This window comes from Onychostruthus taczanowskii, unplaced genomic scaffold (genome assembly GCF_017590055.1).
Source record: "Onychostruthus taczanowskii isolate IOZ18803 unplaced genomic scaffold, ASM1759005v1 scaffold143, whole genome shotgun sequence".
Lineage (NCBI taxonomy): Eukaryota > Metazoa > Chordata > Aves > Passeriformes > Passeridae > Onychostruthus > Onychostruthus taczanowskii.
Window position 1 is genome coordinate 1,495 of NW_024498608.1, and position 288,358 is coordinate 289,852.

The 288,358-nt window shown below is 36.8% G+C and overlaps 4 protein-coding genes across 4 annotated transcripts; 3 read left to right on the forward strand and 1 right to left on the reverse strand.

Annotated features, from left to right (window-relative positions):
* Positions 1-9,822: 9,822 nt before the first annotated feature.
* Positions 9,823-131,518, reverse strand: ADGRV1 (adhesion G protein-coupled receptor V1; the record flags this gene model as incomplete). The annotated part of the gene is made up of 84 exons (XM_041398295.1): positions 131,336-131,518; positions 130,267-130,416; positions 129,066-129,161; positions 127,799-127,903; positions 126,379-126,492; positions 123,256-123,821; positions 121,768-122,038; positions 120,639-120,968; positions 117,225-117,401; positions 116,024-116,247; positions 108,445-108,477; positions 107,258-107,384; positions 106,984-107,169; positions 106,113-106,293; positions 105,406-105,569; positions 104,637-104,760; positions 103,993-104,259; positions 102,442-102,568; positions 100,079-100,296; positions 98,243-98,980; positions 96,108-96,481; positions 93,904-94,080; positions 92,202-92,382; positions 90,793-90,995; positions 90,028-90,157; positions 88,554-88,634; positions 87,098-87,237; positions 86,083-86,692; positions 84,959-85,174; positions 83,526-83,741; positions 82,411-82,655; positions 82,034-82,215; positions 80,465-81,276; positions 79,037-79,246; positions 74,585-74,715; positions 74,243-74,342; positions 73,125-73,304; positions 71,493-71,656; positions 70,865-70,958; positions 70,225-70,254; positions 68,145-68,223; positions 67,412-67,550; positions 66,747-66,888; positions 66,054-66,316; positions 64,430-64,605; positions 62,834-62,958; positions 61,812-61,978; positions 61,586-61,729; positions 60,579-60,686; positions 59,833-60,085; positions 59,001-59,120; positions 58,601-58,823; positions 57,929-58,133; positions 56,834-56,980; positions 54,343-54,598; positions 51,165-51,373; positions 50,443-50,613; positions 49,854-50,036; positions 48,954-49,133; positions 48,155-48,319; positions 46,792-46,909; positions 46,385-46,508; positions 45,099-45,237; positions 44,775-44,960; positions 44,280-44,512; positions 43,626-43,774; positions 43,334-43,532; positions 42,515-42,731; positions 41,151-41,390; positions 39,673-39,822; positions 38,348-38,821; positions 37,450-37,593; positions 36,054-36,225; positions 35,539-35,674; positions 33,082-33,929; positions 28,723-28,840; positions 27,667-27,838; positions 22,746-22,988; positions 18,796-19,203; positions 17,608-17,792; positions 16,303-16,552; positions 15,998-16,137; positions 14,828-14,988; positions 9,823-9,923 (listed from the first exon to the last, which is right to left on the reverse strand). Coding segments are annotated over exons 1-84 (17,619 nt in total), but the record flags the coding sequence as incomplete, so codon positions are not given.
* Positions 131,519-156,134: 24,616 nt separating this feature from the next.
* LYSMD3 (LysM domain containing 3) lies at positions 156,135-161,535 on the forward strand. The gene is made up of 2 exons (XM_041398298.1): positions 156,135-156,641; positions 158,658-161,535. Exons 1-2 carry the CDS (start codon positions 156,381-156,383, stop codon positions 159,264-159,266), a joined length of 870 nt encoding a protein of 289 aa, XP_041254232.1. The 5' UTR covers positions 156,135-156,380; the 3' UTR covers positions 159,267-161,535.
* Positions 161,536-182,530: 20,995 nt separating this feature from the next.
* MBLAC2 (metallo-beta-lactamase domain containing 2) lies at positions 182,531-186,387 on the forward strand. The gene is made up of 2 exons (XM_041398297.1): positions 182,531-183,003; positions 184,553-186,387. Exons 1-2 carry the CDS (start codon positions 182,559-182,561, stop codon positions 184,939-184,941), a joined length of 834 nt encoding a protein of 277 aa, XP_041254231.1. The 5' UTR covers positions 182,531-182,558; the 3' UTR covers positions 184,942-186,387.
* Positions 186,388-192,294: 5,907 nt separating this feature from the next.
* CETN3 (centrin 3) lies at positions 192,295-203,221 on the forward strand. Its single transcript, XM_041398296.1, has 5 exons — positions 192,295-192,428; positions 194,484-194,619; positions 196,338-196,452; positions 198,974-199,165; positions 202,776-203,221. Exons 1-5 carry the CDS (start codon positions 192,412-192,414, stop codon positions 202,817-202,819), a joined length of 504 nt encoding a protein of 167 aa, XP_041254230.1. The 5' UTR covers positions 192,295-192,411; the 3' UTR covers positions 202,820-203,221.
* The last annotated feature ends 85,137 nt before the right edge of the window (positions 203,222-288,358 follow it).

Consider the following 288,358-nt stretch of genomic DNA (forward strand, 5'->3'; position numbering starts at 1 on the left):
TTCATTATTACAATTTTTGTTTCCATGTTTGTTATTTTCATTATTAAAGTTTTTATTTTCAGGCTAGACCATCATTCCCATCCCTTATTTTGCCAGCCCACTCCAGCCAAGCTGAGCAAGGGGATCACAGTGAACCCTAAGCTGTAATAAAAAATGTTTCCAGTTTTGTACAGCTATATTAACTAATTAGGCAGCAACTTTGAAAAGGAAAGAACTGCTATATTACACAGTGCTAAATGTTAGCAGAATCCTGTAGAATATTATAGTATTTTGAAGACAACATGTCACTAATTCCAGAGGTTAGAAAAAATAACATGCTCCTTTTTTCCTTTGATCAACAGACTTGTCTACTGGAATCTGACATTTATCAAACTGACTAATAACACCTGTGCATCTCAGTATTTCAGACTGAGAATCTTTTGAAGATGTTTTTCTGGGGTGAAGCTTAATAAGGACACTTGCCAATAAGGACACTTGTGAAAGCTAGAGCATAGGGAGATACATGTCTTTGGGCACAAAGGTTATATTGGAAAACTGATATGCTGCGTTTCCTCCTCCAAAAGTGAATGGTCTAAATATAAAAATTAAAAAAAAAACCTGAAAGATCTAAAGCTTCAGCAAATGTTGTGAAATATACTGTTGTGTGAAACCTGCCAGATGTGTGTGTGGATGAGTGTCACACACTCAGCAGGATTTCAGAACAAAAAGCTGTGAACAGCTATCTTCAGAGACATTTTATTATCTCATCACATTTTATTATTCTGCAATACATACTTTCTGGATGTCTAAACTAGACTGAGCTTAGTAAAAGTCCATTATAAATATGAAGGAAAATCTTCCAGGCAACAAGAGAATGAGAGTTTGGTGGGACATTCCCAATGACTTCTGCTTCCAGCCAGAGCTAGCCAAGCTCAGACACAGATTCAGTCTGCACCTATTACTGGATTTCTAAGGAGTGACTTCTTATTTGCACTTGTGATAAAAAGACCAGTTTTCCACTCATGCTTCTAAGGAGAATATCAGCACTTGCTTCATATGTCAGGAATGATCTATTATTGCAATTAAGAGCCAGTTCACCATTGGTTATATCCTTCTGCAGTACTGAGCATACAGGCACAGAACAAAGGCATAATACAGTCTAAATGTTAAAGGTGTCAAAGCTAGCTTCATTTTAAACCAATACAAAAACGCAACCAAGAACACATTAGAGAGAAACATTTCATAAAGTTGGAGTAAATAAGTGTGACCTTTTGAACAATAATGTAAACAATTTTATAACAAAGAAGGTGGCTAAAGAGGTAATGCTTTAGACTTCCTAATCACATGGTGAAAGTTTTCTCATTCAACTTCCTTTTTTGCTTCTATTTCATTCATTTTCCAGTGAAACCACATTTACACAAGACTTTAAGAAATTGGTCTGATGTTAATAAGATATATTTTAACAGTAGTTAAAATAAAATAAAATATATCCTGAAAGCTTTTGTTCTTCAAAGGTAAGAAGCTGAGATGCCCAGAATAAAAATTATCCTGACAAGAGTAGTTGCCATCACATCTGATCTCAGCTAAAAGTTAGTAATGACCTGCCACATATTTATGCCAATATCAGTCTGCATAAAGTTAAAGACAGTACAAGTTTATAAAAAAATCTAAAGATTAATATATGGATATTGCTTTAACCCATCCCATGTCAAGGCTAGGATGCTGTATATAAGTTAATACTTGGCAAACCTTCAGGTGAGGGTTTAGGAACACATTAACTACCCATCTACCCAAAACTCTGCTCAAAGGTGAGAGGCTGCAAGGATCTGTGACAACTGAAGAGCACAATTAAACATGAAGATAGATAGATTTTGTTATACAGCTGTCTTTTATCTCCCATGGAGACCTTTTGAAATGGTCTGCAAGTACGCTACTGTATCTTGATCACAGATTATACTCAAGCACAATTTGCAGTATTTTAAAAATACATCAGAAGTAACAAATAGCAGTAACTATGAGCCAATTTTAATTATGAATTTATATAGAACACAGGTCTGTAGCTCTATTTTCAGTTATATATTTATCTCTCTGTCATTTATGTTGTGCTGAGTCATGCAAAGAGGTGGTGGGAAGACAAAAAAAAACTTTCTGTATATTAGGTTTAGAGTACGATGCATCTTCATGGGATGTATTCATATTGTATGCCGACTTGATTCCTCTCTTCCCAACTTTTTTCTCACTATGGGAACACATCAAAAAGAAATAAAAGGCCACCTATCCCAAAGCAAAACTTCAGTTATTGCAGTTATTGTTTGAGAATTTTTTTCTTTTCATTTTGGTCTCAAAACCACAGATTATTTACTAACTTATTTTCAAGGCTGAATTTTCCTGATTTGAATCTGGATACCATAGAGCACAAGAAGCCTAAAAGCTTGTGTAAAGAGGTGCCACTTAGCCTTGTATAACACAGTGGGAACATTTATATGTACCTTGTTTCCCACCTGCTCCTATGCAATGGTGGAAGACCTGTGCTTGGACTGCCTGGAACATGCAGCTTTATACCACACCACAGACAAGAGCAGTATCTGTCCAAAACTACTGGAGGACACACTAAAATGCAAGTCTCTGGACACTGCAAGGCCCAGGGATAAATACTGGGGGGCAGGGGGAAAGGCTAACAATTTTCTTCAGAATATTTGTCCTTTGAGTGGAACAGACATTTTTTATCCCTGGGTAAATGAGATGCTAGGTGTTCATTTGACTCAATTGTGTTTGCTTACTCACAGACAGACAATCTTTAGACTTTGAATTCCTTTGCTTTCCAAGCTACTTCTCGCCAGCTTGTCCACAATTATTGACTAAGGGAAGATTCCCTATCCCATTTCAGCTGTGAATTAAAACAATGTCATTAATTCTCTTCTGTTCACTTTCTCCCATCTCTGGTCTCTGAGATCCCCATAAAATTCTACTATTCCCAGCACATGTTTCAACTGTAGACATTAATTTCTAATGATGCACATGCTTTGTGCTTAGTTGATTTCTATTCATTCATCTATCTTTGCGCAAAAAAGGTTTCCTGGTTTCTTCTTTTTTTTTGAAATGGAACCATGGAAATATAGCATTATGGTTTTCTAAACCTTTTTTCATGGCTGAACACAGTTTGGGGTTTTTTTGGCATATGAACATATATGCTTCTGGTTTCTGCCTCCGGCTAATATACAATCCAAACTCTTTTTTAATAATTTCATTGATTATTCCTTGTCATTCCAAGCTTTTAAGGTTTCCATGATAATTTTTCAGAATCCAGTCAGATCTACATTAGTATTCGTGTCTTTCTTTCAAACTATATTTAAAAAGATTGACATGTCATAAAAATAAAAAAGTAAAAAAGTCTGTCATGTTATAACCTGTTTGTTTAATTCTTACAAACCTCTATAATGTCATTTTCAAAAGGCACTTTCTATACAAACAGGGAAAAATAACCATGGGAACAAAATCAGATCTACCAGCATGTCAAATTCAACCACAGCCTACTGATTAAACTATCAAAAATTATTTAAGCATCAAGCATTATTAAATTAAGCATTATTAAAAAGCATTTAATCATAGTTAACCACAACCATAAGTTAACCGTAATAATAAAACGTAAGAGGGTATTTATGAAAATAATATTCAGTTATTTTCAAAAGCAATCAGAACCCCAGTACACTTAAAAGTAAACTTGCCATATGAATCTGGCAAGGTCAGGCTCTGATTTCATGTCTATAAATAATCCAATTCAGTCCTGAAAAGGACTTGCGAATCTACTGCATATGGAACATTAGCTGCCTTAAAGTCATGAAGCAGGTAATGAAAAAACTGTCAAAAATGTGAAAAAGGACCCCTTTAAAACCTTCTTGCATGTGGATGCAAGCAAAGTGACAGTAGTATAGAAAGAACAGAACTTAAAATTTTCAATGGTTACTATAACTATAATTAGCTGTAAAGGAAAACTATTGAAGTGCTATTGCTCATAAAACCCTATAGATTTTTTCCTCTGAAAGGTAAACTAAATTGAGAAGGTTTTGGAAACTTCGTATTAACACAGCACAGCTGTTGCTACAGCCTGAATTTATGGGTAACAGCAACTGCTGCTGTCCCTCTCTCCATCAAGGCAGGTTTGAGGAAAGCCTTCAGCAGGGAAAAGAGCAACAGAAGATTTGCTAATTAGGAGAAGTAATAGATAACTACTTTTTTATTAAAGCAGAATGGCACACATGAGAGGACAGAACAAAGGCAGATGAAGAAAGGAGGCATAAAATGGGAGAAAGAGTTGAAAAATTACAATGAAGCATGAAATAGAGAGAGACAGCAGTATAACCTGCTTCACAGTAAGACACCAAGAAAAGCAACGAATAGGCAACCTGGGAATGTTTCTATCTGTTCTGCTGTGTGTGTGGTCCCCAACTGCTTGTGCTGTTGAGAAAAAGTAGAGAAAAATAAAAAAGAGCTGGAAGGCATTAGCTGATACAAATCTCATATTCTTATACTTCAAAGTGATAAATGGAACATTTGACTGTTTGTAGTGAGGACAGGAGGTGTGAGGTAATGTAGCAGCATTCTAACATATGTTATAGCATTGCTCATATATCTGAGTTCTGACAAACCCTAGGAGATAATCTATAAAAAACCTAACAGCTTGTGAATAACACTACATGGGGCTCAATATGAGAAAAATGAACAAGGGTGGTAGAAGTAAAATCCCTACAAGTAGCAAAAGTAAAAATATATGGGTACTTCCATAGCACTAGATTATCAGCAAAACACCAAAATCCTGTGCTGGCAGATGAAAACAAATAGCATAAAATTTAAATTGAATATTTCCTATTTATGTCTTATTTACTTGGCCATGACTACTACTTTCTCTTCTTGGGATATGGGTTTTTCAGCTGCTTCTACATCTCCTCACTTCCTAGACAGAGACTGTAAAGATAAACTCTTAAAGCATTTGCAGAGCCTTTTACTTTTGTCTGAGCTTCAGCTCTAAGTATCTGCAGATGGCATCATCATATCAAATCTCTTGAAGCCACGGCTACTTGGCACTTGATGGAACTCACAGGCAAATTGACTCCCTCTGCTGGAGAAAAGGGAAATATTCTGCAGTTAGGAGTTCAATGAGTAGTCTTGTTCCTAACCAGAAATCCGGGTGATCAATGATCTGCTGTTGTTTTATGGTAGCAGTCCTTCCTCACTGTTTAATTGTGCATAATATATATTCTAATGATTGGGTAGCCCACTTCTCCAGATAAAGATTTCTTGACTCTCAGATTCTGAAGGACCTCATACACCTCATCTAATACCCAAGGACACCTGATATCTATCTATCTATCTATCTATCTATCTATCTATCTATCTATCTATCTATCTATCTATCCTTCCATCCATTCACCTATCATCTTTAAAATGTCTGCACATATACATGATCAATTTATACAATTTATAAAGTCATTGAAATCTTGATATAGATTACAATCTCTTCTACTAAAAATCTCTGATTAGTGGCAACTTTAACTGATTCTTCTTGGATATTGCAGACTCAAAAATAGAAAGTTAGAGTAACAGAGATGAGCCCACAAATCCTCACTGATCATAAAATGTATTGCTTTGCTATAAAAGCATTCAATTTATGGTAGTCCACTCTGAAATTGTCTTTTATTTAAATCCAATTCCCAAATAGTTCTATTTATGATTAGATTGAAACTGCTTCCGAAAGAAGCTGCATGAACTGTGCTCTGACTTGGTAGGAGTTACTGAAATCAGTGATAATTAGTAAATAAATAAATAAGTCAGTTTAATAATAACTAGTACATAACTAATAACTAGTAAATAATTAAATAAGTCAGTTTGAAACCTAAGAAAATAGTTCCTGGAGAAAAGGGTTAGGTCCTAATTTTTGCAATGGTAACAAAAAAAAATAGGTGAGACTCCAGGAGTCAATGCCTGATGTATTATAGGGGACCGTGTTTTCAGTAGGACTGGGGAACATATATTGTATCCCCTGGTACAGCATGACTGTTATAATGTAAATAAAATTTATTTACTGTGATACAAATGTTATGCAGGGAACTGGTGAAAGCAGCTTAGCCACATGAACACTTTTACTGACACACCTTCCCCTTCTCACATACCCAACAAGTGTCTCAGCTAGCTGTGCTTTCCAATACTCCAACAGAAGTGAAAACCTTTTCAACTTTCCATTCTTAGTGACATCTGTAGAATCTTTCCTTCTATAAGTGAGAAATGTTAGACTTTATTATCCCAAAGACATGAACACTGACAACAAGGGTGGAATAAGACTACATATCACTTATAATTCTTACTGAAATATTTCACATTGCAAAGTAACAGGACAAAACACATTAGCATGGAGCCAGATTTCTAAAATGAACACCAATTCTGGATCACTGTATACAGTTCTCTTCTGTTTCCTCTGTGTCCTCTCAAATCTTACAAGCAAGAATTGTTCATATCTTATTGGCATTATTTGCTGCTGTCAGGTTACAGCAAGGAAATCAAGAGCAAGAAAAATTCAGGCTTATGTTTCCTCAAAGACAAATTTCCTTACCCTGGGAAATTGGGCTCTAACTTTAAAGTAATGCATAAAAACATTTGTTGCTTCCTATTCCATAGAAGTTTCATATTTCATATGGACCTGGAGTTTAGTGAAATTCTACCTACCGGCTTCTTCAGAAACAGTCCTTTAACTAGGATTTCCCAGGAGCTAACTAAAAGGCTGAGGCTTACCATAAGGGAACACTGAATTAAAATCAAAACTTTTCTCTACTGCCAGGAGAGGGACAGGTATTCAGTCACTCACTGTCACAAGCTGTCTCTGTGGTGGATGGTATAGAGAATCACTCCAGACATCTCATTCTGGAACATGCTTTGCAAGCTCCCCCTATCCAGGTATATACGTCAATTTCATTTGGGCTTTGATTATGTGTAGGGGAAAATAAGAATTTCCTTATTTTGGAAGAGAGTAGTTAACATTAAAACAGTACAGCAAAAGTATCATTTCACTGTTTCTGTAAAGGTCTCACTTTCACAGCATGGCAGAAACTACAGGCCCTATGATCATTCATTCATTCATTCATTCATTCATTCAATCAATCATTCATTCATTCATATCCTGCTCCTTTATCATCTCTTGGAGATTTTATCACATCTTTAAAATTTATCTTCTAGCAGAATTGTCCAAATCTGAAATAGTCCAAATAATAGCAACAATTGTACCAAGAATGCAGTTTTTATAATTTTAAAATAAATGTTTAACAATTTTTAAAAAATAAGATGGTATGCACTATTGCTTCTTGAGAACATAACTGACATGTATGTTTGTATTTCTGCTTAGGTTGAATAACATAATTTTCAAATATTGAGCAGAGTAATATAATTCTTTGTCATGCATTTCCATCAAAATCAGTGCTAGGATCAACTTGACCTGGCAGTTTGATAGTTATTGCAGTGATGGGTGGTGATGCTAAGTGCATCATAGTAATGTATAAGAAGCTTGAGGACAGGATAAATTAGAAAATACTGATTTTTTTTGTTTGACAAAAATAGGATGACATAGGTTTTTTTCTGTTTGACTGGACTTTAATTTTGCTTTGCTGGCCATAAGAGTGGAAGGCCATTTGTACACAGTAATTGCTGTAAGCAGACTACGAATGTTCAAACATTCCAGAGAAGTGGCTACTGCATATAGGCAAAGCAGCTCAACAGTACACTCACAAGAAGTCTAAACAGAGAATTTAGAGTACATTGATGTTATTTGTAATACTCAGCATGTACTGTGGAAATGGACCCTGAAATTTAATGTGGACAAGATGCATCAAGCTGACAACAAGCCATGTACAAAGTGCTTATTCATGCATTCTGCCTGGCAATTCTCCGGTAAAGCACGGCATAACAATGGTTCCTATTGAGATTGTAATCTAGGTTTATAGCTCTGAAAATAAAAATTTTATTGACTAGTATGACAGTATTGTGAAGTGCATTCTCATAATACTTCAGGGTTTTGGTTTTTTTTTTGAATACTCAAAAATTCACCTAAATTTACTCCAAAACTGAAAATCTCAGCCCAGAATTTTTTTCCTTGGTGCATTTAGGGTATTGTTACATGAACTTATGCTTGAAAGGAATAAAAAATGTTTTATAAATGTATAGACTTTTATGTTTTTCAAACAAACTCCACCAAACACATGGTGAAACATCTACTATTGAATGCTTTACAAGTGCTCCATTAATGCTGGCAGCCCTGGACACACCAAGAATTAAATGAAGCTTGAATGTTGTGATTCACCTTTCCCCATCACTGACAGAAAAATTAACTTTTGTGAGCAACTATAAAGCAGGCACAGCCTTGGAACAGCAAGTTTCTGAGCAATGTGCTGAAAAGATTTGACTGCCATCTACAGACATAAGTTGTGCACTGGTAGCAGTTTAAAAAGAATCTTAAAACTACAAACCTAATAAACACCTAGTGGAGATATTAGATGAAAACTAATTATTTATGTATGTATAAAACAGTGGAGCTACCACAGAAATCTTCCCAGTTGGGTTTTTTTGGGGGGTGAGGGCATTGTTGTTTTAATTTTGGGGTTTTTTTCCCTCATAAAAATATAAACACAGTGAAACACCAGCTTCTTTCATTCTCTAGAGTGGCCTGAGAGATAATAGTTACAAATCCAGTGTCTTGTAGTGCCTAAAACTTAGTAGATAGGAATGGACAATATTATTTTCCTTGTATTTAAACTATGAAGTGCTGATTTTCATGTAGTAAGTTCTCAGTTAAAACTGTCTTAAATAGTTTCTCTAATACAGAGTCATGGGTTAGCAAACTCATGAAATTTTCAATTACATTGTGAATTTCTTATCATATGTATAGTGACCAAATGCTTGTATGAGGGTACAGCTGTACATATGTCCGACTGCAGGGAACCCGAGATGCATGCATAGTCTACATAGAGTTTTCTGATAAATTTTGGCTACCTAATCAGGATAGTTCACAACAGGCCAACATATCACAACATAGCTAACTGTACAAAGATTTTCTTTCAGCTGTTCAGAACAGCTAGTACAGTTCAGTTTTTATTTGTCAAACAGTGTCTTTTCACTCTTGACTTAAAACCACTTTCCTTTATCTGACAGCTGCTGCCAAACTGTCTTTACTTCGTCTTCAAACTAGCTCACTAGCTAAGCAGTTACTCTGCTAAAATCCTCTTTCAAAAATCTTGTTTTAAACTTTCAAAATCATTGCATGGCATAGAAAAAGAGATCAGGAGAATGATGTATTTCAAAGATTGATGATGGATGACAAAATTACTTAGAACCATACAAATTGTACTTCTGTAATTAAAATTATTATGTTTACACACCACATGGAAATGTTTTCAAGAATTATTCTTCAGAGATCAGAAACACATATAAAAGTTAATATGTAGCGTATTTCAACAAAAAACAGGTCACAGATGGAAAAGCCTATGGGCCGAAACAGACAATAACTTTCAAAATCCTTCCGAAGTTAGAACTGAGCACAGCATTCCATACGTGGAATGTCTTCTCACATTGCTATATCATCCATCAGTTTTCTTTAAATATTCTCAAACAGTGTGTAATTTCACTTGAATTCCCAACACAGGATATAAATATTGCACTAATTTTAAGTGTCATATGTTGAAACTTTACATTTTTCAAAAACATTTACACTGAAGAAAGTCTGTTCAGACACAGCCGTGAAAGCAAAGAAAAGGAAAGCAAACATGTAAGTACTCTACATTTTGAGCTTTCAGCCTTTTTTCTTACCTGAGTACCCAAACAAGCAGCCATCATATGAGTGAGAAGTTTAGCTGCAAACATGGCACATCTGGTGCAGAAGAGGTGGGAGATGATAGCCAAAGTGAAACCTACACAGAAATGATAATAAAAAAAAGTAAAAAAAAAAAAGACATATTTAAGTTTAAACTAGTAAACTGTTCTATATTATCCAGCAGATGTTTCTTGAAGGTGCAGATTACCTAAAAAACCCAACCAAACAAACCTTATAGGGAGAGTATGATCATTTTGACTCACACTGGGATCACTCATTAGTTTATTTCAAGTACTAAAATGTATTTAATGTTCCCATATATTGCCACATTCTCTTCATAGAGAAAAGCAAGGCACAATTCTTCCCAAGAATATTTCTGAGATTCACATTCTCTGAACCTCAGAGAAATGGAAAACACAATTCTTATCTTACTTTCTGTGCCAAAGTACAATGCAATATGCAGTCTGTTTATCCAAAGTGAGGATGTTTTGTTCCCTTGGCCTTTCAGGGTCAGGAGATGAGTGCAGTTCTGTGCAGTTGTGTGCAGAGTGCATGGGAGATTCAGTCTAGATGAAATGTATATAGTATAGTATAATAAAGTAATTAATTAGCCTTCTAATAAGATGGAGTCAGATGCATCATTCTCTCCCCTTCATTGGGAGTGGCCTTCGCTTCGATACCCATAGGTTTGGGAGCCAAAATAATTTCATAATTTCATAATGTAAAGCAATTTTTGAAAAGCCTTTCTTTGGTGTCCCTTTCTGCGTGATATGGGTGATTATAATAATAGTTATATACAAAGCAAAGGTAACAGTTCAGCGCTCATATTAGTACTTTCAAAAAATGTTTTTAGAAACAGTTACATAAAACAGGCCTCTGTTGGGTAGCACTATTATAATAGATAGCTATAACCTTCTAAATGCCAGTCTCCCATTTCATCTGTGTTGAGCATAGAAATTTGTTATAGCAGTAGTCAGGAGGAATGACACCACTTTTCACTTCACTAATTAATTGTAAATATGAATACAACAAAGGCCCTCTTCCTACCAGTAAGTAGCTCCTGGGAAAAGGTCTCTAGGAAAGTTAAGCCACCAAGATAAACACTGCTAAATCTCAGAATTAAATGGAGTTAATTGTGCACTTTCACACTTCAGTCAGGGCAGGAATTTGGCTAATTAATGCAGTTCTTTTATGTCCGTCTTGAGATTGACTATTTGTTCAGCTAGCAGTATTTGTAAGAGGTAAGTAAAACAAATAATTGCTAAAAGTATTATTTCTAAGTATTTCAAAATTACTTAGGGATATTTATACAACCATCTACATGGTCTCTCTCTTTTTTTTTAATATTCTTCTTTTTTTCAATATTCTATTTCATTCTTATTCTTTTTTTTAATATTCTACTCACACCCAGATGGAGATGTCAAGACATACAAAAAATATCATTATCACTCCTAAGCAATTTGTTACTTAAAATATTCATTTAAATCTAGTAATCTCTATCATCACACAAGTAAATATCTTCAACCAGCAAAAAAACTGAAAGGTATTGGAAAGCATTCACCTCAAGTTTGAAATAAACCCTTAACCAAGCTAAACTACGTTTATTTTTAAAACACATTTTTATGACATATAGTAAGTGACTAGTTCTGAACAATGATCTGCATCTTATTGATCCCAATTCAGCAAAAAGTTTTCTAAGCTTTTGCATAATTTTTTTCTTTAGTTTCTATAGAATTTTGCATTTTACAGCATTTTGTTTCATCAACTTGTTTTTTCTCTGTAATTCAGCAACTGCATTTTAAAATCTGCTTATTTTTATGTGCTAAAATCTCCTTTTTTATTGTCAAATATAACCATCAATTTTTGTGGAGCCGGTAAAAAACTGAGAGGTTTTTCCTCTTTCTTTGTCTTCATTTTCTTAGGCTGACATTTTAAAAACATTAAGGAGCCTAGATTTAATCTGTTAGGGCAGTTTGCTCAGGAGGGATAAGTAAGTGATTTAGCTGCTTGCATGATTTTTGTTACTCATACAATGATGATCTAACATAGAAGTCACAAACCTCACAAGAAGCACACCCAGACCCCCATTTAAGAGTTAGTCGAGAATTCCATTTAGCATGTTTTCTTAGTAAGCCCATTACTCTTAGTGCCTACAAATGCAAGAATTCATTTCCAACCTAAATAATTCTGTGGTTCTAAGAAAATTTACTTTAATTTGTGATTGCTGCAACATAATAGTAAACCAGCTGCAATCTGAAAGGCTCCTTCAGAAGTTGAGTTCTGAACTTAGATCCCCTGCTTCCTGCCTTGCATTCTGTGATTTATGCTGTTGAAGCTGCTAAAGAAGAGTCATGTTACTTATAGGTTAAACTCTTAGGGTTTTTTCCCAAAATCTTGGGTAGCAGTAAAGCAGCAGAGTGTAATGGATCTCCCCTGAGTTATCATTTCTGAGTGTAAATTCCAGCTAAAATTGTCAAAGAAATTTGACAAAGAGGATTACAGTACTCCTGCTAGCAACACAGACAAATTTAGGAATTTTAAATTTCTTTCCCCAGAAGAATGATATATTATCTCTTTTCAATAAACTGTCCCAAGGAAACAGCCAATCAGGCAAGCAAGGGGTACACCAGGACCATGTGTAGGAGATTTAAATTGCTCTAGGGAGCGTGTTGAGCCAGATGGGGCAAACAGGGGCATGGCACAGCAGTGAGGACATTGTACAGCAGTTTGCACAGGAGGGATGCAGCTGCTCTCCTGGCTCCTGGTGGTGGGTTGTGTTAGATGGCTGTGTTTTGGTCAGGGGTTTTTCGGGCTTCTTCCACCAACTTGACTAGATCCAGAAAGGGTTTATAAATGGTCAAAAGCTTGTTGCTGCTGCTGCCAGCAAAAGTGTGCTAAGCCCAAACCTGCCAAGAAGGACACAGCTGTCCAGGTCCTTGGCTGCAGGGAGTGTCTGAGCCTGGGGGCAGTACCAGAGGACAGTGCAAAAGGCACCTGCACATGGTGTGAGCCAGTGAATGATCTACTCAGAGAGGTAGCAAAATTCCCCCATCACTTTCCCAGAATAGGTACAAGGCCCTGGGTCCAGAGACTCAGGCAGATGATGGTAAACAAAAAGTCTGGAGAGTCTTCCAGGTGCCCTTTGTCTGTCAGATGGATCACCTCAAGAAATTAAGAACAAAAGAAGGGTAGTTGTAGTAAGTTCACCTTCTGAGGGGAACTGAGGGCCCTGTGTGTCACCCAGACCCATTCCACAGGGAAGTCTGCTGCATTCCTGGGGCCCAGGTATAGGATATCGGCAGGAGATTCCCTGAACTAAGTCACCACTCTGATTATTACCCACTGCTGCTTGTCCAGGTTGGCAGTGACAAGATTGACAAGAAGGATACCAGGTCATTTGAAAGGACATCAGGGCCCTGGACTGATTAGTTGGTGGAGCAGGAGCACAGGTGTGGTTCTGCTCAGTTCCTTCAGGAGCAGCGATGAATGATAAAAGGAATAGGAAAACCCACATTATTACCGAATGGCTTAAGGGCTGGTGCCATCAGAGGAATTTTGATTTTTCTTCCATGGGCAATTTTTACAGCACCAGGCCTATTTGAGTCAGATGGGCTCCATCTGTCCAACAAGGGCAAAAGGATTCTAGCCCATGCATTGGCAGGGCTGATTGAGAATGCTTTAAACTGGGTATGTAGGGGGAAGGGGATAAAACCAGGCACTCCAGAGATAAGCCCAAGGGTGGTAAGCCAGAGTCAGGGGTGAAATCAGCAGCACAGCTGAAGTGCATGTACACTGATGCATGCAGTGTGGGTAACAAACAAGGGGCTGGAAGCCATGGTACAGCAGGAAACCGATGACATAGTCACCATGACAGAAATGTGGCAGGATGACTTGCAGGACTGGAGCACTGCAATGGATAGCTACAAGCTCTTCACAAGAGACAGGAGAGGGAGAAGAGGTGGAGGGGTGGCTCTGTGTTAGGGAGGCTCTGGACACCATGGAACTTGAGATTAATAACAATAAGATCAAGTGCCATGGGTAAGAATCAGAGAAAAGCCAACAAGGCTGACATACTGGTGGGAGTCTCCTACAGACCACCCAACCAGGATGAAGAGATGGATGAATTGTTGTATAAGCAGCTGGAGGATGTTTCAAGATTGCCAGCGCTTGTTCTTGTAGGAGATTTAACCTGCCAGGCATCTGCTGGGAACTCAACACAGCGGAAAAGAGGCAGTCTAGGGGTTCTTGGAGTGTACAGAGGAGAGCTTCTTGTCCCAGATGGTGAGCAAGCCTGCCAGGGGTGGGTTCTGCTAGACCTGCTGTTTGCAAACAGAGAGGAGCTGGTGGGAGATGTGGTGGTCAGAGCCCATCTGGGGAACAGTAACCATGAAATAATAGAGTTCTCAATATTCAGTGAAACAAGGATATTGAAACTTCAGTAAAACTTCTACACAAGACTTCCAGAGGGTGGAATTCAGAATGCTGTTTTGGAGAGTACCTTGGGAAACAGTCCTCAAAAGCAAAGGGATCCAGGAAAGTGGACATACTTCAAGAAAAATATCTTGAAGGCACAGGAGCAGGCTGCCTCTATGTGCCAAATTATGACACAACAGGGATGGGAATGGGCTGCCCAGGGAGGTGGTGAAATCACCACCCTTGGATGTGTTTACAAAAAGACTGGATGCGGCAGCCAGTGCCATCGTCTAGCTGGCAAGGTGGTGTTAGGTCATAGGTTGAACTCGATGACCTCAAAAATCTTTTCGAACCTAGTTGATTCTGTGATATTTCTATGCTTGACATTTTTTTCCAATGGCAAAATTTGTCAGTGTGCAAATACCAGAGAAGATGGCACCTTTAATAATATGAAGTTAGTTAACATTCATTCAATATTCCACTAAATAAAAAGATTGTCATCAGCTACCAAAAATGTTAATAATCAGTCAACCAGTTTTACTGGTCATCAGTTGTTATTAGTAAGAAAACTGTCTTAAATGAACTGACCTGAAATACAGATGAATCCAGAAGAAAAAAAAGCCTCGTTGTATGAAGACAAGTTATCTGTTTGGGCATAAACTGTATAAATGGACATATGAGAACAGGAGCATTCCACATAACCTGATGTGCCATCAACCACTTTGCAGAACCCGCTATCGGACAGCCAGCTGCAAAACAAGTTCCACAAAGTTGAAAATGACCTTGCGTAACTCACATTATAAGCAGGCTAAAAAATTTTTGTTGTATTCCTGGAATACCAACATCGCTAAACTATTGCAGAGGTGTTTTCTGTAATTTTCTGTGTGCACTGCTCAGAATACCACATTTACATGAGATTAAAATGTTGTTTATAGTTTTTCATGTTCTTTTTTTAATTTTTGTAAATGTATTGAAACTAAGTTTTCTTCACTAGAGAATTTTTGTGGCCATGTTTTTAAAATTTCTGCTAGATTTCTAGGTCTGTCTGACTTTTCAGATAGTTACTTTCTTTGCTCAACACCTTATCCTGTTATGGAGAACATTTTATACTGCTCTTTTTTGGTTTGAAACTAAAATTCAGCAGTTTTTTGTTCTTGGGTTTTTGTTTTGGTTTTTTTTTTTTTTTCAGTATTGCTGAAGTGGTTTGGAAAAAGGATAAGGATAATACACAGGTGATAATAATAAGGAAAAAGGATAATACACAGGTGATATCCTAAGCCATTTCTACTGGAATTTGTGCATAGATAAAAGGAGAGCATACAGGTAGATTGTGGTGCATCTCCTCCTGAAAACAAATAGTTTGTATCAATAGCGGGCTGGTCCTATCATCCAGTTGGTCTAATGAAATTGAATCATCAAGGAGACTTTGACGGGATGTAGAACATCCTTACCTCCAAGTCATTAACACATTCAATGATGCAATTCTGTCACTGCAACCTAATGCATCATTATACAATCTAAACAGTATTTTGAAGAAAAAAGGGCAGAAGTCTGAGAACTATCTGAGCTAGACTAACTACTCATTTTATTATAAGAAAAGATTTATGTACTGGTAAAATGGCCAGAAAAATTAAGGAAAAAAGACATGAAATGGATCAATTTTATATTTGAAAATTATTTAATTTGCATTATCACATTTTACATAAATACATGGATTCATGGTAGAAAATGCAAAACTAAACACAATAATAAAATAACCTTTCATCAGCTTGATTCCAGAGGAGACACAGAGATTTCTGGGGATCAATCCGACTTCCTTCAGCATAAATACGATAAATTACTTCACTGTTATCTTTCAAAGGTTGTGAACTCTGGCCCTTCAAGCTCATTGAGAAAACCTGAAACAACATGTACAATGTAAAGATATGTTTAATACTAAGATCCACATAGTGCTCATTTTAATCAGTGCTCATTTTAATCAGAGACAACCATAAAACACTTGTGTTTTGAGCAATATCTAGATTAAAACAAATTCTTGGGAAAAAAATTGCATTTCTTCAAACCTTGTTCTTCAGAGCAACTTCTTTATCTCTAGTAAGGAACCACTGCTGACTGCTGTATTCTGTGAACTGTACGGATTCACATTTCTCTTCTTGGGGAGATGATAATACTACAGAGACCTCTAGCAGATGTTCAGGTACTTGAATAGAATCTCCATCTTTTCCATTAAATCTATGTCCATTGATTTGCTGAGGAAACCAGTTGTGAGCCATTATTGCAATATACGGGCAGCTGTCAAGGACATTTTTGCCTCTGTGGAAATGGAAAAGCAATAGGGCTGGTAAGTGGGACCCAGCTTCACTATTCATCATGTAACGACTCTAAAAGGTGTTTGTGATTTGTTAGCACATTATTAATTCATCATTTTTAGGCCTGTGATATTTAATTGGCTGTTTCAGTTTCTGTGGGAAAAAAAAAAAAAAAAGCCTGAATTTTTTGCATATTTCAGCATCTCCATTTCCTCTCTGGTATTTGCTCCTTATGACCTGCAACTAAAACCTGTCCATAGTGAATTAGGCTATCAAAACACTCATCTTTACAACCTGATGTAGAACTGAGTCTAAAAACCAGGAGAGACATTAAAATGGATAATGTTGCTTTATTTTTTTTACCACAACAGATGATGCAAAACATTTGGAATAAAGAATTTTAATTTTCAAGTTCTAAACACTGAACACACATTCCATCACCAGCTGTTTAGTAGATCCTCAATGACAGTGTTTAAAATCATCTGTGTCATAAAAAAGAATAATCTCTTTCTCAGTCACCTATTTCTTCTGCCCATTAGCTTGATGAGGCTATTATGCTCTTGGAGACAAAACTAGCAATTTGAACCTACGAGTAGCTTTAAATATTTTAAAACAATGTTCAAGTGATCAAAACCAAGAACATACAAATTACAAAATGCCAGTAGAAATTTTGGGTTGCTGACTTTCATCTAAGGCTTAGAACACATCTCTGCATCATACAAACACATATTATTTTCTTAGCAAGAATAATGAATTCTTTTTCAGGCAATATCTGAGCTAGAGGTGGGTCAATATATACCAGATCTCCTGACTCATATTCCCACATCTACCCCACACCAAAGTAACAGTTATGTTTTGCACCCAATCTTACAAAGCACTATATATACTGGCAATATGACACAGTGCTTTGTAAGATCATGACACTGTAAGGACACATTCACATATGGGTAACATACTGGATAGGAGATAAGTCCCTTTTCTGAAAATGTAATTTAGATTTTCTGTATTGGTAAACTGTCATGTATTTACAAAACATATTATGAATTCAAGCTTACTAACCTTTCTCCTGGTGATCCACACTTTATCCCAGTCAATAGAGAAAAAGCAAACTTCTCAGTCACCTCAGCAAGCAGGCTATATCCTTTTGTGTCCTTGCGTTTTGGGCTAGCCAGAGCACAGAGTATCTCATAGAAAAGACTTCTACTTTTATCACTGAGTAACAGTTTTTCACCTACACCTGTAACCTAATGAGAGGAGAAAAAATAGAACATTTTACACAAAGGAATCTGCTTGTAACATTTCATCATGTTCAATGGTTTAGTGACATCTTCTCTATGATTCCAACATTCATTCTAAAAGTTCTTAGTATTTTTCCCAACTCCTGATCACATAGGGGTTTCCATAAGACACAATCTGTCAAAATTCATAAAGATAGGCTTATTAGGGGATTTGATTATTAAAGAAAGGATGTGGCATCTTTCATTCTTTCACAAATCAAATATTTTTGAGTTCTGAGAAGTTTTTAAATTATTTTCTCTGTTTTCTGTGTGGCAACAATCAAAAATGAATGGATATTGTTATTATGCTTTGTATCTAGATATATAGAAATTTTCCAGCTTCTATCCATTACTCCAAGAGTCCAGAAGAGACAGAATGCCATAAAACTAACCCATAATTTTCACAGAAATTAGAGTAATGCTTAAGCATTCAGCTACCCTGAGAACCAATTTCCTAAGCTACTGGAGGAAAAAAGACTGATGCTTGGTTATGAATACAGTGGACTCCAGCTGGCCCCAGTAGGATTTGCTTGTGTGTTGATGGCAGTCTGCTGTAAAGGTATGAGCAGGGGTTGTGCCAGGCCTCAAAGAAACAAAGGTGTGACCCAAGAGTAAAGAAAACGTAATAAGCTCTATGAAGCTGCAGCACCAAAAGGAGAATTGCACAGAAGAAAATCTAGAGCTACAAGTATGTATGCAAAACTAATACTAGTTGCTCATTTCAACCTATTTGTGATTACTTGCCACCTCCTAAATAGTGGCAGACAAACTCCTTCCTCGTGAGACTTCACAATTTCCACTTTTGCAGTCTGTGCTTCTGAATCACTGCTGTGGATGTGATCTGCCTTGCTTTATATATATATGTGTGTGTTTGCGTATGCACCTTGTTGTGTTATTATACTCTAATTTATGTCATTAGTCATTTAAGAACAAAGTGTTCTTAAATGTTTACCTCATCTCAAGTGTTTACCTCATCTATTATATGCACCACAGCAGTAAGTTGCTCTTCTGTAGTTTCTGTAGCCACTTTGACATTCAGATTCTGAAGGATTCTGTGTAAAATGGTGTCATCCAGAGGCTGATGCAGTTGATCAATCAGTCCCCAAATTGGCAAGGAGTCCAAATCTGAGACAATGGTAATGTTAGAAATACCATACACATTATCTATCCTGGCACCGCCTGTGGGATTAGAAAGTACAACCTGGAAACGTTTAGGAAATGGGTTTAAAGATCCTGTCTTTGGAGTCAGGGTCACATCCAGGAATGCATTTCTCTGTCCATGTGCAAAAGTCAATAAACCTTCAGATCTGACAAAATCTTGTCCTGCCACAGCTGGAGATATGAAGGTCCGTCCAATAGGTTCAGGTTTTTGTAGTTCCTTAAAACAAACCAAAAGAGTTTTAGGTAACATTATGATAGATGTAATTGTTCAAAACCACCTGCTGTAGAACATACTTAAAGTGGGTAACAAAAGAAAAATGCGTAAAAAAGAAGTCCTCTTTCAAAAATCAGTTATGAGTGATGAAAATATTACATTAAAATAATTATCTCCCTGAATTAGTAATCAATCAAACCTAGGAGAAGAATTATATATTATCAAGAGTAAAAAGGGTGTCTTTCTTTTCCAGAACAAAATCCACAAAACTTTTCTGTGTGAATAGATACTACAGAAATGTTAGCACATGTGTGAATTCCAGAAGGGTTGATATAAGACTATGACTGCAACACAAAGTCCTTCACTTTAGGGTAGGGAAAAGCATTACAAATACATAGAAAACTGAATAAAAGCAGAGCAAAAGTTTTGGAAATCTGTGTCCAAATTAATATCAATTCATTATATTTTCGGTCCCAGAATACATACTTAAAAGGTGAATAATCCATTTAATACAAAGGCAAAGCAAATGCTATAGAATACACATGCAAGGAGGATAGATAAATTTATCCAGTAATGCTACATGGCCTTATTTCCTTGTGAAGCAACACTGTTTTTACCTTCCATGAGGTTTGCAGTTACTGTTTCATTCTTCAAAGTCTTGTTCTTTTTGTCACTTGCCACAGCCTTGACATTATATCTGGTAATATAATAAACTTTCCTTAAGAGGAAACTAACTTCCTGAGCTATCATTGAACTGTATTGTTTTTTCAAAAGTATATAATAATTTAATAAGGGCAGCTTGTATAATGACTTCTAAGTAAAGGTCTCCTATTGAGTAAAATGGGGATTTTTATTTGTGAAATACTAGACCCCCTTTGAAAATATTTAGCTTTCATTAGTAGAGCTTATTTATGGAATGAATCAGACATGTTCTGAGTTCATTGGAGAACCTGGTAACCCAGTGCAGCCTGTAACTGTTCAAAATTGCACTGGACATGATCCCATCACCTGTGGAAATTCCAGGGGGAAGTTTCCTTTTGTTTATCCCTTCCCACTGAGAATTAGGAAATGGAAATAAGCAGAAATGAAAGCACTAGTGACAAGAACAAAGTCTAAGAAACCTTTGTAGGTTGAGATAAATATCAGTTTCCAGTTATTGCCCTTCTGTCTGTTGTGGCCTCTTATTTTAAAGATACTAATAATACCAATTCTTTAGTATTTGGCCATGCACGCTCAAAATGTAAACATGTCCAAAGAGGGTTGGTTATAAAAATTACAAATAGATAAGAGATTGCCCACTATATTTTAGCTTAAATATACACTGGACAGTAGAAATTTCTTTTCCATTTAACAGCTAAATTATATTGAATTCTTAGGTTGAATAAATGTGAAAATTTGTTACCACACAATATAATTGAAACATTGGCCAATTACTATATAATACATGGATGAAAATACAATGTAAACCTATATGCTTAAAACAGATATGCATTCAGTATAACAATAGAATGCAAAACCTTTTATTATAAGGGGGAAGTATATAATAACTCATCCTCAAAACAATTATTTAAGGCATAAAATCACAAATATCAAAGTTGATCAGGCTAAATACTTCTGATGATGGTAAGCTTGAAAGAATATCTCTTGTAGCCTGTGCTTGGATGCTGGATTCACACATACTAAGGAAGTGGCTAGAATCATATTTTTGCAGATCTGCTAAAGGAGAAACTTCATCAGCTGCAATAATAATGAGTGAGGCATGCATTTAAGAGAAAAAAGTGTCAACAGCTAGAAGAGTCTTGTGCTACAGAGGTAAACATCTCCAAAATTGTTGGATTATGTTTTTTTTTTTACACAAAGGGCATAATCCGACAAAAAATTAATGGGGATGATAAAATTTACTTTAGTGCATGCTATTTTTGATAAGAAGAAAAATTTTTTTGTTTAGTATTCCAAGAACATTTAATAAAATTTGAATAATTTCTCTTTTCCTATGTATGTTCTGGTACTAATAATAAATTTGTTGCCTAACAGAGCAAGTGTCCTGCTGTCTGGATGTTGTACACATAACCATCAGGATAAAAACTTAATTTCAGATGAAAAAGCCTCAAAACCTGAAGGCTCGCAAGAGCCTTAGAATGAAGAAAGAAATATATTAGATGTTTGGCTGACCATAATCTTTGAGGCCACTGAAAGATACTGCTAAAAAAAAATATTCTGGACAATGCAATAAGAAAAAGTTATTTTAATAACGGAAAACCAAAGAAGCTAGGCTCAGCAAATGTTTGACTCTTTCCTGAAAAAAAATGCTAATCACAGTTATAGTTACTTTAAAGAATGATCAACTATTTAATAATATTTAATTAATTTCAATTATAAAATGAATCATAAAATCCATTATTTTACTAATGGTTTGGGTTGAAAAGGATCTTAAAGACCATCTAGTTCCAAAGCCACTGCAGCAGACAGGGACAACTTTCACCAGAGCACGTTGCTCAGAGCTCCATTGAACCTGACCTTGAACACCTACATGCCTGTGGATGTGACACTAAGTTGATCAAGCAGGACTTGCCCCTGGTGAAGCTGTGCTGGCTCCCTCCAAGCTCCTCCCTGTCCTCCACATGCCTTAGCAGAGCTCCTGGGAGGATCTGCTCCATGATCTTCCCACAGGCACGAGGGGGAGGTCAACAGGTTGGTAGTTCCCAGGGTCTTCCTTTTTACTCTTCCCTTTTTAAAGTTGGATATAGTAATACCCCTTTTACAGTCACCAGGAATTTAACCTGATTGTCAAGACTTCAAGTAACAAGGGAGACTGTATGGTCAACAACATCAACCAATTCTCTCAAGACTCTGGGATGCATCTCTTTGGGTCCCATAGAGCTGAGAACATTCAGTTTCCTCACATAGTCACGAACCTGATTTTCCCATACAGTGGGAGCGACTTGCTCCCCCATGACCCATCCTGCTCTCCACCCACTTCAGAGGTGGAGGAAAAAGGCTGCCAGTGAAGACTGGCAAAAAAAGTCTTGAGTCCTTTAGTCTTTTGTTAATCTGTTGCTACCAGTTTCCCAGCATTGTTTATGAGGGGGAAACACCTTTTTTGACCTTCCCTTTCTGGTTAACATATCTTTCTGGTTAACAAGCCCTTCCTGTTATTTTTTGTATCCCTTGCCAGGCTCACTTTCAGCTTCACTTTGGCCTTCTTTACACATTCACATTCTGTCTCTGCTCTCTTTCCAGCTCACCTGTCCTTGCTTCAACTGCTTGTGCATTTGTTTCTTTCTCTTTAGTTTGACCAACAGGTTCTGACTCAGCAATGCCAGCCTCCTGCCATTATTGCCTGATTTCTTGCTCCTGGGGATTGCTAGCTTCTGTGTTCTATGGAAGACTTTATTAAAGATCTGTCAGCTCTGTTCCACTCCCTTGTCCCTGAGGGCAGTATCCCACAGGAACCCCCTTACTGTCTCCCTGAAGAGGTGGAAGTCTGTGCTTTCCTAAAGGTCAGAAAAAGATATAAAAATAAATAAAATAATAATAAGTCTTACCTGCGTACTGTAGGTAACCATTGTGGTTACTGATGTACTAGAATCTCTAAGAACTTGCAGACTGATTAAAGCTGTATTCTTATAAGCAACAGCAAATCGAGATCCCACAGCAAAATGCACTAAACCATGAGGAGCATCACTTTCCAGGACAGTTATAAAAGCAAATCTGGCACTGTTGTTCAAAGCAGCTCCTGTGCTTACAGCATACAGCTCAACAAAAATATAAGTTTCAAATTCTGGTACCTGTAAGTGAGTGATGATTTTCATATCATTATAAAATCTACTAATAACTTTCAGCTTTAAATAAATGTTTATATATTACTTTGTATGCATAGTGGATCACTTTAATAACACTTTACACAAGCATGCTTCCTAAAATGTGCAATAAGTACAATAAAATATATCATAAAACAATACTGCAATGGATATCACTCTGTCAGGCACAATCATTAAATCCCAGATTTTCACGCAGAACTTGCTGCATTAAAGTAGCTATTTAAATAGTGCAGGCATTGTGGCTGTAAATTTGACACAAATGACAATCAACCCTCCAAGAGTGCCATATTCCAGATTATAGATTTACATAGATATACAGCTTTTGAAGAATTTGCTCTTTCATTTTCTTTTTACCCTACAAAATGGCATATACCTACCTACTCACTTTTGGAAATACTGCACAGAAGTAAGTGCGCAATTTTGAAAATGCAAATAATTTGCATAATAACTCTCCTGTATTCAAGTACTGGACTCAAAGGTCTGAAAAACATTTTACATGCAACTTAAGCATTTAGACACTAGTATGTCCATGCATGTTTTTACAAGAAATTAAAAACTCAGTAGATTTGCACACTTAACTGAATTTATTTAAAATCTCAGAGCTTAGACAACACTATTTGATAGACTTTTGTGATGTGTCACATATAGAGAAATACTTCACTCTGAAAATACAGGCTGTGGAACCTTGTTTCTTTATTGAAAATAAGGTAGCAGTGTTAAATTTACAATATGACATTCTGCCTCATCTTTTATTTTACCTACAACACAAATGTAACATTTAAAAATAGACATCCAAATTTTAAAATTCCAAAAATTCCATTCTAAAATTCCAAAAATAATTGGAAAGGTGTTACTTGTACCTACTACATGCACTTGTCAAGTAGCAAACTTGAAAAAAAAAAGATTTTTAAAAAGTATTTTTTTACAGGAAAATAGTATTATGAACAAATGGCAATCACTGAAGTTGGTTTGGGGTTTTTTTACTGTTTTTTAAATTGAATTTGTATAGCCAGGTTTTGGTAGTGGTGGAACTACAGGGGTGGCTTCTGTGAGAATTTACCAGAAGTTCTCCCCAGCTGCAAGAGATTCTGTCTGGCAGAGCCAATGCCAGACAGCTCCAAGATGGGCCTGTCACTGGCCCATCGAAATAACCCTATGACAACATATTTAAGAAATAAGAAACCTGTCCTTATGCAGATGTAATTGCGGCCAGAGTAAAGCAGGGTGACACACATGAAACACATAAGAGGAACAACTCTGCAGACACTAAGGTCTGTGGAGAAGGAGGGGGAGAAAGTGCTTCAGGTAGGATTTCTCTGTAGTCCATGGTAAAGCAGCTGTGCTCCTGCAGCCCATGGACATACATGAGCAATGCATAGGTCCATCTGCAGCCCATGGTGGAGCCCCATACTGGAGCACAGGAATGCCTGAGGGGAAGTTATGACCTCATGGGTGGCCCACACTTGAGCAGGTTCCTGGCAGGGACCTGCAGACCCATGGAGAAAGGAGCCCACACTTGAGCAGGCTTCCTGGTAGGACTAATAGGTGTGTGGGGGATCCACACTGGAGCAGCCTGCCCTTGCAAGACTGAACCCAATGGAAAGATGACCATGCTGCAGCAGCTTATGGAGAACTGCTGCCTGTGGTATGGACTCACGTTGAAGAAGCCTCCCATTGGAGCAACCCCGTGGTGGAGCAGGGGAAAGACTCCTCTTTCTGAGCAACAGCAGGAACAACATGTGATGAAATGAGTATAATCCCCATTTCCCAATTCCATTTGCTGCTGGAGGGGAAAAGGTAGAGCTGGAAGGAGGGACGGTAGGGCGGAAGGTGTTTTCAGGTCTCAGTTTACTTCTGATTATCCTGCTCTGTTTTGTTAGCAAAAAATTCATTTAATATCTCTAATTTGAGCCTGTTTTGCCTATGATGGTGTTTGGTGAGTGATCTCTCCTGGTCCTTGTCTCAACTCATTGTCATGGTTTGAGGCTGGCACAATGCCAGCGCCCCCATGAAAATATACTTTCTCCCGGAAACAATTGAAACCTCTTGTGTTTCCATGTCGCTCGTGGCACTGCCCAGAGAACATTTGCCCTCGTGACTTCTTCCCTCCATGTCCAGTGCTCTCACCACTCCACCTGGACCAGAACTGCTTTTAGGGTTCTCCATTTAAGGATGCCCCACCCAGTTACAAAAAAGCAGCAGTCTCTCAGCTTTGGGACACCAGTCCCCCCTAAATTTACCCCCTGGGGCCAAGGGGCCTCGTTCTTCTTAACTTACAACACTCATGAACACATTGTTATATTTTCTCTCCCCTGCCCAGCTGCAGAGGGGAGTGACAGAGAGGATTTGGTGGGTGCCTGGCATCCCGCCAGGGCCAACCCACTACACAAAAAAGCTTTGTGTTTCAACCCTGAATTTTTTGAAATCTTACTTTAAATCTGGGATTTTTAGCTAATAAATTTAGTACTGCTGAGGAAGTAAAACTTATGAAAGCTAGAATGTATCCTACAATAATGTAAAGTACACAGTTAATGTATTTGTAAATTTATAATTTTTAATACATTTACTACTAACTTACAAGCTAACTTATGAAATAAAAACTTTAAGAAGAATTAGGAAATATATGGAGCAATAAATAGTATGTGTTTTCAGTTAAATAGTTAAGTGGTTCTCTAAATTAAATGTTCTTTACTAATGACAGGTACAATTAAAACTGGAATGAATGGGGAGCTTTAGACTTTCACTAGCACTTGCTGGAATGGCACAGGCTTTATGTGGCACAACTGCATGTCTCTGGAGCTTGTGCACTGCTGTCATTAAATACTGATACCACTTCTTTGGTATAAAGGGATTCATAATCTCAGTTTACTCAGCAGGGCAGCCTGTGCCCTATACACCTATTCACTGGCTCTGTGATGTAAAGATAACAATCTGAAGATGGAGAAAGAAAATGGCTGTCTTAGTGAACTAAGAGAATGCATACCATTTCCTAAATAGGAAATCCCTGTTTCCCATATATAGCATGTTGCAATATTTTCTAGAACTGAGTCAGATAAAAACATGGAAATCTTCCCATCTAGTGATTTTCCACTGCCCAGACCTCAGCTTTGCCACCCGCCTGGGTGCTGGGAAGGATGAAAGTTTGGGAAGAGACAAGAAAGTCTCAGACACTTGGGAAGAGACAGGAAAGTCTCAGAGATATGTATGCTTGGCAGAAAGATATTTGAATGTAGAATCTGAAGAAGGAATGGAAATGAAAGCAAGTTTTGATACAGAAGAAAAGAAATGCTGAACCAGTCTTACTGGATAATTAAGAAGGCAAAGGGTATGTTAGTTAGAAGGGGGTTTTATAGCTTAGAGCAAAGGATAAACCCACCTCAAACAAGAGGGTGTTTTTACCAAGCAGAAAGATAGCACAGGCAAACAAGTCAGCAAATGTTGCAAGTAGAAAAAAGGTCTCAGAATTTTCCACTGCAAGAAAACTAAAAAACAATTTCTCGCTTAAACTGTAATGTACTAACTTTTAGTGATTGGAGAATAGTAACATGAATATGGTAATTATAGTAGTTATGTTAGGCTATAGGCAAAAATTAAGGTATAGATTGGTTCTTCTGCATTAAGATGCTTAGCAAAGTATTTAATGTATATAAAGTATATATTTTTATATATAAATATATAATGTATATTAAAGTATACAATTGTAACAAAACTAAAGGGTGTTCAGGTTTGTCTGCAGCTGGAGCTGACAGCTGTAGGCACAGGCTCTGTCACCCACGACCCTGGACTGCTGTAACGTATTGGATGTAATAAACTGCATTTGGAAGAGCTGCCTGGAGTCCCTTGTTACGGCACTTACATCGGGGTGCTGGGATAATTTCTTAGAAAAATTTGAAACTCTCCAACTTTAAAATAATGGCAAACATTAATCTTTCCTTTCTTAAGGGCTTACTCTAACCCCTAGGTATTCACACTAAAATATTTTTTTCCTTTTCTTTTCAATAAAAATGACTGAATACTGTGTTTTGTGTTAATACAATCATGTCTGTATATTAGAGTGCCAGCTGAGTCTCACAAGGTTGTTAGACTTAGACAAATGCAATTTAGTGGATGATGGCTCCTAAATTGAACTTCACTACTCACAAGGCAGATATGAACAGAGACAGATTTTTAGACACTCAGAGATTTTTAGGCAGTTTTTATGAGTTTTCAGAGATGACTGTGCTAGATTTAGGAATATAAAATTACACAAAAGTTAGACTCGAAGGTTTTTTTAATGCAATGAGCTATTATTTACAGAATGTTTTCCATCAACCACCTTAAAAATGCTTTGGTAGATGGATATTTTACTGTGTAAAGGATGAGAGCATAGGATCAAACATTTCATTGAAAAAACTCCATTCTTTTTCCTTACTGTTATATAAAGACCTAAGATCTGTAATTTACTCTTTGAACTAAATACTTACCTCCTTCCCAAATTTCTACCAGTCACAATGGAGTCAGTAGAAGACTATAAATAAACATGTCCCAGAGAAGTCAGATATCAAGTCACTATCTTCATAAATATTAGTACATCTGGCTAAGAGGAGTATTTTCATTTTAACAAATTGCAATTCAATGCTGTACATAAAGAGCAATAATTACTCACATGATCAGGTTTTATTTCAATAGAGATGTTGCACATTGTTTGACCTGCCACACAGGTCGTGGCTCCCAGCACAGATACAAGTTCATTCTCCAAGTTCACACCATCCTTCAGAAGGACAACAGCTGTTTTATTAAAGGTCACACGCCAGAAGATTGTCACATCTTCAAAAGCCCTATAAGCAAAAGAGAAGAGTACGCATGTACTGAAGGAGAGCACAACAGATTTAGGAAACAAACCACAGACATAACGTACATTTTGTTATTATTCAAAACATATCATTATGAAATCAGCTGCTTTACAATGAAAAAAATAGCTCTTTTTATTTAAATTTCTGCCTCTAATATCTATTAACATTGTAAAAAAAGTAACAGAAGAAGAAAATAAAGCAATTATGGGAACCCAGATTTTTCTTAATTTTTGTTTCAGATAACATGCAATTATCTGAATAAGAGACACTTGGAAAGCAGGGATGTGCCCAAGTATTTTCATTAATACTATAGTAACCATTGGCCTGGAAAGCCAGGTAGACTTGGTCTTTCCTGTAAGTATAAAGAACTTATCATACTTGTGCATATTTATTTAAAGTACACATAAATGTAATATATATATATATATATATATATATATATAAATGTGCTAATTAGGAAAAAAGTAAAGACGTAAGCATACTGACACTTACATAACTTCTTAATTTCTCCTTGTAGTATTCATAGGTATTTACATTGTACAGAGAGGCGAGAATTGGAGTTACACCTTTAGCAGTGCAAATACTTTACCTTAAGCAAAACCTTCACACTTGCCAACTTACATTATAAAATGGTAAACATTTGAGTTTTTTCCTGTTTCTGCTTTATATCAATAAAGTGACAGACCTAACTATATTCACAACTTAAATGCCCCATTGCCAAAACCTGTGAAGCTATTAAAGGAGCTGAAAGGAAACATTTATTACAAAACTCTGTGATGAAAACCTCTTCCACTAACAGTAGCTCCTGTGATTCAAGACAACATATTACAGAGTGTGGGAAGAGCACTGGAATCCACTATAGCCTGCACCTGTTTGGTTGCCGTGCAACAGTCAGCAACACCTCTCTGTTTTCTGAGTCTTCATCAAGTATCAGGCCACTTTGTACTTCTGGAATGAATCCCAAAATGCCATTCTGGAGATCGCTTCCTGTGTAAGAAATAGTCCATGAAAGTAAAAAGCCAGAAAGTTAAGCTGAGAGTAAATTATACTTTTAATATGCACAACTGCTAAAACATCAAACAGCCAGTATCAAAGGCATGTTGTAAAGTACTATTTCAGGACACCTCAATTCTCTTAATATTTCTATTCTTAATTTACATTAGATTTTCAAATTTAAAATGTTTAATTTTATTTTAATCACTAGAATAATAACAACTAATTTTGGAAGCAAATTCCTTATGAGTCCTGGCACCAATTCTGCATGTAAGCTTGTATTTTCAGCAGCATTCAACAAACTGACTGAATTCTGTGTCCCTTGACTTCAAGAGACTGTTACAGAAATCTCCAGAACAATCTCAAAAGCCTTGCTTATAATGCCCTTATGAGATACGCACTCCAGCTATGTTTATCATACATCTTAAAACATTCTGTTTGAACAGAAATGGGCCTCAACATACAAAGTACGTAATGTGATAGACTTCCAGTGTTGTAACTTAAGATTTCTTATTCGTCCTATCCATGATGTGGTTGAACCCATCAATTTTCTTAGATTATCACAGCAGCTTTTCTCTTGCATCTTCATTCTATATGTCGAACTAGTGAGCTGCAAAACACCACATTTTTCTTAGGGGAATGCAAGTAACTTCAAAAAAACAGCAGTAGAAGATAAAAATTCCCAGTGTTAATGAGGGGAAACTAACGTCTTTACAGTGCTCAATCAAATCTTGCTTCTAAAGGATTTCTCCTGGCAGGTAGTGATGGCTTTACTCTAGAATTGAAAAGGCAATCTACTTCCACCCCAGTACTTACTAGAAGTCAATATATACAATGAGATGAACAGAAACTGTGTGTTTGCTTATGTGCATGCACAAATATTTAACCCTTCTCCTTACTGTGTTGTCTCATGTTCCAACTTTATGGAACTTTGTACTGTAGGTATAACCCTAGAGCATATTAATACACTTCTGTAGTATTCAATACAAGCTCCAATTACAACATGTGTCTATACACATACTTTTGCAGTTAATTGTGGGGGTCCACTGGCCTGGGCTGGCCGGCGAGCCAGCCACAGCCAGGATCAGCCCGAGGCCATGGAAAGCAACACCCTAAGTTCAGGGACATTGTTCAAGTTAGGGAGAGTTAAAGTTTGTTCCAACAGGATCATGAGATTTACCATGCTAATATGGGTTACACTGCCGGTTATTATTAGTTATTATGTTGCTAGAATGTTCCATGCTCATGTATATAAATAGGGATCGCCCCTCATTTGAGATCTTAAGTGTCTGGCCATATTTGGGATCACTCCTGTTACTGAGGCAGAAGAATAAAGGACCCTCGGATTTTCCACCTAAGACCTGTCACCCACTTTTCTTCCCTGCTGACCTGTTGCAATCATTGCCTGTCCTCGCAGGCATGGGTGGAGCAACGTGACAGTCAACATGCATACCCAGGGAACCGGTTACTTCCATGGTAAATTCTACATATAGTGCACATGAAGAGAACGTGTTTCGTATGATCTGGTGTTCTACATGATCTTGGTTGCTTCCTACACTGATTCAGCAGCACAGTTTAATCCTCGTTCTCAATACCCACAATGATTTCTTAAGATTATCTAAATACACAAAACTCCCAGTAACGCTGGACCTTACTTTCTTGATTAGAAAGTTAGTTAGACTAACTTAGTTAGTCTAGACTTAGTTAGACTAAACTCAGTTAACCTAAAATTTGTTCCAGTGCCCAACTTCTTTCTAAAACTTTATCTATTTTGCAGAATAGATTGGTGTATATACTGTTGGTAAGCCTGACAGGATATTTAAAAGAGGGGAAATTGCGAGTTCTGACATGACTTTCTCATAGTAGGACAGTGACTGAATGAAAAACTCTTCCTTGTTGACTGAGTATGCTAATTCCTGTCCTCCATTCCCAGAATCAGAGGATGACTACACTGCAGGTATGAACTGTAGTAGCAAAGAATGAAAACAGAAACTTTGTACAAACTCCATCCATTGTAAAAGAGAAGGACTTAAATTAAAAATACGAAGTATGTGAAATATATCTAACAGAATGCCAATATAATTCAGGTTAAAAGGGCCCTTTAAGTCTCTAGTCCAACACCCTTCTCAAAGTTTAATTATTTGTGAAACCAGACCAGATGTCTCAGAGGTTTGAGACTTGAAAAAATTCCAGAGATGGAGAGAGACCATGCAACCTCTCCAGGCAACCTGTGCCACTGGCTTTCTGTACACAATAGAAAAAAATGTCCAGGCTCAAATGAAATCTCATTTCAACTTATAATCACTGTTTCCCAACAAGCACTGCTGCCATAATGCATTATTTAAATAATGGGTTCAGTAAATTTTTATGTCTCTCCTCTTTTAGGTAATCTTATGGTGTTAGTAGGAACTATGTCTTCCTGTATTCAAATGTCCCATGACATTTTCTTTTTCAAAATCATGTTTCATAGATAAGTTAGGAAAAAGAAAAAAAAAAAAAAAAAACAGGTAAAAGTAAAAGAAGCTTAAAATATTCTGGATCCTGAGAAAGCAAAGTACCTTGTTGCGGTGTGTTGTCGTGGTGTGCCTCAGTTTCGCTAGCCCCTCCCCTGAAGACTCCTTCCCCAGGTGGGGTTTCAATCACCTCTCCTTTCCCCACCCTTGACCCCTGCTGGGCATTGTCTATCAACCCAGAAATTCCAAGGGGAGCGCCGAGTGATTGGCAGGTTCAAAGGATGCTCTCCAACTCCTGGGGAGCCACTGGCCCACCCAGGTCTCCCTCTCATCTGAGACCCCATCCCCTCATACCTGGTTGGTGCTCCCTGTGTTCCCTCCCCTGCCCCTCTCCCCAGGTAAAAGGGCAAGGACAACACGTGGTTGGGAGTTCTGTTGGGAGTTGTTGCAGGATTCAGAGGCCATGCAGCCCAGAATAAAAAAATCTGGATTAACAACTCTCCATCAGGACCCACTCCTTTCTTCACCTCACCTTAAAGGTTTCTCTAGCTCAGGAAGGCCTGAGAAGTGACCCCCTCAACAGCAAGCTCCAGCCCGTAAGCACTGGAGCTCGGGACATGCCCGGACTTGTCCCCACGTGCTCAGCTGTGACCACAGGGACTGAGAAGCGTCTCTGTGGAGAAAACACCACAGGTGCCGCTGTTTGGTTCAGCAGCTGAGGCCAGACAGACCAAAGCAGTCCAGTTCAGTAATATTGGTAAATTCCAATAGTACCTGAAGTGGCAAAATACAAATCATGTGGTCTTTAGAAACAAACCAAGCAAAAAAAGGCAGTGATCTTTTTGTGCCATAAACTGTCAAGTAGTGGTCAGTATTTACAGTTATAGAAAATATTTTAGTCTGAATGCAGCACTAGAGTACTGTGAGAAATCATTTGCACAATACTGTGAACAAACAATGGATGCCCAGAAGTTCTATAACAGGTTCCTCTTGGACACTTTCATTTTCACACCATAAGCTGACTTCTCATAGTCACCGGTCTGTAACATAAGGTATCCCACTTATTCTTTGAATTTGGAAGCCATGGATCTACTGAGATGGGAATCTCACATCCCATGAGGAAGTGTTGGAACAAGGAAAATGGCAAAAAACCAAATGAGCCTGCAATGATACTCCATCTTTAATGAAACCAGTTATGCTCAGTCGTCACAGTACATCACAGTACAAGCTGGCTTGTACTGGGCAATTAATTCAGATATAAATAAGAAACCCAGCTGGTTCCATAAACTGGCCTCTGGGTTGACAGACAGGAACCTCGGCCAATTACGTTCCATCCTAAGTTGCAGACATCTCACTTGTTCGGGAGCTGGACCATGTTAAAAGATCAGACTAATGAGCTATCCAGTCAAACCCACTTTATAAAGAGGAGTTGAGCCATCATTAAATGCTCTCTGTTGCCACATGAACATCGGGTGTGTGGTCATCTCTGTCTCTGACTCACCACACATATGTTTCACTCAGCGTTCTCTCTTCATAAAGGACAAGAACAGAGATAAGCAGCACCTATAGAAGCATTTTGAGTTACACTGCTAAGAGGTGCTCAGTGCTTTGTGCATTAGATGCTTACTCTCATCTGGAAAGCACTAGATTTGGAAATAAAATACCCTGCTTATTGTCATACAGAATTCCAATTTTACATTAAAATTGCTATGAGAACATATAGTTATTTGCTGTTATTTAATTCAAATATATTTACTCATTTCCTGGAGGAAAAACTATTACCTGCAATAATTACTATTGCAAAAGCAGCAAATCCATATTCATCCTTTCCTTCTACAATCTGAGCTCCATATTCAGGATTTGAGAGGAAAACATAAAATGATTCCTGTCCTTCAGGCTCATCATCATCAAAAATTTTTATGGACACCTGGCTTTCAAATTCTCCATCCAGCAAAGTCAAAGAGATTGTCTGTTCTTCAAAATCTTCTCCTTCCATTGCCCATGTGAAGTTTGATTTTCCATAAACTTCTCCAAAAGGATACAAATCTACTCCTCTTTGTGCACTCGCTCCCCCAAAGGTTTTAACAGTAATTTTAATATCACCAGTAAATCCCTTGGTCCTTCTGATCTGAAGCACTGCTGTGTTGGAGGTATTGTTATTTGTATCTTCTTCAACATAAATAAACTCTGGCCCCAAACTTAGTATTCCATGATGAATATCATTAGCCAGGATATTAACTGTTGCAAGACTGAAAGTTGGATTCAAACGGGGACTCCAGTCAAGGTTTGCTGGTTGAACATCCAGAATTTCCACAGAAGTCAAATTTACAAAAAAAAATTCTTGTATTTCAGACACAGTGTCATCAATTATTGATATTTCTATCACTGCATTTGTCTGAAAATGTAAAAACATAAGCTCTCCATTGTAGATGGGTATAAAGTCTTCTAGTGGTTTGGCACTTCCTGGAATGGTCTGAAATGTCAGCTTAGTGCGATTACTTTGAAAACCAAACAATCTTTGGACATGTAGTCTGACTACCTGGATATCTTCTTCAACTGAAACTGATCTTGAGTTAAGATCAAACTGGAAGATCCCCATTGGCTCAATTTTAGCTATTGTAAATCCTGATCTGAAACAGAAACAATATCACATTGAGAGAGAAATACAAATAAGAAAAAGATGAACAATCAAGCATAATAATTTTCAGTGAGCAAGCAATGATGGCTGTAGGAATGTGGATTAAAAAAATGGTAACAGTAGAGGGAAAAAATAGAAATCATACAAAGCAAGACATAAAGAGGCTCCCTAAAAAATGCTTTTGTAACGTTTGAGCAGCCCTCCACAGGCTTAATGCATCCTGTCAGGACAGGATACTGAGCAAATGATACATAAAATATGGTCTTCCTGACAAAATGGAGAGGTAAAGGAAAATAGATCTTCCTACTCTGGACATAATACAGGAATATAATATAGCCACTACAAGTAATACCAGTTTTAAACAGTGAACAAACCTCCTGCACCAAGGGAAAGCTGTGAAGTAGATGCTAGCAGATCTACAGTTTTAGCCAGGAAGATAGAGAAGGTCAGGAAGTTATTTTAAAGTACACAACAAGGCTTTGAATTTACAATATTACCCAAAATACTTTTTTTTTTCAGATCTGAGTTGTGTTATCAATATCAATTTAAGCTTTACTTTGTTCATACTAAATATATTCCCTTCTTATTACAAAAGAATATATTACAAAATTATTAGACTGACTCTGCTAAGTTTTGTGTCATCCCCTTCTCTCCAGAACTTAACCATTATTCAATGCCAGAGGCTACCAATGGCACAATTATAGTGAGCAGATTTGGCTAACAGATGAGACTCTTCTACCTAGGAAGCCAAAAAACCTTCAAGTAATTGTGAGCTTTACGTCTTTTGGGATGCAATCTTAAATTTTCTGGGAAAGGTTATTCTCATACATTCACGGTATTTGACTTACACAGTAAATATGTGCTTAAGGACCCAAGTCCATAGGATGGACAAACCTAGGAGAAAGGGTCAGTTTGAGGAATCTAGGCATCTGATTCACTTCTAACTTCCTTCAGATTTGCCACTTCAATTTAAACAGGGTGAAGCCAATATCCTTCTCCCTACAGTGTCACTCTATGCCCATTTTTAATACATTTTCATCTTCAATAAGGAAGAGTGAAAATAGTTTGAAGAACAGAGAACAATTTAAGTAAGACAAAAAACTACATTGAATGTAATGCTTTTATTTTTCAGAATAAAAAGGAGGTTTAATATAAATTAGTAATTTTTAGAGCATTTTTTATTTCATTTGATTTTTTGAAATAATGGTTGTCATCTAAGATCTTCTAAATATAGATATTTAGGGACACTGAAAATTGACAGTTTATTTTATTCTTCAGATTCCTGGTTAAAATTGTTGATCTTGGTTCTTCAGCCTGTCTTTCCTAACTGTCTCCATCATTCTAGACACATTCTAGGTACCTCAGATCCCAATGCCAGGAAACAGAGTGGAATTGAAGAAAACCCTCACTTTCAGACAGATCAGATCTGCAGTACTGACATTTGTTTCCATGTGAGACAAGACACAGAAATTATCATAAAAGGAACTCCAATTTGCTAGCTACCTACAATGTAATAGGGATTTGTATGAGGTATATGCCCCTATACATGTCATAATTCTTACAGCACCACTGCAACTCGAAAGTATAAATAATATCTTTACCTCAGGCGAGCCCCACCAGACACATTGCTGTGCACTGCTGTTAGAGTGATGGCAAATGTCTCAGATTTATTTAGGTTTGGAGTAGCCTGAAATGAAATCACTTTACTTTCCTCCCCAAAGGAAAATACAACCGTACCTGAAAGGAGAATGATTGAAACAGTCAAAATCACTAAACAGGAATTCTATTTTTACCTGGAAATACATTGACATAGGAACTTTAGTCACAATTCCACTCCACTGAGGTGAAGAAATCTTCATAATAAGGGTCTTTCCTCTAGAAAATTGTCCTTCAGGGGCGTAGCGTTGTGTCTATGAAGAAAAGGGTTTTTTTTCTCATAAAGTAAATATGTCCCTTACAGATAAAAATTGGATCATACGATTTCATTCTAATGACTCTTCATTAATAATGGAAACATGCCGAGGTACAAATAACTAAAAGGTGGTATCATCACTTAGGCAACAGCCATAGCTGTTGTCCTTGTAGCTGTACATAACTTGTTGCAGCAATTACTCACCAAATGGAGGAGTAATATTGCCTAGTTTAACAGAGTCAGTGACTAGGTCTGGTGGGCATCCTGAAATCCAGCTAACTATTACAGAGCCATAAACTCCTTTCCTGGTTATGACAGAATGGCCTGTCCCTGCTACAATGTTTGTAAGCCGCAATATCACAGATTCAAAGCCAACCTGTGGAAACATTTTTTTATCAGAAAATGGAATAAAAATGGACAATAACACACATGAAAGTGTAGTACCTCTTGTAAAATGGGCATCTTACAATAAGGATGCATGCATTTAGATAAATATATGTGCATGTATCTATGGACATATAAATATGCTCTCTTGAAAGAGTTCATATGAGCTCTTTAATAATTTTAGATTTCTGGCAATTAGATTGCAGGGAAAAGGAACAAGTATGAGTGACATTTCAGTACTGAAAACAGTGAATACCATCTGTGTCTCTTGTTTAGAAGAAAAATAAATCAAGCCTGCCCTCAGTGCTCTCAGGCAATAACTGTACTACTCTCTCTACATATATAGATATATAGATACATACATATAATTAGGTCTAAAATAAGTTATTAATTATGTATCCAGTGAAAAGTAAGTTGTTAACGCATGACACTGTACACAAAATTATTTTTGCTACTGTGATCTACTTTACTTTTTCTCTGAGCAGCAAATAGGAGTGAAGATAATTTGCATATTCTAAAACCAATGATAAATGGATATATGGTAGTATATGGTATACAACAGTCTTTCTGTAAACAGTGTATTCAGAAAGACTATTTGACTTAAGTTTCATTGTAAATTAAAAATTACAACAATGCTTAAAGATAATTAAAATCATTAAATATAAACTTCAATAAACTTTAAGACCTCATGACCTTTAAAACCTCATGTCTTTGCCTGACATAAAAAAAAAGGAATGGTAGCACAGTAGGAAAATTATCTTTTCTCACTCTCATACAAAATAGACAAAGGGAAAATGTATCACTCAATGATTACCAAATTTATTGACATCTGTACTAACACCCAACATATACTCCATCTCTTTTTGCACATAATATTGAATTCATGCTATTTTCTGCTTTGGGGTTGCCGTACTTATAGAAACATTGTCCAGATTTACTTATTTTCCTTTAAATCTTAGAACTCCCCTTTCATGTAAATATTTACACTACTTACATTTTATATATAAAGAGGCCTTTTCCAATTGTATTAAAATGCTTCTATAAGAATTTTTATCAGAGGAATGAGTAACATACAGTGCAAGTAGTAACAGGAATGATCTCTTCCATCATATTAATTACAAAGAAACTTCACTGAGTTCTTATAACAGGTGTCTTCTGCAGCGAAGTGTACCGCTCTTCTGTGGTAGGAACACAACATCGCAACCAGGCTACTGACCTGTGAATTGGCAGCTTCCTCAGGAATAAGCAGCACAGCAGACTTTGCTATTCCTAATATTTTAGGCACATCCTTGGCACTTCCCCTAACCAGGCTTACATTAGTAAGTTCCACAGTAAAATTCAAGCCTAGTAAAATAAATGCCTTTGAGAGAGAGAATTTAATTAAAAAGATAGAAATTTAATTCCACTAAAAAGGTATTATCCAACAGTGCAAATAATTGTCAAAACAACCTGCAGATTCCTGTTTGCTTACATACAAAGCAGCATTTTCAAGACAAGTGTTTAGTTGATTATGTTTCTCAAAGAACTACAGTTAAGCCATCAATATTGTGAAAGCTATCTGCCAGCAGTTTGCTGGAATATGAATTTGTAAAGCAACTATTGCCATTTTAAAAAGCTGCATCTGACACACTGGGCCTTGGTTTGACTTTAATCCTTATGATTAAAAATATTTAAGATGGTTGTAAGAGTATGTAACAGTGGATGTAAGACTGTGATAATAATCACAAAAAAAAGGAAACACAGAAGACTGCAGGTACATTTATCTTCTTCTTCATTGGTCACAAATGAGAGATCACTATTTACAATCCAAAGAATCTTAAGAAACTATTTGCATTCATATAATAATAAGATATTGAATTCACAGTAACACAAAACAACAATGTAAAAAAACATAAAATATTTGAACAGATGCATAATAGTGATTTTGCAATTACTATCAGAAAATTTTATTTTCAAATCCAGTTCTATTCCATAAAGAGGAAATTTGTAACACCGAAACTCTCTTTTTCTGCTTCTTCACAGTTGATATTAGTGAAAGTTTTTTATCTTATTTGTATTGTGATGAAACAAATGGAAACAACAGATAACATAGGAACTAAAAGAGTAATACACACCTGGTTGCTTATTGGCACTCTTTTTACTCCAAAGCTGGCACCATCCTTTATTATGAGGAATCCCACCTCATTCTTGGGTTCAATTAGTGCTTCGTCGTGAAGGGATATGACACGGTACTCAACCATCACTTCTCCAAATGCCCCAGCATGCCGAGTCACATTAATCTGAACATATCGATCCAGGGTTTTTTCTACCAATACTGACTGCTGATCAGAGTACAGGGCAAACACTCCATAAGGATCATCATTTGCAAACACTGTGATCTTTGAAATTCCTCTCTCATGGTCTAAATCTGCTCCACCTTCCACTGAAATCAGCTGTACCTCATAGCTTTCATCCAGTTCTGGAACATCATCAGGTAACAGGTAGATAATTATTTCAGCTGTACTCTGCTGGTCAGCAATGATAACAAATCCCTCTGTCTCAAGAAAGTCACCTGTGATGTCAGATTCACTACGTATTTCCCAGTAAACCTGAAATTAGTATAGAAAATGCAAAACATAAAAGAAAGAAAAATTACCTCCAAAATCAGAAACTTGCAAATTCAGGATTCATTATAGACAGAATATGGAACTGCTTTTAAATGGGTAAAATAACAATTGTTTTGGGTATGCACAGGAAGAATATCCTATCATACAGACTATCTTTCCAAAGAGTGTGTTATTTAATTAACAGTGTTAAAAATATAAATATTTCCTTTGTTTAGTTTCAGAAGATTTATGTAAAACTATGCTGAATATATGAACATTTTCCAAAAAGTATCTCTTTTCTCACCAAAACACCCTTGCTGTTTTTTCTGTTTTCAGTATTTCTCACATAATAAAGGAATGAACTCTCATTAAACACAGCAGATGTTTCTATTAATTGATCAATTTATTTTAAATTAAATGAGTTCCTGTTAAAATGCTGACTTCTAAACAACTTCAGGTAAAAACCAATGTTTTTACATTGATGGTTCAGAAAAGTCTGAGGAAGTCTGATTTTGTCTAAAAAAGTAAAATGTGATGATGTCAAAGACAACTCACTATGAAAGTATTGTCTCTTCGTTCTCCCATCAAAAGCAAACTGGGAGAGAAAGTGAGAGCAGCACAGCAGTATTGCTTTTCTTTTATTTCCCTTGACCAGGGAAGACTGAATTTTACTGTCCAAACTACAAGTACTAGGGCTAAGCTCTTCCTAAGTTCAGTCTAAAAGGCAACATTAAAAAAACATAAATAATTTGAGAAGGAAGCAATTGAAAGGCATAGAATAAGATATTTTTCCATACGTCAACACCAAGGATAATTTCAGATTACATTGTCTATTAGGAAAAGAGTGAGAATACCGTTATGTTCCCCAGAACGCCTTGAATTCGTTTGACAAACAGTGTAATATTTTGTGGCCCTTCATCTCCTGAGGGTTCTGCATAGTTACTCTCAGTTAATGATTCAAGAGCAAACTGTACAATTCCATGTGGATCACCAAACTTCTCTATCTGTAAAATGGCAAAGAAACATTTAAAAAACTAGAAATGTAGTGTAAGTTGTATTCTTGTTCAAACTACTGAGATTTTCACTGCTAGATGCTACCGGGGCACATATCTGTTAGTCCCAAAAACAGCAGAGAAACTTTTGAATGCCCCTTTTTCAGCTTTCAGTTACCCTGTCTAAGAAGGAAAAGAGCAGAGTTTTATTTCAAATGCTACATCTGAATATTTTGATTGTAAAGCAGGAAATGCTCAGGCATATTGAGCTAGTATACAGAAATTCTTCTAACACTATCAGTTTGCAAACTCAGAACTATGGGAAAGAGAGCTCATCCGCATCCATGAACCCTTAGCTGCAAAAAGAATTTAGGGTAACACAACTTCCTGAACGGGACTGTGGAACTAAGAGCTAATTCCATCAACACCTTACAGACCAAATAATAAAATAAAAATACATTTCTAGGAGAGATACTTTTGAGGGCTTCTTACAGCAGCTTTATAAGTATTTCCTGAGTTGCAGTATCCCTAGAGCACTGATTTGTCTGTAATAACTCTCAAAAACATCTGCATTTCTCTTGTACTATAAGAAGTTAGATTTTCTCCCTTCCTCTGAAGAAATGCCAAGAGTGACAATGTCCTGCTTGCAGCTGCTGAGGCGTCAGAGCGTGGTGCTGTGTGGGCATGTGGAGATCGCTACTACCTACCACACACACATAATAGCTGGTGCAGGCCAAATGGTCCAGCCTGGAGAGTTTGTCCATCGTTTTTCCCTGTCTCAAGGTTTAAGGACAAGTGTGTGTGTGGATGATTGGTTCATCATTGTTTTTCATTTGCTCAGGGGAAAAAGACATTTTGTCTTTGTCTCAGTGGAGCTTTGATGGTGAGCATCTTTTTGTGTGTAAATCACCCTCTCTATTGTATAGCTTTGTTATTATTGTTGCTGTTACTGTTTTCAAGTAAATTTTTCTTATCTTGACTCAGAAACACTGTTTTTTGTCTCCCTCTCACAAGAGAGGGTAGGGGAACGGAAGCAGTTGAGTGCAGTTTAATTTACAGCTGGGTTTAAACCACAACAGATGACAAACATATTGACACATAGAAATGTGGGCTCAATCCATGCTCTCTCCAAAGAGAGCAGCAAATAGGAGAGCCAGCCCACTGCTTTTATTCCAGTTTTTACAGATAGATTCTCTGCCCTTTTTCTTTCAGAATTGAACATAATATACCAAAATAGTTCAAAGGTGAAAAAATTACTAAGTAATCATTGTGATTAATTTTTTAAAGCTTTGCATGAATCAATACCAATATCTGCAGAATGAGAAGCGATAATAACTTACTATTAATGTAATGCTGTTTGCCTTAGAATCGATTTCTGTTTCACCTTTCATAAGGCTCAGTCGAATAATGAAGGTTTCCTGAACTTCAACTTCTTCATGTGGATAGATTTGTAGATTAATTGTTCTCAGACCTCCTTCTCCTTCTTCAAAATAGAATGTTCCATTCACAGGGTCACCAATGTCACTATTCAGAGGAGACAAAATTTCTTCTGAATTGGGTCCCAAAATGTCCCAGTTAATCTGTGGAAGAGATCAGTTTCAGATTTAGAGGGGTGATACATTATAACAGCATCCCAAGGGGAGAAGTGACAGAGTACCAAAAGTACTTAGCTATGTTTAAATATATGCTATTAATACAGGATACAAAATAGTAATAATTAATTATTACTATTAATTAACTATTAATTATTACTACGGGACAAAATATAGAAGCCTTTGAAAAAGTAAACATGTCAATTTACAAATGGGAATTTTAAAGTGTTAGTCACAATGCCAGTTTATTAAATTCTAGATGTTAGTAATAGAAAAGAAACTAAGATTTCTTTAGCATATAGCAAGAATCACAAAGGTCAGTGTCTATTTCTCGTCTCTTTCATGACTTGTTTTGCAAAACTTCCCACATCAGTGCTCATGATCAAAACCATTTCCCCTTGAAGTGTGATGTCAAGTCTAAAAATGACAAATATTTTCTGTCATAAAAGTTTTTAACCCTTCATATTACAAAGAAAATTATGAATCCTTCATATTTCTTCAGCCTGATTAAAAGCCACAGCATTTTCAGTGATTCCCACATATTAGATTGCTTTTAAGGAGGCTATATTCAGGACTTTATTATTTTGTTAATTTCAGTGTTTTCTGCTTTTCTCCAATGACTTCTAGAAAAAGTCAAAGATTGAGGCAATTTTTATATGTGGAGAAGAAGAGTTCATGGCGTATATTGCAAATTTTCCAATTATTTGACAAGACTGTGAAAGGCCCACCATGTTTTTTATTTATATCTTCACTTTATAAGTGGCCTCTATAGAGTAGAAAAATACTCTACGAAACTCAGAGTAAGAAATTTCCTGAATTAAATTAAAGTAGTAGTAGTACATGAAGTTAACTACAATTTTCATGGGATTAGGAGCTACTTCAAAACAATGCACACAATACCATAATAAAAGAAGGGAAGCAGGAGAAGAAAGAGGATTTTAAAAGGGTAACAACACTTTCTGTTATACTGCAGCTATATGCAATTCATGTTTAATAAAAAGTTGTAATTATACAATTAGAAATCAGTCACTAATAAATCTCTCAAAGTAAAATGAAGAAGGTTTTTGACGTAGTCACTGGAAAACTTTCAGTCTTTTACAGGCAAGACCCACTTGTGCCTCCACCAACTGCCCAGTCCTTTCCACCACCAGGGACACCGTTGTGGTTGCATCAGGGTTGGGAAGAATAATTTGGCTTTGGTTGAGAAATCGGACCATGCCCTGGGGAGAATCACTTTTCGCAATAGTGACCTGGCTCACCAGGTGGAGCCCCAGGATGGCTCCACCAGTGGCTCCTGTCAACTGGATTTCAAATAGCTCTGCAAATTCACTGCACAGAAAAACAAACAAACAAACAAACAAACAAACAAACAAACAAACATAACAAAAAAACAAAAACAAGACATTTTGAGATATGAGAAAAGAAAAAAATTAAAACTGTATTTAGTAATTCAATCATGCATCCAACTGAACATATTTAAAAGAATAAAGAAATCATCTCCATAGGTGCAGTGCAGAAGATTCCTTCTAGTTGCATAGAATGGTGATATCTGAAATAAAAATATTTCATATATCATCATTCTGAAACTCTATCATTATTCTATTTTCTACTAGCGTTAAGTTAAACAAAAATATGGAAAAATATTTTATACTTCATAGCAGTACTGTTGACACCAACATTTCTTATAATGTAATTAAAAATCATATTTCATTGCAAGCATGATTGCATACTATTTAACAGAACTATGACACTGTAATGTAACATCTTATTTTTTCCCCTGTAGGTGGTTTTCTCCCTTAGGTAATTTTTTAGCTCTGCAGAAATTTTTCAATTCCAGCTCTATACACACATATGTGTAGATTTTTTAGCACATGCTAAAAAAGACGTAATCACAAGTAAATTGGTGAACAAATATCTGAAAATGTAATTACCTTTCTTCATCATTTATAATAGATATGTAAATAAAAGACTGGTTCTGTTCATGATAAAAAATTACAGTATTATTATGAATGACATAGTCAACACCATGAATTGCAGAAATACTTCGAGAAAGAAAATCAGCCGTGACATTGCCATAAGTTCCACACTTTCGCAAAAGAGGAATCATGATTAATCCAGCATCCTCTTCCACTATAAAAATAATTGAGAAAAAATTATGTAATTTCAAAATTCATGCCAAAGCCTTATCTTCTAAAATGTTGTGAAAACTTATGGTAAACTTACCCTGTAGAAGGACATGCTGCGGATCAAATTCTATGATACCTTCAGCATTGTCATTTTTTGCAATAGTGACCCATACTGTGGAGATATTTCCTATTATTGGAGGTTGATCCACCTGCAGACCATTCTCTCTTACAGTAAAATCAAATCCACTTGCAAGAACATAAAAAAACCCAAAACATAAAAATACATTTTAAACTTCTTGTGAAAGTATAAACATGTGTGTGTGACGATTTTTGAATTACTGCAAACAAATTTATTTTCTGACAGTTACTACTGAAGACTTTTTTGTCATACTTCTTCATATTATTATGTTTGCAAGAATTATTACTAGAAATGTGTATATTTCATTTGTTCCTTCTCATTTCATATTTTTAATGAAATTTCTTGCAACTTGGCAATTTGTATCTAATGTATGGATTTTAAGTTTTATTAAATCTTAATCACCAACATCTCATACTAATGTTAAAATAATTGGGTTTACCATACACACATTTTATATTATGATTACAATTACAGCTGTCTTACAAAATTTTATAGTAAAACAGATGAAATGTCTAGCAGTGATTGTATTCAGGTAGATCAGAATCCAAATACAGTTTGTTTTTCTAGTTTGTTTTCTGCTTTTAACAAACCAAATGGAAATTTTAACTTTACCTTCCTTGGAGTTCCACTTCACTAATCATCAATGAAAAGTTTTCAGGACCTTCAGGAAAGTCATCATCATGAATTTCAATCAAAATAATTTTACTTTCCTCCTCTGGTTCAAATACCATTTCCTTTACTGTGGGAGTAAAATCCATTCCTTCCTCTGCAGTCCCATTTATTATCTGAAAGCGAAGAAGCACTCTGCCATAGGATCCCTTGGAACGCACAACAGTGATGTTTACCTGAGGGAAAGAGAATATTTTCTTTTAAAATGGCTTTGCTTTCTGTTACAGTTATCTTTAAGATGTTCTAAAGTCATATTTTCAATGGTTCTGTCAGGTAACAACAATATGATTTACCAAGTACAGAGTACATGTAATTTAGCAGATAGCCACAGTCACTTTAGAGACTGATTTCTTTTCTTTCTAAAGTTGAACATAATTCTAGCAACAACGTTGATATCTAGCAGTAATATTGTATAAAAAAAGAATTTTAATCTAATACCCATTTTTCATCTTCTGTTGTTTGCAATAGTTCACGGGAGAATGTAAACTCTCCATACGGATAATCACTGGCAGCCATGGTAATATTTGCTGTGCTGCTAGATTCATTTATGTGTCCTCCATCACTGATTCTGGTTAGTTGAAATTGGTAGTAATGCTTTTCCTCAGGACAGCTGTCATCTACAGCCTACAGGAAAGAATCAACAACAGCTATAAGGATTTAAACCATTTCCAGAGAGAGAGAGAGAAATAATTTTTAGCCAAGATCCTAAGAAAATAAAATAAAGTACTTGAAATAGCTACTGGTATCAGATGTCTCATATACCTGTATTAGAACAACTGCTGCAGACTGCCTATCTCGCATGGTCAAGGTTCCCGATACCTCGATAAATTCTGTCTGATGAGGAGGTGTTATATTCCAATATATTATGATCTCCCCAAAAATCCCTGGGCCACGTACCAGGCTGTAGGTAAGGACACAAACACAGATTTCATTTTTACCTTTATTATTTAATATCCAGTACAGAGATAGTATATCATACTGTTGTGCATGGAAGAAATGTTATCAGCACTATGAAAACTTGAGTTTTAATGTACTTAATCACTGTTAAGAACATGAGAATTCTCTTCTCAGGCATTTTCAGAACAGCTCTGAAGTTCTCTTTTAATTCTCTGTGTTTGGAGGCATCTCCAGCTGTATTTTTACCAAGAGGTCTTTCAAGTTTCTTTCCATGTATAGCCCAAAGATGGGACTGGAAAACTGCTTTATTTTTCTATTTCTAAATGTTCTATTCTTTTCCAGAGATAGATATGCAAAATAGAGGGAAATTGGATGCCAGGGTAATGCCAGGGGCAATTTGATCTATAAGGCAGATGTAGGATACATCTGCCTTGAGATTTTCTGTGATATGTTCTGTCTGCTATTTGTCTAAAATCCTACTAATAACATAATGCTTGGATAAGTCACAATAAAGATTTGTCTGCTCATTCTACACATAACACAATCTTAAACTACTTCTTGCACAAAGCATTGTTTTGTCTCTTGGGCTTCTTGTGCCTGTACAAGAAGGTGCTCAGCTGCTTTATATTTGCTGGAAGTGTCATAATGTTTTATTCCAATGGTCTTAGAAGATTCTTCTAAGAATCTACAACTCTTCATTCTGTTTTCAGTTGACTGAATAAAACAATTGCAACTGTTTTTTATTTCCACCAAAACACCCATTCCCATACTGTTCATGATAGAATATAACAATTTGCTGAAATACTATTCAGGCACAAATCCTGAATCAAATTCTAGAAAGCACACAGCACCTTCATATGTCACATTTTCTTACCCCTTTCCTTTGATTAAGGTCCTCTTTCCTTTGGTGCATCAATGTTGTAAATAACTTGAAGACCAAGAGGAATATTTGGACCTCCCCATTAATACTGAAAGGATACACACATGATATATTCTACCCTTCCTTAAAACCAATCACTAGTTTTTAAAATAGCACTGATTATAGAAATTATGATAAAATATAGTACTCAATAAATTGCCAAATGTGGGGTCTCATAGCTTTTGAATCTGGGCTATTGTTCCTTCTCTGAAAAAATGAGAGACACACTCACCTAATAAGAGCAGTTCCATTATAACTTCCAGAAGGTTCTCCAACCAAAACATGCTTGGATGAATGGGCTATCCCAACCACCCCAGAAGCTCCTTCATCTCCCATAATAGTGATGGTTGCAACACCTATGAAGAGAAAAATTATTCTCATGGTAAGTGAAAACTAAGCAAATTACCTTTGGTAAATTTTGTGACATGAGTGGTTAAACATTAACTTCACAGAGGGCCTGTGGAACGCTCTTTGACTTCTTCAGGTAAGGAACTTAGGGAAAAAGACTGACATTGAAAATTGTGACCAACTAGATGCCCACAAAATACTTCAGCACTGCAGACTAAAATAATATTAATAGACTTCTAATAGTCTCATATCGAATATCTAAAACCAGAAGATACTGAATTAACTCTTTACCATTTACAGGGGATATCTCTGCATCACCAGTAGAGACTAGCTGAATGGTAAATGTTTCATTCCCCTCCAGCAGACCATCTTGTATTGCATGTAAAACAATCAGTTTCTGGGACTCAGTCTGCATCATGTAAAGACCAGAAAGACATGGATATATATTAAATTAAATAAACAAAATACGGTATTAATATTTTTTTTTTTACATATCAAGTGTTAAGAATGCTTGACATATTCTTCAGTATTTTAAAACATCAGATATCTGATCTGGCTGAAATTTCTTCTCACAGATTAATAACCAGAAAAAATTGTTTCTCAAACATTGCCGGCCATCCTAAAAATACCCTCACTATTTTCAATTAAAGAAAGATTGAAATTCCTTTGAAATTGCACTCACATAGATGTTTTTTAACTTAGAGGAAACTTTCTATAGAGAAACTGCATATTCAATAGTACACACATGTTCTAAGGATTAACACATTATTAAGATTAGATATATTAGTCAAATTTCTGCCTAATCCACATTTTTGTCAGGGGGAAGTGGCAAACACATGGTATAAATTTAGTATACCATGCATACACAGTTTATGCTTATACTCAAGCATAGATAAATGTTCAAGACAAAATGTCAAAGCCTACCAGTAGAGAAATGACAGCAAAACTTTGCCAAATACTGATGGATTTACCAGAAAAAAAAAAAAAATCTATTTTTCAGCTGACTCAAAGTAAAACAACCAGCATGCCTATTGATTTAATGAAGAAAAAGCTTATACAGAGAGAAAATAGATTATGCTCTGTTAAAATACTTTTCATCAAATATTTTGCGTAGACTGTAAAATAGAAATATTAACATTGTATTGGTATCCAATATTTAACTCTGACTTCAGAGTTGTAACCTGCCATGAATTACAAATTAAATAACACTGTCTAGTTTTAAAGATATGAAGGTGTTTTTTGGGTTTTTTTAATCTGCAGATTTTGAGCATTCATTTTTTTTTCTCACCCTTTCAATACAAATTTTCTTTTTAAGACACTTGATACTTTAGTGGAATAAGTGTTTCTTGAATCATTCTTTTCATTTGGTAGTTTTCAATTCCTCTTTCTTAATAGTAAAAATAGTGGAGATTTGAAGAGCTACCTTCCTGATGATTACATTATGCTGCATTAAAAGAGCATGTCAGCTTTCCATTACATCTTGAAAGAAGCCTGAATACTTCTAAAAGGTCAGTTAAAACTGACCTTTTTCTAGTGTATAATATTCAGTAACCCCATACTCCTATCAACAAGTAATAACAATCAGACAAATACACAGCAGAAGGAAGTATTTATAAATCTAATAGTAAATAAGTTATTGCAATGTCTGGAATACCTCACTGAAATGAAGGGTACCATTTAGAGGAGTCAGATCATATCTGGCTGCTTCCTCGAGAATCCATAACACTGTAACTGCTCCTCTTCCTCCCTGACTTCGACTTACATTGAGCAAAACAACTGCAGCGGAGTCATCAGATGTCTGTGGTTCCTTCACAGTTACCTGATGGAGAAAGAGAAGGAGAATATGGGAAAGGTTGTATTGAAAAAAGTCAAAAGCTGCATTAATAATGTCAAATTACATGGATACATGTTTAAGATAAACAATGGAAAACATTATCAATGACAATTAATAGGAGTGAAAATGGACACGAACGTAACAGGTGTAAGGAGAGTGTTGAATTCTACTACCAAGGACTAGTCATTCAAGTAATTTATTTATGCACTATGATCCAAAACAATTACAGACAATGTCACAAGCAGGTTCAGTACAAGCAAAAGGGAGAGCAGAAGTACTGCAAGAACTAAGATGAGATATGCTTTGTAATTTCTTTCCAAATTTTACTTTCAGTAATGTAGATTATTATACAGACCATCAAAAATCCTACCTGGGATGTCCTGAATTGTTAGTATAGTGAATTAAATTGATTCAGTCACACATAACTTTATATTTATACAGCAACACTTTCACTGTTATTACCATCCTACGCAGCTAGATGAAGACAAGCACTAATATTTCAATGAAATCACATCTTCCACTGCAGTGAAGACTTACAAAAATCAGCTATATGCTATTGACACAAACCCACTCCAACTTCCAACCCACTCCAACTGAGTGCAGCCTAAATCAAACTCACATTCTTTTCTTCAAACCTGAATACCCCAACAGGTGAATCATTTGGTGGAATAGCGACAGTTACCACAGTGTCATTCCCAAGTCTTGCACCACCTGTTACCCTCACCAGGGCAATTTTGAATATCTCAAGGAATTCAACTTCACTGTCATCTATGATTGTAATTTCTATTTCTCCTGTAGCCTACAGAAATGTTAAAAAGAAAAAAAAAAAAAACAACAGTTTCATTTATAATATTCTGTGAATTTTTTGAAAAAAAAATTAAAATATGCAAATTGTATCTAGTAATATCTAGACAATGCTCACTTGTTCATTTTTCCTCTTATGCTTGTATATTTAGAATAAGATATAATTTCAGTAGTGTTTTTTAGTTCCATCAATGTAAATCTTGTTTGTTAAAACCAGCAGCATGCTCTGTTTTGGTAGTCAGTAGAAAGTGAATGTTGACAATATTGTCAATATTTAGTCAAAATTCTGCACACTATGTATAACCTTCCCTTTGCCAAAGACCACTTGTATTCACTTAAAATCAAAATCCCTTGTGTACAATAGGTATTCTCAGGTGCAGCACGAAATTTAAAACTATGTGTAGAACACAGCTAAGAAAACATATAGGTTTATTCTGAGAATTTATAGTGAAGATGGATTTCACTACAAATTTTCAGTGTAACAGGGTTGATTATTAGAAGTTATGTCCTCACTTGCCAAAGTATCAAAGACACACAAGCCTATTTGGTTTTGAATATTCTGGTTTTCCATGTTAAAAAACTGAAGCTGGGAGCATCATTCATATACATAAGGCCACAAATAATGTGTTTTCAGTGAAAATTCTGCTAGAGGAAAACACACAAAAAATCTTAAGCTGATAACCAAAAGCCAGGTAAACTTTCAGCAAGTGAGTACCTGCCCATCTGCAAAGGTAAGGTTTCCAGATGATGGTGTGAAGTCTTCAAAGCTGGCAGTTGAAAGAATGGCTTCCCAGTACAGAGTTGCTGACCCAAACCTCCCAGCCTGTCGAACAACTGGGAGTTTCAATACATTCTGTGGTGGTGGTACCTCATAACCAGAAACAGCTCCAGTGATACCCTGCAAATTCAAAAAGAAACTGCAGAATGTCTCAACAAACTTTTAGTTTGCTGTTTGTTTTTTTTTCAAGCTGACTTGCAGTTAAAAATAAGGGAAGAAATATGTAACTACTTGCAAAATGTACTGGCCTTAGCATTGACATTGCTATGAGCAAAAATCTGGATTAGATGACCTCCTGACATCCCTTTTTATGACACTGGTTTCAGCACTGACAGCACAAAAATAAATTTTGTGTATTATTTGTGGCGAACAACTTGAGAAAGAATTGTTTGTCTGGTATCTGGCCATTTTTTCCAGAACAATTTAGTATCATAAAGCCAATCAGAATACTTTCAGAAGTTATCTGAGAAATCAGACTGTCTTGCTCGAAAGACACTTTACATGTTTTTCATTCAGACTTACTTACCTTTGTAACATTAAAATTAAATATTCCTCTGGCATCATCATTTTCTTCAATTGTTATTTCAGCTATTTCTAATCCAAGCCTCTTCACACTTGGCTGTCCTTCAGATAAAGTGATCAGCTGCACATCAGTAATATTGATTATAAAGCCTTCCTGTAATTCTGGAATATTGTCCTGAAAAAAAGTTTTCAATGTCTTTTTTTTTAAATGATACATTGCAATATAATACAGTTGACTACTTTTAGGTACTTTACTGTTTAAAAATTCTTAGTATTTGGGACCAATAATCAACCTCTGGCTTCATACCATATGAAAGATGAAAAGATACTTTTGCTGAGATTGCGAAATAGAAGCTGACAAGTCAGATTTCAGATCTTCAAGAACAGTGAAAAGCACTGCTGGCTGTCACCTGTTACTGCTACCTATGAGAAAGTCAGCTAGATCTCAGAAACCAAGCCATGACTTGAAAATCAATATCTCTATTCTAAATATATTTAAAGAATATACATAATCTTTTTCATTATTATAAGTAAATTTTGGGATTATAATCAAAGAATTTGGCTCATCTCCAGTGATGAGTATGCAAATTTTTTTTTAAAGAGATGGCTAGAAGAGTCCCAGCACAGCCATATCTAGAATGTTAAGTCATACTACTAGTATAAAATCAGTACCATTTCCATTTTTTTAAAAGATATTAATAGCTCAAGAAATTGTTGGCTACTCACAGGTAAAATAGTGACTATGACAGAAGTTGTTGTTGCATTCTCTGCCATAATTACTGTTTTCTTTTCCAGTATATAATCCTCATTTTCTGTTGCTTGATTGGACAGGGGGAGTTCAAAGTTTGGTGCAGTGCTCAACTGGACTGCAAGATCCCCAAGAAAACCTTGTTCTCGAACAATTTGTAGAGTAACAGTAGTTGAATTCTCTGGCCCTATAGTAAGGAGAGAAAAAATTCAAGATATGATTGTTTTACAATCATAGAATATGCTGAGTTGGAAGGGACCCATCAGGATCATCAGAGTCCAACCCCTTGCCCTGCACAGGATACTCCAAGAATCACACCATGGGCCTGAGAGAATTGTTCAAATACTTCTTGAACTCTGTCAGGCTTGGTGATGTGACCACTTCCCTGAGGACCCTGTTCCAGTGCTCAGCCACGCTCTAGGTAAAAAACCTTTTCCTGCTATCCAACCTAAATCTGCCTGAACTCAGCTTCATGCAATTTACTTGAGTCCTGTCACAGGGCACCACAGAGTGCAGCAATCAGTGTCTGCCCCTCCTCTTCCCCTCATGAGGAAGTTGTAACTGCAATGTCTCCCCTCAGTCTCCTCCTGTCTAGGCTGAACAGACCAAATAACTTCAGCCACTCCTCGTATGACTTCTCAAGGTATTCACCATTCTCATGGCTCTCCTCTGCATGCTGTCTAATAGTTTAATGTCTTTCTTATATTGAAGTGACAAAAACTGCTCCCAGGACTGGAGGTGAGAGTGCCCCAGTACAGAGCAGAGTGGGATAATCCCCTCCCTTGTCCGGCTGGTGATGCTGTGCCTGATGCTCCCCAGGACACAAGTGGCTCTCCTGGCTGCCAGGGCACTGCTGGCTTATGTTCAACTTGCCACTGATGCCCAGGATCCCCAGGTCGCTTTCCATTGCACTGCTTACCAGCATCTCTTTCCCCAGACTGTCCATCCATCAAGGGTTGCCCCATCCCAGGTGCAGAATCTGTGACTTTCCCTTGTTAAACTTCATATGGTTGGTGATTGCCCAGTGCTGTATTTTGTCAATGTCTTTCTAATTTGTTGACATCTCTCTTCAGAGCCTCTCTGCCCTCAAGGGAGCCCCTCCCAGTTTAATGTTGTCAGCAAACTTAGTATTCGCAAGACTCCTGCATCCAAGTCATTTCTCACAGTATATCACAGTACAAGCTGGCTTGTACAGTGCAATTAATTTGGATATAAATAAGAAACCAGCCAGTTCCATAAACTGGCCTCTGGGTTGACAGACAGGAACCTTAATCAATTACCTTCCACCCTGAGCTGCAGAACCTCACTTGTCTGGTAGCTGGGCAGTGTTAAAAGATCAGGCCAATGAGCTATCTAGACTGGGGCATTTCAAACCCCCTTTATAAAGAGGGGTTCAAACAATAAACTCTCTCTGTTGCCACATGGACATTAGGTGTGTGCGTCATCTCTTTCTCTGACCCTCCCCTCTTCATGATACAATTGTTCATGAAGATGTTGAAGAGAACTGAGACTAGGATGAGCCCTATAGAAGCCGTATTTTAGCCCTTGGCCTGCTTGATTTTCAGCTCAGGTAACTACTGGAGCTGCTTGCTAGAGCCCGCTTCAGTTCTGCTCAATGACACAACAGTCCTTGGATAATTCTAGGGCTTAAGCCAATGAACACATACAAATGGTGTGAACACACAAAACAGTACCTATATCTAAAGATACTGTGCATTGAAAAACTGGATCTGGAAGAAGAACAAGATATTAAATATCTACAGTTTTATATGCATGTTACACAAATTATTACTTCAACACTTCTACTTTTATTCAGTTATGCTTCAAAACTTCTATCTCAATAATCAGCCTAACCTTTCATGCCTAGGCCATCACTATTGATTCTAACACAGAAAGTGGTATTGAGGGCAGTCATTCTGTCTGTAAATGTCACATTTCCTTAACTTAAATATCAAAGAAGTTAAATAGACTTGTATCAGTCAGGCTCAGCATCCTTTTGGGAAAGCAGATTTGTAATTTTATCCAATAAATAATGAAACACATAATCTGGCTCAAAGTGGTGCATTTATGACTGGAGAAATAGAAAAAGATAAAATGTAAACAGGCTTGTACTTCAAACCAGTTACTGTAACTAGGTATTATTTCACAGATAGAACTTGTGAATAATCATTAAAAGTACAACAGTTAAAGATTGGGGAAAAAATCCCTGTGCAACCAGTGGAAGCTAGGAACCTTCCTTGAATCTAACTTCAAAGTATAAATGTTTATAATGTGTAAAAAATCAACAGTATCCCTTTACATTACTTCCAGGTGGTAATAAAGGGGCAACACCAATTCACCTGAAAATAAAACATGTTAGAATGTTTTTTGCCTGTGATAATATACTCTGATGGAAAAAGTATTTCTAAAGTATATATAATTTTTTAATATGGACAGAACCTTAAATTGTTATAAAATTCTAACTGAGTTGTTAAAGTATGAATAGCCCATCATGTAGCTGCGGTAAGAGCCCCAAAAATGCCAGCTAGCTCCCTGAGCCAGGAGAGAGGGAAAAAGCTTGAGCATCATGGGAGTTCTCTTCTGACCAACTGCCTGGGAAATCTTTTTCAACCTGTGTCTGGAAGGAAAATCAAATCAAACATGCAACTGCAAGCAGAAAACTACCACCTTTTTCGTGAAGTAGAGTTGACTCCTGCTCTGCTTCCTTCCTTCCCCATGTCCTCTGAGCAAAAAGCTTCCCTTTTTGAGCCACTTCAAGAGCAAAGTCTTTCTATGTAAATTATTTTAAACAATATAGCAATCCCATTAAATGGGTAACTTCTGCTTTTTATATAAACAGGAATATTTTATGCATTAGTGATTTGCAACTTACCTCTCAAACAAGAATGGCTGAAGAATATTGATGTATGCAATGTGAAATACAGCATAGTTACATATTTTAAGGGATATTTATGCTATAAATAATAAAATACTGCTGATATAGAAAAAACTTTAATAAAAAACTGCTTTATATATATATATATATATATATAAAATTTATACATATATGTATATACATATATATGTATACATATATGTAACCAGTATTAATAACTTCAACAATGCTGACTTTGAAAAAACAAACATTCTTTCCAAAGAATCAAGAAACAGACTTACCTTCTGGCTCTGTGATTTTAACGAAGACAGACTCCATGTGCCATTCAATCACTCCATGTGGAGAGTCACTGGGCAAAATGCTAAGTACAGCTCTTGCCCTTTCGGGATCTATGACAGCTCCTTTTGTGCTATCTTGAACATCCATAGTGGTAACACGGGTGAGTATGATTTCCACTGCCTCTGAAAGTTCTGCAATGCTGTCCGCGAGAATTGTCAGGGTGATTGTGGACAGGGCCTGACCTTCTGAAAATGTTACCTAAAGTTTTAGAGGGAAGAGGATAAAAAAGTAAAATTTCTTGTCTGTGTTAGTAAACCTAGTTTTATTCTGTAAACTTTATCAGTTAGAAAATGCATCTACATACACACAAACATATCTTAGATAATCATAGAATAAAAAGTTGGAAGGGACCACAAGCATTATCTGGCCCAATCTTTCTTGGCAGTACCACAGACTAACCAAGATGGTCCAGCATCCTGTCCAACTCAATCTTAAAAGTGTCAGTTTTGGGGAGTCCACAACTTTCCTGGGAGGGTTATTCCAATGAATGATTGTTCTCATGGTGAAAAATTTTCCTCTTATGTCCAATGAGAATCTCCGAAGGAGTAACTTGCATCCATTACCCCTTGTCTTTTCAATGTGACACCTTGTGAAAAGTATTCTCCTTTGTAGCCACCTTTTACATACTGACACACGGTCTGAATATAAGGTCTCCCCACAACCTTCTTCTCTCAAGGTTGACCAGTTCTCTCAGCCTTTCCTCATATGACAGTCTTCCCTGTCCTCTGATCACATTTGTGGCCAGTTCTGGACCCCTACCAGCCTGCCCATATCTATTTTCCATAATGGGGACCAAAACTGAACATGGAATTCCAGCTGTAGCCCAAAGAGTGCTCTGTAGAGTGGGCTAATGACTGCTTTATCTGTGCTGGGAGTGGCCTCGTTGATGCAACCCAGAAACATTCTGGTGGATTGCCTCAATATTCACGAATATTGAGCTTATTGACCAGTAGAATCCCCAGGTCCCTCTCCCTGGAACTAATCCTCAGTCAGGATAAATGCCAGTGGGTGCTGCACTCCTGGATTATGTTTTCCATAGTGCAACATTTTTTCCTGATGAATCTTCCAGCCTACCCAGGTCTTCCTGTTAGGTGGCTCTCCAAGAGTCCACTTCCTCACTTAGTTTGATATCGTCATCAAACTTCATCAGAGTACATCTGATCTCATCACCTATGTCACTTATGAAGATCTTAAACACTGTTGGGCCCAATATTGATCCCTGAGGGACCACACTTGTGACAGATCACCAGTTTGAAAAGGAGCTGGGGGCAGCAATAACATTAGTTTATTTAGAAGGCCACAGAAAGCTGTATCAAAAACCTTGGAGAAATCCAGGTAGACAATGGCTTTTTCTTTTCTTATTAAACAGCCTTTATCTCAAGATTTTTCTCCTTACTTTCTCGTCATCCTGCTGAGATGGGGAATAAGAGAGAAATAGTTGGGGATTTTTAGACAGCTAAGGTCAACACACCACATATATCCATATCAAAATAATGAACATATATGTCTCAAAAACATTGCTATGTGAAAAAATGGCAACTCAACTTTTTTTTTTTCCTTCTTCTTCAGATAAAATGATTGATACATTCTTTTTCTATATTCTTATTTTTAAATTCAAAGGGCCTGCAACTTGATTTGGTCTTTCTCAACAAGGAAGATGTGTCTAGAAACACTTAGCCTACACATAATGGTAGGACAAACAGAAATTTCCACTAAATATTATCCTTTATGACTCTTCTTGCATGCAAAGCTATGCAGTGTACTCATATGGTATGTAGCTGGAATGCTGAAGGAGTACTCTAACAATTTCAGTATGATTGTTTTGGCATCCTTGATTTCCACTCCGTTTATTTTTCTCTTCACTATTTTTTGGGCTTTATGTCTGCTACAGACAGCCAGAAGGTGGAGAACTTTGATTTACAGAAACTGGCTCCTGCCAGTCCTAAGGCACATAAAAATCTTTGACCATAGGACAGACCGGGTTTTAACATGGCTGGGATTCTAAAAGTCTCAGAAACATTGAAAAGTAGGACTTGTCATATTCTGCTGGACGACTTAAGTTCTCCATTGTATTGAAAAGGTCAGGACAAAGAGCAAACATTCCCAGATTCCCACCTAAGCAAACAGTTTGACATAGGAACTGAATCTCACAGCAGGAAGAAAGGAAGATGGGAATAGGATACTATAGATACACATCTCCTGTGCCTGGACAGCATTGCAATATCATGTTCCAGAAGTGTTAGGGCGATAACACCATATTATGTGCCAGCCAGCAGCACAAAACTTTTGAATCACAGGAAAGGACCAGGAAGCAGGGATTAACAAAAGTGGGGCAATCTAACATGTACTGTCCTTCTCACTCAGTACATCTTTTCCTATCGTCTGAGACAATATAGTCAGTGCCTCCCCAATAACAGTAATATTATTAAATACCATTCCTGAAGCTGGAAATACATCACTTGTGCTCCCATTAGCGATCCACTCTACTGTAACTCGTCCATATGTTCCTATTAAACGTTCAATATTCAGGGTGATCAAGTTGTCCTGTTCCATTTCTTCAATTTGCTTAAATAAAGAACTCTGGAAAACATATGGCAGCAGAACCAAAGCATTATTTTCTTAAAAAGAGAAGTTTCTTTAGGGAACAGGATATTCAAAGGGGGGCAGAGACATTGGGCTTCAATAAATTATTCTACTATTAAGCAGCTAAATGCAAGTCTATTGATTAAAATTTTATAACTTAATACTCAACAGGTCCAAATTTCATAAACAAGAATTTGAAATGTCAGACCTCTTCATCCTAAGGGAAAAAATTCAACGATTTTTGTTAGGTTTTTTTTCTTGCAGTATTTTATGACCAAATCATATGAAGCAAATAAACATGTAGACTTTCAAGACAGACATATTTTATCTGCTGTTACTTTACTAATATTCATCCTCCTCACACAAGTCCAGATACAATGTTTCATTTCAGTGATTATTCTTCTGTGTTTTACATCTTCATTATACATTTAGTACATATATCTGTACTGTATAATATTTAGTACAATATTTAATAGTTTAAGAATCAACAACTCCAAATAATATCTTCAGTCTGACATTTTCTCCAAAGTTTTTATTTTGTTCAGGCAGATGGGCTCATTCTGTGGTGTAACTATTTTAGAGGAAAAGAATCTTTACTTAATTCCTTTGATTAACCAATCAGTAGAGACTACAATGATATCATATATGCCATCTGATAACTAATTTTTTAGGTTGTTGCAAAATAAAGCTGATAAAATAATGGGTTATTCTAAATGTAAGGGGATTAGAAAAACCCCACAACAGGGACAGACTGGAACTAAGTTTCTATTGCCTGTCATCTATATAACCAAGCAACAATGCTAAACGGAAGTCAAAGCCCTTCTGTCTCAGGTTGCTACAAGACTTTAGAAAAAGAATCCTGTCACATGCAATTTTAGTATGTTTGTGTTCTGTTATTCAGAAATGGTATATACATATTTTAATGATTTACCTTAAAAGTTTTACCTGGGCAAATGCAATGACTCCATAGGCATTGTCATTGGGAGGAATAATTATGTTAACGAAACTGTGGACACCAATCTCTGCACCTCCTTTAGGGTTTTTCAGATGCACTTTAAAACATTCTTCCTCCTCTGGCATGATGTCATCCAGGATATTGACTGCTATCACAGCTTCCATGTCCCCAGGCTCAAATATCAATTCACCTGAACTAGCATACAAAAACCCACATCAAGTAATTACAAACTGAGGATATGATTAACAAATTTTGAAAGCACTACTGAAAATTTAAAGAGCATTTTTGATGCTGAAATTGTTGTTTATATTCCTGAGTAAGTCAATGAAGTTTAAAGGTTGTGGGATTAGTGTTGGGTTTGGTTTTTTTCTTAATTACAATAGAACATATAGTAACTGATATTTCTTGTTAATGTAATGCAATTTAATTAATCCTAAATAAAAGCTTCAATATCCAGTTTAACTACAAGTCCTTGTATTACATATTTTAAAGCAAATTGTGACAAGTTTGACTTCAGGTTATCCTAAGGCTACCTGTAAAAAATTCTCTTTAGTGTTAATAAACACATCCCACACAGGAGTCTATAATGGTCTTCACTGTAACAAAAAGACTACCACAGAAAAAGGAATGCAAGAGCTGGGAGAGAAACCAAAAAAATCTACCTAGGTATAAAATCTGATTGGTTGGAGATAGTTGTCAGCTCATAAATCTGGGAGCTGGACCCAATGGAAAGAGCAATCAAACTCTTGCTGGAGTTCAGAGACCTTGCAGTAGTGAAAGTGATATGATCTGCATATGGGGCTTCCAGCATCAGAGAGAACTGGTTCCCTTCTGAGTTCCAAGAGTAGAGTGCTGTTGTGTCCTTACCAGAGAGGAGGATGTGAACTACATTGAGCAAGGAAGAGAAAAAAAGAAATATTCAGTGATATATTTAAAATTTCTTGTAATATCAGAAATGCCCTTGGCAGCTCAATTTTTAAAGTATCTCTTAAAATCTGATAAATAATATGAAAATTGAATGCATATATTTCTCCAGTTCCAGTACTATAAACAATATCTTACCTAAACCTGAAGGAGGAATGAAAACATGGATGTTTCTTACAGCAGAGAGTGGAAGAGACTGAAAGTGTCTGAAGGTAGGCTGCCCTGTCTCCCAGATGTAAATTTCAGAATTTCCAGTTTCTACAAAGGAGAAAAATTACAAAAGCTACATTATATTGCTGCCTGTTAATTAAATCACACACTGGAGGCCATTCAAAGGCAGAGATTGGCAGCTTTAATTACAAAGTGAGACCAGTGATTGTATCTTCCTTTTTACTTGCATAACTCCATAGCATGATTTCCCATTAGATGATTTATTCCATGACATAATTTATGGATTTTTCTGCACACATTCACATATAAGAACACTGAAAAGCCCAGCAGACAACAGTCAAGTGCAAAGAAACCTATGGACGGCATTATACACTTTTAAAGAGTCACAGGGATGCAGACATAAAACAATGTCTAAAGTGTCATACTTGTAATAAAAATGTACTTTGCTGAACTTAACTCAGTAAACTTTGCTGACTTTGCTGAACTTGTCAATGCTCTTTGCATGTGACAAAGCTCAGAAGTTTAGAAAGGACGCAATTAGCAGCTAGATGAATAGAGTTATTAATTCCTATTGTTATTGGGAAAATATTAATTAATTTCATAAATATTTAAGAACATACAAAATGCTTTCATTTTCTGAAGGCCAAAACAGAGATTACTTCAGTAAGATGCTTTTCAGCAAATTGTCACCCCCAGTAATATTTTAATCTCTATCTAAACCCCTTTTATTCCAAACACCTTTGCTATCAAACAAGCCAGCATATACCTCACAAACTCAGTGTTTGTTTTCTGCAAATACCTTTTGCAACAATTAAATATATGTCAGATCCAGAAGTCCAGGCCTCCATATGTTTTATTTCTTTTGCTGGTAACTGACGAAGATTCCTAAACTCATTATTCAGCCATTGGTACAAGAGCACATTCTGGCTGGTATTTGACAACGCAACTAGTAAGTACATAATGCCTCCTCGGGGAAACAAGGCAATACTCAGAGCTTTGTAAAGTGGAAGTTGATGATGTGGCACAAATATATCTTTATTCCACTGGAAAACCTGGAAAACAGAATATGTATTTTATTATATATTTATAACAAGCACTAATTAAAAATAAATTAAGTATTTTGATGAAAAATTGGAAAGACTTATAATTTACTAAATTCCTCATTTCTATAGTGGATCCTACATTATGGTGGAAGCACACTGATAAGCAGCTATTAGTAACTACCTTACTGAATGTCTGTTCTTTAGATGAACAGGTTTATGGTCAGAAGCTATTTCTATTCCTACAGTTCTTTAACGTAATAGACTTCAAAACAGAAATGACAGTAGCAATATAACCAAACCAAGTCTAAATTACATGTTAATGTAAGGAGTGTTGTTACATTTAAACAAATCTAGAATTTTATATCTTATACATCTGTAATAGAAATGTAACTAATTTTTCAGGAATATATATTTACTTTTTTATCTATATTTCCTTCGCATTTCAAACTGAAAACTAATCAAACTACCTACATCAAAGCCATGAAGACAAGTGTGTTCTAACCTGGATGGGACTGTAACTGGTGGTATCACTCACAAAAACCAAATAGTCTTCCTCATCCACAGCAAAATGTTTGACAAGTGTGGTATCCAAAATAGAGAGGGTCTGTAGCTACAAGGAAAATATGGCAAAAATGGTATTTGGAAGTCAGTTCAAGTTTATACATATGCACACATATTTTTTAAAAACTGTAAACATATTAAACGTATATAAAATAATGTATAAAAACTGTCATAGATGTAATTTTATAGTTTTAAAAACATATATGATGCTATTTTACAAAATTAATATCAGTTACCATACATTTTTCAGAAAATTCTCTATGACTTCATTACTCCGCAATTTCTTTCTTCACTTCAAAGATCATTTTATCTCACCCTCAAAATATGACTACAAAAAACATTTGACAACAAGCTGTAATAACTGTCATGGTTTAGGAATGGTATTTCTCAATTTAGTGTTCCCACTGAAATACTCCAAACCATGCTGCCTCTTCCTTTCCCCCCTGCAGTGGGATGGAGAGGAGAATTGGAAGTACAAAAGATGAAGATCACGGTTTGAGATAAGGACAATTTACTGCAAACAGCAATGTTTGATGTTGTGATGAGAAAATTAGCAGTAAAAACAACAATAATATTAGCAGAAGGTACAAGAGAGGCAAAGATTCACATGTGAAAATGCTCACTACACACAACCTGTCAATACATGAACTCCACCTACACTACCACAAACCCCAGGAGGGTCCCTTTCCCCCATCCCCAGAAAATGACATGAGGTGATACAGAATAACCTCGGGGCTCCAGCCATACCCCCTCCTGGCTACTGCAATATTAACCCTGCCCTGGCCTAAACCAGGACAATAATTTACATCATTGACTCATGCAGATTTTTCAGTTGCCAAACTATCTGAGAACAGAGTTCTTTTTTCCAAAACATAGTGGAAGAGAAGGGCCTCACAACGTCCTTTCTAACACCAATATTTAATGAATTTGTAAGTAACAGAGATTTACCTTCAATAGTTTGCGCCCAGGCATGAATGCATACACACTGCTGTTGGATGCTCCCCAGCTGCTTCCTCCATGAGTAATCACAAGGTAGGGAGAGGCATGGATTTGGAAAGACACACAGCTTTTAGGATTCCACATACCGAAATTCTGAGAGAGGAACAGAAATTTAGAAGTGAAACGCCAAGGTTTTACTAAGCAGCATGGTTGGTGTCTGTAAGCAAGCATTTACCTCGATGGCAACAAAAACTCCTTTCCACTGGTAGACAGTAGAAAACACAGCTGGAGGTGAACGCAACAGCACACCATACAGGTTTTTTTCCAATGCAAAGAAACACCAGCCAGCTGCTGACTCTTCCACAAAGCTTTGCACGACAGACAGAACACTGATACTATCCCCTGCAATACAGTATAAGAGAAAAGTATTTATCTTTTTGGTCTTTTACAACACCATTTTCATTATTTACTTATGAAAACCAAATCTAGTATCAGAAATCACAGAATATTCTGAGTTGAAATGGACCAACAAAGATTATCGAGTCCAGCTCTTAAGTGAATGGCTCGTACAATGGTCAAACTCACAATCTTGACATTTTTGACCATGCCATAAATGCGTAATCTATATTCTAAGTTGTTTCTAAATAGCTGGTATAAGTGCATGTAAATGCATGGAAATGGTATAGCACTGAGGTTGTACTGAGAATTAAATAATTAATTAATTTCTTATATATTACTATTACATATGGAAGATGCATAGACAATTTGAGTGTGATTCAGAGTGACTCAGTTTGGAGTTTAGGTAGTAGTAGAGAAAATTATCTAGATAAGAAGGAATGAAATAGTGGCAAAAAAACTAAAAATGTGTTTATCCTCATTCTCTCTCTCATCACAAGTAGTAGTCATGGCAATAAGATTTTTCAACTGCCTAGTCATTCAACACTTACAGAAAATAGTGTCTTTTATATTATTTAGAAAAATCCAGAATTACAAGTAGAAAAGAACAGATTTATAAACCAAATGCCTTGTGAAAATATATAAGCAACAGGAAGACCAATACAGATTGTTGAAAATATGGCAGCACTGACTGATGACAAGCTGACTCTTATGCAGCCAAGATATCTAACGAATTTGGATATCATAGGAATATTATAAGTGAATTTTCACTCCTAAGTTATATCTCCTGTATGTTTGGTTACTCTGTAGCTACTTTCACTCTGAAAATAGCAACGGATGCTCTTGACAAAGTGAACGTACTGATGCCAAACGCAGTATCCGACAATGTCTCCCACTCAACACTCACAGACACGTTGAGCCCATTACTCCGTGAAACTTTCAAATAAACTGTAGTGTTTGCTTCTTCAACGGTGAAGATATTTGTCCTAAATTTGAGAATGGTGAAAATAAATTTTAAGAAGCATTATTTTTATAGTATAAAAATAGGAATTTTACACTTTCAGCACAGAACATGCAATTAAAATAAAACACTGGGTTTGCTCTGTGAAGGACAAATGCTAATTAAGGTTGTCCAATGTTTCTGCACACAAGACTTTGACAAAATCATGGGAAATTCAGCAAAATCTAAACCAGCCTGAAATCTAACACACAACTATATGGGTAAAGCTGAATGATTTCTGAAAACATCATTCCATATCAGAGGCTAATATAATCATAGAATGGTTTGGGTTGAAAAGAACCTTAAAGATCATCTTGTTCCAGCCCTCCTGCCATAAGCAGGGACATCCTCCACTAGACGAAGTTGCTCAGAGCTCCATTGAACCTGACCTTGAACACCTACATGCCTGTGGATGTGGCATCCACAGCTTCTCTTACCAGTGCCTCACCACCCTCACGATAAAGAATTTCTTCCTGATATTTAATCTGAACCTACCATCTCTCAGTTTTAAACCATTCCCTCTTGTCACTACATGCCCTTGCCAAAAGTCCCTCTCCAACTTTCAGATAGGCTTCCTTTAGGTACTGGAATGTTGCAATTAGTTCAGCCTGAAGCCTTCTCCTTTCCAGGCTGAACAATCCCAATTCTCTCAGCATTTCCTCACAGCAGAGGTGCTCCATCCCTCTGACAAACTGAGTGGCCTCCTCTGGTCTTGCTCCAACAGTTCCATGTCCTTCCTGTGCTGAGGACCCCAGAGCTGGAGGCAGCTCTGCAGGTGGGGTCTCACCAAAGCAGGGCAGAGGGTCTGAACCCCCTCCCTCCAAAGCTGCCCACGGGGCTTTGGATGGAGCCCAGGATGCATTTGGCTTTCTGGGCTGCAAGTGCCCATGGCTGGCTCATGTCCAGCCCCTCACCAGCATCCCCATGTCCTTTGGGGCAGGGCAGCTCTCGATCTGTTCCTCCCCCAGCCTGCACTGGGGATTGCTCTGACTCAGGTGCAGCACTTTGCACTTGGTCTTGTTAAACCTCACGAGATTCCCAAGGGCCACTTCTTGAGCTTGTCCAAGTAAGATTGGCTGATTTGGCTCTGAAAAAACAGCCCTGAGTGAACGTGTATCTTGCACGAGCTTAAATAAATAGGTAAATTAGAAAATTTCTGATTCCTGGGACACTGGTTTATGGTTGGAATTTGTAATATTGATTACTATTAGTGAAATGTTTGGGGACTAATGAAGTACTGTTTCAAGAAAAAATGCACAGAGAAATAAACCTTTCTAATGGTGAATAGTGCATTTCAAGTGTTTTCTGCTCCTCTGTATAGCAGTAATGGTATTTGACGAATAGTGTAATTTTTAAAATCATATATTTGACAATTGGATTCCTAAATTTTTTTTTAAAGGGAAATCATCTCTATGAATATGAAAAAACTCCCTTTTAATTGAATCAGGGTTCAGTACCTATTTGCAAGTGGGTAGATGCTGAAAAGCCCCAGTGGAGCCTGGTTCTGTAATATCGTAATCATTGTTTGCACTCTGGTGCCTAGTCTGGCTCCTCCAGTTGGATTGAACAGGGTGACAATAAAGTGCTCATCCAATTCTGGTTCTTCATCCAGGATTGCAGAAATACGCAGTGTCTGACAAGAAACAAGCATAGAAAGCTACTGAGACTTGATAGCTAACAATGACAATGTTATTCAAGCCATGCTGCTGTTTCTGTTCTTTCTCTGTACATCTCTGGACAGCAGGGCAGCACAACAGCAGCTCTTGAACTGGAGAAAGCAGGAGTAAGGCATGGATAGTTCAGGCGGGGGTTCTAAAGTAATCCCTCTGGTGACCTCCATTAGTGCAACACTAACACGAGGACACCCACATTCTTTTTATTCTTCCCTTCCCCTCTTTACTCTTATCATAAGATTCTCTGAAATGTAACAGGTTTTGATCCTTTTTTCATACTTTTGTTTTGTACTTATTCCACACATTCCTTGGTAACATAGTCCCCATACAGCTATCTGATCACAGCTCAGTCAAGTTGGGTTTACTTTACTTTAGTTGTCAACTGAACTATCTCATGGGCAACAGAGTAGTTACACTTCTGGTACTGGGAACAAAGAAGGAAAAAATGGCCATGGAGAAATATTTGAAATACTCTCTTCTTGATGTTTTATTCTTTCTACTACACCATGGTGGATAAGAATAGGATTGTCTCAAGGTGGTCTCAAATCAGCAGAGAACTGTCTAGAAAGAAATAGGTGTTATCGCTGTCATCCTCCCAATTACCCGAAGAGGTGAAAGTTACAGTAGTACATGTAGTTTTGCCTTAGAAAAATTATTTAGTAATGACAGATTTGAAATTAAAATAGAGCTTACAATATTTAAAATCTCTGTTTACTTCTTCAATAAACCATATTTAAAGACTGCATTGAGAAATATTTTACCTCCTACTTCTCAGAGATCTCCTAAACTGGCCATCACTGAGGTGTCAAATGCATTTTAGGTTCAGAAACTGAAAACCTGTGTTTCCAGAAAGGTTTGTTTCAGATCCTAATCCCCTAATAATATACTAATCTGTTATTACACACTTAAGATAGCTCATTTGCTAGCTGAAATTCTTTTGGGGACAGTACAGAAGCAGTGGGATTAATACTGTCAGAAAAATTATTTTCAATTTCTAAAACTCTGAAAACTATTCACCTTTTCCCTTTGCTGCAGCATACTCTCTTCAGTTCAGGCCACATAAAGGAATAGGATTTTTAATTCTGCCATAATTAAAGTTATGACTGCATGTCAAAGTTTATCTTTCAGCTACATGCTTAACACATACAAATAAATGGTCCTATACACATATCATACTATATACCCCTTATATTGTTTTCAGTTTATCTGAACTATTATGAAGAGAGAAATATCTACAGAAAAGCATATTCAATTTTTCTGCACTCCCACAGCTCAGTTTATTCTGAGAATTAAGGAAAACATAAGAAAAAAAAAGTTAATACACGAAAAAACAAAAACATTGCTGAAATGTTTCAAATAATTTTTAAAAAAGCCTTCTTCACTTCTTGTGTTATAACTACCATATTACCTTAAATCTGACTCCCTCTTCCAGCACAATGTATCCTTGAGAAGGGGCCAAATCCACTGATGGATCTGAAGAATTAATTTCACTTACAAGATACTCAACAGACACTGTTCCAAATATCCCCTGAGGAGGTTCTCTAATAATATTTAATACTGCAACACTTTCCATCAGATGAAGAGCCGTTTGCTCTCTTAGGAAGAAGTGATCACTGTTATTGAATGACAAAATTCCATGTCCATCATCATTGGCAAATATAGTAATTGTGGCTTTTGAAAAATAAATAATAGAAATATGCTTCAATTAAAATAGTAAGATATAATTGCACACATACACAAATAAATAAATATATACACAAATCCATTATTTCTTTAATATAATTATATTATTGCTTTTATGTCCCTGACTACTTAACAGAATATGTAAGTATTTTGCTTTATTTAGGAAAATTTCTAGAAAGAAAGAATCTAGACTCTCTTATTAAATCACCCAGCTTTTGCATTTTCTGATTCCTTATTTTACATATCATTTTGTTAATTTTACATTTTTCACAGAGATGTTTAAGAAACTTCCAAATGAGATTATTAATTTACCATAGGAGAACACCGGTGTTTTCTAAAACATGATTATTCAGAAGAATGAAATTAAAGTGACTGAGATACAATTCTGAAGAATGAGAACATCAAAACTAAGTTTTACCTGTTGTGTTCTCCCCTAATTCCAGGCCAAATGATGGATTTGCTAGAATTAACTGGAACTTCTCAACACCTTCAGGAATATCATCATCACAAATCGCAACAACAACAGATTTATTCCTTTCTCCATCAGCAAAAAAAAGAGTCTAGCATTGAAACACAGAAAGCATTGAATATTCAATAGCTGATAATGCACACAGAAACTTTAACATAGATTAAGCAGAATTGCCTTAAATAAGGAGGAAAGAAGAGGCAAGAAGAATAATTTCTATGTCCCTTATAAATTGACTGAAAAAGAAGCAAAACAGTAAAATAGTTTAGTACATTGTAGAGTGAGGACAAATAAGAGCAATTCACTTTGAAAGTTCTTTTACAAAAAATATTAAACCTTACATGAAATCTTATATTCTCTTGTCTAAGCAAAGCTGTATTTGAAATAGATGTTTCAAAGTTTAAAATGCGTCTTATATTTAAGAATGCTTTAGTATTAAATAAGGAAGAAAGAGTAAAATAAAATTACTAAATCTATCTCTATTCAGATGATCAGAGCAACTGAAAAAGTTGAGAAATCTAGCTGTACTAGTGACCATTCTGCAGAATAAATAAGATGATGTTCTTTTGAGACAGTTGAAGAAATGAAAACTATTAGATTTAAAATTTGCTTCTTACCCTTGAGACCACATTAAAATCCAAACCCAGCTGTGCCTCCAAATTTTGGGCATAAAAAAACACAGACACATTTCCATATGATCCTTTGTTTCGGTATACCATTATTGTCAGATTCCCATGAGTTTCATTAACTTCTAAACTAAAACAAAAACCAAGACAAATTCTCAGTGCTCACTGAGCATGTTTTTTTAATAAGATGGTAGATAATTGTTATATTTTCACTTTAAATCATCCCCTCTAACTTTTAAGAAAAAGTCACTATTACAGTAAAGCATCATTACCACTTGTCTAATGCAACCATTATACCTTTTCTTTTTCTTATCAAAATGGAATTGAACTAGATTAAGCCTGTCTATGAGCATGGATCCCTTTTTCCTAGCTCCTGGAAATCAGAGAAAAAGATCTAGGAGATGTCCATGTGCATGCTTACACAGATGCAGAGGCTGGGACACTGGATGGAGGCTTGAGGGAGTGATGGAAGTCCACAATACTGAAGGACAATAGTGACAATAAATACATGGTAGCATGAGATTTCTGCATAAACATCCTGCAAATGCTGGTTTCTAGTCTGGGAATTATCTTTCCAGTTCCACTGAACTGAATAATATGTAATACATCTCAAAGATCTGTTTCTATTATTCATAGGAGTTTTACTGTTAACTGAAAATGGAAATAGTTGGACAACACTAATCATTAACTCCCATAGGGAGTTCTTCAAGCTGACAAGACTTACTTGGTACTTTCCCATTCAACTACTCCGCTTACTCCATCATTAGTGTCAATAATAATTTGAGAAGCTAAACCTTCCACATCTAAAAGAGAAAACAGAAAGACAAGTATGTAAGAACAATAGAGTTCATTTTTATTATTTTGAAGAATAACAGAAGCATTTCTTTATGTCTTTACTAATTTTGTAGAAGAAAAACATAATTTTCCATTTCCAAAATGTGGAGGAGAAAATGAAGTGAACAGGCTACTTGGAAAGGCTTGAAGAAAATCTAATTCTTACTAGCTTTCTATTAGAACTGCAACATAGGGCCTTGAATTACCACCATTACATTTAATGTATTTAAAAAAGAAAAAAGAAAAGAAAAAAACTGAAGAAAACTCATGGCACAGAAAATGTAGAAAATGACAAAAGCAAGATTCATCAAGTCTTAATTCACTGTTTTTTGTTTTTTGTTATTTAATGTTTTGCAGACAGTGCCATTCTGAATAATGGAGGGAAAATGAGGAAAAAGAATAATGAAAGATGCAGTATATCATCTTATATTAATGTTTCAGTGCTGATTATAAATCTTAATGGCACACACCACAGATTCTGCTATAAAGAAGGAATTATTAATTTCCTTTTAGTTCGTTTATGTATTGCAAGATTCTATTACCACATAAAAACATATTATATTCACAATAACTTTGCAAGATCATTGCATGTATTGCCCTGTGAAAATACTGAATAATAGATTAATGCCAGCAATTTCCACTAATTGCACAGCCCAGAACTTGGCAGTCAGAACTTGATTCTTCTGTGAAAATAATGCCTGGTTTTGTTTAAACAGCATCACATGAATACTTCAATTTACATCAGTTTAATTTTAATAATAATTGAAAAGAAATGAAGACTGACAATTTCTACAAAATAAATTGACTCCACTAAATCTGTAGTAAATATACTATTTTTAGATCCATCACAGATATTTCTATTAAATGAGATAAAACTTAATAAAAGTAAAAGACCACTGCCTTGAATCCAAAACTGACACTATGAGATAGTGATGAACATGAACAGCAGCTGCAACACCTCTACACAGACAGCAGAAAGGTTTAAAAATCCATAGGGATTACAGTGCATATAGACCCTTCAGATTTCTAACTGGCGTTTTTCCTCATCATGTCACATAGTCTGACCAACTGACTCAAAATCTTTCAACATCAGACCTCTTATTTCATATCTGGCATCTTTCCTCTCTCCTGATGACCTCCTGCCATTTTACCCTATCTTAATTCTTTATTCCATCCATTAAGTTTATTAATTTTTCTTTCATCATTCTCATGTATCAAACATTTTCCCTTTTCTTAATTCCTTGCACTTTTGTATTAGAGTTGGGCCTTTTCTTCCACCTGTTCTAGATGATGGGATGAAGCAAGAGCAGCATGAAGAAAACAGAACTGTCCTTTATGTTTCCTGCTTCTGCTCCATATCCATGAAGTCTCAGATCAGAAATAAAGGTCACTTAAGTTCTATGTGTTTAACTGCATGTCATAGACATCCCAGACCTACACCACATATTAAATGCACATGGCTAAGACAGGGACAGCATTTATGATATATTCCAGATGGATACAATTAACTGCACATCAGTATCACGTGCAGGACTCCCATCAGTTTTCATATTAGACACCTAGAATTATATTAAAGATTTTCTATGGGGCACGGGATTGCTAAATCCTAAACAAATGCACTGCACCAACATGGATTTGAATTCTCAATCATAACTAAGAAATACACAAAAAGGGAAAACATGATTAGAAAACAGTCTGGTAACAGAATTAATTGTGACATTTTATAATGAGAACAAAATTTTACCTCACGGATTAAAACTATTATCTGATCATTCTAAGTACATCAGAGTCAAATGGTCATACTCAGACCGCTAACCACTTATGGCAGAACTTAAGATTATACCGCAATCAGAACAATTTAAATCAGGAAATCCTTTATACTTTAATGTTACTCTTTCTATGATTTAAATGTTAGACTCAACTAATCACAGCTCAGTGTCTATACAGCAGCAATCAGTCTTGCAAGTTACCTTTCAGTCTGTAACGAATTAATTCTGTCATTTCAATATGCATGCAAAGAAAGGGAAAAAGAGTTATAGAAGATGTTAGAAATAATCAGCATAATTAGTCACAGGATAACCCAATTGTCTTAAAAGCCAATGGCAGCTGTGCTACTGAGTTCGGCAGCAGAATGAGGAACTCAATAAGTAAGCAATTAATTAAGTTCTGTGGAAGAGTAGGAACACAGTAGATCATGACTCCTAAAAGTAAATCTGATAAAAAGTAATAAAAAGATACTTTTGAAAGAGTGAGCAAAGGAACTACTTGAATGAATTCTTTGTACATATTTATTTCTGTCATTTACTTGAAAATTAAAATCACATTAACACATTGCCAACACAACTTTTGAGATAACTGTGTTCTTCAACTGGTAATTACTAAATAACTCCTCTGTGAAAATTGTCTTGTAATTTTTACAGGGCTTTAATAAGTACGAAGCCAATGTAAAAATTACTATATTTGATATTCTACGTTTTTTGCAGAATACCCTGTCTCATTTTGGCTTATTGGGAAAGTGGCAAGCACAATGATGATATGCCAGAGTAATATGTTGTGCATTCAATTGATATAGAAATAAAATTAATCGTAATTTCTTGTAAGTTGTTTTACCCAGCCTAGGTGGGGAAGAAGTAGAATGGTTCATGATAAGTTCCACTGAAGTTAAATTAACCAAGAAGAATTCTTGCACTTCTGGTACATCATCCTACAAAACACAAATCCAGTATATTCTCTTTTCATTTTCTTTAAGAAACAATCATAGAAATTGTCAAAAAGCAACACACTAGAAGTCTCTAACCTTATAGCAATATTAGAATTAATTTATGTTTCCATTTTCTTAGAACATTTTTACATAAAATGTTAGTTACGAAGCAAAACATTACATTTAATGGAAAAGACTGCAGTGACACTGAACTAGATGTGAATAGATTTCTGCTCAGTTCTGAAGGCACAAATAGCAACAACTGATAAAGTAAGAGCCTGCAGCAAGCAATGAATGACACTGATCTGAATACCACAAAATAAAGACCCAATGAGAGAGTCAAATTTCATATAAGTAGCGCTGTCTTCTGTTATTATTTGTCCTTCTGTGATTTCATCATTAAAAACCAAAGCAGTCTTTCTAAACTACCATAAAATTGATAGCTTCAAATAATACAACATGCAAGATTCAGGTTCCACAATATTCCTTTTCAATTGTCATATCAATAAGTATAGAGTGAAAGGATATAGCATTTACCTCTAGAATAGTAACATTTATGGCAGCTGATGTTTCTCCTTCTTTCAAAATCACTGAGTCAGAAACAGCTACATAATCAGCTCCTGGTTCAGCCAAGGCCCCCTGTGTCTGATTACTTAAAGAGACCAGTCCTGGAACTGTGGCATATGTAACATTGATAGCACCTGTTTAAAATGTGACAAACGTTTTTCATTTTTTTTTCATTTTTTTTTTACTTTTTTTAAATTTTTATGAAATGTTCACTAGAATAGACAAAGATAAGAGACCAAATGCACATTGAAAAAATGGAAAGCCTAACTACAAACCAGAGGATTAAGACACTAATAATTTGCCCAAGATCACCGAACTCAGAAAGCATTAGAACCCAATGTATTCATATATTTGAGGTGCTGTGAACTGCAAATATTATATTACATACCTGGGACATCTAATATATTATTAATACCAGGTTTGGTGTCAAGAGAAGTAGAGTGTTTCAGGAATGACTGATGTCTAAGAAAGGCTCTAAGGAGAGTTCTAAATTTAATTTCCTTCCCAGACAGACTGACATAGATGTTTATAGAAAATAAAAATTTCAGGACACACTGATATATTTTACTAGAGGGAAAGCTAGACTTTTTTTTTTTATTGCAAAGCCAATCTCACAAATCTGCCATAGTAAGTCAAAATGCAAATTTAAAGAGAGTGATCCTGGAGATAATATGACAAATGAAATTCGAAGTTATTCTGTATGAAATAAAATATAAGGTATAAAAAAATCTTCATTTTAATAAATATGGATGGAATTCAATTGAGACATTTTACATTTACAATAGAAACTTAGAATACATTAATATTTTCCTAAGTAGTGTTTGAAAGGTAATTTACATACTGATTGACATTAAAAAAGAAATGGGAAAACAAAGAAATGACATTTAAATTCCTCTACAAATCTGTAGTGTGCCCAGATCTTGAATGTTTGTTTCAACTGATCACTTCACCTCAAAACAGAGAAAAAAAAAATAAGAGAGATTTTAACAGAGGTCTAAATATAGCCTAAAAATGTTAATAGAAAATGATTATGCATGTTATCTCTCAATGGAAAGTCAAAACACTCAGGAAAAAAACACAAAAAAAATATTTTGGCACACAGTGCATTAGTTAGTACTATTTAATTTGATTTTAAAATGAAAATTGAATTAAAAAGAAATACAGAATTCTTAGGAGAGGTATAAACTGAATTCAGAGGCATCAATGCAACTTTTTCCATGGGATATTCCTAAAATGTCAGATTCTGGAAGTTTATAGAGGGGATGTTGTGGGAATGATAATTCCATACAAGTTCCTTCTCCCTTTTTTTTTTTTTTAATTTCTTCTGGACAGACAATTCAAGACAGATTTGCTGGACATAAAAGTACAACCCTAACAGCCAACTAGCTATGTCACAGCTCCCAGATCCCTTGCTGGGAATTAAAGGCTATGGCTTCAGGTTTAGCTAAAACTTAGTTTTCAAGGCAGTAAAGAGCCTAGAAGTTCTGAAAACATCAATTGTATCCAAAATTTTCCAGAATTTCTAGCCTCTCTGTCATGGCTTTCATTTGTGTAATGATTTTGAATACAAAATTTAATTTCTCTTGGAGATGCTATACAAACCTAGAGATCCAAATTCTCTGTTAATAAAAAGTTGAACTGTTTTGTTTTCCTCTGGAAGTAAAACTACCCGGGATGGAGAAGCAAAATTCAGTACTCCATGTGGTTCATCACTAGCTTCTACCGTCAGAACGGCTTCATAGCCTTGACTATCCAAAACAGCAGCACCAGAAGGCGAAACACCTGCAAAAAGAATCAATGGACTATAGTTAATTGTGTTAGGTAAATCAAGTTTTGTCTTACGTTACTGCTTTTTCTACGTATAAATGACAGTCAGTAACAGTGCAAATGAAATCAAACCAAACACATTATATGCTCACTGAATTTTCCAGATTGTGTGGAATGTATACGTAATTGCATTCTTTAACAAGCACAGGAACATTCAATCACAACAAAAACTGTATGCACACAAGTATAGAGTTCAAGACTATATTAAGAAATGAGAAAATCTGAAGTGACAGTGCTAAATATGGACTTCCCTAAACTACTTCTGTTGTAAAAGGAAAGAAAAAGTTTTCTTAGGAATTCATTATAATTCCCAAATTCCATTATAATTCTTTTATTGAATTAAAATTATATTCAATTTCTCAATCATTCTATTAAGAAATTACTACAAGTGTTGCCTTGATGAATAACTGTATGAATTTATACTTATCCTGAAGGATTACAAGAGTAAACAAAATATTATGGCAAGTTGGCAAGGTACCATTCAGCAACACCACCCATGTCAAGTTAGTCTGGTGTTTAGACACTAATTCCAGTTTAACAGAGAATATTCAAGAAGGGATGTAGTTTCATGCTTCTTTTCTCATTATCATTTCAATGAAAGAGTAAATTATTCTGACGTCATCTAATTCAGAGACAAATCAGAGAGACAGCTTGAAGATTGTTTAAAAAGATAATATCCATTTATTTTATGATGCCTGTATCATATGTATACATAAATACACAGAAGCATCAAGCCTGTTTCAATAAAATGTGAACAAATTTTGCATAGTTTGCAACATTTTCAATATTCATAGTCCTACACTTCCAAAATGGTTTAATACACGCAAAGCCACTACACTACTAAATAGCAATTTTAGATATAGCAGATAGAGCCATCTGTAGTTCTGCATCACCTTCTGTTTTGATGTTGCATAGGATGATCCGGTATTCTTCTTTTTCTTCCGGAATACGGTCATCCAGCAAGTGGACATATAATGTTGTATTCAATATTCCCTATAAATGTTATTGATAAATTGATTAGTCATTAGTGTACAGAGCACAAGTAATACCACTCTATCATATGTATTTTGAGCAATACTTTTAAGAAATGTCAAGTTAAATACTGAAAACTATAAACTCCCTGCTATTTAATCATATCAAGATAAGGAAGATTGCTTTAAAAGCATACTTGTTTTGTCAGCTCACTTCAAATTACAATATTCTCTTGTAACCATTTGATTTTCTTATGGACTCACCTCAGGAAAAACGAGAATTCCAGAATAGTATTCAAAATTTTGTTCTACATTATGTCCAACTATCTTCCACTCAACAGTAACATTTCCCAGTCCTGGGGCAGTTCTTACAACATGGAACTGCAGTTGTTCTCCTAGGAAGAAAGGACAAAATGCAATATTTTGGGGTTTCTTCTTCTACAATTCAACTACTAAAATGAAAACAAAAAATATTAATCACAGTTTAAATATTTTTTTATGTAAAACCCTAATATTTTTAATAGTGAGCTTCCCAGTAGTTATGTACCACTTTTTTTTTCTTTTTTTTCTTTGTTTTCTTTTTTTTTTTAATATTGAAACAAAACCCTCACAAATCTGAACTCTTTCTCATGGGTTTTTATGAATTTAGTTCATTCCCAGAAAGAACTATCAAAATATAGAGGAACCTGGTATATATGCATAACTGCTATCAAAAAGTGCACAAAGCAAAGAGCAGTATCTGTTTGTGAACTACACACAGCTTTTACACAGTTTTCTAGGCAGCTAACTGGCAAGGAATAAACATATTCCTAATATCTGCAGTGTCTTGTGACTACAAATAGTGCATGTAGAAAAATGCTTGCAGTTACCTGCAAGGTCCATTTATGTGAGTTTTGAATTTACAAATGTCAGCAGTTTCTGGATGTTAGAAAGCATCCAGGAAAAAAAGCCAATTCATAAGATTAGAAGGACAGTACTTAGAAGCAAAACAGTAATGTTTGATATTTTAAAATTAATTTTTAATAATTTATTATAATTTCAGAGATAGTAAGTATCAAATGAAAACATGCATCTGTAAGAAGTGATTATGGTATTTTTCCACATTTATAATATTTAACCAAATGGTCACTTAAAGAGTGAACTCTTCAAAAAGTTTTGAAAAATTAAGAAAATTTATACTATTATAAAGAATGAAATATCTGTAAGAAGTTATACAAAACAAATATTTGGCATAAAATAAAATCTTTTAAATATGTGCATGTAAAATTACATATCATATTAATATGAAATTGATCAGCAGGTAACATTAGTAAAATTATGCAATATATTCCCATTAGAGGAGAGATATTTATTTATAATATATAAGTGTATTGCAACAGAATACACATAATTGTATGTCAACAGCATTTTCCTAGTTCACAGAATGGAAGTTTGCCAGTATCTAAGTGTGTAATTCGTTTTCAAGGACATGAAATACACAGAAATTTATAATATTGAGGTGTTTGGAAATAATCATGAAAGCTTAGGTCCATCATCAATTAACTGAAAATTACTTTCTTAGTATTGCTATAAATTGATCTGAGTATTTTTTCCTGTTGGAAAACTGAGAATAATTCCATCTTTTAGTTTGTATTATGTACACACTTAAAAGCTACCCTACTGAGAAACACTGAGATACATCTCTGAAAAGGAAAGAGAAGATGTGGTGTTAGATTATGTTCTTAGTCCATGGCATACATAATTGAGCAGTACAGCTATTCTCACTGACCGTGTTACTGAAAGAACACCAAATTATTATACTGCAGGAAAGTATTCTATATCTAAAACAGGCAGAAAAAAAATGATCACTTTCTGGACATGTTTGGTAAGGAAATATTTGAGAGATGCCAATATATTGGCTATGAGCGAGACAGATGTAAACAACAAACTTCAAAAGACCTTAATAAACTGAAAAATAAAATTGCAAAGTAGAAAAAAAAATTATACACCAATTTTCCAATACGTAGCATTAGTAATGCTATGTTATCAGTCTCATTATTTCAAACTTTATTTAAGCCTTGTTATAAGTTGCCTAACGCTAGTTCTAAAAGAACAAAGGAATTCAAAATTTATTGACATCACAAGAATTCTGCTTCTTCAGTCAGACATCTGAGGACATACTGACAATTTACAGGTTCCCCTAGGGCTGATTTTACATATCATTTAACACTGCCCTGAAATCTGTTTATCCTGTTTGAGAATTTTGCACATCCATTGCAAAATATGTATTTGCAAATAATAAATATTTGACAGAATAAATACTTGACAGAAAATACGTATTTCAGTATATCATCACAAAACATACAATACATACAAAGGTTATTTCAATGCGACATTATGTAATACAAAAAAATTTCACTGAAGACTGTAAAATACTTCAAGATACAGAACCCTGATACACTGTAATCTGAGCACCAAGAAGAAACCTGAAGTACAATTAATCTCAATTAAAGACTCTCCAGTATTCAGCTACTGACTGAAGTAAAGCTCAGCCAGCTTTACCAAAATCTTTATTATTCCTATCCAGTAAGAAATACTAACACAAATACAAATCGATCTCTAAAAATTGAAAGTATTATTAGGTTAATTTCCCTATTTTGTCTTATGGTGTTTTTTTTTTAAATATTTTAAATCTTTCTTTCATTTTCTGCCTTTATCAAGGAGAAGGTGACTTAATCAATTCTCCTCTTGTTCCTTATTTCAAACAATTGCAGTGTGTTTTCATCCAATTCATAGCCGTACAACTGTTCCATGTTCTGCCTGTACTTAAATGTTGCCCTTGCCCTCAACATGGTGATGGTGTGAACTGAATATATGCAGGTAACACCATGACAGTGACGATCCACAGCTGAAGTGTAAAGAAAGGACACATTCCATTATGTAACTTTCAAAATAGAGACACCATTACCACTAAACTTATTCCACATTAGTGCAAAAAGTGCGCAGGCCTGAGCACTGTGTTACATATCAAAAGGCCTTGACAATGCACAAAACCTTCACCAGGCTGTGGTTCACCACCACTCTCAACTCCCTTCCCCACTTACAAAGAAGTCCAAGTCTATGGGAAAGGATTTCAAGACTTTAACAACATCTTCTTGTCTTCTGTGAGAAAAATCCATTTCTTTTTGGTTGACAGCCAATAATCCAGAGTGAATACAAATACCTGAATTTTCTCACACTGAGTATTTTCTAACATCTCCCAACTGCAGGGTTGGTCTTTAAGGAAAAATAAATTCTAAAATGAACTTATTTTTCTTTCCTCACCAATCTTCAGTTTTTCAAATCTTTCCTCCCCACAGGGATAAATAATATGAACTTGAAAAAAAGACTAAGAAACTGTTCAATAATATAATAAATATAAAAGATTAAACTTTTTGGATTTATGTTTGATAATATTTGTCTTCATAAGAAAAAGCTGATAATGAAAATTAAGTAAAGACACTGAAATCATATGAAGGCCTTAGCTCATTCCTTTCTTTTTAAATCAAAGTGAACTGGTTTGATTGTTCTTTCTTGCTATAATGCAGTGCAATGCATTGTGTTTTTCACAAGCTGAAGGAAATGGAATCAGTTATAACACTATATAAGTACTATACATAGCAGAGTATTTCAGCTCCAGATAAAAGCTTTCAACTTCAGCATGCTATGACTAATATTTAACCAGTGGAAAGTATAACCTTGGGGAATGAGATGGTTTGAATTAATTCCTTGGGCTCATTAACAGCTGTTCTTAAGACTGCCAGAATGCATCTGGCAGATCAAAACCACTAATGTGGAGTAATAAAGGACAGAAACTTGGCACAATAGAATTAATACAAACTGTATCTAAACAAAACCCAAAAGCTTATGGTATCCTTTCATTATAGGAAAAAAACACAAGACCATGTTCTTTTGAGATAGACTGTTTTTTCCAACAAAAAATTCAGTGCATACACTCCTGGACAGCAAATTTCTGTTAGTTTTCTCTACCCATCAGTTTACGCATCAGAAAAATTTGAGATTGCAATACACTGATATTCCAGCAAAGGTTAACAAGAGCAGCCACCATGTGTATTATTACTGTCCTATGCAGAACTGTACCACCTCTAGGTAAAACATGAAACATGCTCTCTTAAAACACTGCTAGACACTAGATATCCAACTATGGCATCAAGATTGTCACACTCCTAAAATGAGTTGCTATTAAATATATGAAGAGAAACTTTAGAAAGATGGAAGATTTTTTCCTATTTTATTTCTGTGGGAATATTTTCTAGATAATTAAAAACTAATTTTAAGTCAGTGGTAGATAATATTTGCTTAAGATTAGCAATTGGTCTGCATGATGGGGGTTTATATTTAGTTCTTGAATACGGTAAAAGTGAATGAGAAATGCTAAAAGGAGCTTAGAAATGCAATGCCAATAGAAGCAAGGCATAATCTTCAGAAAAAGGACGGAAAAGAAGAAATGGTGAAATATGGGTTTGGAACTGGTCTATTCACCTTTTCCATAGATTTCATTTAAGTGTTGTGTTTGCAAGAGTTAAAAATCCAAAGAATTGCACGCTAAGTATGTGGTTATTCAGCTTGCTGACATTCTCTGAACAGTGATACAATCACTGAATTGTTATCAACAGAAAGCACAGAAATGGAAGCTGATGCTAATCAAACTGAGTGTGGTCAACACAAAGAACGCACCTTCATGACCAATAACGGACCTTCCAGCTGTCTGGAAGCTAATGATTCCTGCCACATTGTCACTTGCCAGGATAACCACTGTGACAGTGTTGAAACTGGGCAGAATCCTACTCCCTCCTTCAGTATGCACCAGGCTGATTATGATGCTTTCATTATCCTCTGGCTCTGGATCATCTAAAATGGTCAGTGTGACCATCTTTTTTGTTTCACCTAAAAGTAGAAGAACATATACATACTTACATGTTCACATGAAAATCACCTTTAAAAAGATGCAATCATCTACTCTAGTATTAAATACTGAACTTATATAAAAAAGGACATGAAGAATCTTTCCTTATTTACCGGTCTAGAAGTTACTGAATGTCGTTATGAAAATGTACTCAATTACTAATGAAATGTTATATTAGGCAATATAATTTAAAAATTATTAAATGTACTCTGTAGAAATTAGCAACAATTTTTGAATGCCTTGAATTGCTTTATAAGTTCTTCGGCTTTCAAATTTTAATTAGAAAAAGGGAATAATTCTTGTAAAAAGAATTGCCAAGTGAATACATTTTTCTGATGTCACATACAGACATATGTACATGAAATTTGACTATATATTTACTGGACCAGGAAATGCATTAAAGTGGGCAGTCATTTTATAAGTTGCATGTCTTCTGGAATATCAAAGAATGACAATGCAAGCAGCAAACATAATCAATTACCAGGCTCTGTTATACATTACAATTTGCAACAGAATACTATTGGTAATTGTATGTGCCTAACCTATACTAATTATCAGTTTACCCCACACATATATTTTTTGTTATATTGCCTTTCAAAGTATTTTGAAAATAGATTTAGTAAACTTATAAAAACTAATATAATTACATGTCAGTTTCCAACTCACTCCTGGGAATCTTTCATTTAAGTTCAGATTATTTAGCAAACTAAATGAACATTGGAATCTTTACTACGCTCCCATAAATTGTTTTCAAAACAATTGCTCAATTATCTCTGACTTTGAAAATATAAAATACATCTGTCATGTTGCACAGTGCTCAAATAATGCCTGACATAGATGTTTCTTATTTGCAATTTTTTTAACTATCCTGTTATGTTACGAAATCAATACAATCTCAGAATCTAAAAAGATATAATCATTAAAAAATAGTACTGTGTCTAGAAGGTAAGAACAAAAGACCACTTAGGACTGATTTTCATTTTCATTATCTTTGATACACCTATTTCAGCAATATTATTCCTTATTTATTTAGTAAAAATGTTATCTTTATAATGCGCAGTGCAATATTTCTTTAAAAATACTTGAATATTTATACTTTTCATCCTTTTTTTTTTTTTGTCTTTGTGGTCTTTGTGTGTGTTTGTTTTGTGTTTTCTTTAATTTTAGACAAGAGAAGTTAGTGCTAAATCTAGACTTACCTTCAGAAAACACCAGAATCTCACCAACACCCACAAAATCCAAGTTTGGCGTAGCAGTTCCACCAACAACACGCCATTCCACTGTCACCTGTCCCAGGCTGCCTTCTGTCCTGTCTATCATTAGCTGCACGCTGGCCTGAGGACATTCTTCTACTTCAATATATAGGCCTTTCTCTGTTGCATTGGGACTTACACTATAGATCTTAAATACTCCAAAGGCATCCCCATTCATCATTATGGTAATTGTGGAAGTATTTGGCTGCCCAATAGTTGGTTGATTTTTTAAGCTGGCTGAGATGTTAAAAAGTTCAACTTTCAACAGGGATACAGTGAATTTTTCATCCAGCTCTGGCAGGCTGTCAGGAAGTATGGTAACTGTGAGATTTGCAAACTCTTCCCCTTCCTGCATGATGGCCCACTGTCCTGTGATAGATTCATAATCACTACCAGCAATGGCTTGTGTGCTAAAGAGAATGGATGTACTGCTGATGTTTTTCTCGTAGGTCCATAATCCTGACATGTTAGTTAATGGCCCAATCTCTGTTGTCAGCCAGAGGCAGAGAGGAATCTCAGAGGCACTGGAAAATGTAAAGGCTGAACACGCTTGTTCTTTTAGGCACTGAGTTGCACAGGCATACAGTGGGTCACTTGCTGCTGACACATTCACTCTGGTCTTGGATGGCTGGTCAGGAATTCCTTGTACAGGAGACTTGTAATAGGCCAGTATATCCTCACCTTGGTCAATGGCAAGAGCTACAATGTCAGTCTCAGAAGTGCTGTAAAATATTTGCAGCTGACCAAACCTTCCCCCACTAAAAGACATTAAAATAAAAATGTTATGTTAGCTGGTGAAGCATGTCTAATAATCAGTATGTTACTGGGTTAAGAATAAAAACAAAATCAACTAATGCTTTCTGAATTGCCGAAAAGTTTCAAATAGCTAATTAAAGTGACTTCCCTTGAAACTAGTACTAGAATAACTGAGTAGTTGGGTTTTTTGGAGAGCAAGTTTGATTGCTTATAGCTTGGGTAGCAGTCTATTAAGCATGCATGTTTGCAAACATTTGTTTCTAGGAGTTAACTTAGTCTTCCTAGGACCATCAAGGAAGAAAAAGCCTTTGTTGTCTAGCATTGTTGTCACTCCCCTGAGGTGTCCTCAGGATACCATAATTCACATGCAAAACCTTTTCTGCTTTTCATTTTGTCTTCCATCACACAACATTTGATACATTTTATCCTCCAGTTCACATCACAGTAACAGGCTGGTTTGAAGCTTTATATGTCTTGTCAATTTAACAGGCAAAATAAAACTTCAAGTACACAGTGTACACTGGGTTTACACTACATATGTATTACATTTGTACTTTATGTACAAGCAGACATCTAGTTCAAAATCAATGTATATGAAAAAAAAAGCTGGCAGAACAAGAAATTTATGCAAATACCTATACAAGGGTGTGACATTTAAAATTAATGCCAAAAAAATACTAAACAAAAAACAAACCAAACCGAAACAACAACAACAACAAAGAAAAAAAGATATTTAAAATCAGCCAATATTATACAGACCTTCTCCTGACTGATATATTTGCAAGTAAATTTCTTTCTAGTGGCTCCTGAATTCGATATGAAGATTGATGAAAGAAAACTGTGCCATAAGGATTATCATTGGCAGGTATAACAATATTTGCCATGCCATCTAACCCGATAGCAGCGCCATTGGAGGCCTGAGTTAATTCAATATGGACAATCTCAAAAAGAAAAAGAAGAAGAACAAATAATGCAGCTAAATAATTTTTGCCATTCCTACAAATAATCACGAGCAAAATAAAATCTGAACTTGTTGCAGCTTCCTGTCATAACATTTCTTGCTTTGATCTGCACACATTTCTTATACAAGTTAAAACTCTAATACTGTTTAAGAGAGACATAACTACTCTACTTACTTCTTCTGTTTCTGGAACATCATCAGCCAGGATTTCCAACAGCAACATCTGAATGGCTTCCCCAGGGCCAAAAGTAATATTACCCATGGAAACTTGTAAGTCTTCATCAGCAGGATGCCCATTAATGGTAGCAGCCCACTGAACAGTAACATTACCCAGGGTCCCAGCATTACGGATTATTGGCAGATTTATGGTTACTGATCCAAATTCAGGCTCCTCCACAGTGAATTCAGTATTCTGAAAAACTGACATACACCACAGGGAGATGTAGTGCATTAAGAATAAAACTGAAAGTAAATATATCCATTTCTGAAGTACAGAGTTTTATTTTAGTTGCTTGCATTTACTTGCACAGGTAAATCCCTTTTAATCATGTTTAAACCTAAAAGCAGACTTTCAATACCCATATTTTCATCCGCAGAGAAAATTAGTATGAAAATCAAGCTCTCATCCAAAAAGTCTATTGCAATACACCCACTCTCTGAGCCTAAACTCTTTCTAAGGTCTCAGAATATAACTTCATAATTATCCCCAGCAAAGAAACTCTTTACCAGTTTTCATATCACTTATTGAAGAAATAAATTATAACTATTTAACACGGAACATGTTAAGTAGAAATCACTGTTTTTTAGAATCACAGAATGGGTCATGTTGGAAGGGACCATTGTAGATCATTCGATTCAAGCTCCCTGCTCAAGGAGGATCATCACAGAGCACATGGCACAGGAATATGTCCAGACAGTTCTTAGATATTTCCACTAAAGGAGATTCCACAACCTCTCTGGGCAACCTGTTCCAGTGCACCATTACCTGCACAGTAAAGGTCTTCCTCATGTTCAGGTGAACTTCCTGGGCATCAGTTTCTGCCTGTTGCCTCTTGTTCTACTGCTTGGGGCCATCAATCAGAGCCTCCAAGAGGCTCAATACTTCTGTTTTATTAAAGTCCCATTACTCCTGTATTACATGTATAAATTCAGTTTATCTTATCTTTTCCTTTACTCCCTATACCCACATTTCCATTTCTGAATGTTTTTAGTCAGCTGTGAAGTTGCAGCTCCCCCACAAACCCTCCAAAAAACTTGTTAACAGAAGAAAGAAAATATGTACTCCTTTACCAAAGGATCCAAATGGGTCATCAGAAGCGTCAATTGTTATGACTGCCCTTGTTAAAGACCCAAGCAAGGCTCCTCCTGTTGTTTGGTTCAGCAGCTGAACATAAAATGACTCCTCAAGTTCAGGATTGATATCATTAATTATATAAATTGGCACAGCTTTACTTGTTTCCCCTTCTAGTAGGACAACATCTGATGAAGCTACACTGTAGTCCTCACCTAGATTTGTAGATGAAAAAACGCAAAATAATAAAACACAGATAACGTCAATGCTTTATGGTTCAGTGTGGTGAACATTATCATTATTACCCATTTTCTCTTTGCTTATGCATGCATTTCTCTGTGTTTTTATGGTGTCTTTTCCTTTATCTTTAGACCTCAAAACTCTATTTATTTACTTATTTACTTATTTATTTACATATTTATTTAAGTCCTGTTGCCTTTTAGATGTCTGGATGGATCAAAATAAAACTTGGCTGACCAAAAGAGAAAGAGTTTGCACTGTTAGACCAAGAGGTAGTTACAAAAGGTCCATTGTTATCTGCTGTTCACGAAGTCACACTACCAAGATGTTTCTATGTTTGATTTATAATTGCTGTCCAGCTTTCCAAGAGATAAAAGTGAAACAGAAGCACCTTGTCAAAGCAGATTTCAGTAAAGGGCACCTTTTATGTATCGACTTCAGTTTGGGCAAACTTGTCTCAGCTGTCTAGAGGAACATCTGTGATACACTAGATCACAGCTCTGCTTCAGAAACTAATTGAAAGCATACTCTGATATAAATCTAGCTACAGATTTTTAACACTCTGTTACATAAAAATGAAATTAAAGGTTCTCAGAGCATGTACCACCCACCTTATCAGTTTGGACATAGCTGAAATAGAGTGCACTCAATTTATAACTGTCTAAGTAATCCTAGAGACTTCAAAATTTTTCTCCTTTCTTTATGTACCTTCTCTACAGCAGGGACCAACTGGACAAGTTTACGTTACGTTTTCAGAAGTACAAGTCTCCTTGAGTTTTGATAGATTTTTCCATATTTGTTTTACAGCTAAGTCCCCAGCTCTTACTTCCTCTCCAAGAAGCTCAGCTAAGCAATGCATGATGGGCTTAAATATATACATGGGACTAAATAGCTTTTACATGTACTACTATAGTATTTTGGGTGGTGGGGGGTGAGGGGATGTTTTAAGTGGTGATGTGCTAAGTAAACAACTAAGTAAACAAACATCCTAATTCCTTCCCTCATTTCACTTTTAGGCTCTCCAGTGATAATGTGTAAACTTTTCCCTAGGTCTTAGATTTATATTTGATAAGCACAGTCAATGACCTACTACTTTATATTTCATACATGCTACATAACGGTGCATTCATTACACACTTGTTTGTTTCAGCTTTAACAAAGGCTACATAGTTCTGCTCTTCTGCTTTCTTACCAGCTGTTGCAGTTATTGGCATAGCTTTAAATTTCACAGAAACATCTGAAAATATTCCCCCGGTTCTGGTCACATTAATGATTGGTCCAACATAGCTTTCAGCAACTCGCACAGCTGAAGCTGAAAGCTGAAGTGTTCCAAAAGCATCATCATTGGCATTGATAATTACATGAGCTATTGTCTCACCCAGTAAACCAAGTCGAGGAGAATTTATAACTGAAATATAAAGAAAACATAGTGAGCAGTACCTGAAATGCTTACTATTCATGGCTATAGAGTTCGTAGGCACACATGTAAGTTTAGCTGTCTCTAGTTTTCATGAAAATTATCTTTTTTACAACTGGACAAAGCATAACTACAAACCACATCAAAATGCATGTGCTTAAATTATCTTCTAGCAGAAAATCTGAACGGTATTCTACTATGCTGTGGCGCATACAAGCCATAAATTTTTGAAAATACGAAGTACTGTGAATTTATTTATTTATTTATTTATTTATCCATCAGACTAATCATAAGATCAATACAGTTCAGAATAATTTCAGTTTTACTTTTAATATAATGAAATATAAGTAAGACTTCAACTCCAAGTGGAACTACATTTGAAGGTACCCCTTAATCTATGAGCAAGGGCACCAATTAGACATGCCAAGATTCTCTGAAGTGCAAATCAGGCTGTAATGACCTGAATTTATGTGAATGAGAAATTAAGTAAAAATTGTCAACACTAAGAAAGCAGCACATCACTAATTCTACATAACTTTTTTTTAAAGACTTTTTTTGTATTTTAATTTTATAAACTAGTTTAGTTATTTCTCACTACTGAACTTCCAGAAACAATGCCAAATAAGCAGGTATTAGTGCACAAATACTATAACATATTTGGCCTGAAACACTTTGCATAAGACAATGCAAAAGGGATAAAGAAATACTCATGCTTTTCCAATAAAATAGTGTGCCAAAGGAAATAAAAGTTAACAGGCACAAGTCAGGCAGCTAAGAGATATCTTAACTATATAGAGGTTGGCAGAGGTAAAGAATTCATTTGTCGTGCTGCAGTTTCTCCTGTTACATATAAATACTAACCTTCATAGTTAAATTGTAGATTTACGAAAGATACTTACTTGGCCGATCCTGAACTTTCTTGATCAAAACAACATTGCTTAGTTCCACAAAAACAGATTCTGACCTCTCAGGATCATCATCATCCAAAATAGGCAAGGATATTGTGGCCTCACTTTCATTGCTTGCAAAGACCACATAACCTGTAACAGGTATGTAGTCTTTTCCCTCTATTGCTCTGACAACATCAGGTGGAAGAAAGTGCAACTTTTCTTCATCACCAATAGTTCTGTATTTCACCATTACTGTACCAAGGAGACCACCACACCTTATAACTGTCAAAGAGACATTTTTTGTTTCTTCCTCAACTTTCATTGGTCTGTTTCGCTCAGAAAAGATGAAGACTCCATACGGATCATCATTTGCTAAAATAGTTAATGTTGCATTAGTATGATATCCAAGACGACCAAGGGAGACATTGATGATCAGGACTGAAAACATCTCATCCAATTCGGGAACATCATCAGGAGAAACCTGTAATGTAATATTTGCTCTCACTTGGCCAACATCAAACGTTACATTCCCCTCTGTAGAGATCAGGTCATTGGTGAGATCGTAGACTATGATCCAATGCAATGTCACCTGAGATAAGGTCCCATGACTTCTCACAACCTATGAAAAACATAAAGATGTGCATATTTTTGTTCTATGAGAAAGAAACATAGAAGTGTGAAATGCAATTAAGCAAAGACAATAACATGAAGAATTAAAGTCATGTCTGTGTTTTAAAAACATGTAATTTTTATTATCTTAGCTCTGCAAAACTTGTATTACCAACATTTACTTTAACACAGTAGTCCCTTGATTCTAAATAAGTAGAAGATTTTAAGTTTTTGGATATTATTATTATTTTAGTTTCAAGCTGAATAATTGGCAAACACTGCATGACTGGAAAAACAAGTGTTCATGGCAAAGTTGTTAAAAACCCCATAGACTAACGACAAAAGCATCAGAGAACACCAGTGAAAACAGACAGAAGAGTACAATGCAGCAATATGAGACTCAAAGCTTTCTAACCTGCAGCACAACATTGCTATCTCCATCTTCAGGTTCAGTTCCATTCACTGAAATGGACTCAGTACTGAACTCAAACACACCATGAGCATCATCAGAAGCCTCAATAGTCACAAGGATGTGGGATGCAATTCCCAAGCTAGCTGTTAAATGAGAGTCCAAAAAGGTTATTTTTATCTCTCATGTTTTCTTACATGAAAGAAAGCAGCTGAAGAAATATGCTACAAAAATACGAAAGAGAGTATGAAGTATCTGTGCAGTTTATCTTTGTTTTTTTTTCTTTTTAAAATGCATGGTAACTCCCTATATGGAAAAGGAGCTGACTTTCAGTAAGGCAGTCCTCTCAGTCCTTCTATGGAACCATGCAACAAAAAAAGTGTTATTTTAAGGGAGGAACCAAAATAAAATTACAGGTTCAATGAATGAGCATGGAGCAGCATTTAGGACAGTGAGGAGTTATACTGTAAACCACAATGGAAGAGGAAAGACAAGATGAATGCAGATCTCATCCTGACATAAGCTGGAATGAAAGAAAAGTATAACCAAAAAGTAACCAAAAAACCCCACCAAGTCAAGTAAATCCTACTTCTAAAGACATTGTCTTGGGTGACATAACTTGCTTCTCTTGGAGAGAAAGAAGAGTTTGGCACTTAAGGAAACCATTCCTGGAAACAAGTAAAAGGGAAACAGAATGTCAAAGAAAACAACAAAAAAGAAAGAAAAAAAAAAGTAAAAAAAAAGAAAAAAAAGAAAAAAGAAAGAAAGAAAAAAGAAAAAAAGAAAAAATATTACTCTATTGGCATATGGGTGCTCATATAACATTTTTACGTCTGCAGGTTTTCATTTAAATTCCTATATGCATAGGGTTTTCTCATATATTCTATGTTATTTCTTCATTTGGTACTTTTTATCAATATTAAATTATAATTGTTTTCTGCATATCATGACATAAATAGAAAGAAATGAAAGAGGAAAAATGAAAAAATAAAATTATTTCATTAAAAAATGTAAAACAACTTACTTTTCTTTAAGAATATTTTTGCCATGAAGGGTAAATTATACATAGATTATATCATACAGGATCAAAGCATACAATCAGGTAGTTTTAAAATTGCCTTCAATTTTAAAAGTACCTTTGCTTTTTTCTCCCAGGAAAATTTCACAATGTTCAGACAAAGATAATTTTGTAAGTTTTAATTCTGAAATTACTGTATTGTGTTTTACAACAATATAGTTTTGATTATGTAAGAGCCTGTTGTACTCTGCTTTACATTAAACACTGACTGCTAGTGAAATTACAACTAAGTTAAAATGGAAAAGAATTTTTTTTGGTAAAACCTTTTGTTAAATCTAAATTAATAATCTCTAACTACATGTAAAGAAAGTTGTATCAAGCATAATAATTTACGACAGCTATTACACTTATAAATAAAATATAGGATCAATCAAAAAAGCTTACCAAGTTGAGGGACAGTTGAAAGGAAGAAATCCATGTTTCCATCACCACTACCACTTCCATCATTTCTAAAGAGCTCAGCAACTTTAAGATGACAGACATACAGATATATACACTTATATACATTTATAAAAAGGGAAAGCAGAAAGTAACTTAAACATTTTTGGATAACACAAAAAGACAGAGGTGTATTCTAGGAAAATGTCAATTTTCAAAATTAATTTCTGCAAATAGCCAGAAAAAATATTGAATATGCCACCTCTTGTTTAATTTATTGCACTGGAATCGTAAAAGGAAGTCAGAAGGAAAGAAAACACCTACAACTTTATCCTTTTTTTCTGCCTTTCTGTGTTCCCTCTTTCTCATTCCTAATTGAGAAATTAGAAATGGGGCAGGGAGGAGAGGGAAGAAGTGGCTAGACACTGTGAAATGCTCTTACTCTAATATTTTCTCACAAATAAAAAACTTGTGCCAGAAAGTTGAAAAAATTTGGCAGCTTAATTGATGGAACCTTTATTCTAAGTTTCGTGCTTGCAGTGGTGTTGGAAAGCTCCAAAAGATTATGTTCAGGAGGTAACTGCATCTAGTAAATTACCAAAGTTAGCTGTAAGTTTTCTAACTAAAAAAAGTGAAAGAGAGAAGTTTGTTTAACTGAAACAACTACTTGACCAAAAATTCCACAGGCATAAAAACTCAAACTTTTATTAAAAGATTCCTAGCATAACACCACCATGCCACATTGCAACACAGACACTCATGTTAATATGATCTAACTTTCCAGAAGGCATCACACTTGCAATTCTGAATTGCTTAGAAAAATATCAGTTAAAAACGCACTTTATGGCTCTCCATATTTTTAATTACTTCTTTTCCTTCAACCAGGAGGAATCTCCCTTAAAAATTGTTTGCACTGGAAATAAGTTCTGTAAAGCAAAATTGATTTTATAAGGCAGGAGCACTGATGCTTGCTGACAGTTGTAGGACTAACATCTCGCAGCAGGATTTACACTAGCTTCTAGCTAGTTCTCCAACTCAGCTAAACTCCCCAGGCATGTCAAAATGCTAAAGCTATAATCCATTTGAATAAGTTATGAGTGAGTTTATTGCAATTTCTCCAATTTCATTTAAGTGGTAGATAAAAACCACACCTTTGGCTGTTAAACCTTAAATACTGAAAACTTTAAAAAAAAAAAAAGAATTTTTTTTTTTACATTACTTTATTTCTCTCTATCAACTATGGAATTATGTAATTTAAAAAGCAGCAATTGCCTTTGAATGTATGGTAGTATTATGCTTTCTTTGAGATCTGATTGTTTACAGCAGTGATTAACAAAAGCTGGACAGTTTTTTCCTAAAAGGAATTGCTGCTTTCTGGAGGGTGTGTCTTTAGAAATAATATGGAAATAGTTCACAAGGTTTTTAAGAGATGAATAAAGATCACAAAAATACAACCAGTGGGCTGATATATGTGCCTTACCTCCTCCCTCTGGGTTCAACAGCTCCACTTTAAACGTTTTTTCTAGTTCAGGAATAGAATTGTCAGTGATGTTAACAGTAATGTACTTGTATCTTTCTCCAGGCTGAAATTCCATTGAGCCCCAAACAGCCTGAAATATGACAGATCTTCACAGTTTTGTTCAAGTTTAGTGTTTTCATCCAAATGAAAAAAGAAATACAACTACAGTTCTTTTTCTCTTTTTCAAAACATCTACTTCTCTTCACTTTAACTTTAAAAAAACCTGCTGAGTCTTTGTTATAAGAAATAGCAATCTAAACTCAATGTATTATAAGCATCTTCATTCACCTACATTTTTCTGCACAAAAAACTGTCAGACAAGAAAACATATACTTATAAGCTATGCTGTTGAATATGTACAAATCCTAGGAAGTACAAATATAATCTTCACCTGCATATGCACTTGTATGGTCATAGAAAGTCTGATATACTTAGAAACAATAGGAAATATCCATTCTTGCTGCACTGACAATTTTCTTAAGGATATCAAAATCAAACCCAGGGGCTTTTCCTAGGAAACACAACATGCTGCACAGAAAGGAGGCAAAATGCACAGGGGGTTATATTCGTATAGTGAGTATTATGCATCTATCACACCACCATAATAAGACAAACTGTTTCCGTGAAAAGAATCACAGCAGAGCTAAAATATTCAAACTGAAGGCTATTCCCAGGACAAAGAGCTTTAACTAAATTCTAAAATTATTACATTGGCAATGGCCATACCTGATAATCTTTAGGACTGAAAGCTGTAACTGGCACTGTCCTGTATTCCATAAGAACTGTTCCAAGAAGCCCTTGTGCACGAACTACCAATAATCTGATGTCTCCAACTTCTTCTTTAACAGTGATATGGGGCACAGCAGAGGCTGGAAGAATCATTTCATCACTGGGCTGAGGAGGTGGCCCCACTGAGAACTGCAGTAGTCCTGAAAGACAAAAAATATTATTGACATAACTTCTTATATAAAAGTCAAATTATAATAATAAAAATTAAACAAAAATATTTATAATATTTATATTTAATGTTTATGAAATTTTAAACATATTAAGATGCCTTTAGGACTCAATCATGCTATTTCCAGGAATGTACTGTGTACTGTTCTCTCTCTCACTGATATTCATGTTAGTCTTACAAAAACCATTTCACAAGAATGAATTCAATGCCTTCCAAAAGAACCCAAATGTCATAATATTGGGTACTTATTGGTATAATAATAGGCAGGCTTAAATGTCTCCCTCTTTTACAAATTCTCATTTCACAGTACCATAAAATCAACACATGCAATGTGGTTTTCTTGCAAATGGGTATGATCCCATGTTTGGTCCAGGAAACTTTAATTCCTTTTTTGTAGTATTCTCAAGAGTAAGTAATTTGACTTTCATTCTTGTATAAAAATTATGTGTGGGAATCCATCAGAGGTTTTGGGAAAGGTGCAAAAGGCAGACCTCAGAGATAGCAGAACTGTGATTAGAGCTAAGCAGTAGCCATAAGATTTGTCAGCAGAAAAATTATGTAAGAAATAGAAAAGTAAGGACAAACAGAACAATGGTCTGTGTATTAATGCTTGTCTAGAATAACTCCCTAAGCTACAGAAAAGTATATCTAGTGAGATATTAGGAAGTTCTAAGCTTAATAATGGAGCTCTGTGCACTGTGTTTTAAGGCTTACAAGCAGGTATTGGATTTGAAATAAGCAAGCATTGTTTTAACGGAAGGTATGTGTGCTTATAGTGGTTGGATAAAACTACTGTCAATGTGCTTTTGCTTTCTGTGATTGGTCGAAAAACTTTTAAAGTGAGCTGTAACATTAAGTTCTTGATCTGCTGCCTGGGATGTGAGCTGCTGGCATCCTCCCGTTGTCATAACCATGTAATGAGACTGATGATGGAAAATAAAACAGCTCAAGATGCGTTCCTCAGCAGTCCCGTCCCATTCGTGATTTGTACATAGCCCCCGGCTGGCAATAAATGGCGCCCCGTGTGAGCACCCTGTGATTAAATTAATCTCAAGTTAGATAAAGTGTAATACTTGACATTGCTTCTTCTTCTATCTAGGCTAGGCAAATTTTTTACCTCTTAAGCTGGAAGTATACATAAATCTGCAATAAGACTATGTATCTGCAATATTGTTACCATATGGGTGGTCACTGGCTTTAATGCTGATATCAGTAGTTTCCTTTTCCGGATCTATACTTGCTCCGCTGGTAGGAGTTGAACCTAGTTTTCCATCTCCAGACACTGCAGAGACTAATGTCACACGGAAATATTCATTTAGCTCTGGAATGTCATCATCAATAATATTCAAATTTAAGACCTAGAGAAGGACCAAATAATGGAGAAATCAAAGTATGCAACATACATCCTTTAAGAGTTTTATGACCCTTTTAAACAAAGAAGTTTTTAGTCAATCAGCTGTATCTGTTCTGAGTTCAGAAAGAAATATAGAGAACACTCTCGCCCTTCAAATTATTTAACCTTATGATAACAGGTTTAGAATACCAATTCCAAAAACATCTTTACCAAGCTGTCAGAGACATTACAGCAATTAATCTAACTTAGAGAGCAAGTGAAGTTTTTAATGCCACCTGACACTTAAGGTTACAGATCATACTACTACGTAACATAATCTGCTCTGCATAGGCTATAATATTAATTTCAGATAATTCCAACTTTCTATATATCATGATAAGGTTTGATAAATATATAGGAGAAAAAATTTAGGTAGCTGATGTAGAGGCATGAGAATGAGTAGTTTTAAAATGTCAATGGAAATTCTCTTAAGATTTTTCACCTCATGAGCAACTGGTCCCAGTCTGTTTCTTAGGGCCATAACCATCTGGTTCTCTGTATGTAGACTGTATACTGGACCACATAGCAATGGAGTAAGAGGGTTCACCAGGTCTTTTCTACCATTTTATAAAGTCAGGCTTCATCCATGCTGCCAGACTGGAAAAGCTTGGCAAATTTAACTTTGACTGTATGTAATGCAGTAATAGAGTTCAGTAGAGAATTAAAGCTGAATAAACTGCCAGGAGCATACTATTTTCCAAAATCACGAGTTTTTGTCAAGCTGTAATCAGTTATATTGTTTAACTGGGACCAAATCCACAGCTCTTGGATCTTTTCAAATTATGTCAGTAGATTTCACTCAGTCCCTACTGACCCCAAGAGAATGACAGAAGCAAAATTAAAGACAGTATTTTCTACTAACAATCCATCCTTTCTATTTAACTAACACTAATAGAAAACACTTAACAAACTTCCTACAGTACTGTGGTCCCACACCTCTTTTCAGATAAATGTAAAATTCCCATGCTGTGTGTTGGGGTCAAATTTACAGAAATAGACTAATCAAAAGAGACAGAATGTGGCTAATAGTTGCAAGACATTTGATTACAGCAGTGAAGTTGACTGCTGTCTATTTAATTGTTGTGGAGGTAAAACTGATCTCAACTACTCAGATCAAAATCTGATCTTATTCCAATTTCAGAAGTCACTAGGTCCACTATTCAAGCCCAAGACTACCTATACTTGAAGTATGTGTATGGATATACATATATCTAATATATACACATACGTAAACATATTTTATGTGTAATTATTTGCATTTAAGCATTCATGCATGCACAGTAATGCCTGAAGTGAGATGCACATATATAGGTGTCTATCCTATCACACGTTAGATGTCTAAGATGAAAAAACCCTGCAAAATGTAATAAAAGCCATGTGAAGAAAAGACTCTTTAGTATGAAAACCAGTCAAACATCCTCAGAAGGTGTTTTCCAGCAGGTTTGCAAAGGACAGGATGAATAGTTAATAGGAAGGTAGGGTTTACCTCTGATCTCTGCCAAGGAAGGAATGTGATAGTGCCACTGCTGTTAGAAAAATCGCTAATGGAGTAATTAATGCCCCTGGAATCAACCTGTGAGATAATGTAATTTATATACACATAGTCTAGGGCACCCCTTGTTCGCTCCACAACACAGGATATAGTGGAACCCTCATCAGCAGCCTGGAAGAAAGCAAAAAATTGACATATTTGTTATGATCATAGTAAATCAAAAGAATAAATGTAAAAGGTTGAATTCTGTAATGTTATTCAAATGTTCAGCAATTCTTTATTGCTGTCATGTTACTTTCAGCACTTTTGGAGTGACAGGAAGCTGAAACTGACGTTGGTGGTGGTCAGAACAATCTTAATGGAAATTGCAATAGCTTCTAGCATCTCCATGAGGTCAGCCAGCAACTGTACCCTGTTGTTTCTCTTGGACACAAAAACAGAATCAACATTTGAAATGTGTATATCAAAAGCAAAAGACTATACTGTTTTATATTAATGCTAAATATCATTTTAATTTAAAGAAAGATTTGGATTCCTCCTTTCCCTGACTAAAAACACTATGGGAAAAAAAATAGATACATTTAAATTAAACTATATTATTACAATTCAGAAAAAAACTGAAGAACTTTTTGTGCTACAGTACTCTTTGCAATTCAGTCTTCACAAAGAACATGCCCTTAGCAGCAACTATTTCACACATTTGGAACAAATCAGGTATTGATACTGGTGAGGTCTATTAAAAAAATTATGATCATCAAACTAAAATAGAAAATAATTTTAGTTGAAAGTTACCAGAATGACTAAAGCCATCTTAAGCATTAGATAAATTTCAGAGCTGCTGTATAGCACAGTGCAGATACTGAATATGCCTTCAGCTGCTTAACACACAGATAACGACATAAGGAAATTAAACTACTGATAAAACAATGCTATAAGATAAAGGCAAAACAATTAACATGCCACATAAATTTTTAATTTTGCTTCATGGTTGATTGCTGATCTATGACATCACAGAATTATCAGTGGTATTGGAAACTGAAGGAATCCATTATGGTAGCAGATGGTAGGCACCTGGAAAACAAACTGAACCGAACTGAAAACTATCATCACTCAGGCAAGATGGTTGCCTTCAAACATGTCATAAGGACTTCAGATAGAAAGGATGCACTTAAGAGATCATAAGAGCTCCCAAATTAGAAAGAAATATGAATTTTTTTCCAAAATAATCTAATAATAATAGAATTGGGTATCATGTCTTTCTCCTTCATAATGATTAAAAAACTAAAAACTGGTTACCATTATTTCAATCCCCTCTAAAAAAGATTCCAGTTTATATACTACATATATGGTGGTCACCTCCATAGAAAATTTAATGTTTAAAAACAGTAACTTCCAACCAGTATTAAGTGAATTCATATCAAATATGGTGATGAAAATGATGATGATTTAATTTAAGGGAGGAAGAGATTGGAACAGAACCCAGGAGAAACAATTGCTGCACAGAGCAATCGCTCACCACGTGCTGACCAATACCCAGCCCACTTCTAAACAATGACCAAGTGCCTTACAGGTAACTTCTCCAGTTTATTAAGTGGACATGACATTCTGTAATATGGAATGTTCTTTTGGCCAGTTCAGGTCAGCTGTCCTGGACATGCTCCTTCCCATCTTTTTGTGAAGCTCTTCACTAGCTGAGCATGAGACACAGAAAAGTCTTCGACTCAGGCAAAGCCATACTTACCAACAGCCAAACCATCCTTGTGATACCAACATCATTCTCATCCTGAATCCAAAACACAGAACTGTACCAGATACTAAGAAGAAAATGAACTCTCTCCAAGAAGACATCAGGTTACATTCTCAGAAGTTACAGAAGTAGAGGAAAAAACTGTTCTAGGAAATTTTTAGCCATAGTCTTCAGTTTATGTAATAAAATAAATTTCCTTAATAAAAATAACCTGGGGGGGGGGGGGGGGGGGGGGGTTGAAAAAAAAAAAAATTCTAAAAAAGTAATATTGGAAATGTTAGAGTGACTGAGGCTGTATAAACAGAACTACACAATTCCGAATTCCAGAAAACTTTGCTTGACTACAAAAACTAAAAATGTAGAATCAAGGCCCTTCAAAGGTTAGTTAGCCTTGCCATTAGTTTGATCATGTCTAAAATTTCTCCTGTAGCTTTCCTTATGAGCATCTTACCTCAGGAATACATGCTCCAGTGAAGCCAAATAAACCATTAGCATTATCACTTTTCTGTATTCTTAATCTTGCTGTTGTGTTTTCTTCTGAAATTCGAGCTCCACCACACACAGAAATGAGTTTTAGGATGAATAACTCCTCTCCTTCTTCCTCTTTGTCATCCTTTGCAGACACAATGAATGATTTATTGGTTTCTCCTTGCCAATAGTCCAAATACCCAGAGACAGGGTGTACATCACTCTTTGCAGGAGTTGCATGGAGTTCATAGATCTCTGCCTGTGTCAGTTTTCTCTCATAAAGCCTTACATCCTGCATTAAACCTGTGTACCTGCTGTTGCCATTGATTCCTGCTCCAATTCTCACTATTCCTGGACCTGAGAAGTAAATTAGAATTTTTTCATGTTATTGGGTTCAAAATAACAAATACATGTAATTATTTTAAAATCTATGGTGAATTATTTATTGTCCCTGCGCTAGTAATCATATTCATCTTGAAATGAAGACTGGGAGGCTCCTGAAGCCTCATCTCAGTGTTACAGGTAGACCATTACAGGTCAAGTAATTCCTTCCTAGATCGTTCATGTTTTTCATCCTACTAATTCTATCTGCACATTGTCATCATCCCTTATCTTAATGAATCTTGGAAATTTCTCTCTTTCCATTAAAAAATTTCAGAGACAGCTGCAGCCTATCTCAATTTTGGTTTTCCAAACACTTGTTTTACCCATTTTATATCTTTGTACATTTAATGTGTCCTCTGCTAGGATAGAGAATCCATTCTGTTGATCAGAGTATTAGCCACACAGGACATGCTTGTACACGCTGGAAGAGAGGCTTAAGAAATGTAGACCCAGTTTCAAGTACTTTTTACAACTGCTATAACATTTCTTTCTCTCCAAAAAATTATTCTATTCAGTACATAAGAGAATGATAGTTCTCTTCTTCACAAATAAACTAAGCTGTTAGCTCATACTCATTCCTGTCACTCTAAAACATAGAGAACATATCTCTTCAGCTGTTTTATGATTTTGGAAGGAAATGTGTCACTTCTAGAAACTTCTAGAAACTGCCAACTGCCAAGACATAAGGCAGAGGATGGTGAGAAAAGCCAGGCTACAGTACCCACTGTAGTATCCAACATTAAATGGTGAGAGATTAAATTCTTAGCTTATACTTGTAGTATCTCCAGACAGAGCTTTATGTTTGTGCACACATATGCATGTAGATGTATATGCATTTAACATCGCTGCACTTTTTTAAATTTTCCTTCTTTGATTACAGAGGATCCTGTACTCAAGAATTTGATAATCATACACTGCCTATCCCCATGAAAGAAAACATGTGAAACTTATGGGGAGAGAAAGAAAGGTAAAGGAGGAGATTACTGCTATGCAAAAAAAGCATATGGAAGAGTGAGGAAATGCAAAAGAAAAGAGTAAACGTAAACATATTTCCATCATACAATACCTGACTTTGTAAAGCAATTACTTGTAAAGGATGCTCACTGCTATTCTAGTAGAGTGTAGAAGTCCATAATGGTTATGCATGACTAAGTCACATCTGGGAATATCGAGTTAGGGGAACTGAAGTACATATGCTAACATTATTTGGAGCATCATTAAACATATGGGCAAAATTTTCATATGCCATGTAAATACATGCTTAAGTACATCTAAACCCTAAAAATTCCAATGCTTACAAAGTAGTGGTTTAGCTGTAATATAATACACAACTAGAATCAAAAACATTATTATATTTTGTTTTAGATATCAAGAGAAAAAAAATCTTCCTTAGCCACAGTACTGTAAATCTAATAAAAATCTTAACTGTAAATATATATAACTATATGTATAGTTATATATCTATAAGCATACATGTAGAAATGTAATTATTAATTTTAAAATTATTGAAATTCAAGCTCCCTTACAGTTCTGATGCTTTTTAGAAAATTTCCCAGCTCTTACTTCCATTTATATGGTTTTTGAAAATCCCTAGAATTTTCTATGAATTGCTTTTAACTTACTAATCAGATACAGTAATTTCAGAATCTTGCATACATCTTTCAAGTAGCTAGACTTTTCCTTATTTTGCAGAACTTCACACACGAAGAAAAACAATACAATCTATTGGCTCACCATCAGCAATTGCTTCTCCTTTAAGGCTCTTAATTCCTCCTAGAATTGGAGTTCCATCCATGTAAAATTCAATTATACTTTCATCCAGAGTAATCAGAATATGAACCCACGTACTTTCATCCAGGTATTTAAGGACTGCTGCTTTGGCTATGTATGTCATACAGGATCCTAATGCTGTATAATGAAACACTACAGAAACATGAGAATCATTTGTTTCAATTTTCACACCATAATATAAGGTCCCATTACCATCGTCCTTTTCAACTATATAACCATCAGTATTGACATTAGGAATTAACCACGCTGAAAATGTAAAATTAGTTACTGCAGTATTTCCATCGTATGGATATTCCAGATGAATAATTCCAAATGCATCCTCTTTTCCACTGAAATACAAAGCATCTGTTCCACTGTGATGGCGTCTCATGTGTGGCTGAGATTGCACTGAACTTGGAAATGATCCCAGCAACAAGAAGTCCACCATTGATGGTAATCCAGTTTGAAACGTACTGGACAGTATTTCCCAACCTAAACGGACAGCACCAAAAGTGCCTTGATGTCTCCAGATGGTGAAGTCTGTAATATAGGAAAGATCATCTTCAGAAAGAACATCTTCTGCTATCTCTCTGTCCTGACTCTCTGGATCCATAACGAAGACTCCGAAAGGGTCATCATTGAAAGGGATCATCACAGTTACAGCAAGGCTTGTTTCAGACAACTGCCCACCAGCAGATCCACCTATATCATGGAAGTTAAGAGTAAGAGTTACTGGTCTGAAAAAAGTTACTAAGTATTTTTAAATGTTTAAACAAACTGCCTTTTTAAATAGGCGTAAATCTTCTTTAAAGTGTCTCTGCACTCTTAAAAATTTCTCCAAATTTAAGATTAACATAAATTAACTGTATTGGTTTTAAAACACTACAGAGAACATTTTCATAGAAAACAAGCCATGTTATTTTTCAATTGCAGAATATAACTATCTTTCAGTTAAAACAATATTAGCTCAGATTTCCTGAATTAGTAATGAGATAGTAATTGCTTTTGTAATTTGCTTTCAATTCCATTTGAAAAACATGGGGTCAAATTAATTTCTCATTATACTCCAAGATTTACACAAATATGAAATGGCAACATTTGGTTCATTGCCTCCAAATAAGAAGAGATTACCTTGCAAAATCAGTAACTAGATGTGTGTTAAAACAACTCCTAAGTTGTTTTAACACACACTGAACAGCTCCTAAGTCCTGCCATTAGTCACCTACTTCTCCACAGCAAGAAGATCATGGTATGACTGTAGAGCCTCCATGCACCCTAAGTAGGAAATCTTCTGTACATGCATATGGATTTCACTTACAGAAATGTCAACATATTTTCAGTTGTATCTCGGCACAGAAGACCATAAATAGTACTGAGGTGGAAGGAGTCCAGCAGATTTGGAACTCTACTCAGTAGCAGGCCTGTAGCAGTTGTAATTTAAGTGATATGAAGTGGTAACTATTTGCATTTTAGAGAAATTTCTAGAAAAAAGCAAACAAACCAGCCAATCTCCATTACGGTAGATATGCATAACCTTTCATACCTTCATTTTGTCAGCTCTACAAAAAGCTCTACATCTCTGAAATCACTAAAAGAAATCATTTTTAAAGGCCTAATTCCAAAACTGTGTTCATACATCTAAATTAAAGAAAAAATTAAAAACCTAAAATGTCACCAGAAAAGTATAGGATAATACAGGCATCAAGGCAAAGCTCTTTGCAGGACTGTTTTCTTTTTGATTGATCAAATATAATTATTTCCTACCAGACAGGAAGGGAATGGTTATATGGAAGACAGTACCTGAAACGTTCACCAATTTTAAAATGTAAAATTCATTGAATTCAGGAATTTTATCTGAAACAGCATGAAGCACTATCTGCTTTGATCCTTCACCATCCATAAAGTACACAGTCCCATATGTTTCATAGAACTCTTCTCCTGGCTTCAGTGTAGAGTCATTAAGAAACAGCTGCCAGCTTAATGAGACATTGCCAAAGTGTCCTCTATGTCTCAAAATCCTGTTCAGAGACACAGAGATACAGAGATGAAGAGACACACTGACAAAGGGTCGATGTCATGGCAGGTATACATCAGCATTCTCCATTAACAATGGAAAACATAGACTAATCATCCTTACAGTGGAATATAATATGCATTGTTCTAAATAACCACAAATAACAAACAGAACCATGGACAACAAAAAAATCCTCTTATAGAGCCTGCAATTTCACAATGTATCTCCTCATCGAGGTATACCAGAGATGTCTCAGAAAGAAAGTAATCAATGAAGGTACATGCAAAATAACACTGTTTAGATGACCATCAGTTTGTCTTGCACTTCTATTTTTTTAATAATAAAAATGAATGTATAATTCAGCAAATTAACATTAAAAATTGTGTTAACTGGCCAGTCTTAGAGAAGAAAGAGAAGGCATTTAACTACAAGTATTTTTTTTACTTTAATCATTAAGGTGCCTTAACCTTTTTCGTATTGGTATTTAATTTCAGTTATATAGTAGGTCCTTCACAAATCTGATTATTCCATATTAAGAATTGAATAAATATTTTAAAAAGCATTTATTTGTTTGCATAGCTATCTGGTAACATAATTTCACCAATTTCCAAAAGGTATTATAAGTAAAAACTGAAGAACTGAACTGAACATAAAAAAGTTCCTTTATTAATAAAATATGTTTGCATATAAAAAGAGCATTTCTGCTTGTGTGGTAAAAAGCAAAAAAAATCTGTTTAAAGCATTGTTGTACAGGTCTGAAAAATTAATTCAGTAAAGTAGTCTAGGAACAGAAACACAGTATGTTTTTACTGCTTCCAAAGGTTTCCTTTTGTCGTTATTAAGCAGGGCATTTTATTCCAGCAGTGTAGCAGGGTTGCAGTAACTCCAGTTACTCTCTTAAAAGCTCAGTGTTGCCAAAGGTGTTCTCACTTATTAGATTATAATCTAGTCTGACCCTTTTCTTATGTACTAAAAATAAGTCAAATCCTTTTGGGCTATGGAAGAGACAGTTTCCTAGTAAATATATTTTATCAATAAGGACTAAGCAAGGTAAGATTTTGGTGACCTTGGAATCACGTGCTTCCATGAAGCACCTGTATACAAATGTGTTTAGTTCAAATCATTACTCTTCACAACACTGATTTAAAATCAAAATTATTAAGGACCAAAAAGTCCCTAAAGAGGAGCATAACAAAACCAACCACAGAATATACACTTAATATACTCTTTTAACAAAGATTTAAATTTTTAGATGTGCAACACAAGCATAAAGATCTAATTAACAGTCATAAGCTTCTATTTCAAGGCCTTAAAACAAACAATCAAATCAAATAAAATAATAATATATAAAATATAATTAAACAATTGTGAAAAAGCCTCTTAAACTGTTTACACTGTCAGATTTATTGTGAACTTGTGATTCTTTATACCCTGTCTAAAATTTTCTCACTGAAAATCAGTATTTTTGTCAATTTATAACCACGTTCTGACTTTAGGAACATAAAAAGGTCAGATGACACAAAACTTAATTTCTTAACCCTTCCCTTTCCTGAATACATCCCAGCAGCTACAGGTCAGACTAGGGAAAAATATATTCAGCCTAGAAGAAAGGCACATATGGACTTTGAGCATGGCTCCTATCTGCAATTTACAGATAGAAGAAATACAAACTAACAGAAAGAATATAATAAAATAGGTTTTTTGCAGGGTAAAATTTCAAAGGGGGGTGCAAAAAGAAATTAGCAACCACATAGTTGTATTTAGCCGTATTTTGTATTTACTTCTCTATTGGTCCAGGTCATATTCTGCTCACTCATCTTGATCCTTCTGAATGTACACTCTCGTGAAAATATGATAAAAACCCCTATGCTGCAATCTTACTGGTTTATATTTTAACAGGAATTCTGTACACATTTTAATATGCACAGTCTACTTGATAATATAAGAGTTGATGTTTGATGTTTTGTTTATCCTCAATATGTTTGCAAATAATTTAATCCAAAATTTGGTGGAGCTGTTTTTCTAATAAATCTTAGCAATGTAAAAAACAGGATTAGATCAAAGTACTATCCATAAAATAACACACACATCAAAATGTACATAAATGTATTCAAAAAATGGGCAACAATATTATATAAAAGTTACTTACAAAAAAAAATTACTTTTTCCTTCTTCCACTGACTTCTCTAGAGGTTCTAAGGAGAAAATTCCATTAGGATCATCATTTGCTTCGATAATAACTGTAGCCACTCCAGCATTAAAGATAACAGTATCCCCTAAAAAGAGGGTGATTGATTTTATCAAAACTGGAATCAGAAATGGAGCTAACTCTAAAATTGAATGTATTTTCTTCTCACACCAATAGCTTTCATGCAAAGAAAGCAACAAGCAGTGATAAAACAATCAGTGCAAACTAATATTTGAGATATTCAGTAACAGACAAATCAGAGTAAAAAAAAAATGTAAACAGCATCTACGGCAAGGATCAAGAATGCAAATTTGAAGAAAAAAATGTGTCAAGACCAGAGATGATACAATCCTGAGAAGAAAGGATTGTATGAGAGGCAATACTTCATGTTTCATCAATTGGTCAAATCAGAAAAAAAGACATGTATTCAGAGATCCCAGCTCTCCTTTACACCTACAGCAGAAATATTGCACTTTAACTAAATACAACACAACAACAATCTCTAAGAGATTAGTCATACCCATATCACAGCCTATCTGAAAGGAAAAAAAAAATACAAGATACCTGTGAATTAAGGTGGAAATTAGCAGGATTTCATTGTGTATATTACAACATGTCAATCCCTCTTTATGTCTACACAGGTACATTATGTTTCCATTCCCATCCCAGTTTTCATCCTTTTCAAAAGCACTAGACTTGTTTTTATTCCAAAGTGAACAACCTGTTTATGGTTTTAACTTCATATACCTCTGTTTCTATTTTCTCAGAGGTACAACAATCCAACATAATTTTCAAAAGGGATGTAATGATCAAGGCCAATATATACAACAGATCATAAAAAGAAAAATAATAATTGCTTTTTTTTCCCCTTTCAGGAATTCATCTAGAAATATTCTAAATGAAATATAGATGAAAATAGAATGTATTTTGCCCATTCTGGCAGGAATGTGTCAAAGGAGGAAAGCCATCACACGTTTTCAATAGAATGGTAAAAGAAGACACCAGCAGATCCTGAACAAAGTTAGTAAAGTAGAATGAGAGCATTGAAGAGAAAATTTAAGAAGGGAGAAATATGGCTCTGTCCAATAATTTCCACAAAGCTGATGATCTCTCAGAGAGCTGGGTATTACAATGAATTCTAGCTGGCCTTGGGAAACACATGAACTACGTTATACTCAGATAACTGAGAAAAATTACCCATTTCCTACATTTAACTTATATTTTCTTATTGATGAGTTAAAGCCCCATCTAATTTGGACCATTTGGAAAGAGATTTCCACTCAAGTTATTTTTGCAGGACAGTTTCAGCTTTATAATTTAATTTTTGTTTCTGATTAAACAATTCAAGATCAAAATCCAAACACACTGTACAGAAATTTTATAAAAATGTTGATGCAAACCTTATTCATATGATGCCTGGCATTTATATATTGCTTTACAATAAAAACTAGCTGGTAAAAAAATAGAGGAAAATGGAGAGTTACTAAATATACATAAAGTCATTGCTTTTACCTGTTGAATTCAAAAGGAAGATATAAAATACTTCATCAGTTTCAGGGGTATCATCATCATTAATATACACAGATAAGGTCTGTTCTCTTTCTCCAACATCGAACAGAATTAAACTCTCCTTTTTACTGGGAACAAAGTCTCCCTCTTCAGCTGTTGCATCTCCATTAACAGTAATATACTGAACAGCAACAACAGTATCAGCAGATCCATTCCTTAGGACTGTAAAGTTTGCAACACTCCCTTCTGTAATCCTCACTGTCAGAGGTTCTGAAAACACACAAACAACAAATTCAAGTTCAAGCCTGAGCTTCTTGCATGTGGCTTATTCACCTAACCCCCCATAAGAGGAAAGAGAAGGAACATGTAGTTAAGGAAGGGAAACACAAAAGAGAATATTGTCATCCTTAGACACCTAACCAATCCAAGCGCCATCAACAAGAAAAATGACATAAAATCAGAAAAAATTCTTAAGTAAAAAAAAAAAAAAAAAAAAAAAAAAAAAAAAAGAAATACAACAAAACCAAAAAAGTGTGTTTTGTAACACTAGCTCCATTAGGATTAAGATTTTTCAATAACCTGCTCTTTCAATAAAATCTGTATGGGATGGAATATTAATACAAAATTTAAAACCAGTAATATCTAACCTGCAAAATAAATGGGATCATCATTCCTTGTAATTTGTAAAAATGCACTGGTTATATTGCCCAGTCTTGCTCCACCAGTGGCATTGAATAGTCTGATAATGAATACCTCCATCTCTTCAGGCACCTGAATGACAAAGTATTAAGAAATTAATTTGTTGCATATGAAACAATGAAGAAATTAAAATAAACCACTGAAGAGGCTAACAAAACAGCATGCCTGCATGTTGTCATTTATTTCTTGATTTGTAAGTGTGTTAAGAGGGAAGAAAAATGACAGTTCATACATTCACACAAAAATAATCATCAGTCAAAAATCTTTCTAAATAAATCCCCTCATCTTTACTATTATACAGGTGATCCAAAAGTTATCCTGCAGTTTCCTGATGCTGATGTAACTTATTTTACAGCTATATTTATTTATTTATTCATTTATTACTAATTATTCTCATTCTTTCCTATCTTACTTCAAATGTATCAGCATTAAAAATATAAAATTAGGATTCTTGCTACCAAAACAAGCGGTTTACTTATTATTATAACTTAACCACATGACTACTGACAGATTCTAACTTTTTTGTTTCCAGATATGCACAATGTCTCAAATTCTTTATGATTTGCTTAAGTAAACTCCCTTCCATCCAAGTATTTTGATTTTTCTCAAAAAAATTAATAGTTTCTTAAAAAACAGAGCTGATTCTTAAATTTCAGTGTTTCAGCACTTCCTCTTTGCTCCACGTATTTACACAAAAAAACCTGTAAATATTATTACCTCATCTGGTAGAGAGTAAATTGTGATATTTTTTGAAAACTCCAGATTATCAAAGAATACAGTCCCTTGTTCTGGATAAACGTCATTGGTACATACTGGGTCAACAATCCAGGACACACTAACACTGCCATAGTTTCCTTGGTTTCTTACAAGTCTGTAAGAGGCTACAAAATGTAAACATGAAAAGTCAGTGTGCATCTCCAGAAAAACACAACTCAAAATTAAAAAGGTCATCAAAGCTGAAACAAAGAAAAAGGAAACAGTAAGTAAATCACTTCTTGCAAAACTAATATGCAAGTGCCTTACACAAAAAGCCACATAATAATAGATCATTACAGCAGTTAAGACTTGTATCAACTCTATTGATACAATAGAGATCGATAAATTGAAGTCACACATATGAAAATTTAGCTCATTCTTCTCTCACATAACACCTCATGCTCGCCCAGCAGAACTACTACTATCAGACTGTACCTTGCAAGTAAATAAACTCTCTGTCTGGTATATTCTCGAGCTATATTTTAACTGGATTGATCCCTAATGTCTTTCAAGCCCCATCCTCCTCTGCACTAATCTCCACTGCTCATTATACTCTACTCCCCTGGAAACTCCTGAGTCAGGCATTGTCCTTCAAAGTTGAAGTAGGGAAAAGTAGCCTTGCAGGAGCAGACAGCAGAGAAAGCAGTTACTCTAATAAAAAGAATTACCAGCATAGATGATTTCTCCTTTACTTTCCTTTATTGTTACTGATAGTTCATCAGGTAGAAACTGAATGACACCATGTGGATCATCATTCTTCAAAATGGTTATATTTACCCTTGTGGCATTCCCCAGCTTGCCTGACATTTCACTGTAGCCACTGAGCACAACAGCATATGCCTCATCCAGCTGGAAGAGGGAAACTCAGTCAGAATAAAAATATTTACTCAGCAGAAAGAGAGGACAAGTTCAACAAAAGAAAATTACACACATTTTCTACATGCACAATGGTTTTGTATGTCTTTGTCATCTGTAACAATGGAAGTAAAGATTTTAAAACCATTGACATTAAGCTAATTTAAAAAGAATTTGTCAGCTTGCATTATTAATATAATGTGACTTTGTACTTCAAATATTTCTTGCAAAAACACTCAGAAGAGATGTACCATGGAACACTAAAACAAGCATTGCATCTTTCCATCTATGCAGCAAATATTAGTGTAGACTGGGGAGCACTGAGTTCAGTTAGCAGGTATTTACCAAAAGAGGAACAAAAAGAAAGCAACTGATTTTACAGTCCTCAATTAAACAGTGGTACTCTATACTACGGAATGCCACAGATGCCAAAAGCTCAGGTGGATGAGAAATTAAGTTTCAATTTACAAAAAAAAAAAAAAAAAAAAAAAAATCCAATACGGCCTATTAAAGCCAAAGATACCTTCCAGTAATCCAGGCATCTCTGGTTTGGAGACTGGGAACACATTCCATAGAAAAGCATTACATACTCATTCTGCTACCATATATTTTCTTATATTTTAATAAGTGACAAACTGTTATGCTGTGAACACAATTTGGAGATATGAAAATTTTCATTTCTACCTCTGGAATCCCATCCATCCTTGCCAAAAGGGTAATTATGATCTCTCTTTCACCAGGCTTAAATTCCAAAATTCCTGTGCTTCCATAAAACTCATTATTTTCCCTTGGTTCTACAGTATATCGCAGAAACTGCCTGACAAGGCTCCCTCTGCTGCGGACAATCTGCAGTTCGACAGAATCCCCCTCCTATGAAAAAGAAAATCCAGCATTTTACTTGTATTCTGCTAAGATTTACTTTTCCATAACGATTAAGAAAAGTTATTCAGATAGCTACCTTGATACTGTAGGGACCTCTGGAAGAGGGAGAAAATTCAAACACTCCTCCAGGATCATCATTTTCCAAAATAGTGATCTCACAAGTAGTAAACCCATATTTCAGTATTTGATTTTCCACACTGACCCTGGGAAACGAAACAAGTCATGTTTTTTTGAGTGACAGTTCTTTCAGTAAGTAAATACATATCTATGTGAAGGACATCAGAATCCTGATTCATTTTATGAATAAATGACAAAAACAATTACCTAAAAAGAACATAATAAATTAGGAAATACACATCAGAGTGTCCCATTCACTTGAAGAAAACCTAACCTTTGTTCCTGAGATACCTTTGCTTTCTGGTTATTTTTTACAGTTTATAGTTCTGGGGCTTCTTAATCACACATGCACACAATACAAAGAAAAAGAAATAGAATCATATACTAAAAATTTTAAATCACATTTAGTATTACTTTTTATTTGGATCAAAACATAAGGAGTGATCCAAAATCACTTAAACAAAGAGAACCTGCATTTCTTGCATTCATTTTGTCAGATATAAACTTTCAATTACATTGTTTTAAGTACATTAAATTAGAAATGCAAGAAAAACTACTGCTGAAAGATGCATAAAGAATGCACCTTCAGACTGATGATTTTGATATAGCTTATTAAATGTTGGTTTATGAATTCAGATTCATCTTCCATGTTTTCTGGAAGAAAATTTCAATGAACAATCAGGAAATATTAATTTTAGATGGTAATATGTCATGTTTATTGCATATTAAAAAATATATGCCAGCAGACACAAAAACTTGTGTTAATGACTATGACTATGTCATTCAGAAAAAAGATAACTGCTCAACAGAAAACTTCTTTACAGTTCTAGTCCACTCAGGCATTTACTTGGGACAAATTGTATTTCTGGCAGTTTAAAACAACAGATCCATATTGCAATCAAGTGCAGGTATCACTGAGTCATGCATCAGTAACTTTCATCATTCACAAATTCTAAATAAAGCTTCATGCCAGAAACCCATGCCATCAAATTAAAAACCAAAGGGCAACCAAGCATTGTCTGAAGAGATGCAGAAGACATGACTGCTGAGAGGAAAAGAAGTTATTGACAGATTCTGTTCAAACTAATCACTCGTAAAAAAAAGGCATTGATTCATTGAGGACAAACCACAGTTCACTGCACTTACCCAAAGTACACAACAAACCTTTCTGTCTCTACCCTGTTAACAGAGAAAGAAAGAAGGAAAGAAGAACAGAGGGAAAGAAAAGGAGTAGGGGAATAAATGAAAGTGCTAGTTCCTGGAATTTCAAGTATCAATCTTAGACAATAATAAAAACAAGAGCACCACAAAGTTTTCTTTTCCCTTTCCAAACACATCATGTTCCTTTTATGGGAACCTTCTTCCTTAGCATTTTCCTGTTGACAAATGCTAGCAAGTGGGCAATCCTCACAGGTGAGAACTGACCACATGACCAATTCAGGGCCAACCAATGTCAAGGCCCATTCATTGTATGCCCTACCCAGCCCTCCTTCAGGAGTCATTTCACTGCCAACCTCTGTGTCTGCTCACAACTGCACCAGCAGCCCACATTTATAACTTCACACAACAAAAAAAAAACACATTCAACATGCCTCCAGTATGTGTTATTCCATCAATCTGACATAATAATGATATAAACAGATAAGTACATTGGGAGTTAATTACAACGCATACATATCAAAGACTATTCTAGCAAAAAATCACATCAAATTTTATTTTCGGTAATTTTTTAGATTAATCAGATTATCAGAGTAAAATACCAACAAAAAACGAAAACAAGAAAACCACCAACCCCCCCATATAAACCAAGGAAAAAATATAAATAGGAAAATAAGCACATATGACAAAACTATCACATCAATTCAGATGAAAGGACATTATTCTGCAATAACAAATATGTCATTTCATGGAAGTATGTATAGATAATTTTCTTAACCTAAAATAAATATATAGTTAATATTAAACCTGGATCTACCATTAAAATTGTATAAACAGATATACAAAGCATTTATAAAGCAAATTTTTGAATTAAAAAATAATTCAGCTTCAGAATTCAGTAGACATAAGAGTTCACTCAAAAGTTTGAAGCAATAAAGGAAATACATTTGCAGCTCTAATCTTTCAAACAGGAGGTCTGATTTAATAGAAATTTCTTAGTTATTTCAAATATGGCTACATTTTATATAGTATATATGAAGACATTCTCCTTTCTTCCAGAAATGTATGCAAGTTTTCCAAAATCATCAAGCATTTATACCATTTAAAAAGTCAATGTGAATACTCCAGAGCTAAAATTTATGCTGAATTTTCATTATATTGTTCTTAATGCTACAATTTCATTATATCACAAAGCTGTTGGTGATATATTTCACAGCAGAGAATACAAATGAACCATTATATCAAGTGGGTTTTTGGCACATTAAGTACAAGCTTAAGTGGTTAAGACACAATCATGAAAAAGTGAAAGGACATGCCAGATACAGCATCTCTTTCATCTTCATGAAGTCAGACTGCGTGAATCCAAACACAGCTCAGATGAAAAAGAGCCTGTTAACTGAGGACTAGTGCTAGAATCTAGTATCATGTAGCGCACAATGGCAGCTCTAACAAAATCCAAGGGGTAGCTGAAATTAAACAGCCCCAAGGTACCATGCGGAGGTACTTTGCGTATCTCCAGGTATACTTTGAAAATATTTAGAAGACTGGCAATATTTACTACCTTTTAACAGTCACAGTATAAATCGGACCAGAATCTCAAGAACTTTGAAGTTAGAAAGTGACTAATCAGATTCAGCCCATCCACTGCTAAAAACACCATTATCTTGGATTTTTCTCCAGCCAGGTTTTCAAAACTAGGGTCACTTGACTGGCTGGCTGACTGATGGATCTGACCATGTTTTCCTTGCATGACTGGCCAGATTGCTACCAGTGCTCTAATATATTAAATTCTGGTTAATATTCAAAACCAGCAGACAGTGGTTGGGCACTGGCACAGCTCCCCAGAGTAGCAGTCACAACCCCAAGCCTGACAGAGTTCAAGAAATTTTTGGACAATGCCCTCAGGCCCACTGTGTGATTCTTGGAACATCCTATGCAGGCCCAGGAGTTGGATTTGATGATCCTGATGGGTTCCTTCCAATTTTCCTTATTCTGTAATTCTATGATAAAACAGCCTATGCAAAACAGAACAGAAACCATGAGGCACAGGTTTCCAACTCAGATCTGCCATTACATGAGCAATGAACACAACAGGATCCCTTGTGCCTACATTCTGGGGTACTCATATACAAATTTTCATACCAATCCTGGACCAGGATCCATCAAGTGACTTCCTGGCTCAGCCTTGGATTTTTTTTCTTGCTGTGGAACTGTCTGGCAATCACTGAGCTGTGCCTGATGCCGGTGACCATCATCCAGACTTGACATTTGTCCCTGATTTAACCTGCCCTACCACCATGGCCTTTCCTTATGCCCTGTATTGAAGGCTGCCCCCACTTTCTACATGAAAAATCTCATCTCAAAAGGTTGGTCATCACCGAAGTTCTTTCTTTAAAAATACATTAATTATTACTTAGCAAGAACTACAGATAAATTAGGACAACTTAGAGAAGCTTCAAAATGGTATCTCACTGTTTTAAAATGCATAGTACTATAAAATAACAGAAAGAAGATTTTTGACTGAATTTAAAATAACAAGAAAATTATTAAATAAATATTACTGAAAATAAAATAATAATTAAGAGATGTGTTTTAATTTGGTAACTTTGAACCAAGAACTATAATTCTGAAGAAAGTGAATGTTTTGAAAAGCCCATGAGAAACAAAATTGCAACTGTGAATTTGTATTAGTGTTACTCCGAAAGTCACGCTTCTCTAAAATCTTTCTGTTCTTTCAGGTATCTCAGAAAAGGTGCATTCAAACTGCCTGTGGAATGCTACTCAATTTGCATCCTCTATTTGTGTTCGCTACTTTTTTTTTTTTTTTTTCAGAATTATCTACTGACTTAATTAGTGACCTAGCTTTAAAGAATAGTATCCAAGGAGGATTGGCCACATTATAAATTCCACAGTGTTTCTTACCAGAGAGAACACCTTCTTTCCAGGTTTAACCCACAATTTATTTTATTTTGGAGGCCATTTTAACATTTTTTATTCATAGCAGAAGATATATGGTGTTACTACTTTGAAAAGTAATGAAAGCTAGCAGTAGGTGTCCAGTAACTCACACAACCAGTTTCAAATAATTTTTTCCCTATCAAAACAAGATCTGGCCAAAGCCTTGAAGTAAAAGCCAACATTTTACAATTAAATACTTAATTCTTATAGCATCACATATATTTCTTCAAGGAAAAATTACTTAAGAAAGATAAATATAGTTTTGAAATAAGCACTAAGCACAGGAAATCCCCAAGTTAGAAAAATACTGCAAACACCATTAAACAACTTTTTTTATGCCCTGAATTAAGACACATAGACAGTATGCAGTGCTTTAAATGGGCCTTCCATGATTTGCAAACTTTTTTATCATTAAGTAGTCTCTCAAACAAAAAATCCTTGATTAAATTTGGAAAATAATTTTTTTAAAAGTGTAAATGCAAAACATAGGTTTGACTCAAGTGCTGGGTTCAGTTTTGGGCCCTGCAATTTGGCAACCATGAGTTTGTATTATTCTTAGTCTTAAAAACATACTTCTCTACAAAACTTTCTCTTCTATCCAGTATCTCAAAAAGTGTCCTCTTCCACTGGGCTACTTTTCAGCCACTCTTCCACAGCCAGTAGCTCTGCATGAGGTTGTTGAGATCCATGTGGAGACTCTGAGACTTGATGTTGTTGAATCTGAAGCCATTGGTGTTGAGCAATCAACCCAGCCTGTCCAGGTCCCTCCACAGAGCCCTCCTTCCTTCCAGCAGATCAATAATCCCACATAACTTGGTGTCATTCACAAATTTACTAAGAGTAAATCCCCTCATCCAAATCATCAATAAAGATATTAAACAGTTCTGGGCCTAACACTGATCCCTGGGGGACTCCACCAGTGTCTGGCTGCCAACTGGATGTAGCACCCTCCACCACCACTCTCTGGACCCAGCCGTCCAGCCAGTTCTGAACCCAGCAAAGAGGGCACCTGTCCTAGCCATGGGTTGCCAGCTCTTCAAGGCAAATGCTGTGGGACACAGTAACTTTGTTGAAGTCCAGATAGACAACACCCACAACCTTGCCCCAATCCCTCAGGCATGTCAGCTGATCATAAAAGGAGAGCAGATTGATCAGGCAGGACCTGCCCCTCCTAAGCCCATGCTGGCTGGGTCTGTTGCCCCAGCTATCCTGTAGATGTCATATGACCCCACTCAAGATGATCAGTTCCATAACTTTGCCAGGCACCAAGGTCAAGCTGACTGGCCTGTAGTTCCCCAGACCATCCTTCCAGCCCTCTTTGTGAACAAGCACCACCAACCTCCAATTGTCTGTGACCTCCTCAGTTAGCCATGACTGATGATAAATTATAAGAGAGCAGCTTAGAGACTCTTACAATAGCTCCCTCATTATCCTAGGATGGATCCTGTCCAGTCCCATAGGCTTCTGTTCACCTAAATAGCTCTGCTAATCACTAACTAATTCCTTCTAGATTTCAGGAGATCTGTTCTGCTCTTCGACCTTTTCTACCAGCTCAGGGGACCAGTTGCCCTGAGAATAATTGGTCTTTCTGAGGCTGAAGACTGAGGCAAAGAAGGTATTAAGTACTTCAGCCTGTATCACATCACAGAAATCACTAGAACTATAAAATTTTCCACATTACATCAGTTTTGCTTCATTGAACATATGTCACATTAGATACATACATACACGTACATGGATCTTTTCTGGTATCTTAATTTATGGGAGTCATGACCAAAAGATTCTGAGCATAAACTATGTAAACACTCAGCTATTCCTGGATTTTAATTTTCCCAAAATAAAAATAAATTAATTTGTGTATTGTTTTTCCCAGGATCTAAAGTTCAGAGGTTTTCACTCTCAGTTCCACTTATTTAAGAGAACAAACACAGTCCATGTACCATGAGGGTCCTGGCCATTCAGCTGTACCAACAGCCAAATTTATAGCTGTGTATCTGCACCGGGGGCATGACAACAGCCAATAGCCAAATTTCTTGTGCAAAAGTTAAAAAAACTATCAGATTTAGGTTTGTAGTGATGCAGATCTCTGGCTTTATTTATGTTTAGTTTCAATTCAGGCCTATTAAGATATGGGCCGGCATCCGAATTGAAGCTGGTCCTAAAGAAAGAAAATATGAAGAAGCTTCAGCAGGCATAGGATTATCCTGCTCCTTTACAGCTCGTCTTCTGGGTAAGCATATTCTTCATGATATACATTGGCCACCACTTTATGGACAGCATTCATAATTATTTTTAATATCCAGGGCCTACAGATAGTGGCCACGGGGCAAAGAAGGAAAATACTATTTTAAATGGCTTGGAAGGTTTCTTTTGTTATTACAGGTACAATCAAAGCTCATTTAAAACATAAATTGCCTTAACAACATCACTGAGTTGTAAATAATACATCCTTGTTAGAACTAATTATCATATTATTTTGCCCATGCTATTACTAATTGCAATAAATAGAATGCTTATGAACATATTTTGACATCTATAGTTTCATTAAATTCCACACATACTCTATTTTTCTACTGACTTATGCTACAGTTTATCAAGCAGTGCAAGCACATCGACAGCAGACTGCCATCTTTGTTTTCATAGTAATTCACTACTGCTGTGAGGTGCTAGCTGCCAGTCCCGGAAACTGAAATCTTCTGTTAATCTAGAAAACACAAACTATGTAGGACACAATACCAAAAGCTTACATGCATCATCCTGCCAGTATCATTCACCCCTGCTTTGAAGAGTCACCTCCAGTATTGAAAGGATGATCTTTGCAGGTATTGCATTCTTGGCTTCTACTCAAATTAAAAGTTGCCAAATTTCACTTGTAGCCTGGAGGGACACTGTCAAGTAGTGTAGAGAAAAGTTCAGATTTTATCTGCTACTTATTTACTTTTTCCTGGCCGGACTACCTATTCCATACTTCACTCTCTGACCTTGCAAAGTGTGGGAAAGCTGCTTACTGCTGGAGTAATTTTTACCAGCCACTTCATGATCAATAGAACCTGCTACTCCCACTACACACAGCAAAAACAGAACAGTGGTTGTGTTTGTTCAGCTGCCAACTCAACCCCCTTTTAGACATAATTTTCAAGGCATGGGATTACTAGTCAGAGTAAGTGGCAAAAAGCTGTAGTTACACATACTGCAGAGCTGTCCAATACTAAAAAGTTAATCTTTTATGCTGCCCACTTCCTCTATGTACTTATTTGTCTCCTATCCTTCTACTTCAGCATTTTTGCCACTTTACGCAACTACTTCACAACTTCAATCATTATTTCTAATCTTAGTTTCTTTGTTTGTGCCACAGACTCTAACGAACTTTCAGGCAAACCAGTTTCATCCACAGGAAGAAAAACAGAGAACTGATTGCAATAGTCTCCATTTGTTTTTGTCTTCAACATGCCATCCTTTCAACACAGTGAGTATCCAAGATTAGAATGAAATAATTAATTGTGCACTAGATGCATCCACCAGCCAGCTTCTACAGAAGCTGGCTGGTGGATGCATCTAGTGCACAACCCTGCACTGAAAAAGTATCTTTCCTGTGTGATAGAACAATGCTTAAAAAAACAGGATCAGCAGCAGCTTAAGGAGTTGCTTTCTCGTTTGCTAGTATGTAATCTACATGAACATACGGTGTTAAAAGTTCCTATGAGCTAGTCTACCTTTCCTATGTACAATGAGGATACTTCTGCATAAGATAAGGACTGTATACATAGCAGATCTTCAATGCAGACATTGCAGCTGACAGACCTCTCTTAGCATGTTTCCAGAAAAATAAATGGTAAAAATATACCTCAGATTATTAGGAGGTATTAGCAGAAGTGATAGTGTTTCTAAACTCTACATACATCTGAATTTTTGGAGGCAGGACTGAAGAAACAGCCAAGCTTCTCCTGCTAATAAAAAAAAAGGCTCCTGGATATGAAATAATTCAGCTATAGTGAGTAGTGTTCACATGCAGATAATGTCTTCTGAGGCCTCTAACAGCCTTAAGTATCCTGCAACCCTGATGTCACACAGAAGGGAGACTACAACACTGTGCTTCAGCAACACCACTGCTCCCTTTGTAACTGACGCATGTGGTAGTAGTCACACTGGCCTATTATGGAAGCCAGCAGTTGTGACGGAAGTATCTAATTCTGCAACAACATCCTGACTATAAACTTCTTCTGAGAAAAACACACTTACTGCTTTTTGTTATTATTCATTACAGCTTTCCCCATTATCTTACTAAACATTATTTTTCTGAAAGTGTTATAACCAAGAGCTACAACTAAAGATCAAAGCTAAATCAACTTTTTAAGTAGCATACGTTATTTTTAATCAAAATACAAACAAAACTAAATCATTAGATAATAAGCACAATATGGTTTCTTACATTGATCACAAGTCAAAGAAGATTTCATACACAGTCTAAATCAAGGGCTCAGTATTCCTCCAGGCATTACCAATACAATGGAGGCAACAACTCATAATTAATACTGTGCCAATTTTTTTTTTTTTAATATAGATTGAGTATGGCAAGTGGTACATATGAATAAAGATTAGGGTACAATACCTGTCCAAAGTTAGTAACACAGTTTCATTCATTTCAGGTATATCATCAGCTTTAATGGTAATGTTGATTGCAGTATCACTTTGTCCAGATAAGAAAACAACAGAGCCATTAAAAGGACTTATATCATCCTGTGTTACTGCCTTGTGATTAGGACCAGAGGGCCTCAAACTCCAAAACACAGTTGCTTGACCATCAGTCCCATCTCGATGCAATGCAATGGAAACCTGTAAAGCACATGAGTCTGCTGTGACTTGTAAAACTAGATGCAAAAACAGTTAACCCTTTGCAAATGACCGTTTGAATATGAGCCTGAAAATATTCACCTTGGGCTTTTTACTTATACCTATGTGTAAGATCTGAAATCAAAGATGGTATATCTATGAAGATATATATTGAATCTTACATTTTTAATCATCTATCCATTACCTACTTGGACATATATGTTTATATATACTTAGTGGAGGTGGCAGATGATTAACATGACAAATCACTTAGCAATCATAAACACAAAAACCCTTCTATGATTGATTTAACTAATGCTGACCTCATAAAGACAACCTATGTTTTAAATCAGCAGTTTTATTCTGAGGATGAAAAACAGTTCTCTGATTCAGGATTTGAAGGAAAATCTCAGTTAAAACAACTAGGGGGAAAAAAGGGAAAATGTAAGAAAAATATTTTATAGAGGGTTTCTTCAGCTGGGGTTACAGCATTCAGATGGATGATGATGCTTTTGAAAATGCTTTGGTACTGAGAAATACAAAAAAGCATATTTATTAGAAAACAGACCCAGCAAGCCAAGCTACATATTCACATGTAAGTCACCTATAAAAAACACACACACTTTCACAAAATTTGGAAGCAAAATCAGTCCTACTCTACAGAGTGTCTTTGCAGTAGTGAAAGAAATTAAACTGTCTGCAGCATCTTTTGCTCCAGGTGAGCATGAAGACCTAACCAATTCTAGATTCTTACAGAGAAAGCAAGATTCACCACACTTTTCAGATGACAAACACATTAATCTTGCTAGCAATTTTTTGCCTTTTTGTTTTTTTAAAGCAGGACAATATTTGAGATAAGATCAAACTTGGAGGATGGATTTTTCTCATGTTAATTTTCCAATGTTATAGTGGATATAGCAAACTTGTTTTCTCCAAATAAGTTTTCCATACTAAGGGACAATATAAAAATGTTTACTTACCACTGTAGCAGGCAATTCTTCTGGTTCAGAAAGAATAATTGGAAGATTGCTAGTAAAGCCTATTTCTCCATTTGCAATATCTGGAGTAATCCTCAAAGAAATATTTCGAATCTCACCTAATCTAGGACTCACAGGTGGGACAAGAGGAATTCTATTCAGCAGCTCAACTTTTTCCAGCTGTGAGAAAAAGTAAGAAAAAACTTGAAAAATAAGAAGCCTGAGTACCAAGCAAAAACTATTCTGACATCTTGGAATAAGTGTCATATGCAAGGAGCAAAACACCTCCAGGATAAATTTCTTCTACCAGCAACATTTCTACTAAATAATGTGTAAGTAGCTGTGTAAGAAATTAAATTAATGGTATTAATCGTCTACAGCAGACTGGTATACCTCTCAGACAAATCATGTAAACAACTAAATGTATGTAGAGTTTCTAAATTGGGCAATTCCTTACTACATCTATGAATTGACCTATGAATCAAACTTTAGGTTTTTTGCCATGCATTGATAAAAATCTGTTGATGTCACTAGAAACATAATAATTTAGACACTCTCATGAAGCCAAGGAGTGATTCATTCTTCTTTCCTCTCTCAAAAAAATGTAAAGACTTCTCTATTTACAATAACTAATATGTTAGAATTACATTCAGAATTGAAAATCAGTACAAGATTTCAAAACTGTACTTATATTACCACATTTTTTGATGGTTTACTTATACTAAGAAGAGATAGAAAAATGTTTATCATTGAACGGAAAATACCATTCACTTAGCACATCCGAACCACTGACATGACTTTCCTTGTTTTACTTATTTTAATATTCCTTTCATATATAACAGTATCAGATTCTGTCTACATGGATCATAATAACAGATATTTCTATGATTTATACATACTTCTGTAAACTCGTGCATGAACACCAATGAGAACCACCTTTGAACTCCCATTAGGATGTGGAGAAGGACAAAATGACATTATTTAAATCTATATAGCTATTATGAATCATCCTCTCAACTGATGAGCTGTAAATCCCTTTGCTTCTTAAAACCAATTTATATAAAATACTTGGACTGTATCATATTTTCTGCAGTTACTCAAGTAACACTCAAAAATATTCATGCACATTTTATTTGATGATAGATGGGATTTGTTTTATAAATATTGTAATTAGAAATTGATTCTCAACCATACAAGCTACTTCTTGGGATTCTTAGGAACAGAGAGTGGTTCTACTTGTTTCTTTGTTTTCTAAGATTTCTTTTAGAGCAGGTGAGTAATTCTCCCATTAACACCATGCAGGTGGACCACTGTTGTTGTTGTTAGCTCAGTAGAACTTCTGAAATACTACAGAGCTGAAATAATTCCCTTTGTTACTATCTGGATATTAAATTTGAGATTAAAGTAAAAATTAATGAAATACTGGTTTGTTTTTTTTTTTAGATTCAGTGCTTTCTCTTAAAGCAAATCAGTCCATGAGGGAAAAAAGAATGCACTGTGAACCAAATAATGCCAAGCAGTTTACTAAATTAGATAATCTTCCTGTCCATACCAAAAGTAGTCTGCATATCAAACAATAGGTTATTTAATTGAAGATGTCTCTGAAGAAGGATAATCTCACATTTCCAGTTCCTCTATCTATTCTCTTGTTGTGTTTATGCTTCATTTCTTCCTCCATCCCTCCTCCCCTGATTTTTGAGTTGATCCTTTACTGGGCCTAGTACAAACTTTATAATCTCATTGAAACATATTTGCTGAGACTATAATTCATTCACAATGTAGAAGGGTTGTCATAGTGATAAATAGGGGTATTTTTCTTCCTATTTTAAAGAAGTTATTTGTGTTAGAAGTTGCATCTGATTTTGTGTACTCAAATTAAAAAAATTTTATAATTCATGGAGAAAGTATAGAACATACACCCCATCTCCCTGAAATCTGTGGTTTGAAAAACCAGGCCAAATGTCTGCATATTGAAGTACTTGTAACACATCTTGTCCATAGTTCACACTGAGATGTTATTTGTAATCTATCACCTGCAAGGAACTTGGAATTAGATATTTCAATTCTTCTGTCAGTCTTTCAGAACATATGAAAAGGTAAAATACACTAACCTATTCTAATATTTCAGAAATGTATTCCCAGCCTAGCTGTGAACATTGAAAGAGCATGTGCAACTAAAATGATAATACGATTCTGGCAATATTTTTTTTTCTCTCTCTCTTTCCTTTTTTTTATTTTTTAATAGAATGTAGGGAGAAGTAGGTAGAGGGAACAAATCCTTTCAAGTAATTAAAACATTTCTGGTAGGCTAGAAATTAAAGGAAAAAAAGAACAAATTTTACATTTATGGTTCCACATCAACATCTCTATTTGAAAATTTTGAAAACACCTCACTTAAAAGGGGAAGACCAAAAATAACTAAGAAATGACTCTGATATTTGTGCTTTGGTTGTGCCAAGTCACCCCTTTGTCTGTGTATCAGGATTGCTCCCCGGTCTCATGATCCTAGACAGTGGCAATAGTTAATCAGAGGAAGTAGAGATTATGCGATAGTCTCAACTGCGGATGAGAAAATAGGTTTAAAAATCACTAATTTACAATGCCCAGAATCTCCCACAGCAGCATATCTGAACAATAACTTGGTAACATATATGCAAATCTGGTTTTCTCCAGTGAAAAATGAAGAAAAAAAATCATTGGTAAATAAAAAAAATCTTTTTTTAAACATTTTTGTGGAAAACCCGTTTTCTTTCAAAAGCATAATTTTAGTGTATTTTTCCAGCCAGTCTTATAAGCAATGACACAATCTCCCTTCTTACAAATTCAAATAAAGAGAAAAAAACCCCCACCAAACAAATGAACAAAAAAACCCCACAAACAAAAACAAAAACAGAGGACGAAAAAAACCAAAAGACCACATAAAGGGAAATCTAGAAGAACTTTTCAAATACCTGATCAAAGTTGCAGACAAATTAAACATATGTTTGACTATTTTAATCTATAATTCCTTTCTTTTAATTTCTAAAATCTGTCATACTTCTGTACTTTAGAAGCCTTAATTTGATTAAATTGAAAGGCAAAGGGTAGACAGAATAACATACCTGAAAAGGTAACTAACTTCTGCAACATTGATATAATTTTGTTAAATTTCATTATTAGTAACTGAATCCTATTGCAGTGTATTTTTTTAAATTATGTAATTAGTAAATAATGATTAGGAATAAGGCTCCTTATAGCGTATCTGTGGAAGCAGTATCTAATTGAAAGAGTTTTCTTGACTACAGAACTAATTGTTTGGTTTTTTTTTTTAATAAGACAGAATCCTTTTAATTAAGTTAAAAGGGAAGGAGCCACTACTATTTTATATCCTTTATACTACATGGGCTTAAAAAACCACCCCAAAACCAGCTGAGATACCTGTATGACAAAATGAGCTCTATTTTGAAGAAACGCATCATTTCGTATTGGTATATTTATAGTAACTTGTGCTTTTCCTTCTGGAAAGATGAGAGTACTTCTTCTAGACATATTTAGAATGCCACCTTTCGCTCTATCAGGATCCAGAGCTCCAGCTGGAATATACAGTGCAGTATAAACCAACTGCACATCTCCAACTGTTCCTCCTTCCCTTGCAAAACTCAAGGATAAAAAGCGTCCCATTGGATTACTTTCAATCTTCTGATTCTCCAAAGGATGGAATTTTATCAGGCCATAAACATCATCACTGTCCTGAATGTAAAACAGAAGCTGCAAAGCAGAAAACAACATGCTGCATTACTCTATACCATAGTTTCATGCTTTCACAAAATTATCTCCTGACTGTCACCACACATTTTTCTCCTTAGTGAACTGGCATCAGGAAAGAAATCAGATTGACAGCCTCAAAGAATTCTTTATACACAAGAAGCATTGCACTGACAGTGGCAACTGTCCCACTATGCATCATTGCACGTGCCAGAATGAGCTCTGAATAACTGATTTTTTGATACAGCAGCCAAAATGAACAATTTAAAAATGTTTTAGACTGTAATGGATTTCATTTTATTCACCAAGCTCATTCCAACCATTTTCAAGAAAGACAAAGCAGGGACTTGAGTCACAGAACTGTCAGCAAGTCTAGCCACCCTTTATTTCATTGTTCAGAGGTTACAGTCTTAATCACCAAACCTCCCCCTTGAAGTTGTTACTCTGTAAAACATTTCAGTAATCATTAAAATAGCAAATGAACAAGTGAAAACAACTTTCCTGTCTTGTGTTAGAAAGCAGTCACTCAAGACAGCATTTATTCAATGCTATCACTGCACACTGGGAATAATCTGAACTGAATTCTACCACAGTAAAACGGTCTGGCATTGTACACTATACTCAGCCAAATACTTTAGATATGGCTCTATAACTAAGATTATATTAAGGATCGGTTTTCTTGATTTTTATCCAAGACAAAGCCTTTAACCTGTTCAGATAATCCATCAATCAATCAGTATTATTAAAACAGGTCTTTATTACTTCAAATACCTTCTCCAAGCGAATTCTAAAGTAAACTTACCTCAGATGGCTCACTGACTTCTGCACCTCCGTGTATTGTATAAGCTAGGAGTTTCAGAAGATAAGGCTCTGCCTCTTCTGGTATATCATCATCAATAATGTCCAGATGAAGTGTCACCAGCATCTTTCCTTGATCAAAACTTATCTCTCCTGCCTCTGGAAGTAGGTCTTCAGTTACAGGTGAAGGGTCACTGCTATTTCGGATTATAACCCAGGAAACAGAAACATTTCCATGTGTTCCACCATTTCTTACAATTGTGATCCCTTCAAACCTATAGTTTCAAAGGAAAACAAAAACCCACAAACCATAATTACTATTGGCATGCATTGTTACCAATTCCCTAAAATATTTACACTGACCTACATGCTATAAATGCTTGCAACTGACATTTGACTCAAGGCTTACAGTTTGCGAAATCATAATATATATGTAAGACTTGAGCATTTAGTCATGAACTCTTTGTAAAACCTCGGAAGATACGTGTGAGATCTCACTTTGTTTACAGCAAGTACGACACTCAGAACTGAGTGGAGTCTTGGCATGTTTTACATTTGTCTTGAGAAATACAAATCAAATTTAGGAAAATGTTTTGCCTAGTCTACAGCATGAGCAGTTATGAGGCATGAGCACTGAAATGATGATCTTGAATGAACTGTTTGCCTCAATACTAAAAAAATACTCAGTTACTGATACTTATGATACTGGAAATGTCATGTTGCCTGCATGTGACAAGTGCATGACCACAAAAAAAATCTGGAAATCATGACTTACAAACATTCAGAAAGCAGGATTTATTTCTTTACTGTGTATAAAAAAAAAGAAAGATGAATACTCAAGTGCTGGGCCCTACATACCATAAAATATTTTTCCAAAATTTCTCATAGTATGATAGTTTGAGGCATTATTTGTTTCTTTGGGGATGAACTACCAGTAATTAGTGGTGGACATTTTTATTGAGATTATCAATATTGTGTATCAGTCTGCCTATAAAATTTGTACAGAGCTTTGATTTTAATCCCTATGTAAAATTACAAATATTTAAATTGTTTTTGAGTTTAAGGTAACTAATGGGAGACGCTGAACACTTTTTTTTCCTTTAGTCAATCACTGGCTTTATAGATAGTAAAAACAAATATACACCAAGGGTGGAAGACAGAAACGTATTTCCCACTGAACCTGTGTGTATCAGTATCACAACTTCACTGGACCTGCCTTTAGATTAAGGAGATTTCACTATTCTGATAAAGTGATTGAATACTTATGGCTTATTTAAACACAGTTTATAGACATTAAAATACTTTCTGTATAATTAGACGTTCCCACTTCCTGGAAATCTTTGTAAATATAGCTGATAATAACAACACACTAAGTGATTACTACATTACATCTTAGTAGTGATTTTATAATTAATGATATCCTAAGGAGCCTTAACTATCACAAACAAATCTCATAAACTGACTAGATACTAGATTTTAAGACCTGTAGTACCTTGAAATTTGGTCTTCATCAATGATAACAGTGTGAGGGAACAGAACACTGTGAATTGACAGCACTCCATAGGGTTTATCATTCGGCTGGATAGTGACATGAACAACAGATGGATAAATCAAAACAGCATCTCCCTGCAAAGTGTCTTTAAGAAGCATAATCTGAAAGGTCTCAGCAATTTCTGGTATGGCATCATCAAGGATCTTAAATTTCAAATATGTTTCATGAACTAGAGGTGGGAAAACAAGAGTTGTATTTGGCTGTAGATCTAGGAAGTCTACATTAAGCTGTGCATGTGCAGCTGAATCCCCAGTTATGATGGCGTAACTGACAGAGACTTCATCTTCATCAGGTCCAATTAATTTTCCAGTGACATCTTTACCACGAACCACTTCGATTGTTATCACTTCATCTTCCTCAGGCACCATATAAGCATTCTGAACAAAACGCACAGGACTGTCGTTTTTCTTAATATTAATCCAAACAGAATTTTTTGTGTTGTTGATTTCAGCCCCTCCCTCCACACTCTTCAGACAAACAACAAAGATTTCATCATTTTCAGGCACCTGGAAAAAATAGTATTAGAAATTGTGTGTAAGTCCTACATCAAATATATGCAGAACACTTATACTGACAAATATGGTTTATGTGTTTTGCAGAAGAGTAAAATTATACTAACTTGATAGCTCATTTCATATTAAAACAAACAGGAGACTAGTCTTGCTTTTAACTTTCATTAAAAACCCCTTTTCAAAATTTAAGGTCTCTATTTTACCTAACCATACTTCTGAAAGAGAGTACAAAGTCAAACAAAATACAAATAAAAGTTACTCAAGAATCAGAAAAATCTTCATCTTTACATCTTGACATTATGAGGAGACCAACTGCCATTTTTGAAAGCCACCTCTACTTGGAAAGAAGTGTTCCACTCCATTACTTAGACCTAAATTTTCTTTTTTCTGATGTTGATTCTGATCTACCTCTATAGGTAAAGGTGCTTGAGAAAATACAGCAGCAACTTCTTTATAGAACCTACCTTAGCCCATCCATCCCTATGCAAGTGGAATCACCACAAACCCAGACAAAATTTCCATCACAGATATGAGTGTTTTCTTGTTCTTACTAGTAATTTAGATTTTGGTATTTCTACAAAACAAGCATTTAAAACTACATTTTAGTTCCAGCTATTTCTTCTCCAATATCTGATGCAGGAGGCAATAAAGAATAGCTCATAAACAACAAATTACTGAATTAAGAATTAAATTTCTGCTTTATATTAACATATAAGTATATATATATGGACAAAAATAGTATTATGTGATTTCTGGGTATCCTGTGCAGAGCCAGGAGTTGGACTTGATGATCCTAATGGGTTCCTTTGAACTCAGCATTTTATATGATTCTATGATTCTACATTTTATTCCCCAAATCTTGATTAGCTACACCTATAGAACCGAATAAATATACTAATACATATAGATAAAAAGTAAATCTTTAAAAATTATTTGTGATCTTTGCATTTCATCTTTATTGTGGACTACTGGAAATCAGAAGTATCTGCTTCTGAGAGGAACTCCAGGACAAAAGTACAACTTCTGAAAATCCTGCTGTCCAGTATTTCTTTCTCTTTCACATTCATTTATTTATTGGACACCCTCAGATCCTTTTCTAGGGCTAGAAGAGCGGGCATGATAGCTTATGCCAATTCATTTCCTTTGGCTTGTGGCACTGAAACATGCATAATGCCATTGACTGATATCAGGGTTTGTTGGCAGTGCGAGATCTGGAAGATCTCAGCCACGAGCTTCCTATACTGAAGTACAACACAGTTGTTCTACTTCATTAAAAAAATGCTCACTTATGTTTCATTTAGTTGACTAACTAATATTCCATCTGGCATAATTTAAAAATATACATTTAAGAGAGCCAAAATATATCCATAACTTTAGCTGTAGTCTACATCTTAACATCTCATATACAGATGATACAGGACACTTTGTAATTCTTAATGGTAACATTATTGACCAACCAAAACCCCAGGCAGACTTCAAAGACAATAATATAAAAGATTTTCAGGTTGATTTACCTCTTTCATTTTCTGTTTAAAAGTTTCCATTATTCCTCACTAAAAAAGGAAATGTACGCAACAAAATTACTACAAATATACTACTGAAGAGATCAGAGCTGCAGTCACCGAATTTTTGTAGGAAAAAGGCTTTGCAATTCAGAACAATATCTGTTGCAGAGTTTTTTCTTAACTTCAGATCTTAACTTCAGTTCAAATTATGTTCTGAGAGTAACACTAAATGCTTGTGCATTCCATCATCATCAGCAACATACAGGATTTTTACACAAAATTAACCTTTTGTGTACAGCCACAGAAGACATCCAGCGAGTGGACCATGATGGCTATACAGATCAAACTCTGAGTGAAAGAGCATTAGAAACACCCCTCAGAGGAAAAATAAATCACATCTCCCCCACAAACTAAATGAATTCTTTTCATATATAAATTACAGAAATTATACATCTAATCTGAAAGAGATATTTCTACACAGCAGTTTGGATCAGTCCCTTAAATACTAGTATGAGTATAGACTTGGAAGACTATTTTCCTTAATCAGCAGAAATGCATACAAAATTGCATAAAAACTTCCCACTTTTGACACAGACACTTCTTTTCCCCCTACATAACTTTTTAGTGAATTTCCCTATCAAGTTGTTCAGTATCATGTTCACACAGAAAAGTTAAATACAGAAACATCAGTCTAATAGATGATCCTCTGTGTAGTTAAAGAACATCATCCTTGACAATACAAGAACCTCACTATCTGAATAAAAATATAAAGCTTCCTTGATTGTTTATGCTTTTACTGTACAGCATCTAACAGATATAGTCAGAGCAGTCAGGGTATGTTCAGAAACTAAAAATATTAATTGACGAGAAATACAGAGGCAACATTAAAAAGATAAAACGATAGCCCACAGAGCCAAAACTGAATTTTGTGAAGCAGGACTTCTAGCCCTGTTTAAGCCAAGCCTTTATATAACATAATATATGAAGTCCTTCCAGAACAGCAGTCAATCTATACATCCAAACCATAAATGTCAGCTTGTTTTTACCTGATCATCAAGCACTGTTACATTATAAATCAACACTGATCTCCCAGGGGTAAATGTAATATTTCCCCTGGATGGACTTAAGTCTTCTTCAGCTGAATTTGGTCCATCTTCTATCTGCAAATAATTGTTTTTTATTATAAGAAATATACAGAGCATACATAAAAAGCGAGTACAATAATCAACATACAGTGTGTGAAATGCATAAGAAATTGCTATTTATTCACTCCTGATCATATGTACAAACATCCCGTAGTGAAAATCTACTTTTTTTCGGAAGATGGAGTAAACACTCTGAAGAAATTATGTATTGCCAGAGAAAGAGGAAGAAAACTATACAGGCCTTTTGAGAACTCTTCGGTATTTACTGATGCATAACTGACTCTTTTAAATAATAAAAAGGATAGCCCTTCCCTTTTAATTTAACCAGCATTTCCTAATCAGTTCCAAGACAAGATAATAGCAATTACTAATTTTGTGATTTTTCTGTCTTGACTTGTGATACTAAGGAAATTACACTTAATACTAAAACCTGAAAAAATAGTAAGACCCACAGACGTAATATATTAGGGTTTTGTTTTAGAAAATCTTGTAAATTTTTTTCAACATATGTATATAAAATATGTTTTGAGATTAACCTGACAAATTGTGCAGATAGCAAAATTTATTGGATTTAAAACAAACATACCTGCAATAAATAACACAAGAATCTCTAAACATTATCTATACATGCTGTATTTAGCATGCAAGAACATCCACTATAAATGTTTTGAGATTTTGGCACATCTAGATTAAATCTTTAATGACAACCGATAAAGGAATTTTGATACGAAAAAAATTATCTGTAATTTTAAAGAATGTAATAGAATCAGGAAGAGACAAGGGAAAAAAAAAATTTCCCCTCTCACAGTAAAGGCAGAAAGTATATCCCATTTACATAAAGTATGTGAGTAATGGCCTAAATATTCAAGTAATGATTTTGAAAGGTTGAAATATCTGGGAATCCAAACTGCAATCTTACAGATACAGAAATTCACTAAATACTGAGTTATACATTAACATGTCTGAAGGTGGCAAAAGCACCTTCAAAAGAGTCAGGTGTTTATAAAATTTGAAAAATATACAAGACATTTCTTGCACACTCAATAGACGTTTGCTAATAATACCAACAAATGCTGCTTCAAATATCTTCCTACAAGACAGAGAATACTCATTTTTAAATATATTTTGTTTTTCCTAAATTGAGCAGTTAGATAATTGCAATATTTTCCATTTGAAAATCTTCTCATTTTATGAAACAGAATTAACAAATCTAGACATAGCTATTTAGTCCTTTCACTTTAATAAACATTGCTAAGTTATGATTATGGCCTCACAGCTTCATCTAATAGTCATAGGTATGAAGCTTTTTTGATAAACTCACCTCAAAACTTACAATGACTGTCCCGTAGGTTCCTCTCTCCCTGATTAGAGTGAGCGGAACAAATTCATTTCTGCCCCTAGGCTCATTCACTGTGATTAAGGCAGACTAATGACAAAGAAAAGGGACAAGCAATCAGGCACAGATCAAATATCGCAGCAGACGGAAGAAATTGTTACCATAGAAATACCAAACTCCCACAGACAAGTTAATCCAATCTGCAAACCAGTCTGCTGATGGCATACATTTCCTAGCAACCAATTAGTTCAGCTATTAGAAAGCTTGAAAGGTTTGAGATAAAAAAATTATCATAATGCAAGTGGAGAGGGTTTTCTTGGTTTTTGTTAGTGGGGTTTTTTTTGTAAATGAGCATAGTTATGATACACTAAGTAAGCACTGGCATATGAGCACTGGTCATATTTACAGGAGTTCCTAACCTTATTAAAAATAGGTTTTCTCCATTAAAATCTCATTTATTAGATAACTATTGCATCTATCAACTAATTGTCTGTCAAAACTGACTGTCTATGGACTCTGTCTATCAAACTGTTATAGCTGAGAGATTTCAAAGACTCACAACACTTCAGGGAGCAGCATGGCTTAATACTACAGTGCTAAAAATTTTTCATATTGGATTTTTTTCAGGAAAGCCTTCTAAAAAGTTTATTGCCACAATGCCACCAATAAAGCAGAGTTTCTCTTTCTGCTAACACAAACTTTGTATTATTGCAAATATCCTCCATAACACTAGAGTCACACCAGTCTTATCCCTAGAAGGGATAAGAGTATTATATTACATTATATTATATTATGTATTTATTATATATTTATTATATTTTATTATATTATGCATAGATCATTATGCTGCTCTTATAGCTTGAGAGTTAAATATAAAATTGCTCACTTAAGATGGAAAAAAGGTATATATTCTTAAAATTTCCAAGCCACCTCTTTAACTTTCCTATGTTATTACTCCTCATTTCTTCCACAGTATATTGAGGGGCTGAACAATTTCTAAAAGCTTTATATTTAGATAAGTAACATAGATATTCATCCAAGTCTGAGGATCTCGGGCAACATTTCAACACCTAAAAGCCTACAGAAATATTAAAGTTTCATATATGTATGAATTACCTCTAGAGATATTTTCAGAGATGTAACTCAGAATCTGGTTTCAAGGGATTTGGGTGACTAACTAACCAGCATCTTTGACAATTTCATCTTTATGTTTACTAAAGTGTTCTAAAATATACCACACAAAAAGTCATACCATGTTAAAAGAAATTATTCCAAAGGCATTGTCATTTGATAAGATTGTTACAGTGACAGATTTGGGAGTGCCAAGCTTCATCCTTGCAGATGGTTTCTAAAATTAAAACCAAAATAAAATATTAAGTATGGTAATAGAAAAAAAAGGCATTTTGATTTTACTGTCTCTTGAGAGTTAGCTTACAAATATTAGCTTACAAAAAATGTAAGTCTTTTTATTATATATCACAATGAAAATTGCTTAAAGCAATAGAATGCACTAAGGTCATTCCTAATTACTGTGGAAATACACTGTAAACAGTCAACAATAAAGTGCTTGAAACAAACTTTGTAAATTATTAACAATAGTTAAACAATTAGTAACAGTATATCAATAGGAAACCAGACATGAAGCATATAACACAGTCAGAAATTGCAAAGTTGTTCTTTTTTCCCTAACATTTGTATAAAACTGAAAGTTTGAAGCTATTATAGTAGGATACCAGCTAAAGGATTTACTGGGATAGCAACTCTAACAAGCAACTCTTTATAGCATTGTAAAATTGAGCTAGATTTACAAATCAAAGTAAGAAAGAAGGGAAAATATGCATTTTTATATTCACTGCAAACATCCCCATAGATGTGTAATATTGGTAATGAAATAGAAAATTACTTTTTACGGAATTTACATCTTACTTAGTCATGAACTGTTAGCTAAAGATATATGAATGTGAACCCCTCTCTTGTAGCCTAACTTGTGTGAGATAGAACAATATGAAGAAATTTATTGGTAAGTATTTATAAAATTGTTTGGGTTTAGATAAGTCACATTTAACCTCTGCTTCTGGAGGACTGGAAGTCATCCTCTTTTTCTGCTACTTCCATCCTCTCCTCCATCCATGCACATTCTAGGCAGGAAAACAGTAAAGGCTGAGTCTTCACAATACAACTCTTCTGGGCTCTAGTACACCTTTAAATGTCCACAGCTGAAAGCAATTCCTGCTCAAGTGTCAGGTGCAGCAACATGACACAGAGACATCCACAGAAATGCAAACTTTCTGATGGGCAATAAGCATCATCCTGCTTGGATTCCAGATTTTAGCTCTTACCTATTACTGTTCACAAGCAATAAGACTACACTGTAATCTATGAAATACCACTCACCTATATTAGATTATCCACTGTTTTCCATGAAATAGATACATTGAAAAATTGAAACTTACCAGTAGTGTCAAGTGAAATGTGAATGTCTCATCAGCCTCTGGAAGATCATCATCACAGACAGATATATACACTGTTCGGTTTGTTTCTGTATCAGGTATAAATGCAGCTGCATATGTGTCAAAAAAGTCTCCTGTGTTTTCTCCATCAATCTGCAATAAACACACAACCAAATGCCACCTCCTTGTTCCTTCAATATGTTCTATATTACCATTCTAGACTCATTCAAACAGACTGCATACCCTCTTTGCTGCACATAAGTCTTCCCACTGCACATAATTCTTTCCCCTGCTGTCATACAATTAATTTCTGGACAGAAGGTACAGAGGTAATAACCCATTTTATTCATGCTGAGTAAACAGGTGAAAAAAAGAAACAATAAAATGAACCGAACACTTTCTTCAGAACTACTTATGACTTCTTTCCCTGCAATTTGGTATCTTTTGCATAATGTACCATATGAAAAGGTTTTTTGTTGGAAAAGCTATGCCTATACAGAAAGCACAGATCTGTACATCTCATAATACTCTACATGAATTAAACTTACCTTAGGATGTAACTGCCCTCTGCCTTGCATTTTAAGTACTGGAAGGAGCCTAGGCATTCAACCTAGATTAACAATTTTATTAAATTGGCAAGATTAAGTCTTCTAAAAAGAACTTCCCTCCTTTCATCTCAGTCAACATAAGAAAATTCCCCTAATTCTACTGTTAATTGATTAGAGGAGAGATTACAAAGGTAGTCATGTAAAAACAGCAAAGGGTCTAGACTAAGTTTACAGTTGGGCACTGAGACTAAATGGAGAGAAGCCACTGAACCAGCACAGCTGCCACACCTGAATCATCCTTCTTAGAAGCTAAAGGCTTGAAAGAACCATTGTGAAAAAAGACTATTCTTCCTCCCAAAAGAGTGAAATTAGAAGTTCAGAGAAGAGGAAACAAAGGGGTTTTTGTCACTCTCACTTGTCTCTCTTATCAGTCATACTCGCAACTCTCAATGTATCTGAGTCCCAAAAAGCTCATTAAAAAGTTATCCACAGTTACTGAGAATATAACTGCCATGGTTTCTTACCGACACAATTGCTGTGATGTTAGCAGGCTTCCCTGTCCTTTCAATTACAAGACGTATAACAGTTGTACTTGTTTCATTGACTACAAATTCCGTTTGTCCACTGAACTTCACTTCCGTTTCTCCGGATGTGAAATGAATGAGCAATGCTAAAAGCAAATAAACTAATAAAGAAGCAGAGGGCATCCCTATAGAAAAAAAGATATTAAAAATAAATTGTAAATCTAAAATAGACAAAGCATTTGCGGTTGACCTTACCAATCCAGTTGATCCCTCTCAAATCTTCACATACCATGATCATATTGTGAGTGTCAGAATGAAATAAAAACATGCAGAGGTCTCCAATACAATCAAGAAATATAATTTAAATATCATTTGTATCTAGTTCTATTTTTATAATTTTCCTTTAGTGATTTTCTAGGCAGTACTTATCAACTTCTTCCAGAGGAGAAACAAGGAGCTTCTTTGAAGAAACAAGTTTTTTTTTACATTATCACAACTGTTTTAATTTTCAATCAACAGTAATTAGCTTCAAGGCTGACAGTTCAATTTCCACTTTCTTTGCTCTCTAGATTGTGTTTAAAAACACATAAAAAATTACAGGAAGGGTGAAGGGTTGGATACTTGCAGTCATCTCACAGATTATTTTCTGACATCTTATTCACCATGAAACATCCTCACACATTTGAATATATACTTGAGTCTTATCCCATGATCCTTTCATGTGTTCCTGTCCTGGAGAACAACTTTGCTACTTGGCCATTGCAATCTTTATACCGGCAGACTTTGATTTTCATTTGTGTCTGCAAAACATCTAGTATTTTCTCTTAGGTTATGCAAACTTAAAATATATGTTTTCTTTTACATTCTCCATTTCTCTTACATCAGAGTCCAGTTTTGTGATGTAAAATACAATTTTAAGTCCCAGTGAAGTCATCAGGTTTTGATACTGTGGAAAAAAAAACTTCTAAAAGAGTCTGGCACAACAAATTTCAAATGGTTGCATTGTTCTGCAGAGGTTTACATTGCACAGTGCTGATCAGATCTGAGAACGTGGATGCTGGATAGGGCAGATTGCTGTCATAAGGATCTTAGAGCTTTTGGAAAAAAACAGGAGAACAAAACTGTGCTCTAAACATCAAAATGCATTACAACATCAAACTTTAATTGAATTAGCTCTCTCACCAAGCTTCTTTTAATCTGTAATCACTATTTTACCCTATTACTTCTTAAAATTTCTGTACAAAAAGTAAAAGCAGTATTGTGTAATTAAATATTTAAATAAAATGTCAATTTGCTTAAAATTATCCTTTCAAGTGTTACAATTACCAGACAAATCTGGTCAATTACAGTTATATAAACTGTGCATAACATATCACATTAATATTTGCATATTAATAACATTTAAGATCAGACATATTTGCAAAGCAGTTTGCTCTCATTATTTCAGTGGCAGTTATGAGTATTTAATCATAAATCATCACTAAAACAGCAAATGTCATGAGTACATTAAAACACATTTTTCTAAAATGTGTGTCAAATTTGAATCAGAGCTGAGGTCCAGTGCATACTCTGAATGATTTATGTTTGCAGTCAGATAGTTTTAATCCTTGACTGAACAGATAATAAGATAGCCTTCAGACCACTTTAACTAATGCAGCTTCAGAAAGACTTCAAGTTTTTGATTCATCTTTCAACAAATTCTGTCTAGGCAAGGATAAATTTTATGTTGCGAGGACTTGAAATAACTGTTATCAGGCAAGCTAAAGAACAAAAAGATCCACAGACATGGCTTATTAACTATGTACCTATTGGAAGTACAGTCAAGAAAACCATCAATGTTTTCCAGAGTACCTTCAAAGACTGGTGGATTGACAAAATTAGTTGATTTTACCTGTAACAATAAACTCATGTAGATCTGCTGAACATCACAGAGGGAACAACCAAAAAAAATTACATGCAAAAAATCAGGACTATTTTCTCTTTGAAAACAGCTACTCTTTTCACTACCTACTTTTCACACCCACCACATGAACAATGTCTGATTATTTCTGAAAAAAAGTCACAATAGTAATGATTTTGCTGCATAGTTCACACTACTCTAAACTTTTATTACCAGGAACACAGTCCTTCAAGTTATCTATGGCTCTTACTGGGAATTCAGTGCGTAACAGAACAACAGAATCAATGCTTGATTCTCACATATCTATCCATTCAGTAATTCTAGTGCAGCAAAAACTTACAGTAGGAAGCAAAGATAAAATATATATACGTAAGCCCCCTGGAGTTTAAAATTATCAGCACTTCCAACGGTTTTCTTCCTAGTTTTATGTGGAACTGTTCTGAATAAACAAACAAACAAACAAACAAAAAACCATCAAGCAGGAAAGAAAAGAGTTGTCTAACTTTTGTAAACTCTCAGACAATTACACTCTACAGAAGCAGGCATCATCCATACTAAACTGAGGAATTTGTTGACCTTTTAGCTTCAGCTGTTACCTTGTCATAGACTTTGCCAATACCTTCCCACGGTACATGCTTCTAGTAAATAATACTGAAAACATGATCCTTGAGGGCAAGATTACAAAGTTTAGAATTACTTGAATTCTATTACTTCTACTAGAGAGCATTCTAAAACTATAGGATTACTCCTGTGGAACAAGAGAAGTTTCACAATCATACCATCAATTATTCAGCTGGTGTGTATCCTTCCTTGTTACGTTATTGGCACGAAGATTTACTTTGCACAGCCTGCCAGATGCAGTTTTTACTCTTTATATAAACTACACTTTTAAAATCATTACTTCTTTTTAAATTGATATGATGTAATATAATAAAAATACCATATATCAAGACTAAGAGAATGCAGAACAAATTTATTCAAATAACTGAAGACATATTCTAGGTCCCAGTATTTTACTTAAATTAAAAGTTAAAGTTAAATTTAAAAAGTTAAGTTAAAAGTGAATTCACTTTGTACACTAAATTCCTATGTTAATTTATACGGGAATACAATTTGTTCTTTATTAACTGTATTGCATAAAGTTCATCAGAATCCTTTGCAAGATCATGGATTACAAAAGGACCCTTTCTTACTTCACTCACATCATTAAACCACTGGTGACTCTAATTCGTAACTTGTTTTATAAATTAAGCTGAAACTCTAGTCCTTGTTCACTGCTAAATTTTGGTAAACCATACATTTGGTGATCAAGTACTCCCCTCTGTTTCAGATGAATATTATTGAGTTCATTTCTCTCCATCCAGGATATTGACATATTCTAGTTCAATTAGTTTAATGAGCCAAAGTAATTGTTATGTTTTTATAACAACTACAAGCAATAGAGCATAACACATCTTCAGCGCATGTACAATGGATTAACTATTTTGTTGTCATGTTCTGACTTAAGCCATTTCAAAAAATCATTTGTAATACCAGTGGTAGTTTAAAACAATGCTATGTACTGAGGCCTAGATGATGTTTCTAAGTGACTTATAATAAAAATTTTTGGCATCAAAACCAAACCATACCTTTCAAATAATAATGTAGACATTTTAATGGTATTAAAGGATTTTAAAAGTAAAAAATCTCATTCTTCAACCATATAGTTTTAAAAACAGTAAAGAAATCTAACTCAGAATTCTGAGTCATGATCCCTAATTAACACTTTCTTTTAGTATGCATTTTCTGGCACTTTTTGAAGCAAATTTGTATTTTCCTCTAAAATATGGAATATTCGTGTAGAATCAAACAAATCATATACTGATTCCCAGTAGTAATTTCCACAGTACTGTCACAATTTATATAAGGAACACCATTTCAATGTGTTGTCCAGTTGGAGCCAAGGCAGGCTTATGAAACTGGTGAATCTCCAGGAATAGTTAGCTTTTCCCAGTCAGTTTCTGGAACAAATTTCAGATGAAGACTTTAAGGATTATAAGGAATGAATGGTCTTTTCAGCAGACTTTTACACCAGCTTCTGTGCTTAATAAATTAAATCCTTAAGAATGAAGAGCTCATGGCTGTTTTCTTTGAAGTATGATGGAATCTACAGCCCAATGGAACATGGAGAGATCAAGAAGTGAAATTAAAGGGCTGCTCCAGACTAAAAATCTGAAATGACATAAGCATAAAATGCAGGACAGGAAGTGGGAAGTGGCAAAAGAAAGAGAGTTCACAAACACAGTAGCAGATGGAACAAGGGATTAAATATTTTTTACTTCAGAGTTTGTAACTGCTGTTCACAGGAGAAGCAACAAGCTGAAGAAGCACCATTCCCACCCAGCAGCTACAATCTGATTTACCACTTGCCCATCATCAAACAACTCACTGTATATTTCTAAAGCCCACAGACACAGAGGAGTAAGAGTAAATCCACTTTTCACTCCTGTCCTTGTCTACTCCCCATGATTACAAATACCCAGCCAAGCTGAACATTAAAAAACTGGCATGCCTAGTACTTTGCATTGACTATAGCATTACAGCAATCAGTGGTTGCCAGAGAGAAGTCTATTCACAGCACAGATGTCAGCACCCAGCAGCATCTTTGGCTGAATACAATGGAAGACAGATACATGTGCTCTTTCATTACATAAAGTGGCAATTCTCTGTAGTACACAGGAACAGCATAGAGCAAGAAGTTTTCACAAGGTCATTGCCACTTCTGCACCTGTTGTAGAAACATATTGAAATGCTGCATATTTACAGCATTTTTTTATTTTAGGCATTCTCAGAACCTCTTGACATATACAACAGTATTGGAGAACAACCTGGGAAAGCAACAGGGATTATAAAAACTTTGATTTAGTAAACTTCTCCTTTTTATGTTGTCAAGGCTCCAAATTAAAGGAGAAATATTTTATGTCATGCTTGTTTTTTCCTTGCCTCAAAGTTCCCACAGTTCACGTGTTCATATGAAAAAACAGGACACAACAAAAACCAGCATATGGACACCAGACATTACCCAAGCCTGCTCTGCTGGTTGTTCTTCCTTCTTTGTTTTGGGCTTTTTGTTTAGATGTAGAATAAGTGAGTCTCTCACTCTCATACAGATTGGAAAACAGTTTTCCAAAGGTGCTATTTCACAAAAATATCCACCCCATATCCTCTTTTTGCCCTCAACCTGCTTCAAGGTGAATAAAAAATTAGAATTATACTGACTTTGTGTGCATCCCTGGATCATGCTAATAGTTGCAGAGTCTGTCTCACCAGTTTCCATGAACATTTTCCAGTGTTCCATTCTTCTACATGTTTTTCTGTCTTTCCTTTACTACAAAGGCATGTCAGATACCTGACATTCCCCTTCTTACTACTAACACAGGAAAGTGTTAACCAATGCACAAATCCAGACTACTAGGTGCTAAAAATCCCTTGATCAGCTTTTTCTACCCTGAAGTTTTTGGTCTCAGTTGCCTACTTCCCTAGTCACTACTGCTGCATTGACAGAACAGTATCACAGCATACCAGGTGCTAAAAGGATGTATCTGCATTTGAAATTAATGACACTGACATGAGTCAATTATTCCACTGACCACTTTCTTTTTAACAGTTGCAGCATTTTTTTTTTAAAGTCTTGTTATCTATTACCATAGGTATTACTGGGAATGGCAAATTTAATGTAAACTGAACATCTTCATATGATAATTCTTGCTCATTCAATCACCCTTTCTTACAAAAGGCATGCACTCTTCAAAACAGGCACCTTATCCTAAGGAAGAAAGTATGCTTAACTTGACTGCCACTATATTTATATTTACTAGTTAGGAAGGTACATTTATCATCACAGCCAGGAGCCAATACATAAAGCAGTAAAAGTGAGGCCAAGACAGAAGCATAAGGAGAAATCCAAATAATCTCACCCTGTTGTTAGAGGTCACTCAGAGTTAGTAAGTGTAAGAATCCAGAGTACCCCTTGCAAGTTTTCTGGCAATTTCTTTACATTTTTTCAGAAGAATGTGAGTAGATCTAAACCGTGTCCTTAATTTTTATGTTCTAAAACATATAATCATCATTGAAGAACCAAATGCTATCTCTTATGCCCAGCAATGCTAGAGATTTTCTGAGGTAACCACTTGCTCTAATTCTGAGCAGGGAATACAGGGCAAAACTTTCATACAGCGTAGAATCCCGTATTTCTAGCAGCAAACAGAGGAAACAAAAATCTTCTACAAAAATTTGAAGCTACCTTATAATTTTCATGTCAAACAGAGAACCAGGAAATAATTTGATTAGCTGTAAAATCTGGATTATTCTTACCCACACTATCTCCAGTGCAACAACTTGGAGCTATTAAGGTTACTTTAAATCTAGAACAGAGATCAGAGTCTGATGTAAATAAAAATTGGCTGAAATCGGCTAATTAACAATGTTAAGAAATACATCAGTAGAGATCTGAATTTGCTTAATGTTGAAGCACACTGACTTCATCTGCATAATTTTCAATGTACCTCACACAACTGACAAGAATCTATCCACATATAGGTCTAACTACACACTGTGAAAAGCAAGATATTGTTTTTGAACATTCCTACATACAGTATAAGTTTAAGTAAAAGGTAAATATATAGTTTTCAGCTCCACACTGCAAAACATTTTCCACCCATACAGTTCTAATGAACACAGTAGACATCTTTCAGAGACAGAAAATAATCTACCAGGTATTCCATAACCAGGGCTAGGTTTTTACCTAGGTATTTTGCACGAAGTAACTTTAATTTCAGACACTGTAAGCACTTACGCCTTCTCTCAAACTGGTTTTTGCACCAAGTAGCAAAGGGATTTAAAAAACCCAACAAACAAAAACCCAACAAACAAAAACCAGCAACCAAACTAAATCAAATCCAAGTAAGCCCCCCACTAAGAAGTCTAGCACTCCTAGCTCATACTTGTAGAAGTAACTGCATGACTGAGTATGCCACAGGATTAGACTCACATATGGAACACATATGGAACCGAAAATCCAGCTGATGAAGGTCTGCTGGCATCACGGCAAATCAGCCATTTATTATACTTCAGTAGATATCTTAAACTTCACAACAATTTCCATTTGTATCTCAGATTCGGAGGTTTCTTGCACATCCTCCACGCTCCAACATAACAAATGTTGAGAACATATGTTGACAGCTGAGGACAAAACTATCACAGTTTCAAAAACCTAATATCTGCTGTGAATGAAGTTCCATGGCCTGAATGAACAGCATATATCAGAAAAAGAAATCATGGGTTTCTGCAGTACAGTGGTTATTTTTTTCATACTTAAAACTAAAAATAGAAGTAGTGCTTTATACATAATTTTTTGCAAGAAAAAACAGGGTACAGAATAGCAAAATTAAACCTCATGGCGAGGATTAGATGGCATTGTTTCAGGTACACTACAGAATTGCTGCTATCCACAATGGTTTCTTACAATTTAATACACATATGTGAGCCAAACAGAATTTTAAATTGTAATTATTATTAGGGAATTATTGTAGTAATTCCCTAATTATTACAATAATTGAATCAGTGAGATTTTCTTGAGTTCAAAAAAGCATATTATTTAATACAAGAATTTAAGGCATATATAAAACAAGCTTCTTTTCTACAGTAAAATGTATTAATTTTTCATTATATTGCAACAAATTATGTTGACTTAATTAAAGAATCTGTGTGTTACAAAGTCCCCAAAAGACTTCTTTCTGTAGAAGTAAAAACACATTTGTGTAATTTGTAAAGATGATTAGTGTGGGGCTCTCACTCTGATCTATACTGTGGATTAATCTCTTAAATCTGAGCAATCTGGTTTTGGATAAAACACATAATAAAGTATTTATTTCTAAGAGAAGAGAACTCCTTAAGCAAAATTTTTTTTTGATCCAAAGCCTTCTTACACCACCTTTATCGTGTATTCTGCTTTGCCTGGCTTTCTAAACCTTTTAACCCATGTCACAATTTATTAATCACAATTTAATAATTAGAATAATTCCCTTATTAACTGGGTATTTCTTTTCATTCTTTTAAGGCACCCTGCAGTCCAAGACAAGGAAACCTCTTTGTTGATTAGTTATTTAAGACCAGCAACAATAACTATGCTGGAAAGAAAGGTGCTTTGAGAGGATTACACAAAGCTAGTTCTCAGCAGCACCAAGACAAAAGCAGCAAATTACAAACCCACATACTTCATTGCATGTAACCAAATTGGCTGGTTTAAATGCTAATTGCCTTTCAGCACAGCTAAAGGCAGACAGGCTTCAGAGAATGACAAGCATTTTTTACCCCACTTCTGCACCATTGTCTTGCTGAGAATTCTTCAAAATCTATTCATAAAGGTAGCTCTTTTCCTAACTTTCAAAATGTGGGAAATTTCTAAAGCTCTTATCAATACCTCAGATCTGTTGGCCTGCCAAACCCATAACAGATGGCTGAATTAAGGCCATGTTAAATCCCTAATGAAGTAAAGCTTGAAACAATTCAAGCTTTACAGCATAAATAGCAGTAACGTATTGGACCAGTCTGGGATAAGTGACTAAGAAGTTTCTTTTGCCATCAGAAAATGAGAGTCATAACAGTTTTCTGATTAACGAGTTTATACAAGATTAGACAAACAAAATCATCATGGTATAGGACAAATATATATTGCTGTTACATTCTAGAGAAAATTCTGTCCCAATTAAAATAATCCACAAACACAAAAGCTCTGATAAACATGCAAAGCATCTTCTCTGTTGTTAATTTCAACACATAAATTTATCTTTATTTTTATTTATTTATTTAATTTAGTCTGTCAAATATGCCTGTTTCAATAAGTACCAGCATACCTATCTTAACTGCAACCTTCGTTTCGATTTTCAAATTATTTCAGTACAAGAAACCACAACTTTAGTTTTATAGGAAATACTCATAAGCCAATCTATTAAGCTTTTTTTCATATTATTAATTTTTTCATATTTCAGAACTTATAGTTTGAAAATTCTATCTGAAAACTGCCTCAAGTTCTCATACCTAGAGTAAGCTAGATCTTGGAAGTGTTATTTACACAAAGTATTTCCCAGTGATACTATCCACTGAGAAAGTGATTTAAGCAAGTGAGAGTTTGCAGAAATTTGCAAAACATTTGTGATTTAGTATTATTTTGTTCCCAAGTAAAATATACTGCAGTGGGTCCACCTGGAGTGTAAGACAAATGGCAGTTAATATTGTTTTCCTCTGTCAATCTTTTTTTTCTTTCCTTAAGAAATAGTAACGTAGCCCCTATTAGACAGATGTAATTCTTTAATTATGACAATGCCTACAAATGACGGCAGTGTCTTTGTAAAATTCAATGTTATGATGGAGTTACTGCGCAGCACCTGACTCAATATATATTGGGAGAAGCATTTGGACGCTATATACACTTATTTCTAGAGAAGAAAAGAACTGTTATATTCATGTATATATAACAGTTTTATACACACACACACACAGACAAACATATATATATATATGTTATATACAGTTATATATGTATATTGGCTATACTGTAATTGACCAGTCTTGTAGAGCTGAAATGCATGCACAATTTCTACAAATGAATACAGCCGATCAAGAGGATTACACATGTAAAAATAATTATATATGTGATCATATTTTTAGAAGGTCGAGACCTAATAGTCCATGAGCAGATAATTTCAGTGTATTTTTTTATTTACTCTTGCCTACCTACATTTTGGGTTTTCTTAGTGAACAACTAAATTGATCTGATATCAGGAACACCCTGGAAGAGGTTGGTATTACTCAGAAATAAAATTTAGCTAAATTGCATCAGACACCCTATCTCAAATAATACCAAGAGTCATAGATAAATTTTACTGTTCCAGTACTTTCCAAAACACCTGGGACTAAAACACTTCTGGTATAGCTGGGACAAATTTTAAATATCCCTTTCTTCAAAGTATGATGCAAGAATATATTTTTCAAATTTTTCAATGAAATATTCTAAAATTCAAGTTCTGTAAACCTTATAGACTACTTTTAAAGCATACTTATTAAATATTCCCTTATTGTTACCATGTCACAATTCTGAAGAGCAATGGTAGCTGTGTAACAATGTCAAAGGTGATTTATAGACCATCAATATTTTTCTCAAAAATTGCTATAAATCATTGCTGCCCAATGAATGAGATCCTCACAGACCTCTGTAGTGGTATTTTCTTTAGTGTTACACAACTAAAGGAATATGCTTTCACAGCTTTTCCAATACTTTAATTTCAGTCATCATATTTACATTCTAATTAAAATATTCATGTAAGCATTTATAGGTTTAAGCACTCTATTTTTTAAATGGAATGCCAAAGCAAATGAAAACATATTAAAGATAATAAGCTTAAATAACAAAATTCCATGGATAGTAGAGATTTTAATACAGGCTATGATTTAGATCCAATTCTGAAAATTTCTTTCAAATAAAGCTTACAACAATTTCTCAGGGAAGAGTTGCACAGTAGATTCGAATGCATGAGGATCAATCTCATTCACCAACAATTTGAAAATCATCCAGCATTGTTCTTCAACCTTAAAAATACTAATAGCGTAAATAAACTGCCCAGCAGTAGTCTTCACAAAAACGGATAACATTTTCCCATCAATTTTCATGTGTCCAGGACACAGACCACACTAACAATCTAATAAGCATGTGCTCCCATTATCAGTGTTAATTAATTTTCTCAGATGTAAATTTAGTAAATATCATTGATTTCTTCATCTAAAGCTATTAAAACACAAAAGTGTATTAGAAAACTGCTCAAGCACAAAACTATACTTTAGAAATCTATAAAAATATAAATACCAGTAACAACCACAAATTAGAAATTGTATACCCTTGAAATGTGGCAGCTCTTATAGTATCAAACATTTGCCAATTTCAATTTTAAGTCTATTATGCCACAAATTATTTGATTTCCTCAGGAATCTGGCTCTTTTCAGTCTTTCAACACTAAACCCTGGTTTAGTAGGAGAAGCTTACTCTTAAGGGACAGATAAACTAAATATAACACATTCTACCTTCAGATCTTAAACTGTCCTCATGGCAGAGTCCCAAAATACTTAATACTTTACTTGAAGATCAACTCTAGAAAACATGTGTAAAGTGCTATCAAGAAAAAAACCAAAAACACTTTTGGCTTGTATATAATGAATAGGATTTTTTAAAATCATATGTTATTTCACATCTGCACTATAAAGCAATTACAGATTCATCAAAAAACAATGAATTATTTTTGACAAGCAGTTCCATATACATTTGATCTTAACTTTATCGGGGTTAGCAAGAGTGAATTATGCAATGTCTTACATAGAATCAACACATTAAAAGCAAGACGCAAAAGCCGTATTTCTAACTGTAATCACTCACATGTTATATTGTAATTATAATGTTTAAAACTCATTTCTTATTAGACAATTATTTGAAAAATTCATTCTTACTTTCAACTCACTCTACTTTAAAATACACAGTACATCGGCAGCTCCTCCCCTTCTATTTTCACCTAATTTAAACTGTCAATGTTTTATTCTTTTTTGAGAGTCAAAAATTGTTGGCTTCAGACTGAGCTGCATCCTGATAGCATCCCCTGAGAACAGAATTTTCCATTGGAAAGACTATTGTCTCCACCTGCCCGGCTTTGCAGAGCAGAAAGAGAAGCTCCTGGAACAGAAACCTTAGCAGACTGTTACCCTCCAGCAGCCCCTCATGGATGAGCGACAGGCTCAGTGTCTGACGCTGCTAAACCCCGTCCCTGCCGCAATAGGTGCTGCCTGCAGAACATCGGGCTGGACAGGGAACATCTCTGCAGCTGACACAGGATGCTTCCAGAGCAACTACTGCCTCAGAGAGAGGGAGAATAAACGTACCTGGACCCTGGGACAGGAACATCTGCGTCTTCTGGACTCCGCCAGCCGCCAGCACACCCCCTGTCACTCACGCATTATGCATTCCCGTTTCCTACTCCTCCCTCTTCTGAGCAGCGCCCAGCACTCTCCTCCCTCTCCTGACTGCTGCCGCCTTCCCACTGCTGTGGAGATAAAAGGGGACGGCATAGAAGAGGACAAAATTTTTTCAAAGCCCAGCAACTGCCGCTGTACTGCCGTAATTGAGATAGAGCCAGTCCCTCCCACCAGCGCCTTGGCAGGTCTTACTCAGCTTGGGCTACACTGTTGTATTACTCTGCACAGCAAAACTGACAGGTTTTATCATTGGATTATAACAGATTTTGGACTCAAGTTCTCAGTGGCACCCGAGCATGCAGCTCATCTTAATTCAGTGCTCAGGGAGAAACAATCCTCTGTTAGAGAAACCATTTCCAATTCTAGATGAAGCATTCCAGACTCACTCTAGCTAATATCAAATTCATATTTAACAGTCACCACCACCCCAAGCAAATCCTGAGCCATGAGACAAAAACAAAGGCAACACTCAGATCTTATCAGTGTTGGCCCCCAAACACACAAATTCTCCCACTTAATAGCAAATAAGTATCAAAATTTCTTCTTATTCAGTAAAGGAGAGAAGGAATAAATAGAGCACAGAAGTATTCAGGCAACACCAACACAGAATCTAGTACACTCTATGCCTCCTGATGTCATTAGCCTAGTCACTACATCAATCTGTACTGAGTTATGATAATTTGGGAATAATGTATACAAACATGGAAAGGCAAAGAAGATGCTGGAGAATGATGAAAGGTTAGAAAAATTACTTAGTAAAAAGCATTTTACAAAAAACGTTTTGCTTATAAAAAATGATGTTTTAAAGTAGAAGCATTCCACCTAACAAGCCATCCAGCCTAGTGTAAACTCATAGCAGGACAGTATGAACTGCCTCTAAGAGGTAGCTATTTCCCTCCTCTGACAAAATAGGGAGTCCAAATAATTATCTCAGACTACTACCTAGCTTTGTTAGGTAAGAAGAATCTCTCTATTAACTCTGTATACAGCTAAAGAGAAAATCAATGTTGATAAATAAAAATTTGCAGTATAACTGATAAAGGCATGAACAATCTAATATGCATATGGAAAAGTAGACATTAATAATCAGAACAAACTACAGTTCTTAAGAGTTGAGGAAATATTGAGATGATTCACCAAACATTACAAAAAATATCTTTTTTAAAAAATTCAAATGTATTTTTTTCTTCTAAAAAACTATGCTGTGCATGTAAAAGGAATTCAGGTTGTTCTCTTTGATAACCTGTTTAATGTTTAATCATTTCTTGCACTAGTTCACCTTGGTTTATATCTGACCATATTTTTTGATCAATACTTTATTATGCATATTCCTCATGTACCTTGTGTACCAGCACCAGTCTATCTTGCAAAAAGAAGAAAAAAAAAGAAAAAAAAAAAAAGGAACAAGAACATTCCCTCTAAAGCCAATACTAATAGTACAGAATTTTCCACTAGGCAGAACTTAATGTATGAACATGACAGATAAGTACCATGTTTTTCAATACCATATTGTTATTATATTTCAGCTTTAAAATCTAGATACGATATTGTTTTTCCTCTCTGGATCAACTGGCTGAAAGAATACTAGACATATATGATTATTTTTATCTTTTATTCTACAATGTTGTTTCAGCTTATATGATTTATCTTATGTTTTCCTCTTTTCATCCAGTCTCTGTACAAAGCTCACCTCCCACCAGGTATCAGAGGGGCTGCCTTAGCAGCCATTAGTTCTCAATTACAGAAGGCCTGAGCACATTAAACATTGCTAATTACTGAGCTAGAAAACTAAGGATGAATGAGAACTCAGACCTGGGCTCAGTAATTCACATGGTTATTCTCACAGGCTCTTTCCACAAAACTGCATTCAGACCCAAAATGACTGTACCTTTTGCTGTGCCCTCTGACTCAACACATGGTACACTCTATGTTTTCTCTCAAACCCCGAGGATTTCCTAATTACTTTTTTTCATTTTCATCATACCACTCCAGGGATCTGTGCTTCCTTTTGCTACATGTGAGGATGAGAGGTACCATAGGGTTTCGTCAGTGATAGTCCTCAAGCAGCTGGAAGGATGATGGTGATTGACATCAGACACTCCACACACACTTTTAACAACTCAGCATGCAGCCCACACTGCACTCCCAACTCTTACAAATGTCAGAGGCAAACAATCAGCACTGGTATTGGACCTACAATAGATTTGGCATTGCACAGAATTATGCCTCTGGGTCAGCCTTAACTTCTCTTTTCAATAAAAGCAGTAAATAAGGTGTATTAAGTACACACCTCACTTCTTTGTTTGTTTGGATACCCTTTGTTCTGAAATCATTAAAAGTCTGTATGAAAAAATGGCTCTGCTGCAAGTAAACCAATGCTGAAAGCACGAGAAACAACAGACTCCAGTTTGTTTATTTGTTTTGAAACCTTGCCTTTTCCCTTCATTGGCATCATCTGAAAGAAAAGACCACAGAAGAGGGACTTAGAAACAAATCCCTGAGACAGAACACGACTTAAAGGAGCAAGCAGAAAAAAACATCTAACAAAGGCTTTTCAGGCATGTGTATTTTCTCTTCTTGACATTTTTGTTTCTATTAAGTAAGATTTTTGTGTTATATCAGTGCCATTTGGCTTTCAGTAAGAGGTACTGAAATCTTAATCTACAAATATCAGAAACCAAAAATAAGTGCTATAACAATTTTTTTATTCATAAATGCCACTAAAATTCACCTGTGTTTTCACCTGAAACATCCAAGTTTCAGAATTCTAGGCTAAGTATCTACTTGAATGCAAGTACTAAACAAAGAGATTTAAAAAATTTTGAAATTTTAGTCCTGCACAGGTTCAACTACTCAGAATGAGGAACAAGAAGCATATGCATAGCTCTTTCATAGATCAATGCTTAATTATGATGTAACAGACAAGTTATTCTTTACATCTTACTTATAAATCAAGCTCTCCAATACAATGCACTTCAAAAATACATAATATCCACCAGATACAGGCAGATACTGAAGCTGATCTTGCTTCTTCACAGAGCAATGACAAGATAGAGAATATTTTCCTCCAAGAAATTCACTTGGTCTTGGTAGCCAGCTATTAAGTTTGTTTTTTCTTTTTTTAAGTGGATTTTCTTTGAATGATGGTCCATGGTGCTGAGTGTTTGTGCAAGACAGACAATGCTAGAGATGGCCACAAGCACTAATATCCTTCCCTGTGCACGTGCAGCATGTGCAGCTGTAGCTCGATTTTTGATTCTGATTTGTTTGTTTTGCTGACATCTAGGTTGCATTCTCCTTTCTCTCTTATTATTTAGTGTGATTCACACTGGGGACCACATCCAACTGGCAGTATTGAAATAAACTGTAGAACATGGCTTTAGTAGCATAGTCTTCAGGGAACTATGCTAAGTCAGGCTTCAAAAGAGGGCAGAACCAACCAAGACTTATACCAAAGAGGTGTGCTCATCTCACAGCCTGACTGGTCTGTACTAGCAAACTTCTGACCTGCTATCCCACAGCAGCTTAGGATCACAGTTGGGTTGTCTCTTCAAAATGTGAAATGAGGTTTCTGACCACTTTTTGTTTGTCCTGCCTGCACTCTCTGGAGACCCCTATCCAGCCACCCAATGCCAGAGAAATGCGCAACCACTGCCAAGTCATACCTGATGCCAGACACTTGCAATGCTCTTTTTCCTGAACTTTACCACATCCTTTTGTTGGGCTGGGAGTACTTTAATGTCATGATCACGATTTTACTGCATAGGTTCCTGATAAATAAACACATGTAGGAAATAGAAAAAAATAGACAAATGCAAACAATGTTAATAAAATGAAAAGATTGTATGACAAAATTGAGTATTACACTTCTGACTGATTGGTTTATGCCAGACTAGTTCATGTGCTGATATATGTAGGTAAAATCAGATTTTGATCTACTATTTTTTAGAAATGTCCAGGATTTAAGAAACCAAAAAATGAGAACTTCCAAGCACATCATGCTTTTTTCCAGTGGACAAATATTAATTTGTTTATGCTTCCTGTAATCAATTTCATAAAGTTTAATCTGTTTATGGTACAGCTTCTAACTTGTATGCAGATAAAGCATGCTGATGTTTTAAAAGAGATTTTAACATAAAAACTTGAATTATTCCTAGTAGTAGAAAAAAGTAAATGGTTCCTAGCATCTGCTCACTAAAGGCTGCTATATTTTAACTCACATTACAACAGAAACACTATTCATATAATCATAACTTTTTGATTAATGAACTCTCATTTTACAAGACTTCCACAAAAAGTGACATTTATTTTTTTTAATGTCAATTTAAATATAAAACTGTACTAAAAATGAACACTTAATGAGAAAATAACTGTCTTGTTTCAACTTAGTGCATCTTAGATTTGGATGATCAAGCTCTATCATGCCGTTTTGAGACAATTTAGTCATTTTGTGTCACTCTAATGATGCAAGAAGAATGTCATCTGTGAAGGGTTAGTTTGGTCTCACAATGTTACATAGCTCATTTCAAACCAAAGTGCATGCTTACTAGCTTTTGTGCCACACGGGGAAGGAGCAAGATGAGAACTTGCCAAGACCTGCCTGCCTGCTTCTCTTATGGAGTTACTGTTGCTACATGAAGTCACAGTCTTGCTTCTTCAAGTGTGTTCACCTCTTAATTTGCAGCAGGTCACTGACAATGTACATTCTATCCAGCAAATAAGTAGTTTTCTCATCAAATATCCATCAAGACACACAACTTCTGAGCATGTCAAGCACTAGACTAGAAATTCAAATAGAATGGTTACCAAAAGCATGTTTTTCTGAAGGTAAGACATAATAAAAATATTAAAACCTCTCCATATCTCCGGCATCTAAACTGGTCTTAATTTCAAAGTCCACAAAAGCTATTTAAAAATAAAAGCAAGAGGATTCCAGATGCTGCTTTCCCAGCTCACAACTAGGCATTCTGTTTGCTTCCTTTCAAATGAGGAAAATAACTACTTGGAAACACAAAGTCCCCTATATTTTTCAACCTAAGAATTGACTCTTCTCTTTTTAAGAGAAACATTGAAATGTTATCTCACTAATTGATTAGCTTCCCCCCCCCCAAGATTGAAGACAAATTACATGACAAACTGTAAAATTAAGTACCTACAACAAATACAAACTTTCAATGGAAAGCTTTACGGGCAGAATTTTTGTCTCAGAAGTAACTATTTTCCATGTGTATGAACTTATTTTCCTGGCTGTGTGGAATCCTGGCACTCATCCTCTATAAAGAGGCGCTGAAACAATTTAGCATTCCAATGCTGAGATTGTGCTTCTGAGGACTGTCAAGCACACAGAGGAGAAAACAATTAAACAGTGCTAATACAGTGGATAACATGCTTATTTTGTGGTTGGTCTCCAAGGGAAAAAAATGTAACTATTGTCAATAAATCTGCTTTTCATACATACAGTTTCATTTGTGCTTTCAAGACATTCAGGATTTCCTTCTATTAATATAATACTTGATCTGCAACATTGTAAAATGTTATTTCTAATGAAATAACTGTACGTCATTGTTCTGTATTGTTTTTCTAAAATGTAGTGCATTTATAATAATTTATTCCCTGTGACACATGAAATTTGAGTACCTCAAATGCAAGCAGATTGAAAATAAAACCACTTAATTATGTTTATACTGCAAAGGATCCTAAAGTAACAGCATATAAAAGTTCTACAAATGATCTGTTATTTGCTATCTAGGTATTGCAGAGGCCCACATTGAGGCAGGCACACCATTTAATACATAAATATTCCTACAAAAATATAACTCATGTAACAGTACTATGAAACATACTTTCACATGGTCTTTTAATTTGTGGCATTCCAAATCAAAACAGAGGTTGTTCAGGCAAGAAATAAAAACATTCCATGGGAAAGTGATCTACGAAGGAGAAACTACTGAAACGCATGTTTAGGGCACAGAGTATAAAATAACAAAACCATATTGTTTAAAATCTGTATAAGATCAGCTAACTTGATCTTTTAAAGTTGTTTTCAGTTTACACTCACCATGTGTGGTGCTTCCCTGTGGCTTGTTATTCTACTTCAATGGCAAAGGGAGGAAACCAGCAAAGCTCAGTAACCATACTGCATAGCTCAATGTAACCATGGAAGCATTTGTCCATTTGCCAGAGTCTCTTCAGAACGATTCAACCATTCATTTCACTGAATCAATATTGAAGCTTTTAAGATTTATTACTTGAGGGAGGAGGAACTAATAAAACAAACTCCTTGTTGCTTCCCATTAAATACAACTTGTCACAGTAGGCATATTCATACCTAGTAAACACTTTACTGATGCCATGAAGATTAGTAGTAACACATTTACATTCACATCCCCGATACTCTCTAAAAGAACTTAAAGGTTTTGATGCGTTCTGCTGTCCTGTATAGAAGCTGAATCAAATAGAAAGACAAAAGTTGCAAAAAAATAAGGGTGGCAGGAATCTATTTTAAACTTCATGAACATGCTCCCTTCAAAGAGACTGTTTCTAGTCAATCATTCTCATATTTATATCATAAACTGAATATTTGTAATCATATGTTAAGCACTTTAAAAAGTTGAATATGATTATTTATTTTTCAAGTGTTTTTATATTTTTTAAAATATGCCATATTTATCAAAAAGTGACAGATGCAAAATTGAAGCAAACATGTTTTGTATGAAAAACAAACATTTCTTAAACTGTATACTGGTAAGTATTTGAGATTACAAGTAGCTATATATATTTTCTGTTGTAATCAATTTTATATGGAAAATTTGAAAGCAAGCATAGGAAGATGCTTCAACTACAATATTATTACTTACTACTAATATCAGGAGCAGAGAGTATTAATCCGACAGTTTCATTTAGACTAGCATGCCCTTATAGGTGAAAACTGAAGGCTCATTAAACACAGAGTTCAGCAGGCTGTGGAAGTTACACCTGTTTCTATATTGAAGTTTTTTATGACTGAATCAGACCCTTTCCATGAGATAGCCTCCCAGGTCCTGCTCCCACTCCCTTCTGCTATTCCCTCTCCCTTTGATAAAAAGCTGCTCAGCCTATACCACTTCTGCTGCTTCCAGCCAGAAGCAGCTTACAACAAAGGATTAAAGTAATGCTAGGATATTTCAGAGAATTCTCTTCCTTGCCTATAGGCCACTGCTCACATGGTAAGAACAGAAGAGGCATGGAAGAGGCAGCTGCAGAGCTGACACAATTGCAGGGGTACCGACACCAGTATGAAGGCACTTTTCCACTTCTCAGTGGAATGACATCAAACGACAGTTTGCCAGAGAAAGCTTTTCTCAGCTGTAGCTGCAGGTAACAATGTACCAATACAGAATACATCCACTGTAGAAACCTGTAAGCGAGGAAAGTCTGTAAAAATTAAGATACAACCTTTGTCAGTATGGTATATAACATAAGCAGGTTTAAACGGTTTTAATATCAGCAAGCTCAGAAACATACAGGTTTACAGATCTTGACCTTAGAGAATGCACAGTTACAAAGCAACAAACCACCTATGGAGTTACTTTAGCATTTTATCTCCATATGTGACCAGATCTTACTGCTTTTGCTCACCCACACAGAAGTATTCCCTTCCTTCAGGCTGGATGTACCCTGTAGGCATCCCTGCTGATGGGGGATCTACACAAAAGCTGCCTGCAGCCCTAGATTTGCCCCACAGGCCCAGGATCCAGCAGCATTTTATACCCTTTTGTATGCCGACGTGTACCAAAGTCAATTGTAATAATCAGAGCTCCCCCATTTCTCCTGTAATTCCTACCTGGTGTGGCTCTTAGGACAAATCACACTGACCATCAAAAACAACTGCAAGAGGGAGACCGAAGTGTCCTTTGTCACAGTCACAGAATTTCGTTATGAAGACACAAAAATATTTGTATTATGTCATTCAACAAGGGTTAAAAATAGATCTCCTCCACACTCTCTCCCTGTAAATACAAAACTCACAACGGAAGGGTTATGTTTTCAATATTAGTGGAACGGGAATGAGAGTATCACAGTAATACAGTTCACTGGGTAAACTGGTGCCATTAAAACAAGTCATATTAACACTGCTGAATACCTTCCAAGCTAAAATAAAGGTCTTCTGAATCATTTTCCTCTGAAGAAACTCAAGCAGAGAAGCAGCTCACCATAAGCGTCCAATGTGATTCTGTGACTGGGAAAGAAAAAACAAGCACATGTCATCTTCAGATACATCAACAGCATATTAGTGACAAGCAGTTGAGGTGGTGGAATTACTTTTGTACATGGCACTGAAGGGGTGGATATTTGAAATTGCACAAATACTGGTATCTGCATTTTAAAAAGAATGCTGAAACCACATTTCAAATCAAATCAAATCAAATCAAATCAAATTCCCCAAAACCGAGACTTAGAGAAAGCAGAAAACAGAAGCCAACAAACTCTGAATGCTTAATTAATTAAAAACAAATGAGATAAAGACTTGAAGACAGCACAAATATTCCGTCAGAAGAAAAAGAAGATAAATACTTCAAGGTTTCCTTACTTTACCCAGGGAAAACATATGACATAGTAATAGCTATTGATTGAATTTATTACAGTCATCCAGTAAAAACTGGAAAGAATCTATGATAATCTTTAAAGCAAACCAACAAAAGGCAAAAAAAAAAAAAAAAAAAAAACCGAGGAAAAACCCCAAACAACCAAAGAAAAAAGAAAAAAAATGCCCAAAACCCACTCAAAAAATAATTTCATCTATTACACTACCAAAACAGTTATTCATCAACAGATAAGAATTCCAAATCTAATAACAAAATCCACCTGTGAATAATTCAAAAGAAATTTTAAAGAAACTATACTGCATTTTTCCATACATTTTGCTATAACTGAATGGGCTCCCAGATAGATTTTCTTATTCAGAGGGTACTTAAGCAGTAAACCAGAAGCAAATATGCAGTTATCTACAATTTCTTGAAAATAAAATATCTAACAACCAATGCACCCTACTGGCTGCATTGTAAAAGGCACACAGCATATTTCTATTATGGATATACATTAAATTAATACAGTTAATTTTAAAAGTTACTGATTCCTGTCAAGTAACCAAAAAGAATCAGCAAATATGTAAACTATTACACAGGGAAAATACAGTCTCAATCCAATTATATTTTTTCATTTACTGTCATTTAAACCATAACAATAATTAAACTATTAAACAATTAAATTAAACAATTAAATTCTGTGGTCATTTTTAACCCATTTTTGTTGTTGGACCCTTGCTAAGTAAAAAGGATTTATGGTAGTTTTGAGGATCAGTGGTTGGACCTAGTGACATGAAAGGTCTATGATTATAGCTAAATGTATACATGCAAATATTTCTACTGGAGAACAGACTATGCATTGTCTGTAGATTTAGCATTATTTGCTTCTTGCATACTTTTATAAAGATCTTAAGAAATTCCTCTTACTTCATCTTACAGTCATGTCTTAATAACTTCCTTTGGTATTTACTGGAGCTGCAGAGCTACCTTAACATTACTATTGCCTACACTTCTACTACCATTCCCAATTACCAAGCAGGGAAGCAGAGAAGGACAAAGGCTGTATATGTATTTCTGTGTGAATCTCTTAATGAGTAAAAATTTATCATGTCATTCAAGAAATTAAAACATACATTTAGACACTTTGACACTAGTTATCGGAATGTAAATCTAGACTGGTGGTACCAAATCATAGAATGACTTACAAAAACAATGGTGGCACATGACATGGCTTCCAGATAGAAAGAATACGTTTGGGATGTTAATAAAAAATGACAAACAAGTTATATCAGCCCCTCCACATCTTCCTTACAAACTCCTTTCAAAAAATTTCTTAAGATCTTCCTATTATTTCTATGTGTATACTTAACTTCCTAGCTCTGATCAGGTCGCACAAGAAACAACATGAACAAGAGGAATGTGGTGCAGATCCATGCAGATGCTGTTGGAATGCCATGGTGTGATCAACACTGACCCTGTAGCTCATTGAGAATGCACTATTAGGATATGCAAAGTAACTTACACAGGAATAGAGAAAGGCTGTATTCTTATTAGCATTCATGGGAGCTACGCAGCTCCAGTCCTGTTCTTCAAGTTTGGAATATACCCTTTTGTTATTGATGGGAAAATGTCACCAGTTACAAATGGTTACACACAGGGGTGTAGCAGGGTCAAAGCAAACTCCAATACTTTCTTTCCTCTTCTAAGGCAGAGTGCTGCTTCAGCAGTTCTTTTTTGACCTGGTGGTATACCTCTGTAGATAAAAGAAATTGTGAAATTCCCTGCTCCTGGCCTTTGCTGTAGCCTTACCATCCAAAGATTAAAAAAACCTCCAAAAGGATATTCTATTAGTGGTGTGTGATGGATCAATCATTAGACACCACTGCACGCATCCTTGCATATGAACTCTGACTTCAAGTTCCTCTACAGATCCACCCACAGCTCTGATAAGTCTCATAAAACAGTCTTTCAAAAGCATGAATAGGGTCTGAGTCATCAGTTTCCCAGCTACAGATAACTGCAGTTACATCACTTCTATTACTGCAAGCTTCCTTAAAAAACAAAACAGAACTGCTTGGTGCTGCAATTATTCCTCACCAGTTATGGTACTTCTCAATAGATGAAATCCTAAATCACTAAGTTAAAATTAATTTTCTTCGAGATCCCACAAGAAAACTTTGGGTTTATGGGAAATTAATTCAATTTCGGCATCTCAAACATTGCTCTTTCCAGAAATACAGTGGTAGAAGGTTCATTCTACCCACATTTAGCATCTCCAAAAAGACATAAAATCATTCTGGGACTCCTACAAATATGTTCACACATTTGTCATGTAATCTGACAATCCAAGCTTTGCTGGATAGCAGCTTCTGTGTGAGGCTGTATCTAAGCCTTCAGTGCCGCTGTGTTAATCAGCACAAGCTGTGCTTCTGACCCATGATAAAAATAGAAAGCTTATTTCTGAGCAGACTTTGATTGGGAAGATGCTATGAAAGAAGAAATTGTGCCTGTCTAGGAGAAACCACTGTTCACAATTAATTACACCTGAAACACTCAACAAGGAAAATGTTATGTGGGCCAAAGCATGAAGAAAATACTAGCTACTAAATGGTTTAGAAAGTGTCCAGACTTACAAGAAACTTCAGTTTGAGGAAATTCTAACTACACTAGGTATCCCCTGGGCTCTTTTCGCATGTGCAGAATAAGAAAGCCAGAAAATTAGCTTCAACAAAGTAGGCCAAACTTCCTGCAGGAACAATATAGCATTTAAATGTTAGTACTATTCCATGCTTCTTCACAAACGGCAGTGACTAACCCGAATGAAACGGCCAGCTTGTTATTTTGTGCTAACTTCTGTATCTAAGAATATTGCTACTCTTTCAGGCAAACCTCTGTGTTCTTGAGAGAAATGTACTGCTCTTGTTGATGCTATTTTGCAAGGGAGGTACCTAGACAGCCTTTGGAATACCTTTATTTTAACTGATTCATCCCTTATATACAACAGAATGCTATGTTAAAGTATATGCAGATAAATATATGAATGTGTGTAATATATTTACACAAAAATAGGCTGACATACAAGAACACAATGTACCTTCAGAGCTTGTTTTACAGTATCTGGAAATGTGGCTTCAATTAAGCTTCTGTGGGTGTGAATGTGACACTTCATAGAGCTACACAATTGTTAGCTCTTATTTTTATGTCTTCAGACTCAAGTAATCTGGTTTTCAAAAGTAAAGACATTTTAAAAACCTGTCTTTTTTAATATCAAACATGTTTCTAACCACTTTGGTTGTTTAGCAAGGCTCAAAAACAAAAGAAAAAAAAAACCCAAACCCCAACTTAAAATTATCTTAAGATCAAATTTAAACTATTTTCAAGAACCAGACCTGCAAACTCATTCATCTTCAACAAATTTTTTTCAACGTATTTAGCCCTAGAGCTGTCAGTTTTTTAAAGGAATACTCTTCTTGCTCCTGCTGTAATTCAAAACCTCCCGCTAAGGCTGTGTCAGCAAAAAGACACACTAAGTTAAATCTATTAGTTAGACTAGGACATCCACTTATTGCCTTAGCACCCCAAAAGCTGCTGACAGATCTTTAGAGCAAAAACCATTCTGCTAAAAAAGGAAAGCAGAAGTATCGACACGGTTTCATTTGTGGTACCTCTCTTGTAAAAAGATCTATCAGCGAGAGCCAGATTTCTGTACCTCTGCAGTACTAGTGCTGAGGGGACAGGTGTGAAGGAATATAAAGAAATTGCCTGGCAGCTTCTAAGGGTGCAGCAAAGCGGTAAAAGAGCCAGGCGGGACTAAGAGACACACGACGTAGAAAGGAACTGCGAACGCTAGGGGAAAACGGTCTCAGAACAACCCTCTTAATGACTCAAATACATGGCAACTTCGTACACCTGAGCAGACTGCGTTTCTCCAGAAAGAGGATCAGCACCTCTGAGCACGCGGGGGACAGGAGGGGAAGGTGGGGGCGAAGCGCTTCCTCGCCCGGCAGCGCCGGGCCCACGCTCCGGCCTCCAACGCCGAGCCGCTCAGCCACAGCGCTCTCTGGGCCAAGCCGGAGCGGCACAGGCGGTGTGGAGCGGAGCAATACGGGGCAGCGGAGCGGGGCGAAGCAGTAGCAGCGGCAGACGGTACTACAACACGCTCGCCTGCCGAGCCAGCCCCGCCGGCTCCGCACGGCCAAGCCCCGGAGCCGCCTCGCACCACCCCTGCCCCCGGGGCTGCGTGCGGCCGGCGCCTGGGCGTGGCCGCGCTGCGGACGTGGCAGCGCGGCCGCCATCGCGATGGTTTCCACGTGGAGTGGGGGCAAGTAAAGCCGCGGTCCGGGGCGGAGCGGGCCGGCCAGGCACGGCTCGGCTCGGCTCCGCTCGGCTCTCACCTCCCCCCGGCGGCGTGGCCGGCGGTTTCTAAGCCTGGAGGGAGCTGGGTGCGGGAGAGGAGGAGGGGCCGGCGTGGGGCTCCCCGCGGAGGGCGCCACGCCTTTGCCCCGTTCCACAGGGCCACCCGCGGAGCATGGCCGGCCGAGGCCCTGGCGGCGGCTCGCAGCCGTCCGCCGTGGCGCAGCCGCTCGCCGGCGGTCACTTGTACCCCTTCGTGAGCGCGGAGAGCGAGGGGCCCGAGGAGGAGGGTGAGCTGTCGGAATTGCGGCCGCGGGGCAGGGAAAAGGTCCGGCGGAGCGCATCGAGGGACAGGCTGGATGATATAGTCCTGCTGACGAAGGACGTCCGGGAAGGGGACACGCTGAACGCGATCGCGCTGCAGTTCTGCTGCTCCGTAAGTGCCCGGGCGGCGCGGGCCCCGCGCGGCTGTCCGCGGAGGCAGCGTGTGGCAAACGCCGTGTGTCTCAGAAGTGGAAAATTGCGTCAAGTGTAATTTGACGTGTCCGTGTTACAGAGTAGGGTTCCGGTTCCGTGGGCTTTTCCTCTTAAAACTAATATAAGTGTGAGAAACAAGTGCATAGTTTTGGTTGTGACACTCTCTCAGAGTGCATGCTACCTTCAAAGCTCTTCTCCAGTCACAGGTCGGCACATCTAGTAGCATCCTCGCTGTTGGGCTGGGTGACAGGGTTGTTGGTGAACTATCTGAAGGGTTTGTGTGGAGGCCTAATTCCATCAAGTAGGGGGAAAAAATCCTCCATATTTTTCTTTTGAGTTCTGCTAAATTGCCCTGGTATTTTAAGCATGAGCCTGCTCTACTTTTGGGAACTTTCCACCCCTGTGCACCTTTCTTTGTGCTCACTACTTCTAGCTCAGTTCTTACATTAGTCTGGTAAATGTCCTGCCTACCCAGTAATTTTGGCTGCCATTACTACTAAGACAATGGCATTAGTCTTAGTTGATGTTTCCAGTTTTAACAGAAAATCAGCTGTCTGTGTTGATGGGACTGCCTGCTAAGTGCACAGGTGCCATTGAGGTCAAGTTGAAAATCTGTATATACAGAATATGCTGTCATCTAATTCTTCAGGCAGAAACAGAATTGTGGACTTCCTGTTGTGACTTTAGGTATTAAAGTCTTGACATAACTATTTTCTAATCATGACGGACCTTAGCCTCATTAACCAAGTCTTGGCTTCAGAACCTACTGCATTTGGGTATTTTGAGCAGCTTTATGAGGTCAGGCCTCACTAATAAAGGAAGAATAACTAAATTGTGCTCTTTCTTGCAAATTCAAGGAAATGTGGAAGAGTGATCCTGGGACTTGAGGCAGAAAGTATAAGTTATATAAGTTGCATTGTGGTGGAATCATATATCGCTGCATTTGGCAGTCTTGTATTCTTACCCAATTTATTCTGCATCATACAGTTAACAAATACACTGCCATAGTAACTGAAGGACTTCTTCACCTTAAAAAGGTTTGTGTGAACATGGATACAGTGCATCTTCAAATGGGTATAATTCCTGTGTGCTTTGCAGGTGTTGCAGAAAAGCACTGATTTTGAAGTTCTTCATTATAGTGAAGTTTGTGGCTGTGCCTTCCACAGTGAGGGAGTTACCATCTGAAAGTGAAGCCAGTGATTATCCCAGTGCACTTAAATCCCTGCAGAATGTTTCACATTAGACTTAAAATCTGAACTTACTGCAAGCAAAATGAGATTAATTTTGAACAAAAATAGGAAAAGGGGAGAACTGACTTGGGTAAGGTAGATGACAGTAGTTTAAAAGTTAGACTTGTTTTCTGCCATTGCCCCCAGAAGCAGCAAAAAAAACACACCTGTGGCTAGATGAATTGCACACGCATATTTTGTAATCACTCCTAACTCAGAAATTTGTCACTGAATTAGAAATTAACAGTAATTTACATAATTTGAAAACTCAAAGTGAGGTGAATTCTCATTAATTTCACAGAGATAGTTGCTAACTGATAGCTGAACATACATATAATAAATGTATCTATGTGAAGTGACTTTCAGTCTTCTTATATGAAGTGAGAGGGTTTTTGCATCATAATTAATTTCCTTCTTGTTGTAAAGGTGTTTAGATTTGGTCTTTGACCTCTTCTGACTTCATACTGTATGAATGGTATAAATTTTAAAAAACCCAAATTTAATAGTAATGAAAACCAAAGGCCTTGCCTTAGACTTCAACTTAAAATCTAAACTTAATTTGAGCAAAATGATATTTTAAGCAAGAATATCATATCAATAAAAGGAGAGCTGACTAGAGTAGGGCAAAAACATAGGCCTTGTCTTTGTTTCTGTACAAAAGACTTGTATTTCTTAAAGGTGTAGTACTATTAAGAGAGGTTTGGTTCAATGGAATACAATGTTTTAGCTGTTGTTTTCATTTTTAGGTTGCAGATATCAAGAGAGTTAACAATCTTATCAACGATCAAGATTTTTTTGCCCTGAGGTCTATCAAAATTCCAGTGAAAAAGTTCAGTGTATTGACAGAAACCCATATATATCCGAAAGGAAGACCAGCTCTTCGGCCTGCTCTGTGTTCCCCAGAAGATCAGGAAACATCTCTTTGTGATAAATTCTCTGCTAATGAGACTGCTGGCAACTTCTTAAAAGAAGTCGATCGAGATATAGAAGAAATAGTGAAGTGTAATGATACAAAGAGAGAGAATCTGAATGAAGTTGTTTCTGCTTTAGCAGCCCAACAGATCTGTTTTGAAACTGATGGTAAAACTAAAAAATGTAAGGATCCTTACTATGGAGCAGACTGGGGTATAGGGTGGTGGACAGCAGTAGTGATTATGTTGATTATTGGCATCGTAACTCCAGTTTTTTATCTCCTGTATTATGAAGTTCTAGTGAAAGCAGATGTCAGTCATCATTTTCCAATGGAATCTTCCCATTTGTTTGTCACAGCAGTATCACATCAGAAAGAAACAGAAAATGGAATAAATCCAACAAATATTATGAAAGTTGATAATCAAGGAGACCTTCAGCATTAGTAGTGGAAGACCCTAGACAACTGTTGTATGTAGATACATAACATAACCTTAGGTAAAGGGGAATCCACGGAATGCAAAATGCACTTGGAATGCAGAGATGTGTATTGATGTGTGACTTGCCTTTATGGGCAGTGTTCCACTACAAGGATATTTCTGGGGATCACATAATCTCTGAATATGCCTGAGGTAGGCAGTTTGCAAGATTGGAGTGTCTATTAAGGTATGAAGTAATCTCTGAAGCTTTGCACTTTCTTCTATTTTGATAGGCATGTTTCTTAATTAATGATGAGGTGGAAAAATATAGTTCAAACTAACACACAAGGAGTCTGTGTGTTTTACAGCCCAGAAGTGGGCATATGGGGATAGCTAACTTTTAAACATCTAAAAGGATTTACAGAATTCATAGTACGCTTGACATTTTTAATACCAGGTTTACAGTTGTAAGTTAAAGTGGTGTTCTCATAATTTAATCTTTCTTATAGAGTAAGATTTTTTTAAAACTCAGTCATGCCATAATTAATAGCCACTATGAAGTTCTTTTTTACTGAGGCAGTAGAAAACACTTAAACTGCAATCTTGAAATCTTGTGCCTGTGGTCAACCCATTCTTCAGTATAGGCACTAGGGTAATTTGTTTTCTCTGTGGGATTGTGTGCCTCAACACAGTCCACTTAGGATTCCTCCTGAAACTTTACATTCTTCCTTGGTTTTCTGCTGAAAACTTACTGCATTCTCATCTGGTCACCTGTGTGTAGAATGAAAAAAGTGAAGAAGTGTGGCACCTTACTGCCCCAGTAATCCTTATTTTCTGCTAATAGATTTATCTTTTTCCCCTCCAGTTAATCTCAGTTCAGGACCAATTGATTATTCAGATAGCAGTCGTGGGTACTGAGCATGCTAATACTGGTCTTCTGCCAATGAACCTCAAGCTCTTAACTTTTTCCTGAAGTGTGCTAGAAAACTTCAACTTATATTTAATGCCTGCTAGCAAATTTGAGCAGAATAGACAACTTGGATCTTCAGACTTGTACTTTACATATTAGTGTATTCATTAACCAATCCCCTCCTAAATGTTTCTCTTGGAGTTTCATGAGCAACCGTGGTTTTCCCCTCTTTTTCTTCCCAATCTAAAAATGCTTCAAGATTAAAAAAAACCCAAAAACCCTATAAAAAACATAAATAAACCCCCCATCACCTCTGGACTCTTCATACAGAAAGGAGGTACTTGTGTACTCAGAATACTTTTAAATTAAAACTGAGATGGTGCCTATAATTATTTTGGTTATATTTGCCTTGTGGAGCAAGAATTCCATTGCCCTGTTCAAAATAGTATTTATTACCAAAACCCAAGATAACAGACTTAATTAGGACTTGAAAAGAGAGAAGTGGAAAAACAGCATCGTTGTAACTACTATTGTAACCTTTTCAGTGAATGTCTTGACTAAGTATATACAGTACTGCCGCGCTGCTGTCAGAGTGTCTCTACTCCCCCGGGCAGGGGAGGAGGTTGCTCCGGCTGAGCTGAAGGCACGGCAGCTGACAGCCGGGGTGGGGGGGGGCACTTCCCAGATGCGCCGGGGGCGTCCCGGGAGCGCCTCAGCAAGGGGCAGCAGAGAGCAGCAGGCAGGCGAAGTGGAAGAAAGAAAGGAGGGACCCTCCTCGGGGGTAAAGTCCAGAGTTTTTATTGTCTCCAGGGGAGCCAGCTGAGAAGTGACCACGAGGCACGAATACAGCAGCTTATAAAGGGGGCGGAACATACAACACATTAACCAATGAGGGAGAACTTGGGAGAGAACAAACTCGTGGGAAACATGCCGGCTAGCCAATAGGGAATGTGACAGGGAGGGACTCTTGTTCCTGATCAATCACCCAGCGAAGAGGGGAGAACTTTCTGGAAAGAGGGAAGGAGACAGTGGGTGATGGACAGGAACTTGGGGAGGGATTGACAGAAGGTAACCAGGGAAACAGGGGAGGAGACAACAAATTGACACTCTCAAAGGGAGGGGTTACCAGGGGAGGGGGAGAGGGGGATCCCACAACTGAACCACTATAACTTTAGGAGGAAACAGAACAAACCAAATGAACCCCGCAACACAACATCTCCCCCTTTTTTGTTTAAAACAAAAATAAAACTGAAATTGTTCTTAAACTGACGTAGTATCTGAAAACCATGAAGAGGATTGAGAGGCCTGCTCCCAACAGACTTCCTCACAGGTAGGTTCTTCAGGGATGGGAGCAGGGTCAGCGGGAGCCTTGACATGATTAATTTGGGGGATTGTGGCAAACAAAATTCTGGTCAGTAACTTATAGATAATGCAGAAACCGAAAACTCGGAACGAACTGAAAGCATAGGGAGGCGCGGGCGGAGCCGAGCAGATCGAATTGTGTGGGTTCTTTGCGGGCCTGTTGGAGTACTGTAAGGACCCTACGCCACAAGATTCTAGGTTCGGGACAGGCAACTGGGGCAAATTTTGGGAGTAAGGACTTTAGGGTGGGGAAAAAGGGAGGGGGAAAATCAACCCTGAATGGGATTCCCCCGAGGCAAGTCGAGAGGGGATCTGCTGCAGAGGTCATGGACAGGCACAGGTGGTCTTGTCCCATGGCCCCCGCCAAGATGCGCCAGACGTTTGCCTTGGGCTGGGGGATGATCCATGACTCCGCTGGGTGGGTCATCAACATAACTGAAATCAGGATACAGAAGAATCCGACTGAAATAAATGGAGAAAGTAAGTTAAAACAGAAGGTTCAGGTGGGGCAGGTTCAGTCGGGGGGGAACCGGACACTGGGACCGCCTTTCTTTTCTGCCGCCAAGCTCCCTCTTCCACCTGTGTGGTACTGCCGATGGTATGGGCTTTACCTGGAAGGTAGGGTTTAACCCATTTGGAGGGTCCCCACTTCAGCCCCGTGGGGGTGGACATGCAAGCATACCCATGACCCCATGTGACGAGGTCGAATGGGCCCGCCACCTTCCAGGTTTCAGGATCTTTTACCAGCACAGGGGGTTTCGCCTTCAGGTGCATATCTTTGTAGTTGTTAAAATGCCTCGCAATGGGCGGATCCAGGCACTCAAAACTGCAATTCAAAAAACTGATGGTAAACAAGGCCCTGGCGGAAGTGGAGCCATGTCAACTGGGGTGGCTAGAGCATCGGCACGCCGATTGCCCTCAGCGATGAACCCCGGGAGGTCGGTGTGTGACCTCACATGCATAACATAAAAGGGTTGCTCTCGGTGGGAAACTAGATCTATTAGTCTTGAGAGCAAATTAAGCAGAGCCGTATTGGAGACCTCCTGAAGAATTGCGCTCTCCGCTCTGGAAACGACACCGGCTACGTACGCAGAGTCGGTTACTAAGTTGAATGGTTGGGAGAACCTTTCAAAGACTCTGACAACTGTGGCCAACTCAGCAATTTGAGGTGATCCTTCAACTTTGACAATGTCTGTCTCCCACCACCGAGTTTGAGGATCCCGCCAAGTCACCACCGACTTGTGGGATGCTCCAGACGCGTCTGTGAAAACTGTCAGAGCTTTCAAAGGCTTCCGACTCTGAATGGCTTTAAGTGATAGATTAAATGGCATATCGGAATTGAGTAATTTGTGGGCCGGTTTGTGAATTGAAATTTGTCCGATGAACGAATCCAAGGCAAACTGGAGAGCCTCATTCTCCAAGAGCAAATGCTCCAACATGGCCTTAGTTAGGTGGCCCGAATTCAAATTAATAGGAATATGTATGCATGTAAAGTCGACTCTGACCAGTTCCTGGATCCGGAGGCGAGCCTTCCGGATCAGTTCAGCTACCAACTCTTGTGGCCGCGTCATCCTCTTGGACCTATGATGGCTGAGAAAAACCCACTCTATGATTGAGAGAGGGTTCCTTGAGCCTTGGTCCTTAGATGTTTTTGTGGATGGCTCCCACTGAAAAATCAACCCGTGCAGGTGTGGCAGCTTTCCCAGAATAATAAAGTTGAAAGGCAAGTTTGGGTTGTACCGATGCGCCTGCCTCTGTGACAAGATCTTTTGTACCTTTTCTAAGGCTGTGACAGCCTCCTGGGTAAGGGTCCTGGGAGAACTAAGCTCCTCTCCCTCTTTCAAAAGATTGAAAAGGGGGGCTAGATCTTCCGTAGGAATACCCAGCCAAGATCTTACCCAATTTAAAGACCCACACAGCTGGTGGACATCAGCCAAGGTTTTAATTTGGGTGTTGAAGGCCAGTTTTTGCGGAACAATGGTCCGCTTTGTAATCTCCAGGCCAAGGTACCTCCAGGGTGGCATCCTTTGAATCTTTTCTTCCAGGAGCTCGAACCCTGCAGAAGTCAACGCATCGATTGTCAGGACAAGCGCATGGGCAAGTGCGCTGTCGTTAGGAGCACACACTAAGATGTCGTCAATGTAATGTAATATAACGCAATCTTTTGCTGCCTCTCTGAGGGCGGGGGGGGGGGGCACTTCCCAGATGCGCCAGGGGTGTCCCGGGAGTGCCTCAGCAAGGGGCAGCAGAGAGCAGCAGGCAGGCGAAGTGGAAGAAAGGAGGGACTCTCCTCGGGGGTCAAATCCAGAGTTTTTATTGTCTCCAGGGGAGCCAGCCGAGAAGGTACCTCGAGGCAGGAATACAGCAGTTTATAAAGGGGGCGGAACATACAACACATTAACCAATGAGGGAGAACTTGGGAGAGAACAAACTCGTGGGAAACATGCCGGCTAGCCAATAGGGAATGTGACAGGGAGGGACTCTTGTTCCTGATCCAATCACCCACCGAAGAGGGGGAGAACTTTCTGGAAAGAGGGAAGGAGACAGTTGGGTGATGGACAGGAGGTATTCCAAAATGCTCTGAGAGATTCTGAGAGGGAAAAGTTAGGCCCCATTTATTCTTGGGGAACCTGTTTCCCCACGAAGTGGGGCAAATAGTCTTCACTGGCTTGCCAAATGTATGAACAAGAATTGGCTAACTTGTATTATATTGAAATTGAGGCAGGCCAAAGCTTGAAGGCAAATGATGTAAAGTTAGATACATGAACTATGATCTGTGACTGTTGAACCTTTTGATTAAAGGAGCATCTGTGGAGATAGTGAGCCTACTCATAGTCTCCACACTAGAAAAGGAATTATAAACAGCATGAACTTGATGGTTTGCGTAACACTTGTTTTCAAAGATCTTTTGAAATAATAGTTCTTTTCTTTCTTTAAGAGAATATGCCAGTAAGACAAACATAAACACTGAGGTAGCAGTTCTAATGCTATATGCAAAAATTCTTCACGAAATAATTTATGGTGGCTAAAGTGATACAGCTCTCATGGTTAAAACTTTAAAAAGTGACTCGGACAAAAAAGCTTTGGCACATAAAAAATGCTTTCTATATAGGATGAAACTTGGTATATAATGCATCATTTTTTTGCTGCATAATTTTATTGTTTAGCTTCTTCTCCCATCCTGTTGCTGAAAATCACCAGTTCTAATACTTTATCCTTCCATTTCTTATGGATTCATCAAAGAATATTAAATTAGCTACTGTGATGATGCAGCATAAGCCTAATACATAGCACATTGCTGTTGGTACAGAAGTGAACTGTGGTTGTGGTTCGACTAGGTGAGGAAAGTCTCTGACCTGTTGATGTATGGATACAGAGGTCTGTGGTGGTACAGCTAAAGAGTTCTCTAGTGTGTCCCAGACTTTGGGCTTATACAATGTCAAAGACCTGTGGCTTACTGGCACAGAGTTAAGGGTGATGTACCTTGATTTACCTCAGGACAAGCAGTCTTTGGAAAAACACAAAGGAGTAGCTATTTTATGGGACCATATTCCATTCTAACCAAGAACCGGGCATGTTTTTACATACGTATTATGTTGCATATTCCACACAGTACATTTTTAATAAGAGTTAACTTTATCAGAAGATACAGTAGAATTATTTTCAAGAATGTAGCACTCCTGAATCTGGTAATCTACAACCATCAGCTGGCTTGCCTTGCTGCAGAATGTGGGGATCTTTACAGCTTTTTTCTCCAAAGTACAACACAACCAGTAATTCATCATCACAGCTTGGAATAAACAGGATAGCTACTCTGTGAGGAACTTAAATCTGATTCAAGATAAAATCTGTGAAGGTAGTCTTCTAGAAACTGACTTCTTAAATAAACAAACAAAACCAAAGACAAATAAACAAACCCCAAAAGCAAACAAAAAAGAGCCAAACCCCCCACAAACATGGAATAATTTAGTTGTAAATCACCTTTTTAAATAATTGCAACATGTTGTTCAGGAAATGGGTTTGAAACTTAAGTGCATATTGCTCTGCTGGATCATATAAAATCTAAATGTTTTAAGTCTGGCATACTTCAGAATAAGTTCTCACGAATAGCCCTTTGTATAAGGGCTGAAAGTACAACTTTGTTAAATACTTCTGAGTGAGAATGCAAGTCTTATTTTAAATACTTCTGCTCCTCTGCTTTTAGAAAAACATAAGTAATATATGTAAAATAAAGATTTTATTTTAGATTGCAGTGCAAATGGTGCATCTAATATATTTTTAGTTCTATGTACTTTGCATGTTTTATTACAGCAGGCTACTACTTGTATTTGTTTAGGCCAATATTTATGTATGTTCTACTATAAAAATCCTTAGCCAGCAAGTACTTTGTTCCAATATTCATATCTAGCATACTATAATTGCAGCCTTTATGGTTTATTCTGTTCATGGCTTGTAAACTTTGAACTTTCCTGCATAAATTTTGGAGAATTTTTTGGTTCTTAGAAATAGGTATGAACAACTAACTTCTAATCACTGAAGTTCTTAGATGGTGAGATGACACTGAAAACAGTATTTTTCTTTGCTGTAAGTTAGGGTTTGAATATATGCCTGTCCAAATTTGAAGTTTGCTGAAAACTAAGTTGTAAGTTTTATTAGCATTATGGTCTTGCAATAAATTCTAAGCAATCAGAAAATCAGCTTCTAAATAGAGGTGTAAGTATTACACCTGTAGAAGAGCACAATCTCACTGCTTTTCAGAAGTGCCTTGGCACTGATCTGTGTCCTTGCAGAACTTGTTCCTAATTGATGGCCTAATTTACCATAGCTAAACTAATCCTGGAGAGTCCAGCCTAAGACTTTGCAATTCCCTCTGGAGGACAGAGGTGACTACCTCTAAACTACTAAGTTTACCTCTTAAAGGACTCAAAAAGACCTGATTTTTACAAGAGTAATATTTCTCAACAGTGCAGCAGGAAGGCAGTTGTCCATTAGAAGACTGATGAATGGAGAAAGTAATTGATCCTCAAGAATTACTGTCTGCTACAGAATAAGATACTGTACTTGTTCAGGCAAGCCACAACTTGTCACCGAATTGTTACTAATGCAGTAACTCTTTTCTGGTGTTATTGAAATGGTTCCATCTATTTGCATTTTTTTTGTGGGGGGAAAAGAGTCTCACCATTCACCTTGCACAGGGAAAACAGATAGCAGAAGCAGTTATAGTCACAGCAAGCAAATTTAATTTCAGCATATTTGCCTCATTCACATCTTCTCTCTGTGTTTCGTATATCAGAAGTTCACATAATAATGCAGAATTGTTTCCCAGTCACCAGTAAGGTGAAACATTTTTTTTAAAGAAAATAACACTTCAAAACCAAACAACAAAAAAAGCCCAATAACCCTTATCAACAGTAACGTAGTAACAATAAAAAACAGTATTTTTTACTATCAGAAGACAGTAAGATAATGTGCTGTCACAGTATTCTTCAAGCATCTAATCTCAGTAATAAATTTTCAACACTACAGCTGTTGGTTCTCAAATAAAAATGATGTTTCCAAACATTCAGCTTTGGCTTTTCCTTGGCATTCTCTTATTTTTCTGATTAAAACACAATGCATTAAAATACTTCACCACACTCCTTTTCTATACTTTGGGGTTTGTTTCTTACTGATTTTTTGTCTGTCTTGTTTGTTCTGTAGGAAAATAAATAAGTACATCAACAATTACATAGATAGCTATTATCTGCTAGCTCACTTAACAGCTCTGAGGTAAGAAAGTATTGCCCTAAAAGGTGGAGAAACTGAGGCAAAGGGTTCAAATTTTCATCACTAGTGAGTGCACAGGTGTAAACCAGGATTCTATAATTTCTTAAATTCTGCCATATATTCTTTCTAAACCAAATTATTCTTAATTATGATTTCTGCTGATTCATTAAGGTAATATGGCATATTTTAATGTGTTCCTTTTTAACCAAAATACTAAAGGCAATGTGTTCTAACTAGATGAATGGTCCTTCAAATAGACAAAAACAACTGTCGTGTTGTTTGTCTATATTACTAAGGTGCTTCCAAGTCAGTTTATATTGAAGTGCGTAGTTGTCAGTTGTTTTCAGTTACCTGTACTCAGAATTTACTAAAGTTCTTCAAAGGAGTCAGCTACCAACAAACAGCTTATGTCCATAAAGGCTATGTCTTTTTTTTTTTTTACAGTGGTCATCAAGAATTTCGTTATTTATTTCAAAATTTTACTGTTGAGGCATGGAATTGACTAGTGCAAATACTTAGACAGAATTTCAAGTAAAATGCATACATTTTTTTTCTGTGCAGAGGAAACAATGGCATAAAGCTTACTCTATCCATAAGTGTTACAGAGGACCTTAAAAAGGCATATCTGCAAAACACTTAGCAAAAGAACAAAACAAAGGATTCCCTAGCTCTTTTACAGAATAGTACAATTAAACTCCAGTGTGTTTTTGGAGAGTCTGCTTAAAACCAAAAAAGCTAAAGCATTAAGTCTATTTATACTCAGCCTATCTCCAGAATTCTGCTTCAGGTAGTATAAGGCTTGAGCAGTTTGACACTTAGAAACAACAGCTACTATGTTGCTTCAACCATATTGTCATCACTGACAACACCAAAGCCATCTCCATCTTCAAAATAGGAAGAAATGTAGTAATTTTCCTAAACCAATGGGAAAAAAATCACTGCATGTGTAGAGAAGACAATTTATAGAAGAAACATTACTTCAACTGCACTTGAGCACCCACACTTTAAAACAGTAATAGAGTATTGGGAAAGAAAAAGGAAAATCCTGTAATGAAGTCCTCATGCATATGAAACAACAGGCATCACTGTTTTAGTGATAAAAAGAAGTAATTGCGTGTATTGATTGTGTCAATACAGTCTTGTGTACAAGATCTTTTTATCAGAGCTCTTTGTGAGTAATAAGTCTAGAACAGTCACTTAAATTTACAATACAATGTAATGCAACAAAGATAATGACTGTAATAATTTCTCCCAAAACAACTCAGCCTTATTGGGAGCTAGGGACATTTCTTTGCTAGCAAATGCTATCAGTGACTGGGATCTGACTGTATAAATAGGAACACTAACATTATACCTCTTCATGCTCTTCATCATATTCCTCTGGTTCTTCTGCTTCTTCATCATCTTCACCTTCTTTGTCTTCTGTCGTTCTCATCTTCAGGTTTTTCTTTTTCCTCGTCCTTCTTTTCTAGTGCCCGTCATAAGGCAATCTCTTAACAAAGTAATCCCATGTTACAGCAACAGCATATCCTCCATATTACCAAAGAGATAAGATGCAGTTTACAGCAAGACAGTTAGCATAACAATGCAGTGCAAATGTTGTGTGTCAGTATCTAAAACAATATGATGTGAAGCACACAAACTTAGTAAGGATTTGCGTGATCAAACATCAGCTATAAAAAAACATGTCCTGTGTAATAAACTGAGACGACAATTTCCCTTTACCATCCACTGTTAGAATAGTTGACAGAAGACCATGTCATACTTGGTAAAGCAATACCACATACTGTATGTAATAATGTAACTGCTTTAAACAACTGGTGGATCACCAGAAGAAAAAATACAAAGCTGCTTCACCTTAAAGATTCCCACCGCCACATAAATAATTGCCAGCAAAACAGAGGTCAGGTCCTAAGTTTCTGTATGTTTCTTCCTTCTCAACTTAGTAAATTGTTTAAGTTCCAACATCAGTAGATTGATGAAACAGCAACAGATTTAAAAACACTGGCACCAGTTGCTCCTTCTGTAAGCTCCAATAGTAGCTCTACTGTTCACATTAGGCTGTATTGCTACCCAGTGAAGAGCAGTTGGTTCTTGTGTTCAGGTACAACCAAAAGCAAAGAAAGTAGTTTCTTCACAGCCAGACTCTCCTTACTCTAACCCTTGTGCCACCATGCTGCAGAACAGTTGTCTATCAGAGTGGTGAGACAAGACCAGAAAATGTGTGCTGGTTATTCCATTTGTACTCATAAACATATTAGGTTTCACTTTCCTTCAATTTCTATTGTAAAATTTAGAAATAGTATGCACATCTTACTTCAATTTTTTTAATGACATCCAGATTTCTTTTAGGCTCAGAGTTTTTTTGCCTTTTTTGTTTTTGCACTTGGTGAAATAAAATGCATCACTGTTTTCTTCTGGTGTGTGCTGGTTATTCCATTTGTACTCATAAACATATTAGGTTTCACTTTCCTTCAATTTCTATTGTAAAATTTAGAAATAGTATGCACATCTTACTTCAATTTTTTTAATGACATCCAGATTTCTTTTAGGCTCAGAGTTTTTTTGCCTTTTTTGTTTTTGCACTTGGTGAAATAAAATGCATCACTGTTTTCTTCTGGTTTTTTTTTTTTTTTTTTTTTTTTTAATTGTGAAAAAGACAAATTTTCTTGTTTTACTTGTTCTTAAGAATAAATACATCCTAAGTATGCCACTGAAATCCCATACTGTTTGTATTAAAATTACCTGAGATTTTGAGCTGCATCATTCACAGAGATGTAAATGTCTGATTTATGTAAGAGATGCCTAGAAGGCCAGTCTAAAATTCAGTTTGAACAAGTAGTTGACCAAAGGCTGTTGTGGTGCACCAGTTTAGTTGTTCTCTTGCACTGGGTGATTGGGAATTTGCACAGAATAGTTTTGTATTGCACTGTATAGCCTATGTTATATCATGGGGTTTGTGACCCCGTTTCCCCATCACATGGTCTTTCCCTCACCTCTCCAGGTACCACCTGTGGTCTCTCCCCTGGGTTACCCCTCCCCTCGCCACTCCTCACTGGTGTCCCATTGGCTGTGGACCTCTCCCTCTGTCCCCATCCCGAGGGGTATAAATGCTCCCTGCCACCAGGAAACGCCCTGGGTTTGTCCGCCTGATGTGTGTCTTGGAATAAAGGACAATGTTTCCCACGTGGAGGAGAGCGCTTCTCTAATCTTTTACCTTTGTCCATGAAGTATCGGGTGGGCAAGAGTCTATAGCTAGCCGGAGTGGACCCCAACAGCCCAGGAAACACGCTTCTTCAAAAGGCTAGGCTAAAATATAACATTCAGCTTCACAAAATACTAGTCACCTATATACTTGAAATATGCTAAGAACCTAGAACAGAATCTCACTTGTTATGTTTAATCATCTTGAAAAGATAAAAAACTCATTTTTACTAATTTATACAAAACATTAATGATGGATGCTTCAGACAAGTAGATGCAAAAAAAAGGCAGAAGTTCATTAGCTCTAACAGAAGGCATGATTACTATAGCTACATGGCTTTTGGACTACAATTGGCTCTCATCTAGTGAATATATGTTGTGTAATTCTGCATAGTCCCCTGATTCATGAACATAATCTTTATCAAGTTACTCCCTGATTAACTGTATGGTGGAGCAAAGATCAAAAACAGTAAACTATATACCCAGGTAAGAGGTACTTGAATGGCAGCATCCTAAACCAAAGTTCCCCAAATACTCAAGGAAGGAGAACACTGGGAACTGCTGAGAAAACACCTATATTTTATCAAAAGCATTTGTCATCAATAACATTGAGTTTATTCCAGTGTTTTGCCTAGGAAAGGATTATATGACTACTGCAAGGAGCTCAGGGGAGTCAAGCTACTCAGCAAAAACATGAACAGCATCAAAGCAAACACTTCCAGAATAAAGTAGGCTTTTTAGGAAAAGAAGCAGTGCAATTCAGAATTATCATCCCTGCACAACCTCCTGCAAGCTATTACAGATAATGCATATAGAACAAACAGACATGTGACAGTTGTCTCTAAAAGCTGGGCATCTTTGGCCCTTATAGAGACACTGGCCCATTGTTAGAAATTCAAGCAAAATAGCTCCCTACATTATATACCTTAGAGGTGCAATGGAATACAGTCTGATCTCATTTCCAAATACCTGGTCTTGCAGTACTTGGGCTAAAATGCATACATTTAAGTGCTATAATACCTATGCATATGGCTAGCCTACAATGTCAACTGAACCCAGATGACATTTTTATTTATTTTATTTATGTATTTTTTCTTTTCAGCAGGTACTGCTGGTATCTAGGATATTGCATTTCACAGCCCAGGGTCAGTGTGGGAGAGATGTGGAATTCTACCTGAAGTTTTGTCACTGAGAAGGCAGGTGGTCAGGTCTTCAGTTAAAACATCCATGGAAACCAGAAAGTGGGAGGGGAGGTGTGTAAAAGTAAAGCTGCCCCTGTGCATGGAATTGCATGGTATTGATCCCAAAACCACTCCTGCAAGCTAAAAAGGGAGAACGGTAGGAACCTGGTTTGAATTTCTTTACAAATTCTGTTGATTTGTTCACCTTTGTTCCACCATGGTTAAAGTGCCACCTAAGCTATGTGTCCTCAAAATACAATGAAGACACATACCGGGAGCTCTAATGGGTCATTGATCAGCTATGTACAAACTTCCTGACTCATATATGTATCATCAGGATTCCACCAAAAAAAAAAAAAAACCAAAAAAAAAAAAAAAAAAAAAAACAAAGAAACACAATCCAAACAAACCCAAACCCTGAATGTATCATCAGGAGTCCACAAAAAAACCTTAGCTCCACAAATTCTGATGGTCAGCTGATCTTTGCCACTATAACATGTAGAGGAATGTACTTTTAAGTGCCAGTAGAGAAACTGGAACTAAAGAAAGAAGAATTCCCCCAGTGAGCAGAGCAGTCATTCTCTTTTTATGATCACAGGGTGAAAACTATTGTGCATAGGCTTACAGAAGCCCATGGTTTCTTCTTTTGGAATAAAACCCAAGGTATATTCTGGTCCCGCCTCTGGAGATTTAGCAAATAAATATTTCATTTGCAGTTGAATCTTACAGTCTACCTTCTGTATCATGCTTCTCAGTGATGCTCTAAAAAGGAACAAAGATTCCAGCTGAACCAGTCTCTGTGATTACACATATTCCCATTCCTTTTTCTGTTTTATCTATGAACTGAAAAATGACACATGAAAGACTTGGAAGAAAGCAAACAATTATATACAAACAGACAGCTAAACACATGAGGCCAAGTGTTTCTTCTCACAGGAGGCCACAAATTTCTACAGAGAACTTAAAATTAAGTCATGCATTCTAGAAAACACTTTGAAAAACAAATTATGCTGTATAATAAAAGTCTGGTTTTCTGTAAGAACTACTGCTACCAGTTCCAACTGCTTTTCAAGGATCTGATTCACGATTCTGCAGACAAAAGCTAAAATAAAGTAAAATCAGGGAAAATAGAAAATAACCCACGTTAAATTACATATAAAAGGCTTTAAAAATTCAAAAATCAATCAAATCATTAACAAGATAATTGAGAAACCAAAATATAAAGGAAACCTGAACAGCCAGTTACTACTGAATAGAAGGATGAGTGCTGACTAAAGAGACAAGTTTTCAAAACAAAAAAGATTTGTGGATTTTTAAAAAATTTTTTACTGTTACATATCTTGTACGTTAATATGGTGCATCAACATAAAAGGCAGAAAAAAGGAAGGTAAATCTGTTCCAGTAAGTTAAAACATCCTACAGAAGCAAGCAAAAATCACAAAAGACAGACTAATAAAATATTTAGGGAAAGAATCTGCCAACAGCCTTAATGATTTAGACTAATTAACATCTCTAGCATTTTTTCCTCTAACTATCTCCATCACAGCTCCTGTCTCTCAACTACTATGTAATATTTGCTTCTTAAAATATATAACATACTTTTTTGTTTGCCTTCTTTGGTTTCATCTATCTTGGGAGTCTTCTCCAATCTGTACAGAAAATAGCTTTAATATAGAAAAAAATGATTTACAGCAGTAATCCTTCCCCTGCCACCAGGGAAAGGAAGGGTGCTCAATCCTATTTACATGCATGCCAAATTGTTTTAGCACAACAGTTTTAGGGCATTCTAGCTGTAATTTAAATTGAGGAACAGGAGTCAGGATTGCCATTTCACCCACATAATGACAACTGGCTTCTATCCTAAGGCGACAAAGTTCAGCCATTCCAGTGGCCCAGGGGCTCTTACTTATTATGTAATTAAGTTTTCAGTAGCGAGATAAAGACATGGGGAAGGCTAATATTATAAAACATAGCTTCCCATGACAGACATAAGGTTGGGTCATTTTTAGTAATGTCAGTGTTTGCTCCCAGTTCAAAAGTCTTATGAAGTGAGTAAGGAAAAAGGAGAGCAAGAGTGAGAGCTAAATTTTGCATTTGTGCTGCCAATTGGTTGTTACAACAGAGATTCTTTCCTTTTTTTTTTTTTTTTTTTTGACAAAACAACACTTAGCTTGGTCTGAAATCATGCCAAGTACAATAACTCTCAACATACAACATTGGAAGGAATATATTATGTGGTAATCATTTCATACTTTTTTTTATTGTTTGAAAAATAACGAATCAAATACTTAAAAGATCAAAACATTTCACAGGTTCATAGAAAATTAGCCTTTGATAACCTCAGCTATTTCCTGGTGTCCATGTTTCCTTGCTCCTTTGCTTTATCCTGGTACTCCTGACTATCTCTCAATTGCTATACAGAAAGCATTATTCAGTTCACAGTCAAGGCATCCAGACATAGTCCTTAATATTTACCTGTAACGCTACATACAGTGCATTTTTCTAATCCCAAGTTGAACAGTTTCTTGTTGGCAAGCAGTAAAAAAACCAAACAAAAAACCCACTCCAAAACAAACAAAAAACACCCAATACTCAAAAAATACTATAATTTATTCTTTTACCCTTGAAAAGCATGGAATTGTTAAATGCAGATTAATTCAAAGACTAAGTGGAAACATCAAATATAACACTAACTCTCTACTCTTCAAGAGTTTCACAATCAAACCTTTATTACAAAACCAGTGAGTAACATTTAACATCACTGTTAATCATTAATAGTATCCAGTATTCCCATGTCTCAAAAGGTTGTGTCTGATCATCAGCTTCCAAGACTTTCAGTACTTTTGCAATGGAAAAGCTTTGCATCCTATCCAAACCAGCAGCTAAACACTTTAATCCATTTAACCTCCTTCCAGGCACAAGAACTAAACTGAGAAATTAATTGTAAATAATACAGTAGTCATACAGTGCAAGTATACCCATTTACAAGGAATAACCTTTTATATACCGTCTCTAATGCCAAAAGCAGTAGCAAAACTTTAGTATTTTTAAATCAGTCACATTTTTTCTTGCCAAATTACCACACGCAAAATACATTTTGTATAAAATTACTGAATCTGATTGCACTGTTAACCCAAGTAGGGATAATATTTGCAGATATTTTACAAAAAATAGTAACAAAGATAGCCTTTGACCTTTAGCATCAAAGACTTCTAGCACATAATCACAGACTCATAGAATCACAAAAGAGTTTGAGTTGGAAGGGATCTTAACCATCATCTTGTTCTAACCCCACTGCCATGGGCAGGGACCCCTTCCACTAGACCAGGTTACTCAAAGCTGCACCCAGCCTGGCGTTGATCACCTCCAGAAATGGGGCATTGTTGCAGTGTGCTTTTTGTTTTATTAATAGGTTTATTGTTTGATTTGTAATTTGTTAGTTTTCTTTATGCTGCTTCCTTTTTGTTCTCGCCTTTTCCCAGAATTTTTGTCACTTTTCTTGTTGTTAGCTGCTAGTTTCTATTTCTCCAAACTTTATCAGTTTACTGAAACTGTTCTCCTCCCTTGGAATTTTTATTTGTTTATACATTGTGGTTCCCACCTTGCTTTTTACTCCCAATTCTCCTGATTTGTTAAAGATTGTACCCTACCCTGAAACCTGCCCCCACATACAAGCTCCTGTCTGCCCCCTGTTCCTCATCCCGGGAAGCAGAAGAGGGGAAGTTTCACCATCAAATAAAGTTTCCCCAGGACCGGTGTGCTGCCCTGTGTTTTATGCTGCGCCAACAGCTGGTAGCTGGGATTCACGGTGCTCGAGGGGGGAAAATCTTCCGCCCATCCCCCCCGCCTTGTCATCAGCTAGCCGGGAGAAGCGGCAGGGCATCCACAACTTCCCTGAACAACATGTTCAACATGCCTCAACACCGTCACAGTAAAGAATTTCTTCCTAATGTCTAACCTAAACCTACTCTTCTTTCAATTTGAACCCATTCCCCCTTGTCCTGGGCATGCTATTGCCCATCTTTTCTGTAAATTCCCTTCAGATACTGAAAGGCTGCAATTAGGTCAGCCTGAAGTCTTCTCTTTTCCAAACTGACTAATCCCAATTCTCTCAGCCTCTCCTCATAGGAGAAGTTCTCCATCCCTCTGATCAACTGAGTGGCCTCTTCTGGATTTGTTCCAACAGGTCCAGAACATGTTGTTCCAACATGTCCTTCCTGTGTTGGGTCTCCAGAGCTTATATTTGGTCCCACCAAACCAGGGAAGAGGGGAACAATCCCACCCTCAACATGCTGGCAATGGCCCAACCCAGGTGCAGCACTTTGCACTCACTCCATGAGATTTAAATTTCCAGGTAGAATGAGATATGGCTTTCACTTGCTACCTGAATAATGAAAGACAGACAGATACATCCCAACTAATTAAAACATTTCCCTTCTCACACTTCAAAGGACCATTTGGCTCACAGATACTGCTCTGAGGTTTTGTAACGATCCATTCACTCTTGTAGCAAAGACAATTTATTAATTTCCTGCTTATCGCCCACCCTATAACACCTTCTTAGTTTTACAAGATGTTTTGTAAACCAGGCAACAGAAAGTATCAGTTAAAAATAATCTACTCTACAGTTTCTTAAAGCTAGACCATTTTTGCCACAAAATGCAGTCCCAGAGAACTGCACATTGCAAATGAGATAAAAACAAGCTTTTTAAATTGAAGACCATCAGTGATGTAATTATAACCCACCCCAAAGATGTGGCATTTTTGTACAACTCAAGATTCAGTAAAAAGATACCTCAAGTTACCAACTTACCCTTGCAGGGGTGATGAGAACATTTGAAGCATTATTTTTATCTATGAAGTGGCTGTCTACCTGCTTTCCCTGCAACTGCCAATTCTGGTAGGAAATAGTTTTCAAAACTGCCAGTTGTACCAAAGAATACACTCAACAACAGAGAGAGATCTCTCCATCTCAGAAAGGCTTCAGGAACAAACATAATACTGGTGAACAGTAAGAATGATCACATGATGTAAAGTCAGAAAAGAGAGCTAGTATTGTCTCATAAAGCAGCTGGTTCATTGGAAATAACCCTGGTTGGCTCTCAGACACACCAGTTTTCTTTTTTGTGCCTCTAACAGAAATATCAAACTTCAAGCCTGACAAAGATCAAGAGTACAGCTAGCCTCTAGTGAGATGGAAATCCAAAGACACTGAAACTTGTTTACCCAGAAGATGAAAGAGGACATATGATAAAAGAGTAATTCTAAATTCTTCTATCATCATAAAAGGATCTAGAAATAAGGATCAGATCTGTTCTTGCCTCATAACCAGTTTTACCTGGTTGCACAACCTGAACTCCAGCTGCAAAACAGGGGAAATACTCTGTCTTTTGTGAGCCACAACATCTGGCTGGCAGTGTGTTCACTGCTCACACTGCTGCTCCATTTCATTGTTGGCTTTAGTACACAACAACTGGACAATAAGGAGTGTTACATTCAAAGCCTAATTAAAAAGAATTGCATACAGTTTCAAAAACACCTAGAATTCACCATTACACCATGAACAGAAATGAACAAAAATTATGAGGGGACTGGATTATGCACCTATACATTATCATAATGAATATTTACCCAGAAAATATCCTGATGGGTTTTGTGTGGAAATGAAACCTTACAATTTAGGTTATAAGTCAGTTCCCATTATTCAAAATCACCACAAGACAGGAAAGAAAATATTATCTAGTGTTTAGCCGCTTCAGGCTTTTAAATACTTTTATGAAACTGTCACAGCACTTTCCATTTATAACATTCAGAATAAGCACTCAGCAGCTAATAAAACTAGCTAAAAATCATGAATGAAAAGAAGCACTTCTCACAGTAATAATCACCAGTGACTTCTAGATCCACAATATCCTCACAGTATGGTAAATAGACATATCAGTCTTTCTGCTCCTCTTTCCTTCTTTCCCACTAGCTCAGCTTTCTGACCAGGAAGCTTGAATTTTAACAATATAATGATGATGACTGGATGACAAGTATAACTCCAGCATTTACTGTTATCAAAAATAACAAAGCTATTAATTTTTATTTATGCGTAAGCAAAAGCAAATCTGAGGTCCCAAAGAATAAGATCAAGATCTGGCTTATAATCCAGCTCTGCTTCTGATAAAAACTTCAATAAATCACTTATGCTCACCTCAATCTTCGTATTTCAAGGGACTTGTCAAAAACACTTTCTAATATTTCCTGAATGGACTTAGGGGGGAAAAAAAACTGAGTACCTTTTACAATTTCCATCTATTAAATATAATATTATTTCTTGTGTGTCAAGCAGTATTTCTTATGTGTCTTTACAATTTACAATTTCAATGAAAGCTGAATTCAACACTAGTATTTACTACATATTTCTTTGCTCTGATGAAAAAGTTTAGGGTATTGTAACACACAGAAACACCAAACTGGCTTGTACTGGCTAGCATATAATTGAAAAGGCTGCATGTAGATGGTCTAAATGTTTATTACTGTATACCAAATGGCTTATTGTCCGTACTCTGTACAAATTATGTTTATTATTTATAAGGTCCTGATATCCACCAAACATACAGGTACATTAATAAAAACTACGAGAAACATATAAAAAAGGAGTGCAATTATGCACTATACTACTTCTCAAGTACACTTCATTGCATTTTGATATGCATAGTAACTATGTTTACACCTAAATTTATATATTTTATGACTTCACTTTATCTTTCTGCAAAAATGTACCACAAAATTAATGAAAAAAATTTATTAAAATTGTTACACAGTCATTCATAGTAATCCTAAACTCTTAATTGCCAAAAGCAGTTATTCTCACCAACCTAACTTTCTCAGAAACCACTCCCTCTCTCTTCAGTCAAGAGTAGTCTTGTTCTCAACCACTTCTATCATAGCGATACAGCTACATTAAGTATGATATCTGAATAACATGGACACGCTTCCCATGACTAATATAATGTAAACAGGTTGTGTTGTAAACCAGGCCCTCACACAGTTCAGTTTCTACCAGCTGAATTTAAATGAATTGTTAAGGGTTGGATTTTTGGGGTTGGAGGGAGGTTTTTTTGTGGGTTTTTTTGGGGGGGTTTGTTTTTGGGGTGTTTTGTTTTTGTTTAACTTGAATTTTGAAAGTGAGAAAGATAAATATGTAAAAACAGTTTTAAAAATATCCAGAATACTACAGACAGAATTACAGAATGGATGTTGTTTCTCTCATGTGATAAATGGTGCTAAATCAATAACTGAGTGGTAGGTTGCAAAGCATGAAGTGCTATCACAAGTCCCAGATCTGGACCATGAAAGGAGCTCACTGCTTCTTCTATCTATATTTTCTAGTTGGCCAACACTTTAAATCACTTAATGTTGCTGATGCTCCTTAATTTGGTTTCTAATTGCATTTACAGAAACTTTGTGTGAATGCAGAAAGTGTCTAATAGAAATATGCAACAGCAACAATGCACTGCTTCAAAAAATTTCACTGTAAGTTAGTCAAAGCTACAACATACTTTTGGTCATTGTCCAGTCATTAAATTAACACTTCAATTTTTTATTGATTCTACTTATACAGCTAGGTTAATTCTGATTTTCCTGAATGGCACCAGATTTGCTCTGAGAAGTTCAACTTGGTTCTGAAATTTTGTTCACAAAAGGAAGAAAGCTTTTTTACCTTCACCATGGTATACATTAAATATACTGGGGCTAGTAATTCTCCTGTAAGGCTGACTGTACCTCAAAAGATGTAGTTAGTATACAGAATTCAGATGGCACAGAACTGTGCTACCAAGCAGACTGCAACATTCATATAAAAAACAGTTACAGATTACTTAATAATGTGAAATCACACATCTTAATTGTAATGCTGGATTAAGAGGATGAGTAATATATGGTTCAGTAAGTCAAAAGCTTCCCTGCACATCAAAACACTGTCAGAAAATGGTTTTTATTTCCCTTTGATTTTCAAATACATCCTAACTGCCAAGTCTCAATTACGCTCCCTTAATTACACAAAGTATCTTTCAGTTATTTTCAAATGCTGGCTTCTGCAGTACAAGACAATCATACACAATCTTTCATGTTTGCAAAAATAGTAATTTTCTAAAATCAGCAAATCTATTTATAGCTTCAAAGATTAATGTAAATTCATTTCAGACAAATTCAAGTATCCAGTGTTTCTATTCTTGTAATGTCCAGAAAACCAAATCATGATGAGGACTTCAACGCATTAACTCCTTGCAAGCAATCCAGTTAAATAGGGCATACAACAGTTAGCAAAGGGGCAGGAAAATGCCTTTGATGATGATTTAAGAAAAATGGTGGCATACATTATTATAAAATCCAAAGTTCTTCGCAGCGTTCATGTATTTCATTATGGTCTCTAAACATGACTCTAAACACAGTTTACCTGAACATAGACTGTGCTCCACGATACTGGCTGTACTTACTGGAAATGGTGGTGGAGGCTTACAGATGACATCAGGTAGAGCTGCACCTTTACCAAAGCCAATAGCCTCCATGTTGAAGGCAAATGAAGCATGTCGTCTTCCTCCATCTGACCCAGCCATTTGGATGTACTGAAAATATTATAGATTTTTAAAGATATATTTTCCTTACCTGTTTCAAATCGATGTACATATTACCAAGAAAGGTAGTGTCTAACAAAGATTACAGTATTTTTAAAAACAGAGATATTTTTTTAAATAGCAAGCCATTTTCAATGCCCATCTTAGATTCTTCCACAGACTGTAAATTTGATACAAGCATAAAATCAGCTTCATTCCCTTATTTCTGCTAGCCAGCTCTGCATGCCTGAAACTGCCTCGTAACCTAGGAATTTTAAGCCATCTTCTTCTAAACCTTAGTTGCACCTTAGTTGCACTCAGAAGAACCAGAAACAAGTGAAAAAAAGTTTAAGAACCCGGAACATTTTGTGACTACATTCTAGTGGTTTTTGAACTTTTCTCCAGAAACCAGTTTGTGTTTGTCATTCATGACTTCTTCATCCTGACTGTTTTTTGTCCTTTATCTTAGCGACTATTTCTGGATCTTGATAAAGTGACATGGGCAAAGAGGTAATAAGATAATCAAAAGTCATGAAAAACTTCAGCAGGACTGCAAGCTAACTGCTGAGGGGAAAAAAAGGATGTTGCTTCTAACTGAAATATTTTAAAAGGTCATAAAAGAAGAAGAGCCTCCAGAACATTTATAGCCATATCTCTCCACTTTCATTGTTATACCAACCTCTATCTCATTAATTGTACAAACCATGTGTTGACAAGTAAATCAAAACATGAGAATGGAGGAAAGATGTCAATAAATGGGACCCAAGAAAAGCTGAAGCACTGTGATACTGCTCACTCCCACAGACCATTCAGATCGGTGCAAGGTCCGAGCCCAGAAATCCCATGAGCTGTTCACTATTAACTGCAAGGTCACTGTATTTGCTCGGTACAACCAAGTTATTCCAGACTTACTGCCGTACCTGTACAAGTGCACCTGGTTCCCCCCAGACAGAAGCAAAGGCTTTTTTATTAAGGCCAGAGAAAACATGTTGATGCCAGTTTTTCCTACTTGTTACTTTCAACAGAAGTAAGCTCTATGTGGACAAAACAAAATCATAATCTGTAATTCCATGCCACTCTGCAGCACAGAATACTGTCTAAAAATAAGAGAGACCAAAATTTTTTTTTTTTTTTTTTAAGAAAAAGGGAAGGAGGGAAGGTCCTCTGAAAACAGGATGAAAAGCAAGATGTGAGCCTTGCAGAATGGAGAAGATAAAAGACATTGTAAAGCCCCAAACATGAGCAATTATCTAGATGCAAAAAAAAAAAAAAAAAAAGGGAAAACATCAGAACAACACAACAAAATAAAAGTTAAACGAGATGCTGAGCTAGCAAGGAAAGGCATTAAATGTAGTGAATATGAAGGTCCATTTTTTAAAAAACTGCTTTAAAATTAATTCTTAGTAAATTTGCCTAAAATGGCATTGGTCTGATGAGACATAATAAGCTTTAAAACTAGCAGCACTTCAACTTCACATTTTTACCCAAACTCATGATTTTTTAAAATCATAACCTCAGAAGGTTTATGTTTACCAACAGTACAAAGCGACAGTGACTGACAAAGTGACAGTGACTCTCGGGCAGTTACTCAGGGGAAGGCAGCTGATGTTTCAAGAGGGAAAAGGCCCGTGGAATCCGGATCCCCGACAGCTGCCGGGCGGCCGGTGCAGCAACAGCAGACCTAAGCAGACTGAGAGTTCTGACGAGCTCTCGGTATCCAATGCTCTCCTCACAGCAAAACTCCTGATCGTGTTCTGGTGTTTGTGGTCCTTGATTTTCAGAGGCAAATGCCATCAGTTAAAGGGAAGAACAGATATAGAAGAAAGTACTGAACTTTAAATACTGAGGTTTTGTGGATGTCTTTTTAAACTACCTCCCGCGAAGGTAAGTCGGAGAAGACATTTGTCCTGAGGGTCACTAAATTCTGCCGTGTGAGAACACCCCTCTCAGCTGCTCTCCACTCCTTTCCCGCTCCCTGCACCTCGCTGACGGCCCGTCACCCCTAGAGGGTCCCGCCGCTCCCCACAAGGTCGGGGCGCTTCGCCTTTACTGCCCGCTCCGCCGACGGGTCTCAGTGCGGAAGCGGGGCTCAAACACCCGACCTCCCTTACCACAGCGAAACCCCCACAGCCCGCTCACCCAACACCGTCACGCTCCGCCTGCCGCTGCCCCCCAACCCCCCCCCCCCCCCCCTGCCGCTGCCGCAGTGGGCCGGGCCCGCGCTCGCCCCGCCCCGCCCGTGCCACCGCACGGGGGCTGGGCGGGGCGTTCGCGGGCTCGCAGCGGCGGCCGGGTCATGTCGGCGCTGGAGTGGTTCGCTCACAAGCCCCTGGGCGGCGGTATCTTTTGGATCCAAGAACGCTTCTACGAGTCGGGCAACCGGGCCAACATCTGGCTGGTGCGGGGCTCGCAGCGAGACGTGGTGATTGATGCGGGGCTGGGGCTGCGCAGCCTGCCCGACTACCTGCGTGACGCCGGGCTGCTGGCGCCGGCTGAGGGCGCCGGACCGCGGCCGCTGCTGGCTGTGGCCACCCACGTCCACTTCGACCACTCGGGCGGGCTGCAGCACTTCGAGGAGGTGGCGGTGCACAGCGCCGAGGCGGCGGCGCTGCTCCAAGGCGACAATTACGAGGCCGTGACCTGGCTGTCAGACCGGGAGGTGGCGCGACCGCCGCGGCCCGGCTGGAGCGCACGGCAATTCCGCGTCCCGCCCGTCCGGCCCAGTCGCCTGCTGCACGAGGGTATGGGGGCGGCCTCGACGCGCCGAGGGGAGCGGGGGCACAATGGTCTGGGTATTACGGAGCAGCTTCTTTTCAGCTTCTTTGCTGAGCGCCACTTGGTTTACCGAGCTCCTAGTATAAAATCATTAAATCGATTAATTTTGTCACTCCGGTGGACCTAAAAGCCACCCACAGTCAGCATGGGACCAAAAAGACACATACTAGGTTAAACCGTTTCTACCAGTTCTGAAAGTTTTGGCGGCTGTTTTTTTTTTTTTTTTTTTCCATCTAGAAAGAGAATCACTCAGTAATGTTTTAGGTGACTAATTGAGTACGCCAGGTTTATCCTTAGGCTTCAAACGGTATGTCAGCAGGTCATGTTCTGGTATCTGGTGACCTTTATTGTTTATAAGCTGTCAAAACATGGACAGTGCAGTTAACAGAACAATTCCTGAAATATGTACTGAGAACACAGTTTTTATTTTACAGAATTTACTGAATTTTACCTGACTTACGTAAAATGTAAAAAACACTTGTTACTGATGTAGAAATGTACTGATTTACCGAAGTGGCTTGCTGCAGATAAAAAATGATCATTTAGTGTCTAAGGGGAGACAGTGACTAGGTTTTTGGTAACAAAACACCTAAGCTTTACAATACTGTTCAGTAGATGTTAAAGGGCGGGTGTCACACAGGTGACACCTTAGGCACAGTGCTTACTCTCTTCTTGGCTTTATTAGGCCATCCCACATAGGTGCTGGAAAAGCAGAACTGAACTTACTGAAGGCTTCAGTAAGATCAGATGACATTTAACTATAGTAATAGTTAAATAACTATAGCGACATTTAACTATAGTAAATTAACACAAGTTTAAGTTGGTTTTTTTTCCTCAAAAAGTAGGGAGGATTATTAAAAAAAAAAAACAAAACTTTTGTAGAAGCGCAAGTACACTGGCTGCTAGAATCAGAATTTCTAAGATGTTAACTGAGACATGAGACACAATATTGTTTCAGTGTCTGGTATAATTGAAAGGCATTCATTTGTAAACTGACAAAAAAATGACCTAATGGTAAGAAAGTTCTATTTTTATGTCTTAATGAATGAGATGAAGAAAGTGTGTGAGGCCTGTCTTGGTTCTCCTCCAGCAATTTATGTTTGAGCCTTTTGACTTTTAGGAGTAGCAGCAGTGTAATTCTAGAGGAACTCTAAGGGTAAAATCATAATAAATCGTGAAGTACATTCTTTGCAAAGAAGAACCAGGTTAGATGTGTTCTTTTTGTTTCCATTTTCTCTACTGCATTGCTTTTCACGTTGTGCAGTTTGTTAGAATATGAATATATTCCATTAATACAACCCAAGTCTGTGTTAACTGTTAGTGTAGTTGGAAAATACCTTTTTGCTAAGCTTATATTTCAGACACCTCTTTGGCACTCACAAAGAAAATAAATGCCCCACTCCCACTGTTGCAATGTGTAGTATGTATAAATTCTGCATGTGAGTAGGTAGTTCTCTATGTCATTTAAGAAACATGGCAAATGCATACATTTTCCTATAACAAATCTGTTTGCAGGGGATGTGATCAACCTCGGAGATCGACAGCTCACTGTCATGCACATGCCTGGTCATTCACGAGGCAGTATTTGCTTACATGACAAGGACCGGAAGATTTTGTTCAGTGGCGATGTGGTGTATGATGGATCTATGATCGATTGGCTTCCCTACAGCAGAATCAGTGACTATGTTGCAAGCTGCCAGCGCCTGATGGAGTTAGTAGACAGAGGTCTTGTGGAGAAGGTACTACCTGGGCATTTTAACATATTTGGAGCAGAAAGGCTGTATCGTTTAGCTTCCAACTACATTTCCCAAGCTGGAGTTTGTCACAAGATTTCTACCTGTGCTATGAGATCCATTGCAAGCGTAGCACTTCGTGTTGCAAATTCAAGAATCACTTCTCAGTGACAGTCAATTTTGTGTATCTGTCACGTGCTGTAAAACCAAATGGGTTTTGAAAGCATCAATAACAAGCAGAAGCAGTATGTGTTAACAAAAAGATGGCCAGTTGGTACAGGTGAGCTTAAAAAAATTCTCCCTGTTTTTTCCTGCATTGTTCATATTTTTATAAAAACTCTGTAAACTAGTAGCTTTAGCCAAAGCTATGGTTTTTCTTTCTACTTTTTCAGAGCATGTTTTTACATGTATTGCAATTGAAATATACTGTTTTATTTTTGCTACAACTCTAGCAGATGGATATATACTAAAACGAGAGGTTTTACATTCATGCCTGAAACCTTGTTGATATATTACTAGTCTTGTGATTATTCATCACCTGCTCAGGTTTTGACCTAACAGAGCTGTTGCTAAGACCTAGCATGTGCTAGGAGCAGTGCCATTAGATCAGAGCAGGAGTAACACCTATGCAGGACTCTGTGAGCAGAAAAAGATAATTCTACAGCCATTGCCACCTGTAGGTTTGGTATCTGCTGCACCTCTCACCACTTGAAGCTTTATCTTTGCAAATTACTTGTCTGGCATTTTCTTTAGAATACACAAACACGTGGAAATTCTATAGACCAGACTTTCAAGATGGAAGTCACAGATACATCAGTTTATCACAAAAGTTTTTGGTGCAGACAGACTGTTGAAGCTTTCATGTTTTCTGGTGTGGTGCAAGGAACCACTGCACCAGGAGAGAGTGAGCAAGCAGGAGCACTCTCATTCACCATTGGCTGGGGAACTGTTTTGCTTGTAGGCATGTGAGTTAGGAATTAGACGATTTGTGAACTAGTGAGTTAATGTGTTAATTACCCTGTACAAAGTGGATTGAGCTTTTGCTGGATGTATTTATTTTTTTCTGATCAGCTTATAAAAAATATTTGGAGAGTTTGTTGTTCTGGAAAGCTGAGAGAAGTAGACTGTGACAAGCTTTAAGGCATTTGTTTATGCTAAAGGGTATTTTTAGGTGATGGTGTTGTAACTTAGTTGTTAATCATCTGTGTTGGGTGGGGATTGAGGTTTTAACATGATCTTACCATAGTGAATGTGCTGCATTAAGCACCCAGTACACTTTTGATCACAAAGTGAATGTAGCTCAGATTGTTTACTGTTTGCATCTGAAGTATGTGCTGCACATAGTTGTTCTGAAATGTCAAGTGTGTTTCATTGAGTTTGTTCAAAAAAATATGTTGAATATATTGAGAAATGCTAAATAGCATTGCAATTTGCTTGTGAAAATTGAATGTGTGATATTTAAAAGTTGCTGAGATGGTTAGAGTTTGTGTAATTATTCTAACAGTTTGTATACATTTAACTTTTTTATATGGACACTGTCAGAATTTATTTTTTTACATAGACATATATATGTTTCTAAAAAGACTGCAAATGTTTCTCTCAAATTTTAGTGCAGTTTAACTTTTCTTGTTTACCTTCACTTTATGCAGAAGGTTTTGCCCCCATTATAGCCAATAGTAAGGGAGCCAGAATTCTGGGCTCTGTCTAAGGCATGAAGGAGAGGAAGTTGATAGCCTTCTAAATAGATGCAAATTCTTATGGTAAAAAGACCAACCTATTACAAAATTTAAAAAGCATCTCTGTCTAAAAATTATATAAGTGAGTGTCTTAGGTAAGGCTTTTTCCATTTTATACATGCCTGCACTTCTGCCTTTACTGTGAATATATTCTTTACCAGGATTTGTACTGATTGGTTGTTGCCTAGTTCTTCTTAGAAGTGCCTATTCCAAGCTGAAGCAAAATTGTGAGTGGGCAGGCCATGTGCAGAGATGCAGCACTTGAAAGACCTGTTATTAGTCAGTTCACAGTCTCTTTTTTTGAGAAATCCATGTACATCAGTGTCTGATGTGAGGAGTGTTCAGTGGATAGACTTACATCATAAAACCAAGAGTTGTTTATCTTCACCTCAGTTGGCAGAGGTAGAAATACAAAAACAGTCTGGGAAGCAGGCTATCTCTAAAGCTTACACCAGTTATCCGGAGGATGCCATGGTGTTACAGGTTACCTGACAGTATTGGAATTCCTGCAAATTAGTTGACAGTGGTGTAACACCAGTAATAATCATTCTTTTTAAACTCTGTGAAGACTCTGGGAGCCCTGGTGGTAACTCCGCACATTAAAGCAGTCACCAAGAAATCCAAAGCCTGCCAATATCGATGTCAAGTTGCTAAAGTTTTGTAGATGTTCGCTAGAAGAGTAAGATAACTTTGAATTGGCATTCTGTCTTATACTACTATCCGTTTGTTTATTTGATCCAATATTAGAATCTCTGTAGCCAGATTTTACTGTATTGTAAAGCCTGATCTTTTATGAGAAGACTCACAGGCAATGTCAGTTCAAAAGTAAAGAATAACCTCCATCCTCCATCATTTGTGTTCAAATCTGTGCTCAATATCTCTATCAGCTGAGATCCTTAAATGGCCAGATCACTGTCAAAATGCCCTATTAAGCTATGCTTAAGTCCACTAAGTACGTAACCAAAATTTTTACTTTTTTACTTTGCCACAATCTAGGGGATAATTTCCTAGCTCAGAAGTGAACTTTACATGCACATAACCCAAAGTGGAGTTTGTTAGTAAACTGCTGCTATAATCCAAATGAAAGTAGTTTTTTGAGGGTCATGAAATTATCTTTTGTATTATAAGAAATTCACTACTAGATAAACAATATTTAAATTATTTTAAGTTAAAAGAATGGTTTCTGATTATTTTTGTTAAGACTTACCAAATTTTAATCATAAGAGTTTGACAGTGCTCCTTTAACACTATTTGGATTACATATTTAAAAAATGCATTTTAAGTTTAAATACTATGTCATGTGAGTGTTTAGAACTCTGTTGATTTCTTTGTAGCATCTAAATATATGTTAATGCAGTTTTCAATAGACTGGGAATTGATATAAAAATCAGATTAGAAGTTTTGTTCTGTAATCTGTCAAGGCTGTTACAATGTTAAACAACAGTTTGCACATAATTAATTTTTTTTTGTGTATTATCATAATAAAATATTATAATCCTATGCAGTTAAGTAATATTTTCTAGGTATCTCTCAACAGAAGCACTTTTCATTCTAGATGGAGTATATTTACAAGTTGCTAGCAGAATTATTTATGCTTCCGAGAAAGAAACTGCATTAAAAAAGTTTACACATTGTACATGCACTTTGCCTTATAAGAGCAGACATCTGTAGCCAAAGAAAAAATAATAATGCAGCTCTGTTAAGGAGAGCTTGAGTGAGATAAATGTGGAGGAAAAGGAGGATTTATTAATATTTAATGTTAAAAATCTGGGTCTCAGCATTCAACCAACACTGGTCCAAGTTCTTATTTATAATTAATGCATATGTAACTTAAATCAGTAAGTAGTACCTCTTGGGTCTAAAAATTCAACTATGTATTATCCAAAATACTGCTACTCCATCTAAAGTCCTTTCACTTTCAAATTGAATTAGGAAATATAGAAATTATTTAGAAGCAATGAAAAAACCCATTCATTATGTTCTATTTTAAATTTATTTGATGTTAACTATTACACGAGGGAGCTGCTAGCCAAAACATTTTGGCTGTATTGCACCGGGTTTTCAGGGCAGTCAGACAGCCGTTCCGAGGTGCCTCCGTAGTGCAGGCACTCGAATGCTGCGAAGTCCCTTTTCTAACTTAAACAGCCGCCCGTTGCTTGGCGTAGTGGGATCCTACCCTAAAGCCTGTTACTGCACGTGTAGTGTCCGTAGGGTGGGAATGTCCCCTCGCTGTCCCGCCCGCTGACCGCGCCAGCTCCGCGCTGGGGGCAGCGACGCCGCTGGCTGGCCACAAGCCGGAGAGGGGCTGCATTTACCATGAAAACAACAGAATCGAGTATCAGATTAGAAACCAGCGGTGTTACAAGCCTGCTCCTTGCTTTTACTGTGTTACCCAAAACCATCTTCAGCATAGTTACTCCTCATTACTCAGATTTTATTGGACAGTCTAATCTCACAATAATTTAAAAATTATTGGTTAAAGAATTATTTTACATTTAACTCTGCATATTCCCACACGTGTCCAACAGAGTCCTGGGGAGGCAATGAGGCATTCAACAGAAATTAAAATTGGAAAAACAAACAATAAAATTTTTTAGAAACCCAAACAAACAAACAAAAACCAATCCCCCCCCCAAAAAAAAACAAACCAAAAAACCCCCAAAAAAACCCAAAAAGACTTGACATGGAAAAAGGCTCAGAAACACTTCTGTGATTGTGCCAGATATTTCCCAGCAGTTTGACCCAGATGCACAAAAGAAGCACATTCACAATCATCAAACTGGCAATGATACTTGGTATGTTTTTAATATGGCTTTGTATTTTTACATACGATTTGTTCTAAGAGTGACATGAACAGAACTCTCTTGATTTGCATGAAATCTTGCCCAACTTCTCCTTTAAAAAAAAAAATCAAGATTAATTTAATCTGATATGTGAGCAGTTGGGATGAGGTTTATAGTCTTCTGCACACTCAAATTCAGTTTAGGACAAGAGAGTGGTAGGATAGTTTCAAATACTGATAAAATTAGGACTAGAGAAGAATATATCTTCACTGAAAGGGAAGACAGACCTGGCAGACAGCCCCACAAATGACTTTTAAAAAGCAATATATGAGTTTGAAAATTAAGTAAAAGCCAGTAACAACATCTTTAAGTATATTCCATTATTAATTATTTTCCTTATTAAGCTGACGGTATGTATGTGTGAGGAACATGCTAGTGCTATTCTAACCTTCCAACTCTATTCATAAGAGGTCATTTTAAGATGGGTTTAACCAACTTTGAAAATGCAAGGATTTATAAGTCACTGCTACCACCACCATATTTTTAGATATTATTATTTGAGCCTGTCTGTTCTCTTTGGAATTTTTTTCTTCTCCATTTCACACGCAGTATGAGCACTGCTGCTAACTTAAATCAATTTACAAAGGGTGGAGCTTTGGTTTCTAGAGCAACTTTTTAGCTTAAAAATTTAGAAGTAAGGACCTGAATGTGGATCTCCAGTTGCCAGAAGCACACGCAGAGTATCAGTATCAGGTATTTCACTCTGCCTGACACAGAGCAGCCAGGGCACGGGTGCACCATGAGAGAGGACAACGTGGAAGTGAAGTGCAGTCACAACACAGGCAGGGATTGTGTCCTCCCTGCAGAGAAACTTGACCTGTCAGCAGCCCAGTGACTACAGACAATGGTAAGGTAATGACTCAAGTTCATGGCCAGGCCATGAAGTCTGGTAAATATGTCAGCAAGAGCAGCACACAGTACAAGAACAGGAATAACCCCAGTGCAGCTCAGGCAAGAACCAAGGGGCCCTATGCTGACACCCAGGATCAACATGCAGAGGAGGTGAGAGTAGGGATGAATCAGTGCAATTTGGGGCTCTTGGTTCAGTTGCGGGCTCCTGGTGCTACACACTTCACTCACCATTTGGTTTATGCTTCCTTTTCTCTCTGGACAAGTAAATGTGTTGTATGAAACACACACAAAAAGAAAACTAATCTGTGGTTATATTTGTACCACAGTACAGGTTGAGGGTCAAACCTGCCAGTAATTTATGCTTTTAATTGCAAAGCTACCATCTGTAAATGGAAGTCAATTACAAACCTCTTGCCTCTGCCTATTTGATCTGTGGATCAGGCATAATATGAATAGACAGAAAAATAAGTTTCATCAGTGTTTCAGTCACATATAGGGTATTTTTTTTTTTTTGAAAGAATGCCTAATCCAGTGTCTTGGCTGTATAGTGTGACTCTACCAAGTAATTTGAAGAAGGCAAAAAGTCTTATTTTCGCTTGACTTTGTTCAGGAAGAATGTGTCTTGACCAAACCAAACTCTACATATTCAACTCTCTGTGTTCAGTGTAAGCCCATTAATAGTTTCTGTTTGGAAACATAGGTGCAAAACATCTCCAAGACCTGAAGGAATTTTTCATTGTCTAAGAATTTTCAGTCTATCTAGCCAGACTGCATAACACACTACTAGCAAGGATCTGAATATCATCATGGTCCAGTTAGTAACAGTGTACTATGTTGTCAAAGCTAGTTATGAAACAGCCCTTGTTTATGAAGCAAGGCACACTGACAATTTGTCACACTCCAGAGCATTGAGGCACCACTTTTCACAAATCCGAGTTTTCTCACAATTGATATGAGCATTTTCTCCACACAGATATGTAATGTTGATTTACTGACCGTTTTGCAAGACACAAAAATATTAGTGTCAATGATAACGGGAACTATACATTAAGGTCTTCAGTCTCCACACAGTACATATTGCTTTCAATCAAATTTTTAGTAAGGCAAAATCTGTACAAATGCCAGAAATGCTTCTATAAATGCCGCTTTTGTGTGCTCCTCCACAACCCACCGCACACACAACAGCTGGAGTGAGCAGTAGCGAGCAGGCCCTGGGTCCACGGGGAGTTCTTCTGACACAGCCACCACACATCCAGGTTACAGCAAGGCCAGTAGAAGTGTTGACCACAAAAATCGGATTTGTTACCTAGTGTGCAATAAGCCAATAATTACACACTTGAGGGAGATATGGATTCTTTGTTTTAGAGTTGCACAAGCCTGGGTGCTGCATGGTATTCCATGAATCAAGCATGCCAACTATCAAAAAGTTTTTAGTATTTACACATTTTAGCAAACACATGCATTAGGCCTCAGGTTACGTAGTTCTCTTAATAATGATTATTCTAGCTTCTGTTGTTAATTATTCTCTTGCTTCTCATGCTAATTAGTCCACATGCCCAGTCGTTCTCCTGAGTCGGTGGGCAGCTGGAAGTGAAGCTGATTCAGCACAATTGCTGAGTTGCATTTAGTAATTTCTTCCGTATGTGGGGAGTTCTGCCAAATGTCCTCGTGGCCAGGAAATTCTGAATTGTTTGCCTGACATCACTGAAATACGTCGGGCCCTAGAGCTTGCCAAGGAAATTCCGACAAAAGATTTTTCTTTCTAACCCCTGGACATCACTTTAAGCTTGCTCTGTATCGTCTATCTGTTTCAAGGATTAAATCTCCTTTCTTGTTGATTAGGCTTGAAAATCAAGATCAAACATCCAGAAACATCCTTCTTTAGGAAAACTTTCTCGTGTTGCCCGTTTCGCAGCAGAAGCGGTTCGACGACCGAAGACTACACCGGGAGCCATTGCCCACTCAGAGCACACCCCTTCCGCCCTGAGTGGCAGAATCTCACCCAATAGCAGAGCGCTTAGGGCTCGCAGGCGGGAGTTTATCGACTCTCGGCCAATCAGACGTAGGTACTTGGTGGGGGCGTGGCTTGAGAGGCGTCGCCAAGGCCTGGAGCGCGCCGTCGCCGCGTCTCGGACGCGGCACGTCCGGAGCCGTGCGGAGCGGAGCGGAGGGGGCACGTTTGCCGGACCCGGCTGCCCGGCAGCGGCACGATGAGCCTGGCCCTCAGGTCGGTACGAGCACGCCGCTTCCCTGCTTCGCCCATCCACGGAGCGCGGATGGGGGTCCCTCAGGGCCGCACCGCCCCCGTTCGGGAGGTGTTGGCGGAACGCGGGGCGCTTCAGGCCGTGGTGGGGCCTGGGTGTCATCCCCGGCCTCCAGCCGGTCACATCTGATCTCTTTGGCGCGGCCGGGGAAGGATCAGGGCCGTCTCTCTGCTGGATGAGTGAAGGGTCCGGCGCATCTGGCCTTGGGAGGTTCTCTTCTGGGTTGTCTGATATGCTTTCAAAAGGCCTGTGAATAGGCATAAAGTTGAACTGCTCGGCTGTGTTTTGTTTATAAATTCTGATTTAGTAGCTGTTGCATAAAGGACCTGGCAATTTCTTGTCTTCAAGTGTAATGAATACGCTTACATGGTAACTGTTATCCTTAATTTTTAAGTCTAAGAACTTCATGATTAATATGGTTAAAGTAGTCGCAGAAGTGGCACTAAACTGCTTGTATGTGAGTACTGCTTTTCTTTTTGATAAATTATTTTATGCTAAGCGTTAAATGAACACTTAAGTACTCAGATTGCTCTTTCAGAATGTAATCTGCCTTTACATGTATAAGTGGATTTCTTCATTGTAGCTCACAAAATCTGGGCTCCCTAGATTCTGAGCTACTCTCCCAGTCCTAATTATGTAGCAAGCTCAGAGTTATTGTGGTCCTTCCAAGAGTTGTAGTAATCCAAAGCCTGTGTGAAATCATACTGTCTCAATTGGTGTGTTAAGGACATCTTATTCTTTGAGGGTAATGTGGTTTGAAGCAGGCTCAGCTTCTGTGGCTTGCACTTTTCATGCCTGTATTTGGGATTTTTGCTCCAGTGGTTGTTGAAATCTAAGTCTAATAAGTATTTAATCTTAGGATTTGATTAAAATTAGCAAATTGTCAACAAAGAAGGGCATAAAGTAGGTTATTAGAGGGGATTTAGAAAGTTAATCTCGCAGTTTTCTGATCAGTAATCTTTATGCATTGTGCACTAGGTGATGCAGCACTCATTCTGCTTCTGGTGCAAAAGGACAAATGAGCATAAAAAGCCTGTTCCTGAGATTATGGCATAAACTATACAGTGATTTAGGTTAGGAAGGACTTACGGAAGTCATCTAGTCCAGCTTCCTGATGATAGCAGCTTCTACATAAAGCTGGCTGAGGATAAGCACCTTTTGTAGTTAGGTTCAGAAAATTCTGATGGAGACTACTTCCCAGTGGGACTGTTCTAACACACATGCACTGAGAAAATGTTTTCTCTTAGATCCAGGTGCAGTTTCTCCTCCAGCTGCAGTTTTTTCCCTTAAATTTTGTAGTTGTTGTCTCTTGTCCTTTTATTATGTTCCTCTGAAAATATAAGCTTATTCCTAGATTAGCCAAAGAAAAGGGGGCTGACTTTGAGCTAGATTTGCTGATTTGTAGGGCTTGGCTCATTTGTATATACCAAAACCGAGCAAAACATCTTCAAAACATTATGTATATGTTTATATGGGATCTAAAGGATTAAAAAAAAAATCCTGCAAGTTCTATTTGTCTAAGAACTGTTACAGGCAACAAAACTGATTTGTAGCACCTAATGCTAGTTTTAGTAGCCAGACTTGTTTGGCCTCATTTGGCTTCCACTGGCCTGTCAGTCCCCAAATTTATTTTATTTTTTTAAGCTACAGTGTGGAAACTAACTGTTTTCATGAGTAGTATAATTTCAACTGCTAATCTAGTTTGTAACCTCAAGAAGCCTTTTTAACTGGTAATTTTTCTAACCTCTTTTTTTTTTGTTGTTGTTGCTGCTTATTAACAAAAATGCCTGTGCTGGTTTTATTTTGGGTAGGAGACGAGAGGTGTCATTCAGATTTCACAAGGTAATTGTCTGTTTCTAATATTATTTTAAACTGGGAATACAAGCTGGGAAAATACTGACTAGGTAAGGTACTGATTTCTAAAATTATGGTGAGTTTCTTATTGGTGGAGAAGGTTATCTACAGTGGCATCTTCCCAGTAGAAATGTGTTACACTATGTTTTCTTTTCATTATATAGGAATGAGCTCTCAGTAGATAAAACTAAAAAGAAGAAAAGAAGAGAACTGACTGAGGAACAGAAGCAAGAAATTAAAGATGCCTTTGAATTGTTTGATACAGACAAGGATAGAGCGATAAATTATCATGAATTAAAGGTAGAAGTTTCCTTTCATTTAAGCAATTTTATAGCAGATAATATATCTGTTCCATAGTGAATTCTTAAGATGCTGGCTGTATCTTGAAAAACTTCCTTCAGAATGTGTTGCTGGGTTAAAGGAGCAAAGAAAAAAAAAAAGAAGAAACGGGAAATATTCTCTTAGTGTAAGGATAAGCTTTTCTTCTGACGTGATATAGTTAATGAATAACAGAATTGCTATAGAATTCTGAATAACCCTGGTATAATTGCTGACCTGGGATAAGCTTGGACAGATGGAAAAAGTGTCCAAGGATAAGCTTGGACAGAGGGAAAAACTGTTGAAAAACTGTTTGATTATTTTTAAAGACACTGTATAACTTAAAGCCTGCTGTTGGTTTCAGATGTGTAAGTAAAAATTGTAAATGAAATTTGTAGAACTGTTGGCTACAAGCCAGAGCTTACCTGTATTTTTCCAAAGAAGGCCTATGATTTGTAGGAATAAGGTGTGCTTTTTGAGGGAGGCTCAGTAGTTGCCCTTCCCAAAGAAGGATGCTCTTAATGATAGCTATTAGCAGATGGAGTTTAGGATCTCTTTCTAAGTAAGGCCTCCCACCTGAAAGTCTACAGAGTAGTAAATGGGGTTCACTAAACTCATCTTAAATCCTTTATGCATTTTTATTCTAATTTAGACATCAAGAACCAAAAGTTGCTTTGGAGAGGCCAGTGTTTCAGTCACATATAGGGTGAGGGTTTTTTTGAAAGAATACCTAATCCAGTGTATTGGCTTTATAGTGTGGTTCTACCAAGTAGTTCAAAGAAGGAAAAAAGTCTTATTTTTACTTAATTTGCTGCTACAGTAATGTGTTAGGCAGAACAATTCCCTTCTCTTTATTTCACTTATTTTATCTTTGCTGGAAGTCACTGTTACTAGGGTTGTGCTGGATACTCTCTTGGTTGCGGTTATGCTTTTTCTGGTTATGGTATGCTTTGAATTCCCAGCTGTCATGATTACTTGAAAAGCTCTTTCTTAGCTGTCTAATCAAATATTGTCATCCTGAAGCTTATACTGTGAAAGAGCAGAAATACATAAAGAGAAAAACTACTTGTCTCCTTCTCTACAAAATCAGCATATAGTATCAATTTTTGAATAACTGCTTCAGTGGTTTTCCACTGTGTATGGTTAGCCTGCATTCATCAGTTTGGAGGAAGTTAGGGTGCTGTGTGGTGAGCAGTTGCCTTCTAAGGTGAAATGGGAAACTAAATGTGGACTTCAGCACTAATGGAAAAGTAAAACCTAGGTTGGCTTCTGTGGCTGACTAGAAGAGCAGTTAAAAGTCTTGTAGGATTTGTAAATCCATGAACATACACACTTGTATACAATTTGCAGAATGATTTTCAGTTTTGTCTTAAGAAGATCAGATTTTGAAATGATTTTGGAAATGAGGAATAAATTTATTGTCCTAAGATGCATTTGGTCCAGTCTGTAAAATCCCTGAAAATGCAAAGTTGTTTTTTTTTTTTTCTCACTGTAACTAGATATTCCATTTCCTAATAGTAGTTCTAAGTGGTTTTAATATCCCAAGCTCTTTTCCTTTTATTTATTTATTGTTGTTACTAAACCATTGATGTGCTCTTTCTCTCTTGGGCAAGAAGGTAATTACTGAAATAAAAAGGAAAATCTGTTAAATCTTTATTTTGATCCTTATTTATGATCACACTTCCATTTTATTCCAAAAGGTGGCAATGAGAGCCTTGGGTTTTGATGTGAAAAAAGCTGATGTCCTGAAAATACTTAAAGATTATGATCGAGAATCAACAGGCAAGATCACATTTGAAGATTTTAATGAAGTTGGTATGTGATTGTGTTTGTACCTCTAGAGACATTTAGCCTGTAGTAGTGAGTACAATTTCAAAGCTGCACTTCGTGGACTTCTTCAATTGTTTAAGAAATAGAAGTGGGAGATTTCATTTAATATTTTGTTTAATATAGGCCAATAGTAAAGAAAGATAAATATTTCTTTTCTGAATTCTTAATTTGATATGTGGAGATGAATGATAGCTACAGTATAAAAGGAAGTAGGGTATACACAATCTCTTTCAAGCTTACACAGAGGAATAAATGCTAGTTTAAACTGTAGATGTTCTTGTCTTGTTCATGGATCTCTGTAAGATTCTTCCTGCTGTGGAAAAGATATTTGGCATTGAATTTCATCGGAAGGAGTGCATATACAGAGAAGCAGACTACAGACTTCATATATAAAAAGATTAGAGAAGTTGAAGTAGATTTTAAATATTGTACTAGAATAATTTTCAGCTGTTGATAGAGCCAGTAGCACTAGTTGTCTTTAATCTGGAATTTGTGTATTGTGAAATTTTATGTACTTTGAGTTTGTAGTGATCTGCAGAATTTTAAGACTTGATGTTTCTTTGAAGATTTTAGGGGATTTTTGTTGTGCATAATTTATGCTTTTGCATACAATTTAAGTTTACCAAAAAGCAATCTGTATGGGTTTACATTTCTAGCTTATTATGTCCATTATAGTTCATTATGTTCATGATAGTCCATTTCTTCAAGGTCTTGTATTTCTGTAGATTTTATGGAACAAAATAACTCAGTACCAATCCCCCAGTATCTATTCTTGGCTACAAATAGCAATCATCTTAATGTATTGAAACAATTAGTGATTGAAATGTGGCAACTTTTAATTGTTTTACAGATTAGTACTGGATGAAATGTCTTGTTAATGGCAGGTAATGTTTTTATAGTTATATTCCAAGTTAGAGAACATTATTTTTTGTTCTTTTCTGATTTATAAAGTCTGTGTGGAAGTATTAGGAAGAAAATGAGTGTATTCATTCAATAGTAATACTAGTCTTAAAATTACATATTACATTATATAATATTATATAAAATTAATATACTGTAATTACCATGCAATTACTTTTTAAATTCCTGATGTTGAGTCCTGTTCATTGTTTTCTTGTTCTGTCCTGGCTATCAATATCAGTCATTAAGTGCTGCAAGAAGCCAGGAAATTCTTGTAGAAAACACAGTATATATATACTTAGAAGGGGATTGAACCTGTTGGAAAACTTGAGTTGAAGTAGTGTACTGCTGTGGTGCCATATGACCTTGACACACAATTAAATATATCACTTCTAAGAGAAAAATTGAGGAGTTAGATAAAATAGGTTATTGAGACATTAACTGTGAGGCGCCCTTGAATGTTAGAGCCTGTAAGAATTTCTCTTAATTTAATGTTCAACTGAAATACATAAAGATGCAATTATAATTTGTCTTCTATAGTTTTGTATTTAGAGGCATTTTATTATTTTTCAGTTGTCTTTTTTCCACAAAAGGTAGCATTTTTCAAATTATGTAATACTGTCATGCAGCACTGTTATTTTGAAAAAATATTTAAATTTAGCACAAATCTGCAGATATATGAACTTGATTGCTGTAGTTGGCTTGTATGAGCATGAAAAATTTTTTCCTCTCAAGTTAGCTAAGCCAGAGCAGACATTCCATCTTCAGTTAGTAGCACATGGTAAGTGGTTCTTTCTGTGCAAAGTGTTGATGTGATTTTAATGGCTTGATAATACAAGACTAGCCCTGCAGTACAAGACTGGCAGGTCCAAACATGTGGAGACACATTATTCTTGGTTGGTCTGAAGTAATTACTAGAGAAATATTTCATGAGGCAAGTTTGTATTTTCTGTTGTGGAAACTGACAAATGATTGTCTTGAAAAGAATAATAAAGGCTGAATAATTCTTTCAGAATAAACATCTTGTGATTCATAGCAGCATTCTTTTCATAACCCCTATGCTTAGTCTTTTTTTGTTTTCAGGTTTGGGGGGCTGGGATGTTGGTTGGTTATGGTGGCTTTTTGTATTAGTGTGGTTTTATATTTAAAAGAGAGGTTCCATGTGGATGTTTTTCTTCACTTACTGTTTCAGTGTTCTCCCCAGCTCAAAATTCTATCCTGATTAAAACATGTAAGTAAAAAAAAAAATTCTCACCTTCATCTAAAAGAGCTGATGGTGTTTTTTTTCTGAAAATTTGGAATTTTGAAAGAGTGGCATCTTGTATATACTTTAAATTCCTATTGGAAAATGTGTGGAAAGTGTAACTGTGTCTGAACTGCCATGCAGTTTCTACTGCAACAATTAAGTCCCAAAGAGCAACTTGGGAAAGCAGAGGTGAGAAAGAGAGGTCAGACAAAAGCCAAACAAATATGCACATTGAATTCTATAGAAATGTAAGAACAGGTGAAATCAGACATGTGTTCTTCATATTGTCCTAGTTTGCAAAGGTCATTCTGAGTTTACCTTTATGAATTTTTTAGTCCAACTTAAGTATCCTTTTTGCAGTGACAGATTGGATACTGGACAGAGACCCACAAGAAGAAATACTCAAGGCATTCAAATTATTTGATGATGATGACTCTGGCAAAATAAGTCTGAGAAATCTGCGCCGGGTTGCTAGAGAATTGGGTGAAAATATGTCTGATGAAGAACTGCGGGCTATGATTGAAGAATTTGATAAGGATGGAGATGGAGAAAGTATGTGTTGGCAAATATAACACCATATCATCTTGCTCTTAATTTTTTTTCCTTTTTTAGGTGTTATTTTGTTGTGAAAACGTCCTCTTTCATTTCCTTCTAGATTCCTTTCATCTCAAGCATAATTTGGCTTACAAATAATGCAGACAATTGCTTTTGACAGCTACTAATCTAGGAATCAAATAGAATCACCACCAACTCTTACTCAGGCAATGTCTAATTAAAAGATGGGTGAAAGTGTAGTTGAAGGTAGAAGTAAGAGAGATTCTGTGTACCTACATTATATTTTTATTTTCTTATTAATCAGTGAAAGCAGTAAAGTGCTGAGAGGAACTCTTTTGGTCACTTACTCAATATATCTTATCTGGCGATGTGTCCTTGTTGTGATTTCAGCATTGGATATGGAGCATTAAGCTAATAAATCATGCTGGAAGTAGCCTCGGTCTGTGTAGGATCAGCTTGCATGGCTGTTTAACATACTTCTGAACCTTGGAGTGCTGAAAAGCATAGTGTGAAAAATGGCTCTGCAAGTGACAAGGTCCAGAGTAGGCTGCAGAAGGGATTTACTAGGTAGATAAAGAATGAAGTAGCAAATCAAGTTTGATACTATGCTTGTTAAATCATTGTGAGCACTGAAACTTAAAGTTTTCCACTATCTTGAAAACAATCTTAGTTTTACATCAGAAACGTTAATACCTGAATTTTGAGGATCACTCACTTAAGACCTTGCATGTAAAGACTGTGTCAGTCCATCGAACACCGCTCTTACAGGGTGGTGACTCGTATCTGAGATTTCAGTAGCAGGTCATCAGTTTTTCCTGTGACAATGATATTTATGCTTGTAAGCATATGTTGGGCTCAAAATGCACACGTGGTATGGAAAAAATTGTGTTGTCAGCCTTTTGACAGATAGTCTTCTCTGCTGTTCAGTGTAGGGGTTATTTTTTACAGTCATAGCTGTAGAGGTGAGTGAAATTAGAATTCTTTGTGCAAATATGTTTTGTCATGTGTTGATCTCCTGGAGCTGCCAAATGAGATGTCAAAATTGTGGATCAATGTTCTTTGTCACATTGCTATTTGGGTATTACATATGGAACATATACCATTAGCTCCTTTCAGGAGGGTTATTGAGTCATTATTTTGTGTCAGTACTACATTTTTTTTTAAATCAAATTGATCAGCTACGACTAAGTGGCTCAGTTTCCTCTTATCAGTCATCCATTCATTGTGTTTGTTAGAGGAGTCAAGCAGAAGATTGAATATGGAAGATTGACAGCATAATGTTTGTGTGTGGTGCTGTTTATCCTTAAAGTTCTGTGTGTTTTTTGTTCCTTAAAGAAAACTGAGGCTGTTCTTAGCTTTTCAACATTCATTCTGAGAAGGTTAATGATTCTGTGAATCACCATTTCATTTGTCTTCAAACACCTGGCAAATGTGTCAAAATCTTGCTGTCATTTAATTCTCCTTTTCCTGCTCTCTGAAAAAAAATTGAAACTGTTAATCATTAGCATTTTTATTGATATATCAAATACAGGAATAATACCACTTTTTATTGATATATTAAATACTGGAATAATACACTTTTAAACCACTTTTACTGGTTTAAACCCTCTATTACATTTGAGAGATTGTTTTGCTCACAGTGAAATAAGGTATCTTGTATGGTACTCAGGTTACATGAACCCTTATGTTCCCAGTAAAACCACTGAGTTCTACTGGTAGAGTACAGTACTACACAGATTTCTGTAAAAGAAAGTATATTTGATGTATTTTTGTCTCCCTTAAATATTTAAATAATCTTACTTTGGTATTCCTGGGTTTAATAATTACTTCTGCTTTTGAGCACAGCTAACTTGAAAAACTGTGTAGTGTCAGTTCATGCAATTTTGATCATCTTGTGTGGATGCAACTGTAGGAAACACTATCCAATCTCATGTCTTGGATTTTTGGCACGAAATTAAGTACCCAAACCAACCACTGAAAAAATACACACCTTTAACTCTCAAGATTCTAAGTCAATATTCTCTTTCTATTAGCTGTGATTCTAGTTTGTTCTTCTGTGATTACTTTTGTCATGGAGTTGAGGGAAATATGATGCCATGGAAAAAAACAGTTCTGCTTTCATGGTGCTTAATGCGTGAAACATATGCTATATCTGAAGAAGACTAACTGGAATTACTTTGGTTACTGGAAATTGTAACTACACTGCTTTTTGAAGTTTCTTTGAATATTGCAAAGTTTGTCATTATAGTGTTGTATTTCCACATTGCAGCATTATTTCAAGGATGTTGTAAATCAGATAATATTTTTGAGACAATGTTTGAATTTGTGCTGTTACTATGTTGTTACTGTGATAAAGCTGTGGAAATGCTTTTAAAGTCATACAGTTACTGTATTTTTGTGTCTTAGAACTGGATGTAGCTATGTGATGGACTGGTATTTCAGAGCATAGGGCCCTAAGCTAGACTAAATACACTTGTTTCCTATTTTTTATATACATCACAGCAGGACATATTTAGGTTTTTTGATTTTTTTATTCTTTAACATAGTTGAATTTATTTTCTTCTAGCTGTGAATGTAGTTTCTTCTTTGCAGTATTTTGTTTAGAAACAGCTTGGGCTGGGATGGATAATTGTTGGGGCTTTTTATGTATCTTGCCTTTTCCATACCCACATCTTACTCTAATCATTCCCCAGTACAGTAATTAGTTGCACAGTGAACATGTTCACCGGTTCACTCTTTTACAGGGGCTATGTTTTAACGTATGAGCAAGATCAGTACCTCAGGTATAACTGCAACAAAATAATTAATGAATGCTAATTAATGTATTATCATGACTTAATTTCTTTAAGTGCATTTGTCTAAAATTTCTGTTAATTATAAATGAAGAATGAAGAAAGTTCAGGTGGGGAAAGGCTCATCAGATGTCCACTTTAAATCTAGTTAATTTATGGAATAATTGGTAAACTATATTAAAATTTGTTTTGTATTTGGTAAGTGTTATAGAATGGGTAGACAGGAATAGCATTGTTTGATCTGTGATGGTAAATTGGATGTAAATGTTTTGAATTGAGATTTTAAGAATAAAACTAGATTCAGTCATAACTGACTAAGGTATTGTTGCTTGAGAAGTACATACTTAATAAAATTTAGATACCATTCTTAACACTTTTATAGACCTTTAAAATAATACTATTTTGCATTAGCCATCTTATATATGTTTGTTGGGGTTTTTTTCCTATAATATTTCACTTTTAGAATATTTTTACTTTTATAATAGACATAATAGTAATTGTAATATCTAGTGAGCTAGATTCTGGGTTTAGTATTCCACATAATAAAGCTTGCATTCTAGCTTCATGTCACATAAAAAGCCTGTGCAAGACGCTTGTTGTAGGAGCAAATTTGTAAACAATTACAGTAATGGATCAGATGCAGCAAATACTAATAGAGAAGCCTTTAAGTAATTTAAGTATATTTTACTTCACTTTTAAGTAAAAAATAATGCAGATATGCATTCTTTTATTTTAAGATTTATTGTTGTTTGCTGTTTGTCTAATGAATTTCTTTTTTTTGTCCTTTTTTTCTTTTTTTTTTTTTTTTTTTGCAGTCAATCAAGAAGAATTTATTGCTATTATGACTGGAGATATTTAGCATTAGAAGAAAAGAAATTAACTGACCACAAAAGGGAGGAGTTGTTGGCAGCTTCCATTACAATATTTTGTACTTTCATTTATTTTGGTAGCTGGAGTGGTGCAGAAAGTTCTTTGTCACAGGACCAAAATAAAAACCGGTTACATGCACTGATAATTCAGTACTTTGTATCATTAAATGTTATCACTAGGATAATTCATGTAATGTTTTAGAAAAAATAAATAATACTGCATTTCAGAATGTTTGTTTAACTTTGTAAAATAGCCTTGTCTCAAATTTCTAAATTGTATCATATAAGAACTTTTTGAGCTTCTTGACTTTGTGTTAGCATTAGTTGTGGCCTTAGTTTTGATACATAAGGTTTGAAAAACTTCCATTTTAATAAAACATTCTTTACTATTACTGGAATGTCTTATTACTGTAGTTCAGTCTGGGCTGAACTAGAAGGGACAATGAATCAGAGAAAATTTTTTTTTTCTTTTTTCGTTCATAAGCTTTTACTTTTGTTCTTTAGATGAACTGCAACATTAAATGGGCAAGTATATGAATCTTCAAGGATGCTATTTATTAACTCTGTTACCCCTGTATGATAACAAGTGACACACAACTATGCATGATTTCAAAACATGCTTAAATCACTCAGATCTCAGCCAGCAATTCTCTCTCCACTATCCACAGTTCCGATAGTTGTGGAGACAATGATGGTGGCAAACTTCCTGCAAGCCAAGCAGTATGCTTTAGAATCTAATAGCAGAAACACCCCATGTGAAATATAAAACATATTTTAAAAATCCATTAAAAAACCTGCAACAAACCCCCACAACTCCTAACCAGTATTTTGCAATCTTAGATTTGTTTGGGAGGTGAATTTTTAGGGGAAAAAATTCAGTGTTTGGGACTGAGCTTATGGATGGCTCTTAACAAGTATTTTCTAGGATCACTACAAGAATTGTCCAGTAGCTTCTGAATTTACTTTTAATTTTTTTGTAAACTATTTCAGGGGCACTTTTAGTTTCTGCAGACAATCAAAGTGATAAAGAACAGGAATGGTCTGTTTGTAGTCTTCAAAAAACTTTTTCCTCAAAAATCCTACCTTTAAATGTGCTAAGTGTTCTAACATGCTGCAGTGGTCTTTAGAGGGATGGTGCCATCTCTGTAGATGGCTGGTACTTATTTTTTGATAGGTGACCACTTACTATGTGTAACTCTTCCAGTAAGATATACTTTTTGTCTTCTGAATTGAGGCCTTATTTCTAGCTTTTGCAATATACTTGGTAAACCTTACTTTGTTCTTGCAGACATAGCATCATTTGTTAGGGGCCAGGTAACAATAATTGTAAGGCTACATAAACAGGCCAGTGACCTGGAGAGAGGTCTTGTAAGTCACTCAGACTGTGGGAGTATCACAGAAGAAGGGAAAAATAAACTATCAGAATAGTGATACTATTTTCTCAGTAGTACTTGCACTAGTGTCTCAATGTTTGGTTTTACTTTTTTTCCTCATTTCATTGTTCTGGATATTTTTGCATTTCAAAACAAAATGTGCTGCTGACTGTTGATCTTGCAGTTTTGTGTACTGGGGTACACAATAATTATGTCAGATCAGAGACCAGAGCATGGTAAGATAAAATCTCTAAATTTGCAACTTTCAGCTCGGCCCCAGCTTTGATGCTACTTTTAATTCTCTTTGCTTTGTGGCGTTCACACCTATCCTGCTACTTTTTTCATAGTTCTCTTGGTGTATCATAGGATACAGATTCACAGTTTTTTCTTTTTATACTTTGCCTGATGTCATAGAGGCAAGTAATGTGGCACATTTTATCATCTCTGTTGTAGAACACCGTTAAGGGGTCATCACTACATATGTAATAGGTGTGCTGTTGAATGTGTCCCTTATTTCTAGACTTGCAAAAGTGGGTTAGTGTTAAATGAACAAAGTCTGCCTTGGAGTACCGGGAACAGATGTTCCTCTGTCACCTCTGCTGTGGAGGACAGTGATGCCTGGTGGAAGTGTAAGAATGGCAGCTTGGTGTCACCAGTAGGTCAGACATGACATACACACACGTGATCAGGGTCCAAGAAGAAAAAAGGTTTTTTTTCTGCGAGTTCTCCAGCTTATATACCCTTAACAAAGTGTGATCTTAAGTCATTAACTACATCACAATAACTTATATTCATTGGTGCAACACAATTAACATCAATATAATTGGCAAAAGTTTTACAGAAATTTAATAAGGCACATATACACATCTACTTATGCATGTAGCTGGTCTTACAAAAATGTTCACGTATCTTTTCTAATCTTTTCCATGCTGATGGCCTTGTCTTCTTCCTTGCTATGTATACACTTGAAAATCATCAATTGTTCTTTCTTCCATTAACTCAGCTTTGCTTGCAAGCCAGCTGTCAAGACCCTCCACAGCTCAGCAAATGTTGTAATCCATTGCAATGAAATCACTGGAACCTCTTTTTAAGAGCTTATAGTAACAATTGCTTATAACAGCCAAATATCAGTAATTCCATTAATTAATCCCTGATTAATTGCATGCAACTTTCAGGAAATTGAAAACTTTAAAAAAAAATACCATGTTGGAAAGCAGTGTTCATCAAATACTACTCTACTGGCTTATTTTAGAGTTATCTTTTATGTACTAGGTTTGTGACATCAATCATATTTGGTTTGTGTTTATTCATGCAAAATTTCTATGGCACAGTTAAGTCATCAATAGATAATGTTAAAGTTACATGTGCTGCATCATGTAAAGGCTCTGATTGAATTGAGAAATATCTTGAGTGTTTTGCTGGTGTGCTTGACTTTACATCACAGCTGTGCTTAACTGTGCTGTAGGGACTTGGCAGAGGGGAAAAGGGAAACTGTCTGGCAACAGAGCAGGGGCCAAAGAGGCAGTTTGTGACAGGAGAGATGAGCACAGAGCCACTGGGAAGGGACACAGCTGAGTGTGTCTAAAGCCTGAGTCTAAAGCTAAACCACAGGCCAGCATGAGAGGAATGGCAGCCCAAAGGGGAGGGCATCAGGGTCCATGTTGATCTCTTTGTCTTTGGTCTCTCTAGTTCACAGTAGAGCTCACGGACACAGCTTCTCTTCCTGCACTGTGGCTGCAGCTCAGGAAGATGTTTCTGTTGTGACTGGCATTGTTGGAGATTGTGTGGTAGTTAAGCCATGAAGCAAAGTGTGGAGAAATCCTTCAATTGTTAAATCCCTGGCCAAAGAAAGTTTTGCAGCCTATGTGCAGTTCTGGGATATTACAAAGTAAACTTTGTTAGGAGAAGTTTTTATCACAAATTACACAAGAATGGAGGATAAGGACAATTGCACCAAATCCATTTGCCCCACAGATTGCTTGTAGTTGCTCATAACCCCTCACACAGTTGGAGGTTTTTTGTGAACTCATATCTGATGGATGCACTGCTCTGTTGAGACAAATTTCAGCAGAAAACACCCTGGAATGACCATTTCCTCTAAACAGAAAGGGCTTCAATAGTTCTTTTTTCTTCTGCCACAGAGAAAAATGGATACCCAGGGGTGAAAAAAAAAACAAAAACAACCTGTTTATTAAAAAAAGAAGGAAAAAAAAAGTGCGCACAAGGGACAGAAAAAGAAAGAAAAAAAAATTGAATAAATGATGAGGAACCTTAACCCCCAGAGACCCAACAGCAGCCTTCTGTCGGCTGTCAGGCCATTTCCCCCTTGGTGCAGTTCCAGTCACAGCCGGCAGGGGCGCTGGTGGCTCCCCAGCTGGGCCGGGCAGGTGCGGTGATTCCCCCGCGGCTGTAGGTGGCGCTGTAGCAGCACCCAGGTTCAATCGTCCCTCTCACACGGCAATGGCTGACACGGCCGGCAGAGGGGATGGAAAAGGAGCTTCCTTTACAAGCCGCAAGGGGCAGCCGACCGTGGTGCCCCTCTGGATAGCGAAAGGAGCTGTAGCAGGGAATTTCAGGAGAAGCAAGCTGGAACGGAGGTAGCTACAAGCCGGAAGGCGGAGGGGGGTGAAGAGCTGCAGTGTAGCAAAACTCTTGGCAGAGGCAGGGCGAGGGGTGGGAGCAGCAGCATAGCTGCCGAGCGCAGCAGTGAGGCTGCCCGGCCTTTCTGTCTGCCGGTGGCGAGCAGCCCCCAGCGGGAAACGACGTGATCCCGGGGTCCTGGGGCACGCAGTGGCTCGGGGCTTCCCACAGCAGAGCAGCGAAAGAAGCCAAGGCGGCAAGCTCAGTCACAGCGAAAGAAAAGAAAAAAGAAAAAAGAAAAGAAAAGAAAAGAAAAGAAAAGAAAAGAAAAGAAAAGAAAAGAAAAGAAAAGAAAAGAAAAGAAAAAGAAAAAGAAACCCTCCCCAAAAAACACACCGGGGGGCGGTGGGGTGGGCACAGCAGCCGCCGCCCCTGGGCACAAAACACATCAACACCTAAATGGGGTGGGATAAGGATAAACCAAGACACACTCGTTTATTTGTTTTGGTTGAACTGAGTCCTACTATTAAGCAGTAATTGGCTTTGACTGCAACTTGCCTTAGTGCACGAGGAAGCTGTTTGAAGCAAGAGCTGCGTTTTCTGCGACCTTTCAATTAAGTCAATAGGTTGTAGAAGATACCAACTTGCACTAGGAAAACTTTTGTATAACTCTTTCTGTAGTTACTACAGATGTAAATCTGTAGGGATGCTTAGAATGTTCCTATTTTTAAGTAAAGAAAGAAAAACGATTCTGCAGAGGGAAAAAGTAGGACAGTGTTTTTGGTGCTTCCCTAAGGTACAGCAAGGGAAATATCTGGACAGATCTATTCAGACATTTATTAAGGTGTTACACTTATTAGCACAAAATCAGTAGAAGCATCATATACTTCTGGGGAATGTGCAAGTGTCTTACTTTTATGATTGCACAAATGGTACATCTACTGCAAAACTGTTGCTAAGCAAACAGAACACATTGGCAATTACCAGCAGTCAGGAGTGATAGCTCTCAGAATACATAAGTGGGAAAATTCCATATGTAGGTCTTTTTAAAATTATATATGAGCGTATTGGTCGTGGAGGTTGTATTTTGGACCTTTACTATTTGAAAACCATTTATAAAACAGTACTTAAATGAATTTCAAGGAAGAAATAAATTTAAAGGAATAATTTTTTTTTAAATTTTCCTCTTAAAGGGATAAAGAATGGGCTTAGCAGGAAGGGGCTGCTTTTGTAAATAAGATAATTTCAAATGTTTAGTAGAAATGATGTTATAATATCAGATAATTATTTTTAATTGGAAACAATAATTATGAATTCTTTATTTTAATTGTAAATTAATGAAATGAACTTCTGAGAGGTCTTATTTTGTTTGATTTTTTATTTGAGCTTTCAATTTTTTTTTTTTAAATTTTGTTGTTTGGCATGGGGTTTCTTTGTTCACATTGTGGGGGTTTTGTTAGTTATGGTTTTGGATCTTTTTCTTAAGTGACCTTGAAGTTTGACTGATTTAAAGCCTACTTTATTGGCGTGGGAAGGATTTGGACAATTTGTGTTAGCAAAAGCTTGCAGCAATTGACATCAAGTTCTGTATCCTCTTCTGAAATAAGTGGGCAGGAGATCTTTTTCCTTTTTAATGCCTTTATTAAAAAGAATCTGCTCAGGTGGGGAGAAACCAATGGGTCGCACCCATGCCGCAGTCGCTCCCAGGGGTGGCACGGAGGAGGAGGGTGATGATGCAGCTTTGTCCACTGGTCTGCAGGTAAAGCTAGGGATTCCGTCCTCACGAGAGATTAGGAGAGTCCTCCTTTTTGGGCCAACACCTCGTGTCCTCTCCCTAGTCAACATCTTTTAGGTTAGGGTGAGAAGCAAAAAGTGCCTGCCAAGCAGGCACTGGACTACGCGCCCATCCTTAGGCATCACCTAGGTCCCCTAGTTCTATGCTGGCTCGTTGTTTTTAGGGGTTTTCCTGGAAAACTTTAAAATTTAGTGCAATGCATTTCTCATCTGCATACTAGACTTGATGCCACTCCCATGCCCTGCTGCTGCAGGGTCCCAGTGTCGCTCCCTGGCAAGCACCAGGGGGACAATGGCTAATCACCAACCATTAACAGGTAATTGAAGAAGAACTCTTAACAATGAAGCTAACTTAACAGCAACTGGTCCAACCGGTTTTAACTCTGCAACTTTAAAAAAATAGATAACTTTTTATTCATAACATCTTCCTTCTTTCCCAGATGTTGGCAGGCACTCTTCCCATTCCTCTGCTGGAGTCAGAGACATTGCAGCACAGTGACTGTCCCAGCTGTAAATGAAAATATAGGAAAAAAAAGGATATATTCAGGAACAGTTACCATTGAAAAAGGAGTTGTGAAAACTCTTAAAATAAAAAGATCTATTTTAACCCAGTTGTGATGGGGTTAAAAAAGCCCAAAACACAACCAATTTGTGCTCTCCTGGTTAGTGAAAAGCAGAGCTACACATAGAGGTTAAAACAAGAGTAGTGTGCTTTACCTGAAAAGGAAAATAGTAAAATGTCTGTATGGTATTTTTGATAGCTATATATGTAAATAAAACAATCACATCCAAATGACCCAATTAAGTGAAATCAGTAAAAAATGCTAGTTAAATGTAGATCATACTGGGCCACTCTTAAAAAGGCATTAAAAAAGGCAACAATTCAGTTATTCAGCCCTCATTGGAAGTTAGCTACTTCCCCAGTAGTCCTAAAAGAGCAAACCATAACCCCACTGTCTTAATGAAGACCTCTTCAGTTAATAAAATAGGTGCTGATGTCTGGAGCTGTGTGAGTTAATTAATTATGCTAGTTTATAATGGCTGCCACATTTATGGAAGCTGTTGCAGTGCTAACAGCATCTAATTCATTTCTCTGTGAAACACTGAATTTCATGACTTGGAAAAGTGTTGGCAGGACTCATTTTTCCTTCTCAAACAGTTTTTTGTTTGACAAACTGTTTATGCCCTACCCAGGGCAATCTTCACAGAAATATTTATTTATATTACTATTGTTTTAAAACATGGATGTTCAAGATGTTACTTGATTGCTTAATGAGACAGTTCAGTAGGAATATATGTCATTCTGGCCGTGAATTATGTTTTTAAAAAGTTGCACAAAAGTTAACCATGTCTTTTCATGGTCACTTTCCTAAAATCAGCAACTTCCACTTGGTAATCAAATGTGATACTTAGCTGTTATTCAGAGAAGTGGAGCACAAAATTCGTCAATTATGGTTTTACCCACTAGGGGGACCCAATGTTACGACTAAAAGTGGACTCTGACGTTTTAAGTAAAACCAGCATGATCAAATATCAGGTGGAATTTTTATACCTGAATCTTTTCTCTCTCTTGGTGTGCATGAACACCATAAAAAAATCGGTGGGCCTTTTCTATCCATTTACCCGAAATCTGCCAACTAAGAGGCAACTTCTGTACAGCACAGATAAGAACTATTTTGCATGTATTGAAGGCTTATGTTTCTCTGTTGTGTCACTTTGCAGATATATAAAAATAGAAAACAAATATTTGGTTGCTTGTGGTGTGCAGAATTTACTGAGAAAATACGTACTTATTCAAAGGTACACTGGTAATTTTATTTGATTTTATATCTGAATGGAGGGGAAAATGTATCCTTTTTTTTGTTCTGACAGCCAGATAGTACACTCATGTCCTAATTTTTTCTTGCCTCAAGCAGTCACCCTGCTTTACTCTGGGCTTTGCAACTTGGTGCCCTGCTCTTACAAAGGCTCCTTGCTATATCTTCTCATGTGCGCATTTCCCCCATACCAGGCTCAGCTTTGTTCCAGTCATACTGCCCATGACACTGTCCTTCCTGTCTCCTGGTTCTGAGGTGGTCCAGTGAAGAGGATCTGTGGCTGCCCCTGTCCCTTAACTCATGATCTGTCCCCTGTACCATGCCACTCCTCAGTATCCCTTTCAGCTCCTGCAAGGACCTCACAGCTTGGCTTGTCTCTGATCCTGCCCCCTCTTTTCACTAACACCATCACAACCCTTACCTTGCTTAGGTAGATTAGTGAGGAGCAGATTTCTAAAAGCCAGCAATAAAATGGTCTGGAAATTTCTACATGGCAGCATTTCTTGATCAGTGGTCACTTCACCTGGTGGTGTTACAACTTTTCCTCTTATGCTTCTGTCTGGGTGGGAGGCAGAAGAAGAGGGGCATTTTCTTTTCTTGCTTCTGTTACCTTTTGTCAAGATAAATTTGTCACCCAAATTCTAAAAAGTTAAAGCAGCATGTTTCTTAGATATGAAGTAAAAAACAATGTAAGTTATTCCGTATGCCTAGAGTGAAGTTATTTTAATACTGTTTCTAATGCCATTAGTAACTATTCTTTTTCTCAGAAAGGATGCAAAGCTTTATTTATCCTTGCTATTTCACATATTTATTATTTTAAATTCTTTCCCAGCTGTGATGGGAATGTGATGCAATAATATTTCTTTTGGTTTTTAACAAGGGTTTTGTATTTAAATGTGCTCCAATGAGTGAAAATGTATTTTTTAATTAGTATTTATTGAAGTAAAATTTTTTTCTCTTACATCAAAGACTGATAAACAACTGTGCTATGTAACAATTAAAAAAATTTCCAGCAAAGGGCCTATTTGGTTCAGTTCAATGGCCCTTTTTGACACATTGTGCAGAGCACTGAGATGAAGTATTCAGGCCACTTTTGAGTAAGTAATGAATTTACGGCTTGATTTCCATTGTGAAAAACAGGAGATGGCAATCTCAGTCACCATCGTCTTGGCCCTTGAATCTCATTTTTTCAAATTCCAAAGGACTTTCAAATTCCTCTGCTACCACTGGAAAATAAGTACTTACACATCCCTCAGAAGTGACTTTTACTTCCTAAATAACAAAGTTATTTTTGCCATTATTAGACTCATCCTGTGTTGGAATCCTGATATACTACCTGTGGCAGACTTCCAGGTAGTTTCTTCTACTATGTATTTATTATTCATGACAGTTTAAAAAAAGGATAAAAACAAACTGCAGAAAATTTTGTGTGGTTGTGATAAAGTTGAAGGATAAATCTGCACCCACTTCTCCCCTATTAATGTATCCTATAGAGCCGAGCCCAATGCTGGCCTTTCTGTGCTAGTCTTTGTGAATCTAACACACCTAATAATTCCAAATACAGAGTGGAAGGCAGGCATTTCCCAGGCATTTCCCTCTACTTCAGTGATGTGAAACATGATACATGTCAGAGTCATGAAGAATGGCTAATATTTTGCAAATGGAGTGGAAATTGAATGTGTATAAGTCCTCTAGTCCTCATGTGCTTGATTTATCCAGAGACATGCTCCAGAGAGCTGCACTGGAGCAGCTGGAGTGGCAGTGTTAGGATGGAACACAGTCGGGGAGGTTTTGTCCTGGGTGCTGTGGGCTCTGCTGCACACACCAGCAGAAGGGACATTGTCTTCTCCTTGCTGCTGTTGTGAAATGTGGTATCTCCGTGCTCACCTAACTTTCTGTGGTGGATTAAGTCATGTAAGGTGCAAACATACACCTCTACATTTTTTGTTAGGGTGGCATTTGTTTCTTTTTCAGAAGCACATCATCAGAGACACAAGAGGATGACATCTGAAATTACAGAGCCTTTGCACGTACAAGGTATTTGTCTTTTGAAACCTTGCACTGTGCTAATTAAAGGCTCAGCTGTATTAAACTGGTACCTGTACCCTTGCTTTTTCTTAAGGTTTGTAGAAGGCAGTGGAGCTATTGCATCTCCTGTTACAGTGCAACTGAGTACTGGACAGGGTATGGAGGCTCTTGTATCATGGTAGTTTTAGTGGTCTTCCCTGGGAACCTTCTGCAGACATCTGACAGTGAGTTCATGGTGCTGTACTGAGTGCATCAGGCCGTGTTAGGTAACACAGGCTTCAATGCAAAGAAATGTGTTAATTCCAGTTTTGTTCTTGAAAAAAACAAAGGACAATATATGTAATCTACTAGGGAATTACTGTTTTTAAGCTGCTGTGAAGATCTGTGATGAGTAAGAGATAGAATAAATGAGCTATAATGCCCCAATGATAATAGTAGTTATAACCTTGTAATTTAGTACAGGTTCATAGCATTTAATTTGTTTTTTTCTGATTGCTGAGTGAGCACCTAAAAATGTGTGGTGGGTAAGTATTTATATCAGATTTCATTCACTTGAGATCATCAAACAATTACTTTTTCTTTTCTTTAGCAGATCTAAAAATCAAAATAACCTAAATGTGCTGCTAATCTAATTTGATTGCAGCCTGTAAACTACGTGTTTTAGAGAACCCAAGAATCTGGTGGCTGTTTCTGAGTCTGTTTTAATCTTTAGTTTTGGAAAGAAGTATTTACATGGAAGGGTAATGATACTAAAATTAAGGAGCGACTGAAAGAAATTTGTGTGTTCTGAAATTTTTTAAAATGCGTTCTCTTTGTCTAAAGTGAGTTGATGCCAAAAGAAAGGTCGCATACTCATGTGAAAGATTAATTTCATTGTTTGTTTGTTTGCATAGTTTACAAAATCTCTATATAAATAAGCACTACACCCTAAATCCAAACTAGCAAGGTCAACAGCACTGTTTTCTAAGGCCAGAGTGTACAACTAAAACACCCCAAACTAACTAATACAAACAAGAATATAATTACTACTTATTTTTACTAATTTTTTTGTAAACTGTTCCTGGTATATGACAGATTCCTATGCTTGTTTTGTATGCTGAGACACATAGTAATATGACTCCAGTATCCCTCTTTTAAACTGCTATGATGTTAACTGCAATTTGAAATAACTGCAAAGTTTAACAAACTTATGTGAAACTGCCTTTTTTTTCCCTCATGAGTACCTGTTTGTTCTGCTCGTTAGAAGTAAACTTTTTGAATTGTAACTGACATCCTTCCTCAGAACTTGATCTAGGAGCTCATGATAGATTTGCATATTTTGCTATATTTGCATTTTAAAAACCTTACTTAGAAAAGACAAACAAATGTAAATTGTGGGAATTCAGTGAAAGGAATCCAGAAAATCTACCAGGATCTACTAACTTGCCATTTAATCTAAATACAAAAAAGGCACAGCAGTTGTGCAACTGTATGTTTATATACAGCTCCACATTTTTGACTGAAAAGAGCTTTCTTAATATAGACTGAAGTGTGATTTTACTTGAAAAAGTGAATCTGTAAACTTAGCATCATGTTTATTGTCTCAATGACTTTTCAAATTCCAGACTTGATATGTACACTGGCACAGCAACTTGTTTGTGCTATCTAAATGCTTAGTCTGAGGTCAGCAAGTCTAGCTACATTCAAGGGCCCAAAATTAATGCAACAGTACATCTGTGGGAGTGGTTGCATAATTCAACATCTTACCAAGTCACCACATCAATCCAGGGTTGTGGTGGTGAGGACTATAAAAACGCTGCTGCCTTGTCTCCAAGCTTCTCTTCCCTATAAAGTGTTTTCCTGTCTTCCTCCCTTCTATTTTCCACACAAAAGGGAATTTGTGGAAATGCCTAGTTTCTCCCCAAATGACTAAACATTGAAATAAGGACTGAGAAAACAGCAAGGATTTCAAATGAAGTACTTTTCTTGTTGTTAACCTAAGGCTATGCTCTGTAAAGGAGTCATTCACCAGTAGCAAATCCTTTTCCATTCAGCCTTCTAGTGCCACCAGCTCGGCTCATCCTGCAAGGCACTTTTTTGATGCATTTGCACATCACCATCCCATTCCTGGGAACATGTAGGCCTAGGTACAGGAGGAATGTGTGTACTTAATACCTGAGGCAACCCTGAAGTCTTTGCTGACAAGTGGCTTTACAAGAGGTAGTGAGCCTAACTGTGCCTCCTGATGCCACTCTGAAGATGAGTGCAAGTTATTGTATTTGGTAAGGCCACGGCTGTAATGCACAACCACTTTTATTGTGTGTAGACATGGTACAAAAGAGCTGATTCAACCCTTGTGAAGGGGAGAGTGCCCTGCAGTCCTGGCACTGCATAACCCAAGGCAGCTCACCTGTGAGTGGAGCAGATATTAGAGCACTGGCTTGCTACCATTGCAGCCTTAGTTAGGCTACCATTGCAGTCTTAGTTGGCTTTTTTCTTTTTTTTTTTTTTTTTTAATGCATTGTGAAAGACATGACAGGATACTGCTTCAGCATTGTGTGATGAGATCATTTGGTTTCAGATAGTGCCAGTATAACTCCAGAAATGTCCTGCTGAACATCTGTATAAACTGATTTTCCATCCTGAAAGATTTTCTTGTATTAATACAAGAGGTTTGGTGATGATTTTTTGGTTTGGTGGTTTTTTTTTTTTTTTTTTAGTTTGTGGGTTGTTTTGAACAGAAATTAAGTTGTTGCTGAAAAACAAAAGAGGCTGCCATCCGTTTTCTTTTCTTGGCTGAAGTCCAATTTTACACAGCAGTCACAGAAAAAAAGCTAACACATCTCTAGATTCAGCGAGAAATATTAAAACAGTATGTAATCCCTGTCAAGATAGAATAGCTTTGTGATTTACATTACAATAAATCCTGACCTTTAAGTCCTGCAGACTAAGATAATCTGTGAAGTACTTCCATCATTAAATCAACATGTGAAACTACAGCAAAGTGACTGCGTTTGTCCCACTGTGGTGCCACTGAAGAGCACATAGGAAAGCAGATTAAAGTGCATGGTGCCACATGCATTGCAACTGTGATGTAACTCAAATGTCTACTGTGGATTAATGGAGTGACTTGCTACTGTTGTAGGAAGTAAAAGTTACTATTTTTATGAACATAGAACATATAACATTTTAATTGACATGAATCAGGACATTTAGAATTAAGTTTAAAAATCTGGGCTGATTTTCTAACAATAATTTATTTATCTCTTGCTGCCCTCATAAATTTTTTTTTTTCATTTTTTCTAAGGATAACTTGTGTGTCAGCACAGATATTACAACCTTAATTTAAACTTTTTTGGCTTTTTTGTCTCAATACATGTTGTTTGAATGCAGCCCTTAGTAGATGTGTCACCTCTGGCAATTCATTTAGTCTTCTCTTGTTCTTTTTTTGGAGGGAAAAGAATCCCTGGAATTAATATTTCAGTTTCTTTAATTTACCCAGTGGTCACTACCAGACAACACATAATATTCACCAGATGGTGTAAGTAGGTTATCATGTAGTTATTAAAACAGGAGTTCTTGACACATTATCCAGTAACAAAGCCCCTAATTTCATTGTGTCATGGTTTGCTTGGAGCAAGTGCAGTGTACAACTTCCTCATGAAGGAAAGAGGAGGAGCAGATATTGGTCTCTGTGGTGCCCAGTGACAGAGGACTTGAGTATATGGTGTGAAGTCATGTCATGGGAGGTTCAAGGTGGATATTAGAAAAAGGTTCTTCACCCAGAGGGCACTGGAACAGCCGCCTCAGGGAAGTGCTCACAAAACCAAGCCTGACAGGGTTCAAGAAGTGTTTGGACAACGCTCTCAGGCACATAGTGTGACTCTTGGGATGGTGCTGTGCAGGCCAAGGAGTTGGACTTGATGATGACCCTGTGGGTACTTTCCAACTCAGGATATTCTGTGATTCTCTGAAGTGTTGGTAGGAACCTGATAGCATGAAAAAAGTTTATCTGGTCTTCCTCCAGTCTTTGGGTCACACCACCAGTTTCTATTTTAATTTTATTATATGTAGTATTCCAAGGCCATTTACATTGTCTGATACATGTCAAGCAATACGTGTCCCTTATCTTGCAGCTTTCAGTTGCCTGTGTATCATTCATTACACTTTCTGAACAGGATGTATGTGTATATACTACATTATAGTCAATTGTTACGCATACATATATTTTTTACATGTGTATGTACAATATGTGTATATCTTTTTTGTTGGTTATATATACATGTATTTTTGGGTGTGTGTATATATATCTATATGTATGTATGTATATACTTGTATGTATGTATGTATATATTCATATATAAATTTAAAATTCCATTGGGATTACTCAAGCCTGTTTGTGATAATCCAAACTTGGATCTGATAATCTGGGTCAAATCAGGAAGAAAGAGAGGAGGCCAACAGGAAACATGCTGAAGATAAAGATGGACACTGATGTGCAATATTACAAAGAGGGATAATCAGTTAAAAGCTGGAAGGAGAGAAGGAGCTGCAGAAGCTAAATATTCTAAACTATAATCAGTGGGAAGCTGTTTGGCAGTGTAAGATTTGCCGTTTTGCACTTGCTGTGCTTCTAAACATAAGTCATTGAAGATTTTCTGATTTTTTTTTTCCTTAAGACAAGTTTAAAAAGTGTCGAAATTAGTGCTTTTACAACAAAACCATTTTCTGTCAATAGCTGCTTTTCAATTTCACTTTAATTAGACAATAATTTTTGACAAAGTTTTGAAATTGCTAGATTAATCAATTTGACAATTTTTTTTTATTAAAATATATCAGTTCAGTTGTGTAAACAATTTCTTTGGAAGCTTAAGCTCAAAAGCAGCTAATATCAAAATGGAAATTTTATAAGTTTTGGGAAGGGGAGAATTTGAGAAATTTCACAGATTTCAACTATTTGTTTGTTCATATCGTTCCTTCGCTATTGCCTTTGATGGTTTCCCCTGAGATTACACAAGTTTGACTGCCACATTGTTAAGGATACATTTACCTCCAGCAATCTTCTGCCTGCCTGTGGCAGGGGGTTTGAAATTAGATCTTTAAGGGCCCTTCCAACACAAATCATTCTATGGTTCTATGATTCTCTAAGTGTTCCTGACAACATTTACCTCTGAGAGAGCAGTGATGATGCCAAGGTTATATTTACACTGAAGGACACATCAAAGAGTGACACTGGACTCTAATAGATGCTATAGGAATATTGTTTATTCCAAACAAAAAAAAAAAAAAATTGAACAGCTGCATGCAGAGAAGAAAGAAGTGCAGATATTTCAACTAGATGCTAGTGGTAATTGCTTCTTAAAGCCCACCCCTTAGCTGCTCGCTTGGAACCAGGCCAGGATATGAGTTAGCAGTCAGTTAGGCCAGCCAAGGAGTCATCTGCCCACAAAACTGGAGTAAGAAAGAATGGCATATAGCTGTTTCATGCTTCCAGTTGGAAGGGAGCTCCATGCATCAGAAATGCATGGGAAAAGCCTGTTTTCTTTGCCTCTTAACAATTTAGGGGTCTTCCACAGGAAAGAAAAAAAAAGATAAACAATCTTGTGATGAGTCTGTTTGGTTTGTTTATGCCCTCCCTTGCCTGTTCTGTGCTTATTCATTACTCTTCCATGGTCACTGCATCCAGTAACTCCAGGTCAAAGTTCCCCTCTCTAGGTTTGGCACTCATTTTTCAAGTGAGTTTATTTAGCAGTATTCTCTTAACCCTGGTCTTCTAAACAAAATGCACATCATCACATGAAGCGGTCTCACAAAATGGTTTTCTCAAAATAATACATATTAAAGCCTCTCTGGAGAAATACTCACGTCTGTCCATTTACTTGAAGATTTTACAGCAGCTTGTCCAGAAATGTTCGTTGTGTTTTTGTTCAATACAACCTTAAATATTTAATCAGGTCGTAAAACACAGCCCATTTACTTGAAGTTGGGGGGGCGGGCGGTTTCCTCTTAGTTTATAGTTTTCACTCTCAATTACACAGCAGCTGTACTTTTTCAAATATCCTGGATTTTTAAAAAAACACTTATTTTCAAGAAAAAAAAAGCCAAAAATTTTAAACACAAAGTGTTTCTCCCCATTATTTTAAATTCATTGGTCACCTTCGAGAGCTAGTTAGTGACAATATGCTGCAAACAGCTGGCCTCCTAAATTACACTGTCAACTTCCTATCTGTCCATGCGGGTATCATTCTTGGACACAACCCCCAAAGTGAGTAATTTCTTATAAGAAAAAGGAGTGTGACTTTGTGAGACAGAGGAAGTTTAAGTCCCTCTATGAACAGAGCAGTTAATCTCAGCAATCTGTTCACAGGGTTAAGAAAGCTATTGCTGGAAGAAAAAAGTACTTTTCTAGAGTACTTTTTTCTTTTTATGTTTCTCCCTCCCCAAGTTGCAAATAGATTGTTGGGGTTTCTTCCAGGGAACAAAGGCTTGTCCGTGCAGTCATAAGCCTACTCGTATCAGTGGTGGTTTGGGAGGGTTTAACACAGGCTGTATTGTATGCTGGCTGTAGCTGTCCACATTTGTGGTTTAGTGAACTTCTCTCAAAGGCTAGCACTACAAATGTCAGTGCTGGCCAGGCTGCTTCTGTCACTGGCAGCGTGCCATTGGCTTCAAAGGTGGATTTTGAGTGCCCTACAGATAATGGGGAGCAAATGCCACTCTGGGAGTAAACACAATTGACGCCGCGGCCTGGATCCCGGGAGAAAGGGCGAGCCTCGTAACAGGCTAGCTGCTCAGCCCTTTTCCTCCAAGCGGCGCCACCAAGATCCTTTAGCTGGGGCCGAGGGTAGCAGTTCGGCCTTTCAGCTGGAACCTCCCCTTCTACCTGGCCTGGCTGAAGGTGGGCACCCAGAGAGGTTCCTCGTCCACGCTGAGTGACACAAAGGGAGAGAGGGACTCTCTGGTGGCAAAGGTCCAAGACGTTTATTCCTTTCCCAAGGGAGAAGTGGCAGGATGATACAATGAAATAATCTTTCCTGAGAGAGCACACACAGAAGAGAGCCCCAAGAACTGGATTACAACAGTTTATAAAGGGGGGCAGTCTCCTGGGAGGAGACTGCCTACAACCAATTAGAGATTAGCAAGGACGAACACAGGGTGGGCTCACATCAACACAACACCAATGAGGCAGAAAGAAGGTGGGGTGAATACAAAATGGACAAATGGGTGAGAGGAAACAGCATAACTGACACAGAACTTTCTGGTAAAAGGGGTACATCAAAACCCTAATTGACAAGCTGCAGGGGTTGGGTTTAGACAATTGACAAGGGGGGATTTACAAGTATGGGAGGGGTAAAGGAGATTGGCATGAGGATTAACATGGGGAAGGGCGGGAAAAATATGGGGTAAGAAACTCTGTGAAGAACTATTTTTGAAACTGAGCAGAGGGGTGTGGAACGAACAATTTCACAACACAGGAAAATCTAACATATTACAGTTTAAACAGTTAAAAATCCAAAAACACACCACAACACACAATCAAAATAAAATCCCTGACACATAAGATAAAGACGTGATCAGTAGGGAAGTGCCAATTTCTCTACTGAAATTTCCTGCTGTGTTGGTGTCCCCAGAGGCACACTAATGATGTCAACACATATGATAAATGTTTCCCAAAGCACTGAGTTTCCTATCTAGCCATTTTTGCATTTGATGATGTTGAAGGTCCAGGTCATTCCTGAAATTGTTCCTTCCGCCTGCTCTCTGTGAACGAATCTGCTCAGTGTGGTGTGTGGTGGTCCTTCCTCCCTTCCTGCATTTCCAGGCTTGGCCCTAGGCTCTCCACCTCAGGAGTGTCACCCTTGTCTACAGCAGACCAACAGCTATGTGATGGGTTTTTGAGTGGATGGTTTTTGGGTTCTGTAGGCACTGGAGAAGTTGTGTCCTTGTACATTTCAGTTTGTTGGTCACACTTGGCTCCTTCCCCTGCTCCTCCTCTTGCAGGAGCAAGCTGTCGCCATGATGCTGTTATGCTCCCCACCTTACCTCCATGAGGTCCTGTTCCCTGTGAATCTCTGAAATGTTCCCCCTGTCCCTTTCCTACATCTCAAAATGTAGGTGATCATCTGGAGTAACTTTAGAGGCTTCTCATCTAGTTTTTTCTGCCCTTTTTTTTTGGCTGAAAGTCTCTACAGCAGTAATAAATGTGAGATCACAGAAAGAGTCCACTGCTGAAAATAATTAATCTTGGTGTGCCCATTTTTGTGGGCCTCCTCATTGATATTTGGGGATTATTAAGGATATACCACAAATTCTTACTACTGTAAGGAAGGAAAAAAATAAGAAACAAAACCAACCATGTGATCACTCAGAAAATAAATGATAGATGTCTGTTCATAATATTCCTGGAATGATTGTAAATAGCTTGAAATAAACTATAATATAATACTACTACTAATAATATAATATACTATAATAATATACAACAGCAATTTATAAATACTTGTATCTCCTATTTTATTTAGATTTATACAATATTAACTGTAAAAAGTCCAATAGTGGCAAGAACTGTGGAAAAATATTTTTTATTAGGAAACAATGTACTGGAAATTTATTCTGTTGCTGAGCTGTGTGAATGTGTTGACCATCTGTTGTAAAACAAAGCAAATACTCAGATTGTGAAAGGTTGTTTTCTCTCTCTGCAACTTCCTGAATATTGCTGTAACTGGATTTTCTGATTGCTTTCTGTGGTCTGCAGGTATGCACAGCAGAAGAAATTGCAGGTATCTTTTAAGCTGAGAGAGTATTTTTAGATGTTTTGTGGGCTGTGTATCAATTATTTTATAACATAGAGTTAGCAAGGAATGTATGGAATATATTTAGTGCCTTTTGAGAATATTTTTAGGAGCATTGATTCTGACACATGGAATATGATTTACAGAGGTGTAAGTTATATCATTATAAAATTATATATTGAGTAAACACCACAAAAAAAAAAAAAAAAGCCAACAAAAAAACTTGCGGAAAAATTTGTTTGAACCCTGCCCTGAGGTATCCACCCTTGAAAACAGTAGAAGCTTTCACTAAACGTCCTTTGCTTTCCTTTCAAAGAAAACTTTTGGAGGATTACACAACCTGTGATTTTTCCGTAAATTATTGCTGTATCAGTGGCTATGTCAGTGCCAGTTGCATCACTAGCTGACTGTTTCTCTAGCCTTAAAATATCTTTGAGACATGTACCAGTTTCCTTGGCTTGCTCTGTCTCTTGGCTTCCAAAATAGGAGGTAGGAGAAAGACCCTGTTCTGGGGTTTTTTAACCTTTTTTTTTCCTTATAGAAAAAGGTGAAATGTTTTGGTAACATGAGATTCTACAATGCATTTTGATTAAAAAAAAAAAAAAAATGAACCAAAGCAGAACTAATATATGTTTCTTAATATGAATGACTGAGGTATTAAACCCAGGTGTTGATGTTTTCCTAAATGTCATTGCAGTCAGTGGGCTGAGAGGAGGGAATTGCCAAGTTTCCTTCTGTTTTATTGGTGACTGGATAAGTTGGTTGCATAAGGCTAACTATAGCTTTATACTGGAAGCATTAAAAAAAAGTAAACATTCTCCCTACTCACAAAGAATATCTTGCGACACTGAGAATGGAAAAGCCTTCCCCAAATTATGCCAGCCTTGACAGAGGTGTCAGCATGGGAAGCACAGGTGAGCTCTGTGAGGAGTGTGAGCTGTGTGAGGACAGAGAATGCAGCTGCATATCTCAAAACACTGTTAAAGAAGTTACCATAGGATAAGCCATAACAGGAACTTGAGACAGGCACTGATAGCAAAACAGGAAGGCTTGGATTCCAGGTCTAGCAAAGGTGAAGATTTGCAATGAGCACACTGGTCAAAATTTACTCTACAGACTGTGGGAGCTTAAAATAAGACCTATCAGGAAAAAAATTCCCATGGCAGCAAACTGTGAGAAAGGAAGCAACTGGTTACACAGATGCCAGCCCAAGCTGTGGGAATGGCTTTTTCATCCCATTGGTACCCGGGACTTGTACAAAAGTTGTTCCTCCAGAAGAACTACTCCAGGACCCCCACCACCAAAGACTTAGGAGGATGAAGAGGGACCAGTGGGATGCTGTCGGAATCCATGAGTGGTCTTATCTTTCTACCTCATCACTCTCTCTCTCACTCTCCTCTGTGCCCTTACTTTTCTCCTGTTTCTGTGTTTCTACCTCACATTTACTGTTATTAAAAAATCCCTATTATTGACTCCTGTACGTGGTCTTGTTTGCAACTTAATGTAGGCAGCAGCATCTCTTATATCATAACAAGCCCTACAAAATATCCAGGAGCTGTTTTCCACAATGATCTCTCCTGCAGGCTCAGTCCTGTTCTATTCAGTGGCATTCAGTACTAATTTGAGTAGCTGATGGTCAACAGAAGCCAAGCTATGGACCCAACAGAATATGGGTTCTTATATGGCAGTAAATCAGCCATGTTGGTTTTTTTTTTTCTCAAATATAGAAAAATAAATATAATTTTGAGTTTATTACAATGATTTAATTTTGAAACCAGTCTGAAAAAAGTCACCAGGTGTTGTATTCCATTTTATGTAAATGGTATGCTCTGTCTCACCCCTACCAGGTTGATGTTTTTCCTCTTTTAAATAAATATGAAGGCCAGGGAGGAGGTCTTCTTTGCCCACCACCTTTTTGTGTGATTTTCACCAGGAGGCCATGCTGATACACCCAGAAGGATTTCCTTGCTTTCTGAAGTTTGGTCGTCTTTTTTTTTTTTGGCAGGAGGTGTAGTGGAGAGACTCACTGGTGTTGTAAAGTATCATTTATTCCTATAGAAACCATGACCATATTTAAACATGTGCTTGCAGATTCAGCACCTGATTGTAGAGGTGCCTATTTGCTGAGAGCATTGACCCTTTCACTGCACTTATGCAAACCCTGGCCAGGTACTCATTTTGCAGTCACCACTCAGACAGGGAAGGTCTAGTAAAAAGGAATGTCTTTGAACTGAAAATTTTCCACCCAGATCTCAGGAGATTTCTAGTAGTGACTGCTTCTGTTTGGAAACAACTATTTTTAAATACATTTAAAATTTCTGCTTTCAAAATGAGCCATAACATTTCAGCTGCTAAAACAAAACAAAACAAAACAAGCTTATAAAAACATAACACAAAAAGGTAGCTAGTCTGTCAGACCTCACTGAGTTTCCAGAATGGTATTTCTTCTAACCTGAGCAACTGTCCCAACTCTTTAGTTAACCACTGGAGAAGATGAAAATATCTACTACGAAGTTACTTCCTTATCCTAAAATGTGGCATCTCCCCTGTTAAGACCCCAGCTAAAAGCAGTCAGGTCTGCTCTCAAGGCAGAGCTTGGTTAAAATTTTCCAAATTCTTGTGCTGCTGCTGAGCAATCCCAGCACAGTCATGTGTTCTGGGCTGAACCTACAGGGACCTCTATACAGCTAGGAATTGGGGATTGAACTCTATAAATCCTGAGGCCAACTAATCAGAGAAATGTTGTGCAAGAATACATTTAATTCTATGAGGACTCAGACTCCATAATAAGATCATACTATAGAGGTCACATACAAATCACAGGAAGCTGTCTGGTCTTCTCCTTGTTCTCCTATGCAAAAAAAAGAAACAGTGATGTCCTCTGCTTGTGTATCACAAAGCTGTATTTCTCTGATTAGTATAATGAAGCTGCATAACATTTCTCACTGGCTTCTGTACAGGGCCACTCTTCAATGAAAATTGTGTAATTGGATTAAGTCTTCCATAATCTGCAGATCATTACAAACAGCAGCCAAAGGCTTTGCTGTTTTTAAAAAATAATAATTTTTATTTAATTATAATAAATTTTAAAAACTTATTTTCAAATGAAACTGACAGCATGTAAACTGTGAGACACATTTTCTTCTATTTTAGCATAGGGAAGCATTAATACATACTTTGTTTTCCAGTGGCCTGGAAGTCAGTGCTAAAGGATCAGTAGCAAGGGAATAAGAATGTAGAGCATTTACTGTAGATTCCTGCTTACTGTTACCCCACTTGCCAGCAGATTTAGCTAGTGCTGTGCAGAAGACATGGCAGAAATATACACAAGCATCAGATGAACTTGTCTAAAGTAGCTCATGCAATCGAGGAGTGTAGGGCACTGAGCAAAGAGTGCATAAAGCCCAGGATTAGACAAAAACATTTGCTCAAGTCTGTGCCAGTCCAGCAGGACAGTTGATTTGACCTCAGAAAGTAGAATTTCCATTTAAATGCTTAAATCCTTGTTCTTGAATAATTTAATTTTTCATATTTTGTCTTCACACTCCTTGAGGAAACTCCAGAGTGAAGAAAAAGAAGAGTGAGGAGCCTGGCCTGCAGGATTTAAGCAGATGAAATATGCAGCTGCTGGAAATAGAGCATTAGCACAGACTAAGTGACAGATTGCAGAGAGGACAAAGCTCTCTGGGGAGACTTTAGAACTTAGAGTGCCTAAAGGGACAACAGGAGAGCAGTTCTTGTTCAGGTGGTGAGACACTGGCACAGATTGTGCAGAGAAACTGTGGTTGCCCCATCCCTAGAAGTGATCAGGGTCAGTCTGGATGGGGCTTTGAGCAACCTGATGAAGTAGAAGATGTCCCTGTCCATTGAAGTAGGGTTGGAATTAGATAACCTTTCAGGTTAATTTCCAAACCAAACCATTTTATTGTTCTATATGCATTTCTCCTACAAACCTGGTCTTCACCGCAGGACACTTTGAAATAGATTTCATTGTCTACATTTGGAGTTTTCCAATAATCTACCTCTAGTGGAATATCATATAGACAACAGTAATAGGGACACTTTTCTTCAAACTAGCTTGGTAAGTTTGAGTTTGCTTCCTTGGACAACTTAGTATTACTTCTTCTGAATTCTCAGCTAATCTGCCATTATTTCTGTATGTGGCATCATCTTTTCTTCTTTACAGCAGAAATCTGGGCCTTGTTATGAGGACAAGAGCAGAGAAATTTGGACCACACTTCCCTCTTCTTTCTACCTTCATGTCTCTTAGGGCCTAACTGTGTAGCTAGAGGGGTGAGAGAATGTGAACGTATTAGTTAGCTATAGGAAAAATGTCTCTATCAACCTTCCTAGATTCACTCCAGGTTAAGAACAAGTATTTAAGGAGAAAATGAAAATAAATATAGGAAATCGGGAACTTGGAGGACCTGTCCCTTTCTGGATGACCTGATCAACGTATTTTGTTTTGGTGGAAACTTAAAATGGTGAAAATTGAATGGTGACCTTAAATGAAAATTCAGCATTTAGGAAATGATCCAGTGTTTGGTCCTCCTTCTATGTTTACCAGTCAAACTGAGGAGTTGTCCTATTTCTGCCTCTGTTGTACTTTTGGTATACATTTTCATCAACATCATATTGCAGATGTTGGTGGAAATGTATAGACTTTCGTAGGCTTTAAAATCCATCTTCAGAAGAAGTATTTCTGAACACAAAAGCTTTAACAAAAAAGCAGATTTGTGACTTGGAGGAAGCAGAAGATAACAAGAGATTTTTTCATGCACTGAGTGTGATGGTTTTTTTCGCTGTTTAGTGTCACAGTTGGATTAATTGATCTCTAGTTAAATACATCACAGATAAAATGACAAGTGTGCAACAATGCTGAAAAAGAAAAATATAATTTATTATCAGGAAGATCTATGTGAGATTTAGTTCCACAAATATTCATTTATCAGGATGCTAGATGTAATCACTGTCATAAAAGACTTATTTGGAACGTGACAATATCTCGTGTTGAGACAGAATGGGTACATCTGTCTTGTCAGTGTTTTCTTGGGGCTACATATGGTACAATTTTTCCATCTATTCCATGTGACACATGAGCTATGCTGAATTAAAATACTATTACAACCTTAAATGTATTGAAATGTTGAGAAGGGAGCACTCTTCTGCCTTGGTTATTATTTTTGATCATTAAGAGAAAAGGATCAGTAGCTGAAGTTAAACTGTGTTTGTGTAAGAAGAGATTTATTTGCCAGCACATAAATCTAGCATTCAAATTCTTCCTGAAGTTTGGGTTTCTGAGTAGCAGCAGCATCAAGAGAGACCTCAGGGTGGGGAACTCCTCCCAGTGTGGTAAGCACCTGGATTACATGGCTCCACCTCAAGCAATGTCCACTGCTAGGACATCTTCCATGTAAATTCCAGTGTTCCAAGTGTGACATCAGGTAAGGTGGCAGCAGCGGTGTTGTGCCCATGCCGAGCTGTGCTTCCCCAGCTTGTGATGCCACAGGGTCAGACCTCTCAGTGCACAGAACACTCCACAGCTGAGCACTGGAGCTCACATGCACCTTGGAGCAGATTTCCCAGCTGACACAGCTACTCCAGTCTGCCCACAGCCAGGAGAGACCCTCTGCATCATCTACTGCTGTGCTGGTGTCATTGAGTTCTGCACAGCTCTTGTGGCTCTCATATCTCAAGCCAGGGAGTTAAATTTAGCAACAAAGTGGACAAGCATTTCCCTTTCTCCAGCAGGCCCAATATTGAGAGTACTGAGCCTTGTCTTCCCTGCTGTATTTAATGGCACAATGCTTGCAGCATGTCCTTTGCAGCTTTGTCCTCGTTATTCAACATATCCCGATTAAGCCCAGCTCATGCAGGTTCATTCAGGTCTGGACCAAATATTGCACCACCTGCTGAAATCACAGCTGGCTTCTTGGTTCCTGGTCTGGAAATTATAGGATGAGAGGTACTTTTCTCTCCAAAAATGTCGGTATAAATGAGCAGATTATGTGTTGCATGTTACATGGTACTGTGTGCATGCCTGGGAGCTCTACTTGTGTGACTTGGAAGCAAACATGGAGAAAAAACAGTGGAAAAAGGCAAGGTTATTGTTTCCCTGACTGAAAGATGGAAAAAAACAGTTCCACCATTGCTAAAACCATCTGGATATATTGAGAAAATAAAAAGAAAACAGTAAGGGCTTTTATCTATGGTAAAAACAGCACCAAAAAGCTGTGCAATAAAAAAGCTTGCATTGTTCTAACATGACTTTGTTTGGAAGTACTTAATTTGGTAAGGACTTTTCGTTATACAAGACAGCAGCAGCTACTAACAGGAGAGCCATCACCTGAGAACCTACTACATGAAAATTAAAATTGCCCATGACACAGATTGACATTGATAAGACAGAGAGAAGGCAAAAACACAAAGAAATTTGTAAATAGTCTGATGTTGTTGAGCCAATTTACCATTTTAAGGATGTCACTACTATCTCCTATTTAGAACAAAATGCTGTGAGAAAAAAGGGGAATAAGTGAAGCACGCAGACAGAAAAAGAAAAAAAGAACTTATCAGACTAAGTGCACAATTAAGAGCTCTGATACTGTGGATACTATAGATATGAAATAAATTTCAAAAAGTGTAATTTTTTAAAAATTAAAAGCTTGCTTTATGTGGGAAATACCAGAAGATCTGCTTCACATGTTAAAAACCAAAACCAAAACCAAACCAAAACAATAACACAAAAAAACCCCCCAAAAACAAAAATGGAAAAAAAAAAACTAAAAAAAAAAAAAACAAAACCAAAACAAAACAACAACAAAAAAACCACACCAAAAATTGAATGCATCACATCCTTTTCCAAGGCTTTGAAGTACCAGTAAAGGAAGAAGAGCTTACAAGTACTGTGGAATTGTGTCGAGGAAGAATAGGCTTTCTCATCTTAAAAACTTTTATGAAACTCAGTTGTATATGGACTGAATGAATGTTTAAAAACACGCTGTGGAATATTTTGAGGTTTTTCTAAACAATGGAAAATTAAAAAAGAATACACTTTTTGTAATGAGGTTAATGATATGGCTTTACAGGGGTGGGAGTACCTCCAGTTGGAGGAGATGTTGAAGATGTCCAGGAGAATAGAGAAAATTTCAGTGATATAGAAAACACTGCTGAAAAATCATCTAATGAATCATGAGCAAAGTTTCCTTTCACCTGTGTTAGGAATGAGAAGGGAACCGTTCTTACTACCTACGAGGAGGCATTTTTGAAGAAATGGATTCCAGGTATTCTTCCCTGCTTGGTGTGTCATCAAAATTATGATTTTTGTCTTTGAGGGAAAAGAGCTCACATTCCTTAAAGTGGTTTTCAAGATGGGGTTTGTCAAGCATCTTGCTACTGAGATAGGTACCAAAAAAATCCCATCCCATTTCTGTGGTTAGAAATGCAGATCCTGAGCTTTGGCTGCTCTAGAGCTCTTCACTGCCTCACACTCCAGTCATGCACTTGTGTGCCAGGCTGGTTTATCTGGATTGTTGCCACAGACCCCTTCTTCAAGGCTGGTAAAGGTGATTAATGCAAATACAGTGATTTGAAGGATTTCCGAAAGCAGGGCAGTCAGCTTTTACAGGGCAGTCAGCTGCCTAAGACAGTTTTTGTGGCTGGCTTAGGGTGCATTAAATTTGGTGGTGCCCAAAACTGTCTTTGTCACTATGCTGACTCTGGAAGAAGTGTACTTCTATTTTATTTAATTCAAATTAGAGGACCATCTATGTAACCAATCCATCAATTCTGAGGCCATGGCAGAATAAATTTAGATTTGGATTATCCACTGATTTACCATGTTAGTAGAGTTCTGAAATGATGGCCTCTGGCTCTATTGGTCTCCTGCAATAGAGACCAGAGACCAAATCCACCTCCTTCTGCACATCTGATACCACACTGCATATTAGTCATAGCCAATGTCCCATCTTCTTCCTGTCTTGTTCCTACTCTCATCTTCCACTGGGCTATGAGTTTCCTGCCTCTGCATCCTCTGTTTCTCTTAAAATTTTTCTCTCCTTCTTGGACAACCATACCCTCCAGAGTATATTTACTTCCCTTGCACTGAAGGACAAGGGTAGATGCGCAAGTTGTTCCTGATCGTCTTTTTCTTTTCCCTTTCTGGTCTGAAGTAAACAAGGCAGATGATCCAGTGTTTTTCATATTGTATGGGTTTTTACTTTTCTTTTACATATTTATAATTAACATTTACCAGCTAAAATTAATTGAATGCGGAAAATTATGGGTTTATATCTTGTTTTCATTGCATTCTGTAAAAATTTTTTAATTATAGGAACATAATGTTATATCTACTTTAAAAGTAGATATAACATTATGTTGCTGGAAACAGCAACCATTATTTTGAGGATTGTTTTAGTGAGAAGTAACAAAATATATGGGAAAGCAGGTGTCTGTCCATCCCATCACTCTGAGAGCAGTGGTGGTTTTTTTAAAAGTGTCTTCTTTGTTTATGAGACCTGTCGGAAATGGAATAAAGAAAAGATTTCAAGGACATGGTGGTAATGCTAAAGCCCTGCCCCATGGTCAATATGTTTCATGGTGCATGGTCTTTCCTGAAGGCTCTGGATGATGACTTAGAACATATTTGCTAAATATCTATCTACAGCAGGCTTCCCATTTGTCCCTGTGGCAGTCACTAAGGGTAGTGTTAATAAATGTGTAAGAATTCAAAATGACTTCAGCTATTTAAAAAACTTAATCATTTGTCTCTCTCTCTGATTATTTTCCATGTTTTTTTCCTATCTTTTACCTTGTGCAGTTGAGGCTTGTGATGACAGATGAGGCTTGTGATGTCTCTTAACTATGTTTGTAGAATATGAAGGAAAATGAGAAAGTGCCTGGGTGGAACTCATGACATATTGCTAAACAAGAAATAATGAATGAATTTTAGTAATTATAGCAGATGGCAGAGTGCACCCAATTTTCATGTATTATCTGAAGAACTATATTTGTTGTTTGTTTGGGATACAGAAAGATGGGGTTGACTGATGAGGTGGTTAAAAGTTGGTTTATTGCAAAATCAGTCTCATGGAAGGGCGAGACCATAAGGTTGTTACATCCAAAGTTACCACATCAGCAAACAATATATCAGAAGCTGTTATAAGTTTAGTTACAATGTCTTTTTATAAATTTCTTATCCAATCAGCCACTTCCACAAAGCTCACTAGCATCTTCAAAAACCAATTGCTAATTGCTACATTTTACACGATTTTGCTGCAATGCCTCTCTTTTTATCCAATCTTGTAACTCTACAGAAACTTATTGCTGTATCTTCTATTTTTTACCAATTCTATAACTAGTTCTATTGTTAGACTTAAATTGTTTTTTACTATCTTGCTTAACGTATTTATTTGCTTGCATGAGGCATATTTCTACTTGCTTAAAACATATTTCTGCTTAAACTACAAATCTTTATTCTTATTTTATGTCTGTTTCACTATTCTATTCTAAAGCTTCAAAGACTCCTCCAAGGTCTTAGGTCAAATGCTGTATTCATTTCCGTCTCTGAGCTTGTATGTTTGAGGCCTTGAGACCTCTCTGTGCTTGCATTTCCCACATTTGTTGAAAACATACCTCTGATTTTTAAGATTTTTTTTGATATTTCACTTCCCAATACTATTTAGCTTGAAATCTTTCTCTGACATTTCATTTGCCCATTTATTTGGTTCAAGTCTATATTTCCAGCATTCTCTCTGTCTTTTATCAGGGCTGTATTTATTCTCTCTCTTGCATTCTTATTGTAACTGTGCATTAGATCCTTGGGAAAGTTATGTTTTTCTTCTCCATTAATGAAACATGGACTGAATTTATGATGGCAGGGTGATTCATGTTGACCTGTTGTTTGGATCTACGAGAGCAGATGAATGTGATAGCACCTATGCATTTCTTGAGTAAGCTGTAAAGTTAAACAGCCAGTTGAGAGTCTTTTGTATTGCCTCCCTGATTCAAATTCTCCCCCTTAAAAAAGAGGTGCACGTTCAGCCTGGTCTGTGTCCCTTTACCTTTGAGGTAAACTCTCTAAGTCACCACAGTCTGAGCACATTACTCTGCTTTGTGTCAGATATCACTACTGCAATGAAAAATATGTCAAGACTGAATGTCATACCTTTGGGTAGGCTCATATGTTTCTGACATGGAATCCATTATATCAGCCTGAAAAATGAACACTTCTTTAAAGCCTTCTGAAGTGCCTCGTTGGTCTTAACATAGGCATATTCCAGGTATTTAGTGTATAGCACACCAACATCATCAGCCATGGCTAATAAATTCTTTATACTGAGAAAATCTTTGCCAAGTACAGGCCTGCATAGGAAAGTGTTTTTGGATTGAAGGAATTTGAAAGACATTTGAATTCCATGGTGCCACGCAGAGGGCATTAATCTTTCTTATGATTTCCTCTGTTGTAACAAAGAGCAAGATTTTTAATGTGCAAACCTCGTTAAATCATCCTTGGGAATTTAGATGCACAGTGGGATAAAGGCAACAACTTTCAATACCTAGAGGCAATTTTTTCCATATGTTTTAGATGCTGGGTTTTAGAAAATATGAGCATTTTAAAGGATTTTTGGTCCTATTTAAAATATAAAATTTTAATTTAAGGATGCCTTACTCCAAGTTAAATAACATAAAGTTCTCACCTATTACAATGGAATATCAACCTGTGTTTGTTGCTTTCGATGTATAATCAGGATGACTTTGGAGAGGACACTCTAAGTTATCAATTACCTGGTGCTACAGCAATATGGTATAAAGGATGAAAAATATTGAAAGAAGCCATTGGCTTTTAGACATTTTTGAATTTATTAAAATTTTTAAGCAAGTGTTTCAGCTATTGCATTTCTTCAGTTCCTGGGATTTAGCAAGACCTCTTTATTCAATAACAAATTTATACAACCTAAACTGTTTGCTAACCTGGAATTTGGTTCTTTATTTGGAGAAAATAAAAATGTGATACTACTTGAAAAAGCCAAAGATTGTCATTTTGCATCACAAATAGTTGGCTGACTATGTCTAATCCTCAGGCATTTGTCAATCCTAGGCTTCTCATGGGAGAAGATTTTTACTGTCATAGCCTTTAGAGCAAATTAGGACATTTGATGTATTTCCACATGGATAGCAGCATTACATGACGTAACTAAAATAAACTTACATTATCTATTAATTGATAGCTTAGATCTATCTGGGTCACGGGAAACAGACAACTGTGTGAAAGCTGGGGTAAGGTTAGAGGACAAATGTCAAATGTCCCTGGGTTTATCTCATGAGACAACTGAGAGTCCACCATTGCTACCTGGATTTAGCTTATATAATGATTTTTTTCCATTCTTTCTTTATGAGTAACATGTTTTTCTGCAAATAGAATAGACCATGGGCATTCAAGCAAGATGATGCTTTGATTATGTGGCTACTATAATATAATTTCAGAAGATTTTAAGAGACGTTTAATGTATTAGTATAATCAGGTCCCTTTACACAATTTTGCAGCTCCAAACATTTATGCACTTCACTATCTAACAGAGACTCAGGAAGCTTTTTATCTCTCTGCTGTCTGTTCCTCTCTCTGAAGCAAAGTATCTCAGTTTACATGAATGGAATTAAAAAAAAAAAAAAAAAAAAAAAAAGAAAGAAATAGAGACTAAAAGGCAGCCCACATGCAATTTAAGATGCCCCAATGACTTAATTAGGCTTTGTGAACTATTGAGTATATTTTTTTTGAGAAAACCTGGCAGTCTTTGGAATTGCCTCCTTAAGAAGTTAAAAGATAAACTTTGTATAACCTTTATCTTCATCACCTGCATTTGTTTACCAAGTACTGTCTTAAGCGAGTAGCTGGTGTCAGAGCCTGAAATACAGTTTTACAGTCTTTGTGCAGACTTCAGGCACAAACAAAAATGACAAACAAAAAGAATGGGATGAGAAGGCCAATAAAAATTATCCATGACACTAGAGTTACATTTAAAAACTAAAAGTTGTCCCTTCTGACCTCACTCATTTGGGTCTGATTTAGTTGTGTCTTTCATCTGGGATTGAAGCTAAAACTGTCCACTTCTGCTCTCCAAGACAAGGTGCTCACACATTCCAGTGTGGAAGTGGTGGAGACTCTCAAATTTTGAGCTCAATAAACATCTTCTGGACATCTCCATGCAGAGGCCATGCAGCCCCTGCTAAGGAGTCACAGACTATTTAAATTAACTATCCTTCAATCTGAATGAACAAAGCAGCCTTCATGATCCTTCATCTCATGGGAGAAAGTACATCATCTCTTTGATCAAAAAGACTGGGCACTGTTCTGAAAAAAAAATCTACTGGGATCTTTGCCACCATTATTCTGGTGACACCAGTCTGAATCTCTTTCCTCAGGTCCAAAAGCAAAGATGATTTGTGATGATTGAGCCTTCTGTGGAAGCATTAAGACTTTCTGCAACTGCAGCAATGAGGAATGTCAGTCCATGTGTATGGGAAGCATCTGTGAAACAGCTAGTGTGTTTACAGCTCAAACCCAAACTATCTCTCTGACTTACCTCTTGTGGGCTTATGTCTTTGTGTCTTTACAAAAGCAATATCTAGACCAAACCTGAAGAGATGGTAGTCTAGTTGCTCTTGGCATCTTCATGTCAGATTTATCATTATTTATTAACTAAAAACCAATAAACATGACTAATTGGATTAAAGTGGAACTACTGTTCCTTCCTGACATGTACCTTTATGAACTTTTTTTGGATCAAAATCAGTAAGAAATTACACTATTTCCACCACTATTTACAGTATTTCAGCTGGTAGCAGCAGGACTAGAAAAATGGTCAAATATAAAAATAATTCATAATTTCTGCCTGATTATGTCTTGTGGTTCAATTATTAAGTAGTGTTATGTTTAGGTTGACTCTAATGTGAGTTCTGTGCCAGGTTTATTATTAGAAGTATTGTAAATATAGCCTTCTTTCTCACATGACTTCTTGCACTGTGTAAGTCTTACAGGCTGGAAATTACAGTGTTACAAATTATCTAGGAGTTCATATTTTTTAAACAAGGCAATAAAAACCAAATATGAAATTTTCTGACAATGCTGTCACACTGCAAATCACAGAGGAGCTTCGTAACAGCAAAAAATCCAGGTAAAGAATAACAGAAAATAACTAATGTAATGAGAAGGCGTAATGAATACAAAGGCAATGATATAGTTATCAAAATCATGATGAGAAGGTTACTGTAAGACAGATGAAAAGAAACTGTCAAAAAATAAAACAGCTTTTACAGAAGCCCTGTTAAATGTTTTCAGGCATACATAATAAATAGTGTATTTATTCCTTTTTGGAAAATTGTCATCTGCAAAATAATTTTTCTAAATGCATTTTGTAGTCATTAAGGCTTGGACTCATTCTAAAATTAAAAGTAATTCTAAAAGTGTGAGAAAGAAAGTATAACTGTTGAAACTGGTGGCATGTGCCTGGTGATAGATGCAGTGACCTCCAAAGGGCTAAAGGGGTGTCTGGAGTACCATGGGCACACAACCCTTCCACAGCCACCCCTGGTCTTGCAACAAAAAACAACACCATTCCTTGGTGGGAAAAGAAAGAGAAAAGGAGATAGTCCTGTAAATGTTATTTATCCCCCAAAACGTGTACCCCAGGATATTTTCAACTGTCCCTGCTGCAATTCCCTGGGTGCTTTGTACGTCAGTTTTCCAGAGTCGACAAGTGGGCTCAGGACACATAGACACACAGATGCATCCTCCTTTTTCTGATAGCTCACTCTTCAATTACAAGCCTTTAATGCACCTTCAGACTATAAAATAGTGTCATACAGAAATAAAAACAGTGAAAAAAGAGGCAGGCTGCAAATTCATTATTGAGGTTTCATTATTTGCAGAACCTTTTACTAAATCTTCAATTTTGCTGGAATTTACAGGCAACTCTAAACCTGAATTTCAGCATACCTTTGCTTGAGGAAGTTATTACATTAATAACTGCACATGACATGCATGGTGAATTATAATGTCTTACAGACATGTAGGAAAAGTAGTGGATTTTTCGTATCTGAGAAAGTAAAAGTTATAAACATAATGCAGTAAAAAGGCATTCTCTGTTTCTCACTGGGTGATTTTCAATTTATCTCTAGCACTTGGTGTATCCTTCCTTAAGCCAGCAATCCTAACATGCACGAGGTCTGGACATTTCACTCAGAAGTTTTCATGCAGCTGCATAAATGGGGAGAAATACAGAAGACTAATGAGAAAACAAATCTGATCTGCACTACCATACACTACAGCAACCAAGAGCTTGCTCAAGACTTACTACTCTAGGGAAAGCAATAAGTAAATCTTGCAAGAAGTGCTATTGGGGATGTACTTTGTACTTTTTTCTGAAGAGAAATGTTGGTTTGGGGCACACATCCTTTTTTCCCTTTGAATCATAATCTTTAATCACAAAACCCTTGCAGAGAGCCCATATAAGCTATATAACTAACTTTAAATATTTAGTATTTATATTCTCATTTGTCTTTTTCCCATGGCAGAAAACTGGTGTGGAGCTTGTCCCTATTTTCATATTCTCTTTTTCATTTATAGAAATATGAAACACCATTTTGAAAACACTGCTCCATTTTTATCTGTAACCTTCCTGGACTGTGCTCTCATGCAAGCATATGTTACTCCTTGTAGCACTTAGGGGACATGATTTAGTGATGGACCTGGCAGTGGTGGGTTAATGGTTGGACTTGGTGACCTTAGATGTTGTTTCCCACCTAAGGGGTTTTATACCTCTGTCTGGAAGTCTCCAGGAAAAGGTTTAGGTGAGCTTGACGTGGTGTGAGTTGTGGTAAAGAATGTGTGCACATACTCTCCCTTCCTTCTCAGAAGTGCTATAGCTTACTATAAAGGAGTTTAGGCAAAAAAATCGAAAATCCAGGATTTAAGCTTATCTTAGGTTGGAAATGCAAGATGTGGCTGGGCATGTGTATTCTATTGCCATCTGTTAGAGGCGGGACAGTTATCGTCTATTAATTGGACCACGTGTTAAAACCAGATGGGACAGTTTTCTTTATCTCTTCCACAACCAATCCTCCCTCTGGGGAGATATCTTCTGTTAATGGACCATTGAGTCTCACAGCATGATTGATAAAATTACATCAGCCCATTGTGAGATGCTCTGCCATAGGGAAGGAGCCAAGCATTCCTACCTAGATGTAATCTGAGATGGGAATACCACAGTAGCCTTTTCTACTAGATTCCCAGAGGAGCAGCTTTCTTCTCCACTGGATTCCCAGAGGAAGACCATCTACACCACCACTGGACCTTCAGAGGAAAATTACACCCTTCTCCAGGATCACTGCTTCAACAGAATCACATGTGTCACTCCAAGAGGACTGCAGTCACCATTTAATCAGACTGCTACCAACACCCTGACCCACAGGGTGTCATGTCATATTCTGATTCTGTCAGTGTTGTTTTATATTACTGCATTTTAAAAAAAATATATATTTTTTCTCTAATAATGAACTACAGTTATTCCTAGTGCTATATCTTTGCCTGAGAGCCCCTTAAAATTATAATAATTTGGAGGGAGGGGGTTTACATTTTCCATTTCAAGGGAGGCTCCTGCCTTCCTTAGCAGACACCCATCTTCCAAAGAAAAACAAAGTCTCACCATTCATTGTTCCCTCTCTGCAGAGGTCTGGACAGATACAGAGATTACATCCAGCTAGATATCCAGTGGTTATTGGCCTAGACAGAGAAGGCTCTACTGAGCTATCACAGAAGTACCATAAGATTTAACCCCCTGAAGAGATTTTAGACACATACTGAAAAAATAGAACACAGCAGTTTCCAGTATTACTCATTTGAGGTGGTTTGCTTTTCATCACACAGTACTCAAGACTGGTATGATTGGCCACACTTGCCCTGTTGTGTGAGAACATTTTTAGCAGGACCCTCAAGTCCCCTCAATTCCATCAACATGCATTATGAATGTTGATTATCTGAGCTTATGCCTTATTTCACTTGAGACAATTTACACACATCAGCTGTAATGTTCCTGGTTTTCTGCTGTTTCTTGGTTTAAAATACTCATCAAAAACTGACTTCAAATATGAATGTTCCGAAAATCATGATGGAGTCATAATGAAGCTTCTCCCCTGACACAACCTTGCTAACTCAGACACTAACAGGGACTGTAAATGGTTATTACACAAGTTCAACTATGCCACTAGTTTGCAAGGACTAGAAAAAAAATTCCTCCTTTTTGCTGTCTCTTCAATCTGGATGCTAAAGAAAGTATTAGGTAAAATTTGTCAGTCATCCAGCTGTTACCCAGGCCTCTTTTTTTTTTTGAGTTTAAACATGGGGCAGCGTGAAGGTAATGTGATGCACCTGAGGAGGAGATGGGGAGACACCATTCATACACCTTTCCTTCAGCTACGTAAATTCATTTGTTGGGTAGACTTGCACTCAAAAAAATCAAAAGTGCACATGTGGATGCACTTCTGCTAATTAGCATCATAAAAGCTTACAATCCAGCAACACTTGTCATGATTAAAGCAGTCTGAAGCACCACAACCTATTCAATATGCTATGACACACAGGTATAGTGCCATACTCCTTAATGCTCCCATTTTAAATTGTATTTTCTTCAACTTAGTGGGAAAAAACCAAGAAATGGAGGTCAATGTGGACCATGAAAAGGCCAATGATCTCTCAGGGGTGAAAAGACAAAGAAAAAAAAAGTTACCTTTTTTTTTTTTTCTCAGAAGCTTTCAAGAAAAACAAAAGCTGCAGCTCTATTTTGCAAAACACACTTAAACAACCTAACACTGAATTATTCATGGCTGTTCTGAAATGCAAGCTTTTTAACCCAGAATTAATTGGCTTAAGGGTGAGTATATATCTTCTCATTGTAAATACTTTGTCAATTGAAGTACAAACATGTTCTGTGCAAAAAAAAAAAAAAAAAAAAAAAAAAAAAAAAAAAAAAAAGAAAAAAAGTTAACACAAAGAGTGTCATAAGCTTAAGAATATTATCACCTTCCTTTTCCTAACAACTTTGGACCAAGTTTTACTTTTGAAGCTGACAGACTGACTGGATTTTCACATGTTTGAAAACAGACCTGAGTTTTTTCCAGCCATCAGAATTTTTTGAAGAGGGAGTTCACTGATTCTGCCAGCATGCAGACATAATTTAACTTTCCATTTGTCTTATCAAACTCCCTCTAGTAGGATTTTTCTGCAGTTAACAATAATTTTGTAATATTTTAAGATTGGACTTCCCTGTTGGGGTCCTGTTTCTACCCAGACCATCACCTGATCATCTGTGAGGTACCTCTTCTTGGAATATGTTCCCAAAATCAGTGTCACTCCTGGAAATGCAGAGTCCAGAGCAGCTTGCCTCTTGAGTGGTGTGATGTAAGAGAACCACAAAAGCCCAAAGTGAAAAAGAGATTGGGGCTTTTCTGAAAGAAAAGCAAATTATTTTGCAGTATGAAAATCAATTTCTTGCAATAAAGCTTTTTTTTTTACTTGGTCTTGATTAGGTACAAAATGCTTTCTCTGTTGATGCCTAAATATCAAGTGCACTTGGAAACCTGTGCAATTGGTTTCAAAGAGTAGGTGCTATACTTCAAACCAAGGCCTATTGTCCAGTGCTGTGTACTAATGAAGGAAAGTTATTTCTCATAAGAAATACCATCTATGCCCTGTTTCCTTTAACTGGGCTTTGAGAGTTACTCACAAAATAAAATTTCATCTCTCCACAGAATTCCTGGTGGCATTTAGCTAATGGGCTCAACCCTCAGCACTTTTGTTGTGGGTGGTGGGAGAAGAAGGATGACTAATTAATTTCCAGGCTCCTCTGATCCCATAGCTGTCATTTAAACATTGAGGTCATGCTGGCACCAACAAACAAATCAGGCAATCATCCATGGCACTACGCATTTGGTTCTGGTCTTGTCCTGGGCAGAGGGGAGAGAAAGAAACCGCTGAGAGACAGAGACATCTGAGGGCCACTGAAGTATTTATTTGCTGGATAGGGACCCTTAGCTGTCCCATCAGCTATGGTTAACACAGTGACTCTGTATGTGGGTATGTTTGTAGGCATGTGTTAAGGCTCTGCTTGCTTGTTTAAAATGGGAATTTCAGTTGCAAAGGGGAAAGCAACATTGGAGAGTGCAGCTGCTGAGCTCTCCCAACCTAGGGGCCATGAAGACATGGGTCTCCTTGTTCTTGTCCCTTTCCTCTTATCAATCCTCTAGGGCAGGCTCTGTGCCTAAATGTTTGCCCTTCTGTGTCTAAAATAACTGTAGGTCCAGTCTTGGGTGTTACTCCAGATTTTCAGTATTTCCCATGGCTGAAAGCTATGGCTCCAAATGGATCCTGACATCTCCATACCCAGACACATCCTTTGCTGGCATCACACCATGCCATTTTCTCTGCCCTTTCATTCTCAAAATAATTTCTTGTGCTTCCAATAGTTCAGATCCAAGTCATGTGGACGTTCAGGTCAGATTTGGGCAAGATTAATGAAGATGCTAGGGTGTGATATTGGGATGTGAAGTTCAACTGACTCTTGGGAAGCTCATGCAGTTTTTATGATCTCACCTTGGATATCTACCTGGAAAGCCTTTGGAGGTGGTGGAAGCTGAGGTCAGACAAGCATCCTAATCGTTTTATGAGATTTGGAAACCATAGCTTTAAGCCAGTTTATAGTGATTTGTAGTCTTAATTTGGTGATATACTGATTCTTTTCTTCCTTACGTGAATAGGGCAAAGCACTTTTCACATGCTCTTGTAGTTCACTGGCAGCTTAGGTCACCTGGAAAGCGTCATGATTATCAAAACACCAAGAAGCCGGAAATTCAGAGGAATGTGATGCTCCTCACAAGGATGGGAAAGAACGTGACATTCTCTTATTTTCTGTTGTTTGTTTTCTTTTTGGCTTGTTTTTTTTTTTGAGCTGTGACATACCATAGCTTACATGGGAGGTGGCATGGCACAGATGAGAAGTAAGAGTGACAAATGTCTTTCCTTTTATTTGGAGGTGTGAAATATGCTGGGAGATGTTGCAAACCTTATTAAGGCTCTTATTATTGTACTACCTAATGACTGCTGTAAATATATAAAATATAATTCATTTTACAGAGACATTAAAATGTTCAAGAGCAGTTGATGGGTTGGATATGCAAGTGGCAGCTAATTCCCCTGTCTCCAAAACTCAGATTGCTTCAAAATTTTTCAGAGGTTGTGCTGTTAAACCCTAGTGTTTTTGAAAATATCAGCTATTTTTTTACCTGTTAGGTACTGTGGCTCCTGCACTTCAAAACTAGGGCTTTTATTCCTCAGAAAAATTACTAGCAATTAACTTAAAAGATTTTTTTTTCTCATAAAAGTAACCCGCACTAGATGTGACAGCCAGGTGGACAGAAAAACATGTAAACTCAGGGACCAAAAAAAGATATAGTTAGAGGTCCAAATGAACACTGTGAACTTCAAAGAGGAAGCAAAAATATGCAGTAGAGTTCACAGTGTTCATTGAGGTTGGAAAGCTATAGCAGTGTGTCAGAGCTGCACACCCACGGCAGAGTCAAGGCACTGAGGATAAACACCACTGGGATGTGTTTCAGTTGTCAGATGCTGTAATTGCAAGCTTGATCTCAATGTTATGAAAGAGTGATATGAATTTGTTGTTCCCCATATAAAAATGTAAACATTTTCTTTCTCCATTTTTTACAAACAAAACCATAGCTTAAGTGTTATTCCCAACTAAGATTTTTTATATACTACATGTCTAAGTTATCCTACATGTAAAGGCTATGGTTGTGCGTAAGGAATGACAGAGGAAGCCATCATGCTCATACGTAATAATATAGCATTATTTTATTTCTGCTGTCATGGCTCTTCTAGGCATTATAAAACACACTCAGTGGCTAATGTGGCAGAAAAACCAGGGGAATAACAAAGAAGACCTGAAAGAACAAATTTTCTTTTTCTCCGTGGCAATGCCATTCACCCAGAAGGGGGAGATCTCAGCCTGCATGCTGCAGCAGCCAGTACCTAGCTGGTATTTCAGCTCCAGCTCAGAATTTGTCTGACAGGGAGATTTCAACACAAACCATGCAATTTGGTGCTGGAGCACACTGGACTTCATCTGCTTAAAAAGATGTGCATATACAGTAATCACACTTCATAATTCAATAAACTGCTAAAAAATTGCACCCGTTTTCATTTTAGCAGCTTAGGTCCTGCAACTAAACTCACAATGCTACAAAGACATTTGAATTCTTCACTAATATGTCATGAGCACTGCACCCATTGCAAATTAATGAGTCTCTGAATAGCACTGTACATTTGTCATTTGAATTTATGCTAATGCACTGAAATCTCCTGATGATGTTGATCGTCCACAACAGCTGCTCAAACTATAGAATATACATGCATATTCCTTCACATTTTATTCATCTTTCCTTGGATTTTTATGATCTATCATTTGGACTACAGTTCTGCAGCTGGTTATTGATAGAGCTGCTAATTCTCTTTGAGTTTACTGCAGGCTTGGCCTGAGCAGAAGTAATGGACCAGCATTGAGAGAATTATGTACATCACACAGCAACAATCTCACACCAGTGGGTCAAAAGGAGTTCATTGAGGACCAATGGTATTTACAAAGAGTTGGCATGGTAACTGGTAACTGTTCCCCCCCTGCCCCCCCACCAATGAATTACACCAAGTATAATTTATTTCAATAAGTCAGTCTGAGTCTCATACAAATAATATGTTATTGTAGATGGTATCTGTTCTTTTTTGCACATAGAGAGGAGTAAAGGCCTGTCATGCACCCTTCCCACCCAGAAGGGAGTATTCAATAGCCATCGTATGGGAGTGACTGCAAAATGCTGGCCAAAGGCAAGACAACAACCTTTCCATCCAGAGTTCAGGCAGTGCCATTGTATAATGAAGAACAGCATCAGACTGATCCATCTGGTGTCCTGACAAAGAAACAATGAAACAAACTACTAGGGAAACTAGTAATAAAAGTTTCAAAACATTTATCTGTGAGCTGTTGTGTATAGGAAGTTTGAATATTCCGGAGTAGACTGCAGCATTTACCAACTTTAGCTTTAAACATGACAATTATAATGCTGCTAATATACCCAGGAAACAATTATTTGAGCTGCCTAATCATTTTCAAATTACTCAGTAAAAGTCAAGCATAAAGAAATAGGTAGCACAGATACAGAAAGTACAGCTTGTTAAGAAACACTCCACATTTTTTTATCCTCTTCCAGGTTTCACAGGGACAGGGAAGCTTAGCAGTTTAATTTTAAAACATCTGGGAGCAGTGATGCCATGCAATATAGTGTGGCCTTTTGTTTCCAGCAGGATCTTTTAGAGGGAATGAAGCTGTGTCACAGGAGGGAACTTGACTGAATTAGCTGACAAATGTCAAAATTAAACAGATGCATTCTGCTGACTCGTAAACACTGTCAGGAAAGGGTTTAAAAATTTAACCTCTTCATCTCTATTATCTTAGAGAAGCCCTGGAGCTGAACAATGGCATATGCAAAGGGAAAAGAGAGAAGACTGACTCCACAGTCTCAAAGCAGCTCTGAGTAGAACTCTCAGGAGTGCTACTTAACATATATGTGTGTGTGTGTGTGTGTCTAACACTCTAGCACCATTCCTAGGGTTAAAGGCTTGCTTCAGATAAATATGTTTCAGTAAGAAGGAGCAAATAGCTACTTTCCTATAGCACTGTGGTTTTCCCATCAAGAAGGGTAAAGATATTTTCACTGTTCTTAAAAAACTTTGAAATGTAAACTTGTTCGATTGATGGCTCCTTCTGGTCCTGGCAGCCTTTTTGATAGCTGGTACTCTTTCTGGAATACTTGTTAAAAATGTCTCTGTAGCAAAGATGTTGTGTTTTTTGTTGATGTCTTTTTTTTTTTTTTATTTTCCGTGTAATTTTTTTTTTTAATGTCATTGCATGGAAGAGCAGAAATAGGCTCTTGTCTTCGATAGAGCAGATTGACAGGTGAACACCTACTCTTATTGCCCTTTTACATGATAATAACTTATGAGTTTAGATTGCTTGAAAGCCGTTTTTTTTTTTTCATTTATACTTTTCAATCCTTTTTGAACACAGCTCCTGCTTAGGAAAAGTGACCATGGCATCACAGACTGTTCCAGAGGCTGTGAGTGTGTCTGCGTTGGAGAAAGTTACATGAACCACTGTCATGCACTTTTTAAGACCAGTGCATTCTGCAGTTCTTAATGCCTCCCTGCATGGAGATTGACCCAAATTTGCAGCAGGGTGTTACCCCAACCTGAGAGATGGTATCCCATGGTCTCTCCTCCACCAGTGTCCAGACCAGCCCGAATTCTGACCTTTACCAGCACAGAAGCTCCTATTCTGGTTTGATGGGTACCTGTCTGTTTGAGGCAGCTCAGCTTTCAGAAAAACAATGCTTACATACTTTGTCAAGCTTGCACAGCTCTTAGATTTGGAAACATTTTGCTTTGTGCACAGAAATAGTTTCCTGGAGATTGTCACATATGCTTGTTTCTCATCTCTTGTGCTATCTCCTCTGACCCTGCTAGCTTCATCAATGAAGTGTAATTGTAAAAGAAATCTTCCTAGTTGAAACAACAAGCAGTGTTGAGGGGGTTTTCTGGAGTAATACCTTGATGCTAATCACCACTCACAGATACGGAGAGGATTGATCCTGCTCAGATTTTTCCATTCCACTTTTTCTTTCATTGTACTCAGTATAGCTATTAAGTCGCTATCGTCATTATTAATGATTATTATTAATAATCTGCTGAAAAATAGCAGGGTTTGTTCACCACAACAAACCCAAGAATCTGCAAGTGCCTCCCAGCATGTCTCAAGGACTAAATCTTGTCCCTCATTCTCCTTGCACTAGTCTCACTAGTCTCACTTTTTATTTTTTTGAAAGGACTAGTGCAAACCTAGATTGTAGACAGTGAATAATTCAGCTCGCTGGCAAATAAAGACATGGCAGAGGAAGAGGTTGGCATGATCCACATGGGCTATAATGTCCTTATAAAGAAAGATAGCTAATCCTGATAATGTGCTATGCTAGTCATGTTTGCTGGTAAAATATACGGTGCTCAGTAGCCTCTCAAGGCTCAGAGGAGACTGTGTTTCTCAAAAGTGACAAGTTTTTTAGGCTTTTGTAGTCTTTTATGTTAAAAACCTTTGCAAGTGATTTTTTATCAGTGTGCTTATTAAGTGATAGAATATTTGATTTTACTTTGGTTCTATTTTAGCTACAACAATCAGTTCTCTGAACATCTTTCTAATGTTTCAGATTTCTATAAAAAAAGCTTTTTCTTTTTCAGATGACTATCTAAAGAAACATGTGCAAGGGACTGAGGTAGTAATGCAGATGAAATTCACATGTTAAATTTAGAAATCTACAGGGAAAAAGTGAATTTGAATCAAAATCTGAGCATTCCAGACCCCATATACGCAGTGTCATTGGACATCTGAGGAATTTGGAGTTGGATTCTTAGAAAATGTGGGTCAGTCTTGCCGTGGTGATATCAAGGTGTTGATCTATAGGGGTCATCAATCTCTCACTCTGAGATTTCCTTATGATTCTAAAATGAGATGCTGACTGCTGATCATTATCCCCAAATACCCAGCTTGCATTTGATCTCACACCTTAGCAGTGTTGCAGAAGTCTTGAAAGTATCCCATATTTCAAGAATTCAAATATAATTTAAAAACCTCACCTATTAATTCTATTGTTTCTTGTGTATGTTGGAAAAAAAGCCACATTGTAACCTCATTACAGGCCCCAGATAAAAGTTGTTTCCAGCTTTTTTCTCTTTATTCCAGGAATACCTGCTGTCTTGCTAGCATAACACTGGCAGATAGAGTTCAGGGCCAAGCTGGGGTTACCACTCAGCATCAGAAATGAGGAATGTGGTCTGTAAGATGATGCAGGTGGAAGAATTCCATCCTTGCACTTTTCATCTCTAGCAGGTTTTAGCAAAACACCCTCCACTGAAGAACAGTCTGAGAGCTGGGTCAAGCACACAGATCTTTGAAAGTGTAAATTTATTCCTTTTAGTAGTTGTTGGGAGTTGGCAATTGAAAATGGTAGTGTATATGATACCTTCTCTACAGACTGCCAGGCACATCCCAAAGGTATGGTGATGAGTGTTTTCGGATGTTCCCAGTATTACAATGTATTTCTCTACCTTTTGGAAATAAGAACATAGCCAGGGAACAGCATTTAAATATCTGAATCAACAAAGACTTATCCCGAATTTGGCCCCTAGTCCCGAACACTAGAGGCAAAGTCTGCAATCTAGATGGTCCCCCAAAAAAACTGATACTCCAAACTTTAGACATATCTCTGTTCTAAATAGAATATTTTTTTCAAAGCTATGTATTTAATTTTATACTTGCAGCATGTTCAGATCCTGCTGTGTTTTTGAAAGCAGATTCTTACTTTTAAAATTCTCTATGTGGAATTAATGTTTATTATCATATCAAATTGTGTAGGATTTTAACTCAGAGGAGGTTTTACAAGAGACTCAAAATTTTGGTGTGTTAATCTTCTGTGGACCTACTTCTCAGTAAAACTCAATAGCTGCAGTGGAAGAGCAGCCGTATCACCAGCATCACTTTCCTTCTTCTGGTCCCACAGCGCTGACATTCCTGTGTGAATGGTATGCTAGATCAACCAGTTCTAATGGTTCAAGTGTTGTCTCTGGGGATTTGTCATTTCTCCTTCTCAATCTCTCCTTAACATGGTTCCCATGTGCTGTGTAGAGGCTCAGGAACTTGTTTGAATAGCAGACTTGAAATCTTAGCACCAGGCAGTCTGCCCACCAGTGTAATCAGTCTTTATCACTCTTTTTGCTTTGTAAGGCAGAGGAATCACTACATTTACCTTATACCTCTGTGTTTACCTGCAGATAAGGTGCTGTTATTCCATTATGTACTGGAGTATAGGTATATGTGTGTGGGAATGAATCAAGAGTCCTTTTCTAGTATAAGTTCCACAGATTTCATGCTCTTTTTTACCCCTATCACCAGAATCACAGGTTGCAAAGATTCTGCCTTGCTCAGAGGGACTCATGGTCAAACTGTAAAGAAAAAAAAAAGGTAAAAATAAAAAGAAAAAAAAAAAAGGAAAAAAAGTCATCACACCACACTTCTCAGTAAGTTCTATTTTCTCTTTCAGCTACCCAACATAAAACCCTTTTCTCATGGTTTGTACAATCTTTTAAATTACTAACAAATGTTCTGTGGTTTCTAAGAGATTCTTTTATTTTTTTCTTGAAGACACAGGGTTACCACCCTATTAGGTGTGGAAAATCTTTGTTCACTTCATTGTAAGACACTTTTGTGTACCATCTAACTGGATTTTCCCAGCAAAGAAGAGCAGATATGTCACCTGCTGAATGCTTTTTTCCGCATCCCTAACATCCTAGGGTATTGCAGACTTTCATGTTCTAATTGAGGTTTCTTTTACCAGAGACCAATGTTTCTTCTACTGTCCAATGCACCTACAAATTTCTGACCTGCTATAATTTCCTCATTTGCGGTGCAGTTTCTGCCAGTGCTCGTGGCTATTACTGAGAAAATTAATATGTTGCCTAGAAAACCTGTATGCCAGACAATGTTAGGTTTAGATTTAAGTTTAATTTAGATGTACAATCTTACAATGTAAGTTTGTGCAATATATCTATGTGAGAAGAACACTGAAAATCAGGGAGAAAAGGGCAATTCGTACAATGGATTTCACCACAGGCTTTTTGGTAAACCTTTGCAAACTATCACTGAGCAGTATCTTCAATCTGCCAAAGGTCGATATAGATAAGAAGTATTCCAGGCTCGTGAAAATGCATTTATTCTCTGAAAACATTGCATATACTATTTGTGTATGGCAGAGGAAGAATGCCCAAGTACACAATGCCCAAACACACATTTACTCAGTAATGCATTCTTATTACCCAGTTCTGTATCTGGGCTATTTTCAGAAATGGAAAGTATTGCTTCTCTTTCAAAGATAGCCGCTTCCTTTTTGACTCTTTTCCCACTCTGAACATAAAACAGGTGCATCAGCAATATCTGGCAAGTACATACCAGAAGAATTTTTGTCTTTAGTATCCAGCATTTCAGGTCGTTTGCCTTATCTCAGTCATCAACACTGATTCAAAGCAATTGAGTATCACAGCACTAATTACAGCCAAGTTAGACAAGAGCTGGCAGGAGTTACAGCTGTGGGAGGACCTGCAGAAGGAGGTAATAGCTGCTTCTGTGAGCCAAGGGATAACAGTTATAATACTTTCTTCATATTTCTCATTTGTTGAAACAATTTTCTTTGTTCTTTTATGAAAGGTGACTGGACTGATTAAGATTTCCAGATGCAAACAGACAATTAATCTCATATCCCTGGCAAGGAAAATAAAGTGGAACACACTTCACAGAGAAAAGATGAATCCAACTGTATTTGGCAGGGTCATAAACAGTTGAAAACTAGGTCTTGCATTGCAGAAGCTCATGGATCATTAGCCTGATGGTATCTTCAGATGATGTAGTCCTCTGTAGATTGTTTTTAAGTGTCAAAGTACCCGTGCTTTACATTGTGTTAGAGAACAAAGGCGAGTAAGAGTTAAATTTAGAAAACACACTCTTTTAAGTGTTAATCAGAAAAAAAACTCCCCTCTGGTTTCAGATGGAACCATGATGAAGGAAGAACCTTAATGTGTTTAACTTTGGAAAAAATAGTAGCCCCTAGGCCCTTGGGGCTCTGGGGTAAGGGATCACAGGTTGGTGACTTGAAGTTTTATGGGTTGCATGCAAAGCAAAGTAATTTGTGATGTATAAAAGTCTAGAACTGGTGCCTTCATCCCTTACCATGTCACAGACTGAATGCTGACCCCTGTAACAATCGTTCAATTTTGCTCTCTTTTTCCCTCTTGTAATACCTTTCCCTTCCTTGTATTTCATCAGGAGAAAAAAAAATTATAACTGGTCTGGTGTGCTGTACGTACACTATACCAATAAAATAAAATTAATCTAATCTAATAACTATAACTGACTGCACTTACACTGCCAGTTATCTGTGATATGCAAAACAAATATGTTCTGAGATGTGTAAACTCTACTAAGTTATTTTTCTTAAAAAGACCCCAAATCACTGAAGATAAGTAAGAGTTAGAGATTGTCTGTGTCATCCCCATCGTACAGAAAAAACTTCAGAGTAATTCCACACTCATCTTCTCACTCCTAAAATAGATGCCTTGAAAACAGGGAGCTAGAAGGGGCGCAGCATTAAGTTAGTACATTAGGAGACACCTATGTAGGTTAGGATATAGAACTGAAAACTATGATTTGGTTGAGTATCTTGTCATCCTCTAGTGCCTATCTACACAGGTAGATGCAAAATGAAGGCAAATTCATGGACTTACATGTGTCACTTTCAATGTCCTGCTCTTATGCTGGTGGTGTCCCTGAAGGCATCTACACTATTCCACTCTGAATGAGACTGCTTTTGATGTTTCTTATCATCCACAGATACCAACTTAAAACACAAGATATTATGCTTCCAAATGGTTTTTACACTGCCAAGAGGGGACTACAAATTGAGAGATTTTTGGACGCACCTTGGCTTGCACAGTGTGCATTCAAAATGTCCATTCTCTGCAGTTTACAGTGCAAGATGTTGGGGCCATAAGCATGAATTCTGGTTTCAGTGTTGGGCCCCTCATGACAATAAAGACATTGACATGCTTGAGCTTGTCCAGAGAAGGGCAACAGAGCTGGGCAAGGGTCTGGTGAATAAGCCTGGTAAGGAACAGCTGAGGGAGCTGTGCATGTTCAGCCTGGATTAAAAGAAGTTTTGGAGAAACCTTCGCTCTCTCTACAACTACCTGAAAGGAGGCTGTAACTGGGTGGGGTTGGTCTCTGCATCCAAGTAACAAGTGAAATGTCAAGAGGAAACAATCTCAAGTTGAGCCAGGGAGGTTCAGTCTGGATATCAGGAAAAAATTTCCTCACCAAAACAGTGGGCAAGTCCTGCCATGGGCTGCCCAGTGCAGTGATGGAGGCACCATCCCCAAAAAGTCTTCAAAACTATGTATAGATGTAGTGCTTAAGGACATGGTCCAGTGGTGGGCTTAAAATGCTGGGTTAATGCTTGGACTTGATGATATTAGAGGTCTTTTCCAATCTAAATTATTCTATGATTCTATGACTTTGCTAAAGGGTTTTTCCACAAACAGTTTTGTGGGTGCAAATCCACTGGAGACTGCAAACTCTTCATTACAAGCAGCTCTGCCCTCCTTGTAAATCCATTTAAACTCAGTCTGAAAAGGAGTGCCTAGCTCTGATCTCTTGTCCTTTTCCCACTGAATTTTCTTTAAGCAAGCTGGTAGTGGCTATCGCGCACAGTGTGTAACAAGCGCAAGGCAACATGTTCACTTTGATGAGATCACTTTGAGCTTTTGGTAAGGAGCAAGTGGCCTCTTGCAGCCCATCCAAATCACTGACTTCTGTCAAAACAACTCTCTCAGGCTGCCCAGGGAAGTAGTGGAGACATCATCCCTTCAAAAGATGTGTAATTGTGGCACTTGGGAATGTTGGTTAGCACTTTGCAGTGCTGGGTTAAGGGCTGGACATCCTAAAGTTCTTTTCCAACCTGAATGATCCTATGGTTCTATGATTCATGCTTTTCCAAGGAAGTAGGTAATTCCTATTGCATTTAAGACCATGGATGCATTCGTTATTGTGGCCAATCCAAACATATTGTTCTTCCCAGTGTATTTAATTTAGTTATATCGATGACATTTCTGCTCCTCTAAGCACATAAAGAGATTACTAATTATCATTCTTTTAAAGCATATAGGAAAATGATATTGTACAAATGAAAGATTTAGAATTACATAAGAATTACTCAGGATTGATATCCACTTTCACAATTGTTGGTTTTCCCTCTTCATCTTAACAGAAATTTTTTTTTAATTTTTTTTTTTTTTTTTTAACTTAGAAGCAGCTCATGAAAAATCATTCTGGCAAGTGAAATGTTGAAACTGTCTCTGCTTCCACCTCTAATGCTGTTTTGTATTTTACATAATAGGTTTTTTTTAAAGTGCACTGAATTAAAAAAGCAATATGGTAAGAGTAATTGTGTTTTATTAAAAACTTGATAGAAATTTTTGTTTGTCAATTATTCACAAGGAAATCGTTGGATATATAAAACTGTGAAATGTAAAGCTCAAAAAATTAAGGTCTAAAAAAAACCAACCTGTGAAATATATGCATATTTTGTGGAAAGAGTTAGCAAGCCATCTAAATATGCTGCAAGGGTGGTGATGATGGTGTAATCCAATATCCTCCCGAAACCCAAGAATATAGATGGGAGAGTGATGTTATTTGTATCTGCCCACCCCCCAAAATTTTCATGAGGAATTGACACCTTAGGTATGAAAGTAAGCCAAAGGGGATGCATAAACGAGCCAGCCTCTTTAGTTTCAGTAGTGATAGAGCTATTTATTGAACCTTTATGGTCAGAGACAAAAATAGCTTATAAATAAGAACTGAAAGACTTTCCAGAATGGTCATCTTGGAGAGAAAAGTGTCATTAACTGATCAACCTTTCATGGAATTTTGTTAGCATATGAGAGACACCCTCTGTCTTGCTGGATGTGGCTGTGTTACTGCCATATCCAGGAGATGAGTAACACACAGATGCTGTTTTTTACTCAGTGTAGGTCAGTAGTAAATTAGAATGGCACAAGTATTATGCATTACTGTACAGCACACTTTTCCTTCATAATGTTAATATTATTTAATTTTGCAAAATTAATTGTAATATTAATTGAACTAAATGGCTGTCTGCATGCCTTTTTTGTCCTTCAAATATGCTCTGCAAAGAGGTAAGTGTCCACATCATGCTGGAAAACAGAATCATTATATATCTTTATCTACCTCAGAGATGCATTTGTGTGATTTCAAACCCTGAAGGGGTATTCACTTAGGTCTCATTTTATCTTTTTTTAAAGCCTGACTGTTTAAATAGGAGAAGTTTTTCTCATCTATCTCATCTTTATATGGCTCTTTTTACTCCTAGCTTTGATTTATACATGTGGAATGTTTTTGATCAGATAACACCCAGTGGATATGTTGCTGTCTTCATTCAGGACATTGGTTTTGTAAGCTGCAAAGCTGATAAACACTTATATGTGCCTTATTTCCTTTTCCACACAAGGATTCTATTGAGACATGAGTATATCTGGGGAAAACATGTTTTTTTTTTAATAATATAGTTGTTCATTTTAAATTGAACACTATCATATTGATGTCTGCATCTTTAAAAAAATGCAAGGTGATGTCCTGTTGGTAATGATGAATATGAGCCTAACAGAGAAGAAAAAAGGGAACCTGCCTTAATGTTCCTTTGTTATAAAATTCTTTTCTGAAGAAAGGACCCTTGAGAATATTAAAACTTGACTCTGTCTGTTAGACCTATGAAAGATAGAGCTCTTTTTAAATCTAACATTACTTTGTTTCCACAGTTATGATGTCTTACACAGCAGTTTTTCCTTGAGAATAAATCCTCAAGACAGAAGATAAAACAAATGGACTAGTGACTGGCATATACCAACCAGAGATATATTCACATGAGAAAACAGCTCAACAAATATTTCATCTATCTGAGATGTTTTCCAGCTGAGTTGCCTTGCTATTCTGTTCCCACCACATTCTCTGCATTGCACAGTGGAAAAGCAGAGAGATTTAACTTCTGCAGTGGACTGGGAATGCTGGGAGTGCTTCATATGCTAAATACCATGTCAATATTTTAGTTGTTTCAGTTGGCACTGAATAATGGAAACAAAGTTAATATTGGTTCTTTTCTCCGTATAAAAGACCAAATCTGGGAAGGGTTAGCTATAGGACTTAAAAGCCCTTAAAAGCTATTGTATGATAGCTAAAAATTCTCATGAACTAGGGGTGTTTGTGTATTTAATATAAAATTATGAAAACTTCACAATACTGACTTCCTTGTCATTAACATACGGATCTAACTATGTAAAAGTATAAATGATAGAATATAAGGAAAGCATTCAAAAAATAATCTTGGATTCCAAATAAAGAGGAAACTGAAGTATTGTTATGGAGGTCAATTTGTTGAAAAACATTTTTCAATTAGCAGAGCAGGTAATTTTTATACATAAATTTATAGTAAAAATTCTGGTGTAGTGCCAGCCGTAAGGTCTGTGTGTCAGTGCAGTGTGAGTCATGTCTCATGAAAACAGCAAAAAAGCTATTAGATTTATAAGAAGACTAAAAATAAATTACTTATTTCAATAACAAAATTTTACAATTTGTTGAATGGTTCACTTTGCAGAGGAAAAACTATAACACAAACTAGGGAAAATAAATTCATCGTATCTCATGGAGTTAGATAAATTAGTAATGCAGCAGTCTCAGAAATAGTGAAGGAAAATAGCTGATAGTTGTACAGCTTGTTCCTTAACCTTCACACAGAAAATAAGGTTAAGACTCCTAGTTAATTAGCTACAATTAAACAGTATATGTGAACTTTCAGAACTTAATAATTTAATATGCTTGTGGAGTTATTTGTGTTCAGCTGTGAAGTAACCAAACAACTGTGCAGCATGCATTTGATAAATTCGAATAAAAATTTGCTCAAAAAAATTGTTATTTGCTTGCAAATTAGGAAAAGAGGCTAAATTTTTTTTTCTATTAATTATTTAATGCAAAATTTTCACTCAGCTCTGGCTATTAGTAAGATGGGAAATGAGTCGAAAAGGGCCACATAAGGGAAGAGTGTCCGTGATCAGATTCTGTCTTTTTACCTTTAACACACTGCCTATATCTACTTGGATATCACAAGTAAGAGTGGGGCTGTTTTAGCTATATCCCTGTTGCAAAGAATCACTATGTGTGTTTGGCACGGTCTAAAGCTCTGACTCTGGATGCATCTCAGCATCATTTGGAGCAAGATCGTGTTCATTGGAGCATGAACAGTCTAAGGAACCTAAAGGTGCATCTGCTAGAGCGAGTCCAGACGAGGTTATGAAGGTCCTCAGAGGGCTGGAGCACCTTTGCTTTGAGGAAAAGCTGAGAGATAACACCCTGTCTGGAGAAGACAAAGCTCTGGGGACACCTTAGAGCAGCTTTCAGTTCCAGTAAAAAAAGGGCCTGGAAGAGAGTAGAGGATCTTTTGAGAAGATCATAGAGTGATCGGACAAGGGAAAATGCATTCAAACAGAAAGGAGGTTATTAGGAAGAAATTCTTCACTGGGAGTTTGGTGAGGCGCTGGCAGAGATTGTCTGAAGAAACTGTGGCTACCCCATCCCTACAAGTATTCAAGCCCAGGTTGGATGAGGCTCTAAACGACCTGGTTTAGTGGGAAGTTTCCTGCCCATGGCAGCAAGGTTGGAATTACATGAGCTTTGAGGTTCCTTCAAATACAATCATCCTTCTGTGATTCTGTAAATTGCCAGTAATTCTCTGGTACAATTGATGGTAGACTTCAGTTTAGGTACTGCCTGCTTTTTGGCTGTCTAAGGACAAAAAGTTCATTCAAGACAAATTGAATGGATGGATATTCACCATACTCACACTGGATGAGGCAAGAGGTTTTTTTCTATTCTGGGCAGAAAAAGAAAATGTAATATAAAATTGTACAGAAACACATGTAAAAGTGATGTCTCAGGTCAGGAAGCAGCTGTTGTGCCTCAGATTTGGAAGGCTATTTTAGAAGTCTGGATGGTAATCTTACTTATTTGGGAATCTGAAAATAAGTGGAGTAAAAGAGACTTATTTTTAAAATGTTTTCTTACACCACTATCATAGGAAAAATTAAAATGATAAGAAAATTTACCTTTTTTTAACATAGAAAACTAATGAAAGATTTTTTCAACAAAAGGAGGCTAAAATTTTTTTCCCTGTTTGATTCTTTAAAAAATGCCTAATTTGTAACAGTGTTGATCACCAGTACACCAGTCAGGGTCCCATGAGATAATTGCTTTATAAACAAGGCATCTATCTGAATTTTTTTCCTAGATGATTTTCTTTGCTTGAGCTCATTTGGGGCTTATATGAACTTCACTTTTGAAAATAGGACTTCTCATTTTGGATCTAAAATTAGGGAAACTTGCCCACAGTTACATTTTTACCTGTGCAGGTCCATGAATTCACCCAGAAGAGAAGAAAGATAGCAGAAAAAACAATTTTAGAAACTCAAATCCCTTAATTAACAACGCCAGAAATTTTCAACTAAAAAAGCAGATTGTGGTAAGGATCATGTTTTTCCATCAGACCTGAGTCTAGGGAAAATTCTGCACATCTGATTGTTAATCTTTTGGTAAAACCTGTCACTGTCACCTTAATTAAAATGAGCTTTCCTTTGATAAAAGTTTTCATGTCAGAATTATACAGACTTACAATTCTGACATGAAAACTACTTCTTGGTGAGTGTTAAGGAGGTGCCTCCATTCGCTTTAATGAGGTACAATACACAGCTTCATTTATACATGAGAAGAGAAACAGGAAGATTTTTGAGGTGAGTTTTGCTCTGTAATCCGAGAAAAATGTACAGACTCTGCTACTCACCATTAATAGGATGACATAAAGAGCTGGAAGTGTTTTTCTGCTGAATGCCCTAATCTCATGTGGCTACATTTGAAAAGTGGAATATCATTGTTATCTCATATAGATCCTTACAATGCACTGTATGTATGTAGTGAATGAGCATCAAACTGACCCTGTGGGTGTATGCTGCACATTCTGCCAGTCCATTGATTTTGGGGCTACATTGAAAACAAAAGGCTGGCTTGGAGAAAGGGTCATGAACTCACATTTAAGAGTATAATTTTGCACAAGTCAGAATAGAGGAGAGACAAAACTGTCCTCCAGACAATAGCCTGCAGTATGGGAAATGCTAATTATAATTTTGGACAGCTACAGGGTCATGCTCTTTCCACTACACTGTAATTATGCACCAGGAAGCACAGCACACAAGTGGTTAACTTATTTCATTTGCTTTTTATTATGCTTGGGAATTTCATGCACATGCAAGGCAAAATTCCATAAGAATTATATTGTTGGTTATCATTAATGGCTGCTTGTTACAAAGTGCGATATTTCTACCTTTTAAAATTCAGCAGGATTCTAGACAGGCCTTTCCACTGTTAGGATCTTGGCCAATAAATTACTCAACAGGATGCACAGGGTGGCTGGAGCAATATAATAGCATCACCCTTGGAAACCGTGGAACAGTATTGGTAACCACAGGAGCAAGGGGGCATTTCTTCACAAGGATGTCTTTCACTGTCGCAGACGGTCAACCAAAGGACAAAACAAAATGTCTCAGGCTAGATATAGATTTCAAATGGGGAAGATATTTGGCAAGCAAGAATCACACATATAAAGCTGACTTTGAAAAAATGTCATGCAAAAAAAAAAAAAAAAAAAAAAAAAAAAAAAAAAAAAAGAAGCATCCACTGTTACCACAAGAATCTGAATACATGATATAGAACTTTATTAGCTGGGCCTCATTTCTACAGGAAAAACAAGCTAGAGAGAATCAGACCTCTGGGAACAGAAGAATGTCACTTCTGTGTTGGCTTTTTATCACTGATCATTTAGTTCTTGCTTACTCCATTTCTGGGAGGATTTCCTAGACAGAGGATATTTTCCTCAGTAGCTGACTAATCTCATTGCAATCCAACCTGAGACATTTCAGGTGACTCAGTGTATCAGGTGTCACTGGAACTCTCCATACTCTTTTGTAGTTAATTCTATATACTCCATCAGCATGCCAGGTCATGGGAAAAACATTTAATATTTTTTGTTAGGGTCCGTTCTGTGAAGCAAGTGAAAGGTGTGATTTTGCTTTATACCCTTGTTTTTGGGTAAGCCCCTATGCACACTGTACATTTTCTATAAAAGCAAACCAAGATACTTTTGCAGGCAGGAAAACATCCTGTCTTGCACAGACCTATTCTGGAATAGATTTTCCCACGAGGGGCACTTGTGTTGTAAATATCCCTCTTGTAACATGTAAGAACACATTCACCACTACCTGATGGAAACAGTCTCACATGAGGCAAGTGCCCTAGGACAGTTTCTGAAATCTTACAGTAGGTGCATAAAACAGAGGCGTACAAAAGTTCACAGCTTTTGGCTTTCTAGCCTAATGGACCCCTAACTCTTTGCAGCTGGTGTGATAAGACAAGAGGACTGTCATCAGAGTAAGGCCAGGACATGACTTGAATTAGTGCTTCTGGATCCTATTGGTTGTCTGCATCAGCCTTGCTTCAAAATGCGTCACCTGTACACACTTGGTACATTTTCAAAGATGTCTGACAGTGTCTGAGCTGCCAGTTCAATATCAACCTGCATAATAGCAGAAGCAGTCCTGAATAACCTGCACATACCCTTCATGTGCACCACAGATCTACCTTATAGATATATGCCTATGTAATATTTACATCCTTAATATACCTCAATATAGTCAAGGGCAACTTTCATGCAGTTAAAAATGAGATTGCTGCTATCAAATAAGATGTGCAGTCACTCCTTAAAAATTGAGAAGATTATCTCTGAAAAATCTTTTTAAAAATTCTCTACTCTGTTATTAACACCCTAAGAAAAGAGCTCTTGAAAAATGGGATCATTTTCTGAATGTAAAGAACAATATAAAAACATGTTTTTGTGAAAGTTTTAGACAAAACCAGGTTCTCTATTATTAAGCAACAGCTCATGTTGTGTGCTAGAGACTCTACATACTTTTATGACACTTCTACATGCTAATTGTCCAATTTTATCAATGTTGTTAATAATGTACTGATTACAGTCATGGGGAAGTGAATAATATTTTCCTTTGCATTAAGTTTCTTTCCCAGGATTTTTTGATAGATATAGCATCTTGTCATTAATGTTATTTCTCATCACAGGCCAAACTGAATATTCACATGAAAGATCAAATCACTGTTATTTTGTCTTGTCATTATTTTTCCATGTAGATTGTTAACCCATCATGTTAATCACATTTTACAGTTGTTGTTGCATTTATAGCATAACTGTTAGTACAATTCATTATACGGACTAACATTTTGGAGGAGAATTTAAAAAGAAAACATCTTTATGAAATCACATACATTAGTGTGAATCTGCCTCCCATTTTTTTTCCTTTGGTTCTTCCTTATATCCTGAGAACATTTCCTTACTTTCTAATTCAATTTTTTCTGAATTTTACAGTCATCAAAGAGCTTTGAGAAGCCTTACTGCAGTTGGTGCCAGATTTAAGGATCAGAGAGGAAAGGTCTATGTTCTTACAACTGAAGTCTGAAATTCACAAGATGGCAAAAATTTTACTCTGTCCTTGATGTTTTGGGTTTTTTTTTTTTTTTTGTTTGCAGCTCACACCCATTAATAGAGAGACTCATGAAAAGAAGAGGACAACTACTGATAGTCCTTCTAGAATATACAGACTTTTTCTTCTTGTGGTTTTTTTCTTCTTTTTTTTCCCCCTCCCCTGTATAGACAGAGAAGCTAAGGTATTCAGAGTTTACAGGCTTTGGCTGATGACAAATGTTCATAAAGCAGTACTATTTCTTTTTCTTCCAAAGCATCTCATTACACAAAAGCCCCATGTGACCTTGGTATAAACCCATCAGACTTAGTCCATCCCATGCTGCCACAGCAGAAATTGTATGAAATCTGTGGTTATTACTTGTATTACATTGGCATCTGGAAATATTAATATTATTAGAGACAGCAGGCGGCCAAGGAAGTGTTGAGGATCAAAACACATGGGAGAGAAAAAAGATAGAAAAACCCTTCAATGATAGGAAGTAGAGTTGGTGAGAAATGAAATTAATTCCCAACAGAACAAAAGGAATTTTTGGCAAAGTCAAGACTTCAAGTTAGATGAGCTTTTTTAAGTTCACTGTGTTGTTTTTTTCAAAGAAAAAAATAAATAAGCCTAAATCTCTTGATTTTTCATCCCAAGTATCTTATGCTGATCTAGAATATCTTAAGCTGATCTAGGATATATTTCAGATAAGGTTGTACACTTAAATTGGCTGGTGGAATAAATTGAACCATGCTTATGGAGAACATGGAGACTTAAATTTAGCTGTAAATAAGATGGGGCAAATTTGGAGAAAAGAAAAACATGAATAATAAAAATTTATGTGGGTTTTTTTTTTTTTTTTTTTTTTTTTTTTTTTTTTTTTTTTTTTTTTTTTTTTTTTTTTTTTTTTTGTGCCATGACTGATGTCTGCATATCTTGTGTCTAGCACAATAGGACACTGGCCTATACATTTCACAAGAAGTGGTAAAGATGTTTGAGATGATGGTGCAGTTTTACAAAACTCAAGGGAAGCACAGGATAGCTGTAATTTAGAAGCATGCTAATAAAGTGAGCTTAGATGAATGAAGCCTTACTTTTAAAAATTAAGATTTATCCAGTTATGAGAGTTGAATGGGCACTTGCTCTTAGTCTGCTCCTGCTATGGAAATCAATTGGATTTTGCCCTGTAATATTAAACAAAACAGAAGTGACCCCTGAGACTTCATATTGAAATATAGCAGTTACCTATAGAAACTGACTAATTGTATTAATGACTGTCCAGGTAGTTAGTTTTGAAAATCACTTTCAAAAATGTTGAAAACCACAAAAGTCAAACCATCCTGTGCAACTCATCCCAAGCAGAGAATTCTAGATGCAGATACATGAGATTTTGTATATGGATCTTAATCTATAAAGGCTTGATTTGAAAAAAAATTTTATTTAGCTTTAAAGTAAAAGAACCCCACTTTCTAAGTGATTAAAAGGACCAGTGAAGATTTTAAAAGTATAGCAAATGCTGTAAAAATACCAAAAAATGATGAGTTGCCAGTCTGTCTGAAAAAAAAACCCAAAACCAAAACAGCAAACAAGAAATCAAATTAAGAGTTGTTTGATCTACATGTAAATATTAAGTTCTGCCTCAGAGGAAAAATAAAAAACAAACTTAGTGGAAAGAAAGATTTTTTTTTTTCAAAAACCTTTTAATGATAATTAGGAATTCGTTACCACCTCTAATAAATTATGATGATGATATTGTAATTCCCTAGCATGAAATATTATTAGAGCACCTCTCCTGTGAAGAGGTTGTTCAGCTGGGAAAAGAGGAGGCTCCAGAGAGATGGTGGAATACCTTCAAGTGCCTAAAGCGGCTACAAGACAGCTGGAGAGGAAATTTTGACAAGAATGATAAAACAAAGGAAATAGCTTCAAGCTAAAAAAGGATAGGTTTATGTCAGCTATTAGGGACAAATTCATTATTGAGAGTGTGGTGAGGCACTGGCAGAGGTAGCCCAGATAAATTGTGGGAGTCTCATCCTTGGAAGTGTTCAAGGCCAGGTTGGATGGTGCTCTGATCAACCTGGTGTAGCAGAAGGTGTTCCTGCCCATGGCAGGGAAGTTGCAAATGAGATGATCTTTAATGCCCCTTCCAACCCACACCATTCTTTGATTTTTGATTCAACAATAGACCTAAATTCTTGTCAAAAGAAGAAAACGCTTCTTTCTGAGCCATACAATGTTGCAAAAGAGGTTTTTACCTGTCATTCAGAAAGACATAATTCTTAATATTAACAAGCTGTAACTTGTGCATGTAACATAGCTTGCTTCAGTCAAGCTGTCATCTCAGTAAAATGCTGTTTGATTCAAGTAACACTAAGGAAATAACTTTGAAGATTTTTTTCTTTTAAAAGTTGAGATTCTTGTTCAGCACCCGTACACCTTTTCTCAAGTCTGTTTCTCAGGAAAGGCCACAGGCTGGCCTGGTAAACATAATCAAACAATTCCTCAGAAAAAAAAATCAGGGTTGAATTTACAAAGGAGATACTTACTGCAAAATCCTACCTTTGGTATGTGGCTGTAAAAGCAGATGCTTGATGCTTCTGAGAACTCCAGTTCCTCCCCTACCCTAAATAGCAAGCCATAAGGGCATTGCTGGAAGGGGTGAGAGAAGCAGCACTTCTGCAGGTCATTTTGGTTCCATGTGTCCAAAATGAGAGCAATGTGCTCAACAAGGTCATTTCTGACTATTTGTATGGGATTGCTGAGCTCCAAGCAGTCCCTTCTGTGGAGATTGTGCCAGCCCCCAGTGGGCTACTGCAAGCCTTTGAGCTTGGTGAGTTGGCCAACCCCATATTCCTGTGAGAAGACATATTTTCTGGATCACTTATTAAATAAAAAAAGAGGTATATCTGTGCTGCTCTGGAACAGGACCTCCTCCCCATCTGAGATGCAAGTATTGTTGTCACATACTGCAATGATTTAGGGTAGTTGCTGGTCTCTGCAATGCCAGCCACTGACCAGCATGCCAGTGGCACCAGACAACTCCCAGAAAATATGATTCACCAGCTATACCAGCTATATGACACAAAGATTTTGCCTTTGGTTTTGCCCATGTCTTTCCCAGGCCAGATATCAGGACATCCATAAGATAATAAGGAAGATAACATCTACCTCTTAGTCTTAGTCTGAAGCTAAAACAACAGGGAGATCTTGTTTTAGCAATTATTATGAGTTTCAGAAGTTTCAACACTGTCCTGCTGATCTTTCCTGTGCAAGGCAGTGCTGCCTGCCCCTTGCAAAGCTTACAAAAATTACCTATTGTTTTTCTATGGGTCTAAAAAATCAAAGTCAAGTTTAGGGCCTCTTGCTCTCCTGATGCCACACTCCGCACTTTTGTATACAACTATTTGAAGCTGTGGAGCAACATACTGGAGTAGCTTCAGAGATCAATTTTGGTGGGGTATTTTATTGTTGCTGGACTATAACCTTTGGTAATGTGTGAAGACACCATTTCCTGATAGCTGTCCAGCATCCATAAATTTGTGTTTCACACGTGTTTCTATCTGCATATACAGAATCAAGAATTTTTCTTCACTTCTCCATAGAAAGTGGAGAGACCTGGAACAGCCCTCCAAAATGTAGGCTCTAAACACATTCTATCAAAGCTGGCTATGTTCATGGGACAAGAGCTGTACCCCCACCCACTGTAGATTTGCAAGAAGATTACTCTGCTACACTTATTATGCTCTGGAGCAGCTTCCCAGTTTATTTCCCTGTGGGTGTATTAACAGGGTTCCCCCAGTTCCCTCCCAGTCTCCTGCACCTTCTGGGTGACAGTTTTTATACAGTCCAGGAACTGCCTCTGTGTTTGATTTCCCAGCAGTTGAGGAATATGGCTATTTGAATTGGCTATATAATGAAAAAAATGGAAAAGGAAGATTTTCTTCTGGATTACTCTCCTACCAGCTCCTGGTGAGAGCTCGGTTTCTTGCATGCCACACTTCTGACCTTCACTCCTGCAGTCACAATATACATGTTCAGCAGTCCCCAGGCAACAGTTTCAGAAAGCAAGCTCCTGGGTCTGGAGTTGCCTTTGAGGCACAGATAACCTTTGCAGCATTTCCTTCTTTGCCAGCCACAAGCATGACACTTGCTAGTCCAGCCTGGATCTGGGATGTATCTTACTGAGGCTGGTGCTCAGTATTTCATGTTAGTGCAGAACCAGTGTTTTGGGGTTCTAATGGGTCAGGACAAATAAGTTTGTGACTTGTACATATCCTGCAAACCCTCCAGGTTGTGTTAATGATCAGACAGTAATGAAAGACTGTCAGTGTTCTGGTTTGGTGTTTGCTGAGAAGAAAAATTCCACAGCTTTAGAGTAAGAGGAACGTAAGGAATTATTTTGTACATAGGATGTCCGTGAAGAAATAAGCTTTGTAAATATGATAGTGAGGTAATAAGCCAACTGATATTACAATAACTTCATTTTATAGAACTGTTTGTGCATATTCTATTGCCTTTCTGCTCATATTGCCTCACTCAAATCAGCCAGTTAGCTTATGAAATATGGACTCTAAAAACCCAGTGTTAAAACTGCATCCCACTGCCAAACAAAGCAAAAATCTTTCCATTTTCGAAGAAGCAACTTTCTGTGATTAACTAAATCTGTTTTCTGATGAAAATTAATGTAGAATTCAGATCAATTAAGCATATGTGTGAAAGGGAAAGAAAGCAGGTGACTGAAAATGAGAATGGGTAACCTTCAGTTTCCATATCTGCACATCATAGATAATAAAAAAAAATAGCTTGTAGTATTTCCAGCAGAAATGGAAAATTGTGACTGTAGTCTACAGAGAGCTTGAATCATAAAAACCAAATAGAATATCCAGTAGATTTTCTACAGATCTGTTCTATGCACACTTTCAAATTACCTTTAACAAAGGCAATGAATTACTGTTGCTGTCATAAAATTCTCTGTGCTGTACTAACGGGATACTAATGAAAATTATCATAAAAAGTAGAAGTTCAGGTTACATGAACTTCAATACATAGATCTGGTTGTTCACCTGTATCATTTTACTGGGATATTTTTTCTCATTGATTTTTAAAGAGAAGCAGGTGTGGGGTGGTAGTGACTAATTCACGCTGCAAAAACAAGAAGTTGTGTGGGTTGCTGTTTCTGTGATCTGTCTTCCCCACCCTCTGAGCTCTGCCATAGTTTGGCAGAGATTCAGCTCCTATATGAGATAGCTAACATAGGTCCTATAGTAAAGAGATGATTAAGTAAGGTGAGAAGACAAAAAAGCAGGGACACTAACTTCCTGTGGAGCTCCATTACTGAATGCTCCCAGGAATTCCATTAGCCTGGGAAGAAAAGAGCAAAAGAGTAATGACAGACTGCTAAATGCTCAGTACATGGCCAGTAAGTATTACCCACAAGGATGTCCAAGTAACTCATTGCTGCACTATTTTCTGCCCATAAGGTACATTTTTTCCTACTAATTCTCAGGTACATTAGGAGGAAAATGTTCTTGGAGTAGTTCAGGGAATGATTAATTTTGTTTCAGATTGTGGAGTTCTTCCTCCAGCTTCATCCAACTGAGATGCATGTTGGCACCCTGTTAGGCAATTGTTAGAAGCTTGAGTAAGCACAAATGCAGATTGTGCTTATCATGTTCTTGTCATGAGCTGATGTGGTCCAAGCAAATGTACATCTGAAGTACAGAATGTGGAACTTCCTTTAATAGCCTGTACATAAAAAGAAATGGCTCTTTTCTGACATTTTTTTCTTGTCCTGGGGCAGAGGGAAGATTGGCATCCCATTAACCTGAGATTATGAAAACATGACCTGCAATCCCAATAGAGTCCTTTTTTCATCTATTTTTTTTTTTTTTTTTTAAGCAGCTGTTGGTTTCCAGAACCTTGTCTGAGGAAGGGTGAAGAAAGGCTGTGATGCAGAGGCTGTGATGCAGAGGCTGTGATGCTCTGATTAGACAGGTCAGACATTTCTTTTCATGCCCATATTAGAGCTTGTGGCTTAGGCTTTCCAGACTTCTTGCTCTGGACTTCATCTTGCAAATTTCCCAGAGAGTTTGCAAGGTCAATAGCAATTGTTGTTTTAAAACTCATGTTTTTTCATACCTGTGAGTGGGAAAGGTGGCTGCAACCCCACTCCACAGCTGGACTTTCTCTTTACAGAACCAGCTACAATGCTGTTACTATGAATGCCTATATAATATAACTCTCCTTTCTGTTGTCCAACATTTTCTTTTTCCTGAGAGCGTATTTCATCTTCCCACACCCATGCTGGCAATGCTAGTAACTCTGACAGGGACATTGCCTTTCATATTTCAGAAACTTTCCAATTGTACAGACATTTACAAGTCTTGAAAATATTAAAGTTATATATAAGGGAAATTCTAGTAACATTATTAATGCCTGTCATTTTAAAGATAAAAGCATTTCCTCAGTCTCCTTGTGATCTGATGGATTAACTGGCAGATAAAATTAGTACCTTTCAGTCTTTGAAACCAAGTAACATCTTACTGACCTGCTCTCCCTAGATCAACATACAACCCCATAAGGGTGTGAATATTTTACAAGGGCCTGATTCTGCCTTGGTAGGTCTTGGTACTCTTTGCATATATGGAGAGAAAAAAAAAAAAAAATTTGTGGATAATGTCTACATTTTCAGTGTGATACAGGGAAAATGATAATTGTCACACTCTAACCTTAAGTGTTCACATAACTTGTATTGCAAATGATATGGTATCTTTCCAGTGCATCTCTTTTTCATCTGAGATGTTTATTGTAAGCATCAAGTGTATCTGAATGCCCTTGTCTAACTATGGGTGAGATACCCAGTATCACTAAAAGTATTACCATGAGGAAACCATTATTAATACACAATACTACTATTGTTAGATTCTAATATTTTTCAAACCTTATTTTCAGTGGCTTTAATAATAAAATTACCTTTAACAGTAAAATCTGATGTTTATTCTTTTCAAACCAGCGCAAATAAACTGCTGAATAAAATCTACACACTCATTTCAGAACAATGGAATGAAGGAAATATTATGCCTTTTGACCAAGTAAATGCTTCTTTCTTCCTTCCTTTTTTTTTTCTTTTTTCTTTTCTTTTTTTTTTTTTTTCCATTACAGACTTTCGAACATACTTTGAATGTAAAGCTCTAAACTTGGCATCTGCAGTTTTCAAAGAAGATCATATGCTTTTAGACTCTTGGAAAAAATGGTGAAGCAGCTCACTACATACACAGCATATATGTTTTTTCCATACTGCTTCATCCAGCTCAGTCCTATGGGACACAGAGACTGCCTGAGAAATGGGCAATGCCATTGATTCCCAATGAAACCATTATGAGCAGAGAAATTCTAAGCCCCCAGGGATGTAGAAACTCAAACTTTACATCCCTCCCACCTTGACAATGGCTGCCCAGCTTTAAACCTCTCTTCCATATGAAGGCTTGGTCTTCTCTTCAGCTCAAGATACATAAACCTGCTTAGACTGCCTTTAATAATGCAGAGTATGGTTTTAACTCAGTACTTCCCAAGACATTTTCTCTAGCTCTTTCTTCCCTCATGAACTCCGTTCATCTCTTTAATTAGCTCAGTCCAAACACACAGTATGTTGGTTATCCTACTTCCATACTTGGAGCCAGCTCATGTCCTCCCCTCACTGCTGTCCTGAGCTGGTTTTGCAGCTCCCCCCTGCACTCCCACTGTGGTGGGGACAAGCCCTACAGTGTGGGAATTGCTGCCATAATTAAACTGTTTAAAACTGACAAGCCTGAGAAGTTTGATTTATTTGAAACTAAATATAGCTTCTCTAAACAATGAATAAGTTAGGATTAATAGTTTTGCAGGAATAAATGGCATGCATGTTCACTAGAACAAAGAAAATTATTAAGCAAGAATGTGGAGTAAGAAGTGAGTAGGTGAAATTAAGCTGGGGAAAGCCCTTGGCTGTAGCACATGATCTTCTTTTTAGATGACCCTGGGCAAGAATTACTCATCCATTCCTTTTTTTGCACAAAGACTCCTACCTTCCTTTTTCTATATTTTTCTGCATTTCTTAATGCCTCCAGCTCCTTTCCATCTCACTCCATTGTCCCTCCCCCTCCTCTGCACACTGCCTTTGGCTCATCCAAGGTGAGGGTGCTCCAGCTGGATGATACAGGCAAGGGTTGTGAAGTCACCTGTGCCTGCCTCCTCCATGTGAGGAGTGTCTCTCTCCAGAGAGACACTGGGGTGTCTCTTCAGGCTCTCACGGGTTGGCAGCTGTCCTGGTGCTGGCTTCTTTATGGTCATTACAGGATGACAAATGCACAGTGCTCTGTTGATAGATCTAAAAGGCTGGTGATTTCTTGAGACAGGTGCTGTAAAGCCTAATTTTACCAGTATTAAATGCCAGGCTTTTTTTTTTTTTTTTTTTTTTTTTTTTTTTTTTTTCTTTTCCCCCTTTATGACCAATAAATTGCATTGTTTTAAAACAGGAAGTCTATGTTAAAAATCTGTGTAAAACCAATATATTGTAGCCAACACTCCAGGCTTTTTTAATTAAGTCATTTGGAAAAAAGATGACCTTTTACTTTCTGTGCTGCTTTTCTAGGTCACATGTTTCTAATTATCATTTGTATTTTACTTTGTTAAAGCTGTTGACAAGCTGTTACTCTGTGTGCGTGTATGCTCTTGTGTGTATGTGTCTCTGTCTGTCTGTGTTTTGGTTTATGTGAGAGAGAAAAAGAGGGCAAAAAAGAGAAATGGTACACATGCTATTATGTATGGTTGCTGTCTGCAAGAGTCCAGCAGCATAGAAGGACACATGCACTAATTTTAAATTGAGAGCAGCTGGATCTATGGGATGAAAAAACTCAAATGTGTTTTCCAGTGTTTGTGTCCTTTTCAGCCAGCTTCCCTTCAACTTGTCCAAAGACTCTTCATGAATATTTGTGCTCTCTCAGGCTAAACATTGTGAAAAAAGACCATGAGCAAACAATGAGTGGTTCTTTGCCTTCCTTACAAATGCAAGTTGAAAGTGACTGAATAGATGAATCTATGACTGGGGTCCATACTGAAAGAAAAATGTTTAAAAAGCCACCAAAAATATTTCTCTATATGTGCTTTGAATATAGAAAATCTGCCATCAAAAGCAGAGAAAGATTATAATTGCTCTAAGAACTGCGTAGCTGTTCTTACACTTAGTCCTGATAATGAGCACAAATGTAGACCAACCTGAATTTCTTGCAGAACCATGAGAAAATATGATAACAGTCCTCGACTTCTGAGTACTTTGGTTTTTTATGTCTAACAGCACAGAGCAGCTGTGTGGTTTTGTGCAATATGTGGCAAGGACAGCATGCAAGGTCCTGAGTGCTGATCCTGAATGGACATGAAACTCCAGGCAGGCATTTCTGGGTACAAATAGCAGTGGGAAGAGATGAATGCTCTCCTTGGAGAATGTACTGTCTGGAGGAATGGAGCTGTGGCCACAACTATCTTCTTCAGGAACAAGAGTTTCACTGTGCAGGGGTGGGTATGCTGGCAACTCTATAGGGAGTGTTTGCCCACTGTCTGGGGCTGCAATAGAGTCACAGCAGTTTTGAGATGAAAAAAAGAGGGAAAAGGACATTTTTGAGATTTTGTTGAAGTAGACTAATATGTACAATGAATGATTTAAATAGTGATACTGCAATCTCTTTGCACTAGAACTGTCCTTGTGATTTCATCAATTGGTTCCATTTGAAGATAAAAGATTTTGATGTTTTGGACAACAGACCCATACATGACCTGTGGAACTGGGCCACTAGCTTGTCTAAAAGGGAATGTTTTCACTGTATCTCCTTCATCTGGGTGTTTAGCCCTTAATTAGCAGCTGATCTATTGTGCTTCCCTATGTAAGCGCTGGCAGGTAGTCATAAATTTAGTGGTGCAATGAACTGTTTATAATTTAAAAGACCTTCTGACTTAGTGTATTGATTCATTGGGCATTCACAATTATTTCATTTGTACAGTAACTGTAAAATGAAAACAAGATCCTTGAAATCTGACACAGGGTTGTACTCATTATTCCAGGAATGAATTTCATGTTATGATTTCTTACAGGAAAAATCTGTTTACAAAGAAGACAGGAAAGGTGAAAGAGCTGTTGTGTGTTAGCTCTTCTTAAATGAAAACAATGTTATCATTTCATGTGAAAGGGTGAGAATGTATATTATTTTAGGAAGGCTCATGAGGCAATTCATAATGAAAATGCAGTATTATCAATTTTTATTGAGAATGCATTTCATGGGTTAAAAATAGGCCATGCAGCAAGAGCAAAAGCAAATGACAGTTATGGTGAATGGCCCTGATTCAGAAAAGCACTGAACAGGCCCTGGATGTTAAACTTGATTTTTTGGATGTCAGTTTTGAAAGAAGGTACCAATATTGCACAGTCTTCCCAACAGCAATCTGAAATGTTGCTATGAGAGTTTTCCAGGATTCTTTACTTGTTGGCTATCTGTAGGTGGATTACAGAATGAGGCACAAACCAGCATTTGTAGAAAATTGAGTTACCTAAAAATTGGTGCAAAAATGGAGCTGGCATTTATTATTTTATATGTGTGAGTATCTCTTTGTACACACAAGCACAGGCACAGACGCAAGTAAGTGTGAATCATTAACTTTCACTTGAATTTGGTGTCTCATGGTGCAAGACCTACCATCAGCACTGTGTGGGTCTAGGAAGGTATTTCATGCATGGTATGAACATCTAGCACAAATGTGCAAATCCTGTGGCACTTACCTTGTGGTCATCATTTACAGCCTTTACCTTGCTGCATTCAGGTTCAGAGTTTTGTAGCATCTTGTGCTTGGGTGTTGGGGTAAACACCTTGATTTCAAAATGGAAAAGAACAGACAGACCCTTATTTTCCTGAAAAGGTTGTACTCAATACAGCAGAATGGCAGAACCAAGCTGAAATCCAACCAAACATATCGCAAACACACACACAAATATTTTTGGTCTGAAAAACAATTTTCAAAATTTCTTCAAAAGTAAGCCTCATTATAGATCTCCAGCCTGGAGCAATTGGTTCAATTTTACTAAGTAAAACAAAACCTTTAGATGAATGACACATCATTTGCTGGTTTATCTTCTAGATTAACAGAAAAATTTTGTATCAAGGGGATCAATCAGTGTTTTGGGGACTTCTGTTATGAGCAAATTAACACACTGCTGATGTGGTTCACCTGTGGTGTGGGTTAGACTGCACAGCTGTCATGTGCAATCAGTTCAGTACAAATCTCCATGGGGATATTTTGGAGGCAACTGAAATTCACCAGGACCACCAGCATGCTCAAACATTTCACTCAGTGTTGTGGTTACTCACATAAGGTCCCATTCAGACCCAAATCAAATGTCTACCAAGCAAAGTAAGAGCAAGCCATCACCTGCAAGTATAAGAGTACACCCTTGGTGGATAGAAGCCTATATAACTTGACCAGCCGTGAACCTAGGTTCCCTTCCTAAGTTATTCTGTAATTATCTAGGTTTGTAGTGCTTGTACCTTCACGCCTAAGCTAGATGTGCTCCGGCACCATTCCCCCTTCCCACACCAGCTCAGCAGCAGCTTATCATCCTGTCATCTTAAGATATATGTGAGTTACAATTAAACAAATATTTTCATAACCTGAAAGCAGTATGAGCAATACTTCTGGTCTCTGCTTTAATTCTTAGGTTAGAGCCTTTCTGTCAGTGTTACTTATATGATGCATTGCCATGACGAAATATAGTAAGTAATAAGATGTTCCTGAGTTTGTAGCAAGGTTTGCTGAATATTTTCCAAGTCTGCTCTGTTTCCTACATGAAAGCAGGAACACATACCCATAAGAGAAACCATAAGATGAAAAAAAACATTGGAAAATCTGGAAAGAAATGGTTACATTGACCTACTGCTAGCAATTTTGTTGACCAGATTATTTAAAAGGCTAAAAAGCTGCAGCTGTCAAATCCATATATGTATCAGTAAAAATGATCATGATAATCACAGCTTATAAGGTAGAGCTGAAATGCTTCATTAGGTACTGACATCTTCTAAGCCATGATGTCACTTTCTGAAAAGGTGTCACAGTGGCATTTATTATTATTTTCCTAGATATGTAGAGGAAGAAATAGAGAATTGCACTCTGAAGCATGGATGAGCTGAAAGCAAATCAAATAGGTCTCTTTTTGTGCCAATGGTGATATCATCATTCCCTTTCAGCAAAGCAGGACAATGTATTAAATAAAACTGCACTTAACATGTTGGATACTTGAATCCCGTGGGTTTCTTGTACTTATTCTACTGAAAAGAAGGCTTAAGAAGTACAGATTTCAACAGCTTTTCAAATACTTGTGTCTCTAAGTAAGGGAAAGTAAAATTTAGAGGTAAAGTGAATTCACTGCTACATTCATAATACAGTAACTTCCCTTAGAAATAATTTTCTTTTAAAAATTGTTGGTTTGGCTTTTAAAATATTTTTAAAATTTGTTTTCTGAAGAATTTTTTTCTCCAATATGGTTTACCTTTGAAAGATACAGAATAATCTGTATTTCTTCCATGTAAAGACCCATTGCAATTTTACAGGGGTAATTCTTAGAAAGAGAGGAATATTTCACTAAGAAAAAAAAGGCATATGATTGTGGGAAAAACATGTCCTTAGGTAGTAAAAAAAATAATATGCACCTAAGAACCCCATTTGAAAAATATTTTAAGTGACATTTTGGTAATGACTGAGCCCACTTCTGCGTAGCTTAATAATGCTGTCTTTCCTGGTCGCACCATAAAATTAGATTCCCAGACTGAGTGTGCAGATATGCAGTACACAAAGAAAATCCACCAAACCAACCTCTGAATTGCCTCCAGCAGGGTATTTTCTAGCATGATCAACTTTTCAGTTGTAAAAGCCTGATGAAAATGGTCTATGTAACAACAGGCCCAGGAAGCAAGCAAAGAGCCAGATATGGAGGTTCCATAATGGTGTATATATAATACTCCTCATCCAGATAAAGATGGTGGCAGAGAGACTTCAGCTATGTTTACACAAGAAATAATTTGACTGAGACCAATGCTAGTAGTCAGGATGAGAATAAAATCAATTGCCTGTGATGTGGTCAGAGGTCATGTAAGAGCCAGATGAGATCATCTTATATTTTAAGCTGTTAAATGAAAAAGAAGTTAAGGTTTACTTATTAAGTTAATTTTCTAATCATTCTTATACGTTTTTAATGAGTGACAAACTGACTCTGGATACAAATTTATAATTTCCCAAAATAACAATTTGATTGGTTTGAGTGATGTCTTGCATCAAGTAATCAGCATTAATTTTGCTTCTGAAGCAATTTGACTTTGCCAGTCTTTCACATCTTCCATGTGCACAGCTGTATTTCCATGGCTGTGTCCCTGTTCTTTGTCTAGTGTGACCCCCAGAGCCCAGAAATAGTTTCTTCTCCAATCTTTCTTTCTGTCCTCTGTATGGATCACCTTACCTGTCTGCCTTTGGCAATTTTCTTCTCTTTATCTGAGCTTCCTTGTGCTATAACCAGTGACTTCCAGCTACATTGAAGCCGAATTTCTTTGCAGGATTGGAAAGTAGAGATAATTAAATTGAGAGCAGCAATAGGCGATGACTGGGGGATTACTTTTTTCCTTACCACCATGTCTATTAAATAACTAAACATAGATCAGGACACTGTCCCTAGCCCCTTTCTTGATGGCATGGATGATAGAGAAGAGAGAAAGGACAGATGGGCTGCTCCTGGCTGAGTGAGGCTAACCTAACAAAGGGAGTTAATCTACTTTTCTGCACTTCCTTATAATAACCACATCTTTAGCAAAAAAATAGTATCAACATCCATCTTGTTTTGTACATGGAAGTACTGAAGTCACAGTTTTCCCCTTTCATGCCAAATCCAGGACTGCAAACCACTGTTACACACCTAAATAAATATGATTCACTTTGTCAGAAACAACCTTAAGAGGGGAAGGTGTGTAACATTTCAGACAAGGTACTTGCATCAAATTCTCCTATGCAAACCATTTCCTTTCAATCACCCCGAGTCTGACTCTATGTACGCACATGTGAATGAAGGCTACAGGGAGGCAAAGATGAAAGAGTGACAACAGTACAGTTGGGAAGAGGAATTAACCTATTACAAAGGTAAAGTGAAGTCATAAACCACTCTGTAACAATGGCAGAGGGCTGGCTTAGAAATGTGGATGTTGTTGGCTAGCTCACAGCACAAAACCAGGCAACTGCTAACCAGATGTGTTCAGCTGCATGTGTGCTACCCCTGCTCTGTGCGCAGCCTGTCGCATATCCCAACTGCATTGCTTGGAGTGGGCTGTGAGAAGCAGAAGGGAAGGCCAGAGCACAGATTACATTTTTCCATTTTACTGTTTGTTTTATATCCTCACACTCCTCATTTTCCTCACCCTACACCCTTGTGCTGCATACTGATGAGAAAATACTTGGTTCAGACCCAGGAAGTTATTTTTGGTTATTAAGGTTGGTGCTGGCTGCCCAACCTACACATTCTAACTTGCCAGAGTTGCATAGGGCTGTTGCTTTTACATTGTCAGCATTTAGGGGTACATTTAAAAAATATTCTAAAAGCAAAATATGCACACACGGATACATATGTGCATGTGTCTAGGTACAGACAAATGCACATACCTTTGAGCCTTCCATCCTGTGCATTGAGTTAAGTAAAAGAAACTGCCTTTTGCCAGGTTTCACAGATCTCCTCTCCTTTACAGGTCTCATGAGCAACATGTGTAAAAAGACAGGAAAATAGCAAAGGAAGGCATTAGATAATGAATTAAGAGACCATGTTGTTAGGAGAAGACTGTGTAACAGGAGGGGCATGAGGATATATGTGTTTTGTTCACTTGGAAAGTGAATCACAGAAAAAGTTAGGTTGGAAAAGAACTCTGTGATCAAGTCCTACCTGTGACCAATCAGCACAGTGTCAACAACAACATAGCCGTGACATGCCCATATTTTCTTAAACACTTCCATCAATAGTGACTCCGTTGCCTCCCTGAATAGTCTATTCCAATGTCTAGTCACCCTTTCTGTGAAGCATTTCTTGCTAATGTACAGCCTAAACCTCCCCACACCTTCTGTGAAGTCTTCTGTAAAATAATAAAAAAAAAAGTAGGGAAATAATCTGGGATGAAATTATCTGAACATGAGCTTTCTCCTAATTGTTTCTAAATAAAAAATTTGAAGAAAACTCCAGTCAGTAAGCGGGGCACTCAACTTCTGTGCTAGACAACATGGTCAACTTCCTTTCCTATAACCAAAAGTAAACCCAGCACAAATCTGCTCTGCACAGGCATCTTTGCATTCCTTAGGTGAGCTCTGACCGAGACACTCTCCCTACTGCCATCACAGCAGGACTCATGCTACAGCAGATATTCAAGCTGAGTGTTAGGCTAATGCTTGTCACTTGCTGTTCCCTGATGGGGGGAGAAGGATGAAGAGCAGGTATACTATATTGGCACACCCTTTGGCCATGGTGCTTTGGTTTTTCTTCCTCTCCTGATTTTTGGTGTAGGGGTTGGGTGTTTATGACCAGTGACACAACCTCTTGTGATATTTTGCAGTAATTCCATTTACCAGAGTTCTGAACCTTGAGATGATATCCAGGTAATTTTCCTGAAAAAAACCCAAAAACGCTGGGCCAAAAGCTGCCAGATTGTTAGGTCCTTTCTTTTTATTGAAGATGATTGCTGCACCCACCCTGGTCTTGGAGGCAGAGCATGCAGTTGTGTTAGGAAGTTAACAAAGCTAGCTGGTAGTGAGCTCAAGCAAAAATATGTGCTAACCTGTTACTGTAACTTGTGCTGTGGTTTGTTTTAGGTAAAGTGTCTTAGGGAAACCTTGATGAGAGCTCATCACTATTGCCAACTGCCTTCTACAGTCAAGGAACAACTGTATGTTAGTTCTAAAATTGCAGACTACCTTGCAAGCCTGGATGGTGGCAGGAACATTGTCTTTCAGATACCTTGCTTTAGGAAGCCCTATGGTGGCCTAGATACTCATGCTGGTGTTTTCTGTGACCCCCAGATAAGAAGTGTGACAGGGATGCCTGTGTTGGCAGCTGAGTATTAAAGATTGTCGTGGTTTGGGCGTTTTGCTGGTCTCCTTTTAAAATTTTCCGTGCTACATACCCAAGGATCCTCTGCATTGAAGTGTGTCAGTCATTTCATATCACAGTACATGAAGCAAAAGGAATCTCCATTTGCCCAGGAGCTATAATGTGTGGCAGCTGTGAGAGCTGCTGAGGTTCTGTCCTCCCGGCTGTAGGAAAAGGGCCTCAAAAAAGATCAGCAGATTTATATGGAGATGTTGTTGTGGTGCTCATCCCTTCATGTAGCAAATGAGGGCCTTTTTGCTCAACATTTTGAAGCCAGAATTTTGCTCTTCATCTGAAGAAGGTCTGCTCTGATGATCAGTGTACCACAAGAGTTGTGGGAAGGGGAACAATTAGCTACTTGGAAATGACCACAATCATCCAGAAAGGCTGGGTATGAGCTGAGAACACACATGTGGATGATGGCTAGTGCAATGGGTTGGGTACTTGGAGTCTGCAAAGTACCAGATTCTGGAGTGGATGTCTCTGCCTGCAAAGAAATTCTGTATTTTCCCCATTTGCCTCCAAACTGTAACAGTCTCTGACTGCCCAGAGCAATCCTGAAAACACCTTTCTGCCTGTAAACATCAGCAAGCCAAGTATACAAAATCTATGCATGGCTATTTTTGGTAACAGCAGCTTGCCCTGGGAAAGTCTAGGAGTCTGCCAAGGCCATGATGTAAAGCTTTCCAAGTGAATGCTATGGCTGAATCAGTAAAAGCATGTCTGAGTCAGGATCTGCTTTAAGACCTTGCCTTCTGAAATTCAGTCCCTCTTTCTTTACAGAGAGGTAATATTTCACACTGTTTAACCCTTTGTTCTTAGCAGAGGAGTAAGCATTATAGCTGCATAATTCAAAAACTGCATTTAATTTAGGAAGAAATGCCTTTGTTTATTGTTCAACACATGTCTGCTAACAATGAAGTCAGCATCTACTAACAAAGCCAGAAATTCCCAAAGGAGAAATAATGAAAACCACTATTATTTTGCTGGTCTTTTTATTTTTAAATCACATCAGTGTATTCTTGTACAACAGTCATATTCAAACAGATGCTAGCTCAGAAAATGCAACAGCTTCGAAAAATTGGTTTCCATATTTCCCCTTCAAGTTTTCCTTTGTATCCATCCCCTTTAAACTAGGCTTGTGGTTAATTTTCTTCTTCTCTAAGATGTAGATAGGGTTGTTAACAGGGCTACCCCTAAAAAAAAATGGGATTCAGCAGCAAAGAACTTTACCACATTACTGGAAAAGAAATTATTTCCCTGGGCTTCTCCCTAATATCTCTGCAATAAAGATGATATCAGGAATCTATCTGATTTTGGAACTTTTAGAAGTTTTAGGGAACAAAAACAATATGAAAAATACAAAATATCTTTCCTTAGTGAAAATGATTTGCAGATTCCTAGTATCTCTCTGAGAGAAGGTTTGTTAATGAATGAATGGTTAGTATTAATAAACTGTTTGAATTACAGTGGTGGTCTGTTTAACTAACATCACACTCTCTCAGTGGACATCACAATACTGAGAAAAAATGCACAAGAGGATTATCTTTTCTGCAAATAAAGAGAGATTTGGGGCTAATGCTAAAAATACCTCAGCTTGTAAATTTTATGTATCTGAATTGCTCATCTGACCACATGAAACGTTTCACCAAATAAATGGCAACAAAACTTTTTTTTTGCAACAGTGATGTAGATAGGCTTCTTGATCCAGTCCTAGGTGCTGATGACCTAGGAGATAATTCATAATGTATTCAAAAAATATGAAATGCAAATATGAATAGTTGCAGAAAATTAGAAAGCTGATCAAAGCCTTTCAGTCCTGAAGCAGAAAACTCATATCTTAGCTGTCCACAGCAACTTCTGAGATGTTGTTGAAATGCACTTTCCTCAAAATTTCTGTGTACTCTTATGGCTCTGGCATTGCACGTCAGAATGAAATTGACTGTCCTATATGGCCAAATAAACACATGGAGATGAACATGTGTGAAAAAGTTTTTCAGTCTTTGTTTGTAGAATGATGCTTTTAGAGCAAGCTGCAGGTTCCATTGATTTGCCTCTTCAAATTACTGCTGTCATTTCAGAACAGCTGAGATTATTTTGTCAGTTATATATGTGAGATTCTCTAGGCTAATCGAAAAGTCTTTGGAACTCAAAGTCCTTTCAGGTGGGTCATAACTGGGAGACCTCAGTGCTTCAAGTGCTGGCTCTTGTTTGGAAGAAACTAGATAATGACAATAATTTTAAATATCATGAAACATAAAGGTACTTTAGGTGCATGGACTTGTGATGCTTCCAAAACTGTTGCCTGAAGTGCCCCTGCACCCCTGCTTGCTGTAGAGGTTGATGGGACAGGGATGCAGTGCTCCCCATCCATCTCCTCCAATTTTTTGCTTAACATTGACTGACTTGGTGTGCTTAAGCCAGGGAAATGATGTGGGTGTTGGTTTGCATTAAAGATGTAAAGTGAAATAAAGTTGTGTTATAATGAATTACTGCCTCCCATGGCAACTGTTTCTTCCCTTCAATGATCTTTCTGGCACTTCTCCTGCAGAGGCCACTTTAATCTCTGGGGCATTTTAACCATCTTTTACTTTCCTCAGCCACTGGAGAGCTCCCTGGCGCTGCTTACCCTCCTGACTGTTTTTGCATTTGAGGCTACACTTTTCACCCAAGCAATTTATCGTCTGTTGCTCCTCTGTGAATTTGCCTTATGGCTTTTCACTGGGGGCTGGCACTGAGACATATTTCCTTCCAGCAGCATCCTGTTCAATTAGTGCTCTATGACAGGTTGCAGTCCCTACTCAGCAGCAGCTGGAGAGTTGAAACATAAGCCTTTTTTTTTTGCTTGGTAGCCCTACAGAGGTTTCTCCACCAAGATCTGAACCTCTGGTGAACAACTAAATCTCATTCCCTGCTCATTTGCATTTTGTATGTATCATCTTTGCATTAATCTATATTTATGTTACAACACAGTGTACAGGCAACTCCTTTCAGAGCAATTTTTCTTGATGTCAGTAACCTCACTGGCAACTTGCTAAATGAACAGCAAAAGGCTTTAGGAGGATTAAAACAACAATCAGATAATTATGTCTGCAAGAATAACATGACATTTTGCAGCTAGACAAGGGAACACAAAGTGGTGATGATGATATTAGCAGAAGCATGTTTTAGGTGGATACACAGAATTTAAGAGATTTTCTTAACAAACTGAAGTTCCATGAGGCCTCACAGGCCATTTATCTGCCCACAGGGTCCCATAATAAGTTTTCTATTCCTTGTTCTCAATGCTTCTCACTTCTCCAACTGTTCAAGGCCCTCCAGGATATGTCTGCTACTACTCTGTCCTGAAGCTGCTCTCCTTTCCCAGCTAGACCCTCTGTTACACTTGGCTGCTATTTTGAGAGATGTCAGAGGAGAGCTTGGAGGATACCCAGCTCTGAGCCAAAGCTCAAAGTGATCTCATCAAAGTGAACATGTTGCCTTGCGCTTGTTACACACTGTGCGCGATAGCCACTACCAGCTTGCTTAAAGAAAATTCAGTGGGAAAAGGACAAGAGATCAGAGCTAGGCACTCCTTTTCAGACTGAGTTTAAATGGATTTACAAGGAGGGCAGAGCTGCTTGTAATGAAGAGTTTGCAGTCTCCAGTGGATTTGCACCCACAAAACTGTTTGTGGAAAAACCCTTTAGCAAAGTCATAGAATCATAGAATAATTTAGATTGGAAAAGACCTCTAATATCATCAAGTCCAAGCATTAACCCAGCATTTTAAGCCCACCACTGGACCATGTCCTTAAGCACTACATCTATACATAGTTTTGAAGACTTTTTGGGGATGGTGCCTCCATCACTGCACTGGGCAGCCCATGGCAGGACTTGCCCACTGTTTTGGTGAGGAAATTTTTCCTAATATCCAAACTGAGCCTCTCCTGGCTCAGCTTGAGGTTTCTTTTTGTTCTATCACTTGCAACCTGGCAGCAGAGACCAACTCCACCCAGCTACAGCCTCCTTTCAGGTAGTTGTAGAGAGTGCGAAAGTTTCCCCTGAGCTTCTTTTTCTCCAGGCTGAGCACCCCCAACTTCTTCAGCTGCTCCTCGTAGTACCTGTGCTCCAGACTCTTTTCCAATTCCATGTTAGTCCTTGCCCATCTGTGCAACTTGGCCATTGAAGCTACCGATGGTTTTATTCAGAAGGAAACAGTTTATTCCTCAACTGGAAGGCTACTGCAAACTGTAGTTGATTTTTAGAAACATATAGATAAAAGATATGTGAATTCACTATGGAGAGGTTCAGTCTTCATCACATGAATATCTGATGTCAAATTCTGAGTGTTCATCATATTTTGGTTAAAAATTCCATGAAAAGTTTAATCTTAAAACAGTAAAATAGCTGGAAGATATTTTTAAATGGATAAGCCTGCTTCCAAGCTTATGCAGTTCCCTCAAGGAGACCTTTTCATCACCAATCTTGGAATTTAATTTGCATGAAATAATGGGGGCAATGACAGTCCATGCACTATACTAGATATGTATGCAGTTGTGCAAGTAACATCACCAACATCACCATGAAGCATCCATAATGCAGCTTTGTGGACAGGGACAAAAGAATGAGGATCCAAACAGATAAAGCATTCACCTTTGGCACTTTCCTCTGGTGTAGATGAGGGACTGGATTTTTTGTAAAGATATTTAATCAGTCAAGATAAGAATGATTTCACGGGCAGAATTCCAGAAACTTTTGACCAAGTGCTCTTTAGAATCTCCTGAGATCTATTAATTAATATAAATACATATAAATATTTTAAAATATGGTGTATATAGTTAAAGAAGTTGTCTCCCATTACAAAAGTTTGTCTGGTTGGACCAGAATAATCAACAGGAGATGGTTCTTTAAAGGTGGTTGCTGGTTGCCCATCTGCTGTAATCCATACAATAGAAGTCAGCTTCTTCTCCATCTAAGGGTAATTTAGAAGCAAAGCTCTAAACTGTTTGTATGTGCTCAGGAAGGGAAAAGGGATGAAAATAACAACTTCTGAAATAATATCTCCTCTATTGCTTTTCAGAAAAACACAAGTAGGGATCAGATCCTTTTCTAGCAGGTGGAATGAACCCAAATAAAATGCATTTCTACTTACAATATGGAGCCATGGCACTAAAGAGAGCTAGAAATACACCAGAAAAAATTGCATAATCTACACAGGCTGGTCCTTCTGACTGTTTATCATATCACACTGCACTGATTACTGAAATAATAGATTAAAATTGTTTTTTTTCCTTTTGGAAGCAGTTAAAAATCTAATCCTATAGTTTAATCGGATTGCTGCCATACTCACCTTGTTATAGAATTTCCTCTAGTAACAGGTGAGGATGGGTTTGTGACACAACAACTATGTCCTAATGACGTTCAGAGAAACAGCTCTTTCTGAGGGTGTAGAGCAGAATCTCTTGCAGTTATTATGATACTTAGTAAGACTGACCACATTATGGAGGGTTTTTCAAAATAAAACAAATTAACAGTGAAGACAAAGCATTGCTTTACTTAATTTTTGGGCAGAGAAAATGAAAGAAAATGAGAATAAAGGTCCTTGTGGCAGTGCTGAAAATAAAATTCAGAGCTTCTTTTTCTCTTTCATGCTCTTTAATCATTCAGCTTTCATTTATTTTATGGTCCTCTGTATAGATGCATAAAATTGTGCCACTGTACATATGATTTCTCCACTGACTCTGAAATCTCACTGAATTACACTAAGGTTTCTTGGCATAAAATTCATACATTCCACTACAATTTTATGAAAAACAGTCTTCCATCTTACTGTACTGTACTGCTAAAGTCCCAAATCAAGCAATATGCAAGATGCTCCAAGGTTATTAAATTGTAACCACTGTAAGATGGAGAGAAAATATCCAGGCTGAGTTTCTTAAATGATTAATTTTAACTGCCTGTTCATTTAGGATATTTTCTTAATTTCTGTGTTCTATGATGCATGCTAAAAAGGCATTTATGCTTAAAAAGCTTAACTATAAATTCCAACATATTTTAAAAACTCCTGAATCTGCAGCCTTAAACAGCACAACAAACAGTTCACTATGAACAATCATCTTGTAAGCTGCCAATGTTGCTACTGATACCCAAACCTTAACAAAATATAACAGCATAGTTTGAAATTATGAAAGTTTCTTGCATCTGAGCAATGTTAGTTAAAGGTTAGACAGCTGTAAGTGTGATAAATATGTCTTTGTTATAGGCAGTTGCATCAAAGGAATCTAACACAGGACTGAACATCTGCAAGTGCTGTAGCAAATATTCATCTGACAGACCAACTAATTTGCTGCAGTTATTCCAGGAAGATTTTACATCCAGATAGCTGAAGTTTCTGTATAAAATGTAATTTACTGCTGAAATGCCCTAGGAAGAAACTTCACAATTCAGTCGTGCCTGTTGAACCTTTGCCAAATACCTCAGGTCCTTAACCAGTTGGGCCAAATCTCCATCTGGTGTAAATCAGCACACCTCCACTGGTGTCAGGGGAACGTTTATGATTTACACCAGCAGAGACTATAAGTATCTGTGTTTATTCATGCAAAATAAATGATTTCACGGAATGATTACAAAACAATTAAGCCTGGCATTTACTGCCATCATGTAAATGCATGTCATCCTGTGTACCTGCAAATACAAAGAGTTACATACAAAGAGTGCTGAAGCTGAATATTAGGTTGAATTCACAGCAGATAACTAAAGAACCAGTGACACAAATCCCTGCTGAAATGAAATTTAATGAGGATGATTGAGAGAAATTATTCTGCAGTCTACCTTTCTCTTCTCTTAATTTAATACTTGGTGCAGAGTTACAGCAAATTAGTCAATTGTGTCTCTTTCCACCTTTTTTTTCCATTAATGATGAACACAGAATGAGTTAATTCTTACAGACAGTGCTCTGTAGAACTGCTTTTAGACAATGCAGACAAATGGACTCTCTCTTCCCTGATGCCTTGTTAAAGTAATAATCTATAACATTAATGTTTTAATGTTAAATAGCATTTTATCAGCTACTGTCTCCTAGTTTACACTTCAGTGGTAAAGAATAGAATTATATTAAATTTGTGTACAGGACTCCTTCTTTGAAAATCTCAGTGGGCTTTGGTTCTTCATCGGTGTGACTATGATTCAGCATGGCAGGGGTTAGCTTGTAGATGCCACTGTTCTCCAGGGAATTGGTAGTGATGATTAAGTTGAGAATCCCAGTCCTGATAATTAGCTCAGAAATTCTGTATCTAACAATTTGTACCTGCCAGCAGCTGCTTGGACAAAATAATTATTTACTATTTGGAATGTGCATGTTTACTGCCTCCTCCTTGATTTACTGGTTTAATCAGTTGCTTTTTTGAGAGACAGAAAAAGATGAAAGAGAGAGGGAGAGAAATGGTGGAGGGGAGAAAGAAAAGTAAGAAGAAAGAAAGAAATAAAGGAAGAAAGGAAGAAAGAAAAGAAAGAAAGAAGGAAAAAAGAGGGGAAGGGATGAAGGTAGAAAGAACAATAGTTTTTAGCTATGTTAATAATTTCATAATGTGTTCCCCCCAAAATGATGAATAAAGCTCCACTGAAAGCAACAGAGTTGCTCTGCAGTAGATAAGAAAAGAACCAATGCATTTTGTGCAATGATTTTCTGCTATGTCTGAATCTGAAGGATGATTTTCTCAATGTAGGTCATTTTTCCACATGTTTTTTTTTTTCATATATCACTACTGTTGTTGAATGGGGTAAGAAATTCAATCTGTTATAGCATACTAGATTTATATTGGAGCATTTTACATTTATTTATAGACATAGGAAAAGCAACAATAATATCTTGCATGTTAGCAAGGTTAGAATTTTTTCTACAGGAGAACAGGATTTACAGATTTTTTTTTTTTTATTTGGGTATGGACTGCAGATTAAAGGTAAAAAGTAAAGCTAACACCTTTTTAGTTGTGACAGGCATTCATTTTAAATGATCAGTGGAACATTTTCTTAAACAACAGATATTGCGTTTCTATGCCAGCACAAGATGTACTCAAACCTATTGTCTAATTCTTGAGATTTTTCAGTCTAGAAGGTATTATGAAAATCAGTTAAGAAATGCTGTTTTTAGAAGGGCAACAGAACACCTTGGTCCTGTAACATATTCCTCCAATGTAATTACATATTTTCCCATTAAATCTGTCTGTGGATTCATTCAAACTCCCAGAATAAAGTATTTTTTTGAAAGGTTTATTTTAAATGTGAATTTTATGGCTCAGGAGTCAGTAGAGATGGGTCAGTTATTCAGATGAGCCTACAAAGGAAAAGTTTGGCTAATACATGGACCTTAACAAATCCTGACTGCCAATGTGTGGATGTGCAATTATTTAAGTTTTGGTGGCCAAGAAAAAGTATCAGGGGAAAAAAAATAATAATCTAACCTTTGGCCCTGCCTAGAATAAAATTCTGTTTCAAATATCCACTGTGAAATAAGATTCTGAAGTGTCCGTATGGCATCTTAAAGGTATAGCTGTGCTCTTTTGTAGGTACTACAGAGGTCAAAGAAGTCAAAGGGCTCTAGTACTTTTAAAACTGTTTGGGATTTTTTCCTGAATATTTTCTACAAATATGCCCATGGCCCAGTTAAAGTGTGTGCTTTTTTCTCTCTTTTCTAGACCTCATTCCAAAACAATACAAGTGCTGATATAAAAAGACATTGCGACACCTGATTACAATAAAACCTCTGATAGTGGTAATTGTAGAATTAGTGTGGGTATTTTTGAGCACAGGACGTCTGGCATAATTCTTAAAGAACAATATCGGTCTGACATATGTATTTCATAGTAAATATTCAGGAGCTGCTGTTTGTAAAAAACACACTTAACCCCACACATAATAAACTCAAAACCTAAACAAGAAGCCACATAATGCAAATAGACCACAAGCTCCTTAGAAGCAAGACATATAATGCAGATTGAAGGCACTCTGGGCTAAAATTTCAGATGTGCCCCCCCCACCCCCCAAAAAACCCTATGCTCTGTCCCAAACATCATTGTAGTGGAATAAACTGGGTATGGGTCCATTTTCTACTTTGATAGCTTTAAAGTCACAAAAGCACATTCACTTAAGCTAGATAAGGAAAATCTTTTGTTCAGCAAGATGCATGAAAAATGTGAATAGTTCAGCAAAACTCAAATAGTGGTGAATTATGCAGAGTTGCGGAACAAAATCATGGAGGGTCTTTTCATTGTACAAATATGGAAGATCTAATAAAATCTTGTTAAAGCCACAAGTGAGAACAATCAGATTTAGTGTGTTGCACATTCTGAGAACCAAAGAATGACACTGCCTTGTGATGCCCAGTTTCCTAAGTCTTCTCCTTTACCCTGCCTGAATTGTGCAAGCAGAAAAACAATTGGTTCTCACTGTGAAAACAGCATGTATGTGGGACTTATATTAATTTCAGCAAGAATTAGTTTCATACAATGGATATCATAATATGGTCCATGGTGTTTAAAAGGCAACAAGCCTCTAACTTTTCTTGCTAAATCTATGCTCTTTTAATATCAAATATATATCTATAGATTTTAATGAGAAAAGGCACCATATAAATTCCGAGAAATCATTTCAATACATTTAAATTAATTTCTGGAACAAAAGAGAGTTTTTTTGGATCAAGCTTCCACAATAATATGGATAATTAATCTTTCATTCTGCAATTTCTCTGGGGAGAGTGGCAAATGGTTTTCATTTGTTACTAAACATCAATTGTAAATTACTCTAAAGACTGCATTTTTTGTTGTGCAACATGTTGTATATTCTTAATCTGTTGCATGAAGACATTGCAAGACATATCTTAAAAGACATCATACAAGCATCTCCTTTCAAAATAAATAAATTAGTGAATTTTTTCTCAATTCTGATTCATCTTCCTAATACTAGATTCTTTATTTTATATCAGTGCTGTGTACCGAAAAAATTCTAACTCAAAATACTTCCCTTCTGACCATGTAATCACACAGCTGTCTTTGTCCAGAGGGAAAGTTCTGAACCCTAATTTAATTTCTTTCACTTATTTTCATTCTGTGATGTAATTCAGATTTTATTCTGAATCAGATCACATTTGAGGCTGAAGAAAAGAGTGCTAATCTGCCACTGCTTATTTGGCTAATATCTGTTAAAAGTGAGATTGAGTATCAGCAACATGCAGAAAGGTGTCTAAGAAAAGAGAAATAATGAATATTTAAAATTGAATCTTCTTTATTAATCCATAGTCAGTACAGGTGAAACAGACAACGATAATTTTTTTCTCTGTCCTGGGCTCAGTCTGGCTAGAAAAGTCTGTTTCTTTGAGTTTCAATAGAAACATGAAAATAAGCAGAAGAGATCTCAGATGGATTGTTCTGTTTAGACAAAAAAGTAAGTTACTTTTATGTTTTGGGAAATTTATCCAAACATGGACTGATCAATAGCTCTAGCAGTTTTACTTTACTACAGATAAGGAAGAGTTTGTAGGCATTTCCAAAAAGTATGTAGTAACTCTTCTATGTCTTTTATCTTGAAGTAAGTCAGCTCAAAGTATAATTCTTTAATGATATTTTTTTATAGCTGGCATTACTTTTCAGTGTTGTTACAGCTTTTTTTTTTTTATTTTTTCAGTTGATAGGTAGGGAAATGATAATTCTCAGTCTCAGCCTTGGGAGTACTAGCATGGTCCTTCACAGAGGACTCCATAGAGCACTATCAGTGATTCAGAGATGAACGATACCCCTTGTGTTCTCCAGTCTCATCTCAAAGTCCAAGGCTGTATTTCTCAGAAGTGTCAGACTTGCATAAATTCTTGTCAAAAAATCAGTATAAAGTGGATCACAGAGAATTATGGTAGTTAAAGTATTCTAGAAGTGATTAAGTAATCTTGACTTGTTGTTGAGTCTTACACTGGACTGTACTCACATTGCTTACAGAGACCCAGTGTTATTGTCATAGGGCAGCATCCCTGTTCAGAATCCTCATAATACACACAGACTAACCTCTGGTCAGCGCTGCTAGTTCCTGCCTGCCAGTGTAATCAATGACGAGAAGAGTAAGATGCTTAAACTGGGGATTTTAAGTGGAAAGCTCTATATAGCCTATAAAGATTGTCCAATTTACTGACTATTTTGGATGCTACATCTGTGGGTGAGTTGCCAATGTTATACTGTTGAATCTGAAAAGCCACCAAATACAAATCACATACCCATGAAATAAAAAGACGTGATGAAGGCATTGGTGAGGTGGAGAGTATTGGAGGAATTTGAAGGGAAAAAATGGGAAAAGGGACTGAAAAATATGTGCTCCAAAACACCAACCTGTTTTTCTCTGCAGATTTAGAATGCTGTGATATTTTGAACTCAATTGCAATAATGAGAAAAAACCCCAAAAAACTACAGAGGAGACAAAAGAAAATCCCATGGAAAATCCCATGTCATACCTCAATGCCAGATGATCTAAACTTTCCTGAAAACAGTAATTTTCTGTGCAAGATTTTCAGGCATTCTTCTAAATTAAACATTGTGATACAGTAAAAAGGTCTGTTAGAAACTTGAGTACAGGAATATATTTCTCCATGTCAGCAAAGGCTTACAGATCAATAACTGACACTGTCTCTGCTGGAAGGAGCCTTGGAGCCTTGTTGCTGCATTATGAGTGCTTCTCTCAGAGTCACAGACAATGGAACAGTGATGAACGTAAGGGAAAAGAGAAACAGTAAGCAGGAAAAAGTCAAGCAGAACATTTCCTGCACAGGCTTGAAGCTCATACATAAGTGGAAATGCTTCTGCATGTTACCACAATATCTCCCTTATTTTTCTTGACATGTTTGTGCCCTGGTTGGTCCTCTTTTTCCACCCCGCTCAAATCTCAGTAACATGGGAGAGATGCTTTCTGACAGACAAAAGATAATCTTACATTTGACTTCCAATATCAAGGCATTTTAACTGGCACACTTTATACTGAATAATTCATGGCTATTCAAGCTTTACTTCACTTCTCAAAGAAAGTGCTTTCTCTTTGCAGTGACTAGATATGAGAAGCTAATTCATTATTTAAAGAGATTAAGTATTAGCAACTGGTATTAGCAACTGGTATGGGCTCTTCAGAGCTTTTATATTCCCTTTGCTCATGTTATCCCCTGCTACTTCCCTGCCTAGCACAGATTTTAGATTGATTTTACCATATTCAAACCTTTTTTAAACAGATCTCTACCTTAAACCCTCACTATTTCCACAGCTGGACTTTCCCACTTTAAAATGTAAAATAATAGGTAAAAACTGCAATATACTAGTGAAATGTTTTAAATCACTGTGAACTCATGAGAACATGCACAAATAATATGTTTTTACTGTTTTTAAAAAGCAGCAGCAGCATTTGGGAAATGGTGATGTGTATTTATGACAGTCTCCAGGTTCTCACATCTAAGATTGGGGAAAGAAGAATGGATATTTGATTGAAACAACACAAATTCCTCATTGTTAAATTTTGAAGAGCTGTGGTTGTGTAGATCAACTGCTGGCACTCAGGGACTTCTCTCCTTTGTGATGCAGATCCTTAAATGCTGAAATGAGGTGGGATGATATAAACACTAAAAACTCTGCTATTAGATATTACTTCGCAGACAAATTCATTCCTTTGGACTAGAGAGAATTAAGATTGTTCTGTTTTAGCAAAGATCTCATGAGCAAAATTTCTTGTAACTTGAAATTAAAGAGACCTTTTCCCTGGGACTTGATCAGACTTCTAAGCAGCTTTTTGTCTCTCATGCATTACTTTTGATGCAGATTTATGGGCACATAGTGATATATTTTGGTAACAAAAATGCAAATTCAAGCAGAGTACAGCTGGGGAAGATTTTTCTCCTGATAGTTCCAGCCAATGTGCCCATGTCTGTGGCATGAGTGTCACCACTTACCATACTGCTGTTGGGTCCAATATGTATGCTGGAGTCCCTTGCCCATAGCAGAAGCCTTGCAACTGCATGGTCTTTACGGTCCCTTCCAACCCAAATGATGCTATGAGTTTTTGTTTCTGTAATTCTATGCATGGCCAACTGTGCAAAAACATGTTTTATCAGAAAGAGTTCCTCATTTGGTTTCTTCACATCCTTGACCCGCATGCCAGAGGCAAAGGCATGCACCAACAAGGCAGCGCATGCCTTCCTGAAGCTCTTCTGCAGCTACACAATTACCACAGTTTTTCAGAAAACATATTTTTTTACTTCTTTCTGCTGCTAGTGTTTTAAATGTAACATAACAGCCTTAGCAGTGGTATAATCTTACTCTGCACAGGAAGAATATATGTGTATACCTAAAAAGAAGAGTAAACCTAGAAGCCTCAGACAGCAAAGCATTTAAGCCCATTATCACATCTACGTGAGTAGCCCCAGTGAAATGCTGAGCTCTCCAAATCTAAAATGGTATAGTTTTGCAGGTTTTTGTGCATCTCTGCATGAAGTCTGTGTCTCAACAGCAAGATGATGTTTTTAGCTCACAGAGGTGAGCTAAGATGAGCTAGAATTTTTTGGTGAATGGGAAGGGTTTCTACATCTACTGTTAGAGTCAGAACAATGTTAATGTAATTGAATAAATGTTAGAAAGTAACTATTCCATCAAAATGTATGTTTCTTGCAACTTGGTAATATTGCTGTGAATACCATGAATTCAGGCTTCAGGTATAAGGGATATTGTATTTCTTTATATAAATAGTAAAATAAAGTTAAGCCATTTCCTTCATTTCAGGCTTGGGTACCTGGGGAAAGGCAGCCTATGCTTTATTGTGTGCAGCTGAGGAAGAGACAACGAAATCCCAGCACCTGACCAAGTGTTTGAACCCAGATTAGCTTTAGATACCCCACTTCTGCATAATGCTGATAGTGTTTGGGATGTGTCCTGATGCTTTCACTTTCATCACTACAAGAGTCACAGGAAGATGAATTAAACCTATCTCATATGAACATTCTGCTTTAGCGTGCAATTTCTTTACCTTATACATGTGTGTGCTCTCATTTGTGCTAAGTAACTTGAAGAGAAAGATAAAGAACTGTTTCTACTCATACCGCTCTTTGCTACTGCCTCTTACCTGGTTTCATTGTTTTACCTGACATCACACAACTATTTTTTTTTATCTTGTGCAAAAATATGAGTTAAAGAATCTGGTTTATTCAAGCTTTCACTGATTTTTTAGCCAAATAGCTTGCAGCTCCCAGGATTTACAAGGAAAACCTGAGGTCACAACTAACATTTAATTCAGACCACTTGTTTTAAGTTCTATTTTAAAAGCTCGTAATTTTTTTATTAAAGGAAAATATATGTTTTTATTCTATTGTTTGGACTGAATTTAAAGAATTTTTATATGATTCTCACAACTTAAACCAAGCTTAACCACTGTTTTCAACTCAAGCTGGTTGCTCACTGAATCAAAGTACTGTTACTGGAGAAAGTGCAGAGGGCACAGGACTCTTTTACCTTAAGCAAAGTCACAGGTTGGACAAGCAAAAACATTTTCCAGGATAACTTCAGATACAGGATTGGAACTTTAC

Excerpts from the sequence above, each read along its gene's own strand:
- LYSMD3 (XM_041398298.1), top strand. The coding sequence starts at position 156,381 with ATGGCCGGCCGAGGCCCTGGCGGCGGCTCGCAGCCGTCCGCCGTGGCG. Across the intron at positions 156,642-158,657 it reads CGCTGCAGTTCTGCTGCTCC|GTTGCAGATATCAAGAGAGT; the intron begins GTAAGTGCCCGG and ends TTTCATTTTTAG.
- MBLAC2 (XM_041398297.1), top strand. The coding sequence starts at position 182,559 with ATGTCGGCGCTGGAGTGGTTCGCTCACAAGCCCCTGGGCGGCGGTATC. Across the intron at positions 183,004-184,552 it reads CAGTCGCCTGCTGCACGAGG|GGGATGTGATCAACCTCGGA; the intron begins GTATGGGGGCGG and ends ATCTGTTTGCAG.
- CETN3 (XM_041398296.1), top strand. Across the intron at positions 196,453-198,973 it reads TGAAGATTTTAATGAAGTTG|TGACAGATTGGATACTGGAC; the intron begins GTATGTGATTGT and ends TCCTTTTTGCAG. Across the intron at positions 199,166-202,775 it reads TAAGGATGGAGATGGAGAAA|TCAATCAAGAAGAATTTATT; the intron begins GTATGTGTTGGC and ends TTTTTTTTGCAG.